Source organism: Leishmania martiniquensis, chromosome 19 (genome assembly GCF_017916325.1).
Source record: "Leishmania martiniquensis isolate LSCM1 chromosome 19, whole genome shotgun sequence".
Classification (NCBI taxonomy): domain Eukaryota; phylum Euglenozoa; class Kinetoplastea; order Trypanosomatida; family Trypanosomatidae; genus Leishmania; species Leishmania martiniquensis.
The window spans coordinates 359,527-628,673 of NC_090154.1; the positions used below are offsets into that span (position 1 = coordinate 359,527).

The 269,147-nt window shown below is 61.2% G+C and overlaps 67 protein-coding genes across 67 annotated transcripts; all 67 read left to right on the forward strand.

The window, feature by feature from the left end:
• Nucleotides 1–3,523: 3,523 nt before the first annotated feature.
• LSCM1_06272 (uncharacterized protein) lies at nucleotides 3,524–6,208 on the forward strand (the record flags this gene model as incomplete). The annotated part of the gene is made up of 1 exon (XM_067323703.1): nucleotides 3,524–6,208. The coding sequence occupies one exon, from the start codon at nucleotides 3,524–3,526 to the stop codon at nucleotides 6,206–6,208; it is 2,685 nt and encodes an 894-aa protein (XP_067179332.1).
• A 262-nt stretch (nucleotides 6,209–6,470) lies between these two features.
• Nucleotides 6,471–7,190, forward strand: LSCM1_06273 (uncharacterized protein; the record flags this gene model as incomplete). The annotated part of the gene is made up of 1 exon (XM_067323704.1): nucleotides 6,471–7,190. One exon carries the CDS (start codon nucleotides 6,471–6,473, stop codon nucleotides 7,188–7,190), a length of 720 nt encoding a protein of 239 aa, XP_067179333.1.
• Nucleotides 7,191–8,464: 1,274 nt separating this feature from the next.
• LSCM1_06274 (uncharacterized protein) lies at nucleotides 8,465–10,837 on the forward strand (the record flags this gene model as incomplete). Its single annotated transcript, XM_067323705.1, has 1 exon — nucleotides 8,465–10,837. The coding sequence occupies one exon, from the start codon at nucleotides 8,465–8,467 to the stop codon at nucleotides 10,835–10,837; it is 2,373 nt and encodes a 790-aa protein (XP_067179334.1).
• Nucleotides 10,838–11,629: 792 nt separating this feature from the next.
• LSCM1_06275 (uncharacterized protein) lies at nucleotides 11,630–11,968 on the forward strand (the record flags this gene model as incomplete). The annotated part of the gene is made up of 1 exon (XM_067323706.1): nucleotides 11,630–11,968. One exon carries the CDS (start codon nucleotides 11,630–11,632, stop codon nucleotides 11,966–11,968), a length of 339 nt encoding a protein of 112 aa, XP_067179335.1.
• An 877-nt stretch (nucleotides 11,969–12,845) lies between these two features.
• LSCM1_06276 (uncharacterized protein) lies at nucleotides 12,846–13,454 on the forward strand (the record flags this gene model as incomplete). The annotated part of the gene is made up of 1 exon (XM_067323707.1): nucleotides 12,846–13,454. One exon carries the CDS (start codon nucleotides 12,846–12,848, stop codon nucleotides 13,452–13,454), a length of 609 nt encoding a protein of 202 aa, XP_067179336.1.
• A 3,081-nt stretch (nucleotides 13,455–16,535) lies between these two features.
• On the forward strand, nucleotides 16,536–19,430 carry LSCM1_06277 (uncharacterized protein; the record flags this gene model as incomplete). Its single annotated transcript, XM_067323708.1, has 1 exon — nucleotides 16,536–19,430. The coding sequence occupies one exon, from the start codon at nucleotides 16,536–16,538 to the stop codon at nucleotides 19,428–19,430; it is 2,895 nt and encodes a 964-aa protein (XP_067179337.1).
• Nucleotides 19,431–24,103: 4,673 nt separating this feature from the next.
• LSCM1_06278 (uncharacterized protein) lies at nucleotides 24,104–26,041 on the forward strand (the record flags this gene model as incomplete). The annotated part of the gene is made up of 1 exon (XM_067323709.1): nucleotides 24,104–26,041. The coding sequence occupies one exon, from the start codon at nucleotides 24,104–24,106 to the stop codon at nucleotides 26,039–26,041; it is 1,938 nt and encodes a 645-aa protein (XP_067179338.1).
• Nucleotides 26,042–29,567: 3,526 nt separating this feature from the next.
• Nucleotides 29,568–31,451, forward strand: LSCM1_06279 (uncharacterized protein; the record flags this gene model as incomplete). Its single annotated transcript, XM_067323710.1, has 1 exon — nucleotides 29,568–31,451. One exon carries the CDS (start codon nucleotides 29,568–29,570, stop codon nucleotides 31,449–31,451), a length of 1,884 nt encoding a protein of 627 aa, XP_067179339.1.
• Nucleotides 31,452–34,966: 3,515 nt separating this feature from the next.
• Nucleotides 34,967–36,961, forward strand: LSCM1_06280 (uncharacterized protein; the record flags this gene model as incomplete). Its single annotated transcript, XM_067323711.1, has 1 exon — nucleotides 34,967–36,961. The coding sequence occupies one exon, from the start codon at nucleotides 34,967–34,969 to the stop codon at nucleotides 36,959–36,961; it is 1,995 nt and encodes a 664-aa protein (XP_067179340.1).
• A 4,015-nt stretch (nucleotides 36,962–40,976) lies between these two features.
• LSCM1_06281 (uncharacterized protein) lies at nucleotides 40,977–43,331 on the forward strand (the record flags this gene model as incomplete). The annotated part of the gene is made up of 1 exon (XM_067323712.1): nucleotides 40,977–43,331. One exon carries the CDS (start codon nucleotides 40,977–40,979, stop codon nucleotides 43,329–43,331), a length of 2,355 nt encoding a protein of 784 aa, XP_067179341.1.
• A 1,805-nt stretch (nucleotides 43,332–45,136) lies between these two features.
• On the forward strand, nucleotides 45,137–47,122 carry LSCM1_06282 (uncharacterized protein; the record flags this gene model as incomplete). Its single annotated transcript, XM_067323713.1, has 1 exon — nucleotides 45,137–47,122. The coding sequence occupies one exon, from the start codon at nucleotides 45,137–45,139 to the stop codon at nucleotides 47,120–47,122; it is 1,986 nt and encodes a 661-aa protein (XP_067179342.1).
• Nucleotides 47,123–48,053: 931 nt separating this feature from the next.
• LSCM1_06283 (uncharacterized protein) lies at nucleotides 48,054–48,878 on the forward strand (the record flags this gene model as incomplete). Its single annotated transcript, XM_067323714.1, has 1 exon — nucleotides 48,054–48,878. One exon carries the CDS (start codon nucleotides 48,054–48,056, stop codon nucleotides 48,876–48,878), a length of 825 nt encoding a protein of 274 aa, XP_067179343.1.
• A 901-nt stretch (nucleotides 48,879–49,779) lies between these two features.
• LSCM1_06284 (uncharacterized protein) lies at nucleotides 49,780–51,681 on the forward strand (the record flags this gene model as incomplete). The annotated part of the gene is made up of 1 exon (XM_067323715.1): nucleotides 49,780–51,681. The coding sequence occupies one exon, from the start codon at nucleotides 49,780–49,782 to the stop codon at nucleotides 51,679–51,681; it is 1,902 nt and encodes a 633-aa protein (XP_067179344.1).
• A 2,010-nt stretch (nucleotides 51,682–53,691) lies between these two features.
• Nucleotides 53,692–57,822, forward strand: LSCM1_06285 (uncharacterized protein; the record flags this gene model as incomplete). Its single annotated transcript, XM_067323716.1, has 1 exon — nucleotides 53,692–57,822. One exon carries the CDS (start codon nucleotides 53,692–53,694, stop codon nucleotides 57,820–57,822), a length of 4,131 nt encoding a protein of 1,376 aa, XP_067179345.1.
• A 1,418-nt stretch (nucleotides 57,823–59,240) lies between these two features.
• On the forward strand, nucleotides 59,241–63,713 carry LSCM1_06286 (uncharacterized protein; the record flags this gene model as incomplete). The annotated part of the gene is made up of 1 exon (XM_067323717.1): nucleotides 59,241–63,713. One exon carries the CDS (start codon nucleotides 59,241–59,243, stop codon nucleotides 63,711–63,713), a length of 4,473 nt encoding a protein of 1,490 aa, XP_067179346.1.
• Nucleotides 63,714–67,229: 3,516 nt separating this feature from the next.
• LSCM1_06287 (uncharacterized protein) lies at nucleotides 67,230–69,911 on the forward strand (the record flags this gene model as incomplete). The annotated part of the gene is made up of 1 exon (XM_067323718.1): nucleotides 67,230–69,911. The coding sequence occupies one exon, from the start codon at nucleotides 67,230–67,232 to the stop codon at nucleotides 69,909–69,911; it is 2,682 nt and encodes an 893-aa protein (XP_067179347.1).
• Nucleotides 69,912–72,236: 2,325 nt separating this feature from the next.
• LSCM1_06288 (uncharacterized protein) lies at nucleotides 72,237–83,045 on the forward strand (the record flags this gene model as incomplete). The annotated part of the gene is made up of 1 exon (XM_067323719.1): nucleotides 72,237–83,045. The coding sequence occupies one exon, from the start codon at nucleotides 72,237–72,239 to the stop codon at nucleotides 83,043–83,045; it is 10,809 nt and encodes a 3,602-aa protein (XP_067179348.1).
• A 450-nt stretch (nucleotides 83,046–83,495) lies between these two features.
• Nucleotides 83,496–83,885, forward strand: LSCM1_06289 (uncharacterized protein; the record flags this gene model as incomplete). The annotated part of the gene is made up of 1 exon (XM_067323720.1): nucleotides 83,496–83,885. The coding sequence occupies one exon, from the start codon at nucleotides 83,496–83,498 to the stop codon at nucleotides 83,883–83,885; it is 390 nt and encodes a 129-aa protein (XP_067179349.1).
• A 2,921-nt stretch (nucleotides 83,886–86,806) lies between these two features.
• On the forward strand, nucleotides 86,807–90,802 carry LSCM1_06290 (uncharacterized protein; the record flags this gene model as incomplete). The annotated part of the gene is made up of 1 exon (XM_067323721.1): nucleotides 86,807–90,802. One exon carries the CDS (start codon nucleotides 86,807–86,809, stop codon nucleotides 90,800–90,802), a length of 3,996 nt encoding a protein of 1,331 aa, XP_067179350.1.
• A 1,376-nt stretch (nucleotides 90,803–92,178) lies between these two features.
• Nucleotides 92,179–93,156, forward strand: LSCM1_06291 (uncharacterized protein; the record flags this gene model as incomplete). Its single annotated transcript, XM_067323722.1, has 1 exon — nucleotides 92,179–93,156. The coding sequence occupies one exon, from the start codon at nucleotides 92,179–92,181 to the stop codon at nucleotides 93,154–93,156; it is 978 nt and encodes a 325-aa protein (XP_067179351.1).
• Nucleotides 93,157–94,440: 1,284 nt separating this feature from the next.
• On the forward strand, nucleotides 94,441–95,679 carry LSCM1_06292 (uncharacterized protein; the record flags this gene model as incomplete). The annotated part of the gene is made up of 1 exon (XM_067323723.1): nucleotides 94,441–95,679. One exon carries the CDS (start codon nucleotides 94,441–94,443, stop codon nucleotides 95,677–95,679), a length of 1,239 nt encoding a protein of 412 aa, XP_067179352.1.
• A 5,813-nt stretch (nucleotides 95,680–101,492) lies between these two features.
• On the forward strand, nucleotides 101,493–116,225 carry LSCM1_06293 (uncharacterized protein; the record flags this gene model as incomplete). Its single annotated transcript, XM_067323724.1, has 1 exon — nucleotides 101,493–116,225. The coding sequence occupies one exon, from the start codon at nucleotides 101,493–101,495 to the stop codon at nucleotides 116,043–116,045; it is 14,553 nt and encodes a 4,850-aa protein (XP_067179353.1). The 3' UTR covers nucleotides 116,046–116,225.
• A 676-nt stretch (nucleotides 116,226–116,901) lies between these two features.
• On the forward strand, nucleotides 116,902–119,496 carry LSCM1_06294 (uncharacterized protein; the record flags this gene model as incomplete). The annotated part of the gene is made up of 1 exon (XM_067323725.1): nucleotides 116,902–119,496. The coding sequence occupies one exon, from the start codon at nucleotides 116,902–116,904 to the stop codon at nucleotides 119,494–119,496; it is 2,595 nt and encodes an 864-aa protein (XP_067179354.1).
• A 639-nt stretch (nucleotides 119,497–120,135) lies between these two features.
• On the forward strand, nucleotides 120,136–128,079 carry LSCM1_06295 (uncharacterized protein; the record flags this gene model as incomplete). Its single annotated transcript, XM_067323726.1, has 1 exon — nucleotides 120,136–128,079. The coding sequence occupies one exon, from the start codon at nucleotides 120,136–120,138 to the stop codon at nucleotides 128,077–128,079; it is 7,944 nt and encodes a 2,647-aa protein (XP_067179355.1).
• Nucleotides 128,080–129,854: 1,775 nt separating this feature from the next.
• On the forward strand, nucleotides 129,855–130,892 carry LSCM1_06296 (uncharacterized protein; the record flags this gene model as incomplete). The annotated part of the gene is made up of 1 exon (XM_067323727.1): nucleotides 129,855–130,892. One exon carries the CDS (start codon nucleotides 129,855–129,857, stop codon nucleotides 130,890–130,892), a length of 1,038 nt encoding a protein of 345 aa, XP_067179356.1.
• A 2,454-nt stretch (nucleotides 130,893–133,346) lies between these two features.
• On the forward strand, nucleotides 133,347–136,220 carry LSCM1_06297 (uncharacterized protein; the record flags this gene model as incomplete). The annotated part of the gene is made up of 1 exon (XM_067323728.1): nucleotides 133,347–136,220. The coding sequence occupies one exon, from the start codon at nucleotides 133,347–133,349 to the stop codon at nucleotides 136,218–136,220; it is 2,874 nt and encodes a 957-aa protein (XP_067179357.1).
• Nucleotides 136,221–137,627: 1,407 nt separating this feature from the next.
• On the forward strand, nucleotides 137,628–142,592 carry LSCM1_06298 (uncharacterized protein; the record flags this gene model as incomplete). The annotated part of the gene is made up of 1 exon (XM_067323729.1): nucleotides 137,628–142,592. One exon carries the CDS (start codon nucleotides 137,628–137,630, stop codon nucleotides 142,590–142,592), a length of 4,965 nt encoding a protein of 1,654 aa, XP_067179358.1.
• An 861-nt stretch (nucleotides 142,593–143,453) lies between these two features.
• LSCM1_06299 (uncharacterized protein) lies at nucleotides 143,454–143,855 on the forward strand (the record flags this gene model as incomplete). Its single annotated transcript, XM_067323730.1, has 1 exon — nucleotides 143,454–143,855. The coding sequence occupies one exon, from the start codon at nucleotides 143,454–143,456 to the stop codon at nucleotides 143,853–143,855; it is 402 nt and encodes a 133-aa protein (XP_067179359.1).
• A 1,426-nt stretch (nucleotides 143,856–145,281) lies between these two features.
• Nucleotides 145,282–146,709, forward strand: LSCM1_06300 (uncharacterized protein; the record flags this gene model as incomplete). The annotated part of the gene is made up of 1 exon (XM_067323731.1): nucleotides 145,282–146,709. One exon carries the CDS (start codon nucleotides 145,282–145,284, stop codon nucleotides 146,707–146,709), a length of 1,428 nt encoding a protein of 475 aa, XP_067179360.1.
• Nucleotides 146,710–147,955: 1,246 nt separating this feature from the next.
• On the forward strand, nucleotides 147,956–148,585 carry LSCM1_06301 (uncharacterized protein; the record flags this gene model as incomplete). The annotated part of the gene is made up of 1 exon (XM_067323732.1): nucleotides 147,956–148,585. The coding sequence occupies one exon, from the start codon at nucleotides 147,956–147,958 to the stop codon at nucleotides 148,583–148,585; it is 630 nt and encodes a 209-aa protein (XP_067179361.1).
• Nucleotides 148,586–149,595: 1,010 nt separating this feature from the next.
• On the forward strand, nucleotides 149,596–150,477 carry LSCM1_06302 (uncharacterized protein; the record flags this gene model as incomplete). Its single annotated transcript, XM_067323733.1, has 1 exon — nucleotides 149,596–150,477. One exon carries the CDS (start codon nucleotides 149,596–149,598, stop codon nucleotides 150,475–150,477), a length of 882 nt encoding a protein of 293 aa, XP_067179362.1.
• A 1,074-nt stretch (nucleotides 150,478–151,551) lies between these two features.
• Nucleotides 151,552–152,715, forward strand: LSCM1_06303 (uncharacterized protein; the record flags this gene model as incomplete). Its single annotated transcript, XM_067323734.1, has 1 exon — nucleotides 151,552–152,715. One exon carries the CDS (start codon nucleotides 151,552–151,554, stop codon nucleotides 152,713–152,715), a length of 1,164 nt encoding a protein of 387 aa, XP_067179363.1.
• Nucleotides 152,716–155,535: 2,820 nt separating this feature from the next.
• Nucleotides 155,536–160,869, forward strand: LSCM1_06304 (uncharacterized protein; the record flags this gene model as incomplete). Its single annotated transcript, XM_067323735.1, has 1 exon — nucleotides 155,536–160,869. One exon carries the CDS (start codon nucleotides 155,536–155,538, stop codon nucleotides 160,867–160,869), a length of 5,334 nt encoding a protein of 1,777 aa, XP_067179364.1.
• An 842-nt stretch (nucleotides 160,870–161,711) lies between these two features.
• LSCM1_06305 (uncharacterized protein) lies at nucleotides 161,712–163,082 on the forward strand (the record flags this gene model as incomplete). Its single annotated transcript, XM_067323736.1, has 1 exon — nucleotides 161,712–163,082. One exon carries the CDS (start codon nucleotides 161,712–161,714, stop codon nucleotides 163,080–163,082), a length of 1,371 nt encoding a protein of 456 aa, XP_067179365.1.
• Nucleotides 163,083–164,183: 1,101 nt separating this feature from the next.
• On the forward strand, nucleotides 164,184–164,690 carry LSCM1_06306 (uncharacterized protein; the record flags this gene model as incomplete). The annotated part of the gene is made up of 1 exon (XM_067323737.1): nucleotides 164,184–164,690. One exon carries the CDS (start codon nucleotides 164,184–164,186, stop codon nucleotides 164,688–164,690), a length of 507 nt encoding a protein of 168 aa, XP_067179366.1.
• Nucleotides 164,691–165,372: 682 nt separating this feature from the next.
• LSCM1_06307 (uncharacterized protein) lies at nucleotides 165,373–166,065 on the forward strand (the record flags this gene model as incomplete). Its single annotated transcript, XM_067323738.1, has 1 exon — nucleotides 165,373–166,065. The coding sequence occupies one exon, from the start codon at nucleotides 165,373–165,375 to the stop codon at nucleotides 166,063–166,065; it is 693 nt and encodes a 230-aa protein (XP_067179367.1).
• Nucleotides 166,066–166,899: 834 nt separating this feature from the next.
• LSCM1_06308 (uncharacterized protein) lies at nucleotides 166,900–167,733 on the forward strand (the record flags this gene model as incomplete). Its single annotated transcript, XM_067323739.1, has 1 exon — nucleotides 166,900–167,733. One exon carries the CDS (start codon nucleotides 166,900–166,902, stop codon nucleotides 167,731–167,733), a length of 834 nt encoding a protein of 277 aa, XP_067179368.1.
• Nucleotides 167,734–169,070: 1,337 nt separating this feature from the next.
• LSCM1_06309 (uncharacterized protein) lies at nucleotides 169,071–169,922 on the forward strand (the record flags this gene model as incomplete). The annotated part of the gene is made up of 1 exon (XM_067323740.1): nucleotides 169,071–169,922. The coding sequence occupies one exon, from the start codon at nucleotides 169,071–169,073 to the stop codon at nucleotides 169,920–169,922; it is 852 nt and encodes a 283-aa protein (XP_067179369.1).
• A 1,691-nt stretch (nucleotides 169,923–171,613) lies between these two features.
• LSCM1_06310 (uncharacterized protein) lies at nucleotides 171,614–174,049 on the forward strand (the record flags this gene model as incomplete). The annotated part of the gene is made up of 1 exon (XM_067323741.1): nucleotides 171,614–174,049. The coding sequence occupies one exon, from the start codon at nucleotides 171,614–171,616 to the stop codon at nucleotides 174,047–174,049; it is 2,436 nt and encodes an 811-aa protein (XP_067179370.1).
• Nucleotides 174,050–176,443: 2,394 nt separating this feature from the next.
• Nucleotides 176,444–178,867, forward strand: LSCM1_06311 (uncharacterized protein; the record flags this gene model as incomplete). Its single annotated transcript, XM_067323742.1, has 1 exon — nucleotides 176,444–178,867. One exon carries the CDS (start codon nucleotides 176,444–176,446, stop codon nucleotides 178,865–178,867), a length of 2,424 nt encoding a protein of 807 aa, XP_067179371.1.
• Nucleotides 178,868–186,611: 7,744 nt separating this feature from the next.
• On the forward strand, nucleotides 186,612–188,894 carry LSCM1_06312 (uncharacterized protein; the record flags this gene model as incomplete). Its single annotated transcript, XM_067323743.1, has 1 exon — nucleotides 186,612–188,894. The coding sequence occupies one exon, from the start codon at nucleotides 186,612–186,614 to the stop codon at nucleotides 188,892–188,894; it is 2,283 nt and encodes a 760-aa protein (XP_067179372.1).
• A 4,026-nt stretch (nucleotides 188,895–192,920) lies between these two features.
• On the forward strand, nucleotides 192,921–193,184 carry LSCM1_06313 (uncharacterized protein; the record flags this gene model as incomplete). The annotated part of the gene is made up of 1 exon (XM_067323744.1): nucleotides 192,921–193,184. The coding sequence occupies one exon, from the start codon at nucleotides 192,921–192,923 to the stop codon at nucleotides 193,182–193,184; it is 264 nt and encodes an 87-aa protein (XP_067179373.1).
• A 2,210-nt stretch (nucleotides 193,185–195,394) lies between these two features.
• On the forward strand, nucleotides 195,395–195,754 carry LSCM1_06314 (uncharacterized protein; the record flags this gene model as incomplete). The annotated part of the gene is made up of 1 exon (XM_067323745.1): nucleotides 195,395–195,754. The coding sequence occupies one exon, from the start codon at nucleotides 195,395–195,397 to the stop codon at nucleotides 195,752–195,754; it is 360 nt and encodes a 119-aa protein (XP_067179374.1).
• Nucleotides 195,755–197,486: 1,732 nt separating this feature from the next.
• LSCM1_06315 (uncharacterized protein) lies at nucleotides 197,487–199,742 on the forward strand (the record flags this gene model as incomplete). Its single annotated transcript, XM_067323746.1, has 1 exon — nucleotides 197,487–199,742. One exon carries the CDS (start codon nucleotides 197,487–197,489, stop codon nucleotides 199,740–199,742), a length of 2,256 nt encoding a protein of 751 aa, XP_067179375.1.
• Nucleotides 199,743–202,356: 2,614 nt separating this feature from the next.
• Nucleotides 202,357–204,207, forward strand: LSCM1_06316 (uncharacterized protein; the record flags this gene model as incomplete). Its single annotated transcript, XM_067323747.1, has 1 exon — nucleotides 202,357–204,207. One exon carries the CDS (start codon nucleotides 202,357–202,359, stop codon nucleotides 204,205–204,207), a length of 1,851 nt encoding a protein of 616 aa, XP_067179376.1.
• A 1,527-nt stretch (nucleotides 204,208–205,734) lies between these two features.
• LSCM1_06317 (uncharacterized protein) lies at nucleotides 205,735–206,610 on the forward strand (the record flags this gene model as incomplete). The annotated part of the gene is made up of 1 exon (XM_067323748.1): nucleotides 205,735–206,610. The coding sequence occupies one exon, from the start codon at nucleotides 205,735–205,737 to the stop codon at nucleotides 206,608–206,610; it is 876 nt and encodes a 291-aa protein (XP_067179377.1).
• A 694-nt stretch (nucleotides 206,611–207,304) lies between these two features.
• On the forward strand, nucleotides 207,305–207,988 carry LSCM1_06318 (uncharacterized protein; the record flags this gene model as incomplete). The annotated part of the gene is made up of 1 exon (XM_067323749.1): nucleotides 207,305–207,988. One exon carries the CDS (start codon nucleotides 207,305–207,307, stop codon nucleotides 207,986–207,988), a length of 684 nt encoding a protein of 227 aa, XP_067179378.1.
• A 1,907-nt stretch (nucleotides 207,989–209,895) lies between these two features.
• LSCM1_06319 (uncharacterized protein) lies at nucleotides 209,896–212,631 on the forward strand (the record flags this gene model as incomplete). Its single annotated transcript, XM_067323750.1, has 1 exon — nucleotides 209,896–212,631. One exon carries the CDS (start codon nucleotides 209,896–209,898, stop codon nucleotides 212,629–212,631), a length of 2,736 nt encoding a protein of 911 aa, XP_067179379.1.
• A 1,002-nt stretch (nucleotides 212,632–213,633) lies between these two features.
• Nucleotides 213,634–215,070, forward strand: LSCM1_06320 (uncharacterized protein; the record flags this gene model as incomplete). Its single annotated transcript, XM_067323751.1, has 1 exon — nucleotides 213,634–215,070. One exon carries the CDS (start codon nucleotides 213,634–213,636, stop codon nucleotides 215,068–215,070), a length of 1,437 nt encoding a protein of 478 aa, XP_067179380.1.
• A 7,617-nt stretch (nucleotides 215,071–222,687) lies between these two features.
• Nucleotides 222,688–224,604, forward strand: LSCM1_06321 (uncharacterized protein; the record flags this gene model as incomplete). Its single annotated transcript, XM_067323752.1, has 1 exon — nucleotides 222,688–224,604. The coding sequence occupies one exon, from the start codon at nucleotides 222,688–222,690 to the stop codon at nucleotides 224,602–224,604; it is 1,917 nt and encodes a 638-aa protein (XP_067179381.1).
• A 2,360-nt stretch (nucleotides 224,605–226,964) lies between these two features.
• LSCM1_06322 (uncharacterized protein) lies at nucleotides 226,965–228,062 on the forward strand (the record flags this gene model as incomplete). The annotated part of the gene is made up of 1 exon (XM_067323753.1): nucleotides 226,965–228,062. One exon carries the CDS (start codon nucleotides 226,965–226,967, stop codon nucleotides 228,060–228,062), a length of 1,098 nt encoding a protein of 365 aa, XP_067179382.1.
• A 284-nt stretch (nucleotides 228,063–228,346) lies between these two features.
• On the forward strand, nucleotides 228,347–229,432 carry LSCM1_06323 (uncharacterized protein; the record flags this gene model as incomplete). The annotated part of the gene is made up of 1 exon (XM_067323754.1): nucleotides 228,347–229,432. One exon carries the CDS (start codon nucleotides 228,347–228,349, stop codon nucleotides 229,430–229,432), a length of 1,086 nt encoding a protein of 361 aa, XP_067179383.1.
• A 421-nt stretch (nucleotides 229,433–229,853) lies between these two features.
• LSCM1_06324 (uncharacterized protein) lies at nucleotides 229,854–231,614 on the forward strand (the record flags this gene model as incomplete). Its single annotated transcript, XM_067323755.1, has 1 exon — nucleotides 229,854–231,614. One exon carries the CDS (start codon nucleotides 229,854–229,856, stop codon nucleotides 231,612–231,614), a length of 1,761 nt encoding a protein of 586 aa, XP_067179384.1.
• A 1,215-nt stretch (nucleotides 231,615–232,829) lies between these two features.
• Nucleotides 232,830–233,183, forward strand: LSCM1_06325 (uncharacterized protein; the record flags this gene model as incomplete). Its single annotated transcript, XM_067323756.1, has 1 exon — nucleotides 232,830–233,183. One exon carries the CDS (start codon nucleotides 232,830–232,832, stop codon nucleotides 233,181–233,183), a length of 354 nt encoding a protein of 117 aa, XP_067179385.1.
• Nucleotides 233,184–234,006: 823 nt separating this feature from the next.
• On the forward strand, nucleotides 234,007–235,848 carry LSCM1_06326 (uncharacterized protein; the record flags this gene model as incomplete). Its single annotated transcript, XM_067323757.1, has 1 exon — nucleotides 234,007–235,848. One exon carries the CDS (start codon nucleotides 234,007–234,009, stop codon nucleotides 235,846–235,848), a length of 1,842 nt encoding a protein of 613 aa, XP_067179386.1.
• Nucleotides 235,849–237,945: 2,097 nt separating this feature from the next.
• Nucleotides 237,946–238,782, forward strand: LSCM1_06327 (uncharacterized protein; the record flags this gene model as incomplete). Its single annotated transcript, XM_067323758.1, has 1 exon — nucleotides 237,946–238,782. One exon carries the CDS (start codon nucleotides 237,946–237,948, stop codon nucleotides 238,780–238,782), a length of 837 nt encoding a protein of 278 aa, XP_067179387.1.
• A 687-nt stretch (nucleotides 238,783–239,469) lies between these two features.
• On the forward strand, nucleotides 239,470–239,844 carry LSCM1_06328 (uncharacterized protein; the record flags this gene model as incomplete). Its single annotated transcript, XM_067323759.1, has 1 exon — nucleotides 239,470–239,844. One exon carries the CDS (start codon nucleotides 239,470–239,472, stop codon nucleotides 239,842–239,844), a length of 375 nt encoding a protein of 124 aa, XP_067179388.1.
• Nucleotides 239,845–241,250: 1,406 nt separating this feature from the next.
• On the forward strand, nucleotides 241,251–242,213 carry LSCM1_06329 (uncharacterized protein; the record flags this gene model as incomplete). The annotated part of the gene is made up of 1 exon (XM_067323760.1): nucleotides 241,251–242,213. The coding sequence occupies one exon, from the start codon at nucleotides 241,251–241,253 to the stop codon at nucleotides 242,211–242,213; it is 963 nt and encodes a 320-aa protein (XP_067179389.1).
• Nucleotides 242,214–244,414: 2,201 nt separating this feature from the next.
• LSCM1_06330 (uncharacterized protein) lies at nucleotides 244,415–247,159 on the forward strand (the record flags this gene model as incomplete). Its single annotated transcript, XM_067323761.1, has 1 exon — nucleotides 244,415–247,159. The coding sequence occupies one exon, from the start codon at nucleotides 244,415–244,417 to the stop codon at nucleotides 247,157–247,159; it is 2,745 nt and encodes a 914-aa protein (XP_067179390.1).
• A 977-nt stretch (nucleotides 247,160–248,136) lies between these two features.
• LSCM1_06331 (uncharacterized protein) lies at nucleotides 248,137–249,435 on the forward strand (the record flags this gene model as incomplete). The annotated part of the gene is made up of 1 exon (XM_067323762.1): nucleotides 248,137–249,435. The coding sequence occupies one exon, from the start codon at nucleotides 248,137–248,139 to the stop codon at nucleotides 249,433–249,435; it is 1,299 nt and encodes a 432-aa protein (XP_067179391.1).
• A 2,602-nt stretch (nucleotides 249,436–252,037) lies between these two features.
• LSCM1_06332 (uncharacterized protein) lies at nucleotides 252,038–254,632 on the forward strand (the record flags this gene model as incomplete). Its single annotated transcript, XM_067323763.1, has 1 exon — nucleotides 252,038–254,632. The coding sequence occupies one exon, from the start codon at nucleotides 252,038–252,040 to the stop codon at nucleotides 254,630–254,632; it is 2,595 nt and encodes an 864-aa protein (XP_067179392.1).
• Nucleotides 254,633–255,645: 1,013 nt separating this feature from the next.
• Nucleotides 255,646–256,851, forward strand: LSCM1_06333 (uncharacterized protein; the record flags this gene model as incomplete). Its single annotated transcript, XM_067323764.1, has 1 exon — nucleotides 255,646–256,851. The coding sequence occupies one exon, from the start codon at nucleotides 255,646–255,648 to the stop codon at nucleotides 256,849–256,851; it is 1,206 nt and encodes a 401-aa protein (XP_067179393.1).
• Nucleotides 256,852–258,331: 1,480 nt separating this feature from the next.
• Nucleotides 258,332–259,876, forward strand: LSCM1_06334 (uncharacterized protein; the record flags this gene model as incomplete). The annotated part of the gene is made up of 1 exon (XM_067323765.1): nucleotides 258,332–259,876. The coding sequence occupies one exon, from the start codon at nucleotides 258,332–258,334 to the stop codon at nucleotides 259,874–259,876; it is 1,545 nt and encodes a 514-aa protein (XP_067179394.1).
• A 1,929-nt stretch (nucleotides 259,877–261,805) lies between these two features.
• On the forward strand, nucleotides 261,806–262,762 carry LSCM1_06335 (uncharacterized protein; the record flags this gene model as incomplete). Its single annotated transcript, XM_067323766.1, has 1 exon — nucleotides 261,806–262,762. The coding sequence occupies one exon, from the start codon at nucleotides 261,806–261,808 to the stop codon at nucleotides 262,760–262,762; it is 957 nt and encodes a 318-aa protein (XP_067179395.1).
• Nucleotides 262,763–263,681: 919 nt separating this feature from the next.
• Nucleotides 263,682–264,866, forward strand: LSCM1_06336 (uncharacterized protein; the record flags this gene model as incomplete). Its single annotated transcript, XM_067323767.1, has 1 exon — nucleotides 263,682–264,866. The coding sequence occupies one exon, from the start codon at nucleotides 263,682–263,684 to the stop codon at nucleotides 264,864–264,866; it is 1,185 nt and encodes a 394-aa protein (XP_067179396.1).
• An 893-nt stretch (nucleotides 264,867–265,759) lies between these two features.
• LSCM1_06337 (uncharacterized protein) lies at nucleotides 265,760–267,556 on the forward strand (the record flags this gene model as incomplete). Its single annotated transcript, XM_067323768.1, has 1 exon — nucleotides 265,760–267,556. One exon carries the CDS (start codon nucleotides 265,760–265,762, stop codon nucleotides 267,554–267,556), a length of 1,797 nt encoding a protein of 598 aa, XP_067179397.1.
• A 937-nt stretch (nucleotides 267,557–268,493) lies between these two features.
• On the forward strand, nucleotides 268,494–268,994 carry LSCM1_06338 (uncharacterized protein; the record flags this gene model as incomplete). The annotated part of the gene is made up of 1 exon (XM_067323769.1): nucleotides 268,494–268,994. One exon carries the CDS (start codon nucleotides 268,494–268,496, stop codon nucleotides 268,992–268,994), a length of 501 nt encoding a protein of 166 aa, XP_067179398.1.
• Between the last annotated feature and the right edge of the window lie 153 nt (nucleotides 268,995–269,147).

The following is a 269,147-nucleotide window of genomic DNA, read 5'->3' on the forward strand; positions in this document are numbered from 1 at the left end:
AACACGTACTCCTCCTCAGTGCCTTCTTTTTTGTTTTTTTTTTGATGGGTGCCTCTCTTTCCCGCTGCTTTCTATTAATGTGTGTGTGTGTGTGTTCTTTTTGTTTTGGGTTCGTTTCTTCTTCCGCTCGAGAGGAGAGCGGGAAGAATGAGCGAAGACATTTCGCCATCTTTGGTTTGTTTGCTCTCCTCTCCGTTCGTCACGCTTCTCCTCCTTTCAATCGCTGCGCGTGCGCCTCTCTCTCTCTCTCGACAATTTCCACTCGGCTTCCCCATACACTCCCTCTATCATCCTCTCTTCGTGACCGGGGGTGGCGCACGTCGGCGTGCGTGGTTGTATCTCGGGGGTCTAGCAGAGCCCATTAACCTCCACCTCCCCCCTGCCAATGCCGAACCGCTCTTCTGGTGTTGGCCAAGGGCCAAGTACCCACAGCGTAGGAAAGTCCGAGCGACCTGCGGCAGCGAGCACATCTGCGCCATCCGCATGATGGGCGGCATGCCACCGTGACGTGAACGAGTTTCACCCGACCCTCACTGTCCACTGGTGTAGAGGGAGCCTGAGGCGACCTGCGAGGAAGGTTGCGGGCAGAGCTCGATACAGAAGCTGCGCTTAGGTAACTGAGCCGGCGCGTTGCTGTTGGGCAGGTCGAGGCCGTGTTCGCTGCGCCGCCACTAGGCGGGATGGGCCTGCGTGACAGGACGGCAGGCACAGCGGAGGGGTGAGCTCGTGCGCTCTGTGTGGCAGAGGGCTCACGTTGAAACAGAAGAAAAGTGCGTCTGCATATCAGAAGAGGCTCTCATGTTTTTTTTGATTGTGTGTGTGTGTGTGTGTGTGTCTGCGACGCGACGCTTTCAGTGTGCTGTCTTTTCAAGTTGACCCGATGAGCTGGCGGAAGCAAAGCGACCTCGAGTGCTCGCGTGGCGCACCGGCGTGTCGGCTGGGCTCAGGCGCGTGTGGAATCGATGTCGAAATGGGCAGCACCCGATAAAAGGAAAGAAAAAACCAATGGCACACACTCAGAATAAAGAGGGACGACGGGAACCGCGTCACAGCTGAGGAGATGCCCCACTGCGGTGCTAACAATAATGAGGGTCTCGAGACCATCGCCCCCCCTCTTCCTGTCGCCGCTTACGGGTGCCATTGCAGACGCTCCCGCCACATGGAACCGGCTGGTGGGGCCTGCAATCGTTAATACTGCCTTCCCTTAAGCCACCCTCTTCCTCCTCCATTTTTTACCGGCGCCTCGCAAACCCTCTCCCTTTCCCCCACCCTTCCCCCATTTTGCGTTGACACGACACAAACTAAAAAAAAAAGAGGAGCGCCGCCTTCGTCGTCTGCCGTCTTATCACTCATCCGCTGTCCTTCGTACCCCCCGTGTCCTCCTCCTTTTCGAGCCAACGGTGAACATTTCTACATCTCTTGTGTGTCGCCACCCATGTCCACCTTCTGCGCCGAGTACCTCGCCGAGCAACGGTGCCTGCTGCGCGAGCACCCGGGCGAGCTGCCAGTCGCCGTGGAGTGCAGCAGCGGCCGCGCGCACCTTCTCGCATTCCCCCGTGGCGCCACCGTTGCCGACCTCGATGCCGCCGTGCGCGCCACGCTTGGCATCAAGAATCTGGTGCTCACCGTAGACGGCTGCAGCCCGGCGACATCCACCTTGCCGAACTGCATGCCGCATGCAAGCACACCGACGGCTTTCTGTACGTCACTGTGTGTGTGGGACAGTCCATGGGAGCTAGCGCCAGCATCTGCTGCGCCACCTACGGCTAATTCCTCCAGCACCTGTAGTTGCCACCTCATGCAAAGCCTCGCACCTTGGTCTGTGTCGCACGTGAGACGATGCGCCGCCGATTTGGCCCAGGAACGGCACTCTCCTTCGGCGCGCACGCGGGAATGCACCGTGAGTCCCACGGCGTGTCATCGATCCCCTTACTGCGCCGCGTGCTCGGATAACTCCCCTCACAAACGTTTTTCTTTTTCTCATCTCCTCCCCCGCGGCACCGACACCGCTGAGGCAAATGCAGCACACCACACTGCAGGCTCATGTAGACTCTTAATCTCTTTCATCGCCCTGCGGCACCCTCCGCACTCTCTTCCTCCTTTCCTTCGGTCCTCACACGCCTGGTCGCACCCGCTGACAGCCAGCGCCACCTCCGCGCCTTCACCCCCCTCCTCTTTCCTTCCTTCCTCCCCTCCCCCATACACCCGTCAGCTTTGTTTTTTTAGCTTTGGAAAAGGGCCGCGACGCTGCCGCTCTCATTCCGTGTGTGAGCGGCTTCTTTCATCGGCTCAGCGGTGATTCCGCGCGTGCGCTCGCGGCGCGGGTGCGTGTGGCGGCCCTCCCTCGGCCTGCGCCGATACTGGGCAACCGCACACACGCACTACCGGCTTCACTAGCGCGGCGAACTTGTTTGTCGTTCTTGTGTGTATTGGCCTGTGAGAGCTGTGCCTACGCCCGACGGCCGCGCCTGTCACGTCTAGGTGTCATGTTTTTGGGATGGGCATGTGATCCTGTGGTGGCAATGTGTGGAAGGGTTGAGAGCGCGAGGTCGCGCGCGTACGTAATGGGAGACAGAGGTGGTCGTTCTGCTGTGCGCCTCTGTTGCGGATACATTCGTGCGTGGCTTGATGGGAATGCAGTCATCAATGCGACAGCGGTCCTCGGGAGTCTGGTGGGATATACGTTTTTTTCTTTGCCTGGGCGGCTTGCGTGCTCCGGTGCGGAAGCACCTGTAATGATCATCACGTTCTGCTTCTTGTGCTCAGATGAATGCAGCTCCCTTGAAGATAGCCCATGTGTGCTTAGGCGAGGCAGTGTAGACGGAGGTATGCGGATCTGTGGCAGTGTGTGTGTGAGGGGGGGAGGGTATGGGACCCCCGAGATACAACCACGCACGCCGACGTGCGCCGCTCCTGTCGTTGGAGAGCAGCAAGTCAGGATACGAAAAAAAAACAGAAGGCGCTGTCTTGAGCGGTATTCGATGCATTGAGGACGGATGTGCGTCTGTCGAGAAGCGAAACGAGAAAGGGTGCGGGGACTGCATGCCTTGCATGGCACATGCAGAGCGCCACGTGTGGAAAGCAGCCTACCTGAGCACACCGCACTGCCGCTGGCACACGGGTCTCCTCCTTCGCTTGGCAGTGTAGTGTATTACCCCTCCCCTCCACACACACACACACTCACCCACCACTATTCTTTTCAACCTTTTTTGCTCGTTTGAAGGAGCAGGCGACGCTTCCATGTTTCAAGCCGTCCTATCCGATCGCCGCCACCCCCCCTCCTCCTTTCTTTCTTCCTGTCACACACACACACACACAGAGGCACACAAGCACTTTCCCTCCTCAGTCCCATTGCCAGTGCTCTGTGTGAGGGGGGGAGGAGGAGGGACGTGGAGCTCTGGAAGGACACCCACAGGGGCATACGTAGGATCTCGCCGCCTCCCCCCTCCGGCGCTTTCGCGCCGTAACATCGTCTTTTCACCTTCTTCGCGTTCTCCTGTCGCTGCGGCGACGATTGCATTGCATGGATGTCCTCCTCCATGTGGTGCAGACCACTTCGGCCTCACCTGTGACAGTATCGCGGCTTTGCGATGACGACCGTCAGCATACGAGTCTGGGCTCTCCTGCCGCCTTATCGGCAAGCAGTTACGGCAGTAGCTTCACTGTGGAAGCACTCCGGCTTTCACGCGCAGAAGGGCGACTCAGCGGTGGCGTTGCTGCCCGCTGGGACGTCAGTCTCTGCTCTCCTGCGGAGGATGAGAGCGCCAGCGGTTGCGATGGCAATCCACAGATGCTTGCCTCGGAGCGTCCTCCGGCATCATTGCCTTTGCACATCTCCTCCAGCTCGGTTACGGTCGCAGCTGACGCTGTTGACATTACCACCCCTCGTGGGCGGCGGCCACCCGACTGTCCCGCTACCACCGCTGCCGCCGATTTCGCGTCGCAAAAGCTGTGCCGCTTGAGGGAGGCGTTCGTCGAGGTGGCGGATTCTGACGGCTTACCGGTCTCACTTGTCGAAATCATCTTTTTTTGCGGCAGTCGGCGCGGCACGCGCAAAGATGCTCTCTATCTCACGACACTGCATCGGCTTGTGGTGGAGGCACTATTGTGGGTGGAGGGCCGCCCCCCGCCCACACCATCACCGTCGCCAAAGCATGTGGACGTCTCCCTCGTGGACTACGACGAAGTGTGGGGTGCGGGGGACGTTCTTGCCGCTGAGGTGGCTCGGCCCTCCTCGAAGAGCACACAAGGGCAGAGGAGCCAGATAACGTGGATGCCACTGGCGAAGGTACTGGAGTGCGCTTCCGGGCCCAGAAGTGTGGTAACCGCGACATCTGACACTGCCTTGCCACGGTCCGCCTCGTTGACGGAGCCGAGCTGCATGACGCTAGCGAGGACCAAGAGCGATATAAACGTCGCTCACGTGGCGCAGGTTGTGCGACAGCGGCTGCAGGTGTGGTTTGGCCGCATCGACAGCGCCACATCGGCATTTCCCTCGCCTCCAGCGTTGCCGTCGCCGCCTTCCGCCGTGGATCGTCTTCGTCATTTAGATAGGAACGTTGTTCTCTTCACACTGCGGCTACGAAGCGGCACCTCCTCATCGGCACCGGCCGAGGATTCCCGCTTCCGTGCGGCGTACTTTACGCTCGTATTGCTGCCCGAATGCGGGGCTGCTCCCTTCCCCCTCCATGGCGCAACAGGCACCGTAGCCGCTGCAATGGGCGCGTCGCCGCGGCGGGCAACGGCCATGCTGTGGCGCGAGTTTGAGGCGCTTTCGGCCTTCATGCGGTCCCTGCCGCCGAGCCGCCCCCGTCGCCGTGATGACAAACAGACAAGAGTCAGCCCCAGTGAGCGCAGTCGCACCTCTGCGGCGACTTGGCAAGCGCACATGCGCGCCGCTGCACTCCGGCGAAGTCGTTGGCTGACCACCATTGCCCGCATTCATGATCCCCTGGCCCCTCTGACGGGAGCGTGGGCAACAGAAACGGGCGAGCACGGTGCTGATGACGCTCTCGATCGCTTTCTGAAACGTTCCGCCGCGCGTTCTTTTTCGTGGATCGGATGCATCGCCGCCGCTGCCAGTCATCAGCGGGCCACGCGCTCAACTCTCGCCTTTCTCGCCCGTCTCCAGACATCACAGCTGGCACAGCGCGGCCGACCGAAATCAGCGAACGATCGCTTGCCTGAGAGCCCAACGGGTACACCCTTGGCACAGCACGATTGCCCACACCCCAAGAACGTCAAAGAAAGAAATGCATCGAGTGCACAGGAGGCGTCGAGCAGCTCATCTACCTCCACGCCACCACCACCCTCCCCCATCCCCTCTGCCAATGTGCCGCAGCCGTACGTCTCTCCTAGTCTTCATGGCGTTTGTGCGACGAGCAGCATCAGCTCCGGAAAGGTAGGAACGGCTGGTGCATCTCACCTCCCGCTCAGCAACGAACGCAGCACCACTATGGATCCTGTTGCTCCTCCTTCACCAGCCCATCACGCTCGTCACGGGGCGGGCGACAGCCACGTTTCGTCCAGAGACATCGGCCACGAGCCAGCATCTCCGCCGGCTTCCGTCGATGCGCTGATCGCCTCCCTGCGCGCGTACGCGTCGGTCCTCGAGAAGGACGTGCAGCGGCTGCGTCGCCGGCTCCAACGATATGAGGCGACACCCTGTGCCGACAGAGTCAGTACGGGGGAGCTGCCTGGGAGCTCACCGCTCCCACAGGCGCCGGAATGCGGCTCTTTGAATACTTTGATGAGTGTGTCGGCCCCTGACGCCACCCTTCCGCACATCTACGCTCCTCTTCCCCCGTCGGTACGTGCTGCCATGGACGACCTTCGCTCGGACGCGCGGTTCCCGCGGGCGCTTCATGGAAAGCTCGACGCATTGGCTCAGCGAATGGCGAGCGCGTGCACAGCAGCCCTCCAGACCCGCGAAAACACCGACGTCCGAGGCGCCTATGTCGCGCAGCTTGAGTCCAAGTTAGCCCTGTATGAAGGAAAGCTGGCTCTCATCGATGACTACGTGGCGCCAGCAGTCATGCAGTGCGTGAAAGACTTGGATCACTGGCAGCAGTGCCAGCGCCGTCGGCAACCCAAGCGCACCGCCCTCACGGAGACAGCACCCACCCCTCCCTCTTCACACCCCACGCTGCTACCGGAGTGGTACCAAGAGGGAAGAGTTGGCGAGGCTGAGTATGCGCCTTCGCCGTAGAGGAGAAAGGCGCGTTGCCTATCGCTTCCCCTCGCTCACTTCTGCAATGCGGACCAGCAGAGGACCAATGCGTCTGCGCTGCCTGTGGCAGCCGCAGCACAGTAGCAGCGAGGGCGACATCCACAACAAAGACAAGGCCTCAGCGCCCTTCCACCATCCCACCCTCGCACGAGGCGAATTCGGTACGCGAAGGATGCGGCCTCCGCCTCCATCGGCGCTTCCTTTTGTTTTTCGTCTTCGCAACAGCTATTTTCGGTTAGCGATGCGCTCACGATGTGTTGGCGCTTGCGCTGGAAAGCGGCACTTCCGTGAACTCGCGCACGGCAACGTCAGCGCACTGCGCAAGAAGAAAGAGCCGCGTGCGCTATGCCAACTGTTGGAAGACGAGCTCAAGGAGCAGAAGGCGCAAGCAGACGCTCTTGCGGCCTTGGTGGAGGAGCTCGACGCCAAGGCCGCGGCGGAGGCTACCGTCGAGAGTGCACAGGAGTCGGCGGCGCAGGAAAGGGCCCGCCTGCTTCGCTCACTGGAGGAGGCATGTACCCGTATGGTGAGGGTCACGGCAGCCGGCACAGTCTCTGAAGAAGAGGCCGCAGGAGGACCACATACGAGCAGCGCCGCCACGACCACAACTCCTCTCGAAGTGTCCCTTCAGCAGTGTCGGGGCGAGCTGGACGAGGCGCGTGCGCAAGTCCTGCAGCTCTCCGGCGCCCAGCATGAGGCTCAGGAGCTGCAGCGCCGCTGCGACGAGCTGACAGAAGCGCTACGGGCGCAGCGCTCCGCGGCCCGGAAATTGGGGGCGGTGGCTCCAGCGACCCTCGCGGCGGCGCTGCGGGACCACGCAGAAGAGGTTGCGCGGCGCCTACGAGGCGGCGCGGTGCGAGGCAGCACCCGCCTCTACCCAGCTCAGCCTCGCGGCCATTCCCTAGGGAGTGAACAGCAGTCACTCCACCGTGGACGCCACGTCCCCTGCGTCTTCGCTTGACCCTTTCCGAGAGGCGCGCTACGAAGCACGCATCCGCTCGCTGGAGCAGCTGTTGCGCGAGGTTGACGCGACGCGCATGTCGTCAGCGCTTTGGGGCGTGCCTGTGTCTCACGCCCGGGCGCGGCGCTGTCTCGAGGTGCCGCTCGCGTCTCTGAAGGAGCCCATCGAACGAATTCTATACTTTAGCACACCTGACGCATGCGTCGCGTCTACCAAAGCACTCTTTCAGCCCCCTAACTGCACCGCACTAGCCGGCGCAGGTGCGGTTGGTGTGGGTGGCCGGGTGCACTCGCTTTGGTGGTCGCTGTCATGATCATCTTCTCCTTTGTCGGTGTGTCTCCAGCACGTCAAGGCGTGTCTGCGGTGTGTCTCAACGGGACGGAGGAGCGGCGCACTCGTTGTGGCGCTCGATCTCTTACCCAATCACCCCTCTGTGCCATCAGAGGTGTTCTCCTTCGTGTTGCTGACATAAAGCCTCTCCCACCACCACCGCCTCGGAAGGCCGCGTCTCGCCTTTGTCTTCTCCCCCCTCCCCTCTCCTGCCGCCCACTCTTCGCACTCCTCCCACTGTGCATCGGTTGTCGATCACCGAGTGTTCTTCTCCAGCGCTCCTCTGAAAGCGATGCACTCAGGCGGGGCCAGAGTGGGGGGGATTTTATGAGCTGCGGGCGTGCGCGACACGCGAAGGAGGAGGAGCGTTGTCTCTCCGCCTTCCCTCCTCTCGCCTCAAAGTTTGAGGAGGAGCACTCAGGAAAGGGCAATAGGGAGCAATCATTTATATATATATATATATTCATATGTGGAGTTTCGTGGATGGGAAGCGGATGTGCGTGTGAGGGAGCACCGCCTTCTCCGGAGCCTATGCGAAAGTGGCGATAGTGTGTACTCGCTGATTAGGCACACACAAGCGAAGACGTATGGGATTCAGCGGCGGCCCCAGACTCTTTTGTTCATGTTTGCCCTCTTCGTACTCTGTTGCTGTCCCACTCATCCACCTCTCTCTCCCCCTTGGGCTCTCCCTCTTCGCCCACTTTGAGCTTACAAATACAACGCATACGCGCGCGTTTGGCACGGCAAAGGGGAGGGCTAGAGTGTCCGGTGGCGTGGCCGTGTGCGCAAGTGTCGCACCGCACGTACTGTCTTCCCTTTACAGAGCGATCGCCCCTCTCACCTCCTTCTTCATTCGCACAAATTCCTCTACCCTTCGGGGGGAACGTCTAGCAGCAGCACTGGCCTTGTCGAAGCGGTGCCGTTCAGCGCAAAAACGTGCTCGCATGTCCTCTTCATGTGCGTCACAGCAGGTGCAGCAGCAGCAGCAGCAGCCATGGACCCTCTCTGCATATCACACGGTGCTCACGAAGTTTGTGAGCGCCCTCCAAGCTGAAGTGCGCCGTCAGCAAGACACCTACGATCACGCCGTGGAAATCCTTCACGCGAGCGCAGATGCTGGCCCGACCAACGCTATGCAAAAGCTTGGCGTTCCCCTGTTCGTCACGCATGAAGAACAGATGCAGGCACTGCGAGACACTCATGCGCTAGCCACGCTGGGCACGGGGGCACTTGTCGCGCTGGGGCCTTACCGGCTGCTGCACACGCTAAAAGCACACATGACGCGCATCGAAGACGAGCGTCGAGCGGGCGCCGTGGCGGCAGGGAGCGGCATCGGTGCGGGGAAGAGGCGCCTCGGCGGGGATGTCCTTGTGCTCAAGTCGGAAAGAAGCATCGGCACCACCGCTCTGGAAGGCGGCGCGAGAAGTCAGACCCTACGGCACCATGATATGTCGTCGCTGCCGGTACGAATCAAGGCGGAGCGCTCTGACGACGATGCGCTTGACGCAGTAGCACAGCAGTGGCCATCTGCCAGCGACTGTTCTCCGCCAGCTTCCCCATCACCGTCCTCCACTGACGCGATGTTGGCCCCGATGTCAGCCGTGGCGGGGCACCTCTGTACTAAAGGTGTCACCCCAAGTTCTGCAAGCGGCACTGGCGCAGGTGGATTGAGCGACGGCTGCCCTCCCTCGTGGATTACACTGAAGAGGGAGGCGGAAACGAAACCACCATCGAGCGACATATACAACGGCGCCTACTTCGTTCCTCACCCCACTCCAGCTGGCGCGCCGATCGCTCGCTACGTGTCATCGCCGGCTCGCTCGCCCTCCGCCAACAACGCAGCGTCGCCACCGTCCGCGCCGCTTCCCGTGCTCGTTGCGCCCGTGAATTCTATGAAAAAAGCGACGAGCAGTACAGCGAAGAAGCGTCCGGCAGCGTTGCCGCCGAGGGCACACAAGCGTTGTCGCGTGGCGAGCACGTCGCTGACGAGCGCTGTAGCCGCTGGCGATGCGCCGCTTCTCTCACGAGCGCAGCGGCCAAAGATCACCCGCATACAGGAGTGCGCGCAGCTCTTTGATCCGGCGCCGTCAGCGCCATCCCTGTCGAGAGAGAAGAAAGAGGGGAGCCTTGCGCTTCAGCTATGGTGGCGCATTTGGCCCAGCTCCTCATCGGCATCACCCTCTGCGCCGCACGTGTGCCTTCGGCCAACGCCTACCATAGTCGCTGCTCTAATCCGCGTCGCTAAGGAAAACTATAAGCGAGATTGTGAGCGCGGCGCAGCGCAGCAGGCGTATCTTGCAGCGCTGCTAGACACAGCAGTGACTCAGAGGACGGGCAGTGCGGCAGGTGGTAGGGCTGGCGCAAGGAGCGCTGGGCAGGCAGCTCTCGACACGCCACCGGAGCTGCCTCATCCAGAGGCGCTGCGTCAACTTCAAGATGAGCTGGCGAGCAGGCAGGCGAAGCTGGACAGTGCGTACGCCGAGCGGCTGGCACTTCTTGGACAGCTGACGGAAGCGCTGCAGAGCGAATCCTTAGCGTGCGTCGGCAGGGCCATAGCATCTGAGGTCGGTGAGGCGGGGCATGCTGCCCCTCCCTCACTGCCTCACGTGCAGCACAGCGCCGCATCCTCATCGGGCCATCGAAAGAAAAGCCGGCCGTCGAGTTCAAATGGCCGACCCACTTGCGCCTCCACAGCCACCGATGTCGAGGTGGCAGAGGACCACCTCGGCGCTAAGTTGAAAGCAGCCTCCCAGATATCCGCTAAGAACGCAGCGCCTGGTGCACGCGCCCTGGAGCTTCTTCGCTCCTCTCTCGCAGATCCCATATCGCTCTTGCGAAACATCTCAAAGGCACGCGCATCCCTCGCGTTCTCGTCCAGTGAAACAGGTCCCGAGGCAGTGACGCTGCGGCCGCGCTTACAGGCAACCTCTGAGGAAAGCGAGGATCTCCCAAGCGACATCATCTGCATTGATTTGCCGTCCTTGGAGCACGACCGCACTGCGCCAGAGCTGGCGGAGTACCTCTGGCCAGAGGATCTGGATGCCCGCATCCGGCATGAGATGCGTGGCGTTGTGTGTGCCACGAGCGACCACACCGCCGCGTGGAGTGCCCATGTTGTATTGTCAGCGGCACAGGTGCGGCGGCTTGAGGCGGCGGCGCGTGCCGCGTCTACAGTGAACACCGCCTCTCAGCTGCGGGCGGTTGTACCGCCGGTGGTGAACGGCAGCATCGTGGTGCACCCCAAGTTCCTCGCAAGCGGCTGGCTCTACGTGCACGGGCGTGGTGAGACCATCGTCGCCGCTGTCGAGCTAGCTTAACGAGGGAGAGGCTTCGTGCGGTATCCACTTTATTCCCCCTTCCTCGCGTACCTTTCAGAGAACCTGCCCTTCTCGCGGCGCTGCCGCTCCACTCGACTCAGCCCATCAAGTATCCAACGTCTGGTGTGCTCGAGGAGCAGTGGCACAGAGGAAGACGAGTGAATATGTGCAGTAGTGCAAATTCGGGGGATGAGGTGCGCGGGAGGTGATGAAGCGTCGACAGCGCGCCCGACACCTCTGCATGCCACGGGTGTGTGTATGTATGTATGTGTGTGTGTGCGTGCAATGGACGCGCCTGTCGGCCGGCGCTTGGCGAGGGATGTCTTTCCCATTCCTCCTCCTTTGCACACGCCCCACTCCATAGCGAACTCGTTTGATGCCACACTCTGCGTGCTCACTAATTGCTCAGAACACTGGTGAGTCGTATCCCTGCGAAGACGAGTGTTGAGCAGCGTTTCTTTGGCTGCTGTCTTTGTCCACCGGAAGACTTGGCAAGGTAGGGGGGTCGAAGCTCGGCCAAACGGGCCATCCACCATCCCGACTCGCTCGCTCTCTCCACACACACACACACCTTCACTCCCGCCATCCCTCCCTGCGCTCATCATCAGACTCTCCTCACGCACGCAAGCGCACCATTTGCTCTACAGGATAGGCTGCTGGTCACTCGAGGTATCGTGTGCTCGCCTCACAGCACCGCGCGCATACACACACCGAGGTGCACACCGTCGGTCTCCACCTTCTCTCTCTCTGACGCGCCTGCCTTTGGCGTTTTTTTTGCTGCTGGTAGTCGACATGTCTGGCACCAGGGTGCTCATCAAGGAGTCCACTATGCCAGTGGACATGCAGCAAGACTGCGCCGACTGCGCCGCACACGCGCTCTTCACTTTGAAGCTGAACGAGCAATCTGAAGTGGCGCAGTTCATCAAGAAGGAGCTGGACATAAAGTATGGCGGGCAGTGGCACTGCGTCGTCGGGCACTCCTTCGGCTCCTGTGTCGGTCATGATGAGGCGTTCTTCATCTACTTTGAGATCAACGGCATCTTCTTTAGCATGTGGAGGATGGACAAGACACTCGAAGCGAAGCAGGTGCCCATCGGTAGGGCAGGGCACATCAAGCAGGTGGTCGCCTAAAGTCGCTTCGCGCGTTTCGTCGAGTGCCGGGCTCAGGTGGTGGGGCGGTGCCATTCGTGATTGTCCAGTGACGGTGGCAGGCGCGCATCAAGACAGCGGTGCAGCGCTGCGCAGAAGCAGTGCGCTGTATCCGAACGAGCGCTGAAGTGGAAGCGCGACTCACGTCTTCTGCGAGTTCGCTGTGTTGTGTAGCGCATATCCCTTTTTTTTCCCACTGGGCAGCCGTCGAGCTGGCGCCGGTGATGTACAAAGCCGAAGGCGCCGCAGCAATGCGCTGCGTATACATGTGATCGCTGTTGGCTAAAGCGATCGCCTGCCGTCGGTCTGTCTGCAATGACGCAAATGGGCGGTATGAAAAGGATATGCACCGTGGTAAAGAGGAGCATGAGGGTGAGGGGTGGCCTGACTTTCTCCCTCTCCCTCTCTCTCTGTCCTTTTTTTGTGTGTGTGTGTGCACGTGACAGCAAAGCAAAGCCGTCGATTCTTGTGAGCAGTGGAATGAAGCGGCTGACCCCCCCTCCCTCCCTCCCTCCTGCCTCATCCGCGTCGCTGCTGTGTTCTGCTGAGCGCTCACTTCTCATGTCAGGTGCGTTGGCGTACCCAACCGCTCTTTGCTTCGCCTCCGTCCCTCCCTCTCACTCTTCATGGCGTCACCCGCGCTCCTGAAAGTGTCTCTCCTCCTCTTCTTTCCCCGTGCCCGAGCCTGCAGCATCTAGTAGGACCGCCTGAGAAGGGGGTGAGCGCTTCGCCTATTGAATTCCTGAGCTCCTGTGCCTTGGCCGCCGGCGCCTCTTTTGTAGCGTACGCCAGTGCGAATACTCGCCTCCTCACGAGAAGCGGCCGTCTTCATCCACCGTCACGGCGGGCGTAGTCGGATATGGCTCTCCTCTCCCCTGTGCGCGGCGCGCTCGCCGCTGCCGCCGCGCTGCTGGTGCTCACCCTCGGCGTAGTGAGCGTCAAGGCCAGTTACTGGTCGGACGAAGTGAATCGCGTGCGCACCTACACGGCGGCGAACTATATTCAGCGCATGGCACGGAAGCCGAACGTGTCTGCTCTGCCGTCTGGTCTCCTCTTCACCATCGAACGCCGTGGCTTCGGCGACCGCGCCCCGGGGGCGAACGACAAGTGCGAAATGCACTACACCATCTACTTCCGCTTCCCTGGCATCGTGGAGAACACGCGCGGCCACCCCTACCCGGTGCAGCGCTCGCCGTCGCAGCTGACCCCTGGCATGGCCGAGGCAATGCAGCTGATGCGCGAGGGTGATCGGTGGTACCTCTACGTGCCTTACCAGCTTGGCTATGGGAAGGAAGGCAGCAAGGAAAAAAACGTCCCCTCTCTCTCTAGCCTGCGCGTGGAGATGGAGCTGTACAGGTGCAAGTCACCGAGTGGTCAGACGAGCGCCGAAATCGACGCGTACCTCGCAAAGTACATGAAGACACCAATGCCGGCAAAGACGGAGCCGATCGATTACACCGATTTGTAGATGCGGCACGCAGCCTATCCTCTCGTCAGGTGTCTCAGCGGATATATATATATATATATTCCGGTCAGAGTTTCGGTGGGCGGATTTGACAGGCATCTGTTTTGCCGTCAGCGTCGCGGACGGTCATCGGTGATGGCCCCTCTCTCTTTTACCTCACACACACACACACTTATGCACTTGCACGCTTCTCCGCGCTCTCCCTCAGATGCTATGACTGTTGTCGTCGTGTCGATGGAGACAGCGCTCTATCCCAGTAGGACGAACTGCGAAGGAGAGATGGAAGGCGCGGCAAGCGCGCACGCGTGGCGGGTGGGGCGTATTGTGTCTGCGTGTGCGCGAGTCGGTGTCAGTGTACATGTGTGTCAATTCGCCACTGTTTGGGTCGATTAGTGTTTGGGGAGGGGTAGTAAGAGGGAGGTGGTAGCTAAACGGCTCTGTCAGCGTGATATGAAAACCTTTGATCGGAGATATCTTTTTTGAGCGACAGCCCGTAGCAATAGTGCGACGCGCACATATACATATACACTCAATGTCTACGAGGGGCACAAAGAAAAACTGAAGCAGACGAAAGGAAGCGACAAGAAAAAAAAAGGTGCCAGAAGTGGGAGGGGCAACAGTGGGCCCGACGGCGCCCCGTAAATGTATGCATGGTACCGGGGAGGAGGAGGAGAAGGGCATTCACGCGTATCTGTCTTGCCCTTGGCAACGCAAACGGGCATCGTACAGGATGCAACGGAAATTCGACTGGAAACAGCGGCAGTGAAGCGCAGTACCGCGCGCCTCCCCGCAGGCCCCCTCTCCTCCGTCTCCCGCCACCGCCGATGAGTGGTCCTTCCTTCGTCCTTCCCCTCGATCACTCCTGTCATCCTCTGGCCGTCTCCTTCGCTTTCCTGCGCCGCCGTCCCTGGGCGAACCTCTTGGGCCTCACCGCTCTCTCCACCCCGCCCCCGAGCGACACCGGCACGGGCACCCCTCTCTTGAAAGGAGGATGACCCGGAATAGGGCTTCGGAGACTCCTTCCAGCTCTCCAGCTGGTCACCGCAACCTATGGCGAGAGCGGCGCCCGCTCGCCTGCCCTATTCGCACCCGAGATGTGACGCAGAGCGGCGTCTCAGCGCCACTCTGCGCTACCTTCGAGCGAGGCAGCACGGCCATAGGCAGCGTGCCTCGCCCGCCTCTCGTCTAAGTGGCAGAAGAGAAACAGCGTTGTGCGCGCGCTCTCATGGATGCGTTCGGGTGGCAGCGGCATGACCGGTGAAGGGGGTCAGCAGACCTGCTAGCAGTGCGTATCAGTCGCGCCGTGTCGGGCACGTGCGACAGAGGCTATAGGCACCGCATATGGGTGCGGACTCCTCTCAGTGCCGGAGGTGTCGCCAGCAGACTGCGCCGCAGGCGCGCTCGACCACTACACCTGCAGCACGCGTCGAAGACAAGTTCGACAACACGTTGCGGCAGCTTCCCCCACCCCCCTCCCCCGCCACGTTGACGGCGCTGCGTAGGACGAGACCAGATGGCACGCGTCATGTTCATCGAACGGGCGATGCAACGCATGGCAAAGTTGTCGAGGGAGGAAACGAAGCCTGCGCCTTTGGAGCGCTGCCCGTGATTCCACTTGTTGCTCAGCGCGCACACGCTCACCCCCTATATCTAAGGGGAGTCATTTACTGCCCTGGAGTGTCGTGCTTCATGTCTCCTGCTGAAGACAACAGAACAGGTAAGGTTGATGATGCGCGGCTGCGTTGAGCACTGCAGCGTCTCCCTCCCTCTCCTCCCCGCCTCCTCTCTCTCGCTCGCTCGCTCGTGCTTCTCGTGAGTATTTTTTATTTGTGGGAGACACGTACCGGCGCCGCATCCGCGTGTACAACGCCGCTATGCCTCGCGGAAGATGCATGTGTAGGGTGGGCACAGAGTACAAAAAAAAAACGCAGAACGCTTCGCCTGCCCTGTTGAGGATCTCTGATATCCCCATCCCATCCCCCCTCGCCTCCCCTTCATACCCCTCCTCTCACTCTATGGCACAATAGCATGCTCACTCGCATGCAAGCGCGTGCAACAACAGCAAACACAAACATCACTGCGCCCACCGCACACGTATAAACTTTTGCTCTCGCCATCTGCTACAGACGAACAGACAGGCGGGCGGGCGGTTGGGGGTGGACAGGAAGAGTCTGTGCACCTTGGCAGCCAACCGTACGTGTGCCGCTGTCTTGTCTTCCGCTTTTACTGATCAGGCGCACAGCTCATACGACAGGCGGAGCGGTGGGTCCCCCCTCTCCCTCCCCCCAATACACGTACGCACGCACACACACTTCATTGCTAATGGGTGTTGTGTGATCTTGTTACTCCTCTTGTTCCCTTGCCTTTACCCCCACCCCCCTCTCCCTCCCGCACACACGCGCGAAAAAAAGCACCCTCCCCTCCTACCCTTGCCGTGCTCGCAGGGCATTTTTCTCGCTGTCTTCATGTGCTTAAGTGTGTGTGTGCGTGTGTGCAGTTGTTGTTACAAAGAAGCCCTCTCCCCTTCGTCATCCCATCCCCCCCTTCTCCCCTCCTCTTCTCTCTCTCCCTCCAATCTGGCGGCCTGTGGGCGACCTCAGTCAGGGGAAGACGGGCAAACAGAACGGTAGAACGTACCACAGAGAGTCTGCCGAAAACACGCGCGCGTCTGTTGGCTATTGCGTCGTCGTCGCGGGTCTCGACAACCCGGGCGACTTTTATTCCGTGTCTGTGGCGCGTGTCCTGCCTGTTCGTCTGACTCTGCTTCTCACGCAGTTCTCCTCTCCCTCCCATAGTGCATCGGAAAAAGAAAAAGGGAGGGAGGGGGGCATACTCTTCGCTGTGGTCGTCGCCCGCTTTGCCTTCGCTCGGCAGAGCATCTTTCGCTCCTAGGTCGTCTCGGGGAGGGGAGGGCGCCCCGCTGCCCCGCCCCCACCCCTTCGGCCCCATTCTCGCACACTCTGCACTTTAATTCGCTCTTCTCTTTCAGTGTCAAGGTCGATCGACTCCTTCCCCACACGCACACCACCATCACCACTCCTCACCACTCCAGACTCCGGCGCGCAGGGGATCCGTGGGTGAGGCATGCCTTCCAACCGACGGAAGAATAAGCAGCGATGGATGCAGGCGGCCCAGCTTGACTGGCGCGAAGAGGTACCCGACCCCCAAAAGCGCAGCAGTAGCGGAGGCAGCGCGAATGGTCGCAGCGCTGCCCCAAACGAGTCCTCCGCGTCGCTAAAGACGTGCGAGCAAGAGGGTGTGAATCCAAGTCTCGCCTCCTCGCCAAAACAAATGAAGCGCGCTGCGTCGTCGCTCGCCGGGGGCGATGCAGATGAGGAGATAACTAATAGCGGCGGCGGCGTCAATGCCAACGGAGTAACGAGCGCCTCGCCTGCGCCGTCGCATTCCTCCGTATCGTCGCCTAGCGAGTCGGAGGCGCCACGTGCAGCAGGTCTGATGGCGGTGACGTCTATGGCCACGGCGGCGACAGCGGCCGATAAGGGCATTTCGGCTCGCGCGTCCTGTAATGATAGGGCAGGGCTGCTGTTTTTTGACGGGGACGATGATGCAGTCATCGCCGAGGCTGCCGCTACAGCTGGGGCACCCGCTACCGACAACGCGGGGGAGCTCTTCTACGTCGAGCTGGACCCCGAATCGCACGTGATGACCGGTGTTCTGCCGGAAATGCAGCGTCTGCATGTGCGACTGACGCAGCTGGTGCGTGTTCTGCGGCGCCGTGTTGCGCGCCTGTGCGCGCTGCGCGAGCGTGCTAGGTTGAGCGGGGACGATGTCAGTGAGGTGGTGCCGGCGTCCCCACTTCTGCCGAGGCGTCTGTCGCCATTGACAACCACCTCTCCGGCCCCCTCCTGCGCTCCTCGTCACAGGGACACCATGGGCAGCAATGGCGGTGCTTTGCACAACAACAGTGGCAACCCGCACGGCGGCGTCGTTGCTGCTTCCCTGCTCAGCGCCGAAGCGGCCGCCAGCGACGCGGATGCGACCGGGACGAGCGCAGACGGTCATCAGCCACCGCGGCAGACAAATTCGATGCAGAACTCAGGCGGCGTTGTACCCTCACCGCGCAACGGTCTCAGCAGCCGCCTCGCAAGTGCGCGCCGCTACACGCAGCAGCAGATTCTCGACAACGACTCGGAATGGTGCGACGCGGGAACACTTCGCTCCTCGCGCTCCACCACGGCCCAGAGCACCCCGTCCTTGCAGCCGTGCCTGCCGCCTCCGTCGCTCCAGTTCTTCGAAGAGGATGAGCTTGATGACGACGGACGAGCCAGCCTTCTCATGTGCAGCTCGATAGCGGCTCGGCGATCGTACGGGGCGCGCTTTCGGTCTGACTCGATGCCGCCATCGGTGCAGACAACGCCAAACATGCTTCCCACGAGTTCGACCCCGTACGCCCGCAGCGACAACGGGGGGATGCTCTCACTGCCACCATCCACCTCAGCCGTTGGCCGCATGTCGCTTCAGCAGCAGCAGCAGCTCACGTCGCCCGCAAAGCCTCCCTCGGGAACGACGACTGCATGCGGCTCGACCATGTCGCAGCTCGAAGAATCCGCGCTCCTGCCGGCCACCACGCCAGCCGCGCCTGAATCCGCGCTCTCTTCGTCAACCGTCACGCCACCCATCATCGTGGACGACACGCCGCCGCAAGAGACGTGGGCAGCCCCACCCGCAGGCGCACCAAAGCCGCCCGCTCTCACGGAGGACGAAAAGAAGGAGCTGCGCCGGCTGAGTTGGCGTGTCGCGGAGCTGTACAGTCGCCGCGGCCTCTTGCTGCAGCAGGCGGACCGTCTCCTCTGCCGCCACGCTCAGCAGCATGAGCGGTGGGAAGGCAACGAGGAGCGCCGTGGGTGCTACCGCTGCCGGCGACTCTTCTCGTACCTCACCCGCCGCCACCACTGCCGTCGCTGTGGCCGCTTGTGCTGCGCTGAGTGCAGCCGGTATGTTGGCAAGAAGCAGGACACCTCCTACGTGGCGGCGCCACAGGATTCGGGTCGCGCCTCAGCCAGTGTGGAGCACCGAGTGATCATCAAGTCTGAGTACACCGCCCACATCACCGCTGAAGACACGCACGAGCTGGTGGAGGAGCGTTTCGACGAGCACACGTATCCGCGTCGCAGCTACGGAGGCGCCACCGACTTGCTGCACTGGCAGTCGGAGCAAGAGGCGGAGATGCAGGGCACGGCCCCGGTGCTGGTCGACGACGATAGGCAGCTGCGCGACCCGTCCTTGGAGCACACCGCAGGCGCCGCCGGCAATCCTCACGGTCGCCCGAGGCAGCACAAGTGGGTCCGCGTCTGCGCACCGTGCTATCAGAACTGCCTTCGTGCGCGACGCAACAACGTACTACAGCACCTGAAGAGCGCCAACCTGTGTATTCTCGATGATGGGTTCTACTACTACCACGTGATGACCACCGAAGAACTGTGCCGACTGTCGACGGCGCTGAACAAGCCGGATTCTTTCAAGAAGCAAGTAGAGCTGATGTCGCACGTTGTAGTGGAGCGCTCCGCTGACTATGTGGCAGCGGCACCGGGGTACAGCGCGCAGACCCTCACCGCAGCGGCACAGCACACACCCGACGTCCTGCGGACGCTTGGCAGCATCGGCGCCTACGCCTTCCGCTCCGCACGGCAGACAGCAAACGACTACGTGGGCGGCTACTTTGCCGCGAGTCGGACCGTACCGCCCGGCAGCCAAGTCGGCACAACGGCAGCAGCGCATAGCCCCTCAGCAAGCCGCGAGACAGTTGTTGACGGCAGTCCGGACGACGATGACGATGCGCGCAGTGAAGCATCGCTGCTGTCCTTAGATGACGCATGCAGCGATGTGCGGTCCCCGCTCATGGTCAGCATGACGGGCAACGCATGTCAGCGCGAGGAGGACGCAACGGGCAAACAAACGGGCGCGGATGCTCAGACAGACGGCACGTGCGGGGACGATTCCATCGATGTACAAACCTGATCAACGAAGAGGTGGTGGGAAGAGAAAGCGAAATGTGAAAAAAAGGAAAATATGCGGCCGGGTAAATGGCCGCCACGCCAGTCGTCGCTGAGGCGTGGCGCATGGCGAAACAGAAAAACGAGAACAAAGAAAAGTAAGATGGATTTTTTTGCTCGTCGGTTACTTGACATGCCGCTTCATATGTCGCTTCGTTTTTTTTTCTCTCGGCGTTTCATCCACCTTTGCGCCTCTTCCATCACCACCCGTGCCTCATTCTCTCTCAGTGTCTGCGTGTGTTTCCTTTCCCACCACTACCACCACACTCCCTCCCCTCCCTCCCTCTCTCGCTTATCTTCCTTCGCCTCTGTCTGTCTGTGTGTGTGTGTGTCTGAGTGAAAACGCCCCGTCCAGTCTGCTTTTTTTTGTTTGTTTTCGGCTACTCTGTGCCTTCTGCTTCTCCGTGTGTCCCCGCTTTTCCGCAGTTCCTCCCCTCCCCTGCTCCCCCCTCCCTCCCTCCCTTCCCACACACACGCACACCCGTTGCTGTCCTCCTTCTCGTTTCTTTCATTGTTTGATGCTCGTTGAGTGCTTCTAACCATTTGCCCATGTTTTTTTTCTTCTTCGCGGGTGGTCGAAACGCATACCCTTTTTCTTCTTCCGTTTTTCTTCCCTGCACTCTCTGCTCGTGCTACATTTTACACGCGCGTTTGCTCGTACATTCGTATGCATGTATGCAACGCCAGAAAGGCTTAACGGGTGTGGCGCACGCGCGTGCAACCGCCCGCCTCTCCTCCCAAATTCTCTTGGGTGCGTGCGTGTGGCGATGTTTTTTTTTCTTTTTTTTTCGTACACGTATGCTTGAGCGCTGGTGGCTAGTGCAATTGTTTACTCACTCTTTTCCACCATTCCCTCTCCCGCCTGCTTCTCCATCGTTTGTGTGCTTGTTTGTGCCTCGCATTGCGCAGGGCCGACGTACAGCGCACAAAGCGTCCTATTCACGAGTTTGAGCTCGTTGCTTCGCTTCTAAGGATCTCAGCTACCGTACTCTGCAGGAAAACAACACAAAACAGGGAAAAAGACGCATGACAGGGCAACTGCGACAGCCACGCCCCCCGCGAGCATCACCCCACGCACCCGCCGCCAATCATACCCGCCCTCGCCCGCGAGCCCCCCTCTGACACAAACCACCGCCGCCCCGCCCCCCCTCCCCGAAACCGGGCCCCGCTCCGGCCGCCACGAAGCCCTCCCCTCCTCCCCCAGCCGAACCCGCCCGGCCCTCGGCAGCCCCCAAGGGTGGCGGGCGAGCCGAAGGGGCGCCGGCAAAAAACCGCTACTCTTGGCCCAGCCGGCTAAGGCGAAGCCACCCGAAGAACCCGCCGGCCCAGCCGCAGGGGGGGGGGCGCAGAGGCCGATACCACCCCGAAAACACCGCACACCGTTTTTTTTTCGGGGGGTCTCAACGAGCGAACTTGCGGCGGCTCGGCGCCTCCGCTGCAGAGGCGTGGCGTCACGCAGCCTTTCAGAACGTTGGGAGCCACAGACGCCCAACATAATAAAGCTTTCAAAGAAGAGCGAAATGTTCTCAAAGCAATAGCCCCCCTCGCCCTCAAGAGAGGCCCTCATTTCCTTTCCAACCACCCCCACAGTTACGTATCCCATCTTTGTCTCGTGGCGCTTGTCACCAACTATTCTGCCTGAGCCAAAAAGCACTCTCCTCCGTACAGCCAGCGCGAACTAGGACACAGGCACTTTTCGTTTAGTATCATTCGATCAGCCATGAAGGCAATCCTCACTTTTCATGTATGCAAAACACAGCAGCGGGTGATTAAAACTGGTGCGAATGTTATCGGTTCAAAAAGAAGGAGCCGTTTGTCACCTATGATGCTTGAGCGATTGCCCGCCTCCTCGCACAGTGAATCTGACCCAGCTGCCAGCATAATAACCTAAAGGCATACCAACCCTTAGACTACCGGCCTTCACGGCCTCCTGCATATCTAAACGCTCGCTGCAGGCTTACTACGCACCCTTTCTACGCCGATCATGTGCTCCTCCCACCCGCAGAGCATCAGTTTCTAATATACTTCCTAAACCTTACTTCTCACCTCTTTTCTTTCATACTGCCCATGGGTCTCTCGGCTACATCATTAAAGTTCTTTGCAACAGCACCCACCCAAGCCAAACGAAATCCATTTAGTGATCATTGCTTTCTTCGTACTTCTTCCCTCTTTCCCTTCCCTCCTCCTGCATACCCAGACTACACTAAGGCCGCCACGTTCGCAATGCTCCCCCTTGCTGCCCATACCTGTGAAGGCGCCTCTGTTGCTCTGTGCACCGCTCACGTACACCACAAGAGCTGGGAAAGAGCAGCTGGTACATCGGTGCCGAAGCGGGAGACGCCGGTGCGTCTGCCGCTCTGTAGGCGCATGGTAATAAGCAGGCCAAGGCAGGCTCCGCCCACCCGCTACGGCCATGTATGCATATGCACCTATACTCAGTCAGTCCTTCTCCCACCGCGGCTTTAGCGCCTGCCGCTTAGCTCAGGTGCGGTGCGTGTACACACAAACGCAGACACCGATGGTGGCGCCTCACTTCCTCACGTGAGTTGTCAGCACATCCTATAAGAGAATACCCAGAGCGCACTCCTCCCTGCCCTTTTGCTCTCTCGTTTTTTTCGCCGTATTTCACTTCAATAGGCTAGCCTCACCCCTCTCTTTCCTTCTCCCTCTCGCTGGCTGCTCCTGTTATAGCGAACCTTATCTTTCATTCGCTCTCTCCTCTTTGAATGCTATTTTTTTTTCGCTCGCTCTTCTTCTCTCCAGCGCATTTCCTGTCTCGTACCTAGGAGCTAGTCTAGGTATTTTCCTTGAATTTTTTCTCGCGCGTGCAACGCGGCCGCCTAGAGTGGGTCACAACTTGCGGCCTCACCAAAACGGAGCTGTCCAACTCCACACGAGCAGGATATATCCAGTCTATCTCAGTACAATGCCTGTCAGATGTACCTGAAAGGTACATCCGTCCTGTTGCCATCTGCCTCGCGCTTCTCCGCGTCCCGGCGTCATGCATTCGTTTGCTGTGCTGTTTCCCTTTGGTTGTTATTTTATTTATATTAAAACATTGTGACTAACTCTATATATATTCGTATTACTCTTCTGTTGTATTCACAATATGTGCTGCGCACGCGTACGAACGCTTGAGATTTCTCGGGTGGCTCTACTTGGGACTATATCTTGTATGAAAGAAAAAACGCGGCGCAAAGCAAATGAAACGCTTTCATTTCGAATTGCGATCCATTTATCTTTTCATCCTTTTCGCCTCGATCTTCCAGACGAAAAAAAAAAAGCAGACACTCACACAACCTCTCTGCGGTCGGCTACATGTGTGCTGGAGCTTTAGTGCTGGCAGCAGCAACAAGCGATGCCTCCCTTTTTCTTTCCGGCACTGTGTGCGCTTCTCACAAAAACGAAAGTAATTTTCAAGTAATAAATAAGGATGCTCGCACACACTAGAGAAAGCGGAGCCGCGAACTTTCCGGAAGCAGTGCTCTCGCGTTCAGAGGTGTGTATGCAACACCCTTTTTGCCTTTGCATATGCGCGCCTCGTGCTCGTCCCTTTTGATCACCGGCCTGCTTTCCTCCCTCAGTGCGAATCGTCGTTTGCAGTTTGTGGTGCTCAGTGAACAACACATTGATGTACTACTATTTGTGATTTATTCGTAGCATTTTTCCTATCTGTTATCTTCTACTATTGCGGTCGAGTCTTGTGCAGAAGCGTGGATGAGGGTGTATTGATTTGTGGTACACATAATTTTATGAAGCATCTCTGCAAATGCAGATTTTTCTTTGTCTCGTCTCGATAATCTAACTCCTAGGCCAAGGCTAAAAGCGCACAAGGTGCGCCTTGAGGTCGTATTTAGTTGGAGGGAAGTCTGTCGAATGCACGCCTTGATACATAATAGCTCGATCTCATTCGTGATCGATACTGTGCGGCATGAGATTCACCGTACTCTGCCCGTTAATGTGAACAGTGAAATACCATTTCTCGCGGCATCGGACTCTTCTTCTTTTCTGAGTACCAATACCGCTTTATTCTCTTCTATTTAAGTAAGCCCACACGCCCATTATGCTTCTGCTTTGTATTTGGTGTGACGTGAGCACGGCCTTCCACACAATTGCATAAAAACTGACTATCGGGATTTGACATTATCCTAGGCTCATCGCTTTACCGAGGTGAGGCCGTCCACGACATCCGGGATTTCGTCGCTGAGAACGTTTAAAATGGAAAATCAGATAATACCAGGAGAGTCCGAAAACAAAATCAGTTGCCTTTCATCTTCGCCCTTATCGTCCTCGTCCATTCTTGGAACTGCATCATGTATACGTGCCTTCCCTTTCCTTCTCTCACGTACTGCTTATTACTTTAATGCCATCTTGACTTGGTGTTGGCTCCTTCACTTTCCACAGTCAGTCGCTTTTGGCACCCCGACAAGCGCACCCCTCTTCCGTGCTCGATCTCTTTCTTTCCTTTCCTCCCATTGGCATCTCCATCGCGTTTCTGACTCCCGAGTAGCAGGCTGCTCCTTCTTTCGCCACCTCTTCTCTACACATCTTCCTTGCGGCTGCAACAGGTCTGGGGAGGCCCTCCACGTCGTGCACAAGTCATAGACGGCGTGAAGCGTGTCCGCGCCGTGCCTGGCCATGCTCCGTTGCGGCGCGCGCCGGCTGTGCAGGGCCGGCTCGATGGCCCGGCTCGGCGCCGCGAGCGTGCCCTCCGTATGGGGACCTGTGCCGGCCGTCGGCGGCGCGGGGTGCCGGAGAGCGGCGACCCGCGGCGGCAGCTTTGCCGGCGAGTTTGCTGAGGCGGTGGCACTGCAGCAGCCGCGGCGCTCGTACTCCGTGTTCGCGGCGGAGAAGCATATGCGCATCTACAGGTCGAAGCTGCCGTCGGTGCTGGACAAGGTGGACCAGGAGACGACGCTGTACGGGTACCTGATGAAGCGTATGGCGGCGGCAGACCCGAAGAAGATCGCCGCGGTGCAAGCGGAGACGGGCAAGGCGTTCACGTACCCGGAGCTGATGGACGCGACGGAGCACGCGGCGAAAGTGCTGTACCAGGAGGGCGTGCGCAAGGGCGACGTGGTGTGCCTGTCCATGCTGAACACGATCTTGTACGGGCCGCTGGTGTACGGCACGCTGCGCCTCGGCGCGATCGCGTCGACGGTGAACGCCGTGGCTGCTGCGTCGACGCTGGCGTACCACTTCAAGACGAACAACGCGACGGTGGTGTTGGGCATGCACTTCTTTCAGAAGCAGCTGGTGGAGGCCGTGGCTTTGGTGGAGCACGAGACTGGGCGGAGGGTGAAGGTGTTGTACCCGGATGAGTTCTTCAAGATGACAGACATCCCCGAGATCCCTGCGGACTACGACGGGCTAAAGGGCGCCACGCCGAACGACACCGCGGCCATTCTCTTCTCCAGCGGCACGACGGGGCTGCCGAAGGGTGTGCAGCTGACGAACCGCGCGCTTATCGCGTGCTCGGAGCAGTCCGCCGAGGCGTTCGGCGTCGGCTCTCGTGACACCGCCGTCACCGTTCTTCCGCTGTTCCACGTCTTCGGATTCACTGCGTGCATGAACTGCATGTTTGCCTACGCCGCCACGCAGGTGGTGATGACCAAGTACTCCGTCGAGGACTACCTGCGCGCGATCGAGCAGCACCGGGCCACAGTCAACCTCGTCGCCCCGCCGATCCTCATCTCGCTGCTGAAGAACGCAGACAAGGTGAAGCAGCACGACCTGTCGTCGCTGAAGCGCTTCTGCTCCGCCTCGGCACCGCTAGGAGCGGAGGTGGTGAAGAAGATGGAGCAGCTTCTCCCTGGCTGCGCGGTAGCCCAGGGCTACGGTATGACGGAGATGGCGCCGACCGTGACGGCACCGCTGAGGGGCGAGCGGTGCACGCCGGGCTGCTGCGGGAGCCTGATACCTGACACGGAGCTGCGCATCGTGAAAGTCGATGATAGCCAGCAGAGCGGCACGGATGTGTCATCCGGCGTCGACGCTGAGCCTGGGGCGGAGGGCGAGGTGTGGGTGCGCGGTCCGCAGATGATGAAGGGCTATTTGCGTGACGAGGACACGGCCGTGTGCATGCAGGACGGCTGGTACCGCACCGGCGACATCGGCAAGGTGCTGGAGACTGGCGAGCTGATGATCACGGACCGGCTGAAGGAGCTGATCAAGTACAAGGGCTTTCAGGTGTCGCCGGCTGCACTGGAGGCGCTGTTGCTGACACACCCGTGGGTGAAGGACTGCGTGGTGATTGGGGTGCCGGACCCGCGCGACGTGAGCTTTGAGAACCCCCGCGCGCTTGTCGTGCTGCAGTCGTCGGTGTCGCCAGAGGATGCTGTCCGCGCGTCCGACGAGCTGTACCGCTTCGTGATGATAAGCATGCCCCCGCACAAGCGGCTGCACGGCGGTGTGCGCGTCGTGGAGGAGATACCTCGAAACGCCGCTGGCAAGGTGATGCGTCGGCAAGTGCGCCAGGATGAGGTGGCGCTGCTGAAGGAGCAGAACAGCGCGAGCGGGGCTTGTGAGTCCATGAAAGAGAGGGGCATGAGCACCACTGCAGCGGTGATGAAGTGAAAGAGCCAGTTGGAGATGACGGGGGCGCTGCGCCGACAGGTGCCCTAGCGCTGATACCCTTTTGTGTGCTGATGCCTGTTGCGTTCCTCGCGGCGTGTGCATCTTGAGCTTACCGGCCCAGCGACCGGGTCTGCTTCAGATTCTCATTCCTCCGCGAAACGGATGGCATGTCTCTTTGTTGGTTTTTGTATGTTTCTCCTTCTCCTCTTTTTTTTTTCGCTCTCTGCGGCCCGGCGGCTTCTCTGCGTTCGTCGTTTCTTGTGCTGCATTCGTTCCAATCAGTGTATTTTGTGCGTTGTTGGAAAGGGCCTCCGCAACGGTCATGGTTTTGCCATCCCTTTTTTTCCCATCATTTCTTTTTTTTTTGCCCGGAACAGACGGCGCGCTCGTTTCTTCTGCCTCACATCACCTTCCCTGCCTGGCCCCAAAGAAAACATTTCCGCTTGTCGCGTGCTCCCATATCTTGATGGTACTCGGATGGCGGCACTATACCCTCCCCTCTCGTGGATGTCGGCCTGGGCCCATCTCCTCCTTGTCATCCTCTCGTTCGCGGCGTTAATGGAGCGTCTGCTCTCACTTTCTCTCTCTCGTTTTTTGTCTCCCTTACTGTAGCATGCGCCTGAGCAAATTTCGTAGAATTATCCTCTTTTTTGTTTGTTTTTCTTTCAGCTGTATGTCTGGCGACGTTCGCTGATGTGAAAGGCTGTGGGGTGTATCCTCTCAGATTCCCTCCATCTGCGTGTTAGAGAGGAGGCGTTCATCATGCCAGCAGCATCGGCCTGCCCTTGCACGTACCCTCGCTGTCGTCGCACACAGCCGCCTGCATCACTGCCACTCGTTTCAGAAAGTTCAAACCCGTCACAATATAAAATCGTATCCTTAGCGATCTGTCTGTATTCGCGCATGCACACGGAGCGGGTGGGGGGGGGGGGTGGAAGGTCGCGCCCCATTCTTTACTCCCTTTTCTTTGTCTTCACAAGCCCCCTTCTCCCCACCCCTTTTCTCCCCCTCTCACTCGCCTCTTCACAAAGGAAACGAAACGGGGAAAAGGGGGAAAGGGAAAGAGGAAAAAAACGAACACAAAACGCACAGATGTTTCCTTTTCTATTCTCCCTCTTTGTACGCTCTGTTGTTGTTGTTTCGGGTACTTTGCTGACCCATTCGCTGAGTGCCTTTGTGCGTGTGTCCGTGTCCGTGTCTGCGTGTGTGTCTGTGTGCGTGTGTGTGTGTGTCCTCTCACTCACTCCTCCGCTTCCCTCCTCCCTCCCTCCCTCTTCTCTCCCTCCACCATCGCTCGTGCACGCGCATGCGCTCTTTTTTCTTTTTTTTTGCCCCGGCCCCCTGCCATGGTGCCCCCTCCCCTCTACCGCCGTAGCCACGACTATCCACACCGCCCTCCCCGCCTCTTACACGCGATTCCTCGTAGCGTATTGTCTTCAACTCTGCGCACTTCATCTCGCTCTGGCTCTCACTCTTCTCGTTCGCTTTCCCACCCCTTTGAGTTGAAACGTGGCTCGTGAATGTGCGGCGCATGCGTCTGCGTCTCAGCGACGGAGTTGCGCCTCCAGCAACACCACCACCCTGCTGTGTACGATGCAATGAAAAAACGCGCCAGTCAACAGACGCCGGCAAACAAAAGAAGCACATCCGTGTCGCGTCGCCTCCAAAGGCGTTAGCTGCGCTCTGCCTTTTTTTATTTGCGAACAGCTCTCCGCATTTGAATGTTTCCGCCTCTGCACACACACACACACATACACTCCCCCCCTCCTCCCCTGTTAACGGGGGATGCATGTTGTGGCTCTCTTGGCACATCTCACCCACTTTTCGGGAAAGAGCGCGCCCAGCAGGACGGTCGATGGTAAGACAGAGAAAAGGGGCAGTGCCAGCGGGCACACCGTTGAACACACATATGTAGCACGAAAGGGGACCCCGTGCCTCGCTGCCTGGGTAGCCGTAGAGAAGTTTCGCGCCCCTTCGGCTCCGGCTCATTTGCAGCTACACAGTATCTGGCGTTGGCTGTTGCCTTCCGTCCCGCCCCCCTCCCCGCTTTTTCCTTCGAAGCGGCGGCACCGTGCCGTGGCATCGCACACCCAACGGACCCCTTCCACCCTTTCGCTTCCTCGCGTTCCTGATCTCTTTTCTTCCTCTTCATCTCACCGGCGACCCAACCCTTCCTCCGCTTCCGTTGTTTCGCCCACGGCGGGGTCACCATGCTCACTCTCCCACATTCATGCTCCTCCTCTGCATCCCTCCCCAACTTCCACGCTACTCCGCCACTCCCACGCATACTATCACTGCATGCAACGGCGCCCAGTATGTCATGACCCACCAGATTAAAAAAAGAGCGAAGAAAAGCAAACAAACAGAAATATTCCGCCCTCTTCCTCTTCCTCTCTCTCTCGTGTCCTCACCACACGTGCCCACCCGAGCATCGAAGAGAGATCGATCAACGCAATAAGATAATAACAGCAAAAAAAACGTCTCCTTGTCCTTGTCTGTGTTTGTGTGGTTGCTCCATCACGTCGTGCATTCGCATCTGCTTTGCTGCTGTTGTTCCTTTCATATCATTTTCTCAGTTTTGCTCGTTTCTGTTCTCGCTCATTGTCGCTCGCTCGCTCGATCTTCTTTTTTTTTGGACTCCCCTCTCTCTCTCTGCCACACATACGCACAGAAGCGCGTACTACCCTTCCCTCTCCTGCCTTTCCTATTCGCGACTTTCCCCTTTTTATCGACCCCGCTTCGTGAAGAAATATTTATCTAGTGGTTTTTGTGTGAATGTTGCTGCTGTTTGTCATTGAAAACGAAAAAAAGGATTTCTTTGATTGAATGCTTCCCACCTTCTCGGGGCAGTCCTTCTCGTTCTCTTGCCGTCTACGTCTCGCCCTTCTTGTCCCCTTGCCACTCTCTCTGCTCTCTCGCATTCTCTCTTTACCTCCCTCCCTCGCACCAGCTTAGCGGACAGGCCCTGACAGCCGACAGCTGGACCAGACGTTGGACGGTGACGCCAACCAATTCGACCTCCCCCCCTCCCCTTCCGCGCTTCCTTTGCTTTCCAGCGCGTACGAATCGGCCTGTTTTCGTTTTCGTTGTTGCTTGCTCTTCTGTCTCCTGACCAGCCGCCCTTCCCCATCCCTCCCCCCTTTCCTTTCCTCCCCACCCACGCACCTACCCGCCCCTTTGCCCCACCCCCATCACTGCTGCCCCGTCGCTGTCTCGGTTTCCAGACCTGAACGCTTCCTCTACCTGAGCCGCAACTGATCTCTCCCTCCCTCCCGCACTACCTTGCGGCCCCTCACCACGGTGTCGCCCGGATACAAGCGCACCCCTCTTCCGTGCTCGATCTCTTTCTTTCCTTTCCTCCCATTGGCATCTCCATCGCGTTTCTGACTCCCGAGTAGCAGGCTGCTCCTTCTTTCGCCACCTCTTCTCTACACATCTTCCTTGCGGCTGCAACAGGTCTGGGGAGGCCCTCCACGTCGTGCACAAGTCATAGACGGCGTGAAGCGTGTCCGCGCCGTGCCTGGCCATGCTCCGTTGCGGCGCGCGCCGGCTGTGCAGGGCCGGCTCGATGGCCCGGCTCGGCGCCGCGAGCGTGCCCTCCGTATGGGGACCTGTGCCGGCCGTCGGCGGCGCGGGGTGCCGGAGAGCGGCGACCCGCGGCGGCAGCTTTGCCGGCGAGTTTGCTGAGGCGGTGGCACTGCAGCAGCCGCGGCGCTCGTACTCCGTGTTCGCGGCGGAGAAGCATATGCGCATCTACAGGTCGAAGCTGCCGTCGGTGCTGGACAAGGTGGACCAGGAGACGACGCTGTACGGGTACCTGATGAAGCGTATGGCGGCGGCAGACCCGAAGAAGATCGCCGCGGTGCAAGCGGAGACGGGCAAGGCGTTCACGTACCCGGAGCTGATGGACGCGACGGAGCACGCGGCGAAAGTGCTGTACCAGGAGGGCGTGCGCAAGGGCGACGTGGTGTGCCTGTCCATGCTGAACACGATCTTGTACGGGCCGCTGGTGTACGGCACGCTGCGCCTCGGCGCGATCGCGTCGACGGTGAACGCCGTGGCTGCTGCGTCGACGCTGGCGTACCACTTCAAGACGAACAACGCGACGGTGGTGTTGGGCATGCACTTCTTTCAGAAGCAGCTGGTGGAGGCCGTGGCTTTGGTGGAGCACGAGACTGGGCGGAGGGTGAAGGTGTTGTACCCGGATGAGTTCTTCAAGATGACAGACATCCCCGAGATCCCTGCGGACTACGACGGGCTAAAGGGCGCCACGCCGAACGACACCGCGGCCATTCTCTTCTCCAGCGGCACGACGGGGCTGCCGAAGGGTGTGCAGCTGACGAACCGCGCGCTTATCGCGTGCTCGGAGCAGTCCGCCGAGGCGTTCGGCGTCGGCTCTCGTGACACCGCCGTCACCGTTCTTCCGCTGTTCCACGTCTTCGGATTCACTGCGTGCATGAACTGCATGTTTGCCTACGCCGCCACGCAGGTGGTGATGACCAAGTACTCCGTCGAGGACTACCTGCGCGCGATCGAGCAGCACCGGGCCACAGTCAACCTCGTCGCCCCGCCGATCCTCATCTCGCTGCTGAAGAACGCAGACAAGGTGAAGCAGCACGACCTGTCGTCGCTGAAGCGCTTCTGCTCCGCCTCGGCACCGCTAGGAGCGGAGGTGGTGAAGAAGATGGAGCAGCTTCTCCCTGGCTGCGCGGTAGCCCAGGGCTACGGTATGACGGAGATGGCGCCGACCGTGACGGCACCGCTGAGGGGCGAGCGGTGCACGCCGGGCTGCTGCGGGAGCCTGATACCTGACACGGAGCTGCGCATCGTGAAAGTCGATGATAGCCAGCAGAGCGGCACGGATGTGTCATCCGGCGTCGACGCTGAGCCTGGGGCGGAGGGCGAGGTGTGGGTGCGCGGTCCGCAGATGATGAAGGGCTATTTGCGTGACGAGGACACGGCCGTGTGCATGCAGGACGGCTGGTACCGCACCGGCGACATCGGCAAGGTGCTGGAGACTGGCGAGCTGATGATCACGGACCGGCTGAAGGAGCTGATCAAGTACAAGGGCTTTCAGGTGTCGCCGGCTGCACTGGAGGCGCTGTTGCTGACACACCCGTGGGTGAAGGACTGCGTGGTGATTGGGGTGCCGGACCCGCGCGACGTGAGCTTTGAGAACCCCCGCGCGCTTGTCGTGCTGCAGTCGTCGGTGTCGCCAGAGGATGCTGTCCGCGCGTCCGACGAGCTGTACCGCTTCGTGATGATAAGCATGCCCCCGCACAAGCGGCTGCACGGCGGTGTGCGCGTCGTGGAGGAGATACCTCGAAACGCCGCTGGCAAGGTGATGCGTCGGCAAGTGCGCCAGGATGAGGTGGCGCTGCTGAAGGAGCAGAGCAGCCATGGCGAGTAGAGCACCTAGGAGGAAGCGCAGAGAGCAGCTGAGAGGGAAAGAGCTCCGGAGTGCAGACGCGTCTGCGTTGAGGAGGCGTATAGAAAACGGCATGGACAACAACAGTATTTGTTGCAGCTGAAGGTAATAACGGTCGGATGAGGATACGTGGACGGACCGCGTTTCGCAGCGGGGCTAACAGGGGAAAGGGTGCAGTGACTATGCATCTAGCTGCATTGGTGGAAGAAGGCTGTCTCGCGGGGAGCTTCGGCTCTCCAATCGCGTTTTTTTTCTTTCCACGACCCTGCATCCCCCACACCCCTGTTGATTGTTTTTTTGTGCCAATCATGCTGAGTCCTTTGCCGGCAGCTGCAGACGCGCGCCTGCGAGCCCGACTGCCGACGCAACTGCCATTGAGCGTCACCGTTCATCTCCTTCCCGATTCGCAGAGGTTTCTTTGCTGCCTAAGAATATGTGTTGCCTTACCAATCATGGCACTCTTCTCGGCTGCTCATGGCGGCTATGATTGTCAGGGCTGCTATAGAATATATATATATATATTGAGCTTGCCTGTCTGGGCACCTCATGGTGCAAGCCGCCTCCCTCTGTGGCGTCACGAGGGCCTGATGCCCTTTCTTTTTTCTGTGTGTGTGAGGAGGAAGAGGTGGGGCGGATAAGGCCACAGAGTGTGCAGTCCGCCGCCAGGGTACGTCTGCAGATTCGTCGGCGTCGGCGGAAAGGTCTGCGCGGGCATGGGGACGCTTGTGCCGGCGCGCTGCGAGTGGAATGGACGGCTGAGCGAATAGACACACCCGCCGACCGCTTTTCAGTCGTTGCGGTGATGCGGAGAGCGTAGCCCGTGGTGGCTCGCCGGCGCTGCACGCAGCGGAGCTGCACTGGGCTGAACGGCGCCAAGCAGTGCTGATTTGGCACCCTGGCGCCTCGACCATATAGCGGCGGGGCGACGAGAAAGCCGAGGCGGTGGGGAGGGGTGATGGGAGGGAGGGGGAGGGGGCGGCTGAGAGCGCATGTGATTGCTGACGTGCTCGTGGTGGAATGGGTGCGTGCAAGGGGAATTTTTCAATAAAAGAAAAGGCCTGCCATGGTGCTGCTTTCTCCCGCCTCCTCGATCTCTGCCCCCCTCCCCCATTTCGCCCTTCTTTCCCTACGCTTCTCCTATATGCTAACCGTTGAGGCTCTCTTCGAGGCGCTTGTCACCTCCCTGATTGCCCTCCGCTTTGTTTGTTTGGTCACCGCCTTGTCGCGCCCAGCGAACAATGAATTTGGTTCGTTGCCGGTGAATGCCTTTCTCCTGCTTCGCGGGTCGCGGTCATCGGCCACTGCTGCAGCACCCCTTTGCTTCTTTTTTTGTCGCGGAGAACGAGCAGATGTGCAAGCCTAACGGCCGGCTGGAGGTGGGGGTGGGGTATGTGCCTCTCCCTCTTCATACAGAGATGTATGTATACATGCATGCATGTGTGTGTGTATGCTGCGTTTTTCGCTGCATCACAGGCGCCTTGTGACCTTTTTTTTCGCACTGCTTGTTTTTTTTCGCTCGACCCTCTCCCCAACCTGCTCATCGTTTGCTGCTTCGTCCTCACTGTTGCTCTCCTCCCTTGTCTCCCTCGTCTCCCTCCCTCTCGCCGCTCTTTCTTTCTTCTCATCGCAGCAGTGCTACGAGAACCCGGACCCCGCCTCCATGGAGGGGGTAGCACGGGAAAGAAAACACGAAGAGCTCGTGTAGGCACTCTGCTCTCTGATACAGATATATATATGTATATATATATATATATATCTTGGGCCAGTTTTTTTGTTTTGCTTGCTGCGAGCCCTCTGCTTTCCCCACCCCTTCCCTTCAACCGCATCTCATCGTACGATCGGTCTACCTTCACGTAAATGTGAATGAATGCTCATGAATGATGTGCCGCTTCAATGCACCCCTTGAGGAGCCCAGCGCGCGCGCCCTGCACCAGTGTCACCAGCTGTCACCGCTCTCTTCCAGCAGTACATCACCTTGCCTCCCCCTCCCTCCCCACCCCACCCCTTACTCCCTCTTTCTCTGCTCGATGGCCCGCCACCCATGTCTGTAGGTACAAGAGCATTATACACACCTAAACATAGACAAGCCCCCCCTTTACCTCCACACATACACACACACAGAGACAGACACGCAGACACACACCAAACTCGGGTCGATGGGCAGCAGTGAGGCGGACTCACACGCGGTCTCACATTTCTGTCGTTTTTTTGTGCGGTGTTTGTCTTTTTTTTCTCTCTTCTCTTCGATTTTTCTTCGCAGCGTCGGTCCCTCTCTACCCTTCGTCCTCCTTTTGTTTGCCCCCATCTCGTGTACGCGCACACATATTTACATATATAATTTTTTTTATGTTTATATATTTGTATAGTTGCACGCCTGTGCGAACTCTGTGAAGAGAAAACCAAAGGAATATCGGGGACGAACTGCCGCGCACGCAAAGACGCACAAACGGGGAAAAAACAAAGGTGGCTGAATCACGCCTACGTCAACAGGATCTCTCCACGACCACCGCCACCCCGATCCGCTCCCAACGTCCTCTCGGGCATTCCACCCTTGTGGAAGCAGGCTCGCCTGCTTCGCCATCCTCTGCCAGTTGTTCAGTGTGTGTGTTTGTCTGATGCATCCTCCCATTCACTCTCATCCCCGCTCACACGCACACACACACACCACTCTTTCTCTGACTGCCGTCAACTCGTTTAGTTGCGCTTCTGAGACACACAAAAAAAAATAGCAGCGCTCTCACTCGACCTCTCCACTCACCCTCTTTTTTCCCCCTTCCCTTTATCCCTCTCGCCCCGTGCACTCCTTCACCGTCGGCTGTTGCGCATACGGCTGAAATCAGATACTTGCGCATTGCCGTGAGAAGCGCTGTCGTCTGTCCTCCTTCGTGTTCCCCCCCCCCCCTCTCTCTCTCCCCGTTTATATGAGCCTTTGCCAGCGCCAATAAGAGATCACTGGCCCCTTCCCTACCCTGAAGTCTATTTGTACAGCCACGCACACGTAGGCATACTCACCTCATCGTCAGCACACGACCTCCGCTGAACGTGCCTCCTCACTGCTCACGTGGTACGCCTTTTTCTTTTGCTTTCAAAACGTCTCGTTCATCATCTCACTTCTGCATCTCTTTTTTGTTGTTATTTGGCTTTGTTGTGACCCCTTTCGCTCGCTCGCTCTCTTTCCCCTCTCCTCCCCCATTTGCCCCACACTGCTTTCCATTTTGTCGCCCCCGCTCTCAGCCGCCGCGTGTGTAGTCCCTGCGGCTTGGTCCCTTCCCTTCCTCCCCCCGCCTCTCCTCTCCATCTCCCTCCTTCCTTGGCGTCAGGCGTCGGTTCGTTTTCGAAGAAGCAACACGCGCTTCCCAACACGTGCGTCTGCGTCTCCACTCAGAGTCGTAGACTCGTGCGTCGCGTCAAGACATCATAAAAACGCAGAAACACAGAAGTTGCGCTAGGCGCCCTCTACCAGGCATATATACCCATCGCTCACAAACGTCACCAATATGCTCCGCAATACGATTCGGCGAGCGGGCATCCTCGGTGCGCAGCGCTGCAGCGGTAGTGATGCGCGCCGCAGCAGCAGCCTACTCGCGGGTTGCAGCTATGCTGCTGCTGCTGCTGCAGCGCCGCGTGTGTCGACGGTGCCGCCGTCCACCAATACTGTCATGCGGTTAGTGAAAAGCATCTCGCCGGCCATGCCGCTGACACAGCAGATCCGCTTTGCTTCCACGGCCTCGGCCCCCTCCGCGGCAGCTACAGCCACCCCGGCCACTGCTGATACAGAAACGCGTATCTACAGGTCGAAGTTTGCATCGGTGGTGAGCAAGGTGAGCAAGGAGAGGACCCTCTACGAGTACCTGATGAGGCGTATCAAGGAGAAGGACCCGAAGAAGATCGCCGCCGTTCAGGCCGAGAACGGCAAGGAGCTGACGTACCTCAAGGTCATGCAGGCCACCGACTGGTGCGCGCGTGCGCTCTACCATCACGCCAAAGTCCGTCAAGGCGACGTGGTGTGCCTGTGCATGCTCAACACGATCATCTACGGCCCAGTGGTTTACGGCACGCTACGCCTCGGCGCCCTCGTCTCCCCGGTGAATGCGATCGCGGAGCCGCCAACGCTCGCCTACTTCATGAGGGAGAACAACGCCAAGGTGATCCTAGGCATGCGCTACTTCCGCAAACAGCTCGAGGAGGCTGTCGCGATCCTGGAGAAGGAAACAGGCAGGAAGGTCAGCATTCACTACCCGGAGGACTTCTTCAAGAGGTGGTACATCTGGCCTGTACCGCGCAGCTACGACGGGCTAAAGGGCGCCACCCTCGACGACACCATCGTCATCCCCTTCTCCAGCGGTACGGGCGGCCTATCGAAAGGTGTGAAGCTGTCGAATCGAGCTCTCATCGCGAATTCGGAGCAACTCGGGGAGGCCTTCAACTTCTCTTCGGACGACGCGGGCATCGCCATACTGCCGTTCTTTCACATCTACGGCTTCACTGCCTGCCTCAACGCCGGGTACGCCCATGGGGTGACGCAGATCGTCATGTACAAGTACACAGTCGAGGACTACCTAAAGGCGTGCGAGCGGTACAAGGCGACGATCAACCTCGTCGCCCCGCCGATCCTCATCTCGCTGCTGAAGAACGAAGACAAGGTGAAGCAGCACGACCTGTCGTCGCTGAGGCAGTTCTGCTGCGGCGCCGCCCCGCTCGGCCCCGAGACGGTTGACGCCATGCAGAAAATGCTGCCCGGCGTCTCCGTGACTCAGGCCTACGGTATGACGGAGATGGCGCCCGCCGTGACAGTGCCTAATATGCAGGGGGACAACACGCCCGGGGCCTGCGGCTCGCTGGTGGCAGACACGGAGCTGCGCATCGTGAAAGTCGATGATAGCCAGCAGAGCGGCACGGATGTGTCATCCGGCGTCGACGCTGAGCCTGGGGCGGAGGGCGAGGTGTGGGTGCGCGGTCCGCAGATGATGAAGGGCTATTTGCGTGACGAGGACACGGCCGTGTGCATGCAGGACGGCTGGTACCGCACCGGCGACATCGGCAAGGTGCTGGAGACTGGCGAGCTGATGATCACGGACCGGCTGAAGGAGCTGATCAAGTACAAGGGCTTTCAGGTGTCGCCGGCTGCACTGGAGGCGCTGTTGCTGACACACCCGTGGGTGAAGGACTGCGTGGTGATTGGGGTGCCGGACCCGCGCGACGTGAGCTTTGAGAACCCCCGCGCGCTTGTTTCCCTTCAGCCGTCAGTGTCTCCAAAAGATGCTGTCCGCGCGTCCGACGAGCTGTACCGCTTCGTGATGATAAGCATGCCCCCGCACAAGCGGCTGCACGGCGGTGTGCGCATTGTGAACGAGGTTCCACGCAACCTGGCGGGCAAGCTGCTGCGTCGGCAAGCCCGCAAGGATGAGGCCGAGCTGATCAGGTCACAGGCGGAAAAGGCCAAAGCAGCGAAGTCGGCCGAAGAGAAGGCTAATGCGTCGGCCTTGAATTGACGCGATACACATAAGGGTGGGGGAAGAGGACCTCGTACAGCCATGGGAAACGTCTGGGCTGCTACCCCAGCGTAGGTGCGCGTGGTGGTGGAGGGAAGGGGGAAGGCCGGCTTCATCAGCGTTGTCCTCCCCTTTCTCCCCTCCCTCCATCCCCCATCTCGTGTGTGTGTGTGTGTGCTTTGAAGGCGCACACTGCTCTCCGCGGATGTGCCACACGCTGCGTGTTCTGTGTGTTTTGTTTGGTCTTTGGGTTGGTGTGTCTCTGCCCTCCTCCCCTCCCTCCCTTCGCCCACCTCCTGCGTGTCTGTTTTGTTCTGTTTTGAGTGCTGCTGCTTGTATGGGGGCGCGTACTCCTCTTTTTTTTGCCCATGCTCCCCCCCTTACTCCTCCCTCCTCCGTGAACGACAGCATAGCCATGTGATTGCGCGTACATGCGTGCCTTCTGCGTGTTTCTCCCTCCCTCCCCCCTCTCCCTCTGTGTGTGTGTGTGTGCGCGTGTCTTTTCTTCTTGGGTACTTCCTTGCGCCTTGCTGCGTGAAGGTCGCCTACGAACCGCGCTGATGGTCCCCTCCCCTCACGTCCCTTACCCTTTCTCTTCCACTCCTCTCGCTTCCCCGCTCCCCTCCCTTTACCCTCGCCGTCGAGCCCCGCACTGCCCATGACAACTGCAACCCCACCACCACCAGCACCACTCCGTCTTTCCCACATTCTTTTTTCTCTCGCCGCACAACGCCAGTGGCAGGGGCCACCCTTCACCTCCCCGACGTGCTCTCTCGTTCTCTACAGCCCCTTGCATGCGCCCCGCTATATCTTCCCCACACACACACACACCATCTCTGCTTGCCGTGTATACGCCTCGCGAAGCGAACCGCTTTCCCGTAATGAAGCCGACTAGGCTCACCACCACCTGCTCTCCCGCCCCCACCTCCTCCGACCCCTCTTACTCTCTGCTTCCCACGTGTGTCCATCCCCTTCCCCCTCCCCCCTACTCAGCCACCACACACACACACACACAAACACACCACCGCCGCCACCACCACCCCTCCCCTCTCCTTCCCTGACTTCCCGCCATTCCCCCTTTTTCCCCCCGTTTTGTTTCGATGTCCCTCGTGTCCTTCTCACTCCTCCCCGCGTATGCGTGGCGCGCAGCCTCAGTCAATGCTGAGTACGCCTCCATGTACATACACATACACACATGAAAAACGAAAAGCTCTCTTCGCTTCCGCCTGCATCACTCGCCATCTGCGTCAGGTCAATGCCTCTGCGTGGGGTGCCTCTTTCTTGGCCCTTTTCTTTCGTTCGCATCACTTTGTGCGCCGCATCGCCTGTCTGGGCACCTCATGGTGCAAGCCGCCTCCCTCTGTGGCGTCACGAGGGCCTGATGCCCTTTCTTTTTTCTGTGTGTGTGAGGAGGAAGAGGTGGGGCGGATAAGGCCACAGAGTGTGCAGTCCGCCGCCAGGGTACGTCTGCAGATTCGTCGGCGTCGGCGGAAAGGTCTGCGCGGGCATGGGGACGCTTGTGCCGGCGCGCTGCGAGTGGAATGGACGGCTGAGCGAATAGACACACCCGCCGACCGCTTTTCAGTCGTTGCGGTGATGCGGAGAGCGTAGCCCGTGGTGGCTCGCCGGCGCTGCACGCAGCGGAGCTGCACTGGGCTGAACGGCGCCAAGCAGTGCTGATTTGGCACCCTGGCGCCTCGACCATATAGCGGCGGGGCGACGAGAAAGCCGAGGCGGTGGGGAGGGGTGATGGGAGGGAGGGGGAGGGGGCGGCTGAGAGCGCATGTGATTGCTGATGTGCTCGTGGTGGAATGGGTGCGTGCAAGGGGAATTTTTCAATAAAAGAAAAGGCCTGTTGGGCGGCTCACTAAGGTTATTCATACGTATGGTACTCTGATGCAAGTAGAAGACGCACGTCGACACTTTCCATGCGGCAAGGAGAGAGAAGAAAAAACTGCGAGCTGCTGAAAAGAAGAGGTAGGCGGGGAAAGGCACAACGCCGGTACGCGTGTGTCTGGTTTCTTTTTTCGCGTTGTCGCAGATCAGCGCTGGCGGCGCTGAGATTTGTGGTTGCCTTAACGGGACGGTGTTCGTTTGTTCGTCCGTGGTGCGTGGCAGCGGTGGTACACGTGCGTCTCCAGCAAGTCGAGCGCGGTCAATGATGTGTCGCCTTACTTTTTTCACCCGTTGTGAGGGCCGCGCTGTTTTTGTTTCCGCTCAGGCGCGTGGCCCTGGTCGACTGCTCTTCTCATACCCCTTGCTCTCTCCCTCCCCACCCCCATGGGCCCTTTACACCGCCTCCTCCCCTGTTTCGCAGCCTCTCTGTCACTGTGTCATGCACACACATGCACGCAGCCGCACACAAGCTGGCGGCTTCTCCCATCGCCAGCGTGGCTGCCACCCATTGACAGCTTCCATACGGCGCGGCACTGATTCCACCTCCTGCACCACCGCTTTCGCAGCTTCTTGATCTAGGAGCCGTCATGATCGTCAGTGCTTATCATGACCCCCTCTCTCTTTCTTTCTTTGTTCTACGCTGCCACCCATTTTGAGCATAGCCAGCCAGGCGCCATGTAGCATCGCACGCTTCCTCTGGCCCCGCATACTGAACTCCGCGTACGCGAGAAGCTCCATAGAAACGGCAGCCACGAAAAGAGAAGTGGAATGGGCGAAAGAGCTGCGCACGCGTGCGCTGTTGCTTTCGAGAACTCAACACGGACGTATTCCTTCACTCTTCCTCGCGTCCACCACGCCAAGCAGATGGGCCCCTCGAGTGCAGGGGGGAGTGGGGGAGGGGTCAAGAGAAGCGTGCGAGTGTCGCACTCGTTGTCTCGCTGATGCCGGACTCCGCCCATTTCCTTAGGCGACCCACGTGACAGCTTCGCCCATACATTCACTTACGGCATCAACCAGCTGAGTCGCTGAAGTGACGCTGCCGCATCGTAGTGGTCACTGATGGTGTTGGCTGGTGAGTCTGGCAAAGCCTCTTTCTCGATATATTTGCCTTTGTGTGCCGTCGTGCGGCGCTTACGCTGCAGTCATCCTCCACAGTCTCTGTGTCTGCTCTTCGGCTTCGTTCTGTCCTCCCTTTATCACCCGCCCGCCCCCCCCCTTTCTATCCGTGCCCGGCCTCTTACCGTTGTGTTGACGGACATGCACCCATCGGGCGTGCTTCTCCGTGATGGAAGAGGAGAAGGGTTTTTTTTTCATGGTGCCTGCTTGCGGATCGTTCGCTGCAGATGCCGCCGAGAACACGCTGGCTCGCAAACACTGAGCGCGCCAGAAGGAGAAGAGTGGAGCGTGAAGAAGCGCGTCTTGTCGCTCCTAATTTTCGGGTGTCTTCATCGTCTTGCTGGAAGTCGAAGCGCTCATCAGCTCAGTGCGGCACCCCTTCACGCACACATGTATGTATAGATCATCTGTGTAGAAGGACAGAGTCCACCAGCAAGCGTGTGCGCACTTGCTCCCCAGAGGGAGAGGCCAACGAGACGCGCAGCAGCGCAGCCAGAGAGGTGGTACCAAGACAACCCGATCAGCGGAAGATGTCTCGACGCCGCTGCCGCCTTCTCTCCATCTCCTCCTCCCTTTTAGCAGATACGCTCGCCCCCCTCGCTGCTGCGCTGTGCTCTTGAGGCGGACAGGTCAGACAAAGGGAAGGTGAGGGACTTCGGTTGAGAAGGCGCAGCTGCTCACCTCCTATGCATCGGCATAGACATGCGTATTCTGCGTGCGTATGCCTCATCGCTTCCTAATGGCCATCGCTCGCGCCCTCCGCCCTCCCTCTCTCCTCTTCCCTTCTCTGGTCATCGTTCTAAAATGTGCGTTTGCCTTTGTGGAACGCGACTGCATGGGGCCGCCCAATGGACCCTATCGATGAGCGACGCACCATCAGTGCACGCACATAGACAGACCCGTCACAAGCCGTAAGGCGCGCGGTATACATATATATATATGTATTCGCTGTTTTTTTCTCTGGCAAGGAACCACAGCAAGGGAAGGGACTTCGGCGACAAGGATGGCTTCTGTTGTCGTTGTGTCTGCGTCGTATGACAAGCAGATACGGCTCTGGGACGCCACCTCCGGTCGCACTGTCAAGAGCTTCGTCTTTCAGGACTCGCAGATCAACAGTCTTTACCTGCTGCCGGACACGGGCTATCTAGCGGTGGCAGGCTTCGGGGCTCTTCGGCTGTACGACCTGGGCACCTTCCTGCACAGTAGCAGCGTCGCGGGAGCTGGTGGTGGTGCAGGCGCCAGTAGCAGCGGTAGCAGTGCAAACCAGGCCCCGCCACTCTACTCCTCCTTTGAGAGTCAAAGCTCGATGAACTTCACGAGTCTGGCGGCGGTACCTCTAGCCCGAAACGACAACAGCGATGGGCAGAGCAGCACTCCCTCCGGCTCGTTGCGTCAGCTGGCTGACTCGGCATCCTCGGCAATGGTGAACGATCACCTTCTCAGCACTGTCGTCATGGCGGACGGGGCGGCGCTGCACAGCGCCTCACCGTTTCGCGACGTCTCCTTCCTCCTTGTCGCGACGAGCGAAGACGGGCACATTCGCTTCTTCGACACACAATCCGCCGTGACGCTGCGCATGTTGAAGGATATCGCGACGGGGGCCGCAATCACCTGCAGTGCTGTGTCCCCAGACCGTCGTTATCTGCTGACGGGGAATCAGATGGGTCAGGTCTCCATGTGGCATCTCCCCTCCATCGTCGTCAGCGTGGCGCTGGAGATGAGGAGTCACGCACACCACAAAGCGGCCGCGACGAGCAAAACAGCAGATGGCGATCTCGCCACCGCACCAAGCGGGGCAGACACCAAGGCGACCGCCGCCGCAGAGGAGGAGCGCGCAAAGGTCTTCGGTCGGGCGCCGCTGCAGGAGATCAACTTCTCGAACGACTACAGCGCCATTCGCAGCATTGCAATCGAGCCGCTTGGCAGATGGGCGGCTGTGGCGACCAACGCTGGAAAGGTTCACTTTATCCGACTCGCTCGTGACCTTTCGGTGCGCGGGAGCAAGGCAGCCACGAATTGCGATGAAAGCACGGCGCAGCACCCAATCATCGGCGTGGGTGCCTGCAGCGAGCCGCAGCTCACCCCGCGGGGACAGCAGGAGCAGCACGGCATGAGCCTCTCCAGCTCCTTGCAGATATCACCCCAGCAGAGCCCTGGGCAAAACTCAGCGGCTGGGAGTACAGCTGGCATACCGCCGTCACGGCTGGCCCTCACGGGGAGTGTTGGTTCCCACGGCGAGGGCGGGGCAGCGAGCAACAGCTGCCGCGGTCCACGCGAAACCATCTACCGCTCGGCTTTGGTGGTCAACGAGCTCAGCTCCAACGCGCACCGCACCTCAGATGCCAGTTTGGAGGGCATCAGCGGCGGTGGTGACATGGCGAACACACACAGCACCGCAAGCGGCGGCGCTTCTCATCCAAACAGCATGGGCGCTGTTCTTCTGGGCCATCTCGAGCAGCAACGCAACTCGAACAGCGGTCGCAGCAGCCACTTCGCCGGGGACGCCTTCACCACGCCACACAATCAGCCGTCGCAGCCAACCGCGGCTGAGAAGCTCGCCGAGGAGCTCGAGATGGAGGTATTCGACACGATTCAGGCGCACTACAAGTACATCCTGCGGGTGCTTATATCACCGAACGCGGAGCTGCTGGTGACATGCAGCGCCGACTACTCGGTCGGCCGGTTCCTGGTGCCAGCCGCCCTCCGAATGGCGTCAGCCGGCGCGGGCGCAAGCGCCGCCACGAAAGCTGCTGCAATGACAGCTGCGGACGCGCCTTCTTCGCCTGCCTCGGCGCGCGCGAGTACCACACGAAAGGACAAAGGTGATGCAGAGAGCGAAAATATGGGCAAGGCCGAAGCGCGCAGCGACACATTAGCTCTTTCCTTAGCGTCAACGCAAGTGATGGCGCTGGCCACGAGCTCGCACTTAGAGAGCGGGAGCGAGCAGCCGACTCAGGAGCCGCAGCAGCAAGACAGCATAACGGACTCGAAGATGGGCAATAGCTCTTCGAACGAGAAAGTAGCGGCCGCTGCTGCCGACATGGCCACCTCCGGCTCCCCTGCCTGCTCCTTCGGCGCCGCCAACCGCGGCATAGACGACGACGTCGGCGAGAAGGCGCCGCAGCCCCGCATGGAGTTCCAGCCCCTCAAGCCGCTCTCTGGACACAACCGCTGGGTCTGGGACGGCGTCTTCAGTGACTGCAGCAACTTTCTCTTCACAGCGAGCAGCGACAACACGCTGCGCATGTGGAACGGACTCATGACGGAGCGCCCGCAGTCAGTCAGCTTTGTAGGGCACACGAAACCCGTCGTGGCGGTGCTGCTATGCTACGACAAGCGGCGCCTGAGCAGTGCGTAGCCTACGCTCCATTATTTTTACAAGCGCGAAATAGTAACGTGTGAAGGCGATGTCACGTGTACGGCGGGCTCCTTCCACCTTCCGGTGTGTGTGGGGGTGGGAGGGTAGGGGCGACAGCGTCGATCCGCGTGCGGGTGCATCAATCTTGTCTAGAGGTACATATATATATATCTGCGGGTGCTCATACGTGTGTGTGTATGTAAGTGAGGGAAGGGGGGAGCAGTAGAAGTTGACTTGGCCACCGCAGCCGTTGCACACACCTCTCATCGCACTCCCCTCTTCCCACCCTGCTGAGTCAATTTATCGCATCTTTGGGCAACGAAAACGCAAAGAAACATTAACTGAAAAAATTTTCGCCGTCTGTTTCGGCGGCTGCGGTGTGTGTGTGTGTGTGTATGCGCGTATGTGAAGTGTGCGTATTCCTCTGCGCAACGAGCATTAGAAAGAGAGAGAACAAAAGGGGAGGCGGCAGGATCGGAGGGCGTGTGGGGGAGGGGGGAGGGAGGGAGAAGTACATGGCAAGAGCAGCGGCATGGACGGGTGGGTGGAAGGAGTGTGTCTTCGTACTATGACGGGTGTCTGGCGCCGCCGGGGAGCATCCCTGACCTGCTGTCGTGGTAAGCGTAGCTCTTCTTACGTGGCTGCTGTTGAGAAGCAGCGTATGGAGTTGGTGAAGCACTGCCGGTGGTGCTTTTCACCGCCTCCCCCCTTTTCCAGGAGCCGCCGCCCGGTCACACACACACACACACATAGAGCATGACCCACGGCGATTACGGGGAAATGCCTATCATAACGTTCGTTTCCTGTTGAAGGCGGTGTGCGCGTTGTGGTGATCTGTGCTGTCGTTGACGGTTGACTAATATTTCATTTATCTTCATATGCTTTGAGTAGACCAATGTGTGCTTCTTTGCTTCTGTACTCGGCGGTGTCTCTCACTCGCTCACACACACACACCACCACCCCCATCGTCGCGTCTCCTGTCAACTGCACTGCGCAGTGTCCTGCCTCTGTATGTATGCTTCACTGCTGCCGTTCTAGCCACGTGCGTAGGTCGCCTGACGCGCTTTGGGGGTGGGGTATGGGGAGAGAGGGGAGAGAGGGGAGGGGGGAGAGGTGCGGGTGCAGATGATCGATTGGCGTCCGAGCTGTCCTCTTCGCGTGCGTTTCTATTCTGACTTACCTTTCAGAAGTCGCCGTCCCCTGTGAATGGCTGAAAAGTGGAGAGGACTCACAACGGGCTCATCGTGGAGGCATCCAGTTGCTGAAGAGGGGGCAACTGTGTGTGCGTGAATCATCGGCAATGAAGAAGGAGGAAAGGAAGGGAGGAGCGGAGGGGCTAGTATATGTATATATGCCGCATTTCTAGTTGGCGTTGGCCCCGCACTGTCTCGGCGCGCTGACTGCCTCTCTCCGAGAAAAAGGGTGGGGGGTAAACAAGCGTGGGCATGCTTGTCCGCAGGTGCCTCACCTCACTCTGGTTGCCGGACTCCCCCCCCAACCTCCCTCCCCAACGCAGCCGGTGAATACTCGTGGCTTCAGCAAATTTCGCCCCCTCCCCCTCCTCCTGCTGCTGCTGCGCTCTCTCTCCCTCTCCCGCTCGTGCGGCCTCACACACACACACGCACACGCAGTGGCGTCCCTCTCTTCCTCTCCCAGAGAGCACAATTCCCGCCCACTTGACTTGGCGTGCTGTTTCTTATTTTCTCTGACAAAAAAGAAAAATTACATAAATAATCGGCTGCCCTTGTGGCTCACGCCTTCTGCTCACTGGGGCCGTGGTGCAGGCGCCAACTGTGGCGGCGCACATGTGGCACACCCCCTCCGTTGGTGCCCGTCGTCTGCGCCGATGCTTTAGCGCGCTACAGGCGGCGCAGCGCCACGCCTCGGGCACGAGCGGCTCTTCCAACGGCAAAGACGGTGATGGCGGCCATGCCGGGGGCCAGGCGGGTGTCAGCGGGGGCGTTGTGCCATCCTCGGGAGCCACGACAAATGCTGCCAGCCACGGCTTTCAAGGATGGAAACGTTTCGGCTCCGATTCCAGCGGCCACCCCGGCACAGAGGTTGCGGCCCGCCCGCCTGGCTGGCCGCCGTCGCCGTCGTCGTCGTCCGCCCTCTCACCAAGCCAAGATGCTGCTTCCGTCGTTGATGCCAAGACCCGTGACGAGGAAGCGCGCCGGCGCGCGACATCGGCGCGGCTCACGGACATGTTCGCCGCAGGCGCACAGCACTCGAAGTGGATGGAGCACCAGCACCAGCAGTCGCGCGAAAGCGCAGAGTACAGGGAAGAGACGGCATCGCTCCGGCTGGTGCGCTCGCCCTCCTCCACCTCTCAATCGAATCGGCGTGGGTACGCCTTCGACGACGACGACGAAAATGGCAACGCCGCAATGGGTACCGGAAATGCGGCGGCACCAACGGCGTTGGCCACCACCGCAGACGCCGACGTCGACGTCTTGGAGCAGGAGCTGCTGGACGACAACTTCCTTTACTACCCACCGCTGACTGCCATCAGCGACGTCGGCCCGGCCGAGGCAAAGCAGCCCCTTCCGTGCGATGCAGTGGAGAGGTACGTCCCTGGTCAGCAGGTCGTTCCCCCCGGCTTGACGCGCTACCGGGTCGACGTGCAATATCAAGGAAGCGATTTTGATGGGTGGTACAAGTCTGTGCAGCGGGCGAAGAGTGGCAAGGACGCTGCGTCAGCTGGCAGTACTGTTACTGCTGCCGCAGACTACGGTGCTGGCTCTCGCCATTTCGCCAGGGTGGTGCTGGAGGAGGCGCTGGCTGTCGCGCTGGACGTGCCCACGGTGAGCGTCGTTGCCGCCGTTATCCCAGAGGCGGGTGTGTCGGTGCGCCGCTTAACGTGTCATGTAGACGTGCCGAGCGAGGTGGAGCTGCAGCCGCGCACCATCCTGCAGCGCGCCGCACTGTGGCTGCATCAGCGCCGGCAGCCGCTCGCTGTTCTCAGCTGCCACCCATGCCGTAACCAAGATTTTCATGCCCGGCACAGTGGGGTGAGGCGGGTGTACTGCTACCGCATCCTAAACCGTATCGCACCTCCCCTGTTTGACGCTGGGTTGCAGTGGCATGTAGACCGCTACCTTGACGTGCCGCGCATGCAGCGCATGGCGCGTTTAATGGAAGGGACGCATGACTATGGCTTCTTCGCTGACAGCAAGATGGCGAATGCATTGCGGCGCGCTGCTGCCTCAACCGGAAGCAGTCGAGGGGGGGGGCCGGTGGTGTCGTCCGCATACAGCGCTGAGCATGAGCCGCTAACGAGTCACGGCCTCGCGCGCGGTGAGGTGCCAGCAGCGCCGAAAGTGCCGATCGAACGCGGCCTTTCTCAGCTCGAGCGCACTGCGGCCTTGCCAACCTTCAATGAGTACGGGCAGCGCGTCACCACATACGAAGCGAAGCCACGCGAGTATTACAAGGCTCGCACGAATCTGCCGACCGTCCGCACACTGGACAAGATTGAGATTGTGCGACAGGAGGACGAAGTCCTTCTCTGGTTCGTAGGGAAATCCTTCCTGCGCCATCAGATTCGAAACATGGTGAGCGTGCTCAAGGCGGGCGGGCACGGTCTTTGGGACGATCAGGAGCTCCAGCACGCCTTCCAGAGCGGCTTTGAAGTATCACGCAAGAAATTCAGGCGCGAGCGCTTGCCTCCAGCCCCCGTGCATGGCCTCACGCTGTGGGATGTCGAGTACCCGGCACAGCACCGCTCAGACGTTGTACCTTACGTAGATGCTGGGCCGTACGAGCCCGTGGACATCTCCACGCAGCACTAGCGCCTTTCGGCCTTCCTTTTCGTGTGACAGCGAGGCATCAGAGCACGAGGGACGGCGGGGGGAGGCGAGCGTGGTCCCTCTCGTGCGTGCGCAGAGGTCGAGGTGGCGATTGGAAGCGGGGCGAGAAGGGGGAGGGGGGCGTCAAACGGGTCAGCAAAGATAAGGGCAGTCTCTCGCGTTACCCCGCACCCCTTCCGCCTCCCCGCCTCCCTTTTGGGTGTGATACGTATCTCTCTCTCTATATATATATAATGCGGTGCAATCACGCACTCATATGTGCGTGTGTGTGTGTTCACAGAGCTGAGGCCCATAAGGCGAACAACGGGGCGAGCAGCACGTCCGGTGCGCAACGCGCTCGCCTGTTTTGCTCTCACTTTTTCCTCCTCTGCTCTCCCTCCCTCTCCAGCTGAGCGCTGCAGTCGCACTTGTCAACGCTCACGGAGGGAAGGGAAGGCACTTGAACGACGGGAGTCTTAGCAAAAGGTGAGGGAGAGAGGGAGTGGGGCAATAACGGCAGCCCGCTGCGTAACGTGCTACGTGCATATTTTGGGGCGGGGGGGGGGGCAGACTGTCTCCGTGAGAGAGAAGAAAGAGGAGGACGAAGGGCCTCACCGTCAGCTCCCATGTCTGCTCCTCTCCATGAGCCTATACATATATATATATATATGTATATATATGTGTGTGTGTATGCGTGCTCGCTTCCCGGCTGAGCAAATCACGGCTGCCGCTCTCTCCCTATTCGCACCTCTGCCTGTTACCACTTCGCTCTCACGCCAGTGTGCGCCATCAAGCAAACGTAGGCAACCTACCAGTCTCCCGACGACATCGACGGCCGCCACCACCAACGGCATAGCACGAAGATTTCCTATCACCCCCGACCCCCACCCCCTGCGCTGGCGCCGTCGCCCCGCTCCCGCACCGACTGGCAACAATGTACCGCGCCCACAGTAAGGATATCAACAGGAATAAGAGCTTTCACCCGCTGACGTACCGGAACCTGCGCCGCGTCGAGCAGCTGAAGGAGGACGCCGAGCTCAACAAGGCGAAGGCGGCGGAGCGGCAGAAGCAGCTGCAGCACGATCAGGAAGAGCGTCGCTACGATGAGCTGGTGCTGGCAAACTCGGCAGACTCGCTCAGTGGTGAGTTGGCGCGCTACCGACAAACGCGCAGCATCTTCGCTGCCGAGTACGAGGCCGACGCCAAATCAGCGAAGGACGCGCCTGTGACGGCATCCCAGTCGCCGCAGGCCAGCAAGCAGGAAGTCCAGCTCAAGTCTGTCACCGGCTCCTCGCTCCCCGCAAACGGCTTCCTCAGCAAGTTCAAGAGGGAGGAGGCCGGCGGGTCGGCATATTCAGCGGAGAAAGTGCAGAGGCAGGACGACACAGCCACCGCTGCCGCCGCGCGTGCGGTCGAGCCGGCGGATGCCGAGACACCCATGCGGAAGCGGCCACGAGATGACGAAAATGGCAGAAGCGTCACCTCCAGCACCGACAACGGTAGCGCGAATGTCAACACCACCGGCTTTGTGACGAGCGCGGAAGCAGCGCAACTTCGGAAGGAATTGAACCTTGCACAGAAGCAGCGTCACGACCCGCTCATGCGAGTTAAGGAGTACCAGAACAGATGCGTTGCCGCGGCCGCAAGGCAACAGCAGCGTGAGCAAGAGTCACGTACAGACGCAAAGCAAGGCAGCGACGATAAAAATGTGCTGCAGAGCCGCATCCGTGAGCTGTTGGCTCTCAGGAAGAAAAGGTAAAGTCAAGAGGCGCACGATAAGCGCGACTTGCGTGTCGCCATGTGTGTCTGTGTGTGTGTGTCTCTCTCGGTGTATGTATGTGTGGATGTACGCCCACGCAGAGGCGCGCACATCGTTGCTCTGCGTAGGCTGCCGGGCCCTTCATGTTTCCATTCTGTTTCTTTCTGGGGGTTGGGGAAGTGTGCTATCGCTTTTCCTGGCGCCCATGTTGTTGCTAACACACCCTGCTGCTGGCGGTGTTCGTGGGGAGGACGAAAGTCCCACACAAAAAAAAACTACCCTCCTCCTCTTTCATCTCTCTTCCCTTGCATGGCGACACGCAGGCAGGCGAATACGACGTGGAAGAGAAATACGGGACGTCAAAAAGTTGAAAGAACGCGAAGCAAGGACGCTAGCGCATGCGCTGTGCTTCGTGTGTGCCTGTTCACCTAGCACACTCAAAGAGGCGAACTAGTGCACAGCACGTCCGGAGTCGTTCCCCAGCCCCTCCCCTCCCCCTTCTTTCGTGTGGGGTGGATTTTTTTTGGCCCTCGGCTGCACAGATGCCGTCCCCGCGCCGCCTCCACCCCTCCTTCTCCTCCTCCCTCACATCTTCCCACTGCCGCCCCGTACAAGAGAGCTCACAAATCGTTTTCGCGACCGCGACCACGACGGCATACGCACTGCCCTTCCCTTCGCTGTCACACACAGAGAGAGAGAAGCACGTACGCAGGCGAACATCAGCTCGCTTCGGTTGCCCTTGGCGCTTCTCTTCTCTGCCAGAGAAATTCATTGATCTCCTCGCATCGGCATTCCTCGCGTCTTGTCTCTCCTCCTCCCTCACTCCCTCTCTATTTTTGGTACAGTGAGGTCACCACGGCTGCTGCAACAACCGCAGAACAAATCCCAAGCAACCGGGAAGATGCCAACACTAACTGTGGCGAAGGAGTGCATCTGCCGTTTGGTCGGCAAGCTCTACTCGGACGAGGAGTTCAATGACCTGTGCTTCCAGTTTGGGCTGGAGCTGGATGACATCACGAACGAGAAGGAGATGTACATGCGGGAGCAGGGCAAGAGTGCGAAGGCGAGCGCGAATCCGACGGAGGCCCCTGTTCACCTTTCAGAGGAAACGCTGTACAAGATCGACACCCCGGCAAACCGTCACGACCTCCTAACGGCGGAAGGCATGGCTTGCGCGCTGAAGGTGTTCATGGGCACGATGCCGCTCCCGAACTACCGCGTCCTCAACCGCGCCAACCCGCTTTACCGCATGACTGTCGAGAAGAGTGTGAAGAACGTGCGCGACTACGTCGTGTGTGCTGTGCTGCGCAACATCCGCTTCAACGAGCGCAGCTACAACAGCTTCATCGACTACCAGGAGAAGCTCCACGCCGGGCTGGCCCGCCGCCGCACGCTGGCCTCGGTCGGCACCCACGACCTAGACAAGGTGAACACGACGGAATTTCTCTACGCCTGCCGCCCACGCGAAACGATTCGGTTTACCCCGCTGCGGCAGACGAAGGAGTTGAACTGTGCAGGCGAAGGTCTTGCGAACTACTACGCCGACGATCGCCACATTGGCAAGTATGTGCCACTGATTTCCTCCTTACCGGCTTACCCTGTCGTGTACGATGGCACCGGCGCGAACGTGCTCTCCTTGCCGCCCGTCATCAACTCACACTACTCGGCCATCTCTGTGGACACCACGAACATCTTCATCGAGTGCACAGCCCCGGATCACTACAAGGCGCAGGTGTTGGTGAACCAGCTGGTGTGCGCCTTCTCGGTCTACTGCGACGACCCCTTCACGGTGGAGGCGGTTCAGGTGAACTACGAGCAGCCGGCGCCGGACGGCACAACGTCGCTTGTGACGCCAACGATGGAGACAAAGGAGGTCGCGATGAACGTCGCCCATCTCAACTCGCTCATCGGCATTGAAATGAAGAATGGTGCTGAGTGTGCGGAGCTGCTGAAGAAGATGATGTACACGATCAAGGAGGCCACAGCACATGAGGTGACAGTGACGGTGCCACCGATGCGCACAGACGTCATTGGCGTCGCGGACGTAATGGAGGACGTCGCAATAGCGTACGGCTACGACAATATCACGTATGCCGAATGCAAGACCCGTGGTCTCGTGACGCAGACGCCAGTGAGCAAAGTGACGCAGCTGCTGCGCTGCGAGATGGCCTGTGCAGGCTACACGGAGCTGCTGACGCTGTCGCTCTGCTCGCGTGCCGACGCGTTCGACAACCTCGGCCGCGTGGACAAGGACGTCGCAGTCCACATCGCCAACCCGCAGACAGCCGAGTTTCAGGTGTGCCGCCCATCGCTGCTTCCCGGCATTCTCAAGACCCTCGCAACGAACAAGTCGAAGCCGCTACCGCAGCGCTTCTTCGAGTGCTCAGACGTCGTCCTGCTAGACAACGAGCAGAACTTCCCACCGATACTAGAGGTGACGAGAGACTACGAGTCCTGCGGCGCCCGCAACCAAAGCCGCCTCGCTGCCGTGCACTGCAATGGCAGCTCAAGCGGATTCGAGAGCATCCACGGCCTCACCGAGCTCGCCCTGCTGAAGCTCGGCGTCCCATCAGAAGCGGAGATCGCAGAGGGCTACGAGGGTGACTACTACACCTTGGAGAAGGGCGAGGACGGTGCCTTTTTTCCCGGTCGCACTATGGACATTGTTCTTCACCGCGCTGGCCAGACGGTGCGCATCGGGCACCTCGGCGTCATTCATCCGAACACGCTCAAGGCGTATGATATACCGAACCCGTGCTCGTACATGGAGCTAAACATTCAGTTCCTCTGTGTACCTCTGTGAGGTGGCGGAAATCGGCGCTGGCCGAGTGAGAGGAGAGCATAATGAGGGCCGAAGTGGCAGCACCCCCTCACACACACACACACATGCACAGAGAGAAAGGGGGAGGAGGTCGGTGGTAGTGATGGTGGTGGTGCGTTGGTTGGTTGGAGGGGGGGGATGCGGACACTTCACTGGAAGGGCAGGGGAAGCCGAGGCGACACGTCACTGCGCTTCTGCATGCACACATCCTCGTTACCCTCCCTCTCCTCTCCCAAACCGCTGCAGCGAAGGTGGGAGTAAAGCGGGAAGCAGGAGGAGCAGACAACCCGGAGCGATTAGCGGGTGCGCGTGACTCTTTCATACCGCATCGAACGCATATTTTGTGCGTCCTGTTGGAGCCCCCACCGCGTTTCGCCGCTCGCCTCAACCTCGATGAGGGCATACCGCTGCTTGAGGTGGCGCGTGCAATTTTTTTTTTCGGAGCCGCCGCGTTGGAATATCATTTAACCTCTGCAGACTTCTCTTCCGCGAGGTCGGTGAAGGGCGCCCATATAAACACGTGTGTATGTGTGTGTATGCAGCTGTGCGTCTTTCTCCCGACCCTCTGCTCCTGCAATTGGCAGCAAAGTGTCCGCCCACTAACATTCATACGCCCTCTCGGCCTCTGCACGGGTGCTGGAAGCTTGTGCAGGCGGGCGCACAAGCGAAAGGGGGAAGTTGGGCTAGAGAGAGGCGTGCAGACACGGCCACACACACACACACACAGGCACAGGCACATGCAGCCAGCGGAGCAAAGCCGCGGGCGGAGTAAACGTGAGTTTAACGCCTAACGCGTCTCTAACCCTTTTTGTTGTTGCTGTTGACTTACTCGTGGTGTGTGTGTGTGTGTGCTGCGAGCTACCCGGCGTGAAACAGACATGTGCGCGGGCGTACGCAGTATGGCAGAGAGCGGAAGGAAAAAGGGAAACGCACCATTTCTCTCGTCTCCCTACCATACAACGCCTGCGCGACTTGGAAAAGTGCTGCGTGAGAGTGCGGCTACCCTCCGACCACTTCGGACTTCTCAGAGTCACCGCCTACACACATACGCACACGCCGGCGCCCACGCGCCCAGAGACAACCCTCGCACGCATGACTCTGTCGCAACTGTCTGTTCATGCGCTCTTCCGCATCGCATCGCTTCTTCCTCGCTTCCCTCCACCCTGCCTTCGTACATAGCCAATCCGGAAGAAACAGCGAGGGGTGCAGCCGCAAGAAAGCGGGAGTAACCTCACGGCGGCACTGCTGCTGGAGACTGCAGACTTTGCCACTGCCCTTTGACGTGCGAAGGCGCTCCCACAGACGCGAGCGCGCGCCCCTCGGAGAGACGCAGTAGTGGCCTCCTCCTTCCCCTCGTCCTCCTTCGTTCGCGTTACACTGAGCCGTCAGCGCACCATCGCTATCGTGCGCCTGCTGACGTCAAGAAAACCGCAACAAAAAGCAGTGCGCCTCTTTTCTCTGTGTCTGTGTGTGTGTGTGTGTGAGGCGGACACCATAAATTCGATAGCGAACGATACGGCGGGCGCGCCTGGTGCCGGCAGTGTCCGCTGCCGGTGGCAAAGACGTCAGCAGCACGATAGCGCGCCAACACCGCTCCCTTGCGAAACGTGTCTCAAGAGGAGGCGTGCGTGGGCGCAATAGAGGTACTCACTTGGCTTTCGAGTTGCTGTCGCTCCGTTTCTTTGTTTTTTAATGCTTCCAGCTCATCGCACATCTCGTGTGTGCTTCATAGACGTCACCTGTACGACTTCATGTTTGCCGCTGCTCTCTGTACCCATCACGGCACACGCACATGCACACTTAGGCGCGCACGCGCGCTGATCATCCCCGTCTGCTTGCTTGAATCTTCTTCCTGCCGCATTTCGCCATCGCTGCTTGCTGGGAAGCTCTTTGTTGCTGCTGTTGTCGCCTTTTCTTTGCCGGTCAGTCTCTGCCCTCTCTCTCTCTCTCTGAGGAGGCGGTGGAGGTGGAGGGAGGGCTGACAGACGAGCCATGTTGAAGCGCACGGTTTGGGGGCGCTTGTGTCTGGGCCCTACGCGGCCACCAGGCGCAAGGGCGCCTCACAGATGGAGCAGCAGCCTACCGTACACGATCGGCTGCGCAAATCGTGGCCGCTGCACTGCTCAGCGTGTCCATGCCGTTCGGCCGCTGCGCGCCCTCATCGCCTCCTCCATCCCGGTGGCGGTGGATCAAGTGTCGTGTGCGTGGCGGCGGCGTCGTGATGGTGCGTCTCGAGCGCGCACGTGCTCCGTTGCGTTCCAGCGCCGTAGCATTAGCTCTTCTTACTCCAGCAGTGTGCCTTGCGTTCGCTTTGACGTGAGCACGGAGCGGCTCGCGCGCGCCACAGGGCAGTCGACTCTGCCGGCCAGCGCGAGCATCTTCATGATTGACCTTCGCAAGAGCCAGCGCAAATCGAGGCGGGTGAACCCCAAGTCTGCCATGGCCTCCGTCATAACCGCCCACCGCGCCGAGGTGCTGAAGGTAAAAGAGGAACTCGGCGAGGCTGACGCCTACGCCCCACCACTCATCTTCCTCGTCAAGACGGACGATACGAAGAAGCAGGCGGAGCGGCGACAGGAGCAGATGGACGCACAGCTACAGGCGCTCGGCGCCTTCGGTGAATTCCGCGTGTGCGTGCTCGACGGCACCAAGTCCCGCCACTGGACCCGCTACATCGACCCGCCAACTACGCCAGAGAAAGTCGCGCCTGGTCGCGCTGAGGCCGCCTCGGGCAGTGCAACGGATACCGCGTCGGTGGTCGGTGCAGCTGTCAACCCTATGATAATGTCCGCCAGTCCTGCTGACGATGAGCCGGCGAGGCCTGTACCAACTGCGAAGGTTTTTGCTGTGAGTCAGGGCGCAAACCACGCCGATACTGCCGGAGCTTCAGCTGCTGCGTCGTCTCCTCTCCTGCCGGAAGACGGAGCAGCGGTGGGCTTCACGGGTGTCTCCGAACAGGCTGGCGGCGGAGCGGGCGAGGAGGAGGGAGAGGAGGTATGGGAAGAGATCGAGGTCGAAGTTGAGGACGAGGAAGATGTCGAAAGGGACGACAGCGGCGGAATCAGTGCTGGTGCGAACCGCGATGCCAGCGGCGCTGAGACGACGGAGGCGCACGCCTATGGAAGGGACTCGGCGGTGGTGTCCACGCCGACTGTTTCAGCAGCGCACGCGGAGGCGCATAAGAAGAGGGGAGTCACAGCGCCGTGTACGACAAGGAAGAGCGTCAACCCAGTTTGGGCACACGTGAAGAGCAACGTCCAGGATGGGGATGGCGTAGCGGGTGCTGCCGCCTCGGTAGCCGCTGCAGAGGCCTTGCTGCGAGAGCACGAGAGCGCGGAAGAGGAGGTCGTGGATGTAGCGGAATGGGGCAGTGGCGACGGTTCCGCCAACGCAGCATCGCCGGCAGTGCCCGATCTCGCCGCTGGCGCCATGAACAGCCATCAGCGTTTGCCTGAAGGCACGTGCGAGGCGAGTAGCGGCGGCATCCCTGACGCGCCACAGTGGAGTGCGCCGGAGAGGCGCATCCGTGATCACGTGTTTCTCGCCACAGCGCATGCACCTCTATCGGCGGAAGCGACTGTCGAAGCTGTTCCGCTGAAGTGCTCGGCCGACGCAGGGGCGCTGGCCCCTCTTGAAGAGTTGGAAGAGTTCGACATCGACGCTCCTTTAGATGAATCTGGAGATGCTGATGCGCCGGCGGAGGCGGCCCGGTCGGGGTCGGCCAATGACACGCCCGGTGCTTCAAGTAAGGTGGTGACCAAGCACGCAGAGCCAGCAGCAGCAGCAGCAGAGCCTGTCGCAACTGTAAGGGTGTCCGGCGCTGGCGTTATCAGCGCAGCGGACGAGATTGACATGGGGGAAGCTGAAGAGGCAACCGCTGGGCATACCGGCCGTCTGGCAGAGCCAGCGACTGCGGGCCAATGCCTCCCGGAGGGGATGGAGGAGGAAGCAACGGCATTCATGACAGCAGGTGCAGCAGGCGCCGGACGATCCTCGGCTCTCTCCAGCCGCGACAGCGCGATCACAACCTCGGAGGAGAATCCAGCAGAAGCGGCAAAAGCGGCCACAGCCACGGAAGACCACTCGAGCTCACAAACTGGCACCGTCGAGACGCCCTCACCCCCTGTGCGGCCGCCGAAGCCATCCATCCCTGTGCCGGTGTACCCACAAGTACCATCACGGCTGTATTACGGGGTGACGACAGTGTACCTCTCCGATCGCGCCTATATTGAGCTGCCGGCCACGGCGAACGTGCTTGTCATTGACCATCTTGATTGGGACGACGCACACCTGGCGGCGATCGATGCAGCGCTAGAGCTGGTTGACCCTGTCGCTGGACACGTGCTGCTCTACGCTGAAGCCTATGCACCACAGAGCGAGCAGGTAATGGGGGACATGAACGCGCATCGCCGCTCCCTTCTACCCTTCATCTTCGTCTTCCGGACTCAGCTCTCCGCGGAAGCCGCGATGGAAGTCCAGCGCCGTCTCACCAACGCCCTGCACGTGCGCCCCACGCTGGTCAACGCCGCGCAGCGGTCTTTGGTGGCAGGGAAGCATGACCGCACTTCCGTCTGTGTGCTGAACGCCGCGGAGAGCGAGAGAGGAGGCGAGAACCCGATGCTGGCGCCGCAGCCGCGTAAGGTGGCCCCCACATCGCCGAAGTTGCCGCCAGTGCAACTAGCTGCAGTGCATCATGCCACAGTAGCGGCGGCGGCGGCAACAGCACCCCGACATGAAGTCGATGCGCCGCTCCGCGAAAAGAGCACCACCGCGACGGTATCGGCGGCAGCCTCGCCTCACAGACCTTCAGAAGTAACGGAACGGAGGCAGAGAGGCGGTGGCACGGTGGGCATGGAAAACGATGCCGAGCAGCAACTGTGGACCTTTCTCAACCAAGCCTCTTTCCATATGCCCCTCGAACGCAACGCGGCGGCGGCGTCGACCCTGCAAGTGGCGGCGCAGCGAAGCTGCCATGACTGGCATGACCGGCATAGGGCGGGTGCAGCGGAAGTTCAGCCACAGGTCTCCGTACCAGGCGCTTCATCTGCGCGAGGGAACAACGATCAGGCAGCGATGGCGTACACCCGCACTGCAGGAACCTCCGATGCACGAATGACTGGCACCGGCGACGACGGAGAGGTCAGCAAGCAGCACGTAGCCGCTAACGCTGTCGGGGGCGAAGCGCCAGCCTCGCAGTCGCCTCGGCTTGCGTACGCATCCACTCTTCTGAGCCCCCAAGCCGCTCTCCCGCTCTTCAATGCGAGAGCAAGCGCCAATGCTGGCAGTGATGCAGCCGCGGTACACCGCGAGGTTCCCGCGGCAACTCTGGTGGCCGAAGAAGACGGAAGCGCCGCTGTGATCAAGCGTGGCCTCTTCAACTTCGGCGCCATCGCTTTTGGCAAAGACAACGGCTACTACGCAGCAGCGGCGGTGCCGCGACGTAGGCGAGCTTCCAGATCGGCATGGGACAGTAAGGACACAGACGACGAAGCCGATGGCGAGCCCAATGTAGCGGACGCGGCAGACGGCGCTGCGGCGAGCTCAGTTCTCGGCAGTGTAAGTGACTTAGGACTTTACCCCGTAAGCGAGAGCGTGGCCGCCGCTAGGGCGGAGGCAGCGCGCAACAGAAGCCTGAGTGGCGGCGGCAGTCCGTTCTCTGATGAAGAGATCGCCAAGATCGAGGAGGGGATCATTCTCGCGCAATTTAGGAAGATGGAGAGGAAGGAGAAGCGCATCGAGGCGCGCAGGGCCAAGCTGTCGAAGGCCAAAGAAGCCAAGGCGCGCCTCTCCAGCCAGTCTGTTGCAGCCTCATCGTCATCGCCGTCTCGGGGCTCTCCAGTGTCGCTCTCCGCGAAACTCTCGCGCACATCTCAGCAGCGATGGCGTGGCAGTCGCAGCGCGCCTGACACGTCCAAAACGATGGCCACAGCTCGAGAGGAGGACCGTGCCGAGGACAAACTTCTGGAGGACTTCATCAGCAGCTTGCTTGTCAGCGACAAGTGCAGCAATGAGCCCAAGACGAAGGTGTCCATGTCGTCTGCGCAGGCTGGAAGACTAGTGCGTTCTGCGCGCTGCACACTGGCAAAAGCCGCTTCTTCAACCCGAGAAGGGCGCAAGCGTTAGCACGGTGCGCATGTATGCGTGCCTGTGTGTGTGTGTGTCTGCATGCAGATATCTTCGAGGGGCGACAGGCAGCGGTGCATGATGAAGCTGATGCGTCACCGCAGACAGCCTCCACTCGCCCCTGGTAAATGATGCACGCGTGTGCGGATGTCGGCGTCGGTATCGGTGTGATGAGGCCTCCTCCTCTCCTCCCGACCTCTACTCTCAGGCCCCCCCCTCGGAGCCCAAGCTCGAGGATACAGGTGCGCCCGCCTACCTCGCCCCACGCCTCCCCCATCCTGCGCTCTGCTATCGACCCTCACCTTCTTTATCGCGTCGTTCATCATTAAGGCCTACAAGAGGGCGCTGACGAAGGAAAGACAAGTGGAGAAAAAGCTCGTGAATGCACAGACACTGCGTCCGTCTCCGCTCTTCTCCTGGCAATCCCAAGTAAGCAACGCGCTTCATTACATCACAGCTCCCCCCCCGTCAACCCGTCCGCGCGCTCTCTCTCCTCTCGCGCGCGTGCGCACGCACACGCACGCACTTCTTTCCATTGCACCGGCGCACATTAAAAGCGTACTCGGCAGACAGTGAGAGAGGGAGAGAGGGGGGCTCTAGTGTGTGGACAGGGGAGGAGAAGGGGTGTGGCACAGGATTTAGTGCAGCTCCGCTGGCGGCCTTCGTCGTCGCGTACTTCTCTCTCCACCAACGAGCGCCCGCCGATTCGCCCCGATGCACTTGTCATGTCCCTTGCACACCGTCCATCTCCTCCTCCTCATTCTGGCTATAGGCGGTCCGTGCGTGGCGTCATGGTATTCGGCGCGCGAACGGCACGAACGATTATCGCCGTACAGGTTGCCACAGTCATCGACATCACTGTTGCGACGCTTACTCCCTCCCCCCTCTCTCTCGGCGTGTGTGTGCATGCCTGGGGGCGTGCGTGCACCTGAAGCGCACCGAGGCCCTTCACATCGTCTTCTCTGTTGTGCAGAGTAGTTACACACGCACACACACATACACACACAACCCGAGTCCCCGGAGGTGTCCAGTACCGCCACTTAGTGTGTATGTGTGTATGTGTGTGTGTTCGAGTGTTCGCTCCTTCGCGCTTTGGCTTCCTTGTCTCGAGCGAGGAAAGGCTTACCCCCTCCTCCTCCCCCCCCCACACACACACACCACCACGCACACACACACACATACCTCCACCATAGAAGCTGTATTTGTGCTCTGCCTCGCACCGTCTCGTGCTCGACTCCTCACCCTTCGTCATCATCCAGGCGTTGCTCTTTCCTTTTGTTTTTTCTGCCCTCTGAGAGAACCCCTCTCCCTCCCTCTCTTTCTCTCTCTCCCTCTGCCCCCCCCCGCACCCCGCACCCCGCGCGCGTCTCCTCGCGTGGGGCTCGTTGTCCTCTTAGCCTGATCGGATTCGAAGAGACATGCTGCGCCATCTTGGTCGTCGCCTAGGCGGCCGTGCAGGGCGACGCTCCACGAGCTCCATTATTGACGCTGCCGTTAACGCCGTTCTAGCGGAGCTGCAAGGGGAGGCAGCCACATCGAAACGGCCAACGCGGACAGCTGCACAAAAGTGTTCAGCGGTCGAAGCCCCCGTGAAGCGCGATGAGCACCTCGCAGCACCACCCGCAGCCTCGGCAACGCCTGCCAAAGCAACGGCACCAAGCGCCAGCAAGATTCTTGTGGACGTTGTCTTCTCAGGCGTGAACTGCACGCTTCTGAAGCACCTCCTCTCCTCGTCTTCGTCATCCTCAACGTCGACCGACATTCCTGACGTGGCACGGCTGTTGCGCCTCGACTACACCACCGTCTCGAAGAAGCGCCAGCTGGCGCACCTCGCAGACATCCATCTGGTCAACCGCATCCACGCCGCGGTGGTCGTCCACACAAAAGCGCACGGGCCAGAGATCGAAGAGAGCGACCTGGCCGACCCATCCTCGCCGTTGGTGGTGCTTGTAGAGACGAACCTCCCTAGGGAAGATGCTGAAGTGCAGGAATTCATCATCCGTAATGCATTGCACATGCATCCACTTCCGCCAGTGGTGGTGACCGAGGACGGCCATTCTGTCACGACCCCGTCCTTGACGGTCCTCGTTCTGGGCGAGGAGCAGACGACACGTGTGCGTACACTCGCAGAGCTGCCGCCCCTGCCGCCTCGCGTGTCGGTTGCAGCCCCGAAGGCCATTGAACTTGCGGTCAGCTCCGACGGCAGGGCTTGTTCCGCCGTCCCCCCGCTGGCCTCCGATTCTGCTGATGCGGAGGCAGCTCCGCCGAGCACGCACAATGCCCCCCCTCAGAGTCGCCTCGACGCAGCGCCGGTGCAAGACGCCCCACCGGGCAGGGGCGTGTCAAGTGGAACAGCGGAATCGGTGCCGCAGAAAGATGATGCGGACGGCACCGCAAAGGCAGCGGACGGCGCCGCAAGGGCAGCGGACGGCACCGCAAGGGCAGCGGACGGCGCCGCAAGGGCAGCGGACGGCACCGCAAAGGCAGCGGACGGCACCGCAAGGGCAGCGGACAGCACCGCAAAGGCAGCGGACGGCACCGCAAAGGCAGCGGACGGCACCGCAAGGGCAGCGGACGGCACCGCAAGGGCAGCGGACGGCACCGCAAGGGCAGCGGACGGCACCGCAAAGGCAGCGGACGGCACCGCAAAGGCAGCGGACGGCACCGCAAGGGCAGCGGACGGCACCGCAAGGGCAGCGGACGGCACCGCAAAGGCAGCGGACGGCACCGCAAGGGCAGCGGACGGCACCGCAAGGGCAGCGGACGGCACCGCAAAGGCAGCGGACGGCACCGCAAGGGCAGCGGACGGCACCGCAAAGGCAGCGGACGGCACCGCAAGGGCAGCGGACGGCACCGCAAAGGCAGCGGACGGCACCGCAAAGGCAGCGGACGGCACCGCAAGGGCAGCGGACGGCACCGCAAAGGCAGCGGACGGCGCCGCAAGGGCAGCGGACGGCACCGCAAAGGCAGCGGACGGCACCGCAAGGGCAGCGGACGGCACCGCAAAGGCAGCGGACGGCGCCGCAAGGGCAGCGGACGGCACCGCAAAGGCAGCGGACGGCACCGCAAGGGCAGCGGACGGCACCGCAAGGGCAGCGGACGGCACCGCAAGGGCAGCGGACGGCACCGCAAAGGCAGCGGACGGCACCGCAAGGGCAGCGGACAGCACCGCAAAGGCAGCAGACGGACTGTCACCATCCTCGTCCTCTCCACCGTCGGCCAGCGCTGCCCCGGCAGCCACTGCCGCAGAGCCGCCGGCGCAAAAGAGGGCAGACGCAGCGATGCAAAGGGCGAAAATGGAGCGCGCGATGCGTCGCGTGGCGCGGGTCTCCATCGAGGCGTTTGCCGCCCAGCAGAAAAAGAGGAAGCAGATACGAGTGACACCCTCTCGGGCGCGCCTGGTCGCTGCCATCGAAGCGAGTGTTTCTCGAAGGGGTCCCGCCGCCTCACGGCCGCCCCGCCTGCTATCGGTGGAGAGCGCGATGGACACGCTTCTATGGGCGTCCCGCCCTGGTCAGCCGGTGCCCATTCACGCACTGGAGCCACTGCTCATTCCGAGTGTGTTCGAGGAGATACGAGCCGCGGCGGCGGCGGGGCCCTTGTCCTCGCCTCATGCCTCGTCGCTGACGATGCATATGGTGGTCTACGGTGCCGGCACGGCGAGCAGTCCCTCGACCGTGTGGCTAGGGGCCTTACAAGCCGCTGCCGACCTCGCCAATGCAGTGTCAAGCGGCGTTTCACGGCTGCCGGCCAAGGTAGCGCAGCTTGCCGGTCTTGACTCAAAGCGCATCAGGCGTCTTGCGGAGCTCAGGAAGTCGCGCCAGCGCAATCTCAAGAGCGCAGCAGCGAAGTCGTCGATCCCCGATGGAGCCCCTCGCCCCGCCGCCGCGGCAGCGCCAAAGACGGCCCGGCCGTATGTGTACATGCTCATTCACACGCGCCTATCCAGAGAAGACGCCGCTGTTCTACAGCAGGAGCTGCAGTACCAGCTGTCGAAGCTGCGGGCAACGGCGGCCGGTCCAGAGTTGGCGGGCATGTCAGTGCTAACGGCAGATGATGTGTCCCCGGCGCACTTAACGGACGTGTTGGGTAGCTTGAAGGTTGAAGGCGATGCCAGTAGCGATGTGAAGACGAGCAGCGCCAAAGGCAAGGCCACGGCTGAATCAAAAGCGGTGCAGAAGCTCTCTGCCGAAGGCGCTGAAGTCCGTGAGACCTTTCAAGATATGCACCGTCTGCTATCGAAGGAGCCGTGGATCCTGCGCTCCCTGTCGGAGGCGGCGGCGCCCTCCTCGCACCAGCAGCATAATTCAGACACGCTTGTCACCGACGCGATTCGCGTCGCAGCCCTTACTCACGTTCTGGTACAGCGCAAGGAGGTGCAGCTGCGCGCGCACATGGAGGCGGCGCGGCAGTCGAATGCCGTGAAGGCAGACAGCGAGGCTGTCGCCAGGGCAGCGCAGCGCGTCGAGATGAAGACAATGGTGGCGGAGGCTGTCGAGGAGGTCTCGGTGCGTCACCAGCAAGCGACCGCCCACCTCGTCAAGACGCTTTCCAGTATGGTGGGGCAGTGGTCGCTGGAGAAGCTGTCCGACACACTGGAGGCGATCGTGAGAGACCAGGTGAAGTCCATTATAGATGTGCTCCAAGAGCGCCTCGACAGCACGCATGCGTGCACGACGGAGGCGGTGAACGTCGAGGCTATGCCTAAGACCGCAGTGACGGCTTTGAAGGCGACGCCGGCACCCACGTCCCCGGCCGACAGCGCCGATGCTGCGTCCACTGTGCTCCTTGCGAAGCAAGATGAGCTGAAGAGCATCGTGTCGCAGGCCTTGGCGCAGCTACGTGAGCTGAGTGAGCAGACATCAGCATTGGCGGCAGCCGCAGCAACGGCCGCGTCTGCTGCTCAGACTGACGGCGTAGCGAGCGCTGCCGAGGCCGGCCCACGCGAGATGGCGGCTACGGAGCCGCAGAGAGAGGAAGAGCTGTGTCTTCTGAAGGACCTCCATGAACGGCAGGAGCAGCACCATTCGAAGATCCGTGAGGAGTTGGAGAGTCTGCGGAGCGAACTGAACTCCCTCGCTAGCAAAGAGCGGGCGGCGGCCGAAGCGCAAGCATCGGCGCATGCGGAGACAGGCGTGGCCGCCCCCTCGCCAGAGTCGCTGAATAGGATGACAGCCGACGCCGTGTCTGAGATCGCGCACGCCATCCGGCAAAGCATTCACGCGAGCGTTGTGGAGCAGCTCGACGCCTACTGCGACGTTCGTCGTAGCGCAAGCGAGGACAGGCATGGAGGTGAGCCGGCGATGCCGGTGCTGCCCGTCACATCGTTCGAGCTGGAGGAGATGCTGACCCGTGTCGTCGACCACGCCGTGCGAAGGTCGACAGATGAGATCGAGGCCCATGTGCGGGTCGCCATAGCTCAAGCACAGGGAAAGAAGGAGGCGGCCGGTTCGGACTCGCTCGCTACGGAGGCATCTGCAAGCAGCGCGGCGGAGTCGCACGAAGCACTCAAAGCCGCGCTCGAGGGCCTTTGGGCGCGGGTGCGAGCGGAGGCAGCGGAAGAGGAGGCAGTGAAGGCCTCCCAGCACAATCGCCAACTCCTGCGCCTCCTCCGTCGGCAGCAACACCTTCAGCGAAGTTTGACTGGGCATCAGCAAACGGCTGCCACGGTGCCGGCGTCACCCCTCTCATACGCAGCGCTCGAGGAGGTCATGCGCGTGGTTATGCACCCCTACATGGCGCAGCTTCAGAAAGCAGTGGCGGCAGCTTCGTCGACCGGAGCAGCCGCATCCGGCCCTTCTCGCACCTCAGTAGCGCCACTGTCGCGAATGTCGTCGGCTGCTGATGCCGCCGCGCGGGAGGAGGTAGCGCACCCCGCAGGCGAGGAGTGACGAAGCGGGAATGGCATCTTAGCGCGCACAATGTCGCTCTGCACGGGGAACCCATAGAGAAAGAATATTCAGTGATTTGTTTGTATGGCGTAGAGAACGGAGGAGAGCGCTCTCTTGTGGCATCAGCATCCATCAGCGGCGCTTATCCGTCTGTGCGGGTGTGACTGTCGGTAGGGAGGCGTAGTGATGGACGAGCGAAGAAGGGGCGGTGGGAGCGACACCGGCACGGTGGCGATGGCTGTTTTAGCGTTTCTGTTTTCCCCTTCCTGTCCCTGCGTACTGTGTGCTCGTCGATGGCGCACGCGCGCCTCTCGGTGCGGGTTGTGCCCTCGGCCCCTTGTGCAGTGATGGTCCCCCTCTCCTCCCTCCGGCGGTGTGCGCTCACCTCCCAGCAGAGATACGCTTCTTCTTCGACTCTCTGTGACAATCAGCCCTCTTCCGACCACCATCAGCGCCCCTTGTGGGCCTTTCACGGACCTACACGCGCGCAGGCACCTCCTGGATGGCTTCGCCCTTCCTCTCTGTCAAGCTCCTTCATGCTGATTGGTCGCACCGAAAAGAGGGGTTAGCGGGGCAGCGGCACTAACCGAACTTGCACGTTCGAGCCTCTGCATAAGCACATCACCGCGAAAGACTCATGATTGTCAACGAATTCAGTGGAAAGCGGTGCCCCAGCGTCGAAAGACGGTGGGTGGCACCCGCTCAGCGGAGTGTGCTGGTGTGCGTTTCTTGAATGGACGATCTCCTCTTTCTCGCACATCATAAATCCGGGGGCGACTCGGCATCGGGGCATTTCTTCTGTGGTTCTCGAGAACGTCTGATGTAGATGGCGCGTCTCGCCATTTTCTCGCTCCCCCACAGCTGTGGGGGGGGGGGGCAGATTAGCCTTCTATTCGGCTTCGGCTTCTTCTCCGCCACGCTCTACCGTCCGCTTGGCACTGTGCTTTCATTCGCATCACTTTGTGCGCCGCATCGCCTGTCTGGGCACCTCATGGTGCAAGCCGCCTCCCTCTGTGGCGTCACGAGGGCCTGATGCCCTTTCTTTTTTCTGTGTGTGTGAGGAGGAAGAGGTGGGGCGGATAAGGCCACAGAGTGTGCAGTCCGCCGCCAGGGTACGTCTGCAGATTCGTCGGCGTCGGCGGAAAGGTCTGCGCGGGCATGGGGACGCTTGTGCCGGCGCGCTGCGAGTGGAATGGACGGCTGAGCGAATAGACACACCCGCCGACCGCTTTTCAGTCGTTGCGGTGATGCGGAGAGCGTAGCCCGTGGTGGCTCGCCGGCGCTGCACGCAGCGGAGCTGCACTGGGCTGAACGGCGCCAAGCAGTGCTGATTTGGCACCCTGGCGCCTCGACCATATAGCGGCGGGGCGACGAGAAAGCCGAGGCGGTGGGGAGGGGTGATGGGAGGGAGGGGGAGGGGGCGGCTGAGAGCGCATGTGATTGCTGACGTGCTCGTGGTGGAATGGGTGCGTGCAAGGGGATCACGTATATATATATATGTGTGTGTAGGTGTGTCTATGTGTATTGCGCTTCGGGTGCTGCCTCCTATGGAGAGGCACTTGGCGCGAAGGGTAGTCGCTCGAAATCGCTCCTTTACACGCTGCCTTCATCGCCTGTCAGGGGCTGTCTCCGCGATTTTACAGAAGAGGAGGTCAGCGGAGGGGGGGCTGGGGAAGGCAACGATGCGCCGGAGCCTGTCGCCGCCTCCCGCTTCCGTTCAAGAGCACTGGTGCGTGGTGGGTGCATAGGGAGTCGACACGTCTGTGAGGAAGTGATACCTCAGAGTTTTGGTACGCGATCCGTGATGCCACGGACGGCCCCCGCCCCCTCCTCCCACACCCACAAGCGTGACGGCTGCACCACTCCTCCGCCTCTGTGTCTCGCCCCTCTCTACCGCACGTGTTTTTTTTCTCGCCTGCATTCAAACTGTCACGCACACAGACGCGCATCTCAGCGGGAGACACACACACACGCACACAGACACTTGCACACCCCGCTCTCATCCAACTCTTTCTCTTCACTCTTCACTCTCTCTTTGGTTCGGATTGCGATTTATTTATTTTTGGGGGGGATTCAAATTCTGAGAAGAGGGGCGAGGCGGAGCTCTCATTGCTCCCGTCGCCATCACATACAAAGGCACACTCACTCACATTGCTAGAAGAGAAAAGGAGAGGGAGTGAGAGTGTGTGTGTGTGTGAGTGCGGCTGTGTCTCCTCCCTTTTTCTGATGTCCGTCCGTCCTTCTCTGTCGCCGTAAAAGAAGTTATTTTAACATATAAACGCGCGGGGTATGTGGAAGAGAAAAAGAAACGGAAGTGATAAATAGCGCGTACGACTCTGCTGCAGCTTTTTTGTTCTTCGTGGGGGTGGCCACATCTCACTCTTCAGCCCTCCCACTCTCCCTCCCCTCCCCAGCTTTCTTATAAGTTTCCCTCTGCTGCCTTGTGCGCTGTCGCCGAACCACCACCACCACCCTGCCTCCGTCCGCCTCACCTGCCTGCTTACGGGTTGCTCAGGTACCTCATCAATAGTTCACCTCTACCTTCGTAGGCTTCGCTGCTGTGTCATCGCGCAGGCCTCCTTCCGTGTTCCTCTTGTATCTTTGATTGCTTGCGTGGGTTCGTGTTTTTGTTGCTGCTATCTTTGTCGCAACGACTGTTGCTGCTGCTGGCGCTTTCACGTGAGTCTGGCAGCTCATCTGACTGCGCGGGAAGGGGGCTACTGGCTCGCTGTATTTGCAACGGTTGGAGCCCTAGACTCATTGAGAGGGTTCGTACACTCGAACACAAAGGAAGCGCACCGTCCTCTTCGTGGCAGTACCGCCAGGTTGAGTGGTGGCGCACATACGCACGCACGCGCACTCCGATATTTTTTTTTGTTTATTGTTCGCGCTCGCGTCGAGGGGAGAGAGCAGGGGAAGCCTTGCCTCGCCCGCTTCGTATTTTTGATACTGCCGCCTACTAAAGCCGATCCGGCACACGCCTCGGCGCACCTCGAGAAGGCCTGCGCACGGCGCGAAGAAGGAGTAGCAGCGCGCAGCACGACGTAGTCAAGAGGAGAGGAACTTGTATTCGGCATCCGCACGCCTCACCCGGTGCCCACCGCCGCCGTTGTGGAGACAGCACAAAGCGGAGGGAGGAGAAAGGGAGAGCGGCCGTCAAGGCAGGAAGTGACTGCACGTGGAGAGGCACAGCGAAACAGAATAAAGAAAGAGAAAGGGGGAGGGGAAGAGAAAGTGCCTTCGGTGAAATCACAGACCAGCGCAAGACATCTCTCTCTGCGTTAGTTTCTGCGTTTCAATTCGCTGTATTTGTCCCCCCACACACACACACACGCCCCTCCCACTTGTGTCTGCTTACTTTTTTTTGTTTGACTGCGCCCAGTGACGGTGTGTGGCGGTTGGCAAGTCTTTTCTGCAGAGGGAGGGGCCTCATTGGCGTTTACTTCGTTGCCTCCGTCGCTCTCTTTCGGTATTGACTCGTACGAAAAGGCGATTTGCTCCCCTTCGCCGTCCTCCATGTGGCTCACATCGTCCCCGCCGGAGACGGGCGCGGATACCTTGGCGGCCATGGCGAAGGTCACCGTCGCGGGTCCAACCTTACACGTCACACCGTCGCCGCGGTGCTGCTTGCACGTTTGGGTCGTGGGCAACCCAATCAGCGGTGGCAAACAAGGTGCAGCAGTGCTGAATCGACTGGAGATGCTGTTCTGTCAGTCGTTTGGAGAAGATATGGTACACACCACCAGCAGCAGCGGCTTCTTGCAGAATCTGTCTTGTCATCCTCTGCCAGACTCGGCGACATCACCGGTATCGGCGGTGAATGCTCTATGGACTGCTGCAGCAGCAGCCATGCCAGCGAGGCCAGCCGGCTGCTCACAGTCCCCACCGGCATCCTCCAGCAGTGGGGCTGCGGTACGAACTGTCATCATCCGCACCGACGAGAAAGGGCACGCAAAGGCGGTGAGCGACGCTCTGAGCCAACGCGTGCTCTCCTCACGCCTCAACACCGATCGGTGGCGGCCGTCGCAGGGTCGAAGGTCACCGTCCACGCAGCATATCCTTCTCATCGTTGGTGGGGATGGGACGCTCAGCGAAGTTACAAATGGGCTGTGCGAAGGAACGCTGACCTGGTTTGCGCAGCGTACGGCCAGCGGCAGCGCACGCACCAGCGCTGCCACCACCACCACATCGGACGCGCATGTCGAGCGCGAGGCAGCGGTGCTGTCGCAGCTTCTTCCCGCCGTTATATACGTGCCCGGAGGTACCGGCTCCGACTTTTCCAAGCTTGGATTATGCTGCCGCACCCCAGAGGACGCTCTGCGCGTCGTGCGCGACGGGCTGGCACATCAGCTCTTCCCGGTCGCGAGCGGAAGCTGCGGTGACGACAGATCTCATCGTGATAGCGAGGCGTGGGGGGCTGTGGCCTCGAGCTTGCCTCTCTCACAGTACGGCACCTCCGCCCTATCAGAGCTGCCGGCTTGCTCGGCGCATGCGGTGGATGTCGGCCGCATCGAGTTTCTGCGAACCGGCACGCGACACTTCTTCATCAATGAGTGCTCAGCTGGCATGTCGTGCGACGTTGTTCAGCGCGGAGAGCGGTTTAAGCGCTGTCGATGGATTTCTATGTTGGGCGGATCGCTCCTCTTCGCCACGTCAGCCCTTGTCTCGCTCCTGTTCATGGCACCAAAGCCACTGTACATCTGCAAACTGCCCCCACGTGTGCCGCTGTCGGCCACCTCTACAACGCCGCTGGACGACTACGACACAGACAGTGCAGCGGCCGAGAGCGACGCGAGTTGGGTGCAGATGCGCAGGGAAGATGACGGCAACGGCGAAAGCGGCGGTAGCTCGGCCGGGTTGTGCAACCGCAGCGCGTACACGAAGCCGACCTCCGCCACCTCGAGCTCCGATGCGGGTTCGGTGCCGCCTCGAGGCGGGCCGAATTCTCTTGTGGCGCTTGCCCCGTTTCTATCTTTGCGCACGCCGCTGGAACGGCTGTGCGCTCAGCTGGGGTGGAGCGTATGCACAGAGACGGAGGGTCCTGCCCGCGGTCATGACTCATGTGGCCCCTCCCATACCCTCGCCAGCACCTTCACCCAAGGAGCAAAGGCCGCTTCTGAAGCCGAGAAGGGTTCGGCGGCGTACGCGCAGCACGCGCGCGCATCGATCCCACCGCCCAGTGCTACGACGGTTCGATGCAGTCTGCAAACTCCGCCTCATCAAGTCCTGCAACTTCTCGATATTAACAGGAACGAGCTCGAACTTCACCGTCTACTGCAGCAGCCAGAACGCTACCTTACCGGCGTTCCGGTGGTGAGCCTAAGCGGCGACTTGGCCATCCCTATCACCTCAACGAAGGTCACAGGTGACGATATCAGCGGCAAAGACGCTGTCTCAGCCGCGAGCTTCGATGAGGACGAAGAGCAGTACGAGTACATCCGCTGCAAGCTGAACGCGCAGGCAAGCAGTGGTGACTGGACGAGTGAACATCTCTTTCGGGTAAGCAGTGAGGCTCTAGGCGCTGACACGGAGGCCGGGACAGGGGTCATAAGTGCCAGCGTGCGGCCACACGACGTCAGCGATGGCAGTTTTTCGTCGTTGACTTGGGTGGAGCTGCCGTCGTCGATGATCGCCTTCGCAAACGGCCGCTGGTACGGTGGCGGCATGCTCGTCGCCCCGCACGCGAATCCCACAGACGGACTGCTCAGCTGCACCAACTGGGTCGCCACGATTCTGCCGTTTGTAGCCGGTGTTCGTTCCATCTACACAGGGGGGCACGTTCACTGGCGCAGCACGAGCGCCTTTGATGGCGCGCGGTTTCTCATCACGAGTGCGCCTCCTTCCTCTGCCAGCGGGGCGATGGTGGGGCCGATGGACAGATTAGTGAACGCGCCCTCGGGCGTGGAAGAGGAACTTTACATGGAGGCGGACGGCGAAGTGCTGCATGCGGCTCCGGCGATTGTAGAACTTGCCGGCAAGATTACCTTCCTCGTTCCTAGTACGGCCACGGTGTGCCTTGGCAATGCAGCGCCCGGCACAACTCGCGAGCGTCTTGCTGCGCAGACGCCGCCGCGAAGCTGCGCCACAGTGTTGCCCACTCCCGGTCGACGTTTTCGTTGGCTTCACGATGAGCTGCGACGCTTGCTGAGGCAGTTGACGAACGGCACATCGCAATGCAGGGGCACAGGCAATCGTTGATGCGCTTGCGGAAGTACGAAAGGGGTCTGGCGCGTGCCTTTTCGCATGGAATGGATCTCTTTTTTAAAGGCGTGTCCGCGCCTCTGCGCGCCGTGGCTGTGTGTGTGTGTGTGTGCGCGCAGAGGGAGGCGAAGAGGGCAAAGGTTGGATTTGGGGCGTATGCCCGGGTCAAATTCTCTGCCTCTCCTCCCTCCCCCTTTTCAATGCTTCTCCTCTCGCTCATCCACAGCGCACGTGAGATGATCTGTGCCCACCCCGCCCCACCCGCGCGCTCCCTCTCTCTCTCTGCATGTACGGCATCCGCGACTCGGTTTAGGGCGGACAACACGCGCCAGAGGAAGAGAGGGAAGGAGTGCGTGGGTGGGGTGGGTGCGTGTGATCGTTACACCCCCGCCCCCTACCCCACCCACCCTTCCTCTCCCAAGCCACGTGCGTGTATGTGTCCGCTCACGAATATATTGATGTGCTTGCGCTGCCGCATCAGCGCCTCCCTCCACCCCACCCCCTTTCTTTGGTGCTCGCGTACTTTTGCGCCACTGCTTCCTTCGTCTGGCTGTGATTGCGCATCTCTGCTGGGCATCGTCCGCTCGTCCACTGAGCCCGCCTGCCCACTTACTTCACCTGGCCCCGCCGCTATTTCCCCTCGCCACCCTCCTCTCGCCGCCATATGTACAAGACATCTGTGCGGCTGATGGGTGCTCCTGCACGCATACACATACATCATGTCAGCGCATGCGCGTCCCTGGCGAGAGGAGCGCGACAACGCATAAGATTTACGCTATCCACGAGTTCAAGTAAGCCCTTCGCACCGAGGCTACGGCAGCACATTCTTGTGTATGTTGACTAATGTCTTCCTTCCCCACCTACACACACGCGCACCACGTTAGCATCGAGGCGCACAGGTAATGCTTCTTTACGACCTCGCGCTGTGCTCGGCATGCCATGGATTCGCTGCGCGTAGGTGTGTGCCTCTGCCAGGGGCGCCCTCTGCTCGGCGCACCCACTACTGTGAAGCGCGTGCGGGCGTGAGGGGATGGCGGGGCGCGGACTCCTGGCACCGACACGCCTGTCGCGACGCATGCGTGTAAGCGGCGCAGGCATTTTTCAGGCGGCATCGCCGGCAACGGAAGCCACAGTCATCGAGTCTGCCCTCCGCAGACAAGAAGCGCGCCCTGCGCCAGGCCGCCAAGGCTGCGCGAATGCGGGCACTGGGCACAGGCACTGCCAGCCACGGCATGGCATGCGCACAGGACGCGGGGTGTAAGAGGGCCCTGACCTGGAGCTGGCCGACTTCCTCCTGGAGGCGGCACGCGCGGATGCCGGTATGCAGCCCACACGAGTCCGTCTGGAAGCCGCGGTGGCGCACACAGGGCTGGATGCGCTGTGGCCTGTATGCGCCTGCACGCGTACATATGTATATGTGTCTCGGTTCGTGTGTGGCCCAACACACATTCGCTGATGCGTTTGTCTCGAAAGAGTCGACCCCGTTATGGACGGCTGCTGCGCAGAGCGCGCGGCATCGCCGCGTGAGCACCGTAGCCGCGCTCCTCTCGGACGCCCAAAGAGGCGCCGCCTGAAGCGCCCCAGCGCCCCCCCACCCCTCTTTCAGCCGTGACCTTCTCTCACTGCGGCTCATTATCAACTCTCTTTCACCGCCCACATCCCTTCTGCTCTGCACCTCGACCTTTGCCCACTTCCCATCAGGGGTCACTCCCTCAAAGCGCTTGCGCACAGCGCTCACCTGTCCCTGGGTTGGCGACGGTACAGTTGAAGGCCCTGCCAGTCACGCTGAGCACACGTGCACATGGGAGAGGGGACGTATCGGCATACTATTCTCATACCCTCTTCCCCCCCCCCACACACACACACGCACACGCACACACATACATCCGACTACTCTGGGCCGCGGTTTGCTACGTCATTACCGCGAGGCGTGTAGCCGGTGAGGCTGAAGGGCGAAAGAGACAGAGATAGAGAGGGGGCGGTCGCTAGCCAGGCCCACCAGTAAGCGGGCAGGCTGGGGCGTGGGAGGTTCAGGCACCACCTCCCTTCGCGGTCTTCACACACCCTCCTCTCGTCGCCCTCCTCTCCATCGGCACTTGTTTCCCATCATAGATTGCGGCGCAATATCGTCGGCACCACGCAGTCTGACCGACGAGTGTGTCCACGGTGCATTTGTGGGTTCTCTCATTCATCCTTAGATCTCAACACATTTTTTACCCGGCTCTCCTGCCTTTCTCCTCTTCCAGCGCGTCCTCGGGCGCAAGTGCAGACGGCCTCCTCTCCTCCGCCGTATTCCTTCACGAAGCGGCCACGCGAGACACAATGATATGCATCGAGCCCGATGTGGACTACTTCCGGTTGCACCTGCGGCACGTGCGCGTGCCCGTATCAGTGCTCGAGCAAAGCCCTGACGCAATCGCCGCCACCTCGACGCCAGCGCGATCGCGGGCGCGTGCGGAAGCGACAGGGTCTTCGGGTGCAAGACGCTCTGGTCCGACTGCGCCCTTCCCCTCGTCTTCTACTGCGCTGTCGAAGGGGTTGGCAGCCGCGCAAGGGCCAATGCGCCGGAGAGATGGCGGCAGCGAGGACGGCAACCACCTCTCCGCAGATGAGGCATCCTCCTGCGCCAAGGTAACTCTCGAGGAACGCGCCGATGCGGTGCATCGCGCATTACTGAGCGCACAGCGCGCCCACTTTCCTTATGAGATCGCAGACACGCTCGAGCATGTCTATTTGCTCGCTGTAACGCACTGCGCCCCCCTGCTGCTGGCTCATCAGGCCGCCACCCAGGACGCCTTGGACGGCCTCACCTCCCTCAGCAGCCTCCTGCCGGAGGAGCTGCGCTATCGCACTTTTCCCTCTCACCTCAACGTTCTTCTTGACCCAGCATCGGCCGCGGCCGACGCTGCAGAGGAAAACGGGAGCTCCGCTGGTGCGGTCGCGCCGGTGCCGCAGCGCGTTCCTGCGACACAGCACTTCTACGACTCCTTCTTCCTGCTCTCGCGTGCCCTGACACCCGATCAGCAAGTGCTCTATCGCCAATGGCAGCGCAGCGGCCGCTGCCCCGTCTCCTGCGACGCCGTGCAACGCCGAGAAGCGACCGTTGAAAAGTGTAGCCGGGGCGGCGGCACACGTGGTGGCCACAGCACAGAAACAGTGTGTTTCTCAGTCATCCAAGGTCACTTCATCCATTGCGTGCCAACGTGCGGGAGTGTCGGCAGCAGCGCGGCGACAGCAGCGACAGGCACCTCCACCTCGCGTGACAACACTCGCCGTGTGGTGGGTGAAAGCGAAAGCTACACGGTGTCGTCCACTGCCCCCAAAGGCGATAGGGGTGCGCAAGCGACGTTGACATCAGTGTCGTTGCCGGAGGCTCGGTCGCTCTTCTTCTCTGTCTACCGCATTCCCCTTAGCCGCTTTCGGCCTGCCGAGCAGCAGTACTACACGAGCCAGCGCGAGGAGTTGCGGTGGCGTCAGCGCCACCGCGTGTGGCGGCGAGAAGGGCAGACTGTGAAGCAGGTGTCAAGTTCTGCCACGTCGTCTTGTGGCTTGTGGAGCTCCTGCAGCAGGTGTCGAAGCAGCGAGAGCGAGGATGAGGAGGACGACTGGGAGAGAGAGGTAGATCCGGCCGGAAAGGCAGCTCCGCCGCGGCGTGCCTACGACGCGGCCGATGCCCTCGAGCAGCTCTTCAGCCGCGAAGGCCACGGTGTTGGTGGTGCAGCAGAGCAGACTTCCGTGGCGGAGCAGCGCAGTGCGACGCGCTTCTTTCGTACATGCCACGAGGTGCTGACAAACTACGCCATTGCGCATTCACTGTCGGCAGCCACACGCGCAGTGGAAAACGAGGAAGCGGCAGCAGGGACGCGAGTGGCCGTTGGCGCCGCGCCCTCATCGTCGTCGGACACCGCCACCGCAGCCGAGCCTTCCCCAGCACACCAGCAGCACTGCCACCCTCGGCCGCCGCCGTCGTTCCCACGCCGGTTTCCTGGCATCTCCTACGTTGGTGTCGCCCGCCTCCTTTACTCGCTGGCCCCATGCGACTGCTACCACCTGGTGAAGGATGGCAACCCCCTCTATGATGCCCACTCGTGCCGTGCTTCGTACGAGCCGCAGGCGGTGCCCCTCTGCCTGTTCTCAGACCTCTCGCCGGAACCTGGCGCGGCTGCAGGGACGCAACGGCAGCGAGGTGGCACGGGTGGCGGCGGCAGCGGTGCTCTGCAACTGGCGCAACTAAAGCTGAAGCCATCGCGGCGCGCGGCGGCTGCTCGGGGCGTCGGCGAGAGGGATTGCTGTTCCAATGGTATACCCGACAGCACAACAGCAGCCGCCTCTGTCGCGCCGTTTGTGGCCTCCGCCTCCGCTGCTGAAGCTCGGTCGCCGACGTCAGGAGTAGCAGGCGACGGTGCCCACGGCGCGGCAGCTGGAGGCTGCCAGGACGGCCTCGTGCGCACGCTGTTCCCGTCCCGTGCGTCCTCCCCAGACCGCGCCGGCCAAGCAGCCGCGACCGTGCACGGCACATCGCATCCTCCGCACTCGGTGACGGACGGCTTCCTCCTTGTGTCGGCATCTCTCATATGCAACAGCATCTCCGGAAACCCAATGGCACGGCCGCAAAGCCTCGTGGAGAAGGGGGTACGCGCGTCCAGCTTTCTCCTGCCTGACGGCGCGCGCACCGGGGGCGGCACCGAACCGGGGCGAAGCTGTCGCGCTCCACATGTCGCCGCTTCGGCCCGCAAAGAACCTGCTGCAGCCGCTGTCAATCTCTTCAAAGCACTTTCGCAGTCGTCGCTGGCGCAGCACAAGCTGCGGTACGGCAGCATACGCCCCATCATCTCTGTCGCTGTGCTTGACAGCTCGCAACGCATGTCAGGTGGCGCGAGCCCGGACGATGCACGATCGCACGGCATTCGTGAGGCGACGCAGCTGCAGTTGAGTCAGCACTACTGCTGTCGCGGCCTCGTCGACCACACGTGGTTTTCTATTCCAGTGCAGCGCACACCGGCGGAGCAGGAGGCGATTCAATGGATGCCCGTGATGCTCGGCTCCACAGAATGCGTGAGTGACGTCGGGTTGCGGACGGCCGTGCACCTCGGCATCTTTCCGTGTGCGTCGCTGCGGTCTCGCGGGGCGAGCGGCGGCCCTGCCGATCTCGCGAGCGCGTGTCCGTCCGCGCCGCCGGACCAGTGTGACGGAGTACTGCCGACCCGTGAGGGCGCACTGTCGTCGTTGAAGCCGTCGCAGTCCATCAAGAGGGCGGACTCTCCTGCCGCGCTGAGGCAGACGGCGGGCAGTGGCGCGGCTGCTGTTGCCGACTACACCCACATCAGCTCCAGTATTCCATACAGAAAAAAGGACATGGGCACTGCAGTGGGTTCCTTGGCACCACTGCGAGCCCTCCCCGTCAACTATGCCGAAGACTATGCCGAGCATTCCTTCTCTGGACGAACGGCGTGTCCATCGTCGAGAGCCGGCATCCACGTCGGAGCCGCTCGGCCAAGCGCGCTGGGGAACCGTCGATCACCGCGGGGAGGCAGAGAGTGCGGAAGAGAAGCAACTGCTGCCTGCGCTACTAGGGTCGCCCCGGAGCAGTCGCTTACGTGGAGCGCCGAGGGGGGATGGAGGCACGACTGCGCGCTGCCGAGCTCCCTTGCCGCCCGTCGCACGAAAACAGGTGTGCCCCTCGCCCTTGACTCCACTGGGGGCGGCCAGCCGTACGCGGTGCCGCATGGCATGACCGCCACAACGACGCCGCCCATCACGAGATCTTCGCTAAACCGCCGCCTCGACGCCCAAGCGCCGTGCGCAACTGCGAAGCGAGGTTGCCTTTTTCCAACGGCGGCGGTCTCGGGCGAAAACGGCGAGGTCGACAACAAGCATGTCGGTGCTGGCATGACGGATGAAGAAAAAGCACGTGCCCGCCCTCCCCCCGTGACGGCCACGTCGGTGCGGATGGCGCGTGGCGGAATCGCGCTTACCTTTGACGTCGAGCCAGCGCAGCAGCGGAAGCCGTCTTCATCCGCCGCGACCAGTAGTGCATCAGCAGCATGTCGGCGCAGCGCCCATCCTGCCATGGTGAACATGCGGCGTTCGACAAAGCTCCTGGGCGACGGTGGCGCTACCGCGCACGGCAGCAGAAGTGGGAAAAGTGCTGCGAGAAGTGCAGAGGCTGACGACGTATCCGTCGAGACGGCTTCGGACTCGGTGGATGCTGACAGTACTTTTCTGAAACGTCATTCATCGCCTTCCCGCACGCGTGGAACCGCGCGAACGCTGCAGGCGACAACATGGACCACATCGCGAGGGCCCGCGAGGGGGGGAGTGCTGGCAGCGGCCGAGAATGCAGAGCATGGCGACCGTCACGGTGGTGGCGCTGGTGGCCGTGACGGTGCTACGTTTGGCTTACGAGGCAGCGACCCGATCGCAGCGGCGCTACCATACTGTATAGCCGGCACTCTGGGACCACAGCAGGCAGTAACGAAGACAATCAACTGGGCCGACCAGTCGCTTCCCAGCGCCGTCGTCACGAGCAACACCGGCACTCACCGCCGCGGAAGTCCTTCCTCACTCCCTGCCCAGCGCACCACCGTGGAGGCCATCGAGATGGAGAAAAGAGAGCTGCAGCTCGACGCAGCCCGCAGCGTGCGCGGAGGCGGTGCAACATGGATACCAGCAGCGTTGGCCGCGGCGGCGGCGGCGGAGCACCGTGCTGGGGCGTTCGATGCCAGCTGCAGTAACTACAGCAGCATAAGCAGCGGCTCTCTACAGGCCAACCTATCGGTGCCCCACCCCCATTCTTTTCGTACGCAGCCGAGCACGACGTCATCTGCGAGAAGCGACCAGCCGTATCACGTCGAGGCAAGCTCCCCACTGAATCCCACATGGCCACCACGCTGGCTCGGGTCATCCACACCATTTCCGCCTTCCAGTGGACCTCCCCGGCACGCACAGCAGCAGCAGCAGCAGCGGCAGACATCACGACCCACCGGTCCATCCGGCAGCGTCAGGGCAACGCCGACACAAAGTTTTTCTCTTCTCCCCGCACCGCTCGATCAAAATACAGAGCTCAGCCACCGAAAGATTGCACCGGCACCGGAGCACCAACTGTCGCAGCACATGTACCAGGATGACGGTCGCCTTCTTCCAGCTTCACGCCAGCATGGCTCACGTACCGCTAGCTTCTTCGCTGCTTCTGCACCGCACTTAAGCTTCTCACCGTCAGCACTGGACCTCTCCGCCTCTGGTGTGTCGGTTAGTAGCAAGAGCGACTCGACAGCCATATGGCTGCCGCCCCACCAGATCCCGTCAGTGTCGTCGTCGCCGCCGCAGGAACGCTTCTTCGATGACCCCATCGCTCGACGGACAGCGCACAAAATGCATGAGCTCCACCGCGGCACACCGACCCCAGCCGCTGCCGCTACACCGGTTGCAACCAGCGACGGCAGCGCCGCTCCGCGCAGTGCGCAGAGTGCGACCAATGCACCAACCTACTTCTCCATGGCGTGGAACGCCCGGAAGACGGTGCAGGGAGCATCGGAGTCGGTGCCATGCCTATCGCCGGATCAGCAGCGCCTCTCACCTGAGGTGGCAGAGTGCCCCTTCCCGTCCTCCCGGCTCTCTCCCACGGCGCGGCGAACCATCGGAGCCGGTCGTCTCTCATTCCCCACGTCTGCTCAGGCACAGCGGTACGGCAGCGGTGGGGGTGGCGGCCTCTTCATCGACGAGTACGATGACGCAGCCGTCACTACCGGCTCGGCGCCACACCTCGGTAACGGCGGCGGCCGGGCAGCAAGTCGTGTGCGGCCCCGTGGTCTCTCTGCGATGGATACTGCGTGGTGGCAACCCGTTCATGAGCTGTCCTCGGCGCCGAACCTCCGCCATGGCATCACAGCGCCGGTAGCACGTCTGTCGCGCTCGAGCACGAGCGCATTGCGCTTCTCGGGCACCGAGCAGCCGTACAACCTTCCTCTAGGTGCCGCCTCGAGCCCTAACGGTCATCGTGGGGAACTTTATGGCGATGAGCGCGGATATCACCGAACCTGCGGCACCATCGCAGGTGATCCCTCTCTTCAGCAACGCGGTCGGCGCTCGTACGACAACTGTGTAGCCTCGGCCCCTGGCGCTCTCTTGGGAGGCGCGAGGCACGATAGCAATAGGGGCGCGGACGATGTCTTTGTGGAGGAGCTTTCGCTTTCGCCGGTGAGGCTGCACCGCACGCAGCAGCGGACGCCGTTCGCGGTGCGTCGCGCCCGTCGAGCGGCGTCCGCAACTGCGTGCCACCGTCAGCGACTGTCGTCCCGTTGCCGCCCTCCTCTTGCGCCGCGCACTGCCGGTGGGGATCTCGTTCGTGACTCTCGCGCTGGCGGCGCAGACGTGAAGGAGCTGTACAAGTCCCGCCCCAGCTACGGTGCCGCTACCCCAATGCCCTCCGCGGCACGGCGCGATGGCCTGTCCGTTCGTGAGCGCGTTCAGTTACGTCGATGGGAATTAGAGCGGGGGCAGCGACTGACCGACTATCAGGCCTACCTGCAGGAGAACTACCTCTGCGGACCCATGCCGAAGCGCTACTGCTTCGAGCGCCAGGCGAGTGATACCGTCGCCGACCCGAGTCCATCCGCCTCGGGTAGTGGTATAATACAAGAAAGTGGCGTGAGTGGAAGCGGCCAGCAGCGGTTCGCCACTGTTGGCGGCACAGAATGGTCACCGAGGACAACGGCAGTGCCTCCGGCGGGGCGCGCGACAGCAGCGGTGTCGCAGGCAGGCAGAAAGGCGCGAGACTTCAGCATTGGCATGTGTGCCTCCGCACCTGCGTCAGCGGCCGCGACGGCAACACCCGACGGGGAGCCACTGCTCCGGAGGCCGCCAGCCGCGTTAGGGGTCCGCGCGTCCTCAGTCGATGCAGCGCGAGCCTGCCAAGCCGAGGCGCGCCTTCGTCAGCAGGCAGAGCAGCGGGCAAGCATGGAAGCTCGGCAGCAGATGGAGGAGCTCGTCGATGGTGCTGATGCTGCACAGCTCTCGACCGGGGTCAACGTGAGTTTCACGCTGCGAGACGTGGCCACCGTCTTCCTTCGACTGCCAACCACCTCCCTGCGCATGCCGCGCACGCCGGGATCGGAGCCGCCGCACGTCAGCGGCGGTTCTGGGCTCGAAGTGCTGGACATCTGCGACGCCACATGTCGCAGTGAGGGAATATCCTGCTTCCTCTCCCGCAAGCCCGCGCGGCTGCGGGGCGGTCGGGCGAGCTATCTGGAACGCATCAACCTCTACCAAGAGCCCTTCTTCCTGCGCGATCAGGCGTTTGTGCTGCTTTTGCCCGTTCCCCATGCACCAGCACTGAAAGTGTGCGTTGCGGTTCACAACATCAACGATCTGCTGGCGCTCGTGTGCCAGACGCCAGTGGCGTCCATTTTTCCGACAGCGGAGGAGGCGCGGATGAGGCGGCGCGAGTACGCATTCGTAGACGTAAGCAGCTGCGTAGACGAACGGCGGGAACCGGCAGCGAGATCCGTCGGGGAGCGGCGGTGCCTCTTTGGGCTGTTCACGACTGGACGACCTTTCCTCGCCACTGGCGCACGTGCACGACTCGAAGCCCAGCAGCCACTGCCGTCATCAGAAGACGATGACGTCGCCCGCCGAGAAACGTCCCGTCGGCTGCATCTTGAGCACCAGGGGGAGGGGCTGCGCCTCACATGGCACCATCGAGCCCGGCTGTGGTATGCGCTTCTGCGGGCCGGGCTGAACTGCCTCGAACTTCCCGCGCGCACCTCGCCACTCTTAACGGACCCGGTCGCATGCAAGGCGCGGTGCGCGCTGCTGTGTGACCGAATCGCCGCCTACGCTGTGGCACGTCATCGGCTGGAAACGCTCAAGGCTATTCAGCAGTCGCACCGCGAGGCGCCCGCCGCGGAAGTGTCGAAAGAGCGGCTGTGGACGCTCAGCGACGGCACTCAGCTCGATGGGACGGGCGACAGCAGCGGTGGGCGTCTGGCGGCGAGCCGTCTACTGTGCCCATCTCTGCTCACGCCAGAGTGGAAGTGGGGTGAAGATGCCAGCGACGATGGGGTCTGTGACAAGGTGCACCAGAGCCATCGTCCGGCAATGCGCAGCAGCGCTCGCGGTTTCACGCTCAGGGAAGGCCTTTTCGGTGGCTTCAGTGGCGCCAACGAGGCGTTTCAAGACCCGCAAGTGATGCGGAACGAAGTCGCGCCCACCGTGGGCTGGCCGTCGACCGCGTGGGGTACGCCGCCCCTCGCCGCGTCGGCCTCCACATATGGCTTCGCCACTGGGCACCACGCGGCAGGCAGGCAGACGAGAGATCGCGGCGACAGTCAGCTGCAGCGAGCAGGAACGCCGATGCCAACGGGGCCCTGCACCATCAGGAACGCTGCACGCAATCATGCCTCTCTTCGAGAGCTCAACTCCTCGCTGCGCGATGGGCGGACGGTGCCGCCCCCGTTGCGCACGACGCGCTCGATGCAGCTACGCCTCGCCGCCAATCAGCGTGTAGCAGCCGGCGACGCACCTGTGTCTTCCCTGCGCCACGCTACGCACGCATCGGTGATCGAAGAGCGACGCTTGGCATTCGACGATGGCGAGCGGCGCAGCGACACGTTCGGTCTGCGCTCGCGCTGTAGCTTCAAGACCCCTCCTCGCCCGTCCCTTAGTCGAGGGTCCGCGCCACTGCAGCAGCCGTGTCCTCGAGGGGGCAGCGGCTGCGGTGATCAAACTGCGTTCACATGCCCCACCAACGCTCGGGATGGGGACATCGGTTCCTCGTGGAGCTCAGCGCACACGCGCGTGGCGAAAGGTGCCGCTCATAGCACGACCATGGCAGTGGATCGACGGAGTGGCGCGTCCTCTGCGGCGCACGGGTCTTCTGTTCGCGCTTCGTGCACTATCGCGTCCAGCGCCAGCGGCGCCCCGCTTTCGCTGACATCAAGCACAGAGGTTGAAGCGACCGCGAAGAGCGCCGCACAGCGTACCATCCCCGCCTCCAGCCTTGCACTCGGTGCGTCCGCAGTAGCTACACACTTGAGCCTTCTGCCCGAAAATCGTGAGGTCGACTTGGTGAGTGCACTTGCCCTTCTTGCCGAGCAGCGCGCCGCGAGCGTGGTGCCGCCGCTGACAACCGTACTGTCGTTTGTGCCACTTGCATTGCAGCCCTTTCGTGGAGCAGGGGCTGGCATAGTGGAGGACGATAGCGCCCCAATGGTCAGCTCTCCTGGCGCCGGCTCAGCATCACCCCTTTACGCTGGCTTCGTTCCGAATCCCCTAGAGGTGCAGCAACGCCTTCCTCAACCGTTCGACCTCTCCATCGCGCAGGTGCAGCAGCTACTGCAGTGGCAGTGGGAGCACCATCAGCACAGTTACACGCTGATACCGGTGCCTCTCCGTACCAGCGCAGCCGCCGGTCCCGCGGAGGTGGACTTCTCCCTCAAGCGCTGGTCGTCCCCGCACTGCGTGGAATCCGCGAGCCGTGGCGGACTGAGCAAGCCGGCACTTTCCGCGGCGCCGTCCTACGCGGTCTCGCCGCTCGCGCGCGAGCTGCTGCTACACCTCCTGCGGTGGTCGTGGCTTCTGCCGGTCGACTACGAAGCGAGTCAGCGCAGCGGACGTCACCGGCTGGCCACTACTGCGACCATCAGCAGCGGCCTCTATTCCTTTATGCGCAGCCTCCTTGTACCGTCGTCGATTCATCGTCCTCAATGGCGCACGCTGGTGCTCATCGCGCTCCTCATCGCCGCGACGGAGAACTCGGCCTGGTGCCTCCGTGCACTTCTTTTTACTGGCACCGGCTACTGTGCTTTCAACTGCGCGACAGTCGGCTTGCTAACGCGGCTCCCTTCGCACCGTGGTGCCTGCGGCTACCGCGGTCGTGGCGGATGGCGTCCATGGCGGTGGTGGAGGGGCACGGCTGATGTACGGCGCAGAGGAGGGGACTGCCGCTCTGTCTGTCGCCTCGCGCATCCCCCGTCATCCGCACTAGAGAGCGAGGCCCCACCCCTCGACGACCGTGTGAGCCTTCTCTACTGCATCGGTGAGTCCACAACACAGGACATGCTGGAGCAGCGACGGGCGCACGTTGCGGCGCATGCGGTCCTCGTGCGTGTGCTGCCCCTGCAGAGCGCGGCGGCCTCGCTCCTGAGTCGATTGCAGCTCTTCTCTTCCGGCTACTCCACGGCGCTGTCGCTGTGGGTGGCGCTGCTGCTCCTCGCGCACGCCCTGCTGTATGTAGTGTACCTGGAAGCAGTGCGTGCGGTGCAGCGAGGCTCTTTTGGTACCATGTTTGCCTCGGCGGTGGGGCCGCAACGGAGGGCGGCCTGGCCAGCGGAGTGCGACGGTGGCACCAGTGATGAGACGCTATCGGCGCTCCGGCAACGGATGCTGCTGCTGGCGCGCGCTACTTGGACGGGTCTCGATGCCACAGCTGCAGTGCCCCTTCGCTCCTCTCAATCGGCCGCCTCTGCGTCGACGGCGGCCACAGCAACGCGACTGGGGCTGCTGCCGAGCCTCTCGCAGGCTGTCTGGCGCAGGATGTTCGGACCTGTTCAACATGTACTCGCTCAGAGGCGGCGGCCCGTCGTGCACAGCGGCGAAGAAGCCGCCGCGGTCAGAGTGGCAGGCGCAGCGGAGGCCGAGCCCCCATGTGACAGCGATGCGGCAGTCGCGGTAGCGGATGGAGGCACCTTCAGCGCGGTGTCGGGGGCGGCTCTCGGTCACCACGACACTTCCTCCTTCTACCAGAACGGTAAGTACTACGCCTACGGCGCAGAGCTGCCGGCGGGGGCGGAGCAGGCGCCGAGCGAGTGCCTCCGCCGTGGTGCACAACGCGGTGCCCGTGGAGGTAATGATGGGAACGGTGGTCATTGGCCGGGCGTGCTGCACAACCAAACCGCTCGCGCGATGAGCTCCGGCTTGGAATTTGTCGCTCTCGAGCGCAGCGGTCTGTATGTGTGCCCCGACAGCCGGGCCGCCTTCTCAACAGCAGACCCCAGTGTGCTGTGGTTCCTCGTCGCCGTCTACGTGGTCACAGTTTGCCTGTCTCGGTCGCCATACCGGTGGCTGTGGCGGCGCGTGTGGAGTGTATTGACGCACGACGACGCTCTGGCGAGGCGACCTCTCCTCACTGTGTGAAGGGCGAGCGCTATCATCCGGCCATTCGCTTCGGCTTCTGTAGCGGTGTCTGTCGGCGTCTGTGTTGTTCATCCTTCCGCGCCCTGGCAGACGACCGCGCTGGTGTGGCAGCAGTGGTCATCTCGGCTGTGCAATATGGCTGCGCCGTTTGCGGTGGGAAGGAGAGATGGAGATGCCCCCTCTCTGTCGCTTCCCCCGGGCATATCCTGTGTCCCCTCTCCTTCTGTTCTACTTGCCGTGCTCGCGTTCACAGATGAGACAGACTAAACGTACGTGTGTATGTGCGTGTGCGCGCCTATGCACGTCGCCCTCATCTGCTCCTTCTTTCTTGTTAATCGGCTGCGCTTTCTTTGTGCCTTTGCAGGGATCTTCTTCTCTGCGCTCGAGCGCGACGAGCTCATCTTCGCTGCTCGCCGCGTGGCGTCAATGCGCTCGGCCATAATCTCCCTCATGCGCGCGCGCTCTCCTCCGCACCCGCTAGCTGCGCGCCTGCACCTTACCAGCTTCTTTCTCGCCTCCTCTCCTCTTACACGCTATCGCACACATCCCGAGCAGGTGGTAATGCACCAGCGAATGGACACGCCAGTCGGCGGCGCCTTTGACACCCACGAGAGGCTCCGTCAGGCAAATTCGGCGAAGCTGAAGGCTCTCCTGCAGCGCACCGCGGCGGCTGAGCGTGCGGCACGGCGTGGAAAGAAATCTGCTCTTCTTACAGGGGACTATCTCGACTTTGAGTGCAGAGATGTTGGCGGCAAGTGGATGAACGTGGGGTGGGGAGCGATGTTGGGGGCGGCGCTCCTCCTCTTTTATGTCATGTGGTTCACCGATTGGGTACGGTGAAGTCGCTCTGTGTCTGTGTGTGTGTGTGTGTGTGATGAGGGAAAAGGTAAAAAAAAGGCCTGTGAGTCTTTCCATCTCCGCGCGCATCAAGGCGGAGGGCGCGCTGCGGTGTGTCTGTTTCTGAAGATCATTTGGCACACACACACACACGCTTACTCCCCCCTCCTCTGGAGCTGTTCACAGCAACGGATGAAAGACAGCGTGGGCTGTGAGCTTGCCCGCCGTCCCCTCGTAGTCACCGTGAGCATGCACAGGCGCGCACGTCTCCGCGTGAGGGAGGAGGAGGAGGGGAACGTTGGCTCTCGCTGTCACTCGATCTGACTGCCGGTTAACTTTTTGATTCATCTCCATTTCGTTTTCTGTTGCGCGCTGCTTCTTCGCACAGATAGGTCAAAGAAGCCCTCTCCTCGCCCTAGCCATGGCGCGCCCATTGCGCGCGCAGATGAGCAGGGTGCCCAGACTGCAGCACGCCTTCTTCGCTATGGGCGCAGCACTCCTCGAGTCCCCGGCGGGCAGGTATATCCCATACGAAGCGCGCAACTGTCCGCCCTCTAGCGGCTGAAGCGCGGGGCACCGAAGGCATTCGAAGAGCGGAGCGGAGCGCCCCGCCCCCACCCCTCCCAAACACAAAAAAGAAAAGCTGTGCAGATGCGCCGGAAAGAGGATCCACCCTCGCCTTTTAGGCGGGGACCTCCCGCCAACGAAGCACCCATGGCCTACACGCTGCGGAGGCTATTAAAGCAGTCACGACTCGACCTCGCCAAGCGGGATGGCACGTGCGCTCGCACAAGTGCGGGGCCCGTCGAATAGTCTTCTCTGCTCCCGTGTGTACGTGGCACCGATGGAGCCAAAGCTCCTCTCTAGTGTGGACGCACCGTGGGGTGATGGCAGCGCAAACTGCAGGGCGGCGCTTCAAAGCACCCTCACGCCATAGCCGCCGCACTGGTTGGCAGTGTGCCTCAGTACGCCGGCAGCGGAAGACCTGCATGATGGGGACGATCTACTAGTGTGCCCCTCGACTCGATGATGCACCCACGCACCTCGCCTGCCTGCATACCTCCACATGCGTGAGAGGAGATCGTTACCCCCTCCCCTCCTCCTCGCGTACCTCGGAGCGGGAGGTGCACTCAGCGGGTCGCGCCACTGCTGCCACGGCACTTCGGCAGATCTCCCCCACGGGTGGGCAGATGGCGCGGTGCGGGCAGACTTCAAGCCCGGAGTGGGCGCAGTGCTTCGTGATGGCCACACATCGATCGTGATAGCAACAAAAGGCTGCCGACCCCTTGCTTGGGACTGCAGCGATGAGTGTGAAGCAGGGGAGCTGGGGGCATGACCTGCTGCAAGTGCTATTGGCGCAGGCAAGGCGCAGAAACGCGAGCTTGGGCGCTGCTACCGGCTCGCGCCCTCTCCTCATGGGGTTCAGCACGGGCCCTCCAATGGCGATAGGCGACAAACGGCGGCCTATTTGGGGCACCACTTCTGCCGCTGACGGCCCGCCACATAAGCGCCTCCTCCCTCCACCATGTCTGTCGTCGCTGTGCCGGGGAGCCTCAGGAAAGGCTCCGCACGCCCGCAGGTCAGCAGGCTCGGAAGCGGCGACTCCACGGGCACATGTCACCGGTCTGCTCACCATTCCCGGACGCTGTGCTGGCAAGACCGCAGCGGCGGCCATCCTCGTCCGACATGCACACGTGAACGTCCCCGTGGTTTAAACGGCAGCGGTGTATGACTGGCAGCGACAGCATGCAGCGCAGCTGATGCCCTGCGGCCTCCTAATGCGCGACGGCTGTCATACCCCACCCTCGCCAGAGCCTCCGTGGCCCTCTGTCTTGGGTGGGAGGGCATCCGACCTCGCGTCGTGCTCGGCATGCTGAGCGATACTCGAAGATCGCGCGGCGCTCAAGGCACACCGCATTTCACGCGTCAGGATCCCTCACGCAGTGGTGTCAACATGGGTGCCTCAGTCGCGCTGCACGGGCCCCTTCAGTCGACTCTCTACCGCCTCCTCCCCATCAGAACGGCATGCCATGGATTCGCTGCGCGTAGGTGTGTGCCTCTGCCAGGGGCGCCCTCTGCTCGGCGCACCCACTACTGTGAAGCGCGTGCGGGCGTGAGGGGATGGCGGGGCGCGGACTCCTGGCACCGACACGCCTGTCGCGACGCATGCGTGTAAGCGGCGCAGGCATTTTTCAGGCGGCATCGCCGGCAACGGAAGCCACAGTCATCGAGTCTGCCCTCCGCAGACAAGAAGCGCGCCCTGCGCCAGGCCGCCAAGGCTGCGCGAATGCGGGCACTGGGCACAGGCACTGCCAGCCACGGCATGGCATGCGCACAGGACGCGGGGTGTAAGAGGGCCCTGACCTGGAGCTGGCCGACTTCCTCCTGGAGGCGGCACGCGCGGATGCCGGTATGCAGCCCACACGAGTCCGTCTGGAAGCCGCGGTGGCGCACACAGGGCTGGATGCGCTGTGGCCTGTATGCGCCTGCACGCGTACATATGTATATGTGTCTCGGTTCGTGTGTGGCCCAACACACATTCGCTGATGCGTTTGTCTCGAAAGAGTCGACCCCGTTATGGACGGCTGCTGCGCAGAGCGCGCGGCATCGCCGCGCTCCCCTCTGTGTCGCACTTTCTGTTGTCGGCGTGGGGCAGAGGAGAATGTCCTACCGCCCACCTCTCCTCGAGCACCGACGTCATGGCCCACACACATGCACACCTATCTGCGTCGGCCCCCACTCGTCAGCATGTGCGGCGTGCCCCCTGCCTCGAGCCCAGCGCGGAAGTGTGCGCGCGCGGCTGCGTATTTCTACTCCTCAACGTTCTGCCTCTTTCACCTCGTCCGCGAAAGCGGCTCTATACAACCGCTGTACACACTCGCGCATCGGCTGTCAGACGTGTAAGGCCCGCATCACCTCTCGCGATGAGCGACTACGATGAGCTCTACGAGGACGACTTTGAAGAGGAGGCGGCCTCTGTGGGCGCGAAATCCTTCACAGGCTGCCTGGGGCCCGTGTCAACGTCAAATCGCACCTCTCCTGCCATGTGCACAATGCCCTCGAACGGGGGTTTAGCAACCGCCACAGCGGCGAGCCATGGCCGCGTTGCAGAGAAGAAAGCGGGGGTGAAAGGTGCACAGGAGCGTCGCACGTCTTCCTTAGGCTCGAGCTTCTCCAGCTATCAGTCGGCGGCGGCAGACCCGCTGCTGCCGTCAGCACACGAGCTCTGCTCCTCCTCCTCACACTCGTCGATATCTTCGTCCCGAGATCATGTGAGCTCTACGCGCCCCACCGAGGGTGTCTGCAATGCTCGATCAGTTGCGCAAGCCGCCGATACGGTGGTGGTCCCATCTGGCGGCATTCGAGCATCCGCCTCGCCGGCCAACTGCAGCTCGGTTACCCCCGCCTCTACGCGCTCCTCCGCTCCACAGACCCCTGAGCAGTACAAGGTCGCCTCGATGGGCGCCCGGGACGTGTACGCCGCGCCCAATGGCCGTACCGAAGTACAGGTGGACGCCGGTGCGGCTGTTCTTCAGCCGCACCGGAGTTCGCCTTCCAATGCATCAGAGGCCACCAGCACGGCAGCGTCCCCCGAAACTTCATTCTCCTCATCACCGTGCGCGTCATCGTTGTCGGGCCGCCCCGTCCTCGCACGCCGCCGCATCTCGCCTACCGAAAGCGGCAGCATTTTGGAGACAGACGCAAAACTGCCGCAGAGCGCCTCAGCTCCAGCTCGCGCCTCGCGCAGCCCCTCGGCCTCCTCCAATGGTAGCTATGATGATGCCAGTGACCGTGGCCGGCGCCGCAGCACCTCCCAGTACCCCTCTGCTGCTGCTGCTGCTGCAGAAGCAACACCGTCGGCCGCAAAGGCGGCTGGTGCTGTAACGCCAGTCATGCGCGACGTCTCCGCCGATCGGCACCACTCTCAGTGTGGCTCGAACACGTCCTCCAGTTGCAGTAAGGCGTTGCACCAATCGAACTATACTTCGGTTGTTGTCTTGAGGGATGGCGACGACGATCGCGGTCATCGTCGCACTCCAGCTGAGATCGACGCCACGGCGGCGGCGATCGATGACGAAAAAAGGGAAAGTGTCGGTGACGGTGACGCTAGCGCTACCATTGTGCCCGCGGAGGCCGCGGTGCCCCAGCGGCGATTGCTAAACACCTCACTGTCGGACGCCTACTCAGACTCCTTCACCAGCCCCTCCTCATCGCATGCTGTTGCGAAATCGTCCTCGTTCTCTATCTCACCAACTGCATGCGCCTCCTCGAGGCATGCATCGCTGCTAGGCGGACCGAGTTGCGTTGGTGCGTCCGCCAGCGTCGTTGAGTCGCTCCCGTCGACGCATCAACAGCAGCCTCCAAGTCCACCTCGCGTACTCGCAGGTGCGGTGCCGCCGGGCCGCAGTGTTGCTAACAGCAGTAGCTCTCCAAAGGGCGCAGCCTTTGCTGTGAAGTCCCCAGCCTCACACAGCCGTGCTACCATATCTAGATCAGCGTTGTGCGCAGCTTCGTCGAAGACCCGCGCGGCAGGTGGGGCTGCAGTGCGTGGCCAAAATGGGCCGAGGCAAATTAGCGTCGCTGCTGGCAAAACGGCGGATGTGCAGCTCTTCAATGGCGTCCTCGGTTCACTGAACTCACGCGCCGCCAGCGCCGATGACGAAAATAGCAACAACGGGCATGTGGAGAAGCCGCAGAACAATGTATCTCAGAAATGTCTGCCGTCGCCGCAACGGCGTTTTAACTCTTCCCGAAGTTCGACACCCTCGTCCAAGGATGTCTCCCTCCCTAGCATGGTCATCGCAGCGGTCAAGTGCCGATCAGCGACGTCGACCATTGCCGCTGAGGGAAACCACGCGCCAGAGCCGGATGAGCTGACGGCGCTGCTGGCGCGCGTGGCGCACCTCCGCGAAGAACTGGCCACGTGGGACAGTCGTATCGCACGGCAGCGTGCTTCGGTAGAGTTAGGGGAGGGTAGATCAGGCCGCGGGACAGCCTCCTTGGCGCAATGCCACTCCGCGGACGCAGCTGGAGCGGCGCGGAGACGCAGGTCCTCCAGCGACGTAAGTCGGCGCGCCGAGTCGGTTGCGCAAGCGCGACTGGAACCCATCGACACCAGAGGTGACCGCCGTCCCTCCAGCTCACGACTCGCGAAGCTGAGGCAGGAGAACGAGCGGCTTGAACACCAGTACGCGCGCCACGACACCGGAGCAGCGGGGATGAGCGTGCAGACGCTCGTGGTGCGGGCAGAGATCCAGCTGCAAAAGGTTCGTGAGCAGCTAAAGGTAGTCACAGCCGCGCGCCGCGCTCTCGAGAACCGCGACAAGCGTGCCGCACACACGATCGAAGAGGTGCACCGTCGCATGCCAACAGCTTCTGAGCTGCAGGAGCGGCAGCTCAACGAGGGCATATACTCGCGCACAGGGCTGCTGCGCACTGTGAAGGAGCTGAAGGCGAATGTGGAGCGCACACGCGCGGCAACCGGACTGATGGAGGCGAAGTGCCGTGAGCTCGAGGCGCAGGTGCGGCGCAAGAAGCTGGCCTCCATTACACCGAGGGAATATGAGGGGCTCCGCGCAACCCGCGACGCCAATGCAAAGACGATTGAGAAGCACAAGACTGCCATCTTGGTGTACGCCACCGCCTCCGCGCAGGATGCGCGCAGCAGCGCGAAGGCCGCACCGAGCGGAGGATTCGCTGGTGGTAGTGCGACGTATTCGAACCGAAGCTCCCGCACGACTTCGCCACGCTCGTGCGCTGTCCCGTCATCGCGGGTGGGGGAGAAAGAGAGAAAGCGGCAGCATAAGATCGGCGAGACTGAGGTGTTGAACGCTGAGTTTGTGCTTCAGCAAAAGAAAACACTGATGAACCGCAAGCAGGAGCTGCAGGCGAAAATCAACGATCTCTGGGGACGTGTGCAGAGGCGCGACGAGCAGATCAAGGCGAATATGGGTGCGACTGGGCTCAACTACTTTGGAATTGCCGGCTCTGCCGTTGCTTCCGGCGCGCCGTTTTACGTTGTCGGCGGCACTGGCTCAGCAAGCTTAACACCAGCGACCACGTCACCGTTCGCTGCGCAAGATGTCGACGTCCCAGCTGCGGAGAGCGGCGCTGCCGCGGCGCGCAAGAGGTCTCTGCGCGATGTGCTGCGGACTCCCGTGAAGCGGCGAACAGAGGAAGTGACCGTGGCGCCAAGCTTGCTGGGCGCCATCACCCCTGCGCGTATGAGAAGCCAGGACAGCGTGACGGGTGCCGTTAGCGGTGCACACTGTGGGCTCCACTCAGCCCTGCCGGCACTGGAGCACAAGGGCAAGCGTACCGTACATGCCGAGGGCCAGCCATCTTTATCTGCCCTCACAGCGCTGGCAGACTCGCCCGTGGAACGGTCAGCCCAGAAGGACAGCAGCAGTGCCGTTGCTAATGGGGCGCCAGCCTCTGCTGCTGCAGCTGGCACTAATGCGCAACGATCTTCCGTGCTGACTCTGTCACGCGACGCCATAGAGGCGGAAGTCAGTGCCCGCGACCGCATCGAGGCCGACCGGTGCAAGGCCAACATGGGCGACAGGCAACTCGGTCAGGGTGCCCCTGAGCAGAAGCGCAAGAAAGAAGCAGCGCGGCCGACGCTCTCGCGGAGACTTGATGGCGCAGACAGAGTGAAGGCCGTGAGTATCACCCGCGGTGATGGCGACGTGTTTGAGGAGGAGCCTGTCCCCGATGAGGCGGAAGAAGCTGAATGCGGCTGCAGCACCCGTACAGCAGGTCAGTGCGGGCATTTCACCGGCGCAGCGGTACGTCCGCGTGGTGTGTACACCAAAGATCTACCAGGGCAGCCGCTGATGGACGAAGCAGGGGAAGAGCAAGGTGCCACCAAAAGCAGCAGGTCTGGAAGGTCGACGCCTGAGTGGCTTCGGGAAGACTAGCGGGTGGGCCGCCGTGTCCCTTGCCCCTCCCCCTTCTCCCTCCCTTCCGGACCTCACTGCCGCTCTTGCACGGTCTCCCTGCCGCCATCTGTGTTGTCACATCCAGTCCCGCCGGTAGCTCCGCCCGCCTCCGCCCCGCTCATAGCGCCTCCCGTCCTTCCTCTGTAGCCCGCTGTCGCTGATGCGGCCACCGCTTGGTGCGCGTGTCCCCCTCACACACACACATTTTTTCCCTTTTTTCCCTCTCCGAGTAGCAGGCGGGTCAAATGCGTGGAGGCAGAGGTGTGCGAGTGGAGGTGAAGGTATTTATAGAGAAGACAAACTAAAGCATATATATATATGTGTGTATGTGTGTGTCGCCTTCATTTGGTTGCACATGCGCCTCCCTCTAACGCGCGTCTCCTCGATGTGTCACGTTACCCTTTCGATGAGGGCGCGCGTAGTTGCCGGGGTGCAGCGAAGGCATCATCCTCCCCAGCTTCCCCTTCCTTATATATATATGGGTGTATGTGTACGAGAGGCGTGCGGAACTGTTGCGGACGGCGGGCTGCTACACCCGCTGGTCCCTTTCTCGTTCCCTTTCTCTTCCGCGGTGAGCACGACTTCCATTCGAAGATATTTTGACCCTCTTCCTGCAGCGGTAAAGGCGGAAGTGAGAGGGAGGGGGAGGGGGGGTAGAGCACAAGTGCGTGGCATCATGACGGGGGGGGACCGCGTGTCTTGGTTTGCCTTCCGCTCCCCACTACCACCACCCCTCCCCTCCCCCGATTGTGTTTGTGTGGAGTCCGCTGCTGACTTGCTATCCCGTTTCCTCTCGTTCTGTCCCCCTTGGGTGTTTTGCTGTCGCTCCTCTCTCGCTTCGCCATGCGTGCTCCTCGCCCACACGCACCCGCACCCTCTCCCTCGCCCCCCACCACACCCCCACCCCTTTCCTGTCTCCCCTTCCCTCTCAGTCCTTCCTCCCGCCAACGCCATACATACACCACTTCCAAAGCGTCGCCCATCTCCACGGCCCCCTCCTCACCTCAAGCGCACCCAGCGCCACGGAAGCGAGGCGTGAACGCGCCAACGGGGGCACATACGCAGACGCTCCATGCAAGATAGAAGGGTGGGGCCTCCTTTGACCTCTTCCCACTACTACGACCACTCTCAACGAAACGGGGGGAGGGGAGGGGAGGGAGGGGATCGACAAGGACTCAGCCTATGCGCCTTCATAGACGTGCGTAGCTCAACCAAAGAAATTCAAGGGGTCGACGGTACCATCTCGTGCCTCAGCCCGCCCCTGCGAGCCCCCGCCCCGGTGAGGTCGTCTATCGCGCGGAGCCCTTCCGCCCTCTCCACCCGCAGGTGCCCACAGTCCTCGGGTCGCGCTGCCCATGTCCAGCAGTGAGAAGAAGCATACGGCGTGGGTAGACGCTGTCGCCGGCGGCTTTGGCGGAGCTCTTGCCAAGTCTCTCCTGAGCCCTTTTCAGCGCGTCGTCGTCCTGCAGCAGCTCGGACAGCACAAGAGCTACAGCATCGATCAGCTGGTGCGCCACATCTATGCACAAGACGGCTTGAAAAGCTTCTGGCGCGGCAACCTCACCTCGATGGTCATTCGAGTGCCCTACAGCGGCATTCAGTTTCTACTCTACACGCAGTTTAAGTTTCTCTTTCAGGATTGGCTGGATCGCCGCCATGCGGCCGCGGCGCTGCCTGGCCACAGAGTGCACGGCAACGGCGACGATGGCGGCGCGCCCGATGCCGCGACGCCGAGCATAATGATGGAGAAGTTCATCATGAAGTGCGGTGCGGGCGGCATCTCAGCGACGATTGCTGGCGCCGCCGTCTACCCGGGAGAGGTGGTCCGCCTCCGCCTCATGTCTGGCGAGAGGCAGTTTACCAGCATTGCGCACACGTGTCTGCTCGTGTATCGGGAGACACATTCGCTGCGCAACTTCTACCGAGGCATGGGGGCGTCGCTGATGCAGCGCGTGCCGGACGTGCTGGTAAGCTTTGCCACCTACGAGACCATCAAGTACGCCGTTTTGGACAGCCCACACCCACCCCTTTTCAAGGACAACTACGCGGCGCGCAACGTGCTCTCCACGATGCTGGGCGGCTCCGCGGCGGCGATTGCCTCCATACTCGTGGCGTTTCCGCTCGACGTAGCGAAGCGACGCATAGGCATGTCTGGCCAGGGAGCCGACAAGACGGTCTACCGTGGCGTCGGCGACTGCCTGCGGCAGATTTACGCCAAGGAGGGCATTCGTGGCTGGTACGCTGGGGCACTCGTCGAGGCGGTGCGGTGTGTGCCGCAGGTGATCCTCATGTGGATGTTTATCGAGGCCATTCAGAATCAGCTCTCGCCCTAGACGAGAGCGGCATCGGCAGACGAAGTGCGGGAGAAGAGGGCGACGAAGGAGCCTTAATCGGTGTCATCGCTCTCTCCCCCCTCCCCCTCCCTCTCTCTCCACTGTCTCACTGCACCCCGTACTTATTTTGTAGATCCTCATCGGTGCGTTACGCCAAGGACGAACAGTTGTAAAAGGTTCAGCAGAAGTCGCTGCTGCGTCGTAAGCGCCACGTCTGCAGTAATGCGTTTGTGCGAGATTACCAAAAAAGCATGTGCCTCTACGCCTCTGCTGGCGCGTATGTGGGCGCTCACGCATAGGTGAAAGAGGGCGAGAGGAGGGAGCGACCGCACTGTCACTGCCGCGCCTGTCGTGCACAGGTGCGCCGAGCAGAAGCGGGCGTCGCTTGAGTGGTGCGATCTCGCCGCATCCCGCGCGACAGTGCAGCGCTGCGGTGAAGGCGCGGTCGAGGTGTTCTGCTCTGTGCCCGCCATCTCTCTCTCTGCCTGTGTGTGCGTGTCTGTTTGGCGGAACTTCTTCGCTCCTGCGTGGCGACGTGGTTTGATGAGCGACCCGAACCGGTGTGCCTTCGCCCTCAGGGACGTTGGAGAAGGAGAGCGGGTGCGCGAAGGAGAGCGCGCAGGCCCACACATGGGCTGCTGCTCCTCCTCCATCCCAGCCCCCGGCGCGGCACTCATCGGCTTTCTGTTGATGCGTTTCGATGCTTGCAGCGCACCGAGAGACATCCGCGTGCCCCGAGCCCATGCGTCTGCCTGTATGAGCTGCACAAGTGGGCAACGGCCTCCGGCATGAGAGGAGAAGGGGGTGGTGAGTGCGCTGACTCCATACCAGCTCGATCCGCCGCCGTGTATGTTCAATGGCTTGTCGTTCATCCGCTCCTCGGCCACCGCTCCTGCTCATTTACTTCACACACACACATGTATATACATATATGTATATACATACACCACTCCAACCTCAGCCCTCTTTCCAGCTCTCTCACTTCCCCTTCCGCCACTCCCACTTTCTTCACGTACACGTACACGTGCACACACACACACACACATACACACGCACGCACGCGCGCACACACCATCAGTCACCACATAAAAGGCTCTGCACCTACACTGACGCGCTCACAGGAAAGTTGGAAACGAGCGCACACACACGCACACATACAAGGAAAAGGGAAAGCAGCGCAGACGTTCCATCGGACTACGGCGGTACCTCTCCTCTTTCCCTCCCCCCTCTCCCTTGTGCCCCGCGCTACGCATCCTCCACGAGACTTGGGGAGGAGGGGCAAGCATGTCGTCCCCGGAAGCCCGCGCCCAGATCTACCTGGTCAACCTCCGGAGCAGACTGGAAGAGCAGAACAATGCCAGCGCCGCTGCCACGGTGTCGCGCGCGCTCGACTACTTTGAGCAGCGCTTCTGGTATGAGCTATCGAAGGAGCTGCTACAGCTGATACGCGACCCAATGGTGCTGGAGGACGCGTATGAGCTGTACGCGGATGTCATAGTGGCCGTGCGCGCCGACATCTCGCCCATCGCATACGTCATGATTGTTCGCTCCGTCTGCTTCGCCCCGCACAGCACGACGCAGAAAGCACTGGAGCTTGTCGAGGGCGCGTGTGCCTCCCTCATCCACAGCAGCTCGGAGCAAGGCCACTACGCTGCCCTGTGCATTCGCGCCCTCCTGCTACTCGAGAGCACAAGCGCCGAGGATAGCGCGGTGCTCGCGGCAGTGCCTGGGTCGCCGCCGCATACGGCACGCAAGTTACTGGAGCAGGCCGAGGCGTACCTGCACGGCCTCAAGATGCACGAGGTGGAGCCGGTATTGGTGGCACTCTACGGGATGGCGCGCGGTCGAGACTATGAGATTCGGCGCCAGCACACGAGTTACTATAAGAATGCCTTCGACATCGTGCTATTTTTGGAGAAGGCGGACTTGCCCATGCGCGACGAGGACGTCACCGCGCTGGCGTACAAGACGGTGGTCGCCGGTCTCCTGTCCGACAAGATCTTCAACTTTGGAAAGCTCCTCAACTTCGATCAATTTGTGTCCCGCCTGCAGCGGGAGTCCTGCCCGCAGCACTGGGCACTGGAGATGATGCGGCTTTGCAACGAAGGCGATGTGGCCAGCTTTGAGGCCTTCTTCCGGCAGCATCAGCAGCAGATTTCACAGGAGTCCCAGCTCGTGAGCGCTGCGGCGACGCTGCACCGCAAGGTGCGGCTCATGGCGCTGCTGCACCTTGTTTTCTACACGCCTCTGAGCGAGCGCACGTTTACCTTTCACGCGGTGGCGCAGCGGTGCGGTGTACCAGACAGCGCGGCGGAGCCGCTGCTGCTCGAAGCACTCGCGCACGGCATCATCAAGGGCCGCATGGACGGCTTGAAGGAGGAGGTGCACATCACGTGGGTAGAGTCGCGTGTGCTCAGCCTTGAGGAGGTGAAAGCGTTGGCGCAGCATGTAGCGAAGTGGCGGGAGCACGTGATGGGGCTGACGAACTCGGTGCAGGAAATGGCGAAAAAGATTCCGCAGTGAAAAGAGCGGAACTGGGCAAGGCAGAAGCTGTCCGCAAAGATGTTGGAGGAGAGGGTGGTAGAGGCCGTAGGGGAGCGGCGCAGCTGCCTTCGTCACGGTGGACGCGGCCGGCGATGTAAGAGGCAGAGAAGCTGAGGGCTCGTCTTTCCGCGCCGTCTCTCTGGTGGAAGGTGAGTGTGGTTTCCCCTTCACTTCCTCCTTCGCGCGCGCGCCCCTTCTGTTGGTGGTAATGTGCGTGCATGAGGGGTCGTGCTTTGGAGCGCACGTTGCACATTGGTGTGTGCGTATGGCGGCATCATATGTGTTGGGGTGTGCGTTGAGAAAACGCGGTGCGTGCGTGCGAGAGAGGGGTTGAGAGATGGAGGGAGGCAGGGGGGCGGTGGTGCGTGCGCTCATTGCAAATTGCCCTACCCTACCTCTGGTGAGAGAAGGGGGGGCAGAACACATACGCACGCCAAGTTACATTCACAGCTTAGGCCTCTCTGGATTGGCTCCCCCTCGTCTCTCCCTCTATTCCGTACAGTGGGCCTTCGCTTTTTTTGTTCTGCCGCATGCATGCCTGCGACGTTCGTGCTTGTTCCGGGTGCCCGCCTCCGTCTGCACTCCCTCACCCCACCCCACTCTGACTCCCCTCATCGACTGCGCTTCGCTTTTTATGTAGTTGCGCTGAAGAAAGAAGAGCCATTCAGGTCATCAAGGGAGAGGCGCGGTGGTCTGCCCTTCCCTCCCCAGGCGCCATCGCCACCCATTTCACCGCCGCACCCCAGCGTGGACACCACCACCGCCACCACATCCATGTAGCCTTCCAGCGCAGTTTCTCACCGCCTTAGGATCGCATGTGTGCGTGCGCTCACCTTTCCTCTCGTCCTGTTCGTCATTGCCACTCAGGAGTAAATAAGACAGGCAATGGCGGTGGAGCGATGCTGTGACGTCGGAGGCGCGACTGCTGTAGCCATTACTGAAAGGAACTTTTTTCACCCTTCTCTCTATGAAGTGTCCCCTCCCCACCACCACCCACCAGCACACGCACATACACATCGAGAGTGGAAGGCCCCAAGCATCCCTGTCCCCTTCACAAACTGCCCGCGAGTGTATACAAACACGCGCAGCGCACGAATTCACATCGATTTCCTTTCGAGACTCTTTTGCATGCGTATATGGGCGAGTGCCCGTGTCATCACTGTGGCTCACGTCTACCTGTCTGATCGGCCTCACGGCCGTACGCCACGCGGCTATTTCACGTCAGTGGGTACTGTTGCGTCCGCACACTTTCCAGAAGAGGCGAGCCACCAACAGGCGGGCGGCTGAAGCACCGAGTCGCCCCCTCTTCCCGTTCGTCTTGTTGCCCCTCATATATATATATATTCGTCAGCAGGTACGGGCTGTGCTGCTTAGGCACCGCCTTTTTGTTCTGGAACCCCATCGCGCAGCTCCCGCATCTTCACCTGTCTCGTTCTGCACCCTCGGAGTACTCTCTCCCCCCTCCTCGTCTCCCCTCGCTCAGTGGGGCGCTCGTTTAGCTGTTGTCACACCACAGTGACTGTCACCCCACTACTGTGACCGTCGTGTTCGCTCTCCTGCGCGCACCCTTTTTCCCCCTTCTTTGAGGTCTTGAGAGGCCCTCTCATTTCTGTTCGCTCAGTAGTGGTGCGCGTTCCACTCCCCCCACCCCACCTTCTTCTTCATAGGCGACTCGCTTCCAGTACGGCTCATGTCGACTGTTCTCCGGTGTCCGTGCGCCGTCTCTCGTACGCCCTTCTTGCCGTCGCTTGGCTAACGGTCTCGGTTCTCGTTGTCGACTCCTCTCCCCCACCGACATCACTCACCCACCCTTTCACCTTTACACATACGCTCGTCTCGCAGTTGTGGTGGTGGTGAAGGTGCGTATACATGTATATATATATATATGCCTGTGTAAGTGTGTGTAAGTGTGGATCACGCGTACTATCTCTGCATTTTTAAGTTCTTTTTTCGTCACCACATGTACACTACCCCACACCCCTCCTCCCTCCCCTCTACACCCCGCCCACCCACCCATCGTCACCAGCAGCCGACGAGAGGTCCGTGCCGGACTTCACCACTCCCCGCCGGCGCGACAGGCCCTCCTCAGCAGATTCTCTCAATAGAAGCACAGTACGTTTCCTCGTCCAACACCACACACATCCACACACAGGCGCAGCGAAAGCGGATAAGTCTTTCATGAGGAGCTCAACGGCCGCCTTTTCACTCGCACACGCACACCCTCTCCCCCTCTAAGGCTCTGCCTCCTCGCCAGACGGTGCGCGTCCGTCTTGGCCGCTGCGTGCGTGTGCATGTAGGGTGCGGCTTCTCTCTCACTGCGTATATACACACGTGGGATTCGTCCGTTGCCACACTTTTTTTATTTTTGCTTTATGTGTATGTGTCTTTCGACTCGTTGCTCGTGTCTGACTGCGCCATCAATACCCACCACCGCGACGGCGAACACCGTCAGCTCCATCATATTCGTTGCCTCCCTCCCTCTCTCTTGCACACCTTTGTTCCCTCGCTGCAGTTATTTTTGCCTGAGATAAAGGCGGAGAGCGGAGACAAGCGCGCCGACTCCTCAGCACCGGTCATCCCCTTCAGTGAGGCCGCGCTCGCTCCCTCTATCTCGTCCACGCTGCTCCGACCCTCGACGTTCAGAGGCGGTTCACCCTGCGCGCTGCACACACACACACCAACACGTTTGACCCCCGTCCGTTTTTTGGCCGCCGGTGAAGCCAAAAGAAAAAATTCTTCCCGTTGGTGTTGCTGCTGCCCCAACTCGCGTGGTGTTCGGTGAACGCATCATCTCCCGCCCACTCACCCCGCGCGTGGGAACATTCAGTTGTCTATTGTACTTCTTCACATCTTTTTGTGGTTGTTGGACTAAACAGAGATCGCATCGCTCGCTGTGGCTCCTGTCCATACTTCCTGTATCACTCGATTGCTCAGACGCCCATCACTGCCCACCGCCTGTGCGACTGTGCTGAGGTTACGTCTCGCTCCGTGCACGGGTGCGCCTCTGCTGCAGTGACGGTGCAGTGCGGTGCTCCCCTTTTTTCGCGCGTTGCCATTTTCTTTGCCGTCCTCACCCGGCCCGACCTGACCCGCAGTCATTAGACGAAAGCGGTGTCCTGCTGCTCGAAGATTGACCTCCCTCCCTCGTTGCGGACGGCGCCGCGGCTGCGCCTCCGTCCCTCCCCTCTCCACACCCCGAGCAACCAACCGTCAGCGCCAGCCTCGCCCCTGCCTGCGTTACGAGAATGGACACCTCCACCGCCGCGGAGCCGACAGCGGCGCTGCGAAAGCTGCTCACAGGGCGGTGTGCCCCACAGCAGCCCCTCAATGCGGTGTTGCAGGCCGAGGCGGCCGCCTATCTTTTGCACGAGCGCGTTGCCGAGGAGGCGGCGGAGCTGTCAAGAAGAGACCTGCAGCCCTTCGCGATGCGCGGAGAGCAGCCTCCAGTCCCGCCGGAGCTGCTCATCGAGCTGGAAGACGGCGAGCGAGTCGGGTACCCTCCGAGCATGGCAGTCCCGCCCAACGGTGCCGCCGCCACAGCAGCAGCAGCAGCCGGCTCCTCGGCCGCACAGCCCGAAAAGCTGAACCTGTGCGCGTGCACTACTGCCGCATTCGACGCGTGGCTGCGCGCCGTCGTGCAGTCCATCCCTGCGCCAGCGGAGTCGGCCACTGCGGGAAAGCACGGGGATCGTCGTCGTCCCGGCAGCAGCGGGGGCCGAGGAGAATCTAGAAGCCCTACCCGTGTGTCGCGTGAAGAGGCCCTCTACACGGCACTAGAGCTGCTCGAGGCGGCTGTGTGCTTGCTGCAGCGGCGCGCCGTGCTCTGCAGCGACCAGGACCGCCTTCTGCATGCCTACTATGACGCGCTCGAGGAGGACATCCGCCAATACGCAGAGGCCATGTCGGCGTCGGCAGCAGCACAAGACACCACCCATTGCACGGCCAGCACGCAGCTGCTTCCGCCAGAGCAGCATAAGTTTTCTCCGTATCATTACCACTTGCGCATGTACAAGCGCAGTGCGCCACTGCAGCACTACACCGAGGAGCAGAGTAAGCTGCAAAGCCGGTTGCAGAAGCTGTGCTACGTTCTGCTGAAGCTCGAGGAAGTGGAGGGGGTGAGCAGCTCCATCGTAGGCGAAGGTCACGGTTCAGCGCTGCTGATTCGGCTACAGCACCAGAATACAGGCGACCTGGGCAGTGGTGGCAACAAGGTCGGGCCAATGGCGGGTCCCGAGGCGGAGGAGGACAGCATACATGCAGGGAGCAACATCGACTCACGTTGCGCGCTCGCGCTCGCCTGCGGCCGCGCATGCGTGGATGGGGAGAGCGGGGCGGCGGTGCGCGAACCGACGTTGCAGTCCTCGCGTCGACTTGCCGCCATGGGGCGTCGCGTGCGTCGTCTACGGCGCCGGCTGCGCTTGCCGCTAGCCGCATCGGAGGTGGCGTCTCGCCTGCGCAATGAGCTCCTCCTCTCCTTCTCCGCCCGCGTCCTGGCGCTGCGGGAGCCGGCCCCGTTCACGTCCGGGACCTACGTTCCGGCCGCCGCTGTCACCGCCGCGTCATCGTCATCGCAGGTCTCTGAAGACGCGGTGCTTCAGGAGCAAATCTCGTACTCCATGAGCGCCTTTGTCGAGTGGTACGTTCAGCGCGTCATGGACCCGCTCGCCATCTCGCAGCTCCTCAGCATCGTTCCGCGCGACTGCGTGGTGACGACCACCTGCCGCCTCGTCTACGCGTGTGAGGCGCACGCCTCGCTACGCTCGTCGCGCGCGCTGCCGGACCTGGGCCCCGTGTTGTTGTGCGCTGTGGCCGAAGGGCGCGCCGACGCCGTGTCGCAGCTGCTGCTCTCCTCGAGCGTTTCCTACGGCAGTGCTCTTTCCCATCCGATAGACTCCCAGACTTGCTTCTTATCGGGCCTCCTTGGCGGCCAGCTTGACGTGCTGACGCGACTGGTGGAGCAGCAGAGCTGGCACGTGAACGCGCTGCATGTGCTGCTCTTCATGAGCGCTCCATGGAGCACAGCTTCGGCGCCAACAGCACCGATGGTGTCGCGCGGGTGCGACGTGTACCAACGAGCGCTGGTGGGGCGCATGCAAGCCTTTCTCAGCGTGGCCGAACGCGCCTTCACCGCGTGCAGCCCGGCGCTCGCCGACGCGCCCACTCTCTCTTCGGGAAGGGACGCCGCTTGCTCACCGAACCTCAGCAGCATCACTGGCAGTGGCGACTTCGAGGCCGGCGAGGCGGCTCTCGGAGCACTGCGCGCAGCCCGGCTACTCTGCACGAACACAGAAGGCGACAAGCTGCTGGCCACCTTGGGCCGTCTCCTCGGCAGCGACTCGTCGTCAGCCGCCACGCCAACGGCACGGGGGGGCCGAATGCATCGGAAGAAGGATGTCACCATAGACGCCGGTGGCCGCCACGAGAACACCGACTCGACTGGGGCGCTCGCATTCGAGACGGTGTCGTTGCTGCCCGCGTCCCGCGTAGCTGCGGCGGCGCCGCCGGTGTTTCTCAACGGCGCACTTAGCCACCTTCGGCTCTTTCTCGCAGCGCGCAGCGCCACCCTGCAGTATGAGCGCCGGCAACAGGACCTGCAGTGGGCGAGGCTGCTGGACAGCGATACGTCATCGACGGCCGCCGTCGGCGGTGACTGCCCCGCGGTCGTAAGCGCCGCGCATGGAGAAGTGTCCTCTTCCCCTCCACTAGAGGCGCCATTTTCCTTTGCACATGTTCTGCATCAGCATCAACTGGACACCCTCACCGCTGCTGCATTGTGCCCCCTTCGCTGTCAGATGTGTCCAGCTTTCACCACGCCGCAGCTGCAGCGCGTGGATTCGTGGAGCTATGGCCCACTGCAGCCGACCATAGCGATTGCAGCATCGCTAAATACTGTGGGCGACACCAGCAGCGAGAGAGGGGCGAAGCAGTCCTGCGAGCAGCTCGTCTCTCACACAGAACAGGAGAGAGCGGTGAATGGGGTCAGAGAATACGACAGGTGTCGCAACGAGCACTTGCGTGGCCGCCTTCACAGCGGCTTGAGCCGGCTGCCCCCGCGTCGCCAGCCCATTCGAGCGCTTCTCATGCGATCTGACACGGCCATCGACTCGGGGGCCAAGTCGTGGTACACGCACACCGCTGTTGGTCAGGCCGCTGTCGCGGAAGAGCGTGAGCACTACGAGAGCAGCAGCCGCAGAGGTAGGCTCATCAACGGCCGCGGAAGTCGGCCGCGCTGGCTTGTGAGCCCCTGGCAATCGTGCAGCGTCACGGGCGTACTGCAGTCGTCCCTGCCGTTTCGATACTCGCTCTCATTGCCGCTAGAAGATGTGCGTCGCGTCGCGCAAGATGCGAAGCAGTGGCGAGCAGTGTGCAACTTGTACGGCAGCGCCGCGACCGGCATGGAAGACAAGAGCGTCCCTGACCACGTCGGCGGTGGCGGATACGACGACTATCAGCACCGCCGGCCGAGCGGTGAAGGCTCCGCCGCTGTCGACGCGACGAATCCCCATGCCTACCCTACGTCACCGCCCCCATCCATGCCCAACATCTACTATGAGGTCCAGATGTCAGTGGAGTACCTTTTAGCCCTCTACGCGACCGACCCCCGCGGCGCCGCGCCACCTGACATCGGCGCAGATGCCCTCGCACGTAGCGCAAGCAACGTGCTTTCCGAAGATGCTGCGCACCGACTGTGCAAGAATTGTGTGGTCGTCGGGCTGTGCGACTCGATCACTGCCGCTCAGGCGAACGGGTGCCCGCAGGGCCCCTCGGAGCCGTATGTAGTGACGCATCTAGGCCACAAACTCTGCGCAGGAGACGTGGTGGAGGATATAGAGGGGGGCAGAAGCGGCGGTCAAAGCATCGGTGACGAGCGCAGCACTTGGTCCGCGGGTGTGTCGGTATCCGTGATTGCTCACGAGGAAGCGACGGAGCCCAGCTCGGCATCGGCAGCCACAGGTGACGGCGCCGCCCAGGCCGACGTGCTCTATTTAGGTCTGTGGTGGCACGAGCAAAACAGCGTGCGCGCCATAAAAGCGATGCCGTCCGCACTCCACAGCGGGGACCAGGGCTCTGCGAACGCGAGCGAAAGCACCGCCGAGGCATACCTCCGACTGGAACTGCCGCGCTGCTCACCTCCAGCGCCAGTGATGGAGGCAAGGGCAGCAGCGGCGCACGACGTGGGGCGCCGTCGCGTTGCAGCTGCCCATGGTGATGCAGCGTACGCCATCGCATCGAGCACTGCTGCTGCTGCTGCGAGAGCGAGCGCAAACGTGTGGATACCAACTATCACACGGGCCTGCCGAGATGACGTAGCGAGAGCAGTAGCGACGGCTCGTCAGCAGCAGCAGCAGGCAGAAACGGCGCAGGTGACTGCCACGGAGGAGGCCGGCGCGCAGGCGAAGAGACGTCCGGGAGGCGCGACTGACCCCCCGAGTCCTTCGCCGTCTTCGAGCTTGCTGAGTCGTGTGTGTTCTCAGGTCGCGGCCACGTTGGTGCTGGGGCTTCTCTTCAGCCCATCGAAGGGCTCGCTGCGCCTGCGGCTCAACAACTATGCCGACTTCGAGGAGATGACGCTGGGACTTCCCCTCGGTAACCTAGACGACGCTACCGCAGCACGAACAACATCAGCGTCACCGGCGCTGCCGCCTCTTCTCTACCCAGCAGCGACCCTGTCGCTGAATGAGTCGGGGTGGAGAAGCTGGTGTTGCCACCAAGCACACAAATGGGTGAAGCTGCAGCGGCAAGCAACGCAGCAGGGCGCACTGACGCCAGGCGAGTTGGCAGGCAAGCGCGCGCAGGCTGATCACAGCGCGCCGCTGTCGCCGACTCCTTCGCTGTCCTCTTCGCTTTCGGTGTCCAACGCCGTAGTGCGTTTTTGTTTTGATGTATCGGGGCTGCTGTTCGGGCCCCCAGCGCCCCACCAACAGGGGCAGACTACCCCGGCAAACGCGACAGTGTCCACCAGAGAAGTCGCACACAAGTCGCAGAAGAAGCACCAGCAGCGACCAGCCCGAGAACCGATCGATGCCCGGGCATCCCAGTCTTTGGCGCCGTCGTCCCTGATATCTCAGCCCATCGCGCTGTTGGACAGCTCTGTCAAGTTCAACCAGATGCTGTCTGTGCTCACAGACGTGTCGCTCTTGGCGGCGACAAAGGATAGCAGTGGAAAAATTCAGCAACAGCAGCAGCTGTACCACCTCGGCAACAGCGATGGCACGGCGGTCGAGGAGGAGGAAGACGAGTTCGCCAGTGCCAGTGCGATAGTGTCGAGAGGTACGGCGACACTGGCACATCCGACGGTGTTGCTGGCCACTTCGCGTGGCCGCCGCTCACGCGCTGCAGTGCTGTTGGTGCAAAGACTTCTGAACACCCCTGGTGGCGGCGCTGCTATCACCACCTCAGCCGATAGCAGCGCCGCCCCCAGCAACAGCGACTGTGGAGACATCTTTTACCCTCCTGTCCGTATCTATCGGCACAGCTGCCACTGCCCCCCTCGTGAGCTCTACCCGTTGCCGACATCCTCCTCCGATGCAGACGCCGGCGACGATGCGGAGGTGCGCAGCCGACGCACGCAGCAGCAGCGCCGACGGCGTCGCGGAAATCGGCGCATTGGACTTGGCAGGGCGGGCACTGGCAGCAGCGTCAGCCCTGGCGATGTGCCATCGCTCCTCTTCGTCAACGTGTACTGGCACGACATCATTCCTGAAAATGCGCGCCTCACACCGCTCTGCGCCGCAGTGGCGTCGCGGCAGCGGGCCATGGCGTACGCCATCGCGACACACCCACTCACACGCTTCTGTGACCTCAGCGACGAAGAGGTGAGAGCCGGTGACGCCCACGTGTGGCAGCAACAGCAGCAGCAACTTCAGCAACGCCGCACCGCCCTCTACGCGGCGTGTGCGCTCGGCTACACGGAGGTGGTACAGGTGCTGCTGGAGCGCATTCCTGTCGAGGAGCTTCTCTCATACTTTGGGCTTGTGATCGAGAGCGAGGCACGCGCGGCACTGCAGCGGTGCTATGCAAAGACGAACGCGGCGTTCTTACAAAGATACCCGCTTGGCTCGCAAGCGACCGAGGCGTCGTCGCGGCCTGGCGCGGATCGCGTTGACAGCTACAGCATCAAAAACAACAACGGCACCACGGAGCGCGGCACTGCAGCCTTCAGAAACGCGTCTGCAGCCACCGCAGCGTCGGCGTCGGCAGTGCCGTATATGACAAACGGCAAGCAGCGAGCCCTTCTCGATGTCTCGGCCATCTACTCCTCGTCACAGTCGCGGTACACGCCACTTCACGCGGCGCTTCTCGGTGTAGTGCTCGAGAACGGAGAAGAAGACAACGAGGGTCTCAACGAAGGCGACGATGTCGATGTCGACGTCGGCACAGAGGAGGCGTGCATGTCTTCGCTGAACGCACGTCTCAGCAAGCAGACAGCCTGCGTAACTGTGCTCCTCAACTGCCTCTATGATCTTCTCTGTGTGGCGCCCGCATCAAACGCGCCGGCGCCGAAGCCACAAGGAGGTCAGGCAGCTGTGCCAGCGGCTGAAGCGCAGGCACAGCGAATGACGTTGACAGGCCGCGAGCTCCTTGTAGACGCACTTAACCTGCAGAGCCGGGCAGGTGAAACCGCTCTACTACTCGCTGTCCGCCACAACAACGTCGCCGTTGCGGTGCGCCTCCTAAAGCTGGGTGCGCAACCGGCTTGCATGGATCGCGTCACGCGGCTGCTCAGTCTCGAACTTGCATGCGCGAACCGCTGCACACCGATTGCAGAAGCGCTGCTGCAGCCCCAAAACGCTGGCGGCGTCACTGACTCCACGGCGAGCACCTCCGTGTACGCCATGTCTCCTGTCCTGCTCAACCACGCCGGCATCGCCACAGCGCTGTGCTGGTGCGCCATCAACAACATGCCTTCCATCATGCAGCGTCTCCTCGAGTGTGACGGGATCGACGTGGAGAGCGGCTTCGAAGGAAGCTCTCCGCTACACCTCGCGATCGCGTTCGGCAGCGAGGCGGCCGCGCTGACACTGCTCAACGGTACTCAACCCAGGAAAACGGCCACTGCCAGTGCGCGTAAGGGTCGAAGTGTCAGGGCAGAGGAGGCTGAGGCATCTCTTGCCTCGGGCGCAACAGCGGCATCCAACGCCAAAAAGGAGGCGGCGGCCCTAAGGGGCATGAGCGGTGGTGTCGGTCGACAAGGTGCCGCGGCGCCCGCTGCGTCAGCCGCGCAGCCGACGGGGACCGCCTCCGTGGGAAAGTCGCAGAAGAAGCCCTTCATGGATGTGAATATACGTCATGAGCGCACTCACTGCACACCGCTGCACCTCGCCTGTGAACAAGGTCAACTGAACGTCATCCGCACTCTTCTGCAGTCGTGGCACGCTCAACTGAACTTGACGGCTGCCTACACCAACTACACGCCGCTCCTTACGGCAGTGGCAAACGGACGGGAAGAGGCTGCGCTTCGCGTCCTCGAGTACAGCAAGGACCAACTCCGCCGCGGCCGCGCAGTACTGGATCTGTGCGCCGTCGACCAGAACGGCGACACCGCGCTGCACCTAGCCGCGAGTCGCGGGCTGGCTCTGGCGCTAGAGTACATGCTGGTTCAGTTCAGCGAGGAGGAGGTGACGTTGCTGGCCACCCTTCACCCTTCGCTATGTGCTTCACACGCGTACCAGAAAGCCACGTGCATAGTGCCCTTGCACGCTACTAACAAGAAGGGCAAAACCGCCTTGCTCGCCGCCGTGCAGCATGACCAGGCCGAGACGGCCGAGCTGCTGGTGAGTGTGTTCATTGACAGCGCAGAGGGTCAGAAGACAGGGGATGCGCCAGTGCATTCCGGAGGCGAAAGTGCTTCCCAGCCGCCTAACTCGCCCACAGAGGCCGGGGCGGCGTCGCCCAGCGCATCCGAAGCGGCGATTGTATCGGCGTCTTCATCGCTCGTATCGGCGCCCTCGCTATTCGGCGGCCCTCTTATCGATGGCACCTGCATGGCCCTGCACCAGGCGCACAGGAGACACCTCAACTCCGTCGTGCAGCTGATGCTGTCTGCCCCGCCCGGCCTGTTCCCCTGCACCGCTGCGTTTCTTAAGTCGGCGCAGGCACGCAAGCGGCAGCAGGTCGACACACAGCACCCCGCGGCGCTGTCGATAGGCGAGTCGTCCAATCGTGGGGCTCATGCAGCCTTCGCTGTCGATGAAAGAGGTGACCAGCTGGCAGAAAAGAAGCTAAACAATGACGCATCGCAATGCAGCTCTGCTGTGGCAGAGGACCGAGGCTCGTTTGTGCGTCTCCTGCTCACGCGCGCCGCCGGCCCGACCATCTCGCCCAACGACGCCCTGCGTGTTCTGCTGCGCGGCTTCACGCTCCCTGAGCTGTGCGTGTATCTTAGAGAAGTGGCGGCGGAGAGTGCCGCGCTGGGGGTGCAGCGAGGCACGGCTATGGCATACGCAGAGCTCTTGATCGGCTATCTGCAAGAGCACGCTGGCTCGGTGGTCGCACCGACGCGGGCGGTGTTGTTTTGCCGGGAAGTGTTGCGGTGCCTGCAGCAGTGGATGCTGAGCGAGGCGTCTGCCGCTCGCGAACGCCTCGCAGCATCGCGCCGTCACGGCACAGCGCCCGGTGAAGTCGACGACCTCACTTACACGCAGCTGTTGCCGGACATGGAGAAGAGTGACAAGCAGGGGCGGAAGCAGCACCATCCGAGCGATCTCGCGGAGGCACCGATGGCCTGGCTGTATCGCATGTTGCTCGTCCCCACGGCCGCCGGTGGTGGTGGTGCTTGTAATGAGGCGGAGCGGCTGCGGCTATCATCGCCAGAGAGCGCGGCAGAGGAATCGGAGCGGTACCGCAACGCGTTGGAGGCAACGCTGAGGCGCAAAACGCTGAGCCTTGAAGTCGCGCGCATGATTCGCCTCCACGGCCGCTCTAACGGCGGTGCGAGGGCCATCGAAGAGATCAAGAACATCTTGCAAGCCTACATGAAGACGAAGGCGAATGCGCGCTCGCAGCTGGCGAGGCGAACAACGGGGGTCGCTGTGGAAGCTGCAGCGGAATCCTCGACGATAATGAGCGTCAGCAGCTATCCCCTCTCTTCTGCACTTGTCCAATCCGTCAACCCGAAGAGCACGCGGGATGGCGTGGAGGAGGTTGCCACAAGCGACAGGAACGGCGCGGTCAGCTGTGACGCGGCGACAGCAGCGAAAAACAAGCACACCGCACGCCGCCCGACCGACGTTGTGGGAAGCGAGCCGCTTTTCACGACGCCAATGGGCTTCACCGTGTTGCAGCTGGCGGCCACGCTCGGCCTCCCAGACGTTGTCGCGTTCCTCGTGAAGACTTACAAGCTGGACCCCTTGTACGCACCGGCCCAAAGCATGTACATCGGTGGTGCTCCATCAGCAGCGCCACCGCCGCCCGCCCGCCACTCCAGCGCGGGCGGACAAGCTGAGGAGGAAGCGGCGCGGGTACGCGAAGTCGTGGCGCACACTGTGCGTGCCCTTGTGGTGGAAACGGCCGCTTTGGGTGCAGACTGTGGCGACTACGGCAGCGCGAATCGAAGCACAGATCCGATGGCGGGCGGCCGGGCGTGGTTTTGCTGGACTCCTTACCGCCTCGCCGTGCACACCGGTAATACGCACACTGTTGAGAGTCTCCTGCTGGCGGGCAGCGCCGTAATCTCCGCCGCAGGCGCGGTCGCCAAGACTGCACTCCGAGACGTGTGTGGCGGCGGCACCCCGAACAGTGTTTTGCGCTCGGTCAAGTGCGTTGAGGACAGCGCCGGAGCGACGGGCACGACGGCAACCCTCCCCGCATCTGTTCTTGTTGACTACAAGGAGCCGGTGTGGCTGGATCCGTACCAGCGGACAGCGCTGCAGGAGCGCATTGTCGTAGCCACGACGTGTGGCACCGCTCCCTCGAGCAGCCACGCGCCTGCAGCCTCTCGCGCCTTCACCGCCTCGGCTGGCGCATCTTCATCCAGCGCCGCAACAGTGATCACTCCTACGCTGTCCGAGACACTAGCGATGGTGCACCTACTGCTGCAGCACGGTGCTCAGCCGAACGGGCTCTTCGACCGCACCGGCAGCGATGCCTGGCTGCTAGCCGTGGCCAGCAGCGGGGCCGCTGGTCTGCCCATCACGCACAACAGCAACGCAGCCAGGTGCAAGGGCGCCGACGTGGGCATGAACACGCTGCACAGGGCCGACTCTCAACACACCTTCGCCCACCTCAGCTCGTCAGAGACCTCGTCTTCGACGGCGACGTCATTAGTGTCGATTTGGGCGGGCTCTAGCGAGGCGGCTGCGCAGCGGTGCGTTGAGTTGCTCCTACGCTACCGCGCTCCGCTGCTGGAGCATGCATCGGGATCGCGGGACCCTTCCGGCACTCGCCTCGTCGGAGCGCAAAAGAGCGCTGAAAGCCCGAGCTTCAACGAGCAGCTTCTGCACCACCCGCACCACCTCTTGAACCAATGGCGGCGTCTGCCCTGCATGCGGCTTGCATCTACCAGTATAGTTGCAGCCAGGTCCGGGCGAACAAGGCGGGTCGCAGGCACTGCTGTCGATAGGGACGACGGCAACGGCGGCGACGAAGGTTGCGAGGCTGCAGGCGACAAGAGCAGCGGTGCCGCGGGCCACGGCAACTCGGTGTTCGAGGAAGCGGATGCCCTGTGTAGGCGGTATGAAGCGCAGGAGCCACTCTTGAATGCGAGTGCGTGCGGTGATGATGCCAAGTCGCTCTCCCCTCCAGCGCACGCATCGACGTTCGGATGGCCGGGGCCCTTCGCCGCGGTCGAGGGAGCGGCCGCCGAGCCACGTGGTGCCGCCAGAGGAAGAGCGGTGAAACTGAATAGCACGTTGCTAGCGAGTCGACACGCGTCGGAGGCGGACAGTCTCGCAGAAAAGGGGCCTGCGTCGTCGCCGTTGACGCCGTCCGCGTCGGCCGCATCACTCAAGACGCAACTCATAGCGGCGCTGCGACTCTGCTACCGTGTTGTTCTCCTCTACACATGTGTGGAGCACGCACCGCTGCAGCTTCTCCAACTCGTGCGTGCCTTTGGTACTGCAGTCATTCCGTTAAGTGCACGGCATCCTCTGAGCGGGGACAGCGTTGTTACACGACTGCTGCGGAAGACGCACGCTCGATTGCTTGCTGGGGCGCGCGGAGACGGCGGTGGCAGTAGCGACAGCAGCAGCCTTCCCCAGGGGCCGCTCAGAAGAGATGGTGTGCCGATGAGTGTCCTGAGTGAGCCGCCGTGCACCAGCGACCCGGCCGCCGATCCCGAGACGCGTGTCTTAGTCGACACATGCGTAGCGCTTGTGCACATGCTCCGCGACACGCTAGACCGCCCGAGGGCGGCATCTTCAGCGCCACCGTCGCAAGCGGCATCAGTCGCAGCGGCGGCTGCCGGAAATGTCTTGCGCTCGGTGCTCTTCCAGCCCTCGTATGACGGCGAGACCGCGCTCTCCTTTGCTGCGCGCATTGCTCAAGCGCCGCTCATCGCCGTCCTGGTTCAGAGCGGCGCAGCGGCATCTCCGGCCTCCCACAATCACAAACGCGGCGGGCATGAAGTGTGGCCCCACTCGCACAGGGCACGCAGCATACCTCGACGAGACGACGGCACTGAGGCAAGGGCTCAGGATGGCGTTGGCGAGTGTAACGTCTCCGGATTACCCGTCTCTTCTAACTATTCCCTGCACACGAATCTGTCAGACGTCGTCGTACGCGCGCTCCTCGCCACCCGCGTTTACTACTCGGCGCATGAAATCGGCACGCTGCGCGTTTTACTCGCGCATATGCCCAGCGAGTCCGCTCGGCAGGCCTTTCTGAGGAGAGTGTACCCAAACGTTCATCCCCTGCCGGCGCTGCAGTTGGCGATGGATAATGTCGGCATCGCTTCTGTGTTTCTGACGACCCCTGACTGCATGAATGCGCTCTGGGCCAATCTACTCTACGCGCACTTCACGCGCCAGCTGGACACCGCTGTGCGGGCGACGGCGAAGGCGTGGAACGCGCTACTGCGCGTTGTGCTTCCGGGGGCACCGGCAGTACCCATTTACCTTGTCATGCGCGCTGCCGTCCATGAGAAGGGCAGCACCGAGGCGCTGAACGTGTCGCGGAATAGCGTGAGTGCACGGAGTTCGCAGGCTGGGCTGCCACCGCCCCCGCAGCAGTCTCTCGCCAGCCCCGTGAGATCGCTGAGCACGGCGAAGAAGCGGTCCAAGGCGCCCCCTGAGCGATCGGAGATGTCGAACTGGTCTCACATTGTACGCCGCACGAACCTCTTTCTGCAGCTCATGTCTATGTCTGTCGCCGAGACGCTCATGAGCAAAAGTGGCCAGCCGCTGCTGAGCGCTGCAGCGGCCACAGCCACTCTCTCCCCCACCGCCACGAAAGTGTCTGGTGGCGGGCAGCACAACACAGCCACGCCGTCGTCGGTGCACGAGATGAAGAGGGTGGGAAGCTTTACATCGTTCACGGATGGTGACCAGTCCCCATCGCATGGGCTGTCAGGCACGCTGCTGTGGGACACCATCGAGCTTGCCGTGCGCTACGACGACAAGGACGTGTTACGGCATCTATTGCAGCTTTGCTTGCCAGAAGTTGTGCTGACGTACATCAACAGCATCCAGCAGCAGCAGCAGGCGCTGGCGTCGACGGGCACACTTGGAGGAGCATTCGCACCTTTCAGCGTGAGTACGCGTGCAATGGAAGCGGCTTCGGCGGCGATCCTAGGCAGCTACCCCTCCTTCGCGAGTGTGAGCACCACGTCGCAGGCGACCCTTGTCCTCGAGCGACTGCAGCGTCTCCTGTGGCGGGAGGCGCTGCAAGAGCGTCACCTAGACCTGCTCGCCGTCGCCGCGGGTAGTGTCGCAACGTTGCGATTCTTGTACATGTCCTCGCCCCCTGAGGTGCGCTCGCAGATGACCCCCATGCGGTATGACCGCATAGATCTGAAGAGCGGGATGCCAGAGGGTGTGTCGCCCGCGCCGGACACCGTGGCCCCTGCCGCTGCGTCGGCGGAGGAGCTGATGGAGGCTTTGCAGGAGGAGGCACAGTCGAACCCTGAGCGAGGCACAGCGCTGTCCGAGTGTTGCAGCAGCGGCACCAGTGGCATCACGTTGCCATCAATGGTCTCGGTTATACCGTCAAAGGTGGAAACGGATGCGATGGCCTTGTACAAGCCTACGAAGAACCCGTTCTCTTCTGGCAACGCATCCACGGTGCTTTCAGTGGACGGCAGGGCTCGGTCGTCTGATGCAGCACCCTCAACGCCGGCCTCGCCAGCTTCTCCAATGCCGGAGAGGGCATCGCCTAGCATCGTTGTGGGCACGCTGGAGGTGCCTGACGAGCGAAGCAGTGCATTTCCACGCTCAGGCGCACCACAACTGCAGCCCTTCAAGACGGGCAAGTATAAGGAGGAGGACGAAGAGGAGAGTGTCGCCACCGTCACGGATGCGGAGCTGCGCTTCATGGAAAGCTGCGTGCAGAACGGACGCTGTCGCCTCGCCGCAGTCGAGGAGCGGCGCCGGCGGGTGACAGCGGTGACATGGGGCCTGGGGGCCACTGCCTGCGCAGTGAAGCTGCCAGGGGCGGCATCCGACCCGGGGGCCGTGCCGCCCACCACGCCAGGGACGCCGCCACAGCGCACACCAACACCACCAGCTCTGCCGCAGCAGCCCGCACCGAACCGCGCAACGACTGCGCGGCGCGCCGGGCGACAACTTCGCATCGGGAGGAAGGGTGATGTCGGCGATGGCTACCCGGCTAACGATAGCTGTGTTGCGATCGCCGACGCGAACACGACTGCTGCGCGGCAGGCGGTGCGGCGAAGAGGGCCAGCGAAGATCTCACTACCCATCACGACGTCGGCGTCGGTCAAGGAAGGTGGTGGGAAGTCACCGCGCACGCCAACGCTGCCGCCGGCGGTGGAGCCAGAACGAATCTACCTCATGTACCTCCAGCTCGATTGGGTGTTACATTCGACTCGCCTGCTTCGCTCGCCTCGCCCCTCGAGCGCCACGCTGGAAACAATTCTGTTCCTACTGGACCAGCGGGCAGCTCTCTCGGTGCCAGTGCTAGACCTCTTCCTGGCCGGCAGCGCGCCGCCGCCGCGGCAGCAGCAGCAGCAGCACACCGGCAGCGCGGATACACGGCTGGAGTTCGCCCTCAGCCTCCGCTACCGGACCCGGGAGCATGGAGACACGCTGCTCCACCTGCTTGTCATTCACGACCAGTGCCAGCTAGCGGAGTACTATCTCGAATACTGCTACCTTTGGTTTGTGTCCAACGCGCTTGATCCAGAGCCGGTGAGCGGGCGGCCGGGCCGCTTCCCAATCGATGAGCCTGCCGTGTTGTCCGCATACAACTCTAGCGGAGACAGCCACGACGGCATCGCTGGTTCCCGCTTTGGTTGCAAAGATGGTTACACCAGTTGTGAGGAGCAGAAGCGACGCACGTATGCGATCCAGCAGCGGCAGCCTCACTCGCGCCGCCTCTCCTCCTCCTCCTCGAGGCTCGCCGAGGCCCTGCCGCGCGAGTTCCTGCGGTGCATGCTTCGAGTCAACGCTCACGGGCTGGCCGCTTTCGACTACGCGCACACCCCAGCGATGCTGCAGCTCCTCGAGTGGTACGGCTGCGTGCCGCCGACATACCGGCCGAACCCGCGCGCCTTTCGCCGCGCAGTCTTTCACGAGCGTAGCAACGGCGGGGGGAGCGGCAGCCTGTGGGAGGCATTTACGCTCGAGGGCAGCAGAGGTGGTGACGACGGCGAGGAAGTGGTGGACCCGTCGGCGTCCACGAACGGGCGGACGTCCAAGACGGCGCCGCGCAGGGGGGAGGTGCTACACTTCTTCCCTGTACCGCGCCTAATCTTGGCGACCGACAACTTTGTGGCTCTGATGGACCGCACGGGCACGGAGTTGGCTTCCACAGTCGGCATCGTGGCGACTACCCTAGCGCGCGCCGCTCCCTCGGGCACGACAGATGGACTCAGCCGTCATCTCCGCGCTGCCTCGGACGAGAGTGTCGCTGAGGATGGCATGCTTGTGCCAGCTCGCGCGCGACAGCAGAAGCTGAACGATCGTCACGTCGCCGCCATGATCAGCGCGGAGCAACGGCAGTTGCAGGTGAGTCGACAGCGCCGCCAGCAACAGGAGCGTGTCAAGGCACTTCTGTTTGAACAGGTCGCCGTTCAGTCTCAAGCGATAGGTATCAGCGACAGCGGTGAAGCAAATAAGTTTGTGAAGAGTGGCGCGCTGCCATATCTGAGGCGGGCTGTGACAGCTCAGCGGCGCCAGCAGTGGGAGGTGCAGCGGCACCCGCCATGCAACGAGATGACGCTGTTGCGCAGCGCCCTTGAGGCACAGCGACTGTCCACCTCTGCCTTCCCCAAGACACCGGTGCGGGGCCGACTGAAGCAGCGAAAAGATGGCGGCAACGGTGGCTGCGGCGTTAGTGCGGCCGGTGTGCTTCCCATCCTTCTGAGTGAAGAGGTCAGCTTGCTACACCTCGGCCTGTGCTCCTTCGAGGATGAGCTCGTTCGCCTCTATGGCGAGCTCCAAACGGTATCCGCGCCCGTCGCGTCAGCTGGAGATGATGACATCAGCAGTAATACCAGCACCTGTCGCACAGGCGACGTGGAAGCTGGTGCTTGCCGCAACGGTGACGAATTTTCCCTGAGCGCCTATAGCCGTCTTCTACTGCCGCCGTCGGTCACTGTCAAGCCTGAAGCGCAGCAGCAGCAGGGCCGCGGGGAGGGAGAAACGCGCACCGAGTGTATGCTGGGAGGTGCCCCACGGGACATGGACCGCTCAGGGAGTGCACCAGCGTCGAAGGCGAGCCGCACTACCGGTATGCTGCTGCCCCGCATCCCGGGCCAAAGCGGGCCAATGGGCGGCGCATGGCCCCCGGCGCAGCAGAGCCCTCGGATCTCCTCCGCCCCGGCCGCCAACGTCGCTGTGGCGACCTCAGAAGACAGCAGGCCGCCCGAGTGGGCTAGCGCACCGCCTCGACTGTCGCAGTTGGACGTCATGTTCCTCCTCGAGTGTCAGCAATTTGTTGTGTACCCTCTCTCGCTACCCAGCAGCTACAGTGCCGCGGGTGTCGATGATGTCACTCGCGAGGACGACATCGGCTCAAGCAGCCGAGCGGTAGGAGACGATGAGCACAGAGTCAGCCTTGACAGCGCCGGTCGCACCCACCGAAGGGACAAGAAGAGTGCCGTGCCGCCTCTCAAGTCTCCTGCGAAAGAGGCTGCCAGCTTCGGCGATCTGCCAGCGGTGATCCAGCGCTGCACCGGCGGTGGTATCGACACGAAACGGCAACGTTCGAAGACTGCGAGCAGTGGTGCGGTGATGCAGGGCGCGTCCTCTTCCGCGTCGACAGCGTGCCACACGGCCGCTCGCTCTCCTGTCCCTCCACGTCGACCCTCTGTGCCTCGCGAGAGGGGAGGCAGCGCGCACGATGCTCCACCGGGCGACTTGCCGCTGCTGCGCTCTCTCCTGGCACGCAAGGCCGCGGACGATCAGTTGTCAGAGATGATCGACGTCTCAGCGCACCGGTACGAGGCAGCGTTGCTGGTGTCTCTCACTCCCATGCTACTCTCTGGTCTCGACGGTGGTGGTGCTCGGGTGTCTGCAGCCGCAACGATGAGGGACCTGGCAGGGCGACTCATGGATACGCGCTGGAAGCAGTTCAGCAGCTGTCCAGTCCTCTCGGGCACTAAAACAGGCGCCGCGGTCACTGCGACAGAAGCAGTCGTGGTGCTGAATGTACCCCCATTCGTTCCCGTCGACACGTCGGCACTGCAGTCGCACAGGGCACCGTTTTCGGTTGCCGCGGCAGATGAGCGCCGGTCAGCAACGTCGGTGGAAGCGCCAGGCTCTGCTGCAGCGCGCGTGCCGACTGTCATGGCGGCGCGACTAGAGGAGTGGGTTGCGCGTCGCTGGCCGCCGCACGAGCAATCGCCGGCCCGCTCGGAGCGACGCCATGATGGCGGTCGAGCAGACAGCAAGCCCTTGCAGCTGCCACGAACGAGCGCGAAGACTGCCCATAGAAAGGCGAGCGAGGAGAAAAGAACGGAGGACAGCAACGATGACGACGAGGCCGCGGTGCTGTCTGTGCTGGATAAAACAAACCCCGTCGGCGGAGTCGCCACAGCGGCTCAGCAAGCCCTCATGCGCGCGCTTCTGAGGCGCTTTACCGCAGCGACAGGCGCGCAGCTCTCTGAACAGATGGGACTTCTCATCACTCCCAACTACGATGTGGAAGAGACCGGCGACACGGCCGCAGCGATGCGTGGGATGGAAGTGAGGGCCGCAGCATCGCCGACGGCTCCAAAAAGGCGCTGACGGAGGCAACGGAAGAAAAAAAACTCTGCAAAGGAAAATCAAAAGGCGTCGCAACGCCTGTGTGTGTGTGTATGTGTATGTGTATGTGTATGTGTGTATGTGTGTATGTGTGACGGAGGTCCACAACGACAGGATGCCTCCACAGGTCCGCGCTCGAGTGTGCACCGCGGATGTGTGTGAATGCTCCACGGGTGCTCGCCTTCTGGGCTACCCCTTCCCCCGCAGCGCTGCTGCTCCACTTCCTGCACCGCCGCCAGCGTCTGCCCTCGCCTCTCACTTCTCTTCTTCGTCTCTCGGCCCGCATTGGCCATCACAGCCGCTCTTCTATCTCCCCCCTTCCCACTCCTCCTACACTCACACGCACACTTTTACTGTATAGTGCGCAGCCCTCTTCAACGACTGGCGTGTGTATCGATTGCGCTCCTCCCGTTTGCGCCGGCGCATGTCCGCGTCTGCATCCTAAGCGCCGTCGCACAGCTTCTGCGCGCTCACTGTTGCGGGCTCTTCTTCTGCTCGTCCCTTTCTGCTTCCTGTCGCACTCTCGTTCCATCACCTCTGCTGCCTCCCCCTCGTCCGCTGGCGTCATCGCCTCTTCCGACTTGTCCTGTTCGAGGGCGAATAGGGACACTGTTGACTCCTCTGCGAGGCTGCAGGTGTTGCTGCACGACCTCCCCTTCTCCCCTCTCTCCCACCGACCCCTCCCCGCCCCCCCCACACACACACACGCTCACACCTCTCCCCCTGAGGCTCACCTGACTGAGCTGCGCTGCCGACAGCTCCATCGCCTCGGGGCCGTCACAGTGCTGCGGCGCAGTCTGCCGCAGACACGCTCGCCTGCCACTCTCAAGTTCACCGGATGGAGCTACAAACGCAAACGCAGTTTTTCTCGCTGCCCCCGCGGCCCTACACGGCCTCTTTGGTGTGGGCGTGCCTGGCATGCGGTCAGCTCGCTCCGTACCAGGGAGCCCCCTACGATTCGATATACAATGTCGATGGCTTCGGCAGCCCTCTCCAATCAACCCCCTCTACGGTCAACGCCACGCCAGGAAAACGCAGCGCTGCCTACACCACGCTTGACGACCGTGACGGAACCGCCCACGCCCACTCGAGCCCCCCTTCAAAAACGACGCAGCACCGCCACGGCTACCTGCAGTATAGTCCTGGTGAGCACACTTGCCACGCCTCGCGTGAAAACCTTTCCTCGCCGCGCAGCGGAGGCGTCGCTGTACCTGCCGCGATCGCTGCGCCTGTCTTGTCATCCTCGCCTGTCACATCATCGCCGTTGCGGGAGGAGTCGCTGCACTCTTGCGTAAATGATGCCTCGGACTCGTACCTGTCTCAGGCCGCCTCGTCCAGTCATAGAAGGTGTGGGCAGCCGCAGTTTCCGCTGAGTGCGATTCCTCATATCGCGGGTACCATCTCGGAGGGTAGAGTCCCCCCCGACAGTGTCCGTAGCACCAGGCAGAGGCAATGGTGGCGCGAAGACGCAGCCGCCTTTACCGAGGTCTCCAACCCTCAGGCAAGCGAGGCGGCCTTCGGCGATGGCAAGGCCGCGGTAGATAACGGCATCTCGTCAAGTTGTCGTCGGCGCGCATCCACCACTGTCACCGTGCCCGTCACACCACCGCTCTTTACGTCCCTGGGGAACATTGGCAATAGCCGCAGCTCCCTCGAACTGAGTCCGCGAGCACCGTCCGTCGCCTCTCTCCCTCAGTTCTCGCCGGCTTCCCCGCTCCTCTGGAGACACGCAGACGTCCACGGCGTACACAGGCCATTAAGCGCCGAGGCGTGCTCTACGCAGGAGGGAGATGCAATGCACTCCCTGACGGTTCTGCTGATGGAGGAGCACCTCATCGGCAGTCGGGAGATGCGCTTCTGCGACTGCTGCGGCGAGGTACGGTGCGCAGAGATACGAAAGGCGACGGAGCCGCTTCCCCCGTCGCTGCCAGCAAGGGCGGCGGACGACATCTCGTATGGCGACGAGGCGGGTGACGACGACATGACGCGGGCTGCCCAAGGGGCGGTGGCGCCGCAGCCCGAGGCTTGGAGCGTGCCGCTAAGCCTCGGCTGCAGCAACGTCGTCGGCGGCCCAGGTGAAAGAGCCGAAGTGGTACACGGCCCGCCCCCCTCGCATAGTCCTTCCCGCGGCAACGAGCCGGAGCTGCTGGAGGCGTGGTTGGGCAACAACTGCAGAACTTCAGAAAGGGCGACGACTGCGCCGCTGGACGGCTCAGATTCCGCTGCCGAAATCGGCTCCCAGGCATCCATGACAGCGCAGAGGCGCTCGCCATCGCCCCGGGCACCTCTGCCCGATCTCCACCAGCAAGCGCAGGCGAAGGCTCGCGAGGCGGCTCCCTCCGTCCGCCGTGTCGCTGCCTTTTCCCTTGCGCGGCTTCTGTCAAAGGTAAAATGTACAGTGGTGGCAGCAGTGCACAGCCTCAATCCGCTCTCGCTAGCGCTGCTTCACGTGTACCCTAGCAGTGGCGGCGGTGACAACAAGGGCGGGACGGTAGAAGGCAACGATCGAAGCACTGTCTTCGGCAGGGACTCGGCGCAGCTGCAGGGAAGCTCAGCCTCCTGCGTCTCACCGCCGTCTCAGGACGGGTGGCATCCGAGATATCAGCACAACACCTGCGAGAGAGAGGAGATGAAAGGTGGCCGCTGGACGACTGCCTCCGCCTCCACGGAGACGAGTAGGGCGACGCCATCGATGAGCGTATCAGCGGAGCGCACGACCCCGTGCTGGGCGACGCCGCTCAGCCTCGCTGGCGGTGGTCCAGTGGAGGACCTAAACAGCGCCTCGGTGGACTCGAGTGGGCCGCCTAGCTGGGCCTTCACAGCACCGGATGAAGAAGAGGTGTGCAGGGTTGAAGACAGCGACGAAGGGCTCGTCATTCAACATCTGCTCGGAAGCGCGCAGGGCGACGAGGACGCAGGCAGAGGGGGTGCCGAGGGCGCCTGCTCGCGCCCACGCAGGTTCGATGACGGCTACGCCCTCACGCCAGCCGCCAAGGGCACCGCCGCGGCTGCCGAGACGACAGGGATGATGCGCGCGTGGAAAGACAAGTGGAACTCCATTAGCATCTCAGAGGCGCTCTGGCGGCTCGTGCTACCGTCCTTCAGCTCACCTTTTCTGACGATGATGTCGATGCCGTCGACAGCCTCCGCCGACCGCGTACTGTCGCTCGGTAGCAAACGGCCAATCGGGTGTCTGATGGACTGGATCGCGTCCTCGCCGCGCCGTGGAGTGCTCGAGTCGACGGTAAGCAGCGCTGTGGCTGCCGGCGCGCGCCCTTACCGTGGCTTCCGCGGAGATGTTGAGGAGGCGATTCGTCAGCTAGATGCGGAGCAGCTAGAGGTGGCAAAGCTTCGACTGCAGCAAGTGTTGGCAGCTGTCAACGCAGAGCGGGCGAGGCGCGAGAGAGAGCCAATGGATGCGTACGCAGCGTAGAGCAAGCTCGACGCCTCGCTGCCCCGCTCCCTTTCCCTTTTGTCTGCCTGTGTGTTGTCCAGTACCCCCTTCTTCACTGGCCCCGCTGCCACCAAATGCGCGGATACGTACATGATCGATGGTGCGTGAGGGCAAGTGGGGGGAGGGGGAGGGGGTGTATGGCGCCGTATATACTCGTTGCGGGCAGGGGCGGACGCAGGGATGTAGGCTCTGCCGCTCCATCATCCGACCCGTCTTTCCCTCGTACTCGGCGTGCGAGCTAATGTACTCTGCCTTGCGTCCTTCGCATCCGTGAAAAGAAAAAGAAAAAAAGCGGATGCCGAGCGTGGCGGTGGTGCAAAGCCACGCCCCTCTCCCGTCGCCGGACGAAGAGCGAGTCCTGTGCCTCACTCCACCCACATCTCCCACTCCCCCAAGTCCCTTCGGCTTATCCGCTCTCCAACTCCGCCCTCTCTCCTCCTCCCCCCATCGCCCGCACGGGGCAGCGTCCTCCGGCGTTCCTTAAAATATTTTCTTTCCTGCGTTCCTTTGGCTTCGCAATCGCATAGATCTGAGCTTAGCGCGTGTCCGCCGTCCTTCTTCTCCACACCCCTTCCCACCCACACCACACACACGCGCGCGCGCAGAGGGGGGGAAGGGATGGCGGGATTGCAGTCAGAGAACATTTCTGCCAACTCCACACGGCTGACTGAGCAGAGTACGTCCGACAAGGACATCTGCGCGTTCTGCCTCCGCCGGGCCGTCCCCTCTGCCTCCGACCCCCATGCCCCGCTCTTTCCCTTCTTCTCTCTTGTAGACTGCCGCCACTACGCATGCCAGCCGTGCGCGCTCGTCCACTGTGACAATGCAGGCCGCCGCATCCTCTGCCCAAAGTGCCACTGCGTCTCTCGACTGGCGCAGTCAGGCCGACGGCGCACGCGCAGCGCCGCCGCAGCAGCCACCGACCCCGACGCGGATCGCGTATCCATCGACGACGGTGTGTCTTCCACCCGCTCTCGCCGCACCGGCACTAGCCCCACGCTGCGTCGCAGTGCTCTAAAGGGCAAGAGCGGCACCTCAAAGCGGCGCGCGAGCTCCGTTCAGTTTCTAGCAAACCCAACGGCATTCGTCGTGCCAGGAGACGGCGCAAGCGACTCAGCGGCAGCCCCAGCGGAAGACGACGGCGCCGATGAGGAACGCCGTCCGCGCAGGGCCTCCTCGCCCTTGACACAGGACGCCGTTGACGCACTTCCGCTCGACCCTGTGGAAGCACAACGCCGGCGAGTACGCGAGCAGCACCTCCAGCTCCGCGCGGCTGAAGCCGCTGCTAAGGCAGAGAAGGCGGTGAGCCTGTACGCCATCACAGCTGCGCCCCCTCTGCCTTCTACCTCAGTTGGCTCAGGGGCCGCCGCCAACGAAGGCTCTAAGACGAAGGGCCGCTCACGCTCCCAGCCTGTGCCGAAGTTGCCGAACACAATCCTGGAGCCGAAGCAGGAGTACCCACTGCCACCTCCGCTGGAGCTTCACACAGTGGATGAGGCAGAAACGCACGCCCTTTCCGTGCCTGAAGACAAGCGCTTCGACGCAGAGTCAGCGCTGCCCACCGCAGCCGCAACTTCGAGCGCTGCAGCAGCGCCCGAAGGGAATGCGGAGGCCGATAGCAATGCCCTGGCGCTGGCGTCTGTGTCGAGCCCGTTGATAGCTCCGCGTCGAACTGAGGATGAAGTGCAGGCAGCCACAGCGGGATCTGATGACAAGCCGCAAACGACGGGGGCGCTACCGCCACCCTCTAGCCTGGCCGAGGACCTCGCACGCCCGCGGCAGCTGCTGGACGACTGCGAGAGCACCGAGGCGGAGGAACGCGGCGTCGTTGGAGACGTCGAGGCGCACGAGCGTGCGGCGCTGAAGCAGCACATGGAAGAAGAAGACACGGCCATTCGTGCGCGCCGAGGGCTGGTCCTCGAGTTCGAGTCCACACCCATACCGGGTCCGCAGCCGCAGCCGACACCTTATCACCAGCACTCGCACCACCACAACGCCGGATCCCTCTCCTTGGGCGACCTCTCCGACCAGGTCAGCGTCACATCCGACGACGAGCTGTCGCAGCGGGTGTCAGCGCTAAAGTCGGTCACCAGCAGCACCAGCACAAGTCGTCGGCGGCAGCACCCATTTATCAGCAGCGCCTCAGAGCCACCGACGCAACCGCTTGAGAAGGCCGCCGACGAGCCAGACGCAACGGTAGCGAAGGGTGCGCAGGTGGTCGGTGCGAGCACGCCTGGTGGTGGGATCTCCACTATGATGAGGCCCGTTTCAAAGTCGGGCTCCGTCGACAGAACGCTCTCGCCAATGACCACCTCACGGCGAGGTCAGGTCTCGGCAGACGAGGAGAGCGAGGATTACGGCGAACCCGTCGCTGCCGTTGCGCCGCCGGGCAGCGAAGACGCCAAAAGACTCGGCGCGGCCAGAGAGGTGGAAGCTGCAGCTGCGGTGGCCGAAGTGCAGGCGGCAGCACAGGAGGCGAGAGCCATCGCAGAAGAGCAAGAGAGGGCGCGGCGACGACAGTTGCAGCGTGAAGCAGCTGACGAAGCTGCCGAGCTGAAGCGGAAGCAGCAGCGGCAGGAAGAGGTGGAGGTGCGCCGGCGCCAGCTGCAGGAGGAACGCGCGGCCTTTGCTTGTCAGTCTCTGCAGGACCGTGAAAGTATGGCTCGAGAGGCGCTGGAGAAGGCCGAGGAAGTTGTGCGTGAACATTACGAACGCAGCGCTGGCGAGTGGTTGGGCGCGGCGCTGCCGCTTGAGCTGGAGGCGCGGCGGCGGGCCCGTGCGGCAGCGGAGCAACTGCATCAACAAGAGCACGAGCAAGCGCAGCTGGCGACGCAAGAAGGTCTCCAGCGAGACAAGATGGAAGAGATGGAGGCTAACTCATGGTCGTGGCTACTCTCCGGCGCCCGCGTCGATCGTGTGGTGGCGGCGACCGAAGAGGGCGACCGCGTGCAGCGGGAGTACGAAGCGCTGCGCTTTGAGCGGTTGCAGCTTCAGCTTCGCGAAGACGCGGCGGACCTCATTCGCGAAGAGGCGCACGGCCGCCTCTCCTTTGTCGAATACGAGGCGGCGACACGCAGTCTCCTGCAGAGCCACTACGCGGTGCAACGGCAGGCGCTGGCGGAGGACGAGCAGCGGCAGGAAGCTGAGCTTCTCAAAAAGGCTGCGGAGCGCCGCGAGGCAGCGTTCCGCCAGCGCTGTCAGTGGGAGGTAGATGAACTGGATGCAGACGAGGTGAGCGGCCGCGCGATGCTGCGCGAGGTGGAGAGGGAGGAGCGACGAACAGCGAACCTCGTGTTCCTGCAGCGGCTGGCGTGGATCCGGCGCAAGGAGTTTTCACAGCACACAGCCCCTGTTGATACGGTTACCGCTGCAGAGGAAGCTGGGATGTCCTCTGTTCTGTCTGATGCGCCAACTGTGATGACAGCACGAATGCACGGTCGCGTGCAGCCGCAGCAGAGCATCACAGCCCTGCCTCTGGCGCTTGAAGAGGATGAAGACGGCGACGGTGGCGACCCCGATGTCACTGGAGCCGCGACGCCGCCGAAGCTCCGCACTCCACTCATAACGGCGAAGCAGTTGTCCGAGTTGCGGGCCCGCGAAGCTGCGTACGCGGCTGAACTGCAAGCCGCCTTGGAACGCCTCCAAGAAGCCGAGCGACGCGTTGCCGAGGAGGCAGCCATCCGCGCGCAGGCAGAGCAGGAGCGCCAAGCGGTACGCGCCGAGTCGGAGCGCCTCATAAGGGAGGCGGAGCAGCGCGCCGAGCAGCGCATCCGCGAAGCGCGCGATGCCGCAGAGCAACTGCTGCAAGCTCAGCTCACCGACCTGCGCGACGAGGCAGCTCGGCGAGCTGAGCACGCGTCCATCATACAGGCCCTGGCTGAGGAAGAGCAGCGAGCGGTTCTGGAGGCGAAGCTGCAGGCCGCACAGCGTCAGTTGGACGAGGCGCGACAGCGCGCGCAGGAGGAGGTGCACCGAGCGCGCGAAGAGGCAGCGGAATTGGCTGCGGCCGACGCTGCTCGTGCTGCCAGCGAAGCCCAGCGGCGTGAGGAAGAGTGGCAGGAGCGTTGCCGGGCGGAGAATCTGCTGCGGCTCGCTGAGAGGGAGATCGAAAAAGAAGAGGCGATTCGCCGCCTCGCTGAAATCGAGGCGCGCGCCGCGGAGGCGGTGCGGCTGGCGCGCGAGGAAGCCGCACGGACTGCCGCAGAGGCACAGGAGCGGCTTGCTGACATGGAGCAGAGGCAGCGAGCGCGAGAGATGGAAGTGCAGCTTGCGGCGCAGCGCGTGCGTAGTGCACGCGACAGCCTGCGTGAGTTCGACTCGCGCAGCCAGTCATCGCGGCGCACCACGCCGTCGAGGGCAGAGCAGCCAGGGCAGAGACCGCCAACAAGCAGCCGCTGTCATGAGGCGCCACGCCTCTTCGCAGCCTCGTCAAATCATGCCTCACAAGCGTCTGCGCACACTCCTCTGCAGACGCCGCCGCTGGCGCCGTCCTCATCACACACACCCTCGGCAGTCCAGCCTCAGCCGTCGGCGCAGTCGTCGGCACTGCGCGCCGTCGCAGTGGCACCCGCGGCGGTGGAAGCAGTACCCACAGTCGCATCCGACTCGACACCTCCGCGGGTGATTCTGAGCTCGCAGCACACACCTTTGTCGTCGGCCGTTGCTCCGGGTCCTGGACGCGGTGGAGCTGCCGTGCCGTCGTCCTCTGCGTCTGCTGCTGGCGCCACCAGCCTCGCCACGATGGATCCAGCGGATATCATTCGCGCCGCCATCCGCTCTGCTGTGCAGGAAATCGTGGAGGCGCAGCGGCGTACACAAACGCTCCAGGATCGCGCCGAGCAGCACATCTCGCTCAGCGAGCGTCGCTACCATCGGCACCAAGGCGATCGCCTGCGTGCTGCACGCGACGTCGCCGCTATCGAGTCCTCGTACGCGCTTAGCGAGGCGGAGGAGAGCGAGGGGCGACACAAGCGACAACAGTCATGGGTCCATCAGGCCCGGCAGCGTCAGCCTCTCCGCGGTGGCGAGCACACCACCCACGCCGCTAGCTCACGCATATCAGATGGACGCCTGTATTCAACTCGCTCCTCACGAGGCGGCTACGCACAAGAGGTGAGCGATAGCCCGTGGACGCGCAGCTCTTCATCGCCCACATCACGACTGTCACCGACACGTACGCCAATGCCAACAGCATCCTCTCCCGCAGCAGCAGCCGCTCCCGGCTCGGTGAGCAGCAACACGCTGCCCAGTGCATCGTCCGTGTACTTTGACAGCATGCATCGGCCCTCGTCCGTCACATTTGGAGCGGCGCACCGATTTCACGGGCGCTATGGCAGCAATTACCCCGTCGCCCCAGAGCATCAGAAGCAGCAGCCCCCGTTGTCGTTCAGGGGGTACAGTGCAGCATCACGCGTTCTGTTTGCCCCTCGCATGGCACATGAGGTCCGAGACGCGTGGGCCTCCGAGGAGGGGGAGCACGGCTATGCGCAAGGCATGCCTGCCGCAGTCCAAGCGCACGCCTACCCACCCGCCTCCTCGCGACAAGAGCAGCGGAACACTACCGGAGCAGCTCAGCCTCCTCCTCGGCCTCTGCAGCAGCTGCCGCAGCATCCTCGTGTCGCCGGCGCCGCCGCAGCACTCCCCTCCGCGGCGCACGCCTACAATGAGCCGGAGCCGCGCGCACCAGCGGCGGCAGCGATGGACTACTCGCCACCTCCTCGCCGTAGCACTACACACACGGGAGCAGAAGTGAAGCCGCAGCAGCGGCGCCGACAGGGAGGTGCGGGTACTAACGTGGGCAGTGGTGGCGGCGTAGGGGCACTGCCAGAGCCAAGCCGAATGTGCCCTCGCTGCTACTCCACAGAGACCACATCTCCATGCTGGCGCTGCGGAGAGATGATCTGCCGGCGCTGTGGATTGCCTCCAGGTGCAGCACGACAGCTGTGCTGCACAGCGCACCACCGTGCGCAGCTGCGCGAATTCGCCCGGCGTAAGGCCTACGAGGGCGGCCATGCCACCACGGCCGCAGCAGCTGGCAAGGTACCGTCGCCGACACCGCACGTACAGCGCCAGGATCAGCGGCTTCGCGGAGAACATCAGGTGCAGACCTCCTTTGCTTCCTCGGTAGGCAGCGTGCAAATACGTGATGCTGCAGCCTTTGTAGATGAGCCGGCAGCGCGCTTTGACGCAGGCACATCGCCACTGGCAAGTCCCTCGCCGCCGCGCATGATACCCTCGTCGGCGTATCGAGCACCACAGCAGCAGCAGCAACGGCAAGTCGCCTACCCGCAACCGAACTACCCTAGCGTGTACCCAGCCTTCACGGTGGCGGGGCCGGCCGCATCGTCACAGCAGCCAATGTACTCGCCAGAATTCCAGTCAATCACAGCGGCCTACCCTTATGCTTATTCGTACCTGCCGCCGCCGCCGCAGCAGCAGCAGCAGTTTCCGTGCTACGTCAATAGCGAGAGACCCTATACGGCGCTTTCATCGCTGGAGCCGTGTGCACCTCCATTCAACCACCCGCAGTCGCTCGCTCCCTCCGGCTACTCGGTTCGTGCCGCGACGGCTGCGGTGGGGAGCGCTGCAACCGGCACTGGTGGTGCTGGCTTCGCAGCAGGTATGACTGTATCCGATGCGCCGCGGCAGGAGGGCGCGGCAGCAGTGGAACCAGAGGTTTGGTCAGCACCTGGAGTGCCCCCGTCCGCGAGTCGGTCGATGGCTGTCAGTGCCGCCGCCATGCCCCATATTTCGCCAGCAGGGCTTGCCCAATCAGCGCCGCCAACTGCAGCGGTGCTCCCGTTGCATCAGGCAGCCAGTGAAGGCGTGGCTCCCTACGATGCCCAGGCGGACGTGGTCGTTGAGGCCACGGTCCCCGCGACAGCAGCTCTCGACGGCACGCCGGACGCCCAAATGCAGCGACAGCCACCTCCGTCAACGCGCGTCGACGATAGCCGGATAAAAGTCAAGGCAAAGCGCCCCGCAGAAGTCCGTAGCTGCACCCCGCCAAACGCGATCCTCGCTGCATCCGTTGCGGGGCCTGCGGCAGAAAGCGCCAGTCTACCGGGCGGCCTGCCGGAGAAGCAAGGCAGCGCAGCTGCATCTGTCGATGCTTTGCCCATACGAGACGGTGTTGCTGCTGCCGCCGCCGCCACTGCGGATGACGACGGCGGCGACGGAACGACCGCGGCCGCAGCGGCGCTAGAGGAGCCCAAAACGGAGCGAAAGAAAACTTTCCCCGCATTTTTCGTGTCGCTGTGCGACGGTGAAGGCGCTGTGGAGCCGCGGCGGCCGAAGCCGCCAACGCCGCGGAACTTCGTGCCGAGCCAGCTGCTGCCGCCAACTCCGGCAAGAGTGCCGCCGCCAATAAAGCAACGCCGGAGAAGCGCACTGTCTGGCATGCTGCTCATACCGCAGAGACGCAGGGGCGAGCAGACGGCTCATCGCCCGCATCAGCAACGCAAGCTCTCTCCCCTTCAGGCGCATGAAATGAACTGTCCACGTAGTATTCGCAAGAGTGTCAGCCCAAGTCGTAGCCTAAGCGCGCAGCGCCGCCATCGAAACGCGTGCCTCAGCCCCTACGAGCGAGCTCCAAACTCAAGCGGGGCCAGAGACGTGCCGAAGAAATCGCTGCCCTACCCGCCATCGCAGCGGCAGCATGTCAATGCCAACGGTGTGGCAGCCTCCTTGACGAAATCGATCAAGTCTTACATCAAGTCTCTCTCTCCCGTGATGGTGGTGGATGCATCCGGCACCCCAATCTTCTACGAGGACGTGCATAAAGCCGAGTCGGACGGCTTCTGTCGGGCGCAGCAGCAGCGGCGACCGCAGGAGCGGCGCGCCACCGCCTCCCCAGTCCCCCATGACATCTACCTCAGAAGTGGCGGCATCAGAGGCAGTGTGGCCGAGGCCGAGCACAGCCTTCCCGCGTCGCGCCGTCACCGCAGCAAGCTGGAAGGCTACTACGTAGATGCTCCATCACAGCAGCAGGACTCCTCGCAGCAGCAGCATCAGTGCTCATCCCGCAGTGCGTCCTACTACCCGTACTTCACCTCGTCCGGCGCGACGAGCGAGACAATGCCTCAACCCCCTCATCCGCAGCACCAACACCGTTACGCGCCCTTGGAACTGCACATGCCCGCCCACATCCCCTACACGGCCCCGGCCTCGGATCGCCGTGTGCCGACGCTGGCAGAGCTTGAGAGGCGCCTGCAGCAGCTTCGACTAGAGGATGAGTACGAGGCTGCCGAGTATCATCGGCGCGAAGCGCCGTATGCGCATCGCCAGCAGCACGTTAGTGCGCTTCTTTACCCGATTAGAGCCGCGGCGGTGGGCGGCAATGCCAGGACATTCGTTGCAGCACCCTCGTACGGCAATCGTGAGGAAGCACAGCTGCAGCAGCGGCGCCACAATAGCGCCACAGGGCGGCACCCACAGCTGCGCACAGTGTCGCCGCCGTGGAGAACAGATCTGAACTCAAGCCCGGTGCGACCTCGGTGGGACATCAGTCAGCCTCGCTCGCCCATTTACCACCCTGCTCCGGCAACGACGGCCGGCGGCTGAGTCTGGTCGAGCCCGCCTGTGCATACGTATGCGTGGCCGTCGCGGTCGCCAAGGGCTCGGCCGCCACCATACTCCGTCCGTCATCCGCGTTACGTTTTCGCAGGGGTGTCCCTCCCTTCTTTCAGCGGGTGTGCCTTCAACAAATGGCGTGATGATGTGTGGTGCTGACTCAGTCGACTGTTGCAACGCCCTGCGGCCTGTTCCTGAGCGCTCTCGCCACCACCACCACCCTCTCTCTCTTTCTCCCGCTGCCTCGCATATATTTATAGGGGCGCCCATGTTGTATGCGTGATAGAGGACGGCGTGTCTGCGTCATGGATGGCGCGGAAGGCAGGAATGGTCCGTGTCGGGGGCGGTATGGCGGGGGAAGAGGGGGAGGGGGGCAGGCGCGGCTACTGACTTGCCTTTACAGCTTAGAGTGCAAGGTGGTATGCATTGCGGCAGATTTATCGACGGCGAAAAAAAAAAGGAATCGCTGGCACACACACGCACATTTCACCCTTCTGTCACACACGCTCCGCAATATCTGTCCGCCCTCTCTGATACGTTTCTTATGGGCTGTCGTGTCAGGCGCTCTTCGCCTCGAAGCCTTCAACGGCCCTCATAGATGATACCGCATGCATGAGCACAGCGCACGTCCTCGCTGTGGCACGCACCCTTGTCTGCATGCGTGCGTGGGTGCGGGGAGCGGTGCTGCTGCTCGCGCCCTCTCCTCTCCTCTCTCCCAATCCCCGTTGCTTTTTTTTCGTTTCCTCTCTCTGTCATTAGACGGGCTGTAATACGCGATGCCCACCGTGGCTGTAAAGGGCGCGTTGATGGGGCTGGCAAGAATCGTAGCTCTTCGATGACGCGGGCAGGGGTCACACCACCCTCTCTCCCCACCCCACCCCGAGCCTCCACGTCCGCAGGCGCCGCCTTTGGGGTGCGTGTGAGTCTGTGTGTGTGTGTGTGTGTATGTGTGAGGGGGGAAAGAGAGGCACGGCAACCGCGATAAATGCCCTGTATCCAGTCTGAAAGGGCGGTGCTGTTGTTGCCTCATTGTATCCTCTCCGGCCTGTTAGTCTCCCCCACCATCACTCCTCCTCTCCCTGCCTCTCCGTCCGTCTCTCTCTCCCTTCCTCGTCCCTACGCGGTCATCCTCCAGCCGCTGCCGCCGCGCCCTGCAGTCCCACTGCACTCTCCCCCCCTCTGCCTCTCCTCTCTCCCAAAGGATAGAATCTGTCGCACTAGGTGGCGTTCGTGCGGGCAGGCGTCCCGGTAGTGTGTCGATGCGTGTGTACGCTCGTACCTGCACGAGCCGCTTTCCTCTGTGCTCTCGAAAAGGTGGGCGCAGCGCCCTCCGCCCCTGCAGCGCCCCACGCACGAGCTCGTGTGCCCCCTTCTTCCCGTCGTGAAGACAGCGGCTGTAACAGTAGCAGCTCGTCCTCATTCACTGAGAGAGAAACGCAGGCCACCGACATGGGTGCTTGCGCACGGTCCCTCTCTTTCCATATATATATATATATATCACCGCAAGCAGCACTCTGCTGTGCAGATGCCATTACCGATATCACTTCCCCCTCCCTGCCCCTCCCCTCCCCCCGTCTCCGTGTCTCCGCCTTGCGTGCTCGTTCGGCTCTGCAGTCCGCTCTCTCTCTCTCTCCACACACACACACACACACGCGTCATCATCACCTCTCTTACCATCACTCATCAGGCCACACACACATACACACGCTTCGTTTTACCTCTTCTTCGGCGTACGCCAGCACGCAAGCAAAGGCCCCTCCGCAGCCATGACCGCCCTCATCACGAAGCAGCGGTACAACTGGATGGGGTACGATGGTACCGAGACGGAGGAAGTCGACACGGCCCTCCTGCGCGCCGCGGATGTGCCGGGGAACAACTACAGCTACCTCCATCGCCAGCGGGTGATTCTCCTCCTGAGGGAGAGCCTCCTGAAAATCAAGCGCGACCTCGGCCTCGCCCCTGAAGACCACTCTGAGCAGGAGGCCCGCCAGCGCCGCCTCGAGCAAAAACGTCGCGAAGAGGAAGAGCGCATGCGCAGGGAGGCCGCGCTTGCCGATGCGGAGCGCCAGCGTCTGGAGCAGGAGGCGGCCGAGGAGGAGGCACGACGCCAGCGGGAGGCTATGGAGCGCAAAGAAGAGCTCAGGGCCCGAACGCCGAGCATCGACATTAATAGCGAAGACAGCGACCTCAGTGATGAGTACAGCGCCGTCCTCCTATGTAGGACTTGCACGCAGCAGGAGATGGACATGGCCATCGAGGGCTTTGTCAAGGGCACTCGTTCGCTGCTCGCGTGCACTGGAAACGGCTATGCCAGCTACCTGGACGGGAGCTTGCACCCCACAACCAGCAAGCTGATTGAGCACAACGCCTCCAAGCTGGACGATGTGGTCAGCGCGATGGCCGGCACCTACTTTGAGATGCCTGTCGCCGAGGAGCACTCGCTCGAAGAGGTGTGTGCGGCGCGCGACGAGTGCGACATGGCGCGCAAGAAGCTGGAAGCCCTCCGCGCCCTCGACGACCGCACGTACTCGGTGCGCATCCGCACGACTGAGAAAAACGCTAATGGCCAACCGAAGCAGCAGCTGGAGCCGGAAGATGACAATATGACTATTCTGGAGACCAACTTTGAGTCAGCTAAGCAACGTTCGGAGAACGTGCGCAAGAGCTATAATAAGAAGGCTTCCGCGAGCGGCAATGCCATTGCAGCGGCGCTCTGCATGCGCGCCTTCTCTGACGCGCCGGAGGCGGCAGTCGCGGCCTCTGCTCTCGGGAGCAGGGCGCAGATGGAGCAAGCTGCGGCGTAGAACAGCGATGCCTCCGAGGCAGCTGTGGAGCAGGCGACCAAAGCTTCAGACGCGACCCAGAGGGCCACCAACCGCAAGCCGGGCTCGGCGTCGCATCCGGAGGAACCCCTTGCGGGCGCATGAGGAGCAGAGCCCCAAGAAGATACCACGCCCAGGGAAGTCGATCATGGGCTGTGGAGGGGGGCTAAATGGAGTGGAATGTGCATCAGGAAGCGTACCTAACCGCACACGAACACGCTCATGTGGAGGCACTGAGGCGAGGGGGAGGGCAAGTTGGTGAACGAGCTCAGGCTGCGTCTGATGGGACGCGCATTCGGAAAGGCCTGTGCATGCGCGTGTGTTTTGGGCCGATCTGCTGTGGCTGCTTCACTCAGCTCCCTTATCGATCCAACTCCATCCCCCCTCCTCTTACGCAAGTCGCGCTGCCTTCATCCCTGCATCTCAAAGGGCGCCCGATGGGCACTCACACCTCCCCCTCCACCCCTCCCCCTCGGCTCCCATCGCACCCACGCCAGTCTACTCTCGCGCGGCAGGCGCGCGAAGTGCTTGGCACAGCGTGGCATAGCACTCGCTCACACTGTCGTTGGCGCTGCCGCTATCGCTGTTATTTTACCTCTGGTCTCTTGAGAGGAAACGTCGCGCGAGCGAAGGCGCGCGCGTCTGTCTGCGCCACGCCTCTCTTTTATTTTTCGTATGTACACGTCAGCCCCCTTGCGCTGTGGCGCTTTAACGGGAAGGCGTGATGATGAGACAGACGTTGCAGCATCCATGCACTTGTGAGGCCGTTTAAAGCAGAGGGAGGAGGAAGTGAACCCTTCAAGCACGGCCACGCTGATACACACACTCAAACACAACGCACTCTTCCTTCGCGGCACATTACCTCACCGCCACCACACCCCTCTCCCCCCTTCCCTTTCCCTCCCTTTCGCCTGTACCTCCCCCTCTCTCTCTTCTATTTCTTCTCCCTCCCTCCTTCATATCAGTCAGGTGCTCTCTCTCTCTGTCTCTGTCTGTCTCTCCACCAACCACCACGCCACACCCCAGCCCGTTCGCTCTCTCTTCCTCTCCTTGCCTGCTCTCGCGGTTGTCAGGTAGGCTAATCCTCATGCGGAGTTGGTGGAGTGAAGAGGTGCCCCACCTCCCCATTTATCCTCTCTGCCCACGAGCGCACAGCCTCTCCATCGAACACGCAAAGAGTGACAGGAAGTGAGGGACGATGTGTTTCTGTGTGTGTGTGTAGAGGGGGGAGAAGAGGAGAAAGGATCCCCTCTCGTATGTCGCTGTTTACGCCCAAGTCCTGGAGAGCGTCTGTGCATGTGTCGGGGGGCCCTCCTCTACGCCTCGCATCCCTCCGGGGCTCCGCAGCGTCCACGGCCGCCAAAGAGTCGAGAGGGACCTAATGGAGAGTCGAGACCCTCCCCCTCCCCCCACCACCACCGCGATCGCGCGTACCCTCCTAGATACCGGAGCTCGCGCGGCGCCATGTCGGTCCCTGGAGCTGCGCGTTACGTGGCGCTTTGACGGGCGACGTCGCCAAGAGGAGGCCGACGACGCAGGGGGAGGGGGGGAACAGGGAAGGAGCAGGAGGGTGAGAGAGGAGGTTCGTGGTACGGCCTCCCCTCCATCCACCACCCCAGATGTGGGCCCTTCGCATCCACGCTCGCTCCGTCATGCGTGATAGGCTTCTGTTGCGGCTTCGTCATCCCTTTCGATGTGTGCGGCGCATGGTCGCTTTTACCCTCTCTTCTCGCGCACCGCTTCATCCACTCCCTTCCCTCTCTCTCTCTGTTCGTCGACTACACTGCTCACTCTGCGCCAACGGCCTCTGGCTGTTCTCTTCCCGCATCTTCTCTCTCACAACGCCCTTGAGCTTGCGTGGGGAGGGGATGGGAGGATACAGGGATGCATCGGCGCTTGGCTACATCGCCCACTCTTCACCACAGAAAGCGTACCGACGGCAGCACGCCACTTCAAAAGTGTGAGGGGAGAGGGTAACAGGGTATACCACATCCAGAGGGGGAGGTGACGCCTTTCTTTGGGGAGGGGGGACAGGCATCTGAGTCGAAAAAAAAAGTTCGGCCGGCCGGTGGCAAAGAGGCTGAGCGAGAGACGGCGCGGTGCCACCCGCATCCGCTCACAGTCATCACCTCCCCTCCTCCTCCTCTCTCCCGCCTGCCCCCCCCTTTTGCTGCCGCACCTCCGCGGCACCCCCTCGTGACGGAGCCACTCCAGTGCCCCATCACGCACACCACGCGCATCACCGCGCGCCGAAGCATTCGAGTCAGCTGATCCGCATATATGCACTTGCATAGAACCACATAGACACACATCACCGCATAACATACTGGCGCGTACCTCTCGTCTCCGTCCATTCGGTACACTTTCGCTGTGCGCTGTACTCTGTGCGACCAGGCGGCACCATTCCGTCCCCCTCCCCCATCGCTGCAGGCGTCCATGAGCCGTACCGCCTCGCGAAACGTCAGCCATTCGTCCTCTTTCCCTTCCAGCCCCCTCCCCCCTCTCCTGCAGTCAAACCCAGCCAGGCCGCCTTCGAGTGCTGTGCCATACACAGCTCCGCCGGCATCCTCTCCGATGCAGCCGAGCGCTCTTGCCGCCGGGTTGGCCTTGGGCCCCCAACAACCCGTGAATCAACGGCAAATCGTGCCTCTCATGGGCAGCAGCGGTGTCGTGGCGCAGCCTTCAGTAGGCTTTCCAGAGACCGCGCCGCGGCGAACTTCTTACACCGCCAACCTTGAGGCGCAGGTGCGCGTCCTGGAGCAGGAGGTGCACCTCCTGCGTGCTGGTCTTACACAAAACGAGCGGTTGCGGCACGTTTCCACCACGGATGAGCCGTTGCCGCAACGCTCGTCGTCGCCGCCGCCTAAACGAGTTCATTTCGGGCCTTCATCGGTCGTCGTGCCGTCTCAGTCACCACGCGCAGCGAGAGCTTCCTCGGTTGCCTTCACTGGCGTAGAGGGCCGCCTCCGGCTTGCCTTTGGGCAACGCGTAGACCCGACGAGCTCGCGAACCTCCGCACATAGCCCTTTTAATGCGGCTTCTTTGCAATCGCGCGGCGTGGCAAGCCTCAGCAAACCCAGCCGTAGGAGCGCGCGGTGCGGATCGGTTCCGCCGCCCTCTACTGCGCCAGCGACAACCACCACGTTTGTGCACCTCTCGCCGGCCCCCGCCTCCCTGCGTGGAGGCAACACCAACGGTGTCCCCCTCCAAGGCGCCGCCACTGGTGGCACACTTGTCTCCCCGACTGCCGCGAGCATACAGCCCCTGTCCTCCGCGCCCGCCGGCGTCTCTTCCACGTCCCCGGCGGCGGCGACGGTGTGGGCGTCAGCTGACCCAAAAAAGCTCTGGCCACGCGTGGCGACGGCCGCAGCGGAAGCCCCTGAGAGCGCGTCGGACCTCTCTCGCTACCCATTCCGAACCACAGAGACCTCCTCGCCGGTCGCATCATTCACACCAGTTAGTTCAGAGCCGTCTGCCACGAGTGGTGCGCAGCCTGTCAGTGCTTCGGTAGGGGCATCCAGCGCCGCTGCATCGCCCATCGTAGTGGCGATGAGCAGTGATGGGCCTCCTCTGACGTCCTTGACGCAGCCGGGAACACCCACTGTGGCTCCGGCATCTGAAGCGATGCTTCCCCCGACTGCTGCGCCGGTCGCTCCGTCAGCTTCCTCGCCACCTACCCCAAGTACTGCGCTCGCTGTTACCCACCCGCTCCTCGGTGACACGACTCTGCTTTCCTCTACGGCTGCCACCAACACCACGCCCGCAGAGGTTTCCGCGCCGCCCGTAGCGAGCTCCTCCGCGTCGGTGGCAGCCGCGGCCAGACAACCAGAGACAGAGGTGCTGCTCCTGCGTGACACGCTTGCGCAGCGAGAAGCGCTCTTGCACCGCGTGCTGCTAGAGCTCCACGACCGGCATGGAAGCGGCAGCACCCGCTGTCAGAGTTCACCAGCGGTAACAGCGTCGGAGGCGAATGAGCGGCAACAGAGTCGGCAGGCCATGCGACTGCTGGCAGAGGAGCTCTTAGCCGTGCAAACGCAACTGAGCCACGCTCGGATCTCACATCAGCTGGTCGTTGCGGAGCTTCACACATGTCGTGAGCAGATGCGTCATGCACTGTCACCGGAACAGCAGCGAGCCGCAGCACCGGAAAAGACTTCGCCGGCTGAGGCGTCGCAGCCGTCACCAGGCTCTCTCCAAGAGCAGCTGGGCGTCGCCCTCAGCAAGGTGCAGGCGTGGGAGGAGTGGTATGCGACAAGCGTCACCGCAGCAGGCGACGAAGCCGCTGGTGTCACCGCAGGCAACAGCAATGCACTATCGATCGCGAAAGGGCCGTCGTCTCCGCCGCAACCATCACCTAAGTTGAAGACGCCCGACACAGCGTATCAGGTTGGGGCCGCCGCTGCAGCTGCGGCGGCGGTCAGTGGTGCTCACGAGAAGAAAAGAAGTCGCAAGAGAGACAAGCACCTGTACGAGACGTCAGCACTGAGCCACTGTCCGCAGTGCGGCCTCGGGCTGCCTGGGCTGGCGCCAGCATGCGCTGCCGCCGGCGTTCGAGGCGACAGCCCAACTTTGCCCCCTCCCTCTGCACTTGCACTACAGGGGTGGCCCGCGGTAGCACCATCAGTGCCGTACGTGTCGGCATATGCGTTCGATTCTATTCTGCTCCACCACTTGGCGAGCCGGCGCAATGGCCGTGACGTTGGGGCTCCTGACACCGCTGGAATAGAGCCAGGGGCGGTGGCCAAGACCTCCGGCGGCGGGGCGGCAACGCCACCGCCGCCAGAGGACGCCTCATTGTCGCCCTCTCAGGCGCAGATAGATGAAGTGAAAGGGAGGTGTAGAGACACGAATGTGCTGGGACAAGCGCGCGCCGGCACGAGAGAGGTAATCAGCCACTCCGGTGCCGGCGATGCGTCCTCGATGTGGGCGGTGCCGATGAACGGGAGCAGCATCACCTGCGCAAGTGGTGCGAGTGGAGGTGCCCGCCAGAGAGTCATGAGTGCCGGGCACACAGGTGGCGGGGCGGCGAGCAGTCCCTGCGTCTCTTACTGTGACCGGCTAGACCACGCGCAGCAGCAGGCCTACCGCGCTCAGCGGTACATCGAGCAGCTTGCCCGCGGGGCAGCGGTGCGAGAGCTAGCGGAAGCGGAGCGGCAGGTCGCCGAGAAGCGCCTATCCTTGCGGGAGCACCATCTATGCACAAAAGACCTCACTGCCACGTCGCAATCGCCTCCCTCTCTTGTGCTGGCCTCGTCCGCGCCAGACGGGCCGCACAGCACAGAGGCGGGCAAGCAAGAGGTTGTGGAGTGATCATGGGCTCTAGCTTCCCTGTGCGTGGTGGGTGCGACACACGCAGACAAGCATGTCAGAAGAAGACGCGATCGGCTGACGGGCAGTAATAGGGCACAGGTAGAGCAGCAGAGGGCATGGGCCTACAAGCGTGCGTCGCAGTCGGTCTCAAGTGCGCACAATGGGGCCGCCCCATCGCATCACCTCCGCACGCGACCCTGCCGCCACCGCCGCCACTTCCTCTCTCCCTTCTTATTGGGCTCTGCTTTGCTTAAATGGCAGCCCTTACGTCCCTGTTGGCTCTCGCTCCTATTTGCTTTGGGCGTGCTGGGAAAGTACTTGCGCGATTCCGTTTCTGTGCGTCTGTGTGTATCTGTCGATACCTCTGCGGGTGCCGTCACCAGCTAGAGTAAGCGAAAGTGGGTGCAGCTACGAGGAGGGAGAGAGAGAAGGAAGCGTGGGTGGGGGGTCATCATGGATAGACAGTCAGGCACGCATCCACACAGATATATATATATACATTTAAATGTGTCTGTGCGTAAGGGTCAGAGACAGTCAGCGATGCTTCTCTGGCGGTAGTGCGAGACGCAGGAAGTGCGACCCTCTAGAGCTGCCCGCTAGCAGTGGGGACTGGGGCTCTGTCTCCCAAAACCACCGCGACTGCGTTGAGCTTTATTCGTGTATGTCTGCTGCTGCTGCTGCTGCTCTGCCTCGCTCTGTCCGCGCGCGTGTACGAGTGTGCGGCTCTCACGCGCTGTGCGACGCAGCGGATACATCGTTCACTGTCGCATTGGTGTGCGTGCATGCGCAGGGGCACGTGCCAACGAAAATGTGCACACACGCACGTGTGCGCACCCGAGAAGCGTCACCCATGTCACACGTCTACCAGCCCTCGCACGTTTTACACTCAGCCAGGGTGGGCAGAGGTGCTCCCTTGTGGGGGGGCACCCGACCCTTATCAGCAGTCGGATCGAGTGCAGCGCTCAGCCTCCGTCCCTCTCACCCCCTACCTGTGTCACCATATCGAGCGTAAGCCGCTCTGTATCAGAGGCTGTATGCTGGGCGGCGAGGGCGCAGAGAGACCTCAGGCAGACGTGCCCGCACAGGCCCACGTTCTACCCAGGCGGGTCATTGCGCTTCTCTCCACTTCGCTCTTCTTCCTTCCCCCTTCCCTCACCGCTGCGCTGCTCACGCTCATCGTGCCCTGTACTGCTGCAGCAGCGTCTGCGCGCCACCCCGAAAGAGGAAACGACGGCGCATTAGGAACGCACACACACACACACGGGAAAAAAAGAGGTCAGCGCAGGCAGAGAGGCGAAGCGGCGTCCAAAAGCTGAGCACGCCGATAGACGAGGAAGCCGCTCTCGCTCCTCCTCCCCACCTCACCTTACTCAAGTTCCTCTCTCACCCACCCATCTCCCGACTCTCATGAGCCATGGGCGGGCTTGCATCTTCTCCAGCTTCCTGCGGGATGACAACACCCAGACGAAGCGGTCAAGAGGCGGTAGCCACTCCGACAAGAGCGACAGCAGTGACAGGTCTGTGAATGTCGTCTACGATCATCATTGCGGCCTGCCGCAACATGAGCCCGGGGACAGCACCTCCCTCCAAAATGATGGAGGTCCTGCCTGTCAGCGACCCCAGCAGCAGCAGCAGCAGCAGCAGTCATCGATCACGCAGGTGCCCTCTGCCTCCCTCACCGCTTCCCTGAATAGCCTGCGCAAAGGCAGCGTTGGCAGCTTCCCTGTCAGCACCTTCACCCCAACCGCGCCTCACGCGGCACCATGCTCTACGTCCGCGTTAGCCGGCATGGTGGATGAGGCCGTGATGACAATGGACCACGCCGTCCGCGTCCCGTCCGCTCTGCGCGGCGCTGGCCGCCGCACCATGTTCGACGTCCTCGTCAACCTCGCGGAGCGGCAGGGCAGACGGGAGGTGTGGCAGGCGAAGCCGCGGGTGCCCACCGAGGCTAATAATCTCGCCGGTGAGCATGCTGCCACAGCCAGAGATGTGCAGGCGCCAGCGCCGTCGCTGCGCGCCGCCTCCTCTGCGCAGGAGATGACGTATCAGATGCTGTTTCCGCGATCGGCCGTGGCTGCGGCTGCAAAGCGCCCGTCGTCATCGTCCACAGCCAACGCTGCCCCTGCGGTGGGATCGGCGCAAGAGGCTGGTGGAGAGCACACCGCTTCTATGGCGCCTCCGCTTGACGGTGCGGTGAAGGCCTCGCCGAGCCGGAACATGTGCACATCCGCGTCTGCCTCGCTGGCCCCACACCTGCCAATGTCGCTGCCCTCTGCTCTGCCGTCTGCGCGGGCGAAGCCGGACCGCCGCCTGCGCCATCTTCTGCCAGCGCACTTGCGCGGCGGCCCAGCAGCCTCGCAGAGTGGTGATGACGACTGGCAGGGGCACAAACTGCAGGCGTCGCCGCACGTCGGAAACGATCGCCGGCAGTCCCCGAAGGCAGAACATTTCGCAGGTCTGGTGGCACTGGATGCGTACGATACATCCAGCATCAGCAGTTTCAGTGACGACGACGACGATGACACATCCTCACCCGGCACGCGGCATCTGCAACCCCATTTGGGAACGCGGCGGGAGGGGGCTGGCTCTTCGGATACTGCGCCTAGGTCGCGTCCGCAGGCAGCGCCGGTGGCCACACGCCCAACGGTACTCTCCAGGCTCATCAACGGCGACGCCGAGGAACTCGTGAGCCTTGAGGCCCCTCGTGAGGGACCCGAGCCTGAACAACCGAAGCGACCGCAGCAGATGGCCGAGGGGACAGAAACGAGGTGGGCGCGGCGGGAGCAGGTGTTCATGGGGGCAGTCGAGGCGGCGATGCCATCATCGCTCGCAGATGGGCCGGAGTGTGTCCGTGACGGCCTACGCCACAGGCGCAGCCGTGACCGTCGTGCGGGCCGTAACACTGCCAGCCGCAGCTCAGAGAGGAGCCGAACTCACTGCAGAGCTACAGATCCCTTTGCATCAGACTCCGACAGCACGAGCAGCGGCGTGGATGACTCGGCCGACGACGGCGGCAGCGTCTTCGGCCTCCGCAAGGACCTCGATGACGAAGTGCCGCGGTGGATGCGGCAGCACGAGGCCACCCGTGGACGTCTTGCCGCGTGGCAGCAACAGCAGGTGTGGCAGCAAGTCTCCTGGGCGTCACCGACGTTCCACGAGACACACACGTCCGTCATTGAGCGCGCAGCAGCGGCGCTCGCCGGAAAACCGCACATGTTCTGCCCCTCCTCAATGGCGCCGCGCATACCGAGTGCGGCATCACACGCAGCTGGCCGAGTAGTGGGGGGGAGGGTCGCTGGGTCGGCGGCGAGTAGCATGGGTCGAGGCAGGCCAGACACCCGGGGCACACTGGCTGCCGCCGGGGCGCCGGGATCGCTGCTGGCGGTTTGGAAGGAAGGCAGGCGCCTACTGAAGCAGCGGCCTCCCAATACGACCGCAGTGGCCGTGGTCGGGTATTTATGGCAGCGCTTTCAGTCGTGGAAGCCGTATGGATGTCAACTGCTGCGTCAGCTGCGCAGCGGCACCTGCTTCGGTGAGGCGGCAGCACCGCCAGCCGGGTCGCCCCAATCGCGCTCCCAGCGCGAGAGGCGCTCTGGCTGTCTCGCGGTGAACCAGGAGTGGGATGCTCCGAGAAGGGACGCCGTCGAAGCTACCGAGGAGATATCGGGCACCAGCAGCGGTGAAGACAGAGCTCACACACGTGCCATGCAAGGAAAGGCAGCACGAAAACCACGGCAGCGCCGCAAAGAGGCCGCAGCATCGAGCTCGCCAGCACAGAGTCTCGCCCTCAACACCACCAACAGCACCGGCGGTGGTGGTGGTGGTGCTGTTGGTGGTGTCGACGTGCAGGTGAGGGTGCACTACATGGAGTCCGCCTTCAACGTCGTGGTCGTGCATGGAGAGCTTACGTATGCGAGCGAGAGCGCCTGTGCACGTTTCGGGCTCGCGCATCCCCTTCTTTCCTCGCGCTGCTCGTCATCATACGACCGTGGTCGAGCGGAAGACGCTGCAGCGACGCCAACCGCGCACGAGCGACGGTGGACGGTCCTTCTTCCCGAGCCGGCTCTCAAGCAGGTGCCGGTGCTACTGCAAGAGCACATTTACCTCGCTCCTCCCTACACCGTCTTGCGCGAGGCGCAGGCGGTCCTCTCCAGCTATAACTTCACATCCGATGCGCTCCTGCGACAGCACGCGGAGGAGGAGGAGGTCTTCCAGAAAGCAAACCTGCAGGGCTGCGCACCCGACGAAGGGGACTCCGGTGGTCGCCCCAGCAGGGCTACTCCGACGAGCAGCCGATCGCCGGGCGGCAATGCTGACCGGAGTGCGCCACCCCGCTGGTGGGCAGCGTGTGAAGGAAACGACCGCACTCCTGTGCGCGAGGCCGCCTCGACCCGCGCAGGGCATCCGCCTCACCCTGCAGAGGAGACTGTCGCGGAAGTCCCCCCAGCATCCTTCTATCGAGAACTCTGTGGGGCGCCACTGAACGCCGATCCTGCACGCCTGCGTCGCACGCCACCCCTGGAGCACCCCCCACGACAGCAGTGGCCCGTGGTGAACAAAGAAGGCATCTATCCGAGGGCTCCAGCGTCCGACAATGTGGACGCCCACAGTGGCATCGCCGTGAGGCAGGGTGGTCGCAGTCGTGTGGGAGCGTCCCCAGAACCGCACAAACCTGTCGCTCGCAGCCCACCACTACCACCTCGACTGCGCGAAGCTGAGAGTGGGAGCGATGCCGTCAACGCCGAGGCGCGATGGCGGCAAGGTATCCCGCTTGTACAGTCGCCGCTCTCCCCCTCGTACGTGCGCGCGAGCACCGCCAGCGTCAACTCGATCATCGTCGACGGCTTCTACGACCCGCTCGCAATGCCGGCGCTGCCGACGGCGGGCGCGGAGAGGGGGGCGGTGAGAGCGTGGGGCAGCAGTGGCGACGTCGCGAGCGGGTTTTCCTCTGCCGTCGCAGACGGGACGGTGGCCATCGCAAGGGTATCGGAGCACGGTGCGGACCGCGTTGTTGCAGCAGCGGATGCTGTGGAGCGCAGGCTCGCTAGTGGGCCGCGGGAACTGCCGGTTCCGCCTCAGCTGCTCGCATCTCTGAGCACCAGTGCCACCCCAGCCGTAGCAGCGAATGCATCGGGCAGTGTGTTTGGCAACGGTATCGGCAACAGCTCTGAAGCCCGAGGTGGTGACGTGCTCGCCAATGACCTCTCTCGAGTGCCCGCGGCAGTCGTGTCAGCAGCCCCGCTGATGGACTGCCTCATAGGGGATGGCTTCCCACGCGGCCCGACAGCCGACTGGGATGTTCCTGTCGAGGTACTCTTTGCGCTGTGTCGTGGTGACGGTCGATTCAGGGAGAAAGAGGAGCAGCCTGCGCGGCATAGGTGGCGACACCGCAACGTCGGAGTTGACGGTATAAGCGAGGAAAATTACGTCGACGGTGCTTTTACAGCTCAGGAATGCCCCACAGGTGTCTACACCATGGCCACCACCTCTGCAAGGCTCGCGCAGCAACCTGTGGATGCACACAAGCTGCACCAACGCGAAACGCCCACCAGTGGCGACGATTTCACCGCTACCGCGATTGTCAGGTCACCCAGTGAACTGAGGAGCTCCACGGCGTCGCAGCTCGTTTCGCAGATGATCCCGTCGAGCGCCACTTTCTCGTACCCCACTCCGCGTTCGCCATCCGCGTCCGCTGCGCCTTCGCTCGCCTCATCGGCAGCGCCGTCATCCATCTCCCTTTCCTCTTTGTCGGAGCCGGGGGACGACTGCGATGACGGCGTGGATGGTGGCGGCGCTGCCCATGCAACCCTTCCGCCACGTGTTATGGTGGAGGGGAGGGATAGAGTGCGCTGGCCACGTCACCGTTCCCGTTGTAGTGGGCTCAGCGGAACTCTAGCCTCACGCCGACATGAGCAGCAGCAGCACCAAGAGCGGTGGATGCGCGTGCTGTGGGGCCGCGGAAAGCACCACGATGAGTCCTATGGCCTACCCGCTATACCTTCGAATGCCTCTGCAGTGGCGCGTGCGCCGGCCAATCCCTCCGCACGTACTCCACCGCCTCACACATCACCGTCGCAGAGGCGCTTCAAAGAGTGCACGGTGAACTCTTTCTCAATAGCTGCTGACGCGTTCACACCGGTACCGAGCGCCGAGAGCGCGGCGGCCAGAGCGACCCCAGTAACGAAAGGGCCAGGCCTTGACCCCACTGCGCGCGTGGCGCAACCATCGTCGCCACTCGCAGTCGTCCATACCGCAGCGACGGAGACGCGCACAGACGCGCCGGTGCCGCATCAACACGAGGGCACCCAGGCGTGCACCGCTTCAACAGCCTTCTTTGCGCTGGACGATGTCTATTTGAGTGGCGCAGAGTAGCGCAGAGAGAGGGGGCGTGGAGGTCGGGGGGGATGTCCCTCTCTCTCCATCTGCTACGCGTGTCGCGCGATTGGAGTCCGCTTCTGCTCGTCCTCCATCTTTTGTGTGTGTGTGTGATTGCCTCGTATTCGGCAACGGTGGCGACTTGCCGCGCCCTTACACACCCGCTGTCGTTTGATTTTTCTGTGTCACGTCCACCAGAGAGCGGCCACGCCACAACGGTATCCAACAGGGAAAGTGTTCGGAGCGCACAGGGAGATGAGGAGGAGGGGTGGAGGGAGGCACGATCAGTCGTGCATGGGAAAGAGAAGGCCACACTGTAGGAGCAGGCTCGTACACGCGAGCCTGGGCGCCTCCGCCACAAACGCTGTGGCCCATGCAGCCGCAGGAACGCCTGCAAGGAATGCCGGCTCGTGGTGGCGCTATGCCACCCTCTCTCTCTGCTGGAGCTCAGCGGGACCGAAAGCAGCTTGGCTGTGGAGGGGAAACGCGAGCAGGCCAGTGATGTGGCTCTAGTAGCATCGACGCCAGCCGGCGGCCCCCCCGCACAAAGGCATAGGGGCTTGCGCTCACGCACTCCCTTTTAGCTTCGTCCACTTTCCAATGCATTAGAAAATGTCTACACCCACGCTTCCATCGGCCCCGCCAACGCCTCCCTCCCTCACTCGCTCGCACATCTACGCTTGTGGCTCATATATGGCGCTGCTCGGCGCTCTTGTGTGCGCTGAAATGCACACATTCGAGAAAAAAAAACGTGGCTGTCTCAGCTGAGCCCTCCGCTCATCCTGTGGGACACACCTCATTTCTTCTGTTGCGGAGTGCGCTCGTGGTCACCTCCGCACACACACACAGGCACGCGCCATGGCGAACGGCGTGACAGCCAACAGCATGCGAGTGACGGCGAAGCCGCCGGACCTCGGCTCCTTCCCCCTCGATCACTACCGTGAGTGCAAAAGTGAAATCGAGCTCTACTACACCTGCCTGAAAGCGAACAACTACATGGCCCCCATGTGCCGTGACGAAGTCCGCGACTACCTCCAGTGTCGCATGGACCGCGGGCTCATGAAGAAGACAGACGTGCAGAGCTTCGGCATTCCGGAGACCACATTTGTGCCGACGAAGCAGCACCGCATCGACTTGAAGGAGCTGTGGCTGCGGCAGAAGATGAATCAGGTAGGGGTAGTGGGGGTGGAGCACTACCGACGCGATGACTTGGACACGCCAGACGGGTACGAAAGGGAGAGAAGTGGCGGCCGTGAGTAGCGCATACCAAGACGCGGAGGGAGGTGACCCTCCCCCTCCCCACTCCCCCCCCGGCGTCCTCCTTCCTCTCGCATCGCTGCCTCCATCGGCCAACTCCAACCGTTGCCTCAGAAAACGTCTCCTGCGTCGTGGAGGTTTGGCTGCGAAGGTCACCTCATCGTCGTCCGTCCTGTTGGGAATGGGGATTTTTTTCCTCTGCTTTCCGCATAGCCGGTGTCGCCAGACGGCGACAGGCAGTCGTCAGCGGCACCTGAGGCTGCAGGGCCCCGCTCTCCGTGCGTGGCCTCTACACACGCAGCCCCTCCTCCCTATCCCTGCCGGCGTCGGGCCCCCCTTTTCTCGGCAGCCAGGGCGCGGGTGGCGTTGCGGCGGGGCGGCCTGCGGCAGTACGCCCGTTTGTGCCATGCATGTGGTAGGCGAAATTGCTGCGTGGCTCGAGCGCGTCTCAGCCGGCCTTCGCTCCGCCCACTAGTGCGGAGAGGCTGGCGCCATCCCGTGTGTGTCTGTGTGGGGGGGGTGAAGGGGGGGGTGCAGAGGTCGCGCTTCGGTCGCTGAAGCGGCGCACTGCTGTAAAGCCTGTATACCCGGCTGCTTGTGGCCCCATTACAGGATGCGGTCGGTGGGAGGAGGCGAAGGGGACGTTAGCACGACAGAGCGAAAAGGGCTGTGTACCTCTGTCGGGCACGGAAGCAGATGCAAAGGCGCTTAGGCCCTCTGCCACGCCATGTGCCCGTGCGTGCCCCTCCTCCTCCATTTCCTTTACGCCCTCCTCCTGATCGGTGCCGGCCGCGCTCCGCAAGGGTATCCTGTCGCAGGCGTCAAACAAACGCTCGGCGCACGAATGGGCAAGTGGCGGAGCTGAGTCTGACGGGGTCGACGCCATGTGCCTTGAGGTTGCGCGGATCATGTCTATGCTCGAAGCACCACCGCTGGTGCAACCGCGCGTATCCACGCACGCGGGCTGCGTTTCACGCCCCACCACCGCCATGCCGCTTCACGCGCCCTGCCATCCCCCACTGAGGTGAGGAGCGGGTGGGGGTGCGTCTCGTTTCAGTCCACCCTCCCGCTCCCATCATCCTGCGGCCCCCACCGCTGGGGTTGTTTCGGCACCCTCACGTTGCTCGGTCACTCTTCTGTAACTCCTCCTCCCCTTCCCCACACCCACTCTCCTCCCACAGCCGCCAGCACGCCTCGTCCTAAAAGGGGCACGGCGGGGTGAGGGGAAGAGCTGACGCTGCAGGCCCCCCCTCCGCGACCTTTTTTTTTGTTCTTGGCAGAGACGTCCCCCTCAGCAGCAGACACGGACGGCCCCCCAGCCTGCTGCTTTTTCTTTCACGCCTTTCGCATTCGGCTATCGTTGGGCGATGCGAAGGGCGCACCAGGCGGATCGCTCTCTCTCTCCCCCTCCCCCTGCCACCACTTTTCGATGGCCGCCGCACCACTGGTGCTAGATAACGGGACGGGCACCGTCCGATGCGGCTGCGCCGGCGTCTCTCCACTGCCGCTGCTCCTCTGCCCGACCGTCATAGGCCGGCCGACGATGCAAGCGGCCGCCCTTCGCCCGAGCATGGCTGGCCCGCATGCGTCCTCGTCACCATCGCCCGCTCATCTCTCGAAGAGCTCACTGTATGCGCCGGTGATCAGAGGATCGACTGCGCTGCGTGGGCGAGAAGACACGCATCCTCATGTAGCGCAGCTGCTTCAAAAGGATGTTCTGTGCGGAGACGATCTTGCAGCCACGAGGGAGCTCGGTATAGTGGAGCTGACGTATCCGATGCGCAACGGCGTCATTCACAGCATGGGCGCCATGCAGGAGATCTGGGACTACACTTTGTGTGAGCGGCTGCCGCCGCTGGTGGGGCCGTCATGTAGAGGCACAGCTGGATGGCGGTACGAAGACGGCCTCGCGTGGCTGCAGGGGAAGCGCTTGCTGCTGAGCGAGCCGCCCAATATGTCCCTGCGCCAGCGATGTGACCTGCTAGAGCTGTTCTTCGAGAAGTACCAGCTTTCAGCAATCCAGGCAGCGCAGCAGGGAGTCCTGTCGCTCTTCGCGAACGGCACGGAGCGTGGAATCGTCGTTGAGTGCGGCGAGGGGCTCTCTCATTGCACACCGGTGTTCGATGGATTTGTGCTGCCGTCTGCGCAGCGCGTCGTGGGCGTGGCAGGCCACGCGGTTACCGAGCGTCTTGGGCAGGTTCTAGGACAACAGCTGCCCCATCGGCGGTACCCGGGCCTTCTGTCAGCCGGGGCTGGGAGAGCCGCGGGGTCGTATGCGCCTCAGCTCTCCAACGATGTTGATGTACTCCGGCAGATCAAAGAGCGCTACTGCTACGTGGCGAGCCGGAAAGACGGCCTGGAGTATCGGCTGGCGCGCGAGACGAGCGCGCTGCACTGCGAATGTGTGCTGCCGGATGGGACCTCCTGCCGCCTGGGGCCGGAGCGGTTCATCGCGGCTGAGGTGCTTTTCAACCCGCAAGAGATGGGCTACGAGTGTGACGGCATTGCCACAGCGCTGTGGAAGTCGATGGAGGCTGCCGACATTGACGTGCGGGCGTCCCTCTACGGGCACATCATCCTCTCCGGCGGGTCTACCGTAATGCCGGGCTTCGGGGAACGGCTGGAGAGGGAAACACAGGACCTCTACTGGCGAGAGAAGCGCAAAGGGGGGCCGGCCCACATGGCGCGTAGCCCCATCCAAGTGAAAGAGCCACAACGGCGGCAGCACATGGCATACATGGGCGGTGCCCTTCTCGCAGAGCTCTCGCAGGATCAGCGAGAGAGGTGGATGTCGCGGGGGGCTTACGAGGACGGCGGCACCTCCGCGATCATCGCACGCAGCTATGCAGCTGGATGATCGAGCCACGGCTTTCTGTATGGGCTTGTGTGTGTGTCTGTCTGTCTGTCTCTGTGCGCGCACACGCTCGTGACTGGGGCGCTGGCCATGTTGGTCTCGGGTATTAGCGGCCAGCGGGGGCTGCAGCAAAGAGCAGGAGTGGCCTGCATTATTTTTTTTCATTGTTTTCGTGGTCCCTGGTGGCGGGGGGGGGGGGGCAAACGCATCCCGCAATATGTGCGTGGCATCTCAACAGGCGGTGAGGCTGCAGGGCCCCGCTCTCCGTGCGTGGCCTCTACACACGCAGCCCCTCCTCCCTATCCCTGCCGGCGTCGGGCCCCCCTTTTCTCGGCAGCCAGGGCGCGGGTGGCGTTGCGGCGGGGCGGCCTGCGGCAGTACGCCCGTTTGTGCCATGCATGTGGTAGGCGAAATTGCTGCGTGGCTCGAGCGCGTCTCAGCCGGCCTTCGCTCCGCCCACTAGTGCGGAGAGGCTGGCGCCATCCCGTGTGTGTCTGTGTGGGGGGGGTGAAGGGGGGGTGCAGAGGTCGCGCTTCGGTCGCTGAAGCGGCGCACTGCTGTAAAGCCTGTATACCCGGCTGCTTGTGGCCCCATTACAGGATGCGGTCGGTGGGAGGAGGCGAAGGGGACGTTAGCACGGCAGAGCGAAAAGGATTCCTCAGCTGTACTGTCGATGCTCGTCCGTCTCTCGCCGCCCCGTCTCCTCCCTCCTCGCACAGTGCCACACGCACCTCCATCCATCTTTTCATGCGCGTCTTTCGGCCAGCCGCTGCGGATGCTCTTTCCGGTGAGCAGTGGCACTCCGCCGCAACAGTCTTTGCAACAGTGAAACACAACTCATTGGAATGGTGTGGCCGTGTCCAGTTGCTCGACGCCGTCGTTGTGGCAGCGTCTCCTCCATCCATCTCCCTGAACCACCCCCATCCTTAGAGAAATCTTTGGGTACGGGACATGTACGAGCAAGACCGCCGTCGCTCCTATCCGTTATCTTCGGCGCGGCAGTGGCGCACCCTCGTCTCTCGCGGCGTCCGCTGCGCGAAAGTCCGTCTCCTCTACCACGTCTTCTCCGTCGCCCATCCCACCCCACCCTGCCCCGGTCTCTGTTGGCCGTCTGCGTCGTTTTGTTGTCTTCCCTTTCATTGCCCGTCTCTCTCGTCGCATGGGGGGGTGGGAAGCGCCTAGATCGAAGCGCGCGCAGACTGACAAGTGAGGGAGAAGCGCCACCACCACCACCACGACAGCAGCAACAATGGGCAAAGTGAAGAGGCAGTCCCATCATGCCATCAAGAAGATTCTCATGAAAGAGAAATCGCTCGCCGCTAAGAAAAAGCGCGAGGCGGAGAGCTATCATGAAGGACCTGAGTCTAACATCACGAAGCAGGCGACGAAGGACTACGCGGCCGTGCTCTTCCGCAAGGCGCAGGTGACGCATGCGGCGCCGACGCGCACGGCACACTTCCTCTCCTACAACACCGCCCTGGGCCCACCATATCGAATCTGGTTGGATACAAACTTCATCAACTTCTCCATGCAGAACAAAATTGATATTGTGCAAGGCTTGATGGACTGCCTCCTCGCGAAGGTCATCCCGTGCATCTGCGACTGCGTCTTTGCCGAGCTTGAGAAGCTGGGCAAGAAGTTCCGCATTGCGCTGAAGCTGGCTCGCGACAAGCGGTTTGAGAGACTGACATGCGACAGCAAGTACGCGGATGACTGCGTGGTGCGCACCGTTACTCAGCACCCTATCTACATTGTAGCAACGTGCGATCAGGAGCTCAAGCGGCGCCTGCGAAAGGTTCCTGGAGTGCCTATAATGTACATTGCGAAGCATCGCTACACGATTGAACGTCTTCCGGAGGCGTACGGCGCGCCAGAGTAAAGGCGATGAGAGAAAGGTGAAAGAAAGCGGTGTCGCTCGCACGCCTCCACGTTGGCTTTCCCGCTCCGCATTCCCCTTCGCCCTGCGCACCCGCCTGCTCGCGAAGGACGAGCCGAGACGGCCGGCGGCGTTCTTTTTTTTCGCGTGCGTTGTGCCCTCCTCTTTCTCGTAGGCATCTGCGCGTTCTCCCTCACCACCACCATCAACCCCATCAGATCCCGTCGGAGCAGCTGACTTATCTCAGGCGGGTCTGTGTGCTGCCGCACGTACTTCTCTCTCTTCATCCTCTTCATCTTCGGCGTTTAAGCAGGGCTGCTGCTGCAGCATCAACGCCATCGCAACCTCACTCCCTCTCTCCTTCTCGCACACACACACGCACACTGAGAGATATAGACGCGCGCTCTGCTTCTCCGTCGGGTGGTTTCCGCTCTGTATGCGCGCCAGAATGTGTGTTTGGGGGGAGGGGGGAGAGGGACAATGGGTGATGGTGTGTGCTCTCATAAAAAGCTCAGCGGGGCATGCGAAAAGAGAAAAAATCTGCAGGCTCGATCCCGCGCATTTGGCTGCGCATCGGCAACCCTGAAAGAGGCCCGGTATGGCACACGTACCGGCACGCACGCGGAAGGCATGCGCGACGGGAAGGACACTCCTCGCCGTCTCCTTGAGCCCCCCCCGTTTCGTTGTCTCCACGTGGGTGTCAGCTGTGACACTTGTCGGACGGAGGAGGGCAGCAGAAAGGTTTGTCAATGAGGACGAGAACAAGGAGAGGAGAAGTGGGGGGGAGGGGGCTCGCTTTCGGCGGTGCATGCCGCAGTGTGTGTGACGGCGGCAGTTAGCTTCTCAGTGTTATGGCGCTACACCGAGCTTGTTACTCACGGTGCATCCCCTCTCGTCCTCTCTTTCTGTAGTAAAGCCCACCGCATCGGGTCACGGCGCTGCTGTTGCGCCCTGCTGGGCTTTTTTCCCCACGCCGCCTACCCCCACAGCGAACGTTGGAAGTGAGGAATCGCATGTGGCACCTCTGTAGCCCATGTCGCCACATCGGCCATGTAGTTCGGCCGGCCGCCTGTACGGCGTGCCGTGTCGTTGTCAGCACTCATTGCGCGTCCTTCTCCTTCGCGACGAGCACTCGCGCCACCTCAGCGGTCTCTGCCCTCTGCATGGCCCACCGCGCAAAGAGTTATCATTTCTTTATAAACCTTAACGACCCTGACGCGACGCGGCGCCGCGTCGAAGCCGATCTACATCGCCTTGCCAGTGAGCAAAGAAAAGGCACAACGGCCTATCTGCACAGCCTCCTGAACCTCGCGCTGAGTCACTACCAGCGCGGCGACTTCATCAGCGCGCGCGACATAGCCAACTACACCCATCAGAAGGCGCTGGCGCACAGTCCCAAGTCGTCCTTGATCTACTTGACAGCGACGACGTGCGCCGAATGTGCGGATGCACTGGGGAACGAATACGAGGCACACCTGCAGCGCAGGGATGCACAAGGCCACACATCCGCCGCCCTGACCCCCGAGCCATCGGTCGTTTTTAGTGCGAAGCGTACTATCAAGAAGCTCCGCGCGGACGCGGAACGGTACCGCGTGATTGCCCATCGCGTGTACCACCGCCCCGACATGGCGTTCATGCGGGGTGGCAACAACGCAGGCGATGGGCGGTGGCACTCTTCAGCGCGGCACACCGGAGGCCGCGATACCCGCCACGCATGGGCGGACGAGAGCAGCAACAACAGCGTTGATGAGGAGTACATGCCACACATGTACGGCCCTCGCTGGCAGGATCGACGAAAGCGGCCGGAGCACGCGGAGTTGAAGCACTTCTACAAGCAGCAGTGTGGACCGTCGCCGACGTCGCGCGGTGAGACGCGGTGGAGCGTGCCCAAGTGATGAGGCAAGAAGCTGAGGGAAGCAGCCTTCCGTAGCAGAAAACCGTCGTGCGCTCACCCTGTGAGGATCCCCTCCCCTTTCCTCTCACCCATCCTGTGACGCGGGCTGCGTGTATGGCCTGTCCCATAGCCGCCCTTCCACACACACACACACAACGACTTCCGCCTCCCCTCTGCGTCGCTTGCATCCGCGGCTCGGAGATGTTGCCGGCTATGATCAAGGTGGCGCCGACGTGGCCGCACGCAATGCGCTCTGGAGAGGTGAGTAGAGAGCAGTCGTTGTGCAAAAAAAAAGGCGGCAGAGCTGTGCTGTCACTGATTTTTTTTGTCGGTTTGGAGAGAAGCACAATCAAACAGGTCTGAACGCCTTCGTCCAGTGCCCGATCCCGTCCCCCTTCCCCGCTCGCCTTCCCTCTCTCGGCTGCTCTGCTGCGGTCGCGCCATCCGCACTGATAAGGTGAAGCGAACACGCGTACTCGAAGCGCTGCTCGGGTATGGAGAGGAGATGTGAATCGGAGGGTGCATCGACCTGCAGCCGAAGAGATTCCGCCACCCCCGCACACGTACTGCAGCGCTTTCGCCTGTGAGCTTGGCGCCGGTCGCCGCTCCCCTTTCAGCTCACCCCCTCCCCGACCCCATGCGGCTGCTCGAGCTGTGGCACGTTTTCCACAGCGGCGTGCCAGAGATGGTCCTGTCGGGCAGCTATTTGGCGGTCCCATCCTGCTTCCTGCCCACACTTGAGTGGATCTCCCCTCACCCCCCATGGCCTACCTCTCACCACCACCACCACACCTCATGCTTCCCCGCCTCCCCCCTCCCCGCTCTCTTGCGTCGTCGTCGCCCCCTGTCCGAGAGAAGGAAGCGCGTTTCCTCCTACGGCTCGTATTGGTAAGGTGTTGCGGGGCACGCACCTGACACCCGCGCCCGAGCACCCTCCTGCTTTCGCTCCTCGTCTCTCCTCTCCGCCCCTACGGGGGAGGCATACCCCATCGAACGCACCGCTCGAGGGAGGGGAGGACGGAATAGTGCGCTGCACTCATTTGTTCAGCTACTGGATTGCCGGCGCGCCGTCGTCATGCTGAAGCGAAGTGCCTCTCTAGCGGTGAGGAAGGTGGGTGCTGGTGCGGTGGCCTCAGCGCCAGCCGCCAGCCAGCAGCCGCGCCCCTGTGCATTGTTGCCCTACGCACTCCGCCGTGCGGCTGCCTGCGAAATGCTATACGGCGGTGCTCGCGTGCAGCATCTCGTGCAGCCGCCGTTTACGCTTCACTTGATGCGCAGCGAGAACCTACCGCCGCCGTCCCTCGACGCAGAGCGACACGATCTCGGGCTTGAGATGCAGCTGCCTCGGGATCTACACGGCTACAACAACATCAACATGGCCATCCAACGTCAAGTGGGAGCAGATGTCAGTACCCTGGACGGGGAGCAGCCGCATTCGCGCCTGCCGGACGGGCACGGTGACGGCTTCGACATGGGCACCTTCTTCAGTGAGCACCACCACCCTGAGCGGCATCACAACTCCTCCTTGCCCTACTCCAAGTACGATACGAACAATGTGCTCGCGATGCGACTCTTTCCTGTCAACATCGGTGTTCGCGCTCGGACAGAGGCGATTCGGATCCGTACAGAGGACTGCTTGCAGCGCCTCCGCGACGCCGACCTCTGCGCGAAGATGCGCGTGCCGCTCGAGTACCCCCTTCCATTGATCCGCCGCAGCCAGTACGCTGCAGTCGATCGCATGCGACGAGAGCGCCGCCACAATGCGTCAGCGGAGGAGGCAGGAGAAAGCGCGGCGGTGGCGGCAGAAGAGGCGTCTCGGACCGCGCATCTCCGTGGCGCTGCAGCGCACCCACCGCCCTCAGAGCTCTCGATTTTCACTAGACCGGTCGACCGCTCACCCAGTCACAGCGGAAGCAGCGCAGCTTACCCCGGAGGCGTAGCCCACATGAGCTTCCCGATCCATCCCTTTGCGGCTGCGGCTGGCTCGCTCATTCGCCGCGGTGTGCGCAGCGGCGATACTGGCCGTCCCCCATCGCAGCGTTGGCTGCCACTGCAGACGCTCAAGCCGATGGGGCACAGCTGGAGCGCCGCGACCCGCAGCAGTGGAGTGCGCGGGCCACACATGCAGCTCATGCAAGAGCGCCTTGACCAGAAGGGGTTTGGTTGGAAGCGCAAATCACGCTCACTGTGGCAGCAAGACGTGGCAACTGCTGGCTTCCGCCCACATCGATACTTCTGAAGCGCGTGCGCGCGCTTTTTCCTCTCAGCGAGGTCAGGGCGAGTGGAAGGTGGGGACGCTCGAGGATGCCACCGATTCTGTCAAGTGAACGCGTGTGTCGTAGCGCCATTCGGGCTGACCCGCCTTGCCGCTTCGTTCACCCTTCGTGGCGAGTGGTGATCCCCTCGGGAGCAGCCGGCACATCGGGTGTCCGCGTCTGCTCTTCCTTCCTCGACTAAAGCCACCATCGCCCACCCCTCTTTCGTGCTGCTGGATCGTGCCGCATGTGTGCGTACAGTCCACGCTCTAACGAATTACAGATAGTGAAGAAGCGCTTCGAGCAGCAATGGCGACCGTGAAGCTTAGCAGTCACCGCGGTCAAGCCCTTCTGGGCATTGTCTGTCGCGTATCATGCGCACATGCGCATACACCCACGCAGAACATTGTGCGTTCAGGACGGGGTACGGATGGCCCCAGCGAGCGTGTTGGTAACCGGTGTTCGAAGCGGTTTCCTCTGCAAGTCATCGCACGTGGGTCAGTGGAGGGGAAGGACAACAAGGTGTCAAAGCCGGAGCGCCAGTCGCTCTTTTCCTCCCACAGTCCCCTGCACCCCACCTCTCCCCTCTCCTTTACCCCATCACCTTCACATGCACCTCCACTTCAGCGTTGGCGTGGTGCACGCCATCGAAACCGGCAGGCAATCTCCTTTTTTTCTCCCTCTCTCCCTCTCGAAGAATGCCCGCGTGAGACCACGGCTCGCCTGACTCAGCGGCATACACACACACGCACGGCTTACACCCTGGCCGCCCACGACGAGCCGTCCAGCCGCCGAGTCGAGCCACGCGTCTAGCGGGCTCATCCTGTCCTCCGCCGCATGCGCGCTGCGCCGTCGGCCCCCCACCCCCAGAGGGACTCGGGTGGGCGGTGCACCGGCATCCGCGGGGCGCCTCCCCCTGGCCAGGGCCCTCTGAGGCATCCTGTGCCCTGCCTGTATGCCCTGCCCTACACGCCCCCCTTCCCTCCCAATGGCTCGCTCCATCCCGCGGCATGCCGTACTGTGGTGTGCGGCCTCGGCGCGTTGGCGTCCGCAGCGCTGCATGGCGCGGCTCGGGCTGCTCGCGTGCTGCCTCCGGCACCTGTGCTGCATCGGCCCACACCTCGTCGGATTTGGGGGATGCCGCATACTATGCCCACGCGCACTGTGTGGCTGGCCGGTATGAGTGTCGGCGCGCCTTCCTTACCCATCACACCTCCCCTCTTCTGACCTCTGGATGCCTCGTCTGAATGTGGTAGACCATGTCAGCCGTGGCGGGACGGCGCGCGCGCACCGTGCTCGCACTGGCGCCGCCTCGGCGACCTGCTGTTGGGGGATGACAAATGTGGCTAAGCCGATGGAAAGATGCGCCCACAAGGCGTAGGCGGCGGTCTTGCGGGTCCTTACACGCCATGGAAGGCTTCGACTGGTGTCCGCGCCACGGACAAACGATAGAGTACGGCGCTTTGGCGGTGCGCTCTCAGACGAAGGGGGGTTCCATGCGCTGTGCTCTGACCTCCAAGTGATGGTGGTGATGATGGGGGGGAGTTGAGAGTGTGGTTGCCTGTGCAGGATGTGAGGGAGGTGAGGTGGTCAGCGAAGGAGGCGAGGGGCCGCCCAGGTAACGTGCTGAGCACCACACTCAGCAATGCCACGCTGTGGCTGACGAGAAGAGGTTGCGGAACAGATCCTTGTGGAGGGCTCCGCATGCACGCATGGCTATTGTGCAGTTTCCTCCTCTGGCAACGGCCGCGTGCGTGACGATCCGGTGTGAAGTTCTTCGTCCAGGGCGTATGGCGTGAGTCCACTTGGGGACTTCCCCTCCCTCTCCTCCTCCTTGGTGAGAGCGTCCTGCTCTACCGTGTCGAACGCTCTTGCTTAGTCTACGTAGAGTGCTCCCACCCCCACACACATGCACATTCCTCTCGTTTGCATGTCCAGTGATGAACTACTTTGTGCAGGAGCCCCTTGAGGGAGTCTGCGAGCACGTCGACGCGAGCAGCCTAGGTAACGGAGCGTCATTGGACTCGGCTCCATCGGGTGACTCGACTCTCTTAGAAGGCTGGAGGAAGTGCCTCCGCCCCACCCCCACACCCGCTTCACGAGCATTTCATTCTCATTGGTCTTCCCTCTCCTCCCCTTCCTCCACGCGGAGACGGCCGCTCTTGCAGCGCCTGGGGCTGGCCTCTCTCTCTCTCTGTGTGCTTGTGTCTCCCACTCGAGCAACCCAAACGAAGCAGCATCGTGAAGTGCACAGAGGCGAACAGCCAGCAGCGCCTGGCTCCCTTCAGCGACTCTCATCGTGAGGCGGTGACGTGGACAGGAAGGGGGACGGGCAAGGACCAGCAGCACTGCCCCTCTGCGCTGCTTCGCAGGGGAACGACGCGCACAGGCGGCGATGCGTGCGCGCGTCGAGCTGTCATTTAGTGTTCCTCTGCGCACGAGTGTAAATCGGCAGCGGCTCCCGCCTTCGATGAAGCGCTTTTCGTTTTCATCCACGATGGCGTCGCACTGCGTAGCGGATGGACGGCGTGCTGCACCGCCCCTGCACTCTCCGCTCTCCCCACCCTCCCCTCTCCTTTTCCTCCTCATCCTCACCCCCACCCACCCACATGTGCGCATGGATGCAGTGCTACCCAGCAAGCGAACACAGAGCACCTTGTCGTCGATCCCTCTTCAAGCATTGCCGCCCACTCCTCTCCGCCCCCTTCCTCATACAGTGACGCACAAGCGATCCTCACACGCGTGGAAGCCTTTTTTGGGGGGAGGGGGGACGAGGGGTTCCATAAGCGGAGAAGGCGAGAGCTATGAAAGAGAGAAGGGACTACATCCTGCGCTTGTGGAGCCTGGCGGAGGATATGGCGGTTCAGAATGGCAAGCCTCTGCAAGCGTTTCTTCTGCTGCACTACGTCTTGACACAGCCACCGCCGGCTCTGCGGCGTGCGAGTGAAACAACGACAGAGAAGTCTAGCATCAGCAGCGGCGGCGACGCACCCGGTTCGAACACGCTGCCCACAGCGACGGCGTCCAAGGTAGAGCGCCCGCTGCATATCACGGCCTTCGATGCGGAGTGGAAGTGCGAAGAGCTTGTCACGCGACTGCGCGCGGCCGAGTACCTTTTGTTAGCAGACGTGCCTTCGATACGCACAGCGGTGTCACCGGCGAGTGCCGCCTCGTCGGCTGCACCGTCCCCGCGCACGCTCAGTTGCACCGCTGGCCTGGAGGCGCTGGAGCTGGCAGAGCAGGTTCTGGCACCGGTCTTTGCGACGACATCGCTTTTGGTCGCGACAGACAACATCCCTGGCGCCGCGTCGGTGCCGTCGCATCAGCAGACCTCCTCCACAGCATCCCCGCGGAACCAGTCGCGTCGCGCTACATATGATTCTGCAAAAGGCGGTGGCAGCGCGTCCTACTCCCTTGAAGATGTGCTGCGAGAGGTAGCGGACGTAAGCCAAGGCACCGCGGCTGCGGCCGCCGGCACGCCCCTGTCGACGGCCGTCGGCGACACTGGTGCGGCAGTACAGTCTCGAGTGGCGAGCATGTACTTTCTTAATCAGGCCACTGTCACATCTCTTGCGTGGCCGCTCTCCAGCTTCACGTTGCACTGGCCGATGCTCGCCGCAGCTGCGAATGGAGCTGGCGCATCGCATGGCGCGAGTGGAGGCAAGCAGAACCTCCTGTCCTCCCCCCTCACGTTTGGACCGACCAGCGAGACCATTACGATCGCGGTATCGCTCGTCGTACGCGCGTACGTGCTGCAGGCCCTGATATGTCAACGCCGTGCTCAGCACAAGCGCGCTTTGCAGTGTTTGGCGGAGGCGCGGCAGTGGATCGCGCAACAGTACACCGACGTGGCACGTGCGCGAACACTTCGACTCTTGTGGGAAGACCTGCAAGAACGCTGGGTGTCGCCCACTTCACCGCAGGAACAGTCGTCAGACGCGTCGCCATTGCCGTCAGCGACTGGTACCTCTCCACTCCAACCCTCCTCCCTGCCGGCCTTTCAGCAGGTGATCGATCGACTGATTACCGAAGAGGGCCGAGCCTGCGCTGTCATGGTGCAGGTGGAGGAGTGCAAGGTGCATTACGCCATCCTGCAGGCGTGTGGCTCCCTGCCATCACCGTCGCTGCTGCCTCCGCGGCAAACGCCCTCCAGTGCCACGACACCGTGTTTTTCCGATGCCGGTGCGCGGGCGCAGGCGTACACCGCAGACCTGCGCCTGAACTATCGACGCTATCAAGAGAGTCTCCAGCGCCTGCATCTCTTGTCGCGGTCTTACATGACGGTGATCCGCTGGATCGAAGAGGAGGCCGATGGGGACGCGATCAGAGCGGCCGCGGCACCAGCACCTCTTCCGAGCGAGAGCGCGGACATGCCGGCGCGAGGCATAGTGTGGCGCGAGGCGCTGCGGTACGTTCGCAGTCGGCTAAGCCCGTTCTGCCTCTGCGCGCTGCAGTGCGCCGGCGACGGCGCTGCTGCAGCGTCACCGCGTGGCCTCGCCGCCACTGCCACCGCCGTCAACGCCGCGAATGCGACAGTGGGCGGCCCTCCCCGCTATGCTCTGGGCTTCGACGTCCGGCTGGCCGCAGAGGTTCTCGGCTGGTATCACTGCCTCAGCTACGTATATCTGCTCTGCCAGCAGCCTGCAGCGGCATCGGCACCGCAGCCGATCTCCGAGATGCATCGAGACTCTCTCTCCGCCGTTGGCCTCATAGCGCGCGGCACCATCGGCGACGGCGCCCGCGGAGCACCGCGACTACGCGACGGCAGTGCGATGGAGATGGATGACTTAGAATGCAGAGAGAAGAACGGAAAAGGCGGCGCGTCGGGGGAGGCAAGGGAAGAGGCGGTGTTCGTGCAACGCTATCGCAGTGACCCTGCCTATGTGGCTCTCTTCGGAGACCACCAAACCCGCTCTACGGTCCCGCCAGCGTCCTCCTCCTTCGACGCGGCACTCGGCACGGATGCCGCAGACCTCCTCGCTACCACTTGCGATATGGTGCACGACGCCGTGGAGCACGCAAAGGTCAACGCGTTCGTCTTCGGGCGGTGGCGCTCAGCTGGCGCCGCTGCACCCGCCACCAATGCAACTGCGGAGGCGGAGAAGCGACCGAAGACGGAGAGCACCGATAGCGACGAGAGCGGTGACGCTCACGATCAGGGTGCAGGCTTGCCAACCACACCGTCCCTCAGCTGGCGTGCACCGGTAGATTCTACAGTGACCACGGCACCTGCTGTGGTACACGAAGCTGCGTTGTGGTGGTGCCTCGTAGAGTTGGGCCTACGGGATAACTTTCCTGTTGCTCTTCGATTCCAGCGGGCGCTGAGTAGCGCCCTGTCGCCCTTCACCGCCTCGACGCGAGCCGTCAACGCTGCGCGCTCCTCTGGCGAAGATGCGGCAAAGGGCGTGGCGGCGCCTGCTCAGTTGCCCGAGGAAGCAGTCGGAGGTCGCCTCGGCGGAGATCATCCCCCGCTCAAGCACCGTCACGACGAGGGCGCATCTTTTCCGGCCGTTCGAAAGCGCAGTCGCCCCCTGTCGCCGGCGCCGCGGGAGCATGAGGCGTCTGCTAAGGTCACGTCATCTCTGCACCCGCCACCTTCGTGGAGCTGGGTGTTCCCTGGTGTCCGCCGCGCCCTGCAGCTCTACTTAGAGCTGGTGACGGTGCTTATGCGTGCAGCCGCCATCCCGCACATTGGTGCATCCACCTCTGCCGCGGGCACCGAGGAGCTGCAAAGTGGGGCCGTCTTCACCGCCATAGGGGCATCCCCGACGGCACCATCGGTTCCCATCATTCGACTTGGTTTGCAGAATGCAGAGCAGCTCATGGCGCGGCTCCTCTTCACTGTCGACGCAGAAATGTTGCAGCTGACGGGGAATACGTGGGGCATCTCATGTGGCGCTGGTGTGCGCGTGGGGGGCAGCGCCCCCGTTACCAACGCCACCGACATCCAAAACGCGAGCGAGAGGGCGAACAGTGGCGGTGGCGTCCGCCAGCCTCCTGTCCGGCCGTGTGTTCTGCTGGCCGACCAGCTGCAGTGCGCTGCCCCGGTGCAACTTCGAGCGCTGGTGCAGATCAAAGCGGCGGCGCTGGTCACCATGGCGCGCCACCACCTCACACAGCTCTCTCTCGTAAGGGCGGCGCATTACATCCGTGAAGGGCAGCAGTTTGCCGCATTTTTCTATCGGCAGGCAAAGATGACGCTGCTCCCTGAGATGCACGTTCTGCTGGCGTGTCTTGCGACATGCATGAGCCTGCGGCGGCTCCCAGAGCTGCCGAAGCCGGCGGAAACGAAAGAGAGGCGAAGTCAGGGCAGAGGCGACTCCGTGAGCAGTGGCGACGGGGGCTTGGCCGCTGACACGGCACTCGGCACGGCGCAGGACGCGCTGTACGGTTTCGCCCAGGGATGGCTCTCAGTGGAGCGATCCACCGTCTTCATGAACCCCCGCAATGACGACGGCGTGATGAAGCATGGACACCACATCGGCCATGGCACCGGCGCCGCGGCCTTCGCGATTTTTCCGCAAGAGGAACTCACCGTGGCGCAGGACGCTGGGCTGCCATACCTGCACCTCCTGGCCGCTGAGCGTGCCGCCTGCACCACCTTGCATGCACCACCCTCTCTCTCCTTACTAATCTGCATCCTAAAGGCATGGACCCTCTTCCATCTTGTGACCTCAGGAGAAGAACTTGTCTGGCCGGACGTGGACTGCAGTTTCTTCTCGCCGCCTGTGGCTCTGCTGCGTTCTCCGGTACCGACGCTGCCGCAGCAGCAGTGGGCGCGCCCGGTAAATGGGTCCCCGTTGGCGTCGGTCACGGGTCCGCGATCGGTGGCGCTGAAGACGGCGTCGCCCTCACCGCTGTTTCTGCCGCTCCCCTCTCCGTCCCACGCGACCACGACGCTGAACACCACTATTGAGGATCAGCAGCGTCGCGTGGCGCGACTCGACAGCCTAACGTCGACACCTACAAGCACCCCGACGCTGCGCAGCCGACACGCCACACTGCCGACGGAAATGCATCGCATTCATCTCGACTCGACCATAACGGCCGCCACCACCGCTCGAGCAGCCGTGCACGTGGTGAAAGACGAAGACAATGAAGGCGTGAGCGGCGGAGTGGTTCTCTCCGCCAAGAGCGGCGGGGACGCGAATGCGCAGGGGGCCAACAGTGGCAGTGCTGGCGGGAAGCTCGCAGACAGATCTCCAAGCGGCGGCAGCGGAGGCGTCGACAAGAGTGCTGTCGTAAAGGGAGAGAGTGATAGCGGCCCTAAGCACACCCAGTGCACGAACGCCAACTTGCACGGTGCTTCATCCACGCCAGCGTCGGCTCTCTCCCCCCCGCCAGGCGTGCACCTGCGAGCGCTCCCACACACACAGAAACACCGCGCCGGAGACGTGCTGCAGCGCATGGTCGGCGTTCTCCTCGACCATTACGAGATGCACAGCGGCTATGCGGCTTCGGTAGCAGCAGCGGCCTCTTCGACTGTAACGGGGGGGGAACAAATCACCCTTCCAAGAGCCCCTGCCGCCGCGTGGACCCCTCAAAACGTCGTTCTCTTCCGCCTGCTGCGCGGAGCGGTGCTCCTCTTCGAAGACAAAGATGAGCTAGCAGCAGCGCGGGAGCTCAAGGAAGTCACTCACTTGGCGAAGCAGCATCTTGGCGTTCTTCACCCGTACGTGGCCGATGGGCTGGCGTTGCTGGCGAGCGCCTACGCTTCGCTGGACGTGGACGCTGTGCCGAACGGTGATGACCGCAGCCAGGGCACGTCTTCTGCCTCCGCCACCTCTCCATCGCCACAGCAGACGATGGACAGCGCAGCTCGAACGCGGAAGGTAGCGGTGCAGCTCGCCATGCGCTGCAGCTGTATGGCGCTCGCCTCCCTCTACACGACGTCCGTGGCCGACGGAAGCAACGGCTTCGACGCTGCTAGCACGGCGACAGCACCGCAGCAGCAGCAGCAGGCGGTATCCTTCCCCACGATGGGAGCTCGTCTTCGGGAATGGTGGCGCAGCCAAGTCCTGCACGGTCTGTGTGGCAGCAGCAGGGGCGGTGCCGCTGGGTACAGTGCAAGTGCGGCTCAGCAACTGCGGCTTCTGTTCGGTTGGCTCCCAGGGTCGGCGGAATACTGCTTCTCGTGAAAGCGGCCGTGCGCCAATCGTATTCGTCAAATTCTGCGACTCACGCAGACTGTCGATGACGGCGCGATGGCGTACACGTGCATGCGCGAAAGTCGACAGATGGCCACGCAGCTTGCCTTGCTCCTCCCCTCTTCGCTCGCCTCCTGCGTCTCCCCTGATCCACTCCTGCAGGCGTGGAGTAAGGCTACTGCAGTGATTTCTCGTCCTGCCGCCGTCGAAGCGGGCGTCGCAGAGCGGGCCCATTTGGGGAAAGCGGAGAGGGGGGAGGTAGTCCGAGGGCGCGCCGAGGTGAGCGATGAGCGGCTTGCTCCTTCTGTTCTTTTTGTTTGTGTGTGGGGGGGGGGGCATTGGACGAAATGGAACGCATTGGTCTTTCACTCTATGAAACGCCGTAATAGCGACGAACGACATGTACGGAGAAGGCGCGTTTGCCGCAGTGCTCGGCTGGCGTTAGCGCTCTCCCCCTCCCCCCTGTCGCATCGCACGAGGGGGGGTTCTGTGAAGGGGCCTCGCTCCCTGTCCTCTCACGCCACACCTGCCCCTCCCTCCCGCACACGCACACACACATACACACGCCCATACCTCACTGTTGCCACACTGACCTTTACAAGCAGAGACACTCGCCCAATTTAAATTACGCCCTTCTCCTCCCCCACCCACCCACCCATCCATCCCAGCTTGTCTCTCGGCGCAAGCGCCCGTAGTAGCCATCCCATACCCCATCCTCAGCAGCGCACCTTTGCATCAGCTTGTGTTCACGCCACCTGTGCATACAGGTGCGCACTCGCTCCTCGAACCTCCTCCCTCCCTCCCTTCAGTCATTACAGGATTGAGCAGGCACCATGTTCGAGAGCAACCTCCCCTCGCAGATCAACACCTCCTCACCTCTGCCGACAGTGGTGGAGGTGCAGCTCACGACCAGCATCAACCAGTCCCTCCACAAGGCATTTCAGTTCGCGCACACCCTACTCGCCGAGAAGAGCGACCGGGCGGCGGTACTGCTGCCGTGGAGTGATGAAATATTTTTTGCCGTGTCAGGGATGCTGGAGCGGCTGATGCTGCAGCATGCCGACACAACTTTCTCCGAGATGATATTCGCCCTGCGTCGAGCGGAAGTTGATGGGCCGCTTGCCGCCGCCCCGGCAATTTCTTCATCGCCCGCCGCCGCATCTGGGCCGTCGTTTCCAGGGCGGCGGCCTGGTGCGCGTGGCCGCTACCTTCGCTGGCTGCTGCTGGGGCCGCCGCCAGTGACGACTCCAGAAGAACGCGCAATGAACTTTATCAACGAGGGCCTCTCCTCACAGCTGCGCCTTCACGCCAGCGCACCAGCAGACGCTGGCGTCGCGGCGGCGGCGACGCCGACTCCGCTTGTGGATGGCATCGCAGCAAGCGCGAAGGTGGGGATAGGTAGCGAAGCGGACGACGCAGCACTCTCGCAACTGAAGTCCGTCGAGCTTCTCAAGGCTGAACACGCTCCATACGGTTACCTGCGCTTTAAGCCACTTAGCCGTCGCAACAAGATCATCTCCCTCTTCCTATTGACGCTCAAGCCATACTTGGAGAGGAAGGCGGAGCAGTGGTACGTTCGTAACACCGACAACTCCGTCGACACTGTCGCCATGCGAAATGCTTATGCTCACCGCTACCCGCATCGAGCGGCCCTCTTGCGCTTTCTCGCGCAGTACGTGTACCCGGCCTACCACATCGTAAAGCAGGGGTCACGGCTCTTGTATATGTTGTGCTTCGTTCTCGAGATGACCCCCTACACGTCGCCGCTGCATCGCGTTTTCGGTATCGCGCTGCGTCGGAGCACTCTCGAGGACTCGCTGACGACGGGCCCCCGTGCCCAGCGCGCGCTTCTCGTCGCACGAGTTGTGCTGCTTCTCGTCTTCTGTGGCTTCCGGCTGCTGGACTTCACACGAAACGCTGATGGGGCGTCCTCGCCACGCCAGATACGAGAGGAGGGGTTGCCAATTCCACCGCCGCCAACGCTTGGCGGCGACGTGCCGCTGCCACAGGACCGAAGTCGCCTCCCGAAGGCTGGTGAGTGCCCCATCTGCCACAGGCGCGTCACAAACGCGGCAGTCTGCCTCGTCAGCGGCATTGTGGGATGCTACCCGTGCCTACAAGGGTACGTTCGTGACCAACATGCGTGCCCTGTCACGCAGCAGTCGATGGGGATGGAGCAGGTCCGCCGCATTTTCGAGTGCTAGGGCGCGGCGGTGCTCAGCAAGGCAGTTCGCACGCACGCAGCTGGGCATCCGAGGGGGAGAGGGGGGGGGGCGGGTTGAGGCGATCAAATCCCACGCGCCTCTGGCAGCCCTGTTCTTCGTCCTCTTTTTCTTGGGGGGCTTCCTCCACCTGCTCGTCGCCATGTCCCTTGCGCATCGACGTGCACGTCCCGCTCCCCCTCCCTTTCCCACCCCCTCCCCCCTCAGTCGGGCTCGTATGATTATCCTCTAAAATGTGCCGAGGCGAGCAGATGGCGTGCGTATCGTGGCGGCAGTCCCCATCGGCCTCTCATCACGAGACGCCCTTTTTGCCTTCTCGAAATTCGCCGTGCCGACGCTTTCCCTCTGTCGTTTCTTCGGCCCTCTCCCGTATGCCTTTTTCGGTACCCGCTGGTAGGGGAGCTTCCCTCGGTGCTCAGCGACTCGGGCCGACATCGAGGCCGTCTTTGCCGCTGCTGATGGGGTCCATGTGGCGGCTCTTCTATGTGCGTGTTGCCCCTTGGCCTGCATTTTTATTTGTGTATTGTGTCGAGAGGTGGGGAAGGGGAAAAGGTGCCACCGTTGACGGCCAATCCCTCACGTCTCTCTTGCGAGGACGGAGTCCTGCGTCGCTCTTGCACGAGCTGAGCCACATGCGTGTGATTCTTTGCATGGGTATGTGCGCTCCGGTGAAGCGTGGAGAAGATACAGCAGTTTGTGTGTGTGTATGTGTGTGCACGGTGTTCGTGCGCGAATGTATCGTCACCTCCTCCCAAAGAAGAAGCGGGGGTGGGAGGGGGGGCATTACACCCGTCTTCTCGGCTTCCTCATGTGTAGCCGTTCTTGACGAAAACGAGCGGCCTCAGCGTTGTCCATGACTGCCGCTGCTCTCCAAGCCGCGCGTACAGCCTACTCTCCTCTCGACGGACCTCCCTCTCTCTTTCCATTTTGGGGATGCATGAGCCCCCCCTCCACTCTGTGTCTCAGGTGCGCGTGGATGCGCCTCACACACACACACACACACACTCACAGAGCGTGTGTAGAAGCGGCCCGAAACCCAATAGAGCGACTCTGGCCGCCTCTTGAGGGCTGTCCAACCCAGCGATGGGCGGCATCAAAGGGGGCGTTGGCAGCTTCCTCCTCCGTCGTACAGCTGCGAAGAGCATTCGCCAAAGGCACTTTACTGGGCCGCAGTTCTACAAGCGCAAGACCTTTCACTTCCCCATCGGTCACCATCAACTTCACCGCCGCGTTGCGCCGGCGCTGCAGACCGGGTCACCGACGCATCAGCTGGAGCATCAGCGCTACGCCCACCTTCCAGGAGATGCCCGCACGCGGCCGAGTGAGGACTTCACCTTCTCCCACGCTGCCTCGCCGCACAGTGGCGGATGGTGTCGGGGGCGGGTAGACAAGGCCATGTACGCCTGGGCAAAGCGCGGCTCGCTGCAGCTCTACCAGATGGGCGGCAAGCGCGAGACCTTCGTGTGCTACCGATGCGGCTACCCCGTGAGGAGCGCTCTGGTCGCCATCAAGGACGAGAATTGGGATTACCGCATGTGCTACAGCTGCTACACAAAGACTGTCGACACCGGGATGGAGCGAAACACGTGAAGGCTGATGCGCCTCTCGTGTGCTGGCGTGGTGCTTCAGTGCGCTCACTGTCTCACCCCCACACACACACACAGCCACCGCCACCACCACCATCCTCCCTGATTGACCGCATACTCTATCCAGCACGCCGCATTGTTGCGCTTTAAAAATAAAAATGGACTGATGGGCTCGCATGGAAAGCAGTGCTCCGCGCCTGCACACTGCTGCTCACATCCTCAGCGGGCCTCGCGTGCATCCTCTTTGGGTGTCAGCCTACAGCCCGCTCCTCATCGAAGGCGGAGATGGAAGGGTAGGCGACGAGCCATCTGTCACGGCGAACGTCCCGCAGTCGTGTAAAACCCATGTCAGCAGCGAAGCCGCGCCCCCTCCCTTTTTGCCTTATAACCGATGGGCCCTTGCTCTCTCTCGCTGACTGCCTCGCGATCGTCCTCCGTCATGAACATTTCACACACACACACCTCCGCCCCCCTCCCTCCCTCTCTCCCTCCTCTCTCTCTCTTTTCCCCTCTTCTTCGAATTCTCTCGTGACGTCGGCCATCGTATAGTCGCACACACGCGGAGGCATACAGCGCGAAAACGAAGAGCCGACGGGCGGGCCGCAGTGCACCTACGCCTCGCTGCGTCTTTCCTCTGGTCTAGCGGAACCGCACAGTGCTCCGCAACCCACCGAATAACCTCCCCCATGGCGGACTACACCGCTGCAGGCACCGACACCTCGGTGGTTGACGACAACGTCCCCCCAGGCATCACGGGGAAGCAAGATGAAATCATTCAGTACGTGGCCAAGTACGTGGTTGCCTCCTGTGACGGGGCGCGGTATCAGGACAAGGTGCGCACGCGCACGAAGCACAACCCATACTTCGACTTCCTAAACACGAAGCACCCGTACCACCCGTACTATCAGTACCTCCTCGAGTCATACCGGCATTGGATGCGCAACAGCGAGGCAGTCGGGATGGGGACGTGGGGCGGCGGCGGCAGCGGCGTCGATGGTATGCAGGAGCAAGGGCAGCAACAGCAGTGGGGCGAAGAGGAATACGACCAGTACTATGGCGCCTACACTGGGCAGGCGAACGGTATCGACTATCAGGGAGGCGCCGGTGGTCATCTGAATCAGGGGAGCGGCTATGTAGACACGACTCGCTCTGCGCATGCGCAGAACGCCAGCAGCGGGGTTGATCCCACCGCATATGTGTCGGAGACCGCCACTGCGACCAGCTACAGCGTTGGCTACGATCCCTCTGCCGTGGGCCCGGAGCCGGTGCAGGCAGCGACTTCCACAGGCGACGGTGAGGCGCAGGCCGAAGAAGACGAAGACGACCAGTACGAGTTGGTCATGGAAAATGGGCAGTGGGTGTCACGAAAGCGTGTGTAGCCTGACTGTCTGCTGGGGCACAGCTCGATCGAATGGGGTGCAGTGCGGCACATATGTGACGTTGGCGGGAGCTGCGCGTGCCCAGATTCGCAGCGAAGGACCTGCGGCAACAGCTCCGGTGTGCTAAGGCAGGGGCAGAGGAGGGAGGAGTCAGATGAAGCACTGGCCTGCCACCTCCCCTCTACCGTTTATATGCTAACCCCTGCATACGCACATATAAATATATGCAGTTATTTCTGTGTGTGTGTGTGTGTAAAAAGAAGTGGACATGGACAGCTGTGCTCTTAGTCTCCACATACAGACACACATATACACACGGCGCCTCACAGGTTCCCTGCACGAGGCTGTGCAACTGGTCGATCCAGGCGCGCGATCGCCTGGCGCTGCCATCCATATACCCTCCCTTCTCTATGTCGCTGGAACTGATCACGTGCGGGGCTCTTTTATTTTCATCTCCTGTGTGTGTGTGTGTGTCTGCGTGAGTTTCTGCATCTCCGGATGCATCTCTCTGAGCCTAATTGCCCTTCACCTCCACAAAAGCACTCCCGCATCCGAATGCAGAGCTCATCACATCAGCTGCATGTCCATTCATAAAGACGCACGCACACACACCTCTCTCTTCAGTTTGCTGGTTGGCTGTGGCTGCGACAGGCCTCAGTGGTCCCCCTTTTTTTGCCCCGCCACCCCCTCTTGCCCCTCTCTCGGCGCTCCGCAGACATCTGCTCAGGTTCATCCCTCACACAGCAGCGTGGGTGTCGCCATTGTCGACCGCCTACTTCCTCAACTGGCATCGCCGCCACCGCCATCCCTTCGTCTTGCCTATCCCTTCACAAAATGGGAACTTGTCCCTCCATCTCCCAGTCCGAGGTCGGCATCGTCGAGACCTGTGGCCGCTTCTCCTACAGCGCTGATCCCGGCATCCACTGCCTGTGGTGCGGCTCCAGCCTTGTTCAGCGCATCACGCTTCGCCTGCAGGAATATGAGGTGAGGGTCGAGTCGAAGACGAAGGACAACGTCTTTGTCACATTGTCGCTCGTCATACAATACCAGGTGGCCCCCGACAAGTTCGCCGAGGCGTACTACGCATGCGACTCGTCGCTGGAGTGCATGCGGGACTATGTCCTGAACTCGATTCGAGCGAAGGTGCCTCTGTACAAGCTGGAGGCACTGTACGTCGAGCGCGGCACCATCTCGCAGCAGCTGAAGCATGAGGTGGACGCGATCATCAACACCTATGGCATCGAGATCGTCTCTGCCCTCATCTCTGACATCGATCCTGGCTCGGAGATCACGAAGGCAATGAATGATGTGCAGAAGTTCCAGCGACTGCGCGTCGCTTCCGTGGACGCAGCTGAAACAGAAAAGCTGAAACGCGTGCGCGCTGCTGAGGCGCGGTGCGAGGCGCGCCGCCTCTCCGGCGAGGGTCTCGCCGAGCAGCGCAAGGCCATCGTTGCTGGACTGATGCAGTCTATCGACAACATGCAGGGTGAGGTGCGCGACTTGAGTTCTGATGACGCGGCGAACATGCTGCTGATGAACCAGTACTACGACACGCTGCAATCTATCGCCGCCAACAGCCGCTCGAGTGTCATGATGTTGGAGTCAAACGGCGGGCTAGAGAAGGTGGCGGCGCAGCTGCGCCAAGGAGTGACAAGCATGATGCAGTAGGTGAAAAAGAGGGGAAGACAACGCTACTGTGGATCAACATAGCAGTTCTGTGCACTCCGTCACCCACTTCCCGCCCTTTCTGCAGAATGGGTACAAACACAGACACACGCCTGCACACACAACGCACATCCTCTTTTGGCCTCCCCCTTCGAACTCGGTAGCCTCTGTGTGTGTATGTGTGTGTGTGGATGGGGGAGAGGGAGAGAGGAGGAGGAGGCGTGCGAATATGTTCCCTCCCTGCGTGCGGTTCGTCAGCTCAGCGCTCTCTGTCTCGTCATCGCTTTTTTTCTTTTCCTTACGTTTACCCGTCTGGTCTGCTTGAGCGTATGCCGCTCTGACCGGTGCGGCGGCAGCGACGGGAGGCGGTCACCCAACTACACGTCGCTGCGTGTCTGTCCAGGCGGAAGGACTGCATGGCTTTCCGATCGTCGCTTTCTTTCGCTCCTCTCGCGAGCGCTGCCCCCCCTCATTCTTTGCTGCGCCACCCCACTCGGTTGGCGTGTGTATCTGCGGATATATATATATATATGTGTGTGTGGGTATGTGCGCCTCTGTGTCCTCTCTGTGTGTATGTGTCTTGAAGTGTGCGGAGGTGCTCGCCATTCTCTGCTCGTTGTCCTCTCTTCGGGTCCTGCAGAGGGGGAGAGAGGGACGGAGGATGCGGATATACGGAGGAGAAGAGCGTATTTTCTCGGGGTGTCGAAGCTGGGCAATGCACACTTCCTTTTGACCTCTCTTCATCGCCGCTCCGTTGTCGTCACGGCCAACACCCCTTCACTGGCACGGACGGTGGCGTGCGCGATTCCCCCCCCCCAAACACACACAAAAAAAAGAATTTTAATGCGTCTTTTCCTTCAAATGTGTGTGTGTGTGTGTCTGTGTCTCCTGCCCTCCGCGCCACCGCTCGCTCTTTAAACCGCCTCTTCTCTATACCCTCTCCACAACCCCCGACACATGGGTGGCACACGCACGCAACTCAGTCTTTTTACTCACAGCCCCCTCATCCTCCCCTCCCCTCCCCTTTTCCACCGGCCATTTCGTACACGTCGCTTCGACTTCTTCTTCCTGCCTTTCTCCCTCTCTCTCTTCTCTTTGCCTCACACACACCTGCACGCTCTTCTCCAGAGTGTGTGTATAGTGTGTGGTGAGTGTACTTCCCCAGGCCCCTCACGCACGCTCGCTTCTTTTTTTTCTCTCCCTTTCGCCCTGTTCCCAAACGCTCTGCTCGCCACGCCCCCCCTCCCCCATCTCATCCCCTCCGCCACGCGCGCGTACTCCTGTCCCACCCCACACCGCAACGCTTTCCTCGCTCCTGGCACGCGTGCTCGTGCAGCAAAATGAGCTGCTGTGGCTGCGGGTGCGTGTCGACGTCGCAGGTCGGCATCATCGAGAACTGTGGCAAGTTCGACCGCACTGCGGATCCGGGCTGCTTCTGCTTGCTTCCGTGCGTCGAGTCGGTGCGCGGTGTCGTCTCGCTCAAGGTTGCCATTGCGACTGTTCGCGTCGAGACAAAAACACGCGACAACGCCGTCGTCAACATAGAGACCCGGTTGCACTACAAAGTCATCGCTGAGCGCGCCGAGGATGCCTTTTACCGCTTCTCGAACCCCTCAGAGCAGATCGCGAGCTTCGCCGCCAGCATTGTGCGTGGCGAGGTGCCGAAGTACACCTTGGACGAATTGTTCCTCATGTCGGACGATATCAAGAAGGTGGTCAGTGCCGAGTTGACCGAGAAGCTGTGCTCCTTTGGCTTCTCCCTGGAGAGCACACTGCTCACCCGCATCGAGCCGAGCGGAAGCGTCAAGATGGCGATTTCTCAGACGCAAATCAACGCTTACCGCCGCACGGCAGCTGAGCACGAATCGGAGCTGAACAAGATTTTGGCGGTGAAGGCGGCCGAGGCAGACTACGAAGAGAAGCGGCTCTCCGGTGTGGGCCTCGCTTTAGAGCGCCAGGCGATTATGAAGGGCCTGAAGAGCAGCATCGAGTCCTTTGTGAACACCGTCCCGGGCATGTCCGCGAAGGATGTCATCACACTGCTCTTGCTCAATCAGTACTTCGACGCGATGAAGGAGGTGGGCTCTGGAAGAGATAACCAACTCATCCTTATGCCCAACACGGGTGGCGCTGGCCACGACCTCATGGCTGATCTCGTGGCGGCACAGGCTGGGGCAGCCAGGATGACATGATAAGGAGCTGCTGGCAAACACAGCGGGCGCGGCAAGAGTGCAATCGAAGACGCGAGCGAAAGCGGTAGTGTGTGTTGCAGGGGGGAGGGGGTAGCGGTTGTCGAGAGGGTAAGAGGAGGATGAGGTGTGTGGGAGGAGGACCGAGGGAGGAGGGAGGGAGGGGGGCTCATGCGCAGATGGAAGCGCCCATACCTTTCGAATCCCTCAGCCATCCGCATATATGCGAGCCGCGCAACTGTCAGCCCCACGCACGCGCACGTGCGCGACGAGGGATGCGTTGCGCGAGGAGAGCTCCGAATTCGCCTCTCCCCACCCCCCACCGCCCACCGCCCATGTTGGGGTTGCCCCACCGACACCACAGGAAATGAAGCAGAAAGACAACGATAGCAGCGATAGTTCGCGTGAGGAAAGTGGCCAGTCAAGCCCCTGGACAGCCCCCGGCGTTTATAAAGCACGTCCGCCGCCTTCTCTCACTCGATCATGCCTCCTTCCCTTCCCCTCACCTTCTTTTTGTTGTTGTTGGCTCAAGCGCTGTCTGCGCGCGCACGCCCTAGAGAAGAGCGTGCAGCGGCGCGCCGCTCTTCATCGAGGCCTGCTCATTGTAAAGACTCTTGACGCGGTGGCCGTAATGTGAGAGCAGCTACGACAGAGGAAGGAAAAGAGAGCTGGGCTGAGCTCTCTGCATCCGTCTGGGCCTGTCAGTCCCTCTCGATGGGGCGGGCGTATGTGCATGCGCGTCGTCAGACCATTCGCTATCGCCTTTGTATTTCTTTCGTTCGGCATGTCTTTGGCGCCGTCGTTCTCTCACCCTTTTTTCTCGTCGCTGTGGTTGTTGCCATTTTCCGCCTCTCTCTCTCTCCCTCTCTGTGCATCCGACACACACACATACTGTTGGAGTCATCGCTGTCTTCTGCCCCTTTCCAGCATCCTCCTCCCCCCACCCCCTCCATCACGCCCTCCGCCACTCACCATCTGTCCGCCACTGCCCTTTCTCCCTCTCACGTCCCTTGGCTGCGTTGCCCCTCATCTTGCACGCCTGCGTCCCTCCTCGTCAAGGTCGCCTCGCGTTCTCGGAGGTGCCTCTCTGCCCGATGTGCGTGCGATGCGGAACAAGACCGCCAAGAGGAAACGAAGGCGTCGACGTGAGGGCATCGAGAAGCGGTGGGAAGGCGCTCGGCACCTTTTTTGGGGGGTGCTCGTTTCGTTGTGCCCACCCCTTCGAGGTCGTCCCCAGCGTCCTTCCGCATGAGCTGCCTCTCCTGCCCCCTCTCTGACTTTGTCGCTGAAACAGGCATCAAGCGCGCATGTGCATGCTACGTTCCAGTCTGCCCCATCACTCCCTCTCTGCTGTATTCTAGCGTGCTCCAGCTGTGGCGCGCTTGTCTGCCCGGCATCGAGCCTAGACGCCCGCGCATGCGCTGTCTCCGTGCAGTAGCAGCAGCAGCCGTACCCCCTTCGCCCTCGTGCAGCTCACCTCTGGTACCCTCGCGCACACACAACTGCCGCCGTCTACCCGTCTCCCCCTTCCTCCCCCTGCGCCCCTCTCCGACACTGGCCACACTTCAAACAGGTCCCCACCGCCACCACCACGAGCCATCCAGCAGCGCTGAGTCCAAGCGAAAGACACACTTGCACGCACACGGAACTGTATTCTTGTGCCCAGCGTCCCATCCTCTCGTCTACCCCTCAAGATGGTCTTCCGCCCTCTTGCTGGTTGCCGCCCCTGGCTGCAGGCGGCGCCGCTGGGCCTGCGAGAGCTGCTTGTCCCACCCTTCAAGTGGCTGTTCATCATCACAACGCTGGACGTCTTCGAGGCTACTACTGACGCATCGGCGCAGTCGCCCGTCAGTGAGGTGAATAGTGTTGTCGACACTTACCTCTATACCGGCGGCGACGCCATGGAGCCGCAGAGCGATGTACTGCCGTGGGAAGCGCCGCCACACCATCAGAATAAGGTGTGCCGCCTGGTACAGCAGCTCGCTGGACCACTGTTTCGAGTGCTGCCATGGGACCTGGACCCTGTGGTCCAACCCGCTGTCGTCTCCACTACCCCGTCGCGGAGATCCCCTCTGTTGCTCTCAGCGCTGCCTCCTCGTCGTGTGTTCCTTGCAGAAAGCACGCACTTCCCGGGTCGCGGGTGTGTTGTGAAGCTGCTTCCCCCTTCGAGGAATAGAATGGGCAGAGGAGGCGCGGATGTGATCTCGAGCGCCACGGACCCGTCCGCCCCTGACACTCCCGCGCACACCCCACGGTGGTCCCCGCACTGCCCTGCTAAGGAGCCCGCGGTATCAGCGGAGGTGGACACACTCCTTCGCCTTCGCACTCCTGTCTCGCAGTGGCAAGACCACCATGAAATGCGCAGGCAGGGAGAGTTTGGGGTGCACCCCAACATTGTCACCCTCCTTGGCGTCGTCGCGGCCGAGGAGAGGGTGTGCTGCTGCCAGTACGCCAGCTGCAGCGAAGTGCGGGTAGCCCCAGCGTCGATGGGAAGCAGGGCGACTCTTTCGAAGTGCAGCGCGCCTGCGCGGGCGTCCCCGCATCAGGTACGCGCAGTGCTCCTGGAGTACGTCTCTGGAGGGGCGTGGTGCGATTTCCTCGACACCTACGGCGCGTTCGTAACGCCACTGTGCGTCATGCGCTGGTTTATGGACGTCGTGGCTGGCCTGGCATATCTCCACCGCCACGGCGTCGTGCACGGCAACCTCACGCCGGCGAACATCCTCGTGCGGCTCATCGCTGTCGGGCCGCGCGGAGTTTTCGAAGCCGCGAGCAACCCTGCACAGGAGTACGACTCTGTGAGGCCGCTGCTCGAGTTCCTGGTGCCAGAGGCAGGCGTCGCCGACGCCACAGGCGCCAACGGCCCTGCTGTGCAGAGTCAGGAACTGATTGTGTCAGCGCTGCTGGAGAAGACGCAGCTGGTGCTCAGCGGGTTCCGCTGTGCGAAATGGATAAACAGCGACGATGGCCTCTGTTCTGTGGCGCACGCTGGGGAGGTGAGAACGGGTCAACCTCAAGAGTACCACGAAGACGCGGCGGACGTGCGCTCTGCAGCTGCTGATTTGTGGAACGCAGCCCTTGCGTTCTACCTGCTCCTTATCGGCGGCGCGAATGCCGTGGCTCGCGGGCGGGATGCAGTGGCGACGCGTGAGGCTGGTGCGGAGGTGGCCGGCACCCAAGCGCATTTCCCCGACGGCGCCGCAGCCCCGCTGCTACGTCTCGCGGGCATGACGCTCCCCCAAGAAATGTCGCCGGGCCCCGCACAGAGGGCAGGCGGTAGGGGCGAGCACGCTTCTGAAGCCGAGCCTCGCCCTGCGTCTCAAACGGCAGCGCAGATGCGCCCACTGTGGGCAGCACTGCCCGTTCGTTTTCTCGAGCTCCTGGACAAGATCCTGCACAGCCACGGAGACCCGACGCAAATGCCGACGGCGGCAGAAGCGGCGCTCCTCATGGATCAGATAATGGCCTCGCCGCTGACGCTGCAGCGGTGCAACGTCCACCTCGTCCCCCAGCCCGCATGGCTGCTGGAGCAACTGCTGAACCACCTTCAGAGCTCATCGGATGACGCCTTTGTGTGTCGCCCGATGGCCTGTATGCCACTGGGGCGCGCGCTGGAGGATGCGGATACTTGCATGCTGAGCCTGCGTTTCAGTAGCGACGCAAGTGATGCGAGTCCGCGGTGGCTGCTGCTGAACACCTGGCGAACGCGCCTGCTGGAGCTCGAGCGCATACTTTTGCAGCCAGCGGAGGTTCTTGCAGAGTGGGCCGCAGTGGACGACGGTGTGCTGCTGTTGGTACATGCGCTGATGTGGATGTCGCAGCATCGATTCGGCACTCGTCAGCGGGCACTGCAGCGCGCTGACGCTGTGGCTCTCCTGGTTACAGTCGTCCGAAGCGCCTTGGCGGAAGTGCCATCCGCCCACGGCGAGCAGCGCGGCAGACGTTCAGGCCCCTCAGCTGGCTTTGGCTACTCCTTTCGGCTCGGCGTCGCGCAGTGCATCGCGTTGGGGCAGCCGCTACAGCCCCTGAGTTATCTCATCAGCCCCGCTATCATGACGGTCTTCCTACACTTTCAGCGCACCCCCAGCGAACGATGGACCCGCCACTGGCACGGATTCATGCGGCGCTGAGTAGACCCGAGCCCCTCCCTCCCCTTCTTCTTCCCTTCGCCTCTGTGCCTCGTCTGACACGCCGCGGACTGGGTTGTCTTCGCACACACAGAGACAGAGAAGAGTGTCTGTCTGTCTGTCTGTGTGTACGCGGGTGCGTGCGTTAGATGCGTGCACTCTCTGCTTCACATTCTTGTAACATACATATATATATATATTTATTTATTTATTTATTTATTTATTTTTTGCCGTTCGTATGTGCATTCGGGTAAACATCCTTTAATGGCGCCATCCGCTACTCAAATTGCGCCCGCGGTCGCGCGCGTCTCCTACTCTCCCTCGCTCCCCCTCCCCTTTTTTCTACTCGCCCTCTCGCCTTCCCCCCCCCCCGACCTAGCCTTCTTGTATCCGTGCCCGCGGTGCTCAGAAGAAGGACTTAAACTGATGGAGGTACACACGCCGCTGCTCGCCTGTGTCGCCCCGCCGACCCACACACATGCACACACCTCCTCCGGCTTTCCTTCACTCTCTCCGCCCTCCGCATTTTCTGAGATAATGTACGCAAACTTTTCAAGCAGTCACCTCCCCCTCCCCTCCACACACGCACACACCCTCACCCACCCACCCGCCCCCCCCCATCCCACGAGCATGCGCGCATGCATTACGACTGGTTTTATTGTGGGTTGGATCGTCATCTCTGCCTTTCCCACGCGCTCATCTATTTTTCTCTCTCACACTTGTGTGTGTGCACACACCACTCGACCCGCTGATATTCCCCATCCACTCACCTTCGCTGGATTAGTGGTGGAGACGCGAGGCCACGACCCTCTTTTGTTTCTCGGCGCGCGCGTGCGCAACGTCTTTGCTCCTCGACACCAAAGATACTGTGACACCGAGTGCCTTTTTCCCCTCTGCTCTCTGTGGATTTCCCATGCTTTCACGTCTGCCGCTTGGTTGGTGTCTGCTCGCTTCGTACGTCATCCTCTATTCTCGGCACACACACGCACACACGCTCATATAACTATAAATAAATATATATATATATACGCACAGACCCCTCCCCTTCCCGCTCTGACTTCTTTTCCCCCACCTCCTCTTCTTGTTGATTGGATGCAGGCGGTGAGGGCGGTGCCGTCTCATGGAATGGACGGCGGCGAGGTAGAGGCAGGGAGAGAGGGTGCGAGTGTGTGTTTGTGTGTGTGTGTGTCGTCGTTTCTGTTTGCCGCACACGCCTGTGCTGCGGGCTCTTCTCTTCGCATGTGATACCGGCCATCGCTGTCGCACATGCCCGAGCAGAAATCGCTTCTGTTTTCGCTTCTGCCTATCCGCTCCCCGTACGCTGAACGTGGGATACGTCATCGAGCAGCTCTCATACAAACACACACACACGCCCACCCCCTTTTCGTATCTGCTCTTCCCTTCCCTTCCCGCATTTCTCTTCTTGGTTGCCGGCACAGGCGCCACCACTGCAGCAGCAGCCTCTCCGATGGTCCTTTTTTTTGTACCCTCTCCGTTCTACAGCAGAAGCCAAAAACGTCTCTGAGGGACCCCGCGCATGCGCATGCACAGACCACCCACAGTCCCGGGAGCCTTCGGTGCGTCGCCTCCCCCCTCTTCCACCGCGGCCACAGTGCCTCTCCCGTGTTGCACTTGCTTGCATCCTCCACCCTTCACCCTCCCCTCTCTCCTCCTCCCCACCCCCACTAATCCAAAGCCGCAGAGACGATCGCTTGTTCTCGCATGCTCCCCCACCCCGAGAACCTATAGACGCACACCACCCTTCTCCTTCCCCACATCGTCCGCACACTGAACACTACATAGACATCATTCACACTCGCTCGCACAGACGCACGCATACACACAGGCACACGCACACACGAATCCACGGCATACATGCATACACACGTGCACACGCAGCTGCGCGCGCAACTCAAGCTTTCAGCTCCTGAGAAGTGGGGCTCTTTAGCTTTTCTCCTTTAATCCCTCTCTCCTCTTGCCAACCTCCACTGCGCGTGCGGGCGGGCCATGGAGGCAGCAAAGGCGGGAGGCGGTCATCTCGGTAGCGATGCCACCAGTGGGGACTTCACGTACGCCGAGTACTGGCATGCACTGATGGCAGCAGCCGAGCGCGCAGGGCAGGCTCGTCACGCAGACGGCCCCCACGATCCTAGGCCTTCTTCGACAAGCCCCACACCCACCCCACCCCCATCGCGTCGCGCGCACCCGAGTCACCTGACAGCACCCAGTGTGTACCGTCTCCATCTCGCCCTCACACCAAGCCCCCGCAGAGCGGCGCGGCTACCTGTACCGCAGCCACAGCAGCAGGAGCCTCCGCATGTGAAACGGACGTCAAGACAAGTTGGAGACGGACAGGTAGGAGAGTGGATTGAGAGGGTGGTGCCGACGGGAAAAGAAATGCGCGCTGGGCCCTCGGCCTCTCCGCGATCAACGCTCGACATCGCGGACCACCTCAGCGACGGGGGCGCGGGTGCCGTCAGGTCGATGGGCTTGACACATGCGCAACAGGAATGCGCAGCAGTCACCCGTGGAGCTCCTATCGCGGGGAGCATCTTCGAAGATGAGAGCGAACGACTTGCTCCATCAGATGACAAGGATCTCGTGGACTCGCCTCGACAGCACTACACCAGAGCAGATAATGCCTCAGCCCTGCACGCATCCCCGCTCACTGCAGCAGGAGAGCCAGTGGATTCTGCATTCCTCTATACCCCCGATGCCCTCATCGTGAAGGCGGCGCAGTGCTATGAGCAATGGCGGCAGTGCCTCGTGAAAAGCAGCGTAGACGACAACGCCGACGCTGACGGCCATTCAGCGTGGGGGCGCGATGACAGTGACAGAGGCAGCTCTACAGAAGAGAATGACCGAGTGTGCGCGGCTGTGCGCGGGATCAGGCTCCCCGACAGCCCTGCGCGGGAGGAAGCGGGGACACCCTATGCCGTGGCGCCAAACGAAGCGACCAGCGCGCTGTCGCCTACACCGGCTGATGACAAGAGCTGCTTACTCTCTTCACACCGAAGCCGATCCCGCCCTAATGCGAGCCTATTCTTCTCCCCGGCGTGCACGCGCGGAAAGGAATGCCCCTCTGGCACCAATGGCACCCACTCCCGTATTCACAGTCTGGAGGCGACAGCGCACGGCCTAACAAGCGGAAGACGAGAGGGAATCGGCGACACAGGCTCAACCATCACGGCGCCAGCGGAGTTGCAGTCGCTGTCCACGTGGATGCGTACGCCCCTCGTATCGAAGGCCACATCTCCGCACGTCGCCTCAACGACTCCCACTGCCCGCTATCGCATCCGCAGGCTGGACGAAGAGGCAGCGGATCCAGTCACAGTCGAAAGCGGCCCAGAGATGCGTGTAGAGGGGCACGGGGCCGGCTCTCAAGGCACTCGACTGCCTCCACAGCAGCGCCTACATCAGCCCTCTTTGGTACAGACGTGCCCCTGCCCTCGTCAGCAAGCCGGAATGCACGCAGGCGTCGCTACAAGCTCAGGCCGTTACGAGCCAGTACACAGAAAATACATGCGCGAAGACGTACGCATTGTCGATGAAGCCGCGGGCTCGTTGCAGAGCCCCACCTTGACCGAGGCAGACGTGAGCGATGCACACAGCGCGGCGCCGCTCAGCTTGGTTTACCGCCGTCTCTTCACCGACGAGGGCGAAGACAGTGATGGCGGGGTCGCGAGTCAGTGCGGTGTCGCTGGGGTGTGTCATCGCGAGAGAGACGGCGCGGCGAGCTCGCATCGGGCTCTCGACGGGCGCGCACCTTGCCTTCGCGAAGGAGGGGATGGGCAGTCGCCTTCGGATGCACCTGACACCTCTTACGAATGTCAGCACGGGACGACGGCCGTAGCGATCAGCGACGCGGCCGGCAGATTAACCGCTTGGACTGAAGGCGATCAGCTTTGTGAAACCGTGATCGAGCTCAGTAGCAGCGGCAGTGCTTGTAGCGATCCTGTGGAAGGGGTAGACCTCATCGAAGACGAGATCGCATCGCACTTTGAAGTTGGCCTTGACCAACGAATGCGAGCAGTTCGCGGTGCAGCGTCTCTCAACGGAAACGGAAGCAGCCGGATCTTTCGAAGCGCTTCTCACCTCTCCTTACCGTCTTCGGCGGGATCAACCATCCGAGACAAGCGCGATGGCGGGGCTCGCGCAGAGCTGACGGACAGCGGAGTGCACACTAATCTAGCCGCCACCGCGGGGCCATTGCCCTGCCGTGACCATCCTTTGTGGCGCAAGCACCACGCCATTGTGTCGATGCAGTATGCATCGCAGCTGCTACCCAGTGAACAGGCCAATGATGAGCTGCTGCTCTTCCTCTGCTGGGCGCAGGAGAAGGCGGAGTGGAAACATCGATGGCGGCAGTACCATCACAGCGGCCACGACATTGGGTCGTCGGAGACGGTGTTCGGGGCAAGTGTGCTTGAGGAAGGCCAGCATATGCCTTGCGTGGTGTCCGAGGTATACAAGCTCGCTTACGCCGCGGCACGGCGTGGCAGATGGGCCCGTGGCCCTCCGTCGCAGGCGCCCCAAGATGATGCCGGCAGCACCACCGAGCGAGGCGCGGCTGTAGGCGCCGTACTGGCAAGGTTTTCCTCTGCCCAGGCAACGGCCACATCTTGCCAGCAGAGGCCGCACATACCTCACCCAGGAGTGTTTGTCGCTGCTCCCGTGTGGGGCAGCGAGGCGGCGCTGTCCCCACCACCAGCACAGGAGGTGGAGTGGACGCTGACACCGTCCGCCGCGCCGTCACGATTCGTAGAGTGGATTGCGACGGAGGTGGACCCCTATGATGGTCTCCTCTTCTCTCCTCTGTAGTTGCAGCCACCCGCCTCCAGGCAACTACCGCGCGAGCTCTCCATGACGCTGGAGCGGCATCAAGAGGGAGCTTTTCTCCTCCGCCTTTGTCGCCTTCACTGCTCTCGAGCGCCTTCGCCCCCTGTGCGTCAAGTACAGGGGTGAGAGGTAGCCGGAATCGGCTTTGGCGTGGCGCTCGTCGGCGAGCTTGTCCATATTTTTTTCCCGGTGCCTCTCGGCTCACCAGCGGCAGAAAGGCCGCATCGAGACCATGGACAGCGCGATGCGTGTCGGTAGCGTAGGGCGGCACACTCGAAGGCCGCTCCAGTGGCGGCGCATATTGGGAGGCAACCAGCAACGTCAGCCGCGTACAGATTTGTGCGATGAGTGTGACGCGGATCGAGGCTGTAGTCATGGACCTTTTAGGCAGGCGAAGGCCAGGCTCTCTGGGGCAGAGTGGAGGTCGAGGCAACGGCGGACGTGAACGGCCTCGCACCATATGGAACCGAAGAGGAAGGGAAGGGGGCCGACGCGTCCGCCAAGGAGAGGGCGCCTCACGTGGGAGACGCGGTCGTGTGCCCACAGGGCCGGGCCATGGATCAGCATTCTCCTCTCCTCCCCAAGCTGACTAACCAACCGCGTCAGCAACCACCACCCCCTCGATCTCGCAGCAGCACATCCATCGGCTGCACAAACTGAAAACGGTGCCAGCAGAGCTATTCGGGGTCGCCATGGCGCCGGCCGTCGTCACGTTGGCGAACGGGATTCGTGGGGCGAAGAATGCTACGTGCTCCAAGCGTACGGTGCTGGCCTACCCTCCACCGAAATCAACACACATGCACGCGTACTCTACGAGTAATGTGCCCGACAACGGAAGCGCAGGGGCGTATTCATGAGGTACCCGAGGTCGCTACGGGTGCGGTCCTTCACCAATCCAGTGAACACACAGCGGCAGTGCGAAGCCGCCCTCGTGCAGAGAAGCGGCGGCGCCAGGCAAGACGCAGGCAGTCCGCGCCTTTTCTGCGGGACTCAGGAAACGGGCAAGCTGATCGAAGTTTGCTCTTCGCCTGATCCCTCCTCTCACCGAGTGCTCCGCATCACCGATGCAGGTGGAGATACAGCGGAAGAGAAGGTGCAGCTCGATTGGTGAGGCTCACCGGTAGTCTTCCTCCTCCCCCTCTCTCGCTCAGCAGCTTTCCCCCATTTCAAAACGTTAAAGTGCTGGGGATAACGCGTATACAAGAAGAGGAGCTAAGCGTCGCTGCTATGGGCAATCCATGGGCGACTCTTGCTCGAAGGGAACCTCTAGAGAACGACGGAGCCGCCTCGTGTCCGCTCACGCAGGCATACGGCCCCTATGCGCCTTCCTCCACCTGCCCACTCTTTCCTCCTCCCAACTTGGTTCGTCCCGCATCCTCCTCCCTTTCTTTCGCTTCGGCGGATCAAGGTCGCGCTGTGTACAGCGCCCTCCAACCGACGATCTCCAGCGTACATACAAACTTTGGAAAGAGCAGACGCGCACCTCCTAACCTGCGCTCGGCTCACTCTCTCACTCACTATCTTCTTGTGTCTTCTCTGTCCCCCACCCCCACCCCGTACGTGCGTGTGTGTGCGCGACTGACTCCGACGCGTTTGGAGCGGCTGTCACCGCCATCGAGACGTGCATCCTTCGCCCGCACCGCTGCTGCTGTTACTGCCATATGGTCAAAGGCCATTAGTGAGTGCGCAAGTGTGTGTGTGTGTATGTGTGTATGCGTCCGCTCGTCTATCCCCTGCGTTGAAGGCTTATCGGTACACCGGTCGACTGAAGTGGCCATTGAACAGGCAACCCTCTGTGCGTTCTGGCGGCCTCACAGGACTCCCCCACCACCACCACCACCTCAGCGATGTTCGGGCGTCGTGTCTTTGCCAGCGCGCCGCTGCCGCGTCATATGTGGGTGAAGATGCACGTTCAGAGTGCAGCCCAGGCGCAGCGCAGGCTACCCTCCCTCGCCCCTCTTGCCGCTTTAGAGGGAAAGCACAGCATCTTCTGCTCCGGGCTTGCCTTCAACGTGCTGTGTCGCAGCAGTGCCTCGCTCGGCGGGGAAGAGGGTCTGGTAAGTCAAGATGGGAAGCTCGTCTCGGCCGAGGTCGCGCCAGCGTGCGCAGGGTGGTGCGGTCAGGCGCTTCGCTCGGCCATGCCTCCGATGCAGCACCCGGCATTTCACTCTCCGCGCACCGCGTGCCCCATCAGGCAGACAAAAATGCGGCGCTGATGTTTGTAGCCCACGCAACGACAGGTGTGAAAGCGCTCCCCACGGCGTGACTTCTCCGCGGAGCAGGGGGGCACCCTCTCACTGCCGCGAACCCGCTTTTCCTGCGTGGATGCGAGAAACGAAGGAAAGAGAGCGGCAGCGAGCACATCGTCGTCGCGTGTGCGTGTCTGCCGTTTTTCCGCATCGGATTTGTCTCTCTCCGAATCGCACTCTCCCTTTGGGCAGAGACGGCGGAGGGCGGGGAAGAGTGGAGGAGAGGGGGGAGGGGCGCTGCCGTTGTCCCCCTATTCGACGCTCCGCCGTCTCAGAATGGATGCCAATTTGGAGGCCTGATGAGTTGTTCTTCGTGTCTGATCGCCGTCTTCACAGTGCCGGCAAATGGGTGGGGGAGGGAGAGGAGGCAGAGCGGCGGTCCACAGGAGGACCGCGGAGACGAGGAGTGCACGCAGCACCGCCGACCTCCTTCCGCCGTGCATGGCTACCCTGAGCTTCTCGCCGGTTGGCAAGGCTCAACTACTCCCTCGGCCCTCTCTCGCCGCGCAGCCGTTCGCTTTTTCTGACTTATATTTCCCTTCGCGTAACTCGAAATTGCGCACGCACGCACGTGTGTGTGTGTGTATAGCAGTGGTGGAACAGACACGCTTTATACGTAAGGGACTTGGCCTGTCCCTGCCCAGTGAAGGAAAGAGGAGACACACACACATTCGTGCGTCGGATCTCAGGGGGTCCACCACCCCAGTCTATGTGCGAAAGAGGAGAGGAGGAGGAGAGCCCAGGAAGCCCTTCCTCCCCCCGCTCAAGCCCTATCCTTCACCAGCGCCGAACCGCTTCTGGCAGTGGCAGGGCCAAGCACCCGCATAGCAGGGGAGGCCAAAGCGATTCATCGCGGCCCATGCCGGCGCGACTCGAGCGTGCCTCGCCCGGCGTTCGCTCTGCCCGCGGATGCGTGGGGACTCTGAGTGGGACCACTGAGCCGGCGCACTGCCGTGACTGTGGTCTGCCCGGCCGCTTCACAGCACTTCGCGGTGGAGAGGCGTTTGGACGTGTGTGCACAACGGCATGGGAGGGGGGCGGAAGCATGTTGCTCTATCGATATGCAAGCCGAAGATGCTCCCCCTTCACGCCGGTAACAGCCTCCCTCATCCGGGCTCCACCGCCCCTCCCCTCGGCCGATGGCCGCCAGAGCCGGCTGTCAGCACAGGCTCAGCATACCCGTTAGCCTTCCGTTTCGCGTGCGCTCGATCGACTTCGCCAAAACTTTGCACCGCCCTCCCGCCCTTTTTGTATGCCCGTCGCCCTATCAGGCCCCCCTCCTCCTCACGTGCGCACACGACACGAATGATTGCTGTGCTATACGCCTGCTTTGGTCCTGCGTCTCTCAGCTTCGCTTGCAAGCGGATAGCCGCGCCGTTTCCCTGACGTACGTGCCGTGTAGCAGCTGTCTGCTTACCGCTTATCCCGAGCTTGCTCCTCTCCACGCACCAGCGCGCTCGCATGCGGTAGCCGGCGCACATCTTCATCCACCACCACCCCTCCTCTCTCCTCATCGGTAACCCCCATTAGCCGAAGGGGAAGCTGGAGCGGCCTGAAAGTACACCAGTCGCCCAATTGTGCGATTCAAGATGCCCAACCAGCAATGGGACAACTCCCTCTCGCCCCCTCCATCGCCCGCTTCCACTAAGCCGAGAAGCTTCCCTCTCACCCTGCGCTTACTGAGCCCGACCACGGAGCTGGAGATCGGGGCCGCCAACTACCACAGCGTTTACCCTCGCCTGTGCTCGATCGAGTACCTCGTGGCCGCCGCAACGTGTGTGAGCATTCAGCTTTACGGCTTCGTGGTGCTCCAATCGTTCTGCAGCAAGAACTTCTTCCAGTATCGATCAGGCATCGGGGAGCCGAGCGCCTTTTTTCGGCGCATGGGCGCCAAGGGCTACGATGGCGGCATTGACAATCAGTGGGTTGGCTTCGTCGCCAACTACAAGAACTTTGTCGGTGTTGCCGTACTGCTCGCCAGCTTTTCTCGGCTCTACCGAGCGCTGCTGACCTTCCTAGCGGCGTCTCCCTCCTCCCTCTCCCATGACACCGCCGCCTCCGCATCGCTCGCCCCTCGCGCCAAGAGGGCAGAGGTTCTGGACGACCGCGTACAGGCATGGATGCCGAGGAACTGGCTGGGTAAGCTGCGCTCCTGCCTGCGCGCTCTCGCCTCACCCTCCGCGGCGCTGAAGGGGGGGACGGCGTCTCCGCCGTGGTGTTGGGTCCTGCCTACCTTTTACTGTATTGTAGGCCTCGTCTTCGTGGCCCTTGTGCACGGTCCGCACTTTTTCCTCCCGCTGATCATCGTCGTCGCGAACTACGTCATCTTCTCGCGACTGCAGCGCTGGTGCCCCTACTGGCTCTTCATGGCAATCATGTGGATCACGCACGTCACTGCCCTGTACGTGATCGAGATCAAAGAGGGGTTCGAGGAGACGTACTGGCTGCAGTACTACTTTACATCGAGTGCGTCCAGCTCGAGAAATGTACTGGGTTATGCTCTGCAGCCTCATTGGAGGCAGCGCATGCGGTGGTACGTGGCGTACCGCATGACGGCGCTGCGCCTCATAGCCTTCAACTACGACCTGTGGGAGGCCACGCACGCCGCCGCTGGCGCGCGTGAGCGTGCCATTGGGAGACACGACACCACCTGCCTGGAGTGCGCGCAGCTGCGCGAGCAGAATGCAACGGCGGCGGCCGAGCTGCCCGCGGAGGCACTGCGCTGCTACAAGTTCCGCACCGAGTACGCGCGCGACACCGCCGACTACAACTTCGTGAACTACGCCGCCTACGTGCTGTTCCCACCACTGTACCTTGCGGGGCCAATGTCGTCCTTCAACGCGTTCGTGTCGTACATGCGCGTGCCGAGCACGTCGATGCCGCTGCGCAAGATGGCAATGTACGCGTTCGGCATCCTTCGCATCTACGTGACGGCGTACACCCTGCTGCATTTTGTGTACATACCGTGTCTCTCCACGTACACGCTCACGATCCTGAAGATGACCTTGCCGGAGCAGGCGCACTTTGTGTTTCTCATGCTGGCCTACTTGTGGCTTAAGTTCAGTCTTATCTGGAAGTCGTCGCGTCTCTTCGCCATGCTGAGCGGCATCGAAGTGCCGGAAGACATGCGGCGCTGCTTCGCCAACACACTGACAGTGCGCGACTTCTGGCGCGACTGGCACGCCTCCTTCAATCTCTGGATCGTGCGGTACATGTACATACCCATGGGTGGCCGCAGCCGCGTCGCGCTATCGGTGCCGCCCATCTTCCTGTTTATTGCCGTGTGGCACGACCCGGCGCTGCACCTGATCAAGTGGGCGACATGCATCGCCGTGATATTCGTGGTGGAGCTGGGTGTAAGCGAGTGGTTTGGGTCGGCCGAGGCGGCGTTCCACCGCGAGATGGCCGCCGAGGCGCTGACCGTCACAGCTGATGATGCGTCGCGAGGCAGCAGCCTCGCTAGCAGCGCTCCGCGTCGTGGTCTGCTGGCCTGCCTGGCGAGATTCTCTGCACGCCGCCTGAGCCCGCGCGTCCGATCGTGGCTGTACCGCCAACTTCGAGCGGTCGCTGGCCTGTGCTCAGTGCTGGGACTGATCATTGCCAACTCGGTGGGCTTCTCCATGCAAAACTCCGAGGCGACCGTGGTGAAGCGCGGCCCAACGGTGGCGTCGGTGGATGCGGATGAATTCATTGCACGGGCGTTTCGCAGCTTCACTCCCCTCTTCACACTTGGTCTCCTTGCTTTCCTGCTTGCTTTGTCGGCGCTGGCGGTGATGGACCGCGACATGGCTCGCCAGCAGGCATCACGGTCGAAGTTGCTGTACAGATTGAGGTAACAGCGGCGGCGGCGGCGGCGGGCAGGGCTCAGTTGACACGGCGCTTCTCTTCTGCGTTGGCGTGTCCCCCCCCCGCCACCCGCCTCCCTCTGTTTCTTTCTCTCTGTGCGAAGAGTGTCGATGGCGCCACATCAGCACTTGGGCCTCTTTTGTTTTCGCGTTGGGGCTTTTTTTATGTCCCTCTTGTGCCTAATAAGGGTACGCGTGTATGTGCATGTGTACGTGTATGTGTGTGGGTGGGGGGGGGGTATGCAGCGACGAAGATACGTCGCTGGTGGCCTCCTCGCACCTCCACTCCCCTTCGCCCTACGCCGGGTCTCGGTGTCTCTTGCAGGCACGCTGTCTCCGGCGATTGAGCTTAGAAGCCGGACAGCGAAGTTCCCGCAGTGCAAGCAAGGCACACTGTCATACAAAGGTACGTGTCTGTCAGTCTTTGCGCGTGCGTGGAGCAGATCCGCTCTCTCGCTTCCAGGTCAAGAGGGTCAATAGCACGGCAGCAGAACCCCTCCACCCGACGGGCCGCTTACGGGTAAACATCTATTCATTGCGGCGTCCCTTCTGCTGTCGTTCGGTTGGCGGGACTGGGACATTTTCGTCAGCTCCCACCCACCCGCCTCTCTCGCCGTTTCCCCGCCACCACCACTACCACCACCTCCCGGGGCACAGTCTTTGGTAGAAAGCGCATGTGGCCAAGAGTCTGCCATCCGCGAACGTACGTAACATGTAAAGGTACGCATACGGAAGCTGAGGGATCGAAGCGTCTTGGCGCCATACTTTAGCAGCACCGTGGCACAGCGCATGTGCTGCACAGGAGAGGCCGTTTCACACCATGTAGAACTCTGAACGCACCGCTCAGGTGTCACAGTGGCGGTGTACTCACCTCTCCTCACATCGTTTCGGACGGGCGAAGTGGAACATATTTTTTGTGTGTTGTGTTGCTGCTCGTCTCCTATTTTTTTTCTTTTCTAGAGTGAAGGTCGCATACCATTTGTGTCTGTACCCGTGGGAAAAGAGGGGGGCCGTGTCCTGCGCACCCGCACACGTAGCGGCAAGACTGCTGTGTGGCGGCGTCTTGCGACCACCCGTCATCGTCAAGCACCGCTGCTTCTAGCCCTCGGTGTACCTGATAGCATCCATCACCACCACCCGCCTCGTCCCACGCCCTCCCCGGGCACACACACACACACACACACGCCGACAGATACACACAAACGCTCAACGCTTCGCCTCTCTCGATGATGCTGCCAAAGGCTCTGTTGGCGTTTCTGGACGCCACTGGTGGAGGAAGGGGGACATTGTCGGCGTACCCGTGGCTGTCATCTCCGCGTTCCACATGAAGAAGAGCACTTCCGAGTCCCTCGCTGCACCCTCTCTCCAGCATGCGCACACTTCGCCTGCACACCGCGAAGAACACAGGAAAAGGTTCCGCTCGTTTGCCGGTGAGCATTCAGACGAGCCTCATAGGTTTCACTTGTACGACCTCTCTCACACCGTATTGACTTGAAGGCACCAGCACCCATTTACGCGGCCGCGCGCTTAGAGCCTCGTGAAATTCGGGCACAGGCGACTCCCGCTTGCCTGCGTGTATGTGTGTGTGTGTGTGTGTGCGTGCGTGCGTACTCATAGCGTGTGTAAGCTCGCATGGAGGTCGATTCCCTTCGAACGTCACCGAAAGAATACGGCGCCCCGTTTCTTCGCCCATGGGCGGCGGGAACGGCGGCGACTGCCACGCTCACCGGCAGTACGCCGACTCGCAGCATCAGCGAGGGGACCGGTAACGCAGGGGGAGGCAAGAATGACGATATGGACATCGTTCTGCCTCTGAGCCGCGCCGCAGCGGCCGATGCCACATCTTCGACCAGCCACACGTACCTTTCACGTACCTCACTAGAGTACATCGCCAGCGTCGTGTCCGTCATCGCTATTCTCCTTACTGTTTGCCTCTACCCGCTCTACCGTGTCGGCTCTGGCCATCACGAAGAACTGAAGGCGAACCTCAGGCCACCGTGGGCGTTGTACCGCTGGCTCGGCAGCACGGGCGTCGATGTGACGGACTTGCAGCTCTATTATTTCGTGGTTGCCGTCCCCCCAGCCTTGCCGTACTTGATGCTGTTTCTGATGATCTCTCGACGACTGCGACGTACTGCTGCGTCGAAGCAAGCGGCCATCGTCAGGGAGGCCATCCCCAACTCTTCGGGCGACGGGAAGGAGCTTGGCAGCTTGGCTTCAGGGACTCATCACACAGAGAACGTTACCTGCGACGGAACTAACGACAGCGGTACCTTCGGTCCTCTTCCCCCGGCGCTCAAAGATATGTCTGCCCTTCAAGTCCATCACATTATCTCTGGCATGCTCATCGCGCTGTGTCTGTGCGGGCCAGGCTTCCTCTTCGGAGTGGCGCTGATGCTGTTCAACTTTTACCTCATCGCGCCGCTCTACAAGAGGGTGTCTTTTCGAGCGTCCATGGCGGTGATGTGGGTGTGGCACGTGTCCGTTCTCTTCTTGAACTTCTACTCGCACGGGTATCGGTTCGGCTGGTTCGGGCTGGGCTTTCTGGACAATCTGTGGACGCCTCTGATTGGATGGAGCACCCAGTACAACATGTCAGTCTTGCGCATGATCTCCTTCAACAATGACCTCTGGGAGTCGGCAAGCTGCGGCGAGGAGCGGCGGCAGAGGTCACTGGCGAGGCATGCACGCACATGCATTGCATGTGCCCAGATACGCGACCAGCAGCGCCACCTGGCCGCCTCGCTCCCGCCGGAGGCGCTGTCGTGCTACAAGTGCCGCACAGAGTGCCCGCGACACGTGGAAGAGTTCACCCTCACCGCCTACCTCGGCTATATATTGTACCTGCCTCTCTTCATGGCCGGGCCGCTGTCATCCTTCAACGCGTACGTGTCTTATCAGCACCACCGAGCCAAGAGCATGTCGAGTACGGCTCTGTGGCGATATGGATTTCGCTTTCTCTGCCACACTACCCTCCTCGTCACGCTGCTGCACTACGTGCCCATCATGGCCATGCTGCTGACCCCCGCTGCGGCACCCACCGAGGGGGCTGCCAGTGGTGCGGTCAAAGTGAGGGCAGCTCCGTCGGTGCCAGGCCCGACGGGGCCGCTGACGATCACCACGGGGGCGATGGCGATGTCCGCGGAGCGCTCGCCAGCGTGGGGTGAAATGCGAAACATAGCCAGCGCCGTCAATGCCACCACCACGGCGGCGGCAGCCACGGCCACTCGCTCAGTCCTGGAGCAGATGACCCTTGAGGAGAAGTCGTCCCTCTTCTTCTTCTCGTTAGCCTTCCTGTGGCTGAAGTTCAGCGTTATTTGGCGCTTTTTCCGATTCTGTGCGCTGCTGGACGGCTTCGACCCGCCGGAGGACATGCCGCGCTGCTTCGCCAACGCGGTGAGCATCCAAAGCTTCTGGCGCGACTGGCACGCCTCCTTCAACCTGTGGATCGTGCGGTACATGTACATCCCGATGGGTGGAAGTCGCACGAAACTGCTCTCCATATTGCCCATTTTTTTCTTTATTGCCATCTGGCACGACATCGAGCTGCGCCTGCTCTTCTGGGCCGTGATTATCTGCCTCACGTTCATGACGGAGATAGTCGTCACACAGTTTTTTTCCTCCAAGAATCCGCTGGCGCTGCGGCTCAAGCGCTCACCGCTTGTATGGCGGTACCTGCGCGTATTCGGCGCGCAGTTGGGGCTGATTGAACTCGCCGTGGCGAACGCCATTGGCTTCTCCATCGGTGCGAAAGGCGCTGTGTTAACCGTTCACCAACTGATTGACAACACATCACTTTTGTACACGGCTGTCATGACGTTTTTCTTTCTGTGCATCGGGATAATTGCAGTGCAGCACCGTGACCAGAGAGCATACGAGGAGCAGCAACTGAAAATAAAGTACGACCTCCGGTAGCGAGAAGTGGTCGTGCGCTTACATGGGGCGGGGCCTGGGAGGCGTCCTTCTCCTCTCCACTTCCCTCATCCCCTCGTAGTCGTATCCCACATCCACCGCAAGCGTCTCTCCCCTCAGTATTCATCTATATATCTATATATAGATATAGATATTGTGTGTGCGCGCGCGCGCACTTTTTACCTGTCTTACTGTTACCTTCGTTTTTCAGGGTGCGCACAGCCGTTTCCAATCTACACGCGCCCTACCTACCCACCCCCCGACCTCCTCCTGCCTGACAGCGCTCCCCACCCCTCACCTGGCATCAATGCCTCTCACTTACTTTTTCTGCAGTTCCTGTGGACGAACCGGGGGGAGAGGGGGGAGGGGCTCCGTGTGTGGCTCACCATAGGGCCCACGCTGACTAAGAGAGGAATCTAAGCAGCCTCGTACTCTTGCCATACGAACAGCCGCTCTCTGGTGATTCACAGAGTCACCCCTCCAGTGCTGTAGGGCATGTAAAGCGCTCTATCCTCTCTCCCACTTCAGCAGCCATGTCCCTGAATGGAGTGGCACCTCAGAGACCGAAGCTGTGGTGCACACAAGTGCCATACATACGGTGGGGCATATACATATATATATGTGTGTATATGGGCGTGTGAGGAGGGGGAGGAGGGAGGAGTGACTACCAGTGCGGCTCGACCCTGTCTCACCTCGGGTCTTTTCTGCCTACTGGTGAGGAGTTTGCGCTTTAATGACCACGCGGGCAATGCTGTGCCGCGCACTTATCGCTCTGCGCGCACACCGCGATGCGTCTGTGGCCACATGGCTCGTTCTTCTTTTTTTATCTCCTGATCCACACTGCAGGCAATGCCTCTTCGCCTCAACGTGTCTATTCCGCCACTACTACACAGACAAACACACACACACACGGCTTACACCCTGGCCGCCCACGACGAGCCGTCCAGCCGCCGAGGCGAGCCACGCGTCTAGCGGGCTCATCCTGTCCTCCGCCGCATGCGCGCTGCGCCGTCGGCCCCCCACCCCCAGAGGGACTCGGGTGGGCGGTGCACCGGCATCCGCGGGGCGCCTCCCCCTGGCCAGGGCCCTCTGAGGCATCCTGTGCCCTGCCTGTATGCCCTGCCCTCCACCCCCACCCCCGCCTCTCATCCCTCGCTGGGATCGTACTCCCGCACGCTACCAGATGATACGTTACCCTCTGCCTAGTCGCTCGCCCCCCCTCTGACTCTGCAGACAGTTTGCATAGCACCCGTCTGTTTCTTTTCCTGCCGCTCACCACACACCCTCTCCCTCCCTCCCTCCCCCGTCTCCGGCTGAAAGTTGCAGTCTGCCAGCAGAGGGAGGGGCTGGCTTGCCTTCCTTCTCCTCTACTTCAGAGCTCATCTCGGGCCTTCAGCACATGCACGCCCCGAGGTGTCGCACACCACCACCACCGCCCCTCCCCCTGCACCCCTCGTTGCCCGCATCTCCTGCCTGTCACCATGGTCGAAATCAGCAAGAGGAAGTTTTACTATATCTGGAACCAGTTCCACCTCCTCGACTGGATCGTCCTGGCCGTGATGCTCGTGATCGCCATCACATTCACAGTGTTGGTGAAGCCGCACTGCCGAACGTTCACGTGGAATGATGCCACCATCGCGTACCCCAGCAAGGACGACACGTTCCCCACGTACTCGCTAGTTCTTATGGTGCTATTGGCCATGGCATTTTATCTGGTGTTCGTTTGGTACCTCGTGCGGCCGCTGCAGGCGTTGATTGGTGAGCCGCTCGACTGGTACAGCATCGGCAGCGCCGACGCCGGTATGGGCGTCGACGGCGGCGCGTACGCTGATATGGACGCCCCAGCGGACATGAGGCCACTGCGTATCCGCGAGATACAGACCGGCCGTGGTCTCGTGTACCCGTGGCTGCGCGCACAGGTGTGGTCCTTTGGGCTGCAGTTCTGCGTGATGGCGGTCCTCAAAGTGTACGCCGGCCGGCTTCGGCCTGACTATCTCAGCCGGCTCACGGCGGCCGGGTACACGAGCTCCAATTCGAGCCTGCCCGACCCACAAACAAACCCTGAGTACTACTGCGCCCTCATGGATGCGCACCCGCCACTGAAAGAGGGTCGACTGTCTTTTCCGTCCGGGCACAGCAGCACGTCCTTTGCGGTCTTCACCATTGTCTCTCTCTTCTTTATGGCGCACCTGCGGCCATTCGCTCGGCAAGCCAGCTTTACGCGGCTCATGATTTGCCTGTCACCGCTGATCGTCGCCGTCATGTGCGCGGTGAGTCGCACACGCGACAATAAGCACCACTTCTCCGACATCATCGCCGGGTCTCTGATAGGAATCGGCTCTGCACTTCTCGCGTTCACTGGGAGCTTTCGGCCGGTGGGCGGAGCAGCTCACATCTACTTTGGCCGCACAGCGTGGGACGTGGAATACGATCAGCTCCGCGAGGAGAAGGACAGTGGCGTCGGCGAAAGTAGCACCGCTGCGGTGGAGGCGGCGAGCGTCGGCGGCGGCGGCAGCAGCAGCCACTGCCAGTCGCCTAACAAAAAGGAGGACACGGCGCGTCGAAGGCCTATGCCGACGGCCGTCAGGATGAGCGACACTGCTGTGGCCTTCAGCGACTCGGTGCGGCGGCCAACTGGACTGACAGAGCGGCGGTTGAACGAGGACCCAGCGGCGGTTCCGTGGATCTAGCGTACGCATCTCTTGGTGGCACCTTGTAACGTAAAGGTGCGTTCCGCGGACCGTGTTTTTAGCTGTGGCACGAGTCTGACGCACGCGCCAACGCCTAGACGTCCATAAGCACACACACACACACACAGACACACAAATACAGACACAAGTGAGCACATTCGCAGTTTTTAGGCCTCTCTCCTTCCGCTCCCTTCGCTGTCCAGAGCGGATTAGTGTGTGTGTGTGTGTGCTTTCACTCCCCTCTTCCTCTCTGTTGCTTCCCCCGCGCGTTCGGTGCATCGAGTCTTTGTGCCAGCCGCCGCAGTTCCCGTGTCGTCAACTTCGCTCTGGAGCCAAATGCCTACGATACTCATTTCGCTTTTATGTTGATCATCATCGATTCGCTGCACCGCCGTGCATCTATTGAATGTGGTCGAGGCAGCTGCGTGTCTCTCTGCCATATGGAACGGCTTACCGGCACACACACACGCGCGAAAAAAGAAAAAACGCAAGCGCGCCTCCTGGTGCATACCCCTCCACCTTGTCGGATGACGCCAATAGGAGGTATCTAGAGAGGCCGGCCTTGTCTTTTGGGGGATTGCGTCCGCCCGCACGCTCTCCCTTTCCTTCAATGTCACATGCGTCGCAGGTTCGCTCCTCGCTATGTGTGTTTAGTGTGTCTGGAGGTGTGGTGGTAGTGTCCGCCTGCAACGCGCGCGTGCCATCATGGCGGTGGCAGCAGTATTTGTCATGCCCCCACATCTCATGTGGTAAGTGGAGCTGTGCGCTGACCTCACCTCGCACGCGGCCTGCGTGTTGAGTGAGTCTTTCATAGGCGCCTCAGTACAATCTCGCTAGCCTCACGGCGGCGAGGGTGTGAAGGGGTCTGGCAGACCACCACCACCACCACCTCACACACACACACACCGGCTGTCAGACGCCCATGAAGTGAAGCAATGTCGGAACGCTTTCCAGTGGCCCCTCTGGGCACCTGCTTGTTATAGCGCCCTCGGCCATCCTGATCCCCACGCTGTGCCACCTTACTGCTCCTTGCTGTTATGAGCTGCCTCCTCCTCCCCTTCCTCTTCTCTAACCCTAGCTCCCACCCGCAGGTGTCGGCACCCGTCCTCCTCGCACCACGGTAAAGTCTACACACACACACAAGCGGGTGTCGTACATCAGACATCTGTCCTCTGCTTTCGGTGGGCATTGCGTTGACGACTTGCCTTTTTTTTGCTGCCGCTGTTTGTGTTTGCAACGCTGAGCCGTCGCGGGCGGCAGATCCCTCCTCCTCCCGCGGCGTTGGTCTGCGCAACTTCCACTTCTTGATAAGAAGCCCCGCTTCCTATGCTGCATCGTGATGTCACGACCGCGCCCTGTGTCCTTGGCCTGCGTGTTAGTGGCCATCGTGGCCCCTCTCATCTGCGTGCAGGCCGTTCTTGTACAAGGCAGCGACATCGCCACCGCACAGGCGCAGGAGAGAGCGCCCGAGTCGGAGAAGCATACGCACGTGCTTCGCCTGGCGCTCATCATCCTACCGGTCATGTTCGGGGTATGGCTTATCCTGTGCAGCATCTTTGCGCTCATCTTCATCCGTGTGTGCCCCAACCTGTACACCAAGTAAAAGGCGTCGAAGATCAGAGCAATGAGTCGTCTCGGACGGTGTTGCATCCACGCTCTTGAGGCGCTAAACGTCCAGGCGAACGCGACGCCCGCCGTTTGGTGCCTTTGATGAGGTCCACCACCATTCCCACATCCTCCCCTTCCCCCCACCCACCCCCCGGTGGAGAGGAGTGCACATCTGCGCACGCGCCCGCTCTTTCAGGCCTACGCTCACATCGTTCTTTCGTATTATTTTTTTTTCAGAGAAGGGTGCTGACGCCCCCATTAGACCTCGATAGTTCTCTCTCTCTCTGTGTCGGCGTGTGTGACCGACTCCACGGGCACTGCCCTATCCTCCCCACCCCACCATCGCCCCTCCCCTTACCCTCTCCGCATTTCCTCCTCCGATTCGCGACACGCAACGATGTGTGTGCCCACTCTGGTGGAAGAGGCGAGGCGGCTCCTGCCAAAAAAAAGGGAGGGTATCGCCTCGTAATCTGATCATGTGCACAGGTGCTGCAGTTCTCTTCCTTGATGTATGTGTACGCGTACGCCTCCATTGGTTTCTTCGTCGTTTGTGTTGCGTTGCTCTCCCCCTCCCCTTCTCCCTCCCTCGTGATGCTCAGCGGCCAGCGCTGAAGCGCACCATATCGACAGCGTGCGAACCCCTTTGCACATGGTTTGAGGACGGGGGTGCGGCGAGGAGGAAGGAGACCTGTGTGCAAGAGAGAGGGACAGAAGCAATGCTGCGCATCAGCATATTCCTGTCAAGCATCTCGGCAGCTGGTAGCGGCGGTGTGGGGAACCTGCGCCTGCAGGGTTGCCGTCACCGCCTCTGTCTCGCACTGCGTCACCTCTCTCCAGCGTCGTCGTCGCAACGCCTCTTTCCTCTCCTCGGCTTTCCCCCGCTTCCGTTGCACGCCTCCCTCCCCCCACCCGCATAGCAGGGGAGGCCAAAGCGATTCATCGCGGCCCATGCCGGCGCGACTCGAGCGTGCCTCGCCCGGCGTTCGCTCTGCCCGCGGATGCGTGGGGACTCTGAGTGGGACCACTGAGCCGGCGCACTGCCGTGACTGTGGTCTGCCCGGCCGCTTCACAGCACTTCGCCGTGGAGAGGCGTTTGGACGTGTGTGCACAACGGCATGGGGTTGGGGGTGGCGGTGAAGAAAAGGGGCGAGGGAGAGGGGAAAGGGGAGCTTAGCTCCGCGCTATAGCGGGTCAACTTGTCGGGTGCGTTTGGGATACAATTATGGAAACGGCCCCCCGTCGCGCCCCTGACGTGTGCTCGCTCTGCCCCTTTTCCTCTCTCTCTCTGACTCTCTGACACACCGCTCCTCCTGACTCCCTCGCTTTCGTCCTTTCTGGCCCCTCTTGCCGCATGTCGATACATATCGCTCATGTGTGCACCATCCGCAGCCAGCCCCGCCCGCCCTCACCTCCTCTCCTCTCAAGTCGGCCAACGAGCGCGTCAGTCTCTGCGGAGCACGCGCGCAGAGTTATTTACATGCTTCCTCTCTCTCTCTGTTTGCTTTCTCTTCTGTTCTTTGTGATCCATCGGTGTACGGTTCCCCCCCCCTTCTCTCCTCTCCCCTGCGGTGCACGACGACGTGGTGAGATCGGGGAACGATGGAGTCTTCCCCTCCTCGCCGAGTGGAAGTGCGGTCCCTCCTCTGCCCGACGATGTGCAGCCTCACGCGTTTCTTTTTTTTTTCTTTATTGGAGAGAGGACCCCAGTGCTCCCCCACCCTCCGACACACGCACCCCAACACCCTTATGGTCCCCTCCCTCCCGTTATTTCCACTGCGCGTTTCCCCTGAGTACGCCTCCCGCCACGCCCGTACACAAGCACAGCATTCACGCGCACCTATGCTCTCCGGCGCACACGAAAACGAAAAGGGCAGTCAATGCCCGCCGATATGGCCTCTGTGTAGGCGAAGGGATCGCACACACACGCACACCGCCTAGAAGTGGGGCCGATCGGGGCGAATGTACTGACTCGATCGCTGGCCTGGAAGGGCAACTGCCTGTCCCTCCCACGCCAGCGAAGGAAAGGCTTAAAGGACAGCCATACCTACCTACCGCATACATCTTACCTCCTATCCCTTCCCTTCCCTTCCCTTCCCTCTCTCTCTCATCTCTCCCCTGCAGTGTGAGCACCCTGCGGTGGATGAATTCGCCCAACTGGCCCTCATACGTGTACACGCTCCCTTCCCCCACTCGGTCACCCTCAAAATGTTCGGGCGTCGTGTCTTTGCCAGCGCGCCGCTGCCGCGTCATATGTGGGTGAAGATGCACGTTCAGAGCGCAGCCCAGGCGCAGCGCAGGCTACCCTCCCTCGCCCCCTTAGTGTCCTCTCTGGGTCGTAGCACGAACGTTTTGGACAGTCAGGCTCTCACGCAGGCACGTGACGGCATGGCCTCTCAGTCAGGCGCCGCGTCGATGGAGGAGCTCTTGTCGGTGCGCTGCTTTCCCGGCTCCCTCACGACGTTGAACCCCATCGTCTTTGGGCCGGTGAAATTTGTGGTGTCGGTCAACACGCCACTCGTGAGCTTCCTAGAGATGTGCGAACAAAGAGCAAGGGCAAGATCGTGAAAAAGCGGGTATGCGAAAATGTTCGTGTGCGCCCGCCCGCCCCACCCCACCCTCGAGGGAGGCCCTCTGCGGAAGGTGCGGACGCACAGGAAAAGGGTTTCTCAGTCGCAAGGGCGCGTCCTGGAGCACGAATGTGTACACATACATTCACATATATGTGTATATATTCCTTCGTCCTTTTTTTTGCTCTCGCGCGCACTTCTTCGTGTTCCTTAACAGCGTTGAGCTCAGAACGGGTCCTGTTGGAGTCGGGCTGGTGATAAGGTGGGGTGGTCAGAGCGATGTATCGCTACAGACATCGGTGGTCAGGTCCTGAAAAGCGTTGCGTCAGTGATCATGTGGGTGCGATCCATACGGCAGGCGAAATGTTGGCGCAGCCCGGCGAATACTGCAGCTGGCCTTTACGCTGCCCACCAGTGTGTGTGGGGGGGGGGGTCGAGTAAGGGGTGCTCTACGGTCGAGGACAGACCTGGAGGTGATGTCTCTTTAGTTCAACCGGTGTTTCTCCGCCAAGGAAAGGTGCGCGTCGAGTGGAGACGGAAACGACGCGCTCGAGGCCTTTCGTTTTCTTTTTGTTCGTGTGTGTGTGTGTGTATTAGGGAGCCGAGGGGGACAATGGCGTTTTGAACTATGGGCCGAGCACCGCTGCGCGTGTGGAGGAGGAGACGTGGGAAGGTGTGAGGGGCGACGACGTTTAAAAAAAAAAGAGACCAAAAAAGAATGGCGCCGGGTGCTTCACCATGACAAAGCGCTCGCGTATCGTCTCGTGTGTGTGTGTGTTTAAGATATTTGTGAACCTTCACAGAGTTGCTTTGACTGATCTCTCCCTCTCCCTCTCTCTCATGTTTAGATGTTGACTGGCTATCTTGGTCCTCTTGGCCCCCTCCCTCCTTGTTCAGCTGCGTGGCTGTCGGTGTGCCCCCTTGCGTGTTGGCGATGTGGTGGCGCGAAGCCCTTGTCTCCTCTCTCGAGTGCGCACGGGATCAGCGCTGAACGCAGAGAAAGAAGGGGTGGGGAGGGCGGAAAGGTTTTCCTCGTGTTGTCGGTGCCGTTGGAATCTCTCGTTACTCGTAACGTAGGCAGCGTGTAGGGTGTGTGTGTGTGTGTGCTCGATGCTTATGTGGTTGGAGGGAGAGGGAGGGATAGAGTGACATATCAGATGAAAGCCCAAAGGACAGCGCGTTGCACATTGCGACAGCGCCCCCGGAGGTGCTGCGCGAGATGCGAGGAACACGTGAGAAGTGGCTTTGAAGCGCACATACGATGGAAAGCGGCTGGAGCGCTCACGGCACATGAGCCGAATGAGAGAAGCAGCAAAGCGAGACGCTTGTCAGCACAGCCCCATCCAGATCGCCTGCACCCTCTCTCCCCTCTCGTCCCCGTTTCTCCCTTTCCCTTGATATTCTATTCCTCCTCTAACACTATGAACCTCCGTCCCACATACCGCTACTGCTACCGCCACCGCCACCACCCACGCCTGTGGCGTCGACAGACGTGTGTCTTGCAGAACTTGCCCACCCTCTACACGTGCACCATTACTTGACTCTCTCTCCCTCTCTCGCGGCCACCGCAATCTTCGCTTTTCATTTGGGGCTGCACCCTTCGCCCTGCGTTGGTGCATTAGACCACCACACACACGCACACCTGCACACGGACAGTTTTCCTCCGCTCGGGAGGGGAGCTCACGAGCACAGCTACCTGAGAGCGGGTGCAAGCACATAGATCATCCTCCATGGCCTCCCCTACGCAACTCGTGCCGCACATCAAGCGTGACGGCCCTGAGCTCAATCTACCGTATCGTCCTCTCGGTGGAGAATTTTTTGATTCGAAGCTTAGCACGCTTCGTGGACTGCGTGACTTTTATGAGCAGCACAGCTTCGATACGCAAGGACCGTACGCAGACTTATTTGCGGTTCTCCTGTCATCGTGCAAGCACCTGATCGACATCAACGTGGAGCTCGTCCACCACATCAAGCTTCAGGGAGACACGCAGCAGCGGCAGCAGCTCGTCTGTGATGCCCTCTGTGGCAACGTGGCGCGGCATCGTACGGACATAGAGAACCTTCGTGCTTCCCTGGGGCATCTGACGTCGCGCGATGCGAGTAGGCAAGCAGCGGCTACCAACAGCGAAGATGATGACTCGTCCCTCTGGAGCGGCGCAGCAGCCTCGCCGCACGCCTGCCTGAAGAAAGAGACGACGGCAGTCGGGTATGCACAACGCATTGGCGAGGAAAGGCCCGCAGCTCTCCCGGCGCCGCAGCACAGGGCAGGTACTGCTGCTTCTCCTCACGCGCCGGCAGCCGATTTTCAGCGGGCATCGTTGTCGACCCCATCAGCTTCTCGTGTCGAACCCGGTGCGCACAAGTATGCTACCACTCCTTCCCACCGCGAGGTGCCCCCGTCGGAACCGATGGGCGCACTGCCCCACCCCTCCCCCTCCCAGCACGCCGCTGAGGGTGAATGGGCAGCAGGGCTAACACGTCGCACGAACACCATGCAGAGCCAGCCCGCTAACCCACTCGCGGAAGGCTGCTTGCCCTCCGCGCAACTCGACGAGGAGCAGAAGCAGCAGCAGTCGTCCGCTGTTTTGCCTGCGTCGTTGGCGGCGCGAAGGCAACACGCCAAGGACGGCGTCGACCGTCGCCATGAGCACTTGACGCGTCATCTTGCTGCGGTGGAGGCGAGCGTGCATGAGCCGCAGCGCCGTCTGCAGTGGATCTGGGAGGGTGGCGATCTTGACAGCAGTCATCTGTCAGCGTCACCAGCGACCGCTTCACGAATTGCAAGCGGGAGTGAATTTACCGATCCATACACAGCTACAGCGGGCCACGCTCCGTCCAATCCCCAGCAAGAGCTCACTCAGGGTCGAGGAGCATCTGTCACCTCGCCCATCAGTGCTCGCACACCGCCCGCGATACTTGTGCGTTGGATCGACAGTCGGCTCCAGCAATGGGAAGCTGAGTGGCGAAGGGTTCTCGAAGACGTGCAGGAAGCACTTCTCCTTGACGCTGCTGTCGGTGCACGAGCGGCGCATCCGACCTCGCATGCAGCAGCCGAGGGGGAGGCTCAAGTCAATCGGAGAGCTCCTTGGGAAGGCGTCTCCGCGGTCGATCAGCCCACTGACGCGGTCACGACTCCAAGCTGTCGTGGCGAATTGGTGTGTGCCCTTCGAGCCCTTCTTTGTACGCACAGTGCGGAGCTGTACAAACGTGCTGTCGTCGAGTCCACCCGACACGTTCAGCGCACTGACGACGAGCTGCATGATGTGCGTGCCAGGCTCGAGGCGCTGGAGCTTTACGCACCACATCGCTACGCCGTCACTGCGCGACCGCCTCTGCTTGGAGTGGAGCTGGAGGACGTGCTCGAGCCGCGCATCGGAGTGCGGCTGCGCACGGTGTACCATGGCTACCTCGCCGACCGCGCAGGACTCAGTGTGGGAGATGTCCTCGTCGCCGTCGGCCGCCAATCTATCCAAACGCGCGCGCAGCTGTACGCTGTGCTGGGGGAGCTGACCCACGAATACAATGCGCAGTGCCGTCTACAGATCGAGGCGGGCTTCATGCGGAGCTTTACCCTCGGCGATGGTTGCTGCGCCAGCGACGGCCGCTTCGTGAAATGCGCATCCCCTTATCACGAAGCAGGTGTGGAGCGGAAAGGCACTGACTCTCTGCTTGATCAAGAACTTCAACGAGTCCGCTCGGAAGCAGCGGCGGCGGTGGCTGGCGGCACTAACACCAGTGGCGCGCGCTCTTCAGCTGGACGGATATGCGGACACTCGTCGCTGAGAGGTAATGCAGCTGGCGCAGGCTTGCCTGCCGCTGCCTCACCTTCTCTCCCGGTCTCCCCTAGTGTTGCCGAGCATAAGGAGCAGCTAGCCCAATGTCTGCCCTACTTCGAGTTGTGCCTCCACGTCGTGCGTGATGGCCGATTGCGTGACGTGACACTGCTCATTCCTCCATCGGACGCCCTGCGATCGACAGTGTACTGAGGCACCAGCGAGCTGTCTGCTTACCCTTCACGAAGCGTACGTGGCGGCGAGGGGGGGTGCATTGGTGCACATGTGCATGTCCATGGGAACGCTCCCCTTGGCGGCCAAGTTACAGCGGAAGGTCCGGTGGCGACTGTGTCACATGTGACAAAGGCTTTCCCTGCTGCTCGTCTGTGCACCCCACCCCCTCTCTTGCTTCGTCGAGGCTCACGCTGGCGCCGCGATAGACATTCATGGAGAGGCACCCAAGCTGAAGCACGCGCACGCACCGATATCTCACGTACAGCAGTGCCAACAGAAGAAGAGGTCTGTTCCATACGCGCAGGGCCGACTTCTCTTTGTTGTCCCTGTCCCTGTTACGACGTCGTGCGTCATCGAGCGCGAGAGCGCAATGAATCTGATGGCATTACTTTTCTCGCCCCTCCCCCACAAACACACGCACACACAGAGAGAGAGAAGGCCCCTCGCTGTACTGAAATGTGCACCGTTTACAGATCTCCTCGCGCGCGCGCTCCCTTGCTGTAGCACCGCCTTCCCCCCCCCCCCTCCCTCGCACCTGTCTTTGCGAGCGAACTGTCGGGGCGGCTTGGCTCACGCGGCATTTACTATCGCTTGGCGTCTAATCCTGTTTGCCCGCCCACCACCACGCGCCCACCATGACGAGGCAAATGGGCTCAGCCACCGCAGTACGTACACCATATGTCGCGCTTCTCGTCATACCTGTACACCCCCTGTCCGCTCCGCCTTCGCGCCACTCTTTCCGCTTCCTCTTCTGTTGTCTCGGGCCCTGCGCTGGCGACTGCACCTCACCCCCGTGCGTCCCCCTTCCTCCGAGGCGAAACGAGCAGCGACAGTGCGTGCGTAAACCATTGGGCTTCAATCGTTACCTGCTCCCCTCCGCTCCTCACACACCCGCTACCTCTTGGCGGTCCGCTCGACATCAGAGAAGAAGGGTGCCGAGCTGGCAAGCCGGCAGGAGGCCGCCATCCCCTCGCCGAGCGGCGCACGGGAACCTGCCCGCACTTCGGACTCCTGCCGCGGCGGGTGACTGGGAGTCACAGCATGGCGTGCAGGTGATGATGCGCCGCCTCCCACTCGGCTAGCATTGTGGCGCTCCCACACAGCCTGCGTTTGCGATGAAGGCGGCTGGCACGGCATGGTACCTGATGTGCTCTGCGAGTCTCGCGAATCGCTCAGAGCACACAGCAGACCACATTTTACGCACTCATGCGGTGGCGCGCATCTCGCTCGCGCTGCGCGGGCTGCCTTCGCCAGGCGTGTAACGCTGCCCCGACCCTTACCTCCCCCCTCACGCCGGCGACTCAGGAGCTCTCCGTGCACAGGCGCGTGTCCATGCACGGGCACCTTCCGCTTGGCACGCTCGCTCCTGTCGACGGCGTCCGGATGCAGGGGAAGGCCGCGCGCCCCGCCCGTCGAGGCTTATACCATGCAGAATCGATGGAAACGGAGGGTGGAGGCAGCGACCCTCTCCCGCTCCCACACAAGAAGTTCCCCCAACAGCAGGTCGCCGAGGCGGCGCCAGTGCGAGCACGGTGCGCGCGCGCCGTCCCGCCACGGCTGACATGGTCTACCACATTCAGACGAGGCATCCAGAGGTCAGAAGAGGGGAGGTGTGATGGGTAAGGAAGGCGCGCCGACACTCATACCGGCCAGCCACACAGTGCGCGTGGGCATAGTATGCGGCATCCCCCAAATCCGACGAGGTGTGGGCCGATGCAGCACAGGTGCCGGAGGCAGCACGCGAGCAGCCCGAGCCGCGCCATGCAGCGCTGCGGACGCCAACGCGCCGAGGCCGCACACCACAGTACGGCATGCCGCGGGATGGAGCGAGCCATTGGGAGGGAAGGGGGGCGTGTAGGGCAGGGCATACAGGCAGGGCACAGGATGCCTCAGAGGGCCCTGGCCAGGGGGAGGCGCCCCGCGGATGCCGGTGCACCGCCCACCCGAGTCCCTCTGGGGGTGGGGGGCCGACGGCGCAGCGCGCATGCGGCGGAGGACAGGATGAGCCCGCTAGACGCGTGGCTCGACTCGGCGGCTGGACGGCTCGTCGTGGGCGGCCAGGGTGTAAGCCGTGCGTGTGTGTGTGTGGTCTCCGTGGCTTCTAACACCATCGCCCGGCGTTTTTGCTGGGCTTTTTGTGGCACACTTTTCTCCCGCTCGTTTTCTGGAAGCCGAGCGCAGAGTACAGAATGTGACTCAACGGCCGGAAAGGGAGAACGGCTCTCCGCATCGCACTCTGTGTCTGCTTCTGCCACTCTCCTCTGACTGTCCTACCCACTCCTCACCTCTTCTCGACCTTCGAAAGGCTTCCTAGGCAGAGTTATAGGCACACAGGCACAGGCGCACCTCCTCTCGTTCTCTCTCTCTCTTTGCAGCGTCTTCGTGGTGTGATCTCTGTCAGCTTCGCCAACTTTTCAGTCTCTTGGCGGCCCGCTCTGGCGACTGTATTCTTCCTCTCGGATGTGAGTTGGAGCCCTCGGGCTGGTTGGTCGGTTGAACCACGCGTCTTGCGGAACCGGCACGCACCGCAGATTGCACCTCCATCTCGTTGTTGGGCGTTTCTCTCAATCACCCCCGCGTTATTTCAGATTGAATGCGACGCTTTTTCGCAATGGCAAATGCTGCCGCCAAGACCACCGCTGCCGCCGATGCCGCCACGCAGCTGCGCGGGCACCGCAACCCCTACGGCGGCCATGCCCATGCGCACAGCCACGGCGTCCTTGAGAAGAACATCTCCGGCAAGCACCTGCGTCAGTGCCAGATCGCCACCTTGACGGGTGGAGCCACCAACGTGTTCTTCTGCGTCGCCAAACTGTGGATCGGCTCTGCTGGCGGGTCGGTCGCTCTCGTCGCTGACGGCTTCCATGCCATGACAGACATTCTAGCTGACATCATCTCCTACGTGGCCATCTCACTCTCCCGTAAGAAGCTGCCCCGGTGCCGGTTTCCACTTGGCATTGGGCGCCTCGAGACCGCAGGCGCCGTCATCGTGGCAGCGATTCTCTTCTGTGGCGGTGTCGCTCTCCTTGTGCAGTCGCTCGAGCAGTGCTTCTCCGATGTGGCGAGGCTGTTGGAGACAGCTGCGCCGACGGATCGCATTGCTGCTGCCTTTCTGCTCACTGTCCGCCGCGCCATTGCCGCGGTGATCGGAAGCTCCACCTTAGCAAGCTCTCGGGAAGGGCACGCCGACGCCGCACACATGTCACCCGATCACCGCTACAACAGCAGTGACCACCACGGTCACCTTCACTTCCAGGTAATGCAGTACGACGAGGACGTCGGGAAGCAGGTCATTCTGTGGACGATGGTCAGCATCGCAGCGGCGTCGGTGATCTGCAAAGAGCTCCTGTTCCGGTGGACGCGGCGTGTTGGTTTGCGTGCGGGGTCGCGCGTCGTTGTGGCCAACGCTTACCACCACCGCGCGGATGCGTGGAGCGGCGGTGTGGCACTGCTTGGTGTGGCTGGGCAGGTGATTGGTCTGCCCGGGGTGGACGGACTGGCAGGTCTTGCCGTGTCGCTGTCGATCAGTAAGATCGGCTATGGTATCTTCAAAGGCGCCGTGCTCGAATTCTTCGACTACCAAAGCGCCGAGGAGGTCAGTGTCCTTCGAGCGCAGCTGCAGGCGTTTAACCTTCGCATCGTGCGCGGGGTAGATGTGGTGCCCAACCACCGCTCGCAGAACGCGATGAGGTCGACGATCGCAGAAGCAGAGGCTTCCCGCTCCCTTTCTCCCGTCGACGCCGCGAGCTCCGATGAAGACAGCACCGTTCATCGCAAGAGGATTCGCTTCATCAACGTCTTTCTCATTCGCCACGGCCACCAGTACGCCGTGCACGTCACGCTGCTCGTCTACGAGCGCGTCCCGGCGCAGCAGATTCAGGAAGCGATTGACCTCATCACGGCACTTGCTCGTCGCAGCCTGCCAGTGCAGGAAACCTTCACAACTCTGCTCATCTGCAGTCCGTACACCGAACCACGAGAGACCTACCTCGGTAAATGTAGGGATGATGCTGAAAGAGTTGTTGACGAGGGCAAAGCTGCCATGTCGAGGAGCTCCACTTCGGCTGACAGTCGTTCCCGCCCGCCCCCGTCGGCGTGCAACTCACATTCGCATGAACGCTGCAGCGACGATAGCGCTACTTCGTCTCGGATGATAGCTGCCACGGGTGCCATTATCAACCCATCCCTGGAGCGGTGCATCGCCTCCCTGCAGGCATTTCACACTTTCACGGGTCCGATTCGCTACAGCTGGGAGGAGCGCACCATCACCGCCCCTTTGTCGGAGTCGTGCGAGTGTGAGCGCGACATCAGCTCTGTTGCAGAAATGTTCAAGTGCCGCCTCATAGGCGGCGGGCTCGCTTCTGGCGGAAAGGCCGCGGGGAGCTCATCTCAAGAGAGCTGCCACGGCCACTCTCACGGCACACACAACGGACATTCGCATTAGGGCGCCGCACGAGGCGTAACGCTTTTGTCGCTGTTGTTGTTCGCGCTTTCCCCTTACCCTCTGGAGGAGGAAGGGGGGAGGTCAAGGTTCAGCGGTGCGCGACGCCGCAGCCCTCACCCCCTCTTCCACACACACACACACAACACACACACTCCCTTTCCTCTCTCTTGAGGATCTCCCTCGACTCCGATGGACATGGGGCAGGATGTACGCCTCTGTGCTTCGGTCTGTCGTCTTTCTTTTTGGGGGGGGACACGTGTGTGGGGCGAAATGTGTGTGTGTGTGTGAATCTGTGCGCAAGGAGAGTACGGCGAGAGGAGCACACGTGCCCAGCCGCGGTTCAGCAACCTCATTGGCAGACGTCCAACTCGCGTGGTCTCGTCTACTCTCTATTGTGAGTAGACGAGGGAGGGGGGAATGAGGAGGACCGGCCTCACCTTCCCCACTCCCTCCGCATTCTTTCACGCGCGTGCACACACACACACACAAGCAAAGACTCCTTGCGAGGGTGAACAGATTGTTATCGCTCCCCCGCCTCAGACGGACGTGAAAGAGATGCACACCTCCTGTCAGCCCATCCGTGCACCAAGGAGTGCACGCGTCCTATTCTTCAACGAAGAGCGTGTGCGTTGATTTTCATGAGAGTCGCTGCGCTAGTGCGCCCCTCACCCCCTCCCTCCCTCCTTCTCCCGAGACTACCCGCCCATTTAATCGTATAGTGTGGGTGGGTCTCCTCTGTTGCTTGGCAGTGGTATTTGCTGGTGGTGGCCGAAGGCACCTCCTTGCGGCAAGCCACAATGTAGCGCCCTTCGTACGGGCAAACGAAGTCGATGGGGTCGAAACCGCGCGGAATGGTGGCGGGGGCGCTGATGTCGACTGGAGGAGAGAGCACCTCTCTCGGGTGGTCTCTGCGTTTCGGCTCGTCTCTATTATATGTGTCTTTTCCATCTAACGTGACGGCTTCGAAGCGATGACATGTCCTCCCTGTGCTCTCGGGCGCACCCACGCAATCCATGCCCCGAGTGCAGCTTTGTCAAGCGTGCCGTGTGGGGGCCAGGCTCGACTCGCCTCCGCGGTCCTCCTTTGCACGCCTCTTCGCTGAGTCTCCCCCCTCCCCGCTCCCCCCCTCCTCTGAACTGGGTGAGGAGTGCACGCATGCGGGGAACAAGCGAACTTACCGCTGGCGCTGGACCTCCACGGATGCACTGGCGCATCCCCCTCCCTCTTGCAGACTTGTACCTGCATCTCTCTCTCTGTGTGGGAGGGGGGGAAGGGGGCAGCTGTATCCCTTTGATTTCTCTCCCCCCCACTCCCTTCCTCGCTCGCTCGCGTACCTTCCTTCCCGCCTCACCTGAATCGGGGAGCGTCTTCTCCCCTCCACCGGCAGCTGCTTGCGGCAGCGCAGGACCCCACCGCAGTGCTGGCGCACTCTGCACGCATAGGCGCTTACCGAGACCACGCCACCTTCGTTGGTCTCTTTTTTTACGCTTCGTCTTTCGTCTGCGCTGCTGTGCTTCTGTTCGCACGATGGACGACGACTACGCTTTCTTCGAATCTGACAATCTGGTGGAGGAGGACCTCCCTGTCCTCGGTGCCTTCCCCGATCCCGTAGTACAGTTCGGCGGCGACCTCGGGCCCACCAGCGCAATCGGCGATGTGGCACGGACAGCGGATGGCCAGCTCGCCGCGGCCGCGCTCTCCGGCGGCAATGGTGCTCCTGTCCACCCGGATGCGGACGAGCTTCCTCCGCCTATCCGGAACGTGCAGGAGTTCTTGCCGAATGTGCACCCGGACGCCTTCCCCGTTGTCGTCGCCGTACAGGCCCAGGCCAGCATCCCAGTGGGCATCAACCTCGCTGAACTGAGCTGTGCCACGCGCAACGTGGAGTACATGCCGAACAACCGAATTCCGTCGGCGACGATGCGACTGCATGAGCCGACCGCCGTGGTCATGATGCACAACTCAGGGGCTCTCAGCATCATCGGCGCAGCCAGCGTCAGTGAGGCACGCCAGGCGGCGGAGCTGGCCGCCCGTATCATCCGCAAAGCCCTCAATCTGGACTTCTCGTCACTCAAGTTCCGCGTTCGCTCCATCGCGGCGCGCTTCAACGTGTGCAGTCCGATTCGCCTCGACAAGCTCGCCGCCTACAAGCTAGACCCTGCCATGTCGATCGGGGTGGCGAAGCTGCAGGTCAACTACGAGCCAGAGCGCTTCAACGGCTGCGTCCTTCGCCTTGTCGGCAAGTCCTCGCGTGGCGATAACCAATGGAGCGTGAGCTGCAGTGTTTTTGTCACCGGTAAGGTACAACTCATGGGCGCCCGCAGCATGGATGAGCTGCGCTTCGCCTTCAACGCGTTTGTGCCCATCATTGCCAAAAATTTGGACGAGCGGAAGGCGTCTTAGTGACACATGCGGGTGGGAGCGTGTGTGATGTACCCCGCGGATGTTAGAGGTGGTGCTCGAGGTTCGTGTCGTGTGAAGACTTCGGATGACCCGCGAGTGTGGCGGCGGCTTTCTTGCGCTCGTTTGCTGTTTTTCATATCCGTTCGCCGTGGCCTCCGCTCTGCTGTGCGTGTCTGGCGGCCCCCCCTTTCTCCACTGATGATCCCTTTCGATAAGAGAGGGTCGTGAACAGATGTGGAGCGTACTCGTATGCGCGTGACGACGGATCACTCAGTGAGAGAGAGGGGAGGAGCGAACGTGCAGCGGCACTTGATCACTGCACGCAATGCACCATGAACGGTGCAACAGCGACACGCCATCCAGAAAACGAAAGGAATGGACATGGCTGCTGCTCCCCCTCTTTGCTGCCGAGTCCATCTTGGGAATACGCTGCTCATATCGTTTCGCTTACCCCATCCGCATCCGGTTCCCCTTGTCAACTCCGCCTTCCCCTCCCTCCCCTCGACACACACACACACACACACACCACCACCATCACCCTTCCCCAACATAGGCACGATCGTCGCAAAGACACAGCGCGGGCATTCTCTCTCTCTCTCTCCCTCTCCCTCTGACGTACACGTACACATACACCGCTTACGCACCTGCGTTCTTATTTCGCGTCTTTTTGGCCCTCGTCTTACTCCATTGCACGATGTTAGACTGGGAAGTAATCGCGAAGGAGTCGGAGGCGGTGCTGGCGAAACCGGATATCAAGGGCTGCCACGAGATCCTGATGAAGGCGTACGAGAGCGGCCACCACCACCCCGAGATTCTCTGGCGTCTTGGTCGCTCCTACTACGAGGTCGCGAGTGAGTGCGCCGACCCGGCGGTGCGTGAGACCTACCTGAGGGAGGGCATGGAGCTGTGCAAGCGGTCGGTGGAAGGGAACCCGAACAACTTCGCCTCACACAAGTGGCTGGGAATCCTCATCTCCGAGCAGAAGGTGGGCAACCGGGAGAAAATAAAAAACGCGTATATAATTCGAGACCATTTTCTGAAGGCGGTGGAGCTGAACCCCAACGACGCCAACTCACTGCACTGCATGGGTACCTGGTGTTTCAAGGTTCTGCAGGTGGGGTGGCTAGAGCGCAAGGCAGCGGCGCTGATCCTTGGCGAACCTCCGACCTCAACCTACGAGGAGTGCCTTGGATACCTGCTCCGTTCTGCGGCGGCGGAGAGCACGATCCACAACTCCGCGATGATCGGCGACGTGTACGCGCATCAGGGCATGTATGATGAGGCTCGAAAGTGGTACCAGAAGGCGATTGACATGCCCGCCAAAACAGCGCAGCAGAAGCGCGAACACGATGCCGCCGTTTCCAAGATGAAGATATGAAGGAGGGGGACAGGATAAGGGGCAGGGGCAGGGGCAGGCAGTCCTTCAAAGAGTGGAGGACTCGGTGATAATAGGCCTCGTCACCAGCTCGCACGAAGGGGGCCCCATGGCGATCACCTCTTTGTCATGGCATCCGACCCTTTGTTCGACGCCCGCCTCTGTCAGCGCCACATGGGGCAGGATGCGTGCATCTGTATGTATGTATGTGTGGGGGGGGGTCCCGTATGTTGACCTCACGTATGTGCCGATGACGCCGGGTCTGCTGTCTTGCGCCCCGCCCCTTTCTCCTCGCTACCCTTTCTCTCCAGCTGTCATCACAACCACAGCGCGCGCGCGTTCCCCAGAGACACGCACGCACGCATACCGCTCCTCGAAGGCATGTGTGCACTTCATTTTTTTCTCGTCGGCTTCATCTTGCACATGAGTATTCCTGTGCTGTTGCTTTCGCTTCAGAAGAAAAAGCGGCTCGCCTCCACCCACCCTTCCGGTCTCCTCTTTCTCTCCCTCCTCCCAGCGCCAGAGGCGTTGCGCGCCCGATGGGGCACCAGACAGCACTGCAGAAGGCGTTCGCTGTCGTCGCTGTTGGGAGGAGAGCGGGGGGAGGGGGGGTTGAAACGATGACGATGGTGGAAAGAAAAAAGTGTCAAGCCTGGCGAAACGAAAGGAAAAGCCGTTCAACGCAATGCGCCACAGGGTTGTTGGGCCTGTCTCTGCCATGCTGTACGCTGATTCCCTACACTCCCTCACTCACGTTTGTTATTCCGCCTTCATTTTTGCGCGAGCGCGTGTCGGTCGCTCGGGGTCTGCTCGCCAATGCACTTCACGAACAGAACAGGGGGGAGGGAGGTGGCTTCCCATTCCTGTCGCCTTCGCTCCCTCGCGCGTGTGTGAGCGCTTGAGAAAGCGAAGCACAGCTCCCCTTTCCCTCTTCTTTACCGCCACCCCCAACCCCATGCCGTTGTGCACACACGTCCAAACGCCTCTCCACGGCGAAGTGCTGTGAAGCGGCCGGGCAGACCACAGTCACGGCAGTGCGCCGGCTCAGTGGTCCCACTCAGAGTCCCCACGCATCCGCGGGCAGAGCGAACGCCGGGCGAGGCACGCTCGAGTCGCGCCGGCATGGGCCGCGATGAATCGCTTTGGCCTCCCCTGCTATGCGGGTGGGGGGAGGGAGGCGTGCAACGGAAGCGGGGGAAAGCCGAGGAGAGGAAGTAGAATGTGTGTGTGTGTGTGAAATGTTGGCATGCAAACCGGCGACCATCGTGAAGGAAAACTCCCCCCTCCCCCGCCCTCTCCCGCACCCGCCCGACCAGTCAATGGGGGAGGGTGAAGCTCTGCGCGCGTGCAAAGCAAGTCGCCTCAGAGTAGGACAATAGCTTGTCATGAAGCGCACCGTGCCAGTCTGCAGGGTGGGGGGAGTTCGGCCTCGCTGCTCCCCTCCCCTGCCCTGCCCCTCGAGGTGATGGGTGAGCGTTCTGGGCGAAAGGGAGACGTCTGCAGGTCGCCTGCCCTGTCCAGGGGCGACTCGTCCTGCCGCCCCACCAGACGAGTCCGGCAAAGCGGGGCTTTACTCATGCCACGCAGACTGCTGCGCCCAAGCACCCTTGACTCCCCTCAGTCTCTCGGTCACCCCCATCTCATCCCCCCACCTGTTGCTTTTCAAAGTATACGCTCACGTTCCCGGCGTCCCACGCACGCACACACAAAGATAAATTCATCGGGCCACAGGGAGCTCTGTTGGCGTATCAACGGCAGCGAAGGCGATTCACGCACGCACACACACACACACTGGCTGCAGACTCGTCACTGTGTGCGTCCACGCCACAGAGCGGGCCTTGCCTGCTGAATGCACGGGCGCCTGCCCTACCCCTCCAAGGCAGGACATAGTAGCCAGCAGCACCGCAATCATGTCCATGGAAGAAGGGAAGGACTTGATTGCCTCTTCCTTCAGCGAAGAGGCAATCGTAGAGGCTGTCGCGCGTATCGTCACGTGCAGCTACGAAAAGTGCTCACTGTGCAACAACATCATTGAAGGCGAAGTCGATCATTGGCGGCGGGAGCATCCACATGTGCAGCACATTCACGAAATGGTGGCCAAACCCATACCCCCGCTGCAGGCTGGGGAAAGCGAGGGAAGGGCTGCGATGGATATTGGCTCCTTCGCGGTTGCAGCGTCGATCAAGGCGGATCGCGGCGAGGCTGCCTTCCGTATCGTGCAGCGCGCGCAAGCGCAGCTTCACCGCCTGCTGGAGAATGTAGAGAGGGGGGCATGGCACGTGTACTTGTTCGGCAGTGTTGTCTCCATGGGCTCGTGGGACGGGGTTGGTGATAGCGACTTCTCTTTCGTGTGCCGAGACATGTGCCAAGTGCCGGATCAGGATGGGCAACTCGGGATGCCGGAGGAGGGCGTGGAAGAGGACAACGGCGACGAAGCCGTGGCAGAGGAGGAGGCGGAGGAAGAGGAAGGCGCCGCCGTTGGCGACGATGATACCTGCGGCACAGCCGCTGCGGAGAAAGCTCAGTCGCCAGGCGCGAGTCTAAGGGCAGAAAAGCGTATCATTCACAAAATAGTGGCTCGGCTGCGGGGCGCCGGCTTCCGCTTCGAGGAGCTGGACCCTGTCTTACACACACGCATCCCTGTTGTGCGGCGTAAGCAGGCCGAGCACGAGCCTCTCTCTCTGCATTCCTCGCCGCAGAAGTCGCTCATTCGTGTTCGCTTCGGCACCACGAGCGCCGAGGCGCAATTCCGCAAACGGCGGCTGAGGGAAGTCATCTCTTCTTACAACGCCGAGGAGATGCCGAACCAGGGCACTGAGCAGGGCCGCTCGCTCCTGCTCTCCGTGCCGGACCCCATCGATGCAATCCGCCTCATCTCGGGGCGGGAACGTATATACGGCGTGCGTAAGGAGTGGGCGGGCAACCACCGCTCGCCTGAGATCTTCTCCATCGACTTCGACCTCTCGTGCCGCCACCACGGCATACGCAATAGCTGGCTGCTACGGCGCTACTTTGAGCAAAGTGAAGTGTTTCGCGTGGGCAACGTCTTTCTCAAGATGTGGAGCAAAGCATGCGGGGTGAACCACTCCCGCGTGGGCTTCCTGACCTCGTATGCGGTCTCGGTGCTTTGGATTTACTTCCTGCTACGGCGTGGCGAGGTGGCGTTTGTGAACCCTGCAGACATTCCGGCGCTGCCCAATCCGGAGGAGCAGATGGAAGTTCCGTACATCCCCCTGTGGCCGGATGTGGCCAATGCTGAGGCCAATGCGGCTCGGACGGCGCGCCTTGGCCGCCTGCTACAAGGCTTCTTCTATTTTTATGCGGAGGAGTTCGACTGGGACTGGCACGTGGTGTCGATACGGCAGCCGTGCGACAGCGCCGCCAGCAGTCGCACCAAGGTGGACCTTGGCTGGGAGAAGTCCGATACGGTGAGCCTGGTGCTCCGAAACCGTTGCTACCACATCTTCTCCATCGAGGATGTCTATGAGGATGACCTCGACCTAGGGAGGCACCTTACGCCGGAGAAGGCAGCATGGACGCGCCTCCAGTTTCGCCTTGCCTATCGGCGGTGCTGCTCGACCCGGAGCCCTTGTGGAGCTGCGCAGGCGTCGCCTTTGTGGAAAATTTTTGACACGCCGCGGAGGCGAGCAGAAGACGTGCTGCGCGCCCGCCTGTACACATACCTCCTGCGTCACACCGAGAACGCCGCGGCACCCATCGCCGATATCCTTCAGCAGCTGATCTCGAGCACGCATTCGGCGAAGGGGTATGCGGACACGGACGAGGACCCCATGTACCTTGCCTGCGCGTACGAGCTGAGCAACCGGCTGTGCGATCTCTGGTTCGACGCGGCGCAAGTTGCGCAAGACACCGCCTTTCACAAAATGCACGACCGCCGTAGTACAGACTACACTCCGCCAGTGAACCCCACGAAGCGCGGAGAGTGGGCCGCCGTGTGCACCGATGACCTCCAAGAGCACGAGGACCCGACAGTCGCGCATCAGCGGCGCAGTGTGCAACTTACTCCACCACTGAGCACCAAGGCGAGTACTTTGGAGCCACAAGTCGAGCCAGCGGGCTCGCCAGCGTGTGAGTGGTCTCTGCAGCTCATCGAGTCGCGCCGCAAGTACGACGACTATGCGTCAGTCCTGAGGGCCCGTGCAGGAAACAGGCTCCATCACGCCTCGGCGGCTGTGATCGGTGCGCACTTGAGTAAGGCTGCCGCTGGCGCGCTGTACCCCCACTGCTTCTACCCCCTTCAGCAGCAACGACTTTTCGGCACTTACGAGGCTCGCGAAATATTCACACGCTGTGCCGGGGACGTGGTCGCAGAGCTGCAGCACCTCTCCGATCGCAAAGTGCCGGCGGCGCTTGAGGACAGCAGCGGCGTACTGCATGACCATCATAAGCTCCTGCAGTACCTCAAGAAGCGACTCTTCCCCATCGCTGCGGCCGCAGACCCGAACTACGAAGCAGTACTGCGGTTTTTATGTCGGTCGAGGGAGCCCTATATTCACGCTATACGAAGGTTCCGCGGGTCTTGTGAGCGCCCAACGCTGCGCCCGACACAGCTCCTCCTCGACCTTGTTGATAGCTCGAGTAGCGCCGCCAGTGTGGCGGCTAAACCGAAGGCTCCCCGCCAGTGACCACCGGAATCAGCGGTACGTAGAGAAGGCGCGGCGGCGCGTGCACCCGCTACCACCCCTCTCCCACCGCCACGACCACAGGCGTCGGGAAAGAGGAGCCAGTCACGACTTCTGCACCCGATGTGAGGGAGGGTCACGATGGGTCAGATCGGACACCAAGAGCGAAGTCCATGTGGGGGGGACTCCAGCGCCACCATCAAGGGACACTTTCGCGGTTGTCTGCGCTCGCGACGGGTCAGCGGCGTCGCCTAACGGGCGCAGGCGGGGGGCCGCTGCCGACACGACTTGAAGGCATTCCCGCCCACCTACGTCAGGCAAGGGCGGTAGCTTTTACTGCGGCAGGTGGGGGGGGGGTCGACAACTTGCAACGCATAGCACCCGAGGTCTCAGCAAGGCAGGGGTCTGGGGAGTAAGTCATGGAGTGCTTCTGGCGATCGCCGGCCTCTCGTGCATATCATCTTGCCCTCATGAGGCGCTCACAAGGCCTGTCGCTTGTCGGCCTGCGCTCAGGTGCTGACAGCCTTGGATCTCATGCAGTCGTTGGGAGGGGAGGGAGTACTTTTTAAAATGCCGAGCACGAAAGGCAGCTCAAGTGCGCAAGTAGTCGCTCATGGTCTTACCAAATACCCGTTCGAAACGCGTGCGTCAGTGAATACTGGTAATGGGGGACTCTGCCGCCTTCGTCACACCCAATCGCAACAGCACTCGTTTGCTCTCCTCTTCTCCCATCCCCTCTTTTCGTTCTCTTTCGCCGCCGTCTCACTCAGGTGCAGCAGCCAGCACGCCCCACCACCTCCTTCGTCGCTCTCTCTCGCTCTTTCTTGCTTCCTCTGTACCCCTATCGATTTCTGTGGCAGCACGCGCTAACTCTGTGCCCCCTTCTCTCTCTTTTTTTCTTGCTTCTCGTTGATTTAAGAGCTCTTCCTCCCCTCCACGGACGCATCTACTGCGCCCCCGTGAGGTCTTCCTCGCACAGACGTTGAGGAACAGGCATCGGCAAAGATGGCGCGCCGCAACCCCTTTCTGTTCGTGATGGTGGTCGCCGTCCTGTTCGTGGTGTGCTGCTGTCCCGCTGTCATCGCTCATGAACTCCTCGACGTCGACAACGACGTTGCCTCCCAGCGCTTCGGGGAATTCAAGAAGCGTCACGGCAAGGCCTTCGGCGAGGATGCCGCGGAGGCCCACCGCTACAATGCCTTCAAGGAAAACATGCAGAGGGCCGTCTTCCTTAGCGCGAAAAATCCGCACGCACACTACGACGTGTCTGGCCCGTTCGCAGACCTCACCCCGGAGGAGTTCGCCAAGCAATACCTGAACGCCGACTACTACTCGCGCAACCTGAAGGAGCACAAGGAGGACGTGCCCGTCTACAACAGCATCCGCAGCTCTCCGCCGGCGGTGGACTGGCGTAAGAAGGGTGCCGTGACGCCAGTGAAGAACCAGGGCATGTGCGGCTCGTGCTGGGCCTTCTCCGCCATTGGCAACATCGAAGGTCAGTGGGCCGTCAACGGCCACCCACTTACACCGCTGTCGGAGCAGATGCTCGTGTCATGCGACACCGCCGATCAGGGGTGCGGCGGTGGGTTGATGGACCAGGCATGGAAGTGGATCATCGCCAATCACAGCGGCGCGGTGTACACAGAAGACAGTTACCCCTACACCTCTCGCAGCGGTCAGTCGGGGGAGTGCCAGAGCACCGGAAAGGTTGGCGCCCACATCGATGGCTTCATCTCCCTCGCCAAGAATGAAGATGTGATCGAGTCGTGGCTGGCGACGCACGGGCCCGTCTCCGTCGCCGTCGATGCGACCACCTGGCAGCTGTATTACGGCGGTGTGGTCTCCTTCTGCTTGTCGTGGCAGCTCAACCACGGCGTGCTCCTCGTTGGCTACAATAACGAAGCAAGCCCGCCCTATTGGATCGTGAAAAACTCGTGGGGTCCTGCATGGGGTGAGAACGGGTACATCCGCCTTGCCAAGGGCAGCAACCAGTGCATGCTGAAGAACTACGCCATGTCGTCCTTGGTATCCCATCACGCTACCTCGCATGCGCCGACGACGACCGCGCCGCCAAAGCTGAACAGAAGGGTGGTCGTGCTGTCGTCCTGTCTCAACGATAACTGCACGCTGAAATGCCGAAACTCGACGTATCTGGAGGACACGTGCCTGTTTCGCAAGACCGGGGGCTTTACCACCTTCATCTGTCGCAATGGCGAATTGTTTGTCAGGGTCTACCAGGGGCGGAACTGCACTGGGGAGCCGAGCGAGGGCTCGCTGCCGACGGATTTATGCCTGCCCAGATCCTTCTTGTACGCCAAGTTTTACTGCCTTACGTTAGACGCTGCGGTGATCACCAACAGCGTCGTCGACGACTTTCTCTTGCCGGACGCCCTCACCCGTCCCGGCGCCCCGAGCGCGCTCAAATCGGATGTTCAGCTCTAGCAGGCTGTACTGCGCCTCATGCGTCTCGCGTGCGACGATGTTCTCTTACCTAGGCCCTCTTTTGCTGCTTTCCGCCCTCCCCTGGGTACGATGAGGACACCACATCACCATAGACGTGTGTGGCGCGTCCTTTCGGGGCACGCCTACTCGCAAGAAGTCGGCGTGACATGTCATCCTTCATTGTGGCGTGTAGCACATCGGCTTGCACAGCGCGATCTAAGGTACAGCGGATGGACTGCAGCAGTGCTGCGCCGATAACCTCACCCCACCCCCTGTTACCACCATCGCGAGCACCATGCTCTCCTCTGCCCGAGGGAGAAGGTAGAGTCTCCGGCCCCGTTTCGCTATCCGTTTGCGCTTCATTTCATCTTTCTTCATTTCCTCGCTTCCGTCCATTCCGTTTCGCTCAGCGCTTTCAGCAGAGTGAAGACGTGCCTTGGACAGTGAGTGCGGACGACCAGCCCCCGCCCGCCCTCACCTCCTCTCCTCTCAAGTCGGCCAACGAGCGCGTCAGTCTCTGCGGAGCACGCGCGCAGAGTTATTTACATGCTTCCTCTCTCTCTCTGTTTGCTTTCTCTTCTGTTCTTTGTGATCCATCGGTGTACGGTTCCCCCCCCTTCTCTCCTCTCCCCTGCGGTGCACGACGACGTGGTGAGATCGGGGAACGATGGAGTCTTCCCCTCCTCGCCGAGTGGAAGTGCGGTCCCTCCTCTGCCCGACGATGTGCAGCCTCACGCGTTTCTTTTTTTTTCTTTATTGGAGAGAGGACCCCAGTGCTCCCCCACCCTCCGACACACGCACCCCAACACCCTTATGGTCCCCTCCCTCCCGTTATTTCCACTGCGCGATTCCCCTGAGTACGCCTCCCGCCACGCCCGTACACAAGCACAGCATTCACGCGCACCTATGCTCTCCGGCGCACACGAAAACGAAAAGGGCAGTCGATGCCCGCCGATATGGCCTCTGTGTAGGCGAAGGGATCGCACACACACGCACACCGCCTAGAAGTGGGGCCGATCGGGGCGAATGTACTGACTCGATCGCTGGCCTGGAAGAGAGGGCCAGTCGCGCCCCAAGGCCATCCCGGGAAAGGGTGCTTTCACATCAGCATTGTCCCTCCCCTCCCCTTCCCTCTATAATGCCCGCCTTTCCGCCTAACGGTGTCTGCGCGCGCCTCTTGTCAACTCTTCCATCGCCTCCCCACCCCCCACCCCACACACACACACACACTCGCGACCGCAACAGGAAAAACAGAAGAAGCGGAGAACAAGTATGCCATGACCATCAAAACGCATCGCCATCAGCCCGTCTAAGGCTGGAGCACATCGCCTTGCCGAGTACCGGTGTCTGCCCCCCTTCCTCCCCCAGCCGCGCCTCGCAAAAACGGCCCATGGCTGCGGGGGGCCCCCAAAGCCACCGCGCCGGAGCGGTCTTTGACGGCGAGCAGGCTTGCGCCGCAGCGGTGGCGCGCATGGCGTCAGCGCGATTCGAGCGTGTCGGCGCCCTGGCGTATTGCGTGTGCGCCGCTGCTTCGCACCGCCGCGCGATGGAGCCTATGGTGGGCTGGGGCCTACGGTGGGGTTTCGGCCCCCGTGCCCAGCGAGCATTTAGTGGCCGGACTCAAGAAAGAAGTCCGCGCCTCACTTGCACCACGCCGACGCATCAGCAGGAAGCCACCTTCGCCTGTCGCCGCGACCCGTGGAATGGAGACGGCCCCTGCTTCGGCCCGTTCACCCGCCCGGGCGCCCGCGGGGGTCTTTCCCGCGGCGTGGAGGGGGGCCGGGGCGTTGCCTAAAAGTCCGGGGTTTCCGGGCGGGGCCCCCGCGCGGCGCGCGCCCGGCCAGGGCGGCGGCGGCGGCACCAAAAAAAAAGGGGCCGCCCGCCGGGAAAACGCCCCCCCCCGGATAGAAAAGGCGGAAACCCCTCACGGCGCGACCACTAGGCAACGCAGCCCGGACCCGCCCCGAGAGCGTTTTGCGCCCCCGACGCCCCTTTTGCCGGAGCATCGAAGGCCCAGCCATGAAAGGGCGCACGCCCGGGGCCGAAGGGCCGATACCCGATCAAGGGCGCGTTAGCCTATGGTTGGCGGCCTGGGCCTCGAAAAACCCTGGGGGCGCCCCTGGGCCAGAGAACCAAGAACGAGGCGGCGACAGCGGCGCACCCTCCGACCGCGCGGCGGCAATGCCCGTCACCCAGCGACAAAGGCAACCAGCCACCCCACACAGAAGCGCTTTACAACCTACTCCGATTCACAGGGTTGAAAGCGCACACCCCGCCGAGCCAGCCAGCCCCGATCCTCCTCAGATTTTGCCGGCCTGTGCAGCGGGACGCGGTCGTCAATGGAGGGCGTGCTGCCAACAGCGCCCGTCAGTAAAGCCCACGTGGGAGGAAGGAAGACCGTTTTCGTTTGCGCCACGAATACGCCGAGTATCGGTGAAAAGGCTCTCGTTTTGCGCCCCGCCCCGCCCCCCACCCCCACACACGACCCCACCCCCCTGGCGCGCCGAAGGCCCGCCCGGATATGGGCAAAGCCAAGCCGCACGGCCCCACAACTGCCCGGGCCACCACAAAAAAGGGGGCCGGAGAGCCCCCAGCCGCCCCCCGACCCCGCGCGCCCAATTTCCCCCGCCGGACCCACCCATTCAGCAACCCCTCTTTCCGCACAGCGCCAGCCCTTTTGACCAGAACGGGAGAGCACCCAGAAGCTGCGTGTACCATTGCCGCGGCTCTCCTCAGGAATAAGCGGCTCAGCACGCAGGAAACGTCTCCCCCTCCCCACAAATCCTTAGATACGGCGAAACCTTTTCCAGCAAAGAGCCGGCAACCCACCGAGAGCCCCCCGCAGCCCCAGCGTCTTTCGCGCGGCAAGCTCTGAGCAATGAAACCACGCCCATCAATCGTCCACCGACGGGGATTCTGCTTGGGGAAGTGTGGCTCGGTTTCCTCCAAAAACATTGCGTCACCCCCCCCACTCCAAATCAGGAATGCTTTGCGCCGCACATAATCTACGCGTGGCTGCGCCGGGAGGTAAAGCGGGCGATCCGGCTAGACATTTTGCGGTGGCGGTGTGGCGTTGCGGCTTGGGGGCCCTTACCGTTGGGCGCCGCCACCCCAAAAGCAAAGAAACCCCCCCCCAGAGGGGTTTTGTGCCCTTGGGCGTGCCACCCGTTTCACTTTCTTACAAAGGCCCGGGGCACCAAAAAGGGGCGCTAACCAAACCCCATTTTTTTGCTTGGGGGCCATTGGGGTTGGTTTCCGGAGGCGCGGCATTTTTTTTTTTAGACGACCCCACCCCCCACGGCGCGCGGAGGGCGCCCAGCAGCAAAGCAGCCGCCACAGACCACCACTTGGGATTTCCCAGCGGCCGGAGAAGAAACCGCATCCAAGACCCCTTCAAAACCGCGTTGCGCGGACCTTTTTTCCGACGAGAAGCCCGGCCGCGGGGCCTTCCCGCTATGGGAAGGGGCGCGCCCCAGCACCGCACCAAACCCGCAAACGCCTGGGAAAAGGCCCCCAGCCGCCGCCCCGGCAGCACGCCTTTCTTTTCCAGCAGGGCAGACAGAGTTTATTCACTGGCAAAAAGCCTCGACAGCTCGCCTGCTGCCGTCGTTTCCGCCGGGGTTTTCCCTAACAGGTCGCCCTGCGGTGCTCTGCCTTCCGCCCGCTCCCCGCACGCAAGGGTCCGTGGTAAATGAGCAAAAGCGCCACCACCAAAGCGGGCAGTAGCACCGCGCCCCACCCCTTGACAAACAGACAATTGAACAAAACCACAAGGATGTGACGATGAAGACTCCTACGCACGGTGCCGCGCTAAAAAACGAGAACTTTCAGCAGAAGGCCGGGCGCCTTTGGCAAGAAGCACCCGAGGCAGCAAAACGAAAAAAACGAGAAAACAAAGGGAAGGCGAGAGGAACCGCGGGACCCCGCGCAAGAATAAGCGGGGGTGAAAAACTCCCCGCCCCCCCCCGAGCCCTGTTTCTCCCCACAAAGCGCACCCCCCGCAGGCAAAATTTGACGGCTTTCAGCCTGGTGGGTGGCGAAGGCAATGTGCGACGCGCTTTGCGGAGCAACGGCCCTGCGGGAGAGGCTGTGGAAAAAGGCCCTTTCAGATGCACCCAAAGGCTAAGAGGGGCACGCGTAGTTGAGAAAACTGGCGGCCCACCAAATATCACGGCCCTTCGTGGAGGAAAGGGGGCTGGGAGCCAGCCAGCCCCATCGCAAGAAACCGCTTGAGGAAAAACCCCGCCATTTTTTCAAACCGGTCGAGCCAGAAGGTGTAAAAGATTCCCCGCCTCCATGCCGGGACGGGAGCCTGGGCACCCTGAAAAAGTTTTGGCGACGAGAGTGTCCTGCTCTCTTTGCGTCGGAAACTTTGAAAAGGCGGGGGGCGGTTTTATCGGTGGCTTTTGCTGGGAACAGGGGCCTTTGCCTCGAGCTTGGGGCGCCTGAGGGGCCTCAAAGGCGTGGGTGGCCTGGCGGCAGGTGGAGAAGGGCCCAAGACCCACGCCGCGGGCCCCAAAGCAGGCGGCGCGCCGGCCCCCCCCCCACCGGCAGGCCACGCGCCCGAAAGCCTGGCGAAAGACCGACTGCGCAAAGAACAAAGCCCAAGAACCCCAGGCCACCCCCAACCCACGCCAAGGCCCCGTGGCGAGAAATGTTGCGCCCCCCCTCGCCGGTAATCGCTTGTTTTGGCGCCGCCGCCACCAAACGTCCGCCCCCGCGCAGATAGCCTCGGGCCCTCGGCATGGCGATTTCGCAAAAACCCAGGAGCGCCAAAGTTTTTCGCCCTGCTTAAAGGCCGTTCCCTTTCCCCATGCTCTGGGGAATGAGCTTCCGTTGCGGAGGCTCGGTTTCTGCGGTCTGTGCTGAGGGCTTCGAAAACGCAGCTGCGAGAACGCCCTTTCTGCAGAGTTACCCGGGGACACTTTCTATCGAGTGTTTTGGGGCTGCCCAGAAGAGAGCGCGCCGGCCCAGGCGATGACCTAAGCCCCTTTTGGAAACCGGAAAAGTGTGCCCGAGCGCGCTGCTTTGAAGGAGCATTGTGTGTATGATAGTGCCGCGGAGCTTCTCAACTTTGACAGAGGCTTTTTTGCAGCACATCAATGTTTAAGCACTCCACTTCGCCATTTGAAATCTGTCCTTGGTACCAGATTGTTTTGGTTTTAGGGGGTCTAGTTTGCTATCAAATCAAAAATGCGTGTGATTCTTAAGGCTGCTTTCGGCAGCCCCCGGCGCCTTCCTTTGTTCGCCGCGCCATTGCCGTGCCCCGCCCGGACCCGCCTTTGAAGGGGCCGCCCCGCGGGCGCCAGCCGCCGCAAAAGCAAAGGCAAAATATGGAGGAAGGTCGCCACTGAGCCTGTGAATTGAACTGCGGTGGCGTGCTTTCTGCTTGCATTATTCTTTGCGGAAAGCCCCCATTTCTTTCCTGACACCCGCTGCTCCAGAGCGATCGGCGATATAATTGGTAAAGTCGCGCGCGCTTCCTTCAGGGCTTTTTCTTCCAGCAAAGACCCTTAGATCTTCAATCCCGGGGCCCGGCGCTTTCTCGAAAACAGAAAACCCCCATACGAACTTAGCAAAAGTTCACGTATCATCCCCTGAAAGCGGTGGAATGAAGAAGCGGCTGTGCTACTCAGCCTGGCGCCCCCACGGCCAGCATAGCGAGGCGCCAGGGCCCTGCTATTTATGGTATCTCTTTCTCGCGGATGGTCAAGGCGTGCTGTGGATAGAAGTACTTTCTGGAGGGGGGCGCTACCCCATCATGGCCTAAAACTTTCCCGGGCCTTCGGGCACCACAGCCCCCCACCACGGCAAACGCTTCCTCTTATTCGCTCGGTTATTCTACAGTGAAGATTCCACACCAACACCTTTGCTGTGCAAGCTCAAAGCCTGCCCAGCTAAGCAGAAAGCTATTAAGAGCCAGAAAAACAGGGCAAGATGCGTTTGTGCTACCCGAACACTGCGAGAGATGTGAAGTCCAGGCTTGTAGATGAGAATGCGAAAAGATTTTCGTGCCACTTTTCTACTAAAAGGTGGTGCCACTCCACCCTGCAATCCCCACCGTCTCTCCTGCACACGCATAAGTGCTCTGCACACAAACGGTGAATACCTGGCGAAGCAGCAAAGCCCTCTCGCCCTCCACGCCACCATCGCCTTTCACACGATAGTTTCGGGGGAAAAAACGTCTTTCCTATCTCTTAACGATGTCGAGCGACACCGCCACCATCAGGGAGAAGGCCATGTACCACGTGGAGGCCCTAAAAATGATGGCGGAGAAAGGCGCCATCACCGAGGAATGCTACCACGAGAGGGTGCAGTCGTCACCGGAAACCGCAGCGAAGAGAATCTGTCAGTCAGAGAGGCACAAGACTCCCAGCGAGGATGGCGAGGATCGTCATCGAAACACCCTCCAGTTCGAGACCGAGTGCGAGCTCTTCCCATGGAAAGCTAAGGCCCGCCTGGTCGAGCAGACGATGGGGCTGATCGGTATGGATAAGGAGCGGGAAGGGGCAGTGGAACGGCTTTGACAAGACTTCATTGCCCGCGCGCGCGAGCGATCGCTTACCCACGCAAAACGACGCAGGCGGCCTACACCATCTTCTCGGAGGACCCTCTCAGTGGCGTCATGGCATTCATCCACCTGTTTCTGCATATCCCAGGACCAGAGCTTATGATCTGCCACAGCTGGACTCTGGCGAAGCACCTGTACAGCGATAGGGCTGACCTCTATGGCGCAGCCGTCATGCAGTTGCAATACCCGCTGTTCCCGACAAGGGAACTGGACCCGCTCAATTACCAGCTGCTCCAGGCGCCAGCGACGAACGCGACCGGGGACACGGCATGCGAGGAGGCGAAGAGAGCGCTGAGCATTGTTTAAGGCGGCCACGCACCCATTTACGGTCCGGACGGACAGCAGATGGCGGCAGCCGACTACACAGCGCTGGAGCAACGGATGGACCAGCTCCAGAAGCAGATGGAGGCGTACGCCAAGCACTCGCAGCGGCAGAGCTAGCCACGAGAACCGCAGCAGCAGCCCGCACGGAAGAGCGGGGGGTACCGCAGCCGAGGGGCGCGCCAGCCGCCACCGCAGATCATGTGGCGTGGCGGTGGGGTGGAGCCCAACGAGCCGGCCAGCGCGGTACGGGACAACGCCGACCCAAGTACAAAAAACTGAGAAGGCCCTGCCGGAACGAAGACAGCGTCCTGAAGAAGGGCCGGCCCTCCACAGAGGAACTGTGGGGTGGGGACTTGCGCGCGGGGAAGACGTCCAACAGGGAACTGGACGCGATTCTTCAGCGCTACCTCCCACCAGGGAAAGCACTACCGTGTGACACGTTGGCTAACCTAACTCAGCAGCACATCGCGCGCATTCAGGACTTGGTGCGGAAGCACGGGGTCCTTTACTTTCCCCTTTTTATCCGGCACCACTGGATTGCGGGGGTGCTGACACGGGCCGAGGGTAAGCGCACCTACGCGCTCACGGTCTTTGATTCCGCCCCGTCGGACCCTGTACAACGCGACTTGCGTCGGGGTCTGCAGGCGATGTGGCCACGCCTTGCTATCCACAACGGATACTGCGCGAGACAGGCTCGCGGCAGTGAGGACTGTGGGCTGTACATGGTGGCGTCGTTCTTCTCCCACCACTACGCCTGCCCCATCGGCGATGCCTCCACCCTGCCGGGCCGACTGCGCCGCTTCCTCACCCGCGCTACGCGGGAGAGGATGTCCGCCGAGACCTTCACGGCGGCCATGCGGAAGGAGCTGGAGCAGCGGCCATCACCCGCCCCCCCATCCACCACGGCGCCCCGACAGGAGGAGCCAGAGCTGGAGGGCGGCCACGCGTCGAGTGTCGAGGAGCTGATAGAGGCGCACAACGCGGCCGCCACAGCCGCCGCGCGGCGCAAACTGTGCTACATGCTCACGGCATCGGCGCTCGCGAACTTCGCGGACGGCGCACACCGGTCCTTCGCCGTGGAGGCGATGTGCAGGCGCGCCAGAGCGTACGGATTCGATGCCGGCAAACCCGCCGACGTGGCGGACGCCCTGGTGCGCATGGGCTTCTCTGTGCACCCGTATGGAAAACCGACGCGCAACGGGAAGGCCCGCCTGCTGGACGAGTCCGCGCTGTCCGACACATCGAAGCACTTCCTGATCGTGCAGGGAGTCGCGCACGCTGGCCTGCCGCGGTGCCTCAGAGGAGACTGGGTGTTCCAACTCGGGGCGCGGTTCACAGGAACGGCGTCGGCGCGTGAGGGAGCATATGAGGGCCACTATGCGGTGACGGCGAAACCGCGCGAGGCGACGGTCGGCGTGTACACGGTGGCGCCTCCGCGGGCAGCCGAGGCAGCGGAGCAGGCAGAGGACTCGCGCACGTTGGCAGCGCCAACGGTCGGCCGGCAGGCCGCGGAAGCTGGTGCCCCGAGGGGCACCCACGCGAAGGACCCCTTCCTGGCGGACGCGGGGCGAGCAGAGGAGGACGGGCTGAGCACCACGCCGCCCGACACGGCGCCCGGAGAACTTCTCCATGAGCAGCACGCGGCGCTCTACGGAGAGACGGCGCTCCCCCTAAAAAACGGGGACGGCGGGCGAGCTGGGGGGCGCGCCTGCCCACGAGGGTGGTACATCTACCCGGACAGGCCCCCACACGTCAGCGCGGTGTCGCCGGAGGTCCGCGCGGGCCACATACGCTGGCTGCGAGAACTGCGGTCGATGCCGAGCGACCTGCTGGACTGCGACCTGGCAAAGGCGGTCATCCACCTGATCGTGCGAGCGGCTCGGGCGCGGAACTGGCAGTGGTCTACCATCTCCAAGGCCCTGGCGTCCGTCAAGGGCGCGCTGCTGAACCTCCCCCTGTACACAAACCAGGCGGACGGATACGATTTATCGACCTCACCGGAGTTCCGGGCGGCGGCCACCGCGGCGAGGCGCTTCGAGAGGGAGTCGGAGACGCACCCACCCGCCCCGCTGCGGGTGGAGGAGATGCGGAGGGCCTACAAGGAGCTCTGCCGCACCCACCCGCGCGCCGCGCTCTTCCTGAAGCTGGCGTGGCACTGCGCCGCACGAGCGGGCGACCTGGGGACACTCCTGACAAAGGACGTGCACATCTCCACACTCTCGGAGAGCTCGCCGACGGTCTCAGTGAGTATCACGATCCGCTATGGAAAGGGTGCGAGGTTCCGCGGGCCCTATGCGATAGGGACGCGATTGCAGCGAGAGGACGCGGCCCTGCTGCTGAAGCTGGTGAGGAGCCGAGGCCCAACGCAGCGCCTGTTTGCGGACGTGACGAGCCTCCGCGATCAGCTGCGAGCAGCGCTGCGCCGCGTGAACCCTGCGGCGGCCCTCCCGTCCATCCGGAAGGGCGCCGCCCGTTACCTGGCAGCGAACGGCGTATCCGAGGCGGGCCTCATGCGGATCACCGGCCACACGCGAGCGGACACGCTCAAGCGGTACCTGGGCTATGGCCTCCAGCAAACGAAGGAGGCCGTTGCCGTGCAGGAAAGCGCCGCGCAAGTCCTCCTAGGATTGGCCAGCTAGGATGGGAGGCACCGACGGCGAAGAGCCTGGGGGTGTCGGACGCGGAGCTGTATGCGGAGACGCGCCGCATGCAGGGGCTGCCACCGGTGGCGACGCTGCCCGACGCGCGGCAGTGGCCCCTGCACCTGAAGCACACCACGCCGCTGGACCTGGCGGCCGTGCGGGAAATGCCCACGGCGCACAGCCGCACGAAGCGGTTCCTGGAGCAGGCCATTGTGTGCATGTGACTGGCTGCTTTGGGGGCGCTGCTTCTTTTACCGCCGCGGGAAATTGGTAGCCGCGGTGACTATCCAGAGGTGGTTGGTAAGGGGCTTTTTTTTTTCGTAGCACCCAATTCGCACCCACCGGGGAGAAGATGGAGCGGAAGCACTAAGCGCGATGGGCGGGTGCGCCTGCGTGGGGGAAGGGAAGATCTTTGATTTAGGTCAAAAGCCTGGTGGCAGGGTAAGCAGGGTCCGCCAGCGAAGGAAAGAGGCGGCGGGCTGGCCCCCCCAACTTGGGGAAAGGGGGGGGGCTGCTCCGGCGCGTGAAACTAGTAGGGCGCCGAAAATTCACATCACTTTCTTTCCCCTCCCTATTTTTCCTTTTTCACAATAAAGACGCGCGGCAGACACCCCCTGCCGTTCGGGGTGGCGCGCTGGCCTTCGCCCTTGGGTTTTGGGTGGGGGGCTTCCTTCCTGTTGGCTTGTGGCTGGGTGGGCCTCTTTTTCCCAGGTGTTGCGGCTTCGCTGTCGGTGGTATGTCGCACGTTCTGCGTGAACAGCCTGCACTCACCCTTGGTGGTGTCCTTGAATAAAATGGGGATCCGTTTTGGCTCCTTAAAAAAAGCGGGTGCTGCCCTGGGTGGTGGTTGTGGGGGCTCTCACGGGTTTGCTTGGTCTGCGGCTGCTTTACCCGGGGGGGCGGGGGCCGCGTTCGCTTAATGGGGCTTTTGGGGTCGATCCGTGCAGGCCCTAGCCAAACGCCGCTGCAGCGGCTTTGATTTTATGTTAAATTCGTCCTCTTGGAGCCAGGGGCGCGGCCTAGGCGGCGTGAGTCTCAGACTTCCAGGCTCAGTAGCGGGGGCCTTGTCGTTGCGAGCTCTTTTGGTGGTGGTAAAAGGTGAGCGCTCGCAAATCGCGAGGTGGGTAACACGTTGGTGATAACTGGGGCCAAAAAACCGCTTTCAAACGTGGAACTTCGGTCGAAGCTCTCCAGTAACATTCGTGACGTGCACATATCTACCGCAGTAAAACCCGGGTTTGGGGTGGGGGGGTGGGGGGCTCTGCCGCGTGTTGCTCCCCTCCGCCCCTTCGCTTGCAAGACGTGGGCCTAGGCGCTTTCGCCCTTGTGTCGTCGCGGCGTTTGGGGCCACGGATGTGCTATTCGTCGTTTGGTTGTGCGGGTGTCTTTTGATTTTCGTGTGGTGTACCTCGCCCCGGGCAGCCCGCGCGGCATTTGCGCAGCTCCTTTCACTTGATTCCTATATTCCGGCACCTTGGTGTGAAATAGGCGCCTCGCCTCTGCATCTTTTTGCCGCGCTGGTGGGGTAAAAGGGCCTGGAATTTTTTCTGGGGATCTTAGGCTGACGCGTGAAACCCGGCCAATCACGAGGAAGACTTTCGCCTTGCAGTCTTTGGTCGTTTCTCTCCCTTCGGGTTCCTTTCATGAAAATGCCCTGTGCTTCCGCTCTCTTTTCCGACGCCCTGCTCCCCTCTGGGCCCGTGCTTTTGTGGGCCCTCAGCGGCGCCTTGGGTTTCGGCGCTGTTTTCTCATCTCCCGACTTTCCCCCGATAACAAGTACGGGCTTCAGCATAGTATCCTGGTTAGCGGGCTTTCCCGTCTTTTCGGGGGGGGGGGTGATCCCGGGCAGCCTTCCCCGTCGTTGCCAGCGCCGCGCCGCTTCTTTTTAGGGATAGGGCCAAGTGCGCATGAAGTGGGGAAAGCCAGGGCGCCTCATCGCGGCCCATGCCGGCGGCCAGGCCCCCTGCATGCCGCTGCGGTGGCGCGCATGGCGTCAGCGCGACTCGAGCGTGTCGCGTCCGGCCTTCGCTCTGCCCGCTGATGCGTGGAGACGCTGAGGGAGGCCTCGGGGAGAGGGACGCGTCACGTGGCGAGCAGGACGATGTGCAGGACAGAGCTTGAGGCAGAGGCCGTGCGCAGGCCGCCGTGTCGGCGCCCTGGCGTATTGCGTGTGCGCCGCTGCTTCGCACCGCCGCGCGATGGAGCCTATGAGGGGCTGCGTAGAATGAGGTTTACCCCTCACGCAGGATGTCCGCGGACACGTGGTCACGAAAGTGGTGATATATGCCTGCTATTATTTTTCCTGTGCTTCTTCCCCCTTTGGAGTTGATGGTGGATTCGCAGGTGCTCACACTGAAATGCTGACTGCATCTGGTTTGTTGATTGGTTTTGCGTTCGCGGCAAAGACCGCGGATGAGTCTTCCTCTTACATAGTAAACATTTGCGGCCATGACTCTGTTGGCCCACCTCTAGCACGAAGCATGAACACGGTGGAGGACGATTACGTTGAGCACCACGGAGTAGATAACCTTATTATTCCTCTCTCGGTCAGCGAGCCAAAGGAGACGAAAAGTCGCGACTACGCATATTCTGTAGATGTTGTTGTGCACACGCTTTTGATTAAGAAGTGCAGGCCTGGACATCACCTTTTCCAGCACCTGACGGAGAAGCTCGTGGCGCTCTCAATTGAGTGGGTTCAAAAAGAGTGTGGCGTGCAATTACTACTGAGGACTTGTAGAATCGCTGGTAACCCCTTTTATTTCTCAGACATTATTGACACATCTGAGTCGATGGCTGAGTTCGTGAAGCACGCCGCTGATCTGCTTCAAATGAAGTCAGCTAGCACCGAGTCCCGGGCGGAAGAAGACGAAAACATCCCAGACGCACTCAACTTGGCGAAGGCACAGGTGCCGGAGCGCAAACAACCGCTGATTCGTGAAGTGGTGCCAAGTCAAGCGATCAAAAAAGGGTTTTTGGTGGACGGAAATGCACGACTCTACGGTCCTGATGGCAGCTGTGAGGGTTCCGGCAAACGCCCGGATCCCTTGTCACATATTCCGCCATCGCTGAGAGAGAAATGCCGAATCATCGACACACGAAACATGGGGCAGCTTAGCGTTGTGCCGCCTAAAACACCAAACTCTGATGGCAAAGCTTCAAAGCCGCACTCGTCCAGCGCGCCCGGAACATCCAATGCCGGACCTCGAGGAAAAAACGAGGCCAACTGGAGTCGTTTCGTAATAGAGCGCACCGAAGGGAACCTAATCATTAGATTCTCGCTTCCCGAGAATGTGGTATCGCTTCGTGACATTGATCTCTCTGCGACAACAGGCACACTAGAGATTAATGGGAGTGTTACTCAGCTTCCGGTGCCAATCGTGGCGGATGAAGTGAGGGCCAAACTTGTCAAAGCCACGCGCACCTTGGTCGTTACATGCCCCATTGATGTATCATAAAAAATAAGAAGAGTGAATTAATGCGCCACTCAACTTCAGCAGCGTACTAGTAGGAGGATGCACTGCTATACTTGAAAACGAGGAGGGTCTCTCGTGGGGTAAAAAGCGGAATCCTATGTAACCCAACAAAGCTGCTGCATATTCATCAAGTCCATCACATCTGTTAAAGAAGGCATCTAAAATACTTCGAAACTACACTCTTTACATCTCTTATTATTCTTGCAGATGTCGGCTTTATGACTGCTACACAGTCCGGAACGCGGCGAGAGGAGACATTGTTAAACATGACTCAGCTCGTCCCTTTAGCTCTACTGCCCAGTGGAAAAAAGGTATATAGCGTTCGAGGGCAGCGATTTGAAGTGGACAGAGAGTATGATCTGCTCAAAGTTGTGGGATTTGGAGCATATGGCACTGTATGCTCGGCGGTCGTACACGGTTCCGGTGAGCGAGTGGCGATCAAGCGATTATCTCACGTATTGGGTGACCTTCGCGAAGGGAAACGAATCTTGCGGGAAATGGAGATAATGACATCGCTGAAACACAGTAATCTTATTCACCTTCACCGCTTCATTCGACCTCAGTCGAAGGAGACGTTTGAGGACATTTATTTGGTAATGGATCTTTACGACACGGATTTGAATCGTATAATACGAAGCCGACAGAAACTCACTGATGAGCATCTTCAGTATTTCATGATTCAAGCGTTCCGCGGATTACATTACCTCCACTCTGCCAAGGTGATGCACCGCGACCTGAAGCCGAGCAACTTGCTTGTAAATGCGGACTGTGCACTGGCAATCTGTGATTTTGGGATGGCTCGTGATGATCAAGTGATGAGCTCGTCGGATCTCACACAGTATGTCGTGACTCGTTGGTACAGGCCCCCCGAAGTACTCGGGATGGGATCTAATCAGTACACAAGTGCGGTAGATGTCTGGAGTCTTGGTTTGATTTTTGCGGAGCTGATGGTGGGCCGCACCTTGCTTCCGGGAAGCGATTATATTGGACAGCTAGTAATGATCGTCAACCTGCTAGGGTCCCCATCTATTGATGACATGGAGTTTCTAAGCTCAGAAGCAAAGGCATTTATTCTCTCTCAGCCACACCGGCTCGCTCTCCCCTTCAAAGATCTTTTCCCAATGGCCACCGAAGAAGCTGCCGACCTTCTGTCGAAGCTGCTAGTTTTCCATCCAGCGAGACGATTAACTGCGAAGCAAGTGATAGAGCATCCCTATTTTTCGAAATACAGAGACCCGGCAGAAGAGGCTGAGGCTCCTGATCCGTATGTGTGGAATCATCGTCATATAGAAACCAAGGAGCAGCTCCGTGAGCACCTATGGCGCGTTGTCGAAGCACATTCACAATCTTAACAAATAGGAAGCCGTTTCTCAGTGGACTTTTGCATGCATCAATCAAACCTGCCCGAATAAAAATGCCCGCTTGAAAGCCAGCCACTGGTGATGCATAATAGCTGTCTCTGAGGTCGATGATACGCTGCATTTCTTTTTCACCGACAACCAAAAGTCCACTCTTGTTTCCAGGCATTGAAAATCCCTTGTGGATGAGGCTTCGCAAAAAGAAAGAGAAGGAAAAAGAATTTTGATGAAGGGCAAACCAGCCCGGCACACATTACTCTCCTTTCTACACCTCTTCACTGTTTATGTGTTTATTATTATTATTTTTACTGCCCAAGAGTACATGATTACTTCAATCATTTATTCGCCGTTTTTGTCGATATCAAGAGATCGCTATCCTGCATTTTTATTCGCACACTCTGACTAACCGAGACTCATGAGACGCCCGCGCGAGCCGGCTCCAGGGGAGTGCTGTGGGAGCGGGTGTACTCGCTGCGTGTGGGATGTTTACTACGATGAGCTCGCCAGATTCGAAGAATTTATAGCAGGCGGGGGCGTTGAAGAGGAGGGATCTCAATCCTCAGAAGAGGAAGAAGCTGTTAATTATATTGGCTCGGTTGTAGTGAAGTACATTGATCCACCAACTCTCTCAAAATCAACTGTGGAATCTGCGGGTGATTGGGAGAGAGCCGAGATGAAAGCGCGCGACTTTTTCCCCATTGACAGGATTGAGCTAGTGGCGTGCAGCGCATCTCCGTTCTCTCCAACTGATCCAGGCATCAGTGTCGTCAACTTATTCACATCTGCAAACGGAAGACCGATGCTACCGGGCGACGTGGTGGAGGTGCTTGTGACTAACAGTCACGGTACACAGGATGCCGATGATGTGGAAAGGCTGTGCAGGGCGCTTCACCTCGATCCGTGCGCGTGGTGTGAGCTGCATCGCTCCGCATTTGTACCGGAAGACAACTTTCCTCCGTGGCTTCCGCTACAAAAGCCACTGACAATTGGGCAACTTTTGTCTCTATACGTCGATATAAGCAGTAGCAGCTACCTGCTTCATCAGAACTTTTTTCAGAGTCTTTTACGGATTCACCACGAGTCGAAGCCCCCCTCAGCGTCTTCGACTTCAACTACCTCGCCACCCGATCCCGAGAAGGTGAGGCTTCTCGAGGTGTGCGCGTCCTCTGATGTAGGCACCAAGCTGCTGCGGTCGCTGTCACAAAGCAGCGCCCCGCTTTGTTACCCTTCTCTTGTCGACATACTTGAAGTCTTCTCCTTTGTCAATATTTCACTCAGTCGTCTCCTTGAGGTCAGTGGACCACTACAGACGCGTAAATATAGTGTGGCAAAATGGATTCCTGACACGCTTCCACTAAGTCCGGTTCAGCTGTGCATGAGGGAGGTGTGTGCTCGACGCTGTGCAAACGTGTCTTCAGCGGCCGCCGTCAGCGCCGATGCTCAGCGTATCGCAGGTATGCTCAACAGGGCTGCTGCGAGCACCTCCACGGACAACAGCGACTTTTTCTTCGGTCATACATCCCATCCTCTGTGTTGTGCAGCACGCTCTACAACAGAGAGTGCAGCAGCTACGAGTCGGAGAGGCATGTACGTGAGCTTTTCTCTTTTTGGAGGCTCGTTCTTTGCCCAGCAGCTTCAGGCTGGATGCACAGCTCTGTGCAACCCTGCTCACGTCAAGAGCTTGCAGGGTCGACTTCTTCTTATCGGGTGTGGCACAGGGATTGCACCCTTAATTTCAGCTGTCACGCAGCTGATGCTTCGTCGCATTTCCTCAGCCCCTGGGAGTGCCCCCTTCCCGTGTTGGGTGTTCTACGGAGCGCGAACAAAGGCAGAGCTGCTGTATGATGAGACCCTCAAGGAAGCGCTGAGGACAGGCGCTATTGCCAAGTACGAGTATGCACTTTCGCGGGAGGAGGACAAGGGAAAGCACGGCAGGTATGTGACAGATCTTGTGAAGCGGAATCGGCTAATTTTCAGCGACGCCGTGGAAGGCACGAGCCAGGTATTCGTCTGCGGTCCCGCGAAGGCTCTCCAATCTGTTCGGCAGCTGTTCAAGTGCGACCTGCTCGCCAGGCCAGACGATGATGACAGTGTGCAGGAGCAACGACTGTTGTTGCTGGAGGATCGAGGACGACTAAACTTCAATATATGGAGTACTGGAAATATTTTTGAGTGATGGGTGCGCTCCCATCACTTTGCACGATCAACTACATGGGCGGGTGGTCAAGAGGCAAAAGGCAGACAAAGCAGTAAAACTTTCGGCGAATTAGTGTGCCTCTACGTGAATTTTGCCGATCCCCTCGTCGCGGCGCTCAGAGTCTGCTCGTCTGACTCAAGATGAGCCCTGGACTGATGCTTCCCATTTGCCCTGCAGAGTCTCTCTACTTTTGGTGTCGGACCCTTCTCTCGGACACAATGCGCATTTCTCACGCGCGTGTGCTCCCCAACTGTCGCCGCAGTGGAGGCGACGGTGTCCGTGAAGTTACAGCGTGGAACCAAGCTCATCGCTGAGGATACATCTTGCGGGTGTAATCTCTAAGGGGTCGGGTACAAAAAGGTAAGGGGTGCTATTGATCTGAGCGAGCGACTCGAAGACATGCCGCTTGACTCTGACGAGAGGTGCGCGGGTGTTTTCCTCACTATGCCATATGATGGCAAACCGCAAGGGGGTCAGTGCTGGTGGCATCGCATCCAACAACCCATCACCATATTTCGCGTGGCTGAAGGCTGGACTCTGGTCTTCCAAGACTCTTTTTTGCAAAGCATGTTCTAAAAGCCGCTGGCCCGTCGGCACCAGTCTCTGAGCCGCTGAGAGTCTCGCGTGGCGAAGGAGGAGTCACCTTGCATGAGCCACATTACGATGGGCCTCCGCTCAAGCCTCTCCGTGGCAAACTTCACCGTTGCGTTCAGTTGGGCGGCCACGGGCGCAGGCATCAGCTGCAACTTTTTTACAGGTTACTACCGCAATCATATTTTCGCCCCGATGGCAAGCAAGACGACAGCGATGCGCAGGCTGACCGCGTTTTCCCATGGGACTCCCCAGTGGCATTATCAGCCACCCAAGTATCTCGCTCCTCTGTACGGCGCTCAGGCACGTGAGAGGCAAACAGCTCTTCCGACACTCTCCTTACACGTTCTTTCAGATCTGCCCTTCATCTCAGCAGCACACTGCATTCGTCTACATCCGCTCTGTGTTGCCTGGCGTGGTGTGTGTTGCTTTCCCAAAGAAAAGAGTGCGCACAGATGGCTGATGTGCCACTCTTGAAGCCACTTTCTCTCACTCCTCTCCTCCTATTGTGCCTTCGTCTTCATTTTTTTCTCTGGAAGCTGTCTCGAGTCATCGACAGCAGTGAGTAGACACACATCACAAACGCATCTTTGGAAGGTAGGGATGCCGCAAGACACGTACTTCCGCCGTGCCATTAATTGGATGTACGGAGACGATGCCTACCTTCAAAACTTACCAACGAAGGACTTGGGTAACAAGCACATTAACGAACTTCTCGGCCGGCACCCTTACCACCCATACGATCCCAATATGGGGGCCGGCAATCCTTGCTACGAGCTCAATACACTCTTTTACGAGTGCATGGAGGCAGATCACGTGGAGGGGTACGAACTTTATCAGAAGCATGTGGCCTGCTACTTCCCGTACAAGGTAGACTTGATGAAGTGCATAGCCAAGGAGAAGCGTCGACATCGCATGGAGGTGGAGGCTCTAGAGGCCAAAGGCTCGAAAACCTGAACTGTGGTCGGTAGTACGCGCTCTGTGACTCCTGCCGACGTGCTTCGTATTCACAAGATTGTTGAGTAAAGAACAACGAACCAACGAAAAAAAGACGTTCGCCCACTATACGAGGTGGGGTGGGGTGAGTAAGCAGCGTCGCTGCACTTCTTTGTTTTCGTCAAAAGGACAGCACAGTCTGCGTCAGCATGACTGACAATTAATCGTGGCAGAGCCCTGCTGCCGGGGTCTGGTCACCTGCGCAGTTGTGTGGCGGCCCATGCGAATGGGCGCTGCGTGACTGCGCTCGTGGACGAGACAAATACACTTTCCTGTGCTGAGCGGGGGCCGCTTCCGCGCCTTTGTGCTTAGTGGCGCGCGCACCTTTTACGCTGTCGCCAGATGTTTGTTTCTCTCTCCTGTCTAAGCTTTCGCGACCCTTCACGTGCATTCCAGCCCCCGTTCCTCGACAGATAACAGCTGCTGGGACATATCTTGCCGATCGAGCCTTTTCTTTCCGCTGATCCTTCTTCGTACCTTGACGTTGAGCTGGACAGTAGACGGTGCAGTGGTTTGCTGCTCTGCAAACGACGCTCACGGCTGTGAGTGAATTTCTGTCATGCACCATACCTGTTTAGCATCTTTTGTTTCCTGCGAACTCTCGCACAAGCGGGAAACGCTATCGAAAGCGAAGGGAATCGACTGGAGCCACAACAGGTGTCTCTCTTTAGCTCTGGTGCGGGCCTCAGGCGACGTCTGTCGCTACCGATAGACCGCCTCAAACAAACATTACACGCAGCTGGCTCAGCTCTTGAAGTCTTTTTCATACACCAAGGCGGATCAAATGGGGGCGCATAGCGGGAAGACATCCTCACCGGCGTCGAATCGGTGGCCGGCGGTGTGCGATTTGTGTCACACAAAAGCGACGCGTAGGCTGCCACCGCAAACCGGCAGCGGCCACGCCTTTGAGGAGTGCAGCCGCTGCCATCTTCGCTGCTGCGCTCATTGCTACGTCTGGCGTCGCTACGGGTCTAGCTTTCCCGCTTACGATAGTGAAGAGCACGCTGTTGCCAAGTATGCGGCCGTGTGTCGTCGATGCGTAGCAGAGCCGAACCTGGTGGTGAGCGCGCCACGGTGTGTTTGGAGGAAAATTTTGGAGTACTGCGACGCGACGGCACGGCATCGTCTGCTGCAGCTTTGCCACGCAACACAGATGGGCGTCGTGCTACCGTTCCCTTACGCACGGTACGGGTGGAGTACTTTTTTCGAAGGGAGGCATTTCATCGCCAAAGGTGCCAATGGCGATGTTTATCAGGCGATGCTGCGTCGCGAGATTACAGAGGAGCTTGAGTGGTTTCTCATCGATGTGCCGGATACAAAGGGGCTGGCCGATCTTGCTGGTCGCATGGTGGCCGTAAAGACCATCCGCAAGTCCACTGTTTTCTCCATAAGGAGGTGGAAGCTCATTCAGCGGGAAGTGGAAGCGCTGCGTAGATGCAGCCACCCCCACGTCGTTCAGCTGTACTTTGTCGCGCAGGGACCCAGCGAGGTCTACATTGTACTTCAGTATGTCGCCGGCGGAGACTTGTTCGATTGGCTGGTTCATCAAGAGATCCCAATGGAGTGTGATGTGGTCGTCATCGCGCGCCAACTTCTTGAAACGCTTCACTTCGTGCACGAGGTATGCGGTGTTGTGCATCGAGATATCAAGCCGGAGAACATTCTGCTACAGCCTATTGCGAATCCAGATGTGCAGTGGCAGAGGGATGGGTCTATCGGTGCGGGGGGCGGGTGCGCGACGGGCCCGGCCGGCGCGTCTGATGGTTTGTACATACGCCTTGCCGACTTTGGATATGCGAAGCTGCTTCCGCAAAGCGAGGCTGGAGAGGCGTCCCTGTCGGCAGCACAGATGTCGCGCCCTCCACTGCCGCCCACGCCCCCCGACACCGTTAGGGCGGCTGGACTCACGGCAGAAGAGGTACCGCGCACCGAGCCCAGCGTGAAGGCTCGCAAGCCATTTCTCGTTTCCTCCACCCCGTGTGGCACACTCGGCTTCGCTGCCCCTGAGATTCTCTCCGCCTACAACGCTCAGAAAAACTCTCCGCGGCGCCCTCGATCAAACCGGCAGTCCGCCGAGCAGCTCAGACACATAGCTAAGCCGCAAGCGCCGGTAGACCTGGTGAAGCGTATGGACATCTTTGCGGCCGGGGTGACTTTGTGCATCCTTCTCACAGGGTGCGAGCCGTTTCCCTGTCTTTCGTCTCGACAGCATATCGAGGCTGTGCGCGAAGGGCCGGACTTTGGCGGACATCAGTGGAGGTACGTCTCTCAGCCGGCCAAAAACTTGATACGCCGCATGCTTGCCCCTAAAGCGGCGGATCGTCCCTCTGCCTTTGAGTGCCTCAACTCATCGTGGATCAGGCACCAAGGCCTCTATACCGATCTCACCTCAGAGGCGGAGGGGGATGAGGGTGGGCATCGAAAGGGCCTTGTTCACAGCGTGTCTGTGCGGGAGCTGCTATCCACTTCGTTCCAGAACTCTGTTCACTCACTGCGCAAGAACGAGGGCTGGCTGTTCGTGCAGGATGCACAGGGACTTGTGACGACGATTTCGCGTCAGCTTGTAAGCGATCAAGTGGATGACGAGCCCTTTTCCGAACCCCCCCCTTCCCCCAACAGTCGCTAGCAGGCCTGGACTCTCTACTGAAGGCGCTCGACTTCTCTTGATTGTTTGCGTTTCCATATCAGTGGCTCCAACCTTGAAGCCCTTCCCCCCCCTGCGCATCGCAGTGCCCACTTCCCTATTTATGCACATACGACCCTCTATAGAAGCACAGACGAAGGCCCTCTCCCGCCTGCCTTCCCCCCTCAAATACTGCTCTTTCCTTTCCCCTCCCCCCTCTCCATACTTTCGATTCTCGTCTGCCTTTTGAACAAATAAAAAACCAGAATATTTTGTTATCGCCCCAGCATCCACGAATTTGGGAGTAAAGCGCCCTCTTGCGTAGAATCTCAGAATTTTTTCGTTGCTGGCATCATCGCCCTCCACGACGTCCAACTTTTTTCCCCTTCTCCTTCGTCCGACTCTTCCCGCTGTCTCTGTTGGATGCTACTCCGCTTTGTCCATATTTACATTTCAGATCACGAGTTCCCTTGCTGCTATGCATCACTTCTGTTTCTCTCGCCGTTCTCCCTTCTGTGTGGCTGAAATGCACCACAACGAGGTGCATTCGCCTGCAACGGCTCTTTTTTTTCCTTTCCATTCCTTTCCAGATCCCTCCGTGATGAGGGGAGCCACGCGCTTCTCTTTCCCCCCTTCCGCTAGTGCTGCGTTCCTCTTGTCTGCCTGGGAAGCGTGGGATGTCTAGTCTCTCGCGCTCTCGCTTTTTCCCTATCGCTGGGTGTTGTACAGCAAATCCAGAGAGAAAAAAAAGAAGTGAGAGCTTCTTGCATACGCTTCTGTTATTCCTGTTATCCCGCTTCATCTTCGAACACTGCAACGGCCAGAGGAGCAGTGCTGATTTCCCTAACGTCTGTCGGTGTCGCAGCTCCCCTCCTTCACATTTCCTTGTGCGCACTCCTCCTCTACACCGGGGATGGGGTCTCAGCACCCCCCTCTTCGGGGGTGGCCCCGGGCAGCCTTCCCCGTTGCTGCCAGCGCCGCGCCGCTTCTTTTTAGGGATAGGGCCAAGTGCCCACGGCGTGGGGAAAGCCAGGGCGCCTCATCGCGGCCCATGCCGGCGGCCAGGCCCCCTGCATGCCGCTGCGGTGGCGCGCATGGCGTCAGCGCGACTCGAGCGTGTCGCGCCCGGCCTTCGCTCTGCCCGCTGATGCGTGGAGACGCTGAGGGAGGCCTCGGGGAGAGGGACGCGTCACGTGGCGAGCAGGACGATGTGCAGGACAGAGCTTGAGGCAGAGGCCGTGCGCAGGCCGCCGTGTCGGCGCCCTGGCGTATTGCGTGTGCGCCGCTGCTTTGCACCGCCGCGCGATGGAGCCTGTGGCGGGCTGGGGCCTACAGTGGGGTTTCGGCCCCCTGTGCCCTCTGTGGCGTGAGAGGGGGAGGACACACTTGCAAGGAGCACAAGAGGATTCTGGTGTATTGATGCCGTACATGAGGCGCACGGAAAGTGTTTGAAGCTTTTTCCTTACCCCGCTGCGGAGCAGGAGCGACGTGGATGCTCGATCACTGCTCACCTTTCCGGCGGGGTCGCAGCCAGCAGAAAGGCCTGATGCGTCTGGAAGGACGCAGCGCGCTTGCTGGTAAGCGCTCACGAGGGTGGGGCCCCACCTACCCGCTTCGAAGGGGCTCTTGGACGAGGGGAAGAGCTTGCCGGTTGCCTAGTTGCCGGTGCTTTCTCGCGTCCAATGAATCCACACGTACATGCACATGGACTTCCATCATAAGCGCGTACCGGCCTGCGCAAGAAGAAACTGTGTGGGCACCGGCAAAAGTGACTTTTTTACCTGACGACGCCCCGGCGTTCATGTCCTCCATCACCGTCACTACTAACCCTTCACCATAACACTTTCTGCCCCTCCTCAAAAAGCAAATGCCTGGGCAGAAGAACAAGTCCTAGACGCAGTATCTGCAGGTGTTGCTCAGATCCACTGAGGACCCTTTCTTATCAAAGGGCACCCATACGACACACAGGACCCCTCCTTCCACCACATTCTTCGAAAAGGTCCTCCGCATTAGACACATAGACCGATAGACATTACATGACAGTTTTTTTTTTCTTGTGAGGCGCGTTCCATCTCGAGTTTTGTCGTTTGTCTCTACGCTATGGATCCGAAGAGAGGTTGCCAGGAGAGCGCTGTGGCAGATGAGCAGCCGCTTACTCTGCTGTGGGGAACGTGGGAGATGTGGTGCGACATTGTGCAGAGACAGCACGATCACGGCAGAGAACATGCCAACTGGTTGGAGCAGGTAAAGAGCATCGGCTTGTTCGACAGTGCCGAGGGCTTCTGGGGGATTTTCAATTGCACCATTGTGCCGTCGCAGCTCCCCCCGAACAGCTCCTACTACCTTTTTCGAAAGCACATCGCCCCAATGTGGGAGCATGAGGCCAACCGCAGAGGTGGAAAGTGGGTCATCCCCTTTACCAGCAAGGTGTCGCGGGGCGAGGGGGATTTGAAGCCGATCGATGTGGCTTGGCAGACACTGTGTCTCTCTGCGATCGGGGAGCTCTTTCCCGGCGACGAGGAGGAGATTTGCGGCGTTACTGTGAGTCGCGGGAAGCAACGCACCTCGCCCTCCGGCCACGCGTCATCTGTGCTGAGTGAGTGGAAGCTGTGCGTATGGACGCGCAGTGCTGACAACAAGGCATCACAAATGTGCATTGCCGAGTACATCCGCAAGCAGCTGCACTTATGGCCCCTGTCGACGGAGGCGACCAGAGAGGGACAGGGGAATGGAAATGATGCTCGGATGGAGACGCCGCAAACGGCAGACCGCTCCCCAGCTGCTAAGACGCGAGAGGCGTCTGGGATACCGTCAGCAATCACTTATGTCGCGCACCGGGACTTGATGGAGGCAAAGCAGGAGTTTGTGAAGGGTGGCAGCAGCGTCGCTCAAACGTTCAGGCCCAAGTACACCCTCGCTCTCGACGCGGAGGGGTGAGAGCGTGCAGTATTACAGCTTGACCTATCGGCCACAACACGTGTGCCTGTCAGGCATTTCCTCACTTGCGGGCACCATGTGTCCTCCGGAGCTAATCGCGGTACGCAGGTGCACCGCAAATCGATCGACGATCGGGACACTTGCTTGTTTCATTTGGCCAGTGATGAGAGCGGTGTTTTGCGCCTTCCCCAGCTTTTGCGCACCTCATCGCGAGACAGCAGAGTATTCGATTGCCAACTTGCATTTTTGCGCACTCAGAGACAAGCAGCTGCAGAAAAAAACTAGAAAGAAGTCTTCACGTGCGCACCAACCCTTCTTGCTCCTGGGAGCGCGCGGGCTCACGTGTGAGTGCGTTACAGCCACGCCAATCGCAGAGACCAATCGCACGCCTTGACAAAGTGGGTGCCTTCAATAGGCACTCCGGTGGCTCTTTCCTGCACTGGGTAGCTGTCTCTCCTTATACTATGGTGCACTCTCTGCTGCAGAGGAGTGATGTGGCGTACACACGCACTTACACGCACGTATGCCCGCCTTGAAATCGCTGGCCCTTCTTCCCTTCCGCCTCTCACAGGTCTTTCTGTCTCTCTCCCCACATCGCCCACATCGAAGTAGAAATCAAAGGAAAAAGGAGAGCTCGGCATTTGATCACAACTTTTTTTCTCTTCTCCTTGGAGACGTATTACGAAGATGTTTGGCCGCCGCGTCGCCAGTTGCTGCGGCATTCCGGCTAACATGTACGCCCGGTTGCACATCAGCTCCCCGCAGCAGGCAAATCGGATGGTCCCGCCATTAGTCCCCATCACCACTTCTATCGGCCGCAGCGTGAGCGGTGGAACTGGGGCGTTCGCATCCTTGGTGGCTGGAAGCGAAGTTGTGCCTGCAGACTTGACGTCTCCGGCGAACCTGCTTTCTCTTCTTGGTGTGACGCCGCAGGCGCTGCTCGGCACAATCAACGCCAATCCTCTGCTGCTACGCATGATCTCCGATACAATGTGCACTTATAGTGTTATATTACACCACGCCACCGTGTTGAGGAGTCGTTGCACGTTCAGCCAGTGCTGAAAGAGAAAAGGCGCAGGGGTAGGGTGTACTGCGGACAAGAAGCGGAAAGTAAGGTCTCCGCTGAGGACGAAAGGGGAAAAAAGTGCTCGCGAATGTGCAACGCCCTTTTGCCCTCCCCCTTTCTCGCCTGGCTCGCGGCTCGACTGCTAGGCTACTCCGCACGGGTTTGTGGAGAGGCCGCCGTGGCCCGAGGCTATCCTTTCACAGGTTCTTCACATATCTTGCCGTTTTTCTTTCTTCGCTCCTTTTCCTTCATGCCTCTTCCCGTGCTCGGATCTGCCGCCACCTGCGCATGGCCGTCAAACGATGCCCACGGTGCAAGGCTGTAGGTTCTTTTTTTGTGTGGGGCGCTCTCTCCGTCATACACTGCCTCACACTTTCTCTCTTCGGAGACGAGAGACACTCTCCAGAGCGCTGTGGCTGGATGGCGGATGGCACATCAAGCCATCAGCGCATGAGGGTGTGTGGAGAGAGGCAAGTCGGATAGATCTCTGTTGCTCTATCGCCCACATGCGCGCTCACCGAATCGTGGTACTATTAGTCGTGCGTCTTTGGGAAGCGGAAGTGTACTGATAGCTGACCCTTTTCCTTTTCTGCGTTCACCTTGACAATGTGGCGCGTGCCCGTGTGCGCTCCTCCAGTGCGCTCGCGCAACTCTTCTGTTCTCTACCCCTCACAAAAGGGCGCCAATCACGTTTGTGCCGACGGTCGCGTATTGCCGTTTTCTTTTTGCGTGTTGTCCTCTCTCGCCTTCTTTGCCTTGCGTTGTGCCCCTTACATGTGAGCTGTTCCTCTTGTCGTCACTCTTCTTGTCGTCGTTTAGGTACGGCGGATTGTAAGCGTAATAAAAAAAACGGCGAAGCAAACAACCCGAAAAAGAAGGAAAAAACGCACTCAAGGGCAACAGAGAGGGAACAGCCACAGGAGGCATATCCCTGAAGCAGCGCGGGGAAGGGGGAGGGGAAGGCAGGCTCTATCAGCCTCCGCGATGCTGCCCAAGTGGTGAAATGCGCGGGCGCTTAGCCTCTTGCATCTACAGAACCTGACAGGGCTGAATGACATGCTCCTTTACTTGCCTTCATAAGTGGAAATGTTTGCAACAGGGGGTCGGAGTGCCCCCATGTATGTTGAAATTCCACCGATCTCGCCACTACTTCCCCCTTCCCCCCCTTCGACTCTCTTCTATCAGAGCCTTCCCGTCTCAGGCCTCCTCCTCCTCTTCCCTCTTGGCGATCACGGGCAGGGTTTCCGCGCTTTTGAACCCGAAACGTGAGTGAATAGGCTAGAAGATCGCCGTCGCTTACCCAATTGACTAGTTCCCTTTACCTTTACGCTTGCTTCTTCCTCTTCGTGTGTGTCAGTAATCCGTCCTCCCCTCCTTGTTCACAACTGCCTCGTGATCCAAGATGTCTGCAGAGCAGGGTCGCATTATATTTTGCCTGTGCCTGAACGCCTTCAGCAGCATCGCCATCGTGTATACGAACAAAGTGATCTTCAAACAACACGCCTTCGAGTATGGCACCCTGCTGACGGCGATCCACTTTTTCATCACGGCCCTCGGGCTGTTTGTTTGCCGCTTGATGGGTGTGTTCGAGCCGAAGCGCCTCCCTATCATCAAGATTCTCCCCCTTTGCCTAGGTTTCTGCGGCTTTGTGGCGCTGACCAACGTGTCACTGGTGTACAACAGCGTCGGCTTCTATCAGCTCATCAAAGTTCTCACGACCCCCATGCTGGTCATCATCCAGACGCTCTTCTACCAAAAGACGTTTTCCACTAAGGTGAAGCTCTCCTTGACGGTGACTTGCATCGGCGTGGGTCTCGCCACGGTGAGCGACGCCTCGGCCACCTTGGCGGGTACGTTGGTGGCTCTTTCGGCGCTCCTGATCACGTGCATGTATCAGATTTGGGTGGGGACAAAGCAGAGTGAGCTTCGCTGCGACAGCTTTCAGCTTCTCTACAATCAGGCACCCCTTTCGTGCCTGATGCTGCTGCCGGTTGCGTACTTCGCTGACGATCTGCCGAACAAGTACTTCGCGCCGTGCGGGCCCACCATCTTCCTCATCGCCTTCTCCGGCTTCCTGGCGTTTTTCGTAAATATTTCCATTTTCTTAGTCATTGGAAAAACGTCCCCTGTGACGTACAACGTGTTGGGGCACTTTAAGCTGTGTGTCATCCTCTCTTTGGGATTTCTCTTTTTCGACGATGAGATGAATTTGCGCATCCTCATCGGTATCGTCACGACGCTCTTGGGTGTCTTCTGGTACACATATGTCAGCATGCAGGAGAAGGAGAAGGAGGCGGCCATCATCCAGGTCAGGCATGAGGAGGAGCACATGGATGACAGTGACAGCAATGGAAAGAATGTGTAAATCGTCGCCTTTTTGCTCAGGCGCCAGTTCCTTCATGGCGATGGCTACACTCGTGGCTGCAGGGGCTCAGCATCCCCCCTCTTCGGGGGTGGCCCCGGGCAGCCTTTCCCGTTGCTGCCAGCGCCGCGCCGCTTCTTTTTAGGGATAGGGCCAAGTGCCCACGGCGTGGGGAAAGCCAGGGCGCCTCATCGCGGCCCATGCCGGCGGCCAGGCCCCCTGCATGCCGCTGCGGTGGCGCGCATGGCGTCAGCGCGACTCGAGCGTGTCGCGTCCGGCCTTCGCTCTGCCCGCTGATGCGTGGAGACGCTGAGGGAGGCCTCGGGGAGAGGGACGCGTCACGTGGCGAGCAGGACGATGTGCAGGACAGAGCTTGAGGCAGAGGCCGTGCGCAGGCCGCCGTGTCGGCGCCCTGGCGTATTGCGTGTGCGCCGCTGCTTTGCACCGCCGCGCGATGGAGCCTGTGGCGGGCTGGGGCCTACAGTGGGGTTTCGGCCCCCTGTGCCCTCTGTGGCGTGAGAGGGGGAGGACACACTTGCAAAAGAGACCGTACAGCTCTTGCGAGGATCTCTTTTTCTTCTTCCTCTAGGTGAGTGCGCTCGCTCGTTTGGAATAAGCTATACGCGCGGGTGTTGAGACAGGCGGCACCGGGTGTACTGCTGAGGTAGTGAGGCGGATGAGGCTTACAATGAGAAGGGAGGAGAGGGAGTAACAACAAAAGGGCGGAGGTCGGCCGATGTACACGACAGCGGCGCCATTTTTACTTTTCTGATTTATGGCGGTGAGCTCGCCCTTTTGCGATACGGAAGTTGCGTCGAGGTAAGATGTTTCTTGTGGCTTACACCTGGCGCGGCAGCAGCGGACGGACTTGACGGGTAGGCGGCGGGGAGGTGAGCAAAGAAGTCTTGGCAAGACTGATACGCTTCAGTGACTTCGATGCACGTCTCCCTTTCGATGTTCTCAGCCTGGCATGCGGATGCAGAGGAGGGCGACGGGGCCGAGAAGCGCAAAGATGTGAGGATTGAAGAGAGGGATTCGGCCTGTCTTCGTTTGCTATTTATCGAGTATGTACAAATGACAACGGCTAAGGCTCTCAAAGCGGGAGGACCAAACCGAGCCTGCTCTCAGAGGGCGACGATCACCTTTCCCCTGAAGTATCCTCTACGTATGCGACGAGTGGTGGCAGCGAAGGGAGCAGCAGCCGGAGGGGGAGAGAGGGCGTCGTATAGAAGGTGACGGGATCGCGAAGTGAGAACGCCCCTCGTTTCTGACAGTAGGCGACAGCATGTGTGCGTGTCGCCCACGAGTTGGCCCCAAGCAGAGTGACCGCCTCGTTTTCTTCGACTCTCTGCAGACCGGAAAAGATGCAAAGGGATGCAATGCTGCTTTCTGGTTGGAGTTGGCCGCGTTGCATACTCGTGTACCCTCTAACTCTGTGGCGCCGCCACAGAAAGTAATGCGCGTGTCAGGGTAATCTCAAGTGCTCTATTCGTGCGTGTGCGCACGCGTATGCGTGTGGAAAGGACGATCTGTACTGATAAGTTTCCTTCCACTGTCGGGTGCGGCTTTCCCGCCACGGAGGGGGTGAAAGGGGGACCAACACGTCTCAACGGCGAGGTTTCACTTGGCAAGCTCGCAGGCGCGCTACCGTCATGGGGGCATGTCTTCATCTTCGTCTCCTAGAGTGGCGGTAGCACCTTCGGCGAAGAGACGTTGCGTGGAGTCCGCACGATGCTTACTCTTTGCATCGGTGATCATTGCTAATGCCTACTTGCGATCGAGCTCTCAGTATTTTCACCTCTTTTCCACCTCGCATCCTTTCTCGCTCCGCTTAGTACGACAACGCATCGAATTCAGTGTTGTGCCCGTCGTTGGCGAAGGCGAGAGAGCGCGTGTGCGTGTGATTTGTACGCAAAAGTGTGAGGACCTTGTCTGACAGCTTGTGCCCCTGATAGTTGTCGTGACTGTGCTTTGTGCGTATTGCCTGTGCGCATGAGTGAGCGCAGGCGCCGCTCTTTTTTCTCTCCTCTTTTCTTCTGTAGGCACACCTTGCTGCCTTTTTCGTTACGCAGCTCGCAGCACCGCCCCAACAGCACAGACGACCCCTCGTTTCGGCAAAGAAGGGAATAAAAAGACTCTTAGTGGGACGCCACGCCTTTTCGTTTTGGGCGTTGCGGCTTTACCCTCATCTCTCTTCTTCCGCCATGTCCATGCGTCGATTAACAGGCATCCCCTCACGATGTGGCGTCTCTGCAACAGAAGCGGCGGCCTCTGTGGGCCTTTCGCTACTTTGCGTGTCCGCTCTTCCGCAGACGCGGAGACAGCTTCACATGCCGCTTGGTGGCTTTGAGGAGGCGCTGCCGAATTCGTTTGGCAGACAAAATGGTAAGGGGGAGCTGAGCAATGTGAATTTGCGCGTTAAGCTGCAGAATGTAAGACGCATAAAGACGAGCCGACGAAAGCTTCGGCTGCCGCCGAGGTCCTCGGCACCGCCGACGCTTGCTAAAGTGAGAGATGAACTGCTGCACCTCATACAGCAGACGCGGGAGGCACGCGGGGAGGCTTTGTCGAAGCCCGCCGAGGTGGCGGACATGAGTGCTGCTGAGCTGTTCTCCTCTCCCTCTTCAAGCCGCATCCTACCGACAGAAGTTGGCGATCGCATTTACTGTGAAGAGGGAAAGGAGGCGAGGTCAGCGCTTCGCTCACCGCACACGACTCCCTTTGTTTACCAGACTAGCGACTCCGAAGCGGCAGTAAGTGCGGCAACCGCATCATCTCCTGCTTCGCCTCTCACAGTGACGTCACCACCAGAGGAGGCGTGGACGTCGCACGAGGATGCCATGGAGCGACTCTACGCTGTCAAGCCTATAAGCACAATCTTCGGGGGCGATCTTGACCGACTCGAGCAAGACATGATGCGGGACTACCACCAAAGGGGAGCGAGGCTTCCACCTCGCGACCGAGTGTATGCTGAATTTGGAGGCAGCCAATGCGCCCGGCGGATGCAGTGGGAACCGTCATCGTCCTTTGATCGTCTGGCCGCCTCTGATTTCTGCTCCAATGTGCAGAACGAGGCGGTCGTTGGGGATAACACCAACCGCAACTTGGCTGCATACCACCTCTTCGCTGAGACGTACCAGACGCAGCAGGAGGAGAAGCGCCGGTCTCAGCGCGGCGGGACCTCGAAGGGCAAGGGTGTCAACCTTTGCCGTGCCGACAGAGGCGCTTGCGTCGGCGCCGAGACTGACCTTCCCGCCTCGGAGAATCCGCACTTCCCCGACGAAGGCCCCAGCGACGCGAACAACCTGAGGGATTCATCCTTTGCAGAGACGGATACGCCCGACGAGGTGCTCGTTGGCGGTGCCTGGAGTGCGCCGAAGGAGATCGTGGTGAACGCGCGGACAGACTACAAGGCACGACTATCAATCGCTTCGCCTTCGCCCCGAGAAGGCGAGGATACGAACCGCCTCATCTATGACGCGTATCACCAGAGGCCAGCGGATCACGCGCTTCTCGAGGTGCGTGGCGCGGATTACTGGGGCGACTACGAGAACAGACGCCGCGTGGAGGAGCGTAGTGCACATCGGCAGGAGGCGATTGCTAGGGAGGTGCTGCAGGAGGGGGCAGTGGATACGAGCGAGGCGGAGTACAGTACGAACAAAGTACGGAAGGAGACGCTGCTGTACTTTCAGGCACACCCCATCAACGAGATGATTCAGGAGCCTTTCGTCCGCATTCGCCAGTTCATGCCGCCTGGTGGTGGCGAGGGAGTCTCTTTCAACCCCAACGAGCCGCTGCCGATACCGGCGGACAGCAAGTGCGGCGGGCGAGGCGTCATTGAGTTGGTCAACATGGACGCGGACATACCCGTTCAGTCCGCACGGCGGATGGCGGAGGAGCTTGGCCTGGATTTGATTCGCATTGGCGCCCTGTACTCGCAGAAGACGGACCGCCGCATCATTGCACTGTGCATGATTGGCGATCACCGCGAACACATGCGTGAAATGATAAAGTTTAAAATACAGAAGCTTGGCGTTCAGCCGCCTCCGACAAAGGAGTGTATTGAAGTGCCCTTCAAGGGCGGCACTCATCCGCACGCAATACGCTTCAAGTGCGTGGGTGTAGCCAAGCATCTTCTTCATCGCCACGCGATTCGGATCAACTTGACCAAGTTCGGCACCCCACGTGAGGGGTTTCCCGTCTTTCAGAGCATTCTGGACGAGCTCAAGCGGCAGTGCGTGCGACTGAAGGCGTACCATACCGCTGGCCAAATCCAGTCAAACTACGACGAGATTTTTTGCTACCTGTACCCCTCCACAGGGCGCTCTCCGAAGACGACCGTTACGCACCCCACGCCGCAGCAGGTGCGTGATGCGCGCGATGATCGCATACTCGAGAGTGAGAAAGAGATCTATTTTGACGACCTGCAGGACAAGGCCACCAGGAAGGCGAGGCTGCAGTATATGCTGAAGCTTCAGGATGGCACGGCGTGGGCGGAGAAGGACGAGGGCATGTCTCTGCAGCGGCAGCGTGCCATCAAGGTCATGCTCGGGTACCTGCCGAAGGGGAACAGAGAGTTGTACGCGGCCCGCGGTGATGTGAACGTACCGGCTCCGTTCCGCGCGAGTCATCCAACGTCGGTGCATAAGTGGTCGTACCCGTCTGAGTCCAACTTGGAGCAGGCAAACCGCGGCGCAGCCGCTTTGGGCAAGCGAGCTGCCATGCCCATCAGTGAGATGCACGACGCTGGAGAGACGCCGGAGAACCCGACTCAGCTCGATCGCTTCTACTACACGGCGCAGGGCCCCGCTCTCGAGATGGGCGAGTTCAAGGAGGCACTCGGTCTCAAGGACAACCGGGCGCGGCGTCCGCCTATGGGGGCTGGGTTTGCCACACTGGGTGTTGGGTCCTCGGACGAGAATGCGCAAACAGGCTTTGCGGTAAAGTAGACCGGGTCGGCTCACCAACGGCCACCACTGCTGGCCGAATATGCGACGTAGTCGATGCAGAGCCCGAAATGCCCCAAGACGATGTCACGGGTCGCTGCTACTCTTTTTCCGTTGCTACCGGTCGCGCGTACCCCACGAACGCGACTGATGTAAGGTGTGCGGTGCGTCGCCGTCTCCCCGCCATGCAGACAGCATCCGCGGAATACCGTCATCTTTGTGTTGTCCCTCACACACTGCATTTCTTTCTGAGGCTTGGCATCCCACTGTTCCATTAGCCTACCAGCTACCATGCAGAGGGGAGAGCCGTCCGTGTATGTCTGTATGGGGATGGGTGGGTGGAGAGGGGATGACGCACTTGTATGCGTCTTTACAGGCCTTGCAGCGTCGTCACGATTGTTACAAGTCACCACAGAGGGCGGACTATACCAGTACGTCTCATGGTGGTATCTTCCGCGTTGCTCCAAGATGAAGGAGAGGACTAAGTACACCTCGTGCGGTGAAGCTGGCGCGCTCCGGGGAGGTAAGGAGGGAGGGAGGGAGGGAGGGGGGAAACACTGCGGAGGCACCGCCTTTCCAGGCCACTGGAGCTCCCCTGTCACTCCAGCGAGAGACGCATCGCCCTCGCTTTCTGTCCTCCTCCCTTCCGTGGCCTCTCCACCAGGGTATGTATATGTGTGTGTGTGTGCATGTGTTTCGCAACCCTTCTGTTTACCACCGTTACAGAACCTCTGCCACTCCTTGTATGCACCCCAACCTCTTTGATACACGTAGACAAGCAAGCAAACAAACGCGTACCCTCCACTTACGTTCACAGCCACACCAGCACGTAGACGTGCTTCACAGCTCAAGGAAATAACACGACTTCCTTTTAGCTCCCGCCCTTCCCTCTCCCTCTCTCTCTCTGTGTGTGTGTCGCACGCATCGGCTGGGGAACGAAAAGGACGCGTGCTGCCGCACAAACCATCGCAATCTCAACCATGTCAGTCCATTCGATCGAGAGCTCTGCCAGCTCTGTCAGTGACGACAGCCAGCCGCCGATGGAGGTGGTGTATCCTCTTGATGAGGAGGTCGAGGTCCCCGGGACGAATGGCGGCCTTTACAAGACAGTGCTGGTTGAGGGTGCTGGCTCGCAGCCCGTCAAAGGGGCCAAGGTAACGGTCCACTACACCGGTAAGCTGCTGGACGGCACCAAGTTCGACAGTAGCCGCGACAGAGGCGACTGCTTTGAGTTCACTCTCGGCCGCGGCCAGGTCATCAAGGGCTGGGATAAGGGTGTGGCAACGATGCGAATTGGCGAGAAGGCGCTGCTGAGGTGTTCGCCGGATTACGCCTACGGTGCTGCTGGCAGCCCCCCGACCATCCCTGCGAATGCCACGCTTCTCTTTGAGGTGGAGCTATACCATTGGACGCGCGAGGTGGACATCTCCGCCACGAAGGACAAGTCCCTCATGATGAACGTGTTGAAAGATGGCGTCGACTACGAGAACCCGGACTTCGAGTCGTCTGTGACAATGGACCTGTCCATTTACTTGGGCGAGTTCGATCCGGAGAAGAGGGAGAAAAGCACACCAGTGAAGGTGCTGACCAGCTGGGGGGTTGTCGTCGGTGTTACACCGCTGCCTCCACACCTCGAGACGTTTCTCTACAAGATGCGCAAACAGGAGGCGGCGGCGTGCCGAGTGCGCAGTGACCTGGTCTGCGACGCGGTGCCAGAGTTTGGGATCCCGTCCAGCAGTGAGCGAGGCCACTGCGATGTCACTTACGTCGTCGAGATCAGCGAGCTGAGCCGTATACGGACGTACGACTTCACTGGCGCAGCTAAAATTGCGGAGGGGGAGAAGCGCAAGAACAGTGGAAACGATGCGTTCAAGGCTGGCAACCTGGACCTGGCAGAGCGTTTCTACCGTCGCGCGCTGGAGTTCATCGGGCAGGATTATGGCTTCGACGACACCGATAAGCCGGAATGTCACCGTGTGCGCATCAGCGTGTTGGGGAACCTCGCGCAGGTGCTACTGATGCGCAACAAATACACCGAGTCCGCCGAGTACTCGAGGAAAGTGCTGGCCCTGGAAGCGAAGAATACGAAGGCGCTCTTTCGTCTGGCGAAGGCGCAGGACGGTCTTCAAGAGTGGGAGGATGCTTCGAAGTGTGTCGATAATATTCTCGCCATCGAGCCCGACAACGCCGACGCGGCCAGCCTCAAGACGCTTCTTCACCAGAAGCAGCGGGCCTTTGACCAAAAGCAGAAGTCCATGTTCAAGAAGATGTTCGTCTAGAAAACGCGCAAGCGTCGCCCCCGTGATCAGATTCTGCGCCCCCCTTTTTTCGCTTTCTATCTTCGCACCCCCAGCGGCGCCAGCACGCCGTCTCGCTCTGCGTCTTCCGTCCCCTTGTTTGTCGCCTTGTCTCTCACTTCCCTCTGCCTCTGAGATGTGCACTGGAGGCCGTCGTGACAGCGCCAGAGAGGGGCCGCTCTTTTTTCGTTCTCTTTATTTTCCTTAGCGTGTCTATTCCGCCACTACCACACAGACAAATACACACACACACACACGCACGGCTTACACCCTGGCCGCCCACGACGAGCCGTCCAGCCGCCGAGTCGAGCCACGCGTCTAGCGGGCTCATCCTGTCCTCCGCCGCATGCGCGCTGCGCCGTCGGCCCCCCACCCCCAGAGGGACTCGGGTGGGCGGTGCACCGGCATCCGCGGGGCGCCTCCCCCTGGCCAGGGCCCTCTGAGGCATCCTGTGCCCTGCCTGTATGCCCTGCCCTACACGCCCCCCTTCCCTCCCAATGGCTCGCTCCATCCCGCGGCATGCCGTACTGTGGTGTGCGGCCTCGGCGCGTTGGCGTCCGCAGCGCTGCATGGCGCGGCTCGGGCTGCTCGCGTGCTGCCTCCGGCACCTGTGCTGCATCGGCCCACACCTCGTCGGATTTGGGGGATGCCGCATACTATGCCCACGCGCACTGTGTGGCTGGCCGGTATGAGTGTCGGCGCGCCTTCCTTACCCATCACACCTCCCCTCTTCTGACCTCTGGATGCCTCGTCTGAATGTGGTAGACCATGTCAGCCGTGGCGGGACGGCGCGCGCGCACCGTGCTCGCACTGGCGCCGCCTCGGCGACCTGCTGCAGGATGCAGCTTGGAGATCGCTCTCTACATGGCGAAGGATGGGTGTATCAGTCGCCACTGGCGGCACCCGTAGCCGTCTCCCTCCTCCGAGTGGTGACTGAAGCCGATCATGCAGGGCTCACTCAGCCCTGCGGTTGCGGCGCCCGACTCATGAATGTGAGAGCGGAGCCCCGTGGCGCCTTTTGTGTCGTGTCATGTCGAGGTGTTGCTATCGTCTGCGCATATGTATCGACCATGGAGTAGCTCTCGTTGGGCCCGTGCGACGTGGTGGGGTCGCCCTTCTCTGCCCAGTATCGCGTAGTGCGTGCCGGCGTCCAGTTCAATAATGTGAGGACTGGGCTTTGTGTTACACGGCATCACATCGAGAGCTTCCCGTGTGACCAGGTCGCTCCTGCGTATGTAGCCGAACGTTGAGTGTATCCCTATTGTGGGACCCATCGCGCCAAGGTCGGACCGCCACTGCTTCAGCTTTGCCCACGAGAAGGGGTGTGTGGGGAGTCCTACTCGGACAGGTACGCCCGGTTGTATGGGCATGAAGAAACCTCCACCGCCGTGCATCTCTCTCGCTGCCCCGCAACGCTGACACCCCGGGAGGCCGACCGCCCTCCAAGTCTGTGGGGCGAGACACACCCTTTTACAGAGGAGAGGTCTCCGTCGAAGACTTGTCGTGAAACGGTGCCAGCCCGCACAGCCTGGCGTCGCGCAGCCGATTGCCATTCCCCTGCGTACAGCGCAGGCAGGAGCCCGGGACTGCGCTCCACATCACCGCACTGCAGCGAACGCAGCAGAACACAGCAGTCGGTGGTCGAGGGTGCTTTGGTGAACCACTGACACCATTCGTAGCGGTCGCGCACACAAGTGGGAATTGCAGCCGCACATCTCTACTGCACCGCGCGAGCCCAGAACCTCTCATCCCATAGCAAAGAAACCACGGCCGTGCTGCGCGGGCATGACCGCACACTCTGTGGTGTCTCCACAACGGAGGCACTGGCCCGTTCATGATACCGCACACGGAGGTGTCCTCCGGGGTCATCACAGCAGAAAAAAGAGTTCTCGGTGAGTGGTCATTGTCCTGCGAGACCCGCGTGCACGAGGCGTTCCAATCTTTAGGGCGGGCTGGCACCTAGGCGGGAACCTTGTGCGTCGCAGGTCGTGCTTGCTGCTAGATGGAAAAGGCGGAGTGCCTCATCGGTGCTTCTAGGGAGGCGTTCTCAGACCCCTGTCTCCCTCTTTCGCTTCCCTCGCTTCTTCTCGGGTCCCGCCAGCGAAAGCGAGTGGACGGATCTTGTCGCACGTGCGGCCTGTTTGTGAATGTTGCCCTCCGCTTTTCGCTATCCTCAGAGCATTGGATGTCGGGGCGGCCCTTTCTTCATTGAGCACCATGACCTTATTTGCTCCTTGTCTCTGCCCGCCCGCTGTTTGACGGCCCCCCTTCCAACCGCACACACACACACACACACACGCACACACACACACGCACACACACACACGCACACACACACACGCACACACACACGCACACACACACACGCACACACACACGCACACACACACACGCACACACACACACGCACGCATGCTTGCAAGGACGCAGCCGAGTCGACTTCACTACCTCCTCGCCTCCCCACTTTCTCCTCGACTCAACCACTCGTAGCGCTCTCATCGCTGCGCTATCGCTCCAGGTGAGCGACGGGTCTGCTGCTGGTCCTCTGCCATTCCTCTGCGCACTCACCTACGCCGCAGCCGTCATGGCAGAGGCGTTCTTGAGTCAGCAGCCGCACCCGGCGAATCAGGCGAGGGATGCGGGGTCGTCTGCAATACAGATGCACGTGTCCTGGACGAGCAATGGCCTGGATGTCCACGTCCCGCCCCTACGGTATGTTTGGCGCGGGGTGCACAGCTTCCTCATGGACAGTGTCGACAAAGTGTCTGCAATGCTGTACCCCATCCCCTTCTTCTGCGTGGTCGCCTGCGCTGCCGGGTCGTGCGTGTGTGTGTGGTATGTGCCGCAGGCGTCTTGGATCAACACCAATCCAGTCAGTACCTGGCTGCGCTACTTTGACTCTATCGTGACACCACTCTCGCGGTACCTCCCGCCCGCCGTGCATGCACCCGTGCTTTGCTCCAAGGCGTGGGTCGTCACGCTCACCGCTGCGACGGTGCTGCACCGCTTTGCCTTGCGCAGACTGTTGCAGTACAAGGGATGGATGCTCGAGAGGAATCCCCTAAAGCCGTCGTGGCGAACGCGCGTGTGGTCTCTGGTCGTGCGGTGCTTCTTCACTCGCCCTTCAATCCCAAAGACACGCGTGTACGAGCACTGCCTTCCCAGCGCCCCGCTACCATCACTGCAGCAGACGGTGAACGGCTACCTGTCGAGCATGCGCGTTATTTACCATCAAAAGAACAGCGACGTCAACGAATGGCTGGAGCTGCGCCGGTCCGCTGAGTCTTTCCTGCTTAACGAAGGCCCATCACTGCAGATGTACCTACGACTGCAGCACGTGATGTGCCATAATTTCGTCTCTGAGCTGTGGACCCGAAACGTTTTCCTGGCCGCGCGTGATTCGCTGCCGCTACACTCGAACTTTTACATCGTACCTTTTTCAACGCACGTGCCCACCGCGCTCCCTGAGGCGCGCGCTGCTGTTCTCGTTTACCTGCTGACGCAGCTCAAGATGCAGATTGAGCGCCGCACGTTGGCCCCCAACTTCACCGGCCCCCGCAACTGCGTGCCCCTGTCCATGCACCCGTACTCGATGGCGTTCAACACAACTCGCATCCCCGGCCGAGAGATGGACATCCTCGAACACCACGGAGAGCGCGACAATAATCACTTCGTCATTTTGCACCGCGGCCGCATTTACCAAATGCCGGTCGTGGACCCGCAGACCGGGCTCCAGCTCACCCCACACCAGCTGGAGGTGATGCTGCACCAGTTGCTCGTTGAGGTAGAAGAGGAGGTGAGCACCGGTCGCGACGAGTCTGAGGAGGATGACGCGGAGGACACGCTGGAGACGCTCGGGAAGAAGCGGTCGTACCGCGTGGTGGAGGCACTGCTGCCTGCCTTGACCACTGCACCCCGCGCACATTGGGCCGACGTACGCAATAGCTACCTGCTCCACGACTCCAACAACAACAGCCCTTTGCGCGCCATCGAGAAGGCAATTTTTGTGGTGAGCTTTGATGAGCGATGCGGGGCGGCAGGGCTGCCAAGGGCGAGCTCAGCCTTGGAGGAGGAAAAGCGCCTCTCGATGGACTGCGCCCACTACCTCTGCGGCAACGGCAGCAACCTGTGGTGCGACAAGAGCTTCAATCTCGTCGTCCGCTCAGACAGTCACGTTGGCCTACACGTAGAGCACTCGTGGAGTGACATGTCCATGTTCCTCGGGTTTTTTGAGCATGTGTCCGCGCAGGAGGAGTCTGCCGAGCTCTGGTACGACACAGAGAGCGGCCACGCGAAAATGCTGCCCGAGGACAAGCGTCGTGCCAAGCCATTCCGAGCCCCCGGCATCGGAGACCCGCTGCGCCCCAAACGACTGCGTTTTACCATCTACAAAAAGCTGGCAGCTGCCATTCGCCAGGCGCACACCGAGTTCCTCCTCAACATCGGCTCACAGGTAGACCTCCACGTCGTGCGGTACACGGGGTACGGCAGTGAGGTGCCCAAGAGCCTGGGCTGCAGCCCCGACGCGTGGGTTCAAATGGCAATCCAGCTCGCCCACTACATGGATCAGGGGAGTCATTTCAGCCTCGTTTACGAGTCTGTGCCGCAGCACATGTACCTGAAGGGTCGGACGGAATCTGTGCGAAGTGTCACTGACGCGAGTAGCACCTTCGTAAGGGCGATGGCCGCCTCTGAAGGCGAGGGTGACGGTGTCTCTGCGGAGGAGAAGCGCGCACTGTTGGTGTGCGCCTGCGCCAGCCACCAGCGCGCCGTGCAAGAGGCTGTGGCGGGAGGTGGGGTTGACAGGCATCTCTTCGCGCTCTTCATGGCGAGCGCCAGCCAGGAAATGCCTTCTGACTTCCTCACTGCCGCCCTTCGCAAGACTAACTGGAAGGTGAGCAGCGCTCAGGCGCATCAACGCAACCTGCTTGATCGCTTCCATCCAGCAGACGGCGGCTGCTGGTATCACGAGACGCCAGGGTTTGGCTTTGGTCCTGTCTCACCCGACGGCTACGGCATCTCCTACTGCTTTTGTGCCAACGAGGCGCTCTACATCACCATCACATGCTATAAAAACTGCGACACTACCTCGTCGCGCAGCCTAGGCAACCACATGAAGAGAGCTCTTGACATGCTAGGAGAGCTCTGTATGCCTCCTTGCGACGCCTCAGCTATGTGACGAGGAGAAAGGGAATGTGTCCCTGCCGCAACGTTCAACAACGGCCACCACTCAGGACCTTTTGTTTCATGCCGATAAGGATACATCTGCGGCGCTTTTCAGTCGGAGGAACAGAGAGAGAGAGGCGGCTCTGCGTGCGGTGCTCTTCAGCCATTGCTTGGAGGCCTGTCACCCTCAACTAAAAAACGGCGAAAACGATTCGAGCGACGCCCACGAAGGATACCGTGGCGCTAGCAAGAAAAAGGATGCCGAGTGTGTGTGTGTGTGTTTGTGGTGAGAAGGCGCTTGTGCATATCTGAAGCGCAAGCAGGATGAACGTATCTCTGTCTCCTGTTTCTGTTTCTCTCTCTGTGTGTGTATGTGTGAGTGGGAAGCTGCGTGAGAGGCGGCCTTGCACGGCGAGAGGAGATAGCTCCTTCGTTCTCTGGTACTCGCGCGGGCACCCGGTGCGGCGCACTCTCGCCCGTTCGTTAGGCAGCACACTCATGCATTCACAGAGAGGTGAAACGGGTTGCGTTGGCTGCATTTCATTCTTGCGCTGAGCGCTTTGGGCCCAGTGGAGTGCAAGCGTGGCAGCGAGAAGGCGGAGCACGCATCTCACCCCATCCTGTGCGCCGCTGCACCCAAACACAATATAAAGAGAAGAACCCAAGCTTCACTAACACGCACACACGCACACACGGAGAGACAGGCAGTAACCTATTTCCCCTCTCCTCTTTCTCTTCCACGCTGCAACGACGTGCAGAAACACCTCTGCCACCACTGTGTTTGCTTTCCGAGCGACCCTCACTATTGGAATACTCACAAGCTCACACGCGCTTCAAAGGTGCACGGCTGATCAAGCGCTTCTCCTCCGCATCCAGCGACACTCGATATCCACAGCTATTGCCCGCAGCGTCGTGGATTCGCAGCTCGAGCCACGGGTTAGGTGTGCCGCTTTCTCACGACAGTTGCTGCGCAGGGAACCGGAAGGAGGGTCGCGCCGCTGGCTTTTTCCGTGCGATAGATCACTAATGTCCGTCTCCAGCACCTCTAATTGCGAAGGTGTCGAGAAGCGGCTCAGCCGCCATCAGATCATTCAGCATGCCAAGAAGAGCCTCCTCTATACTGCGTTCGACGTCAAGTGGGTGCCGCAGACGGCGTCCTTCGCAGTGGTTGGCCAGTACCCTAACAACCACGGTGCGCTTTCCATTTATCGGCTGCACCACGGCGACGTGCAGCCGACGGCTGAAGTGCGGCTTCCTCACCCCCTCAAATGCTGCACGTTTGGCCAGAACGTATCCTTTAGCAGCAGCGGAACCGGCAGGGGGGGGAGCAACGACAACAACATCGCTGCTGCTTCGAGGCCGAATCAAATCGCCACTGGCGATTTTGCCGGCTGCTTGCAGATTTTCGACCTGAGTCGCCTCTGCGAGAGCGCCGCAAGCGCGTCCACCGCGCTGAGCGACGTGACGGCGGCGTCCGTGTTTCACGTTCCCCACGCACACGAGAGCATTATCAATGCCATTGACGGCGCGCGTTTCTCGGGGCCGCCGGAGGTGGCGACAGGGAGCCGAGACGGCTCCGTCAAGGTCTGGGACACTCGCCAGCCCAACAAGCCAGTGGTATCGCTCAACCCTGCTGACCCTGCTCGCGCTCGAGACTGCTGGACAGTGCGGCTGGGGAATAGCTTTGACCCGGACGAGCGCGTTGTTGCTGCGGGCTACGACAATGGTGACGTCAAAATATTTGACCTTCGCACGCAGAAGATGCTGCACGAAATGCACGTGAGCAACGGCGTGTGCGACTTAGAGTTTGATCGCCCTGATATTCCCATGAACAAGCTCCTTGTATCTTCCCTGGAGGGTCGCGTGCGATGCTATGACATGCGCACCTTGCACCCCAAGCTCGGCTACGCGTATGTGGAGCAGCGCGTGTCGGAGGGGACGGTGTGGTGCTCTCGCGCGCTGCCTCAGAACCGGGAAATCTTCTTGAGTGGCGGTGGTGGTGAGCTGACACTGTGCATGTACAAGTACCCGCCAGAGCGCACTTTAAAGGACGGTGATGGGCTGCAGCGAGGGGTGGCGGGTGCCGTGGAAGAGCTGAACAAGGCAAAGGTTGGAGATCAGCCCATCAACGCGATGGACTGGAGTCGATCCAAGGAGGGACTCGCTGTGTGCGTTTCGTTCGACCAAAGTATTCGGATCATGCTGGTCACGAAACTCGGCTTGCTGTCGTAGCGCCGAGGCGAGAGGGAGAAGGGGGACGTGGGAGGGAGGAGAGGGACGGGCGGGGGGCTGCTGCACCACTCAATGCGCGCGCCTGGGTATGCACGCTATTTATGCCGTTCGCGCCGCATCAATACCGCAGCACCAAATGCGCGTACGTCGGCGACTGCAAGATCGGGGTCTCCTCTCTCCTCTCCGTTGGCCCCCTTTTTCCCTTCGTATATAGGCACACGCGTTTTCGTCGAGAATGCCCCTCCTCCCCCCAATTCGTTGCTGCCATGCACACCGCATTTTTTTTCTCCCTTCGCTGCCCTTTCGCGCACTGCTCGGCGGCTTGTCTGCGCCTGTGTGTGTGTATGTGTGTGTGTGTGCGGTTTTCGAATACGCAGCTGCCAACCGGCAGAACGTTGATCCCGTCAATGCGCACATCCTTGAAAGAACGCTGTTGCTGCTTCCTCTATGAGCCGGCCGCATCGCAGAGGTGTATTCATAAAAGAGTGCCACCCGGTCGATCGCATCTTTCCTGTGCGTATTTGTGTGCCGGAGGGGGGCCGGTAGTGGGCTGTTTATGGGTCTCCCAGCCCTTTCCGGCTCTTTAACAACTCTTCTGTCGGAGTGCGACCGCCCCTCACCTGTGCGCGTCGCGCATGTCAAGGCAGAAGGTGGCGAATGTGGCACATGATGCACTAGTGCCAGAGTCACCGAGCAGCGGCAGCGATGGTGGAATGGAACGCAAAGGAGCTCCGACAGGGCGCACAAAGCAGAATGAGCGCATGACAGGAGCGATATCGGTGGAATCGGCGCCAACGTGACGAGAAGAAGGGTGGCGGTGGCGGGGGAAGGGTAACGGAAGTCGGCACAGCGGCAAGTCTCACCACGTGCGCGCTCACTATGGTTTAGTGGTTTCCTTTGCCGGTGAAGTCGCGCCTTCTGCGTACTTCTGCGGGCTGTTTCGCCACTTGCACCTTTCGCTCTGCGCCATGCAGCGTCGCACTCCCTCTGCATCTCCAGAGGCCAGTCGTGGGAGGGAAAGAGAGGCTGGGCGAAGGCGCCTCTGGGGATGGCCGTCGCACGCATGCGCACATTATCGACGCGGAAACAATGGCATTCAACTATTCTCACGCTTTCGCTCCACATTTTTTTTTTGCTGGACTGTACGCCCCACCGCACGCGCTTATACATGCCGCTGCCCCCTTCCCCCGCTCACCATGACGCCCACACTCGTTCAAATGCGAAGTTCGCTTTCTCTTCTCTTTCTCTGTGCAGTTGTCTGCTCGTCAAGCGCACCTCTCTCTCTCTCGAGGCGGCGACATACAGCGCGTGTCTTTCTCCTACCCTCAGCGTTTTTTTTTTTGATTATACAGTCTCCGTACCCGACCTGGTTGCTCTACGTCACTTCTCATTGCAGTTCAAGCCTCCAAGGCGCACTCGTCTTCCTTCCCCCCTCCCACTTCGCTTGTGTGTGTGTGTGTGTGTTTGTGGCAGCAACGCAATGGCGGCTAACAACGCGAACTATCGCATGAAGACCATCAAGGATGGCTGCACGGCTGAGGAACTGTTCCGGGGCGAGGGCCTGACATACAACGACTTCATTATTCTGCCCGGCTTCATCGACTTTGGCGCTGCGGATGTGAACATATCCGGCCAGTTCACGAAGCGTATCCGCCTCCACATCCCAATCGTGTCGTCGCCGATGGACACCATCACGGAGAATGAGATGGCAAAGACGATGGCGCTCATGGGCGGCGTCGGTGTGCTGCACAACAACTGCACGGTGGAGCGACAAGTGGAGATGGTGAAGTCCGTGAAAGCCTATCGGAACGGGTTCATCTCGAAGCCCAAGTCGGTGCCGCCGAACACCCCCATCAGCGCGATAATTCGCATCAAGGAGGAAAAGGGCATCAGCGGCATCCTTGTAACGGAGAACGGCGACCCGCACGGCAAGCTGCTCGGTATCGTGTGCACCAAGGATATCGACTACGTGAAAAATAAGGACACCCCGGTATCGGCGGTCATGACGCGACGCGAGAAGATGACGGTGGAGCGTGCGCCGATCCAGCTGGAAGAGGCGATGGACGTGCTAAACCGCAGCCGCTACGGCTACCTGCCCATTGTGAACGAGAGGGACGAGGTTGTCAACCTCTGCTCCCGTCGCGATGCTGTCCGCGCGCGTGACTACCCGAACAGCACGCTGGACAAGAGCGGCCGCCTCATCTGCGCTGCCGCCACCTCGACGCGCCCGGAGGACAAGCGACGCGTCGCGGCTCTGGCGGAAGTCGGCGTCGACGTGCTAGTGCTGGACAGCTCTCAGGGCAACACGATTTACCAGATCGCCTTCATCAAGTGGATAAAGTCAACGTACCCGCACCTCGAAGTGGTTGCAGGGAATGTGGTGACGCAAGATCAGGCCAAGAACCTCATCGATGCCGGCGCCGACAGTATTCGCATTGGCATGGGTAGCGGCAGCATATGCATCACGCAGGAAGTACTCGCTTGCGGCCGCCCTCAGGGCACAGCGGTGTTCAAGGTAGCGCAGTACTGTGCGTCCCGAGGCGTGCCATGCATCGCTGACGGCGGCTTGCGCCAAGTCGGGGACATCTGCAAGGCTCTCGCCATCGGCGCCAACTGCGCGATGCTCGGCGGCATGCTAAGTGGTACGACTGAGACGCCTGGTGAGTACTTCTTCAAAGGTGGTGTGCGCCTGAAGGTGTACCGCGGCATGGGTAGCCTGGAGGCCATGAGTCAGGGAAAGGAGTCCGGCAAGCGCTACCTTTCCGAGGGCGAAGCGGTGCAGGTCGCGCAGGGCGTCTCAGGAAACGTTGTGGATAAGGGCTCTGCGGCGAAGCTCATCGCGTACGTCGCGAAGGGGCTTCAGCAGTCGGCCCAGGACATCGGCGAGATCAGCTTCGACGCGATTCGAGAAAAGATGTACGCTGGCCAGGTGCTGTTCAGCCGCCGCTCTGCTACGGCCCAGGGCGAGGGTGGCGTGCACTCTCTCCACAGCTACGAGAAGAAGCTGTTTGCCGCCAAAATTTAGAGCGCGTAGGCAGCCTACCTTCCTCTGCCTCCCTGCTGCACCCCTTCGCGCCGACCACTAGCCCCTCTCTCGCTGCTGATGCTGCTTAGGCACACACACACACACACACACATGCAGACGTCTCGATCAATGGCTTTGCCTCCTTCACCGTCAGTGGATGGCCAAGCGTCGTGCAGCACACTCAAGCACTCTACTCAGCTCACACGCTCCCTGCACATTCTCTCAAGAGGTGCACACCTACGCACGGGAGAGGGGGGCTATTCTGCGTTCGGCTCGATGGAGGCCGTCCCCGCTATGTTTACTTTGTTTGCTGCTGTGCCCTGCGGGAGCGACTTCTCGCCAGGTGCCGGTTAAATTGAGGCTGCAGGGCTGCAGATGTGCACGTGTACGGGGCTCGTTTGGTTGGGGTGGGGTGGAGTGGGCACAGAGGGGTAAGGGGAGAGGGCGAAGGAGAAGCAGCTGCGCTCCGCTGTGTTCCTGCCTATCGACTTGGCCTTTGTGTGTCACTCAAGCTGGCCCAGCGCGCTTCATGTATGTGTGTGCGCGCGCGTGCCTATGTCTCTTCATCGAGAGCACGCGCTCGCGGCGCCGTTTGGGATGTGGAAGGCATATCAGTGGCGTTAGCACTGCCTTAAAGGTTGAAAAGCACCTCGGAAGGGAGCCCTTTCTCCGTCTTCCCTTCCGCTGTACTTTGTCCTCCCCCTTGCCTTCTCTCGCCTTATTTACGCGCTGCCCTGCGCGACCGTCGCACGAAAGTGTCTCCTCTCAGCAGAACAATGGAAAAGTAAGTGTAATCGACTTAAGGCCGAGGAGGCAAAATGCGTCCCATCGCACGCCATTTTCGCACCACATTTTCCCTTATCGACTTCGCGAGGTGCCCAATCGGCACACCATTCCAATAAGTCTTGTGTGTTGGCTAACGTGTGTCCGTCTGTGAGTGCGACCGTTCCTCAGAGTGTCCATCCATCCTCCCGTTCTTTACATTTTTGGTCAGTTTTTTTTTTCAACGTTTTCTTTACCTGTGGAGTGCGGCTCTCCTTCTGGTCGTTCACGCGTGTGACGCACACACACACACACACCCGCATGCTCTGAGGGCCGCCTTTGGGCTCTTTGGTGCTACTTCACGCTTGTGTATGTGCCCTCTCTCGCATAAGCGAGCGGTTATCTCTGCTTTCAAAGCAAGAGAAGGCGTTACATCGCACTTTGCACGCGTCATATGATTTGCACGGCGTACATGCGTCTGCGTGCGCTTGTGCGTGTGTACGTGATGAGATTCTGGTGGCTCGCAGTCCCCTACTTTTTCTTCTCTCTGCCAACGTGTATCATCGACAGCCATACCGACACCCTTGCATATGTGTGCGTGTGTGACACAGATGGCGGCGCCTGGAGGCTTTTGCTTTCGCTCAGCACACATTCACCGACCTCACGCGGACACGATCGCTCAGTCGACGCTGCCCTCACTCGCAGAAGAGAGCGGTGCTCGCTTCATCAGCGTCCGCATCTAGCTTGTGGGAACCACTCTTTCATCCGGGCGGAAGTCGGTGCGAGGGGCCGCCTGCTTACACCCCTCCCTGTCTCGCGCTCAAGGCGCATGCGCAACTCTTCCATCTAGCTCCGTCTGCCACGTCTGCCATCTCTGCCTGTTTCTCTCTCTCTCATGCGCTCTATCGTCTTGCGGTTCGTCCGCTACGTGTGCGTGTGGACCACAGTATAGCACCTCCTACTCTCCACGCGCACCATCCGCAAACACGAGCAAGACAACACGCATCCGGCCGGCCAAAGGCGGAAACGAAGCGATACAAGTCCTTCGAAACCCACTACAGCACGGCCGCAGCTGCACAAACATATATTATTGCTCAGGAGACGCTCTCCGAAGCCTTGGCAAACGCCCTCGGCGCTCTCTGTTTCTTTTGCTATTCTGCTCGCCGGATGCGTCATCGGAAAGGCACGTCGGGCCCCGCAGCCCCGTCTAACGCCGCAGCCCCAGCTGTGTACCCGGAAAACTTGGGTGACGCTAACACAGCGCAGCACAAAGGATCGGCGAGCAATGGCGACCCCCAATACGGAGTCACCATGACGAACACCGCAGCCGCGAATGCCTTCATGCCCTTTCAACAGCGCGTGCCTCGGCTGGAGGCTAAGGAAGATTCTCTGTACTACACGTCGCAGCTCTTGTGGCTGCAGGTGATGAACCGCATTCCGTACGAGCTCACCTGCCACTTTGTGCCCTCCCCCTCACGGCTCCATGAGGCCATGCTATGCCGTATTCGTGAGCAATACGGACGCCCGTACGCTGCGGAGAACGCGCTGGACGCCGAGCTGCTGGGCCGCTTGTGGAACGGCCATAACCGGGTAGTGTTTGCGCCGAGCGACTTGGCCTTCTCGCCAGCGACTCACTCAGTAAGTGGTCGCTGGAAGGAGATGGGTTTCCAAGGCACCGATCCGTCCACCGACTTCCGTGGAGCCGGCATTCTTGGCCTTGCACATCTCGTGTACCTTGTCGAACAGTATCCTCAGCAGTGGAGCGCCATGCTGACCCCTGATTTCCTGCCCGCCGCCGCCGGGCTGAACATGACGCTGCATCTTTCCACACTACTCGGCATCAACCCGTCCGTTAATCAGTTCAGTGCTTCCATACTCTCGACGTATTCCGCGCGCGCGGCGCGCCTGCGGTTGTGCCGCTTCATCTATGACCCGAGCGTCGATGTTGCCATTCAGCGACTCAGCGAAATTTACTGCTTTGCCATGCGTCTGCTGCACTACCGATGGATACGCTCAACGCGCAACATAATGGAGTTCAATCAGCAGCTCAGTAAGGTGTATGAAGAGCTGAACCGGCTGCTCTATGTGAGTAAGGGACTGCAGGATCTCTGCACCCTCCTGTGAATGCGGCCGCGCCTTCTGTTTCAGCGACGTCGCCGGCTAACGTGTGCTCATGACCTCACTGCCGCCTGCCACGCACGACCTGTGGATCTCATGCAGCGAAATGGACCGATGGGCTGACTTTTGCTTCTCCCCTGCGCTCAGTCACGCCTTGGCGCGCTGCGTCTGCGCGCTCGTCGCGTGTGCGGGAAGTCTTTGCTGGATGAACGCATGCTTCAGGCAGCACCCCATCCCATCCCATCCCGTCCCATCACACGCACTCTCGACGTCGTCTCTTGCATGCGCTCGCGTTTTCTCCATGAGCTCAAGGGGGCTGTATGCTCTTCCCCCCCTTTCGGGAGGGGGTACTTATAACCGTTGCACTGCTGCCCAGTGGCAACTATTTTTAGCGATTGGAGAGATGCTGAAGAAAGACGCTCCCCAGGTGCTTCTTCCAGGCTTTAGTTGCTGGGCACGCCTGCGCTGAGAGTAGCGGCCTTAACGCCCCTGCGTGACGCACATGCATACTGTGTGCTTACCGGCGCTCTGCGCACCCGTGTTGCTTTGGCTCTAAAGAACTGTCGGCGACCCCACGCACGCGAAGGGTAGTTGCCCGACGGAATCACTCTACCCCCCTCCCCCCTCGCATTGCTTCTGATTCAGCAGTGCCTGTGCAAGCACGAATGGGACGCATCCGTCACTTTTCGAACTTCCTTCTCTTCCGCTTCTCTGGTTGCGCCACTCTCACTGTGGTGAGTGGGGCAGACGCTGGCATGCACTCTTATCTGCTGCTCCCCCCCCGACACACACACACACACGCACACAGAGCCCCGCCTGCGGGCATACCTCCACATAACGGGGCGCTCTCTGTTGCGCAATGCGACGCTTACACGAATGGCGGTCCTTTAGATTTTCGCTTCCACGTGAGTAGGAGAGCGGAGACATGAAGCGCGCGCGCTGCATCGATGCTCGGGTTTGTCAGAGAAAAAGGCAGCGAACCCATTCGATGCCCCTCCTGGGCGACTGCGTCCGTCACCTGGCGAAGCATCTGGGAAGCTGCGAGACGGTAGTCGTTATGGACCCCCTGGCGTGCGTTAGATTTCACGAGGAGATTGCGGCATGCACCGCGCTTGAGGCCTTCTCATTGCTTCTCTTTGAAAAGCACTGCGAGGGGCGTACGGGCGGCATGTGCGGGCACCGTCAAACGTGGTGGGGGATCGGTGTTCTGCGCGGCCGGGAGAGTGACGTGGCCTACAACTCTGGAGCGGGCGCATGTGTTCTGTGGAATATTGTCCCTCTCGCCCTCACTTTGGTGCCATGGCAGGTGAAACTTCCATCGCGACTGCAGGACCTTGTGCTTTGCCAGGGGCACTTTGCATCGATGGGCGAGTGCAAGTACGGAAGTAGCGATGTTGGCCCCGTCCCTGACTCCTTCGTGGCGCGCGAGGCGGTAGCCTTGCTTTGCGGGCTGCCACGCTGCCGCGTACAAGCGATTTCTGGCCACTTCCCTATGTTTCGCCGAGCCTCACCTCCGACTCTTTTGGCGGTCCCGCACGCCGTCTCGGCAGCCGATACAGCTTGGTCGTTGGTGCCTTCAGAAGAGGTGGAACCGCCTCAACGCGAAGCGGCTGCGCATCAGCACGCACAGAGACTAATGTCCTTCGTGGTGAGTGGCCTGTCGTCTCTGATGGAGTCCTCTGCTCCGCGGAATGGCAGGCCTGTGCCGGAGTGCTGGGCTGTGGTTTCTTACCCGGATGGACTGCCGCGCGCCGCCTCTGCTCGCGACGAGGTCGATAGTGCCTCTCGTGACATTCGCGACACTGCAAGAGGTGTCCCCGTCCACGATCTCTGCGCGCCCCAACTCGTCTGCCCCTGTGAAGCCGCGCCCTTTTTTATTCTGCCGTCTCACCGGCTGAGCCAGTCGCTGCGTGTCGCGGTCGGATGGGGGAGGATTCCGCCTTCGTCACGCCCAGTCGCGGAGGAGGCGCTTCGACGGCTGTGCAGTCTTGTGGACCGCGCCGCACTCTGCACAGACCAAGGTGTGACACTCACGTTCCGGACAGCCTGGGATGGCGTCCGGCAGACACGCTCAGCCACCGCGACGATTCAAAGGGCATCTAGCATGTGAGGTGCGTCAGCACGGCTGTCTCTCTCTGCTATGTTCTTGTCAGCTCCCCACTCACGCTGTCGCATCTTGCGAACTCCGTGCGACTCCCCACATTTACTATTCTCTTCTCCCCCTCGAGTGCGTGTGTGTGTCTATGAGGCCGCACATCGCCCGCAGCGCGCCATGTCTCTAGTCCCCTGCTACACATCTCTTCGCCACCAGAACGTAAAACAAAGCTGAGAGCCGAGGTGAACACCCTTCATTGCGGCAGAAGTGCGCGCCGGTATAGCGTGCTCTTCTCCCTCTTCAGGCGGACCGGCGTCTGTGCATGTACCAGATGCATCGAGTAGCGCCAATGACGGTGTGTATGTCTGTACGGGGTGGGGAAGGCAGAGGTGGAGGAGGTCGAAGCAGGACGCGTGTGCTCTCACCTCATTAGCACCTCTCCCCTCTCCCCCAACAGCAGTGTGGTGCGCATGTCGTGTTCGCGTTTTTCTTTCCTCTCTTCGACAGCTCTTTTTTTTTTTCGCTGTGGTGGTGCGGCAGAGCTCCCCTCTCGCCCTCTCCCGGCGCGGCGCGTTTCTTCGCTACGCATGCAGTCCACCATCTGTGTCCTCGCGTACGCCTCTCCACCTCTAACCCGTCTCGTGTGGTTGCCGCGTTGGGCGTCAACTTCTCCCCGCGATCACGTGCACGTGCACGTCGTCCGCCTCGCACACACTCCTCTATCCCCGCCACAGTTGCAGCAGCAGCGAGGCGGCCACCACAAAAGCGTGGCCGAACCCCGCCTTCTCTTTCTTTGCTCTCCCTCCCGTTCCCTCTTTCTTTCTCTTCCCGAGTGCGAGGCGACCACACGACTCGGTGGGGACTGTACGGCCTCGGCCTCGTCATCGCGGCATTCCTCGCTCGTGGTAATGGATCCTCTGCCGCGCGAGGGGTCCAAGAGTGATGTAGAGGCAGCCGTGACGGCAAAGAGCCCCTCCTACTTCCGCGGCTTCTTCGACGCCGAGAAGCGCCGTAAGGTGGTGAATCATGACCCAACTGTCGGCCAGGCCATTGGCGGCGCCGTTGTCATGGCACTACCGATAGCAATCATCATTGCTTTAGTGATGCGTCGACGCGCACGCCTCGCCACGCAGGCGGCGTCTGGCGCGGCGCCGAAGGAGGGCAGCTTTCTCAGCGAGGTGCAGAAGGCAATGCGGCAGGCCATGCACCCAATGGGTGAGAAAGACTTCAAGGTTTCTGTGAAGGACACGAGATTCAGCGACGTCATCGGCGTACCAGAGGCACTGGCAGAGGTTCAGCAGTACGTCCAATTCCTCAAGACGCCGCAGGTCTTCACGCGACTTGGCGGTCGGCTGCCGAAGGGTTGCATTCTCACAGGGGAGCCGGGCACCGGCAAGACGCTGCTCGCCAAGGCGGTGGCTGGTGAGGCGAACGTTCCCTTCTACAGCTGCAGCGGCGCCGACTTCATCGAGGTATACGCCGGCTCTGGCCCGAAGAGGGTACGCGAGCTCTTCGCGGCAGCTAAAAAAGACGCTCCGTCCGTCATCTTTATTGACGAGATCGACGCTGTTGGCTCGCGCAGCAGCGGAAACGGCGCGATGGGTCTCAGCAGCGAGGAGAACCGCACCATCAATCAACTGCTGGCCGAGTTGGACGGGCTGCAGTCGAACGAGGCGGTCGTTGTGTTCGCAGCTACAAACTTTGTAGACAGCCTAGACAAGGCGCTGCTGCGCGAGGGCCGCTTTGACCGCAAGGTCAACATTCCAATGCCGGACAAAACGTCTCGCCAGGACCTCTTCAACCACTACCTTAACCGAATCACCTGCGAGGATGCGATGTCGCTCTCGAAGAAGCTAGCTGAGTTGACTCCCGGCGTGTCGCCAGCCACCATCGCAGCCATCGTGAACGAGGGGGCGCTCAGCGCCGCCATCCAAGACAAAACTGTAGTGACCGCCGCAGACCTCCTCCCCGCGATCGACGACGTACTCGTCGGCAAGAAGCACCGCAATCGCATGAGCGACGATGCTGCGAGAAGAGTGGCGCTACACGAGAGCGGCCACACACTCGTGGCATGGCTGCTGCCGGAGCAGACAGACGTTGTGAAGACCTCCATCACGCCACGTGGCCCTGCTGGAGGGTTTACCCAGCAGGTTGGCCGTGAGGCACTGGACATGGCGACTGAGTTCTCACTCTTCACAGACATTTGCGTCATGCTGGGTGGGCGGCTGGCGGAGCTGACGCAGCACGAGACCCTCACCACCGGTGCGCAGGACGATCACCAGCGGGCGACTCAGACAGCCATCCGTGAGTTCCTTGCGTTTGGCATGTCGCAACAGATCGGTTTCCTCTCGTACGAGCCACAGCGTCTCAGCGAGGGCCGCATGCACCAGAAGCATTCGGAGGTGGCACAAAAAATGGCGGAGGAGGAGGCAGCCCGGCTGGTCGCTGCTGCGTCTGATCATGTGAAGTCCCTTTTACGGTCGCACGATGGGGTGCTGCGGAGGTTGGCGGCTTCCCTCTTTGAGAGGAAGGAGCTTCTGCGGGAGGACATCGAGGCGATTGCGGGGCCGCGCCCCGGCACCGCCTCGGCAGTTTCAGAGCAGACCCGTGCCGCACTTCGCCGCTTTGTCGACGCATCGGAAGCTGCAGCGCTTCAGCGCCTGATCACGAGAGAGGCGATGTCGGTCACCCTTTCAGCCGCGTAGGGCAAAGGGGAGTGGGCGAAATGAGCCCACGCATGCCGATGCGCGTGCTACCGGCAGCCTTTATTTCATCGCTTCGTCCTATTCTTCCTCTAGTGCTGTGCAAGCAGTGGTAAGATTGGGTATGTGCTTGTGTGTGCGTGCTGGGGTGGGGGTGGCGTCGCTAATCACACCAAGTCCTCTCTCTCTCACTCACAGAGACGTTAAAGTTGGCGGCGAAGTTGATCACGCTGCGCTGCTGTTGGTGATGCCGAGCAACCGTTGTCGCTGTGTATTCACGCCCGAAGTGCAACGAAACCGGAGACAGAGGACTCTTGCAGCCCAGCCACATTCACATGGGCGGTGATGCGTAGTCGCTGCGCTGTGCAAGTGGAGGTGGGGGTAAGCAACGCGCATCAGCCTCGATAACACGCCCGTAGTAGATTTGCGTGCATCTCTGCCAAGTCGGACGCGTCAGCGGGTGTGGGGTGTCCGGCGCAGGCGTGCAGCCAGCGGAAAGCCACCAATGCCCCGTCTCCATTCGAGGCAACCGTGCGAGCTCTTGAGGTGTCACTGCTGTGCATGTGGATGCGGGCGACGACCTTATCACATTGACCCACACCAATCGCGTTGGTCAGGCCCCTCCCTCCCCGCGCCTGCATTGTGGTATGCCCGTCATTGGCATCGTGCCTGCACCCATTCGTCTCTCAGCAGTCCCCCACTCCGCCTCTTCCCTCTTCTCTGACCGTCTCTCTCTCTCTCTGTTTCTTTTGTTGCACGAACTCCCCACGCTTGCTTGGGTGCTCCACCGCTGCGCCAGCCTTCACGTTCAATCGTACGCGTCCTCTCTCGCGCTGCTGCTTCCCTTCGCCTCCCTTCACCTGTCGCGCGCGGTGTACTCCACTGCCATTGCTTCCGTTCGCCTTCTCATCTTTTTGTATTCGCACTTATCACAGTAGTCATGGAGCAGCCACCACTGGCGCCTGCTCCGATGGCGCCGCACTCATACGATAAGAAGGCTTACCAAACGATTTACCCGCAATACCTCGACTCGTACCTGACGCCGAGCGAAGGGCGGCGCCTCACAAAGTCGCAGGGGGTGGAGCACCCAACAATAGACGAGATTGCTCTCGCGCTTAGGCTTTTAGGCTACAAAAATATCCTTGTAGACCCAGCACGCTCGTACCCGCGCAGTCAAGGCACCACAAAGTTTCCCATGGTGCCGCGTGGGTGCATTAGGGTTGCCATCAAGACGCCGGCGGACGAGCACTACGTCAAGAAGAGCGACTTCGACACACAGAGGCGCGGCGCTGTGGTGGATAGCATCGAAAACAAGCAAGAGCTCCTTCGACGTATCGCCGCGCTCATCAAGGAAAAGGCGCCCGGCCGGCCGCAGCTGGCCACAGTGGCGGACGTCATCGCTGCGTATAATCTCACCCCGCAGCCTAAAACCAAGAAATAGCTGCTGACCTGACCAAAGAGAGAGAGGGAGGCGCGCACAATTTAATGCGCACATCACTAACGCGCAGCATAGGCTCTCTTCCCCTCTTCTTTCTCCCCCTCTGCCGCCGTGTGTGGCGGTGTGGTGGTACGCAGACATGCTCTCATCGGCATT